The following is a 285,515-nucleotide window of genomic DNA, read 5'->3' as shown; positions in this document are numbered from 1 at the left end:
ATATGAAATCGTTAATAAGAAAGGAGTGAGTTACACTAAATCAGTAAAAATATTAACGCTTTACCACTTATACAAAAAATCAAATGGTTGTAGAAAATATAAAACAACCAATAGAGCCCATTTCTTATGAAATCCGAATGCTAATGGATTCATTATTCATTTCACTAAAAATATTAGCATTTTCTCGACTAATCTGTAACTTATCAAAAGCAATTTATTAAGATAAAAATCATAATAACAATCTAACAACATACATTTCAATAAACATCTAATGTTCGACTCTTCATATCTTTTTTAAGTTGGATTTCTTACGAAGTTCATTTCTACTTTATCATTTTACTTTTCCCTAGCGGTGTTGCTGGGGGTCCACAGGGATCCTCACTACATGTGGATATAAATATTTTTTTTTTTGTAATCAAAGGGTCATTCCCATACCCTGTTCGATAATGGGCGTCATAACAAACAACCGCCTCAATATCCCGTCCAATATGAGCGACACTTATAAACTCTCAACTCCTTTTGATATGAGACTTTCCAGCCCCGTACGGCTAAGTGTAACGTCCATGGTAGGGTTAACCCTATGCACCAAGTTCGTACACTCTTTTCCATGACACTCGATAAACTCATTTCATTCAACAATATTAGTTCACACATATCATTTTTTTTATTTACTATTTAGCCTCAAATGACACGTATGCCCGCATCTCTAAGCAAGATAAGATTACGAAATTTATGCTTCAGAATACGTGAATGAAATAAATATACATTATGTTGACTGAAACGTATAATATACAAAATAGAACAATGAAAAATATAGATTAAGGCAAATAAATTGAGATGGTTAAAATAAAATAAAGTAATTAAATAAACACAATAATGGCTGGAGAAATAGCTAATACAATTAAACAGACATAAATTGACCGGTTACTGGCTCCGTCGACAACCTGTACTTAATTAATCAAGAAATCGCTAATTATCTAAAATTTTTGTTTATTATTAATTTAGCTTTAATTTCACTGTAACAAGAAAAATGGGTGAGAGATTTTTACACTGAGTCGGTGTTCAGAATATTGCATTTTTCACTATAATTCTTGATAGTTTTTGGTTCTTGAATTTCTTAGATTTTCCTGATAAGATTAAAACATACAGAAAAAATAGCGTGAAAATACGCCAGGAACGATAAAAAATGGACAAAAATCTCATTAGGGGTTGGGTTGGGGTTTTGGTGTGGCGACACCGCCATGCTCCGCCACCTGATCCTCCTTCTCTGGCAGCTCTTCCTCTTGGTCAGACCAATTTTGGCCGGTTCTTGATGAAAATTTGTTTAAATTGTGGTTAAGGGGTGTTTCTCGGTAAAATGAGGGAAAAAACATATGTTTATCGGCAATTTTGGTCCTCCAGTGCGATGGCTTAGCCGAGCTCTGCCATTCCTTTCTTACAGTTTATGGCTTCTCTTGGTTACCCTGTATCGAAAACACGTTAGATAGCTAAGGGCGGAAAAAAGGAAGAACGGGAAGAATTTTTGGCCTATCAGTGTGTTTTTGGTGTTTCCAGCATGGTGGCACTGACATTCCTCTGGTGGCTGTGTCTCCTTTTGACCGCCTTTCTTATTCTTCTCCGGCAAGGCGTGTCGACTAGGGTTTGGGGTTTGGCAGAACGAGATGTTTAAATACTTTCATCCCCTCGATCTAGGTTGTCCACTCGGGCCCACATGGATCAGCAACAGCCATCATATCTTGTTTATTCGAAAAATTAATCCAAACATTTTGATTGAAGACACACAGATCGTCCAATTTGGCTTATCCGAGAAATTGATCTAACCCGTTCGTGCGCGCGAGAGTGGTCCCGAGCTGTTCGATCTGCCTAGCACGCGGATTACCTGCGTGGCTTCCTGCATGGAACCTGTGTCGGCATGTTCACCACGCGGCGCGCAACAATTCATTGTGCTGTGGACTGGGCGTACACGTGGCCCATATTTTTTTTACGATATGACCCCCATTTTTAAATTTTTCTTTCAAATATACTCCCTCTTTATTTACAGTTTGGCTTTGCCTTATGAAAGTTGTCTCAAAAAGGTTCAAAATGCATATATTCTAAAAAAATAATAAAGAAAATTAAAATTAAAATTTATATATTATTATTATTTAGAAAAGAATTAAAATTCGTCATTTCGAGCCAAATTCTTAGACTCGGGGTGTTACAACTCTCCCTCCATAAGAAAATGTAGTCCCCCAAATTGTATGTAAGGCATTTTGAGAAGAAATCAATAATATCCCTTTTTATCCCACAACCCCAGAATCGAGGCCACGTGCTTTGGTATATCTTGGTACTTTCCGGATGCATGGTGAACTTCGAACTATGAACGTCTGTCAAGATATCTCTTTTCAACCCACTATCACTAGGAACACATAATCTATCTTGAAATCTGAGCAGCTCATTTGCAGAAACTCGGAACTCTGAATCCAAACCATATCCTTTCTGAGAGTTGTTAGAGTGGAATTGACCAGATGAGCCTCATTTGTTCTCTGAATTAACTTGGGTTTGACAACTAAATAAGCTAGGCATATGACCCTTTTCAAGTCTTGGAGTTATATTTACTGTATGGCCTTTGTCATCCTGCACTCAGAGACCATTATATGAGTAAACATACCTGCATTCTTCCTACTGAGGGCATTGGCTACTACATTACTCTTGCTCGGATGGTATAAGATCTTACAATCGTAATCCTCAAGGAGTTCTATCCAACGCGTCTGGCGCATATTGAGGTCCTTTTGGGTGAATGTATGTTTTAGACTCTTATGGTTCATATAAATTTTAAATGTCTCCTCATATAAGTAATGGCACCACGTCTTAAAGGTGTGGATAATTGCGACAAGCTCTAAATTGTGGGTGAAGTAATTCTTTTCATGAACTTTCAACTGTTTGGACTTATAAACTATGACTTTCCCATGCTACATCAAAACGCAACCCAACTCTTGGTAGGATGCATTATTGTATACTGTATATCTAGCTATTCCATTAAGTAGAGCCAACACTGGTGCGGTAGTTAGTTGTTTCTTAAGTTATGTAAAGCTTCTTTTATAATCCTCATTCTACTCAAACTTGACATTTTTCTTCATGAGTCGTGTCAAGGGCACCACTATACTTGAGAACCCATATACAAACCTGCGGTATACCCTGTCATAACAAAAAAACTTTTAATTTTCTTAACTGAAGTCAACTGCTTTTAACCTATCACTGCCTCAATCTTGTCGAGATTCACTAACACTCCATCTTTCGATACTATGTGTCATAGGAAGGAAGTCTACTCAAGCTATAATCTACACTTACTCAACTTTGTATATAGCTTCTTCTCTTTTAGAACTTGCAAGACGTGAGTCATATGTTGGGCATGTTCCTCTCTACTCTTAGAGTAATTCAGTATATCCTCAATAAAAATTATGACAAATTGATCCAAAAATGACTTGAAGATCCTGTTCATCAAATCTATAAAGATTGCAGGCATGTTAATCAATCCGAACGACATAACAAGGAATTCATAATGCCCATACTGAATCTTGAAGGTCGTCTTAGAAATGTCTCCTACCTTGATATTCACCTAATAGTATCATGAACGTAGGTCGATCTTAGAGAAAATCTAAGTAACCTATAACTGATAAAAAATGTGATAAATCCTAGGAAGTGGGTACTTATCCTTAATTGTGACCATATTCAGTTCTCTGTAATCTATACACAACTTCAAGGACCCATCATTTTTTTTTTTACGAACGTAACTCCAACACGCAAGGGGATATGTTGCGTCAGATGAAACCATTATCCTGTAACTTTTTTAGTTATTTTCTCAGTTCTTCTATTTTAACATGACTCATTCGATATAGGACAATCGATATGGGTGCTAGGTTAAAGATCAATGGTGAATTATATTTCTTGATATATTGATAGTCCTATTAGTTCATCAGGGAATAAAATTCAGAAAGTTTTGGACAATAGAGATATCTTGAATGCAAATCTCTTTATTGGGTTTACCTAACGCGAAAAAAGAATAGTTAAATTAAAGGCATTCGATCAAATTCAATATACTACCACCATGTGCCAACAATATCTAAGATTTTATTAATTAGTGAAAGACTCATCATTAGATATGTTGAATATAAGTTTCTTGTGATAACAGTCAACAATAACATGATATGCCGCTAACCAGTTCATCCCCATGATTACATCAAAATCCTCTGTATCTAGTGCTATTAGATCTACGCTCAATTCCGTACCTGCTATCTCTATAATATAAGCTTTGTATATAACATTCTACAGTAATATTCCGTTCCTAGCTGTAGATATCAACAATACAAAATTAAGACATTCAAGTAACATATTTAAATTTTGAGTAAAATCATGTGAAACAAAATAATGTGAAACACCAATATCAATCGAAATATTGCAAGGTGTTTGCAGATAGTATACGTATGCTGTATCACATATGGGTTAGCTCCAACATCTTGCTGGGTGAGCATGTAGACTCTGCCTTAAACTGCGGGTCTGGTCTAATTCTGATTTTTCGGGCACTCTCTCACATAGTGTTAGACACTTTCGCCTATACGACATGTATTGTTGAGGCGATAATAAGGTCGGTCTCAATGATCTTTACCACAATGCTGACAAATCTTGTCGCGTCCTACTATCGAGGCATGGGGAGGAGCCTAAGATACGGGCCTTACTCTCTTGTTTTGTTGGTTCAGTACAGTAAGTGCTAGTCTGCAATGCAGAACTGGGGGCCTAGAGTTGCCCACTCATGAGGGAAAGATATGGAAGTTCATTTCAATTAACTTTGTCTTGGCCAAGACTACTAAATAAGTGCCAAACTCAAATATATATAGTTGTTGTCTGATCTTAAGACGAAGACCCTATTCAAACCTTATTACCTTCCTGCCTTCATCTGTCATGCTCTCAGGGGAGTACCAGCCCAACTCCAAAAATCTTTGAACATTTTCTAATGTTGACAAGTCTCCCTGGATCAGGTGTGCAAACTTCATTTCTTTCAAATATCAAAGATGTTTCAGAAGATACTTAGTATTGAAGGCTACCAAAAGCTATTTCCAGATGACTGGAGTGGGTAGAGTAGCCTGCTTAAGTTGCCACCAACGCCCTGGCTCACTTACGAGCATATACGTGATAAGGACAACCTTTTATTTGGGAACCACTCCAAGAGTCGCGAATGCCTTCTCTGTTTCTGCTAACCAGCACTTAGTTTCTTCCAAAGTGGATGCCTATGCAAAAGTAAATCAGTTAAGCTTCTTATACCTCTTGATGTAGCTTGGGTCCATCATAGAGGGAGCTGGATCTGGTTGAAGGAACTAGACTATGTTGGGGAGGAATCAGATGGCCCTATGATGGTACCGAGTTGTATGGTGGAGGTACCGGATTGTACTGCGGCAGTATCGAATGTACTATGGAGTAACTAGGTTGCACTGTGGGGGTACTGAATCCTTTCGGTGTTGAGGTGACTCATATTGTCACAGGGGTAAAGGGGGATCAGATAACTTCCTTATCTCCTCCCTGGTCTACTGGGCAGAAATGACTATCTCAAGCATCTCAAAGAGTCGATCAAGATCCTCCCGACACGATCCTTCTTAGGCTACTCTATTTAGTGGGGGTCTTCTTCTCCTTATGTCTCTTGACCTATATTTCATAATAATGGTTTAAGATTCGAGTTGCATTAAATTTACTCTAATCCTATGTGCAAGGAATGATTTCGAGAAATACAGCTCTGATACCAACTGTAAAGGCCCAAACTCCTATTATAAAGACCTAAAATTAAATGAAAATGAAAATATTGAATTAGTAAAATAATAATAAAAGCAATTATTTGTTTAAGATTTATATTCTTTACACAGTAAATCAGGATGCCCAATAGAGTAACGAGAATATCTTTTTTAAGGAAGTTAAAATAATAGAAATAGAAAAGAAACTAAAATTCTATAGGGTTCACCTCTACTGAGTAACTCTGATGGGATGAGGGAGACAACTTTTAGTCGCAACCTTCTTGGGATTCAGAATCCAAATCTTAGTTTTCTTGATCTAAAATGGTTTAAATATGAGGGATGAGATACACTAACCCAATAAGAATGTCAACACTTAACATTGATACAGAAAACCAAATGTTGGTAAAATCACAAAACGACCAATGGAACTTTTTTTAAAAATAAATTCATTTAATATAAAAATGTAACGTTAGTTTCATATTCATCTTTTTAAGTTTCCAAAACTGGCATATGAAGACAATAATCAGGTTTATTACACATTTAAAAGAATAGTAATAGTAAACGTTACATTTTTACCTACTTACTAGTATAACTGGGGGTCCATAGGGGTTCCCCTTATGTGTGGACTCAATATCTAATTTATCAATTAACTGACCGTCTTCATACCACATCCGGTAATGGGCGCCAAATGTACCACTACCTCAATACTCCATCCGGTATGAGAGTGAACTATACCTCCCAACCCCTTCCAATATGGGATTTCTCAGTCTAGTTTGACTGAGGTAATGTCCACGGTAGGGTTTGCCCTATGTACCGGGTCCGTATACTTTTTTTCATGATACATTATAAGCATTTTATGCATATATTCACATCATTCACCAGCCACCAATTACATACAATCATTTTATATTTACATATCAATAGTACGACATGTAAACAAATAATACAAACAATTAAGAAAATGAGATTAGGGCATTTACTTCAAATCAGTCAACAAGTGAGAATAACAGCTAAGCAATCAATAAGTAAGAAAGCAATTAAAATCAATAAATAATAGCAATTTAGGCAATACAAGAATAAATAGGCAACACAACTAGTGGAATTATACACTGATCAGTTACTAACTCTACTGATGACCTGTATTCAATTAATTAGAGATTTCTAATATTTACAAAAATACACTGTTATTAATTATTAAATTTTAATTTACCATAACGGAAAAAAAAGAGGGATTCTTACCCTAGGTCAGTGTTCGAAATTTTGCATTTTTTACTGCAGTTTCTGATGGTTATTGGGTTTCTTAGGTCTTTTTTGCAAAAATAAAAAATACACGTCACTTATTCTAAAATACCCCAAAAAGGCTAAAAATAAATATTTTTAAAATTTTTCGGCTAATTTAGGATTCCGGCACGGTAATGCCACTGTGTTACGACGACATCTCCTTTTTGCTGGCCGTTTTCGACCGATTTTGGCCAATTTTACATGAAAACCTACAAGAAACTGGGTTAGGCGGTCACTGTTGGCCGAAAAAGGGAAAACAACCAATACTTTACCGACGGGAAGTTTTTCGGGTGCGGCAGCTTTGTCGTTCCTCTCTCACGGCAGGGGATTCTCTTCAGTCAACCTGCGCTAGAAAAAGATTAGGAACACAAGGGTTGAAAATTAGAAATGAACAGGAAACGGGAAAGGGCTCACCAAAGCAATTTTTAGGTCGCAGCTGTGGTGGCTCGGTCAAGCTCCACTTTCGTTTTTAGCTTACCTTTTGGCTTTTTGGCTCCAATATGGGTGTGTGGTGGTTTGAAATCAAATTTCAAACCAAAAGGGAGAAAAATTTTAACTTTTTGGTGTCAGCGATGGCTCCAATATGGCGACGATGACGGTTGGTTTTCTTTCCTGTTGCCCTTCTTCTACTTCTCCGGCAAGCTTAGGTGCGGTTAGGGTTAGGGTTTTGAGAATACGATACTTATATACCTCCTCTGTGTTGATCTAGGCCGTCCGTACAGTGACACATGGCCAACTCACCAACATTGAATCACTCTTATTTGGAGAATTAATCTAGACCGCACGATCTGATCAAATCTAAATGTTCGATCATGCTTGAAGAGAAAATAGATCTGAATCGTCCATGCGCGCGAGAGGAGATCTGGGTCGTTGGATCTATTGGCACGTAGATCGCCCACGTGGCTTCCCTCGTGAATGCGTATCGACGCGTCTGCCACATGGCACACGACGACCGACCATGCTGCTGACATGGTGGTCCACGTAGCCAAATTTTTATTATTTTTATTTTTAACCTAGTTTTCCATATATTTTTTCAATTAGTTCATCATTTATTTCTACTTTGATCCTGATTTTTAAAAATATCAAATGCATCGAAAACACAATTTTCTTCAAAAATTCAACAAAAAATAGAAATTAATTTTTATTTATTTATTTCATTATTATGATTAAATTATCCTGGGCGTAAATTTTGGGCCCAGGTGTACATTTATCTGAAATTTCGAGAATATGACTCAGTAATGGTAAAGTAAATAATATTGAAATTTATTATGTAGCAGACGCAGTTAGAGTTTGAAGTTTACATTCCTTACACGCTTACTTAAAATGTTTAAATAGAGGCTATAAGAATGCTTTTAACTCAAATAGAAAAAAAAATTAAAAATAAATATGGTTAACCTCTACTTGAAATTGACGAAGCAGAAGAGGTAATTCTTTAACTGGTTTCTTGCTGTTTAGAATCTGGGTCTTAGTCCTTCTATTTTAAAATGGTTAATAAGGAATGGGTGAGTCACACTATCTTAATAAGAATATCAATGCCTTACTACTGATACAAAAAATTAAAGGGTTGTAGAGAACATAAAACAACCAATGGAGCTCATTTCTTATAAAGCCCAAATGCTAGTGCATTTATTATTTGTTTTACTGAAAACGTTAGTATTTTTTCGACTAACTTATAACTCATCAAAAGCCATTTGTTAAGATAAAAATCAGAATAATAATCTAACAACATATATTTCAATAAATATATAACGTTCAACTCTTTATATCTTTCCCAAGTTAGATTTGTTACCATGTTTATCTCTACTCTATTATTCACCTTTTCTTACCAGTGTTGCTGGGGGTCCATAGGGATCGTCACTATATGTGGATACAAACATTTTTTTTGTAATCAAACGGTCGTCCTATACCCGGTCCAGTAATAGGTGCCATAACGAATAACCACCTCAATACCCAATTCGGTATGAACAACACTTGTAAATTCCTAACCCCTTTCGGTATGAGACTTTTTAATCCCCTATGGCTAAGACTAACATCCACGGTAGGGTTTACTCTATATACCAAGTCCGTACACTCTTTCTCATGACACCCGATAAGCTCTTTTCATTTAACAATATTAGTTCACGCATATCATTTTTTTATTTATTATTTAGCCTCAAATGACGCGTATGCCCGCATCCCCAAGCAAGACAAGAGTACAAAATTTATGTTTCAGAATACGTAAATGAAATAAATATGCATTATACTGACGAAAACATATAATGCGCAAAATATAATAACAAAAAACATAGATTAAGGTAAATAAATTGAGGTAGTTAAAATAAAACAAAGTAACTAAATGAGCACAATAGTGGCTAAAGAAATAGCTAATATAATTAAACAAGCATAGACTTACTGGTTACTGCCTCCATCGACAACTTGTACTTAATTAATCAAGGAATCACCCATCATCTAAAATTTCTGTTTATTATTACTTTAGCTTTAACTTCATTGTAACATAAAAGAAGATGAGAGATTCTTACATTGGCTCGATGTCTAGAACACCGCATTTTTACTACAATTCTTGAGGTTCTCGGTTCTTGAATTTCTTGAGTTTTTTTGATAAGATTGAAATGTACATAAAAATTACCGTGAAAATACACGAAGAATGACAAAAAAGGGCAAAAATTATGACTGGGGTTTGGGTTGGGGTTCCAGCGTGGCGCGACTGCCATGCTCTGCCACCTGGTCCTCCTTCTCCAGCAACTCTTCCTCTCAGTCAAATCGATTTTGGCCGATTCTTGATGAAAATATGTTTAAATCTTGATTAGGTGGTGTTTCTCGGTGAAAGAAGGGAAAAACATATGTTTAAGTGGTGGTTTTGGTCCTCCGGTACGGTAGCTCAGTCGAGCTCCGTCGTTCCTTTTTCGTGATTTACGACTCTTTTCGGTTACCCTACTTCATAAACACATTAGACGACTAAGGGTAGAGAAACAGGACGAATGGAAAGAATTTTTGGCCTACCGAAGTGTTTTTGGCGTTCTGACACAATGGCATCAGTGTTCCTCTAGCGGCTAGGTCTCTTTCCGACCACTCTTATTCTTCTTCTCCTGGGAGGCGTGTCGACTAGGGTTTGAGATTTGACCGAACGAGATGTTTAAATACTTCCCTCCCCTCGATTTGGGCCATCCATACGGGCCCCTGTAGATCAATAGCGGTCGTCAGATCTTGTTTACTCGGTAAACGAATCTAGAATGTTCGATTGAAGACATGCGGACTATTCGATTAGGCTTATCCGGAGAATTAATATGGGTCGTTCGTGCGCACGGGAGTGGCCCCGAGCGTTTTGATTGGCTTGGCATACGAATTGCCCATGTGGCTTCGTACGTGGAACTCGTGTTGGCGTGTCTGTCACGTAGCATGCGACGATTTGTCATGCTGCTGACTAGGCGTTACACATAGCCTGTATTTTCTCTTTTTTCAATTTAACCCTTATTTTCAAATATTTATTTCAAATACACCCCTCTTTATTTATAGTTTGGCTCTAATTTCTGAAAATTATTTTAAAAATATCCAAAATGCATATATTCTAAAAAAATAATAAAAGAAATTAAAATTAAAACTTAAATATTATTATTATTTTGAAAAGAATTAAAATTTGCCATTCTGAGCCAAATTCTCGTACTCAAGGTGTTACACATATCCCGTCACAGACATGTCACCAAAGCTGTATAAGAAGTAAATTAGTTGTAATACCCTGGCTCAGAATTTGGTCCGAGATTAATTTTACAATTTAAAAATGTATAAAATTCTAATTTTAAAATTAATAAATTTTTATTTAATGTGAATTTAGGAAAAAAATAGGTTGAGAATGAAATTGAAAATAATTTTAGGAAAAAAATGTGAAAATTTGGGTTCGAATGGTGTTTTTGAAAGAAAAATCAGAAACTAGAGGTTCAAGTGCAATTAAAGAAATGTTGCCATATAGGACCGCCCAGTCAGCAGCCCTGACGAACTGGAGCGTGCCACTTGGCAAGGCACACTAACTCGGTGCCATGGGGGGAGGCCACGCTGGCGATCTGTGTGCCCAGCGATCGGATGGCCCGGAAGCGTTCCTGTATGCGTGGATGGTCTGGATCCGTTCCTTCTCATACGCGATCGGACGGTCATGATTAAATGTGATGAATGGTCCAGATTCGTTTCTTCTTTAAATGTGATAGTACGGTCGAGATCAAATCGCGACGAACAGTCCATATTCATTCTCTTTAAAAGCAATCGGACAGTGAAGATCAAATACGATGAATGGTCTAAATTAACACAATACGGGTATAAATATCTCGCATCACATCGAAACTAAACCCTAGCTGCCAGCCTCCCGCCGGAGAAGAAGAACCAATCGCCGAATAAGGGAAACAATCGTCGCATACCATCGAGCCGGAGCCACCTCCAACCACCAAAAAAGATAAAAATTCTCCCACCTGCTTGGAATTTAATTCTGAGCACTTCAATAGCCAAATTAGAGCAAAAGAAATGGTGGGTGAACTGAAAACTACGGGCAAAGCCCAGCGACGCCATCGCAGGCAAAATCCAAAACCTCCTCCAATGAGCCCCTTTCCGTTTTTCGTTTGATGCGATTTTTTCACTATTGTGTTCACTGTTCTATTTTCTACAGGTTGACCGAAGAAAAATGTCCAGCCGCAAAGGTGAGCTAGCAGAGCTACCGCACTAAAAAATTCTACCGCGGGTAGGTTTTCATTTTTTGACTTTTTTGGGCCAACCAAGACCCCCTAACATGTTTTCTCATAGAGATGGGTATAAAATTGATCCAAACTGGCCAAAACTGGACGAAAATGATAAGGTCGAGGCAAACTGTCATCACCGAAATACGACGGTGCCACCGTGCCTGAATTCTAAAATTGACCGAAAAAAGTTTATAACACCGATTTTGAATTTTTGGGGATATTTTTATGTACGTAAAGTGTGTTTTAGTCTTCGCATGAAAAATTCAGGAAACCCGGGGACCACCAGTAGGTGCAGTAGAAAATTCGATGTTTCGGACACCAATTCAGGTAAGAATCCCTCACCTTATTCTCTGTTATGGAATTGAAACTTAATAATCGGTAATATGGTACTTTATGTAATTTAAAAAACTTTGAGAATAATTACAAGTTACCAAAGGAGCTGAAATCAGTTAGTCATTTATTTGTTATCCTGTGTAACTGATTATTGAATTTACAGGTTTAAATACATGATGATATACTGGAATGGTAGAATGATTCAGTTATGCTTCCTTGATATATATATTGTCTGTCTCACATGATTTACGGTTGATTTGTAAAATTAGAAATTAATATGCAAAAGAAAAATTGATCGATCACGTGAATTAATAAATGGTAGCCTTATTGGATATCCTGAGAGATGGTAGACAGACCAGGTACATAGGGAACCTACCATGAATGTTGTCTCATAACGAACGGGGTATCGAGGAATAATATTTTTGTCGCTCATACCAGACGAGGTATAGGGACAGCTGGTTAGTTGACAATGTTGAATATTGGTTTACGTGTAGTAGGACATCCTAATGGGCCCCCAGAGATACCAGTAGGTAAATAAAAAAAGAAAGTAGTTGTTATTGCTCACTTGAGAATGAGATTGAGATGTTATTTGAATTATTGTATCTGTATAAGTCGATTTTGGGCAACAATAAATATATATAATAAATAATTTTTCCTTATGATAAATGAATTTACTTAAATCAAGAGCTTCATTGGTTGTTTTTTTTATTTTTACCAATCTTCAATTTCTGTGTTAGTGAGTAGCGTGATATTTTTACTAGGCTAGTGTAGCTCATCCTTTCATTAACTATTTCAGATCAAGAGGACCAAGACTCAGATCCCGATCAACAAGAGAGTTGTGAATAGCTCACCATCCGAACTCCCTTCAAAAGCTAGTTAAGGTTGTCCTATAATGCTCAACATATTGTCTTTTGTTTATTTCTTTGATTTTTATTTGTTCTTTTAAAAGGGTCATTCCCGTAACTCTATTGGCGATTCTAAATTATTGTGTAAGGAATGTGAACTCTAAACTCTATTATTTCACTTTCGCATTTATTTCATAACTTATACTTCTTTTTTAAGTTTCGGGCCTTTATAGTTGGTATCAGAGCCGCGTTCATCAGAACCATTCCTTACATAAAGACTTAAAAATACCAAATACGAACTATCGCCCAACATTTTCTTTTGAAAAATAAGTACAAAGACATGAGGAGAGAAGGTCTCTTGCTGAACAGGGCAGCCCGAAACGGGTTGCTTTGAGAGGATGTCGATCGACTCCTCGAGATTATAGAGATACTCATCTCTGCTCAGTAGGCCAGGGAAGAGATAAGGGAACTGTTGGACCCTCCACCACTTTCACAATATGATTCGCCCCTACAATGAGAGGATCTAATGCTACCTTGATGCAATCCTGCTCATTTGTCGTATCATCCGACACCGTCACGATACAATTCAGAGCCCCCCACTATATCATCCAACACCGTTACAGGGCTACCTAGTCCCTCTCCAGCAACATCTAGCTCTTCTTCCACGGGACTCGGTTTTAACCATGATGGACCTGATAGAGATTGACACAAGGGATCTTGATGTATTTCTATGAATGAACTGGTTAGCGACGTATCATGCCACCATGGATTGTTTTCACATGAAAAATTATATTTAAGCCTTGTAATAAAGAGTCATTTACAAGCTAATAAAAGTTTTGAATATTATTTCATCATAACAATTTTCTTATTACATAGCACTTTAACTCAATTATTTTCTCTACATTGGGTGAACTTAAGAAATAAATTTGTATTCAAAGATCCCGGTAGTCTAAGACTTTCTGAATGTATTTCCTAATGAACTTCCTAGACTACCAGTGGATAGGAAAGTTGAGTTCACCATAGACCTTCAGCTTGACAAGCAGCCTATCTTAATTTTTTCTTACCACATGAGTCGTGTTGAGATGAAAGAACTGATAAAATAGATCAATAAATTGCATAATAGTGGGTTCATTCGACATAGTGTATCCCCTTGGAGGTGCCAGAGTCACAGTCGCAAGGAAAGAAGATTGGACGTTAAGGTTATGTATTGACTACATGAGTCGTGTTGAGATAAAAGAACTGAGAAAACACATCAATGAATTGCAGAATAGTGGGTTCATTCGACATAATGTGTCCCCTTAGAGGTGCTAGAGTCACAGTTGCAAGGAAGGAGGATTGGACGTTAAGGTTATGTATTGACTACAAGGGACTGAATAGGATCACGATAAAGAACAAGTACCCCCTCCCCATGATCGATGACCTTTTTGATCAGTTGCATAGTGCACAGGTCTTCTCCAAAATAGACATGCGTTCAGTTTACTATCAGGTAAAGATTAAGGCAGAAGGCATTCCCAAAATAGCTTTCCAAAACGGGTATGGACACTATGAGTTCCTGGTCATACCATTTAGACTAACCAACGCACAACCATCTTTATGAATTTGATGAACAAGATTTTCAGACAATTCCTAGATCAATTTATCGATGATATCCTGCTCTATTCAAAAAGTAGATAAGAACACGCTCACCATCTGATTTAGGTTTTGTAGGTTCTTAGAGAAAAGAAGTTGTATGCAAGGTTGAGTAAGTGTGGATTCTGACTCGAGTAGATTACTTTCATAAAGCACATCATATCAAGGGATAGAGTATCAGTGAACCTCAAAAAAGTTGAGGCAATACTCGGTTGGGAGAAATTAACCTCGGTCAAGGAGATTCATAGCTTTCTAGGGATGACAGGTTATTACTGCAGGTTTATGGAAGGATTTACTAGCCTAACTGCTCCTTTGACCTGGCTCACAAAGAAGAACGTCAAGTTTGAGTGGAACGAGTACTGTGAAAAGAGTTTTTCAGAACTAAAAAAACGGTTTACTACTGTACCTGTGTTGGCCTTGTCGAGTGGGACAGGTAGATATACAATTTATAATGATGTCTCCTACCTGGGTTGAGTTGTGTTCTGATGCAGCATGGGAAGATCATAGTCTATGGGTCCAGGCAGTTGAAGAGTTATGAGAAAAACTATCCCATTTATGACTTAGAACTTGTCGCGATTATCCATGCCTTGAAGTCTTAGTGTTATTACTTGTAGAGGAAGACTTTTTAAATCTATACCAATCATAAGAGCTTGAAACACATATTCACTCAAAAGGATCTCAATACGCATCAGAGATGATGGATAGAACTTCTCAAGGACTAGGATTGCAACATATTGTATCACTCGAGTAAGGGCAACATGGTAGCCAGAGTATTCAGTAGAAAAAATGGAGGTACATTAATTCACCTAATAGTTTCAGAATGCAAAGTAATAGGGGTCGTACAATAGGTACAACTTTAAAACTTAAAAAAAGTTATATGTTTGGCCCACCTTACTGTTCAACCTGAGTTGATCCAGAGAATAAAGGAAGTCTAATCTGCCGATTCCACCCTAAAAACCCTAAGGAAAGATATAGAATAGGGAATAAATTCAGAATTTCGAATATATGTTGATGGGTTGCTTAGATTTCAGGACATAGTGTGTGTTCTATGTGACAGTGAGCTGAAAAGGGATATTATGACAAAAGCTTATAACTCAAGGTTTACCATGCATATCGGAAGTACCAAGATGTATCAAAGGATGTTACCCTAGTTTTTGTGGAACATGATAAAAATAGAGGTGGCTGACTTTGTTTTCAAGTGTCTAGTGTGTCAGCAGGTCAAGACAGAGCATCAACACCTAGGGGGACTACTTTAACCATTATTGATTTTGGAGTGGAAGTGAGAACACATCACAATGGATTTCATGACAGGATTACCTAGGGCATGCTCGGGACATGATGTCAAATGGGTAATTATTGACAGACTTACCAAATCCTCTCACTTTTTGGCCATCAAGATGACAGACCCCTTGGATAAGTTAGCAAGAATGTATATTCGGAAGATAGTCGGTTACATGGAGTGCTAGTGACAGTAGTATTCGACAGGGACCCCAGGTTCACTTTTTGGTTATGGTCTAATTTTTAGCAAGTCATGGGAATGAAACTATCTCTTAGTACTGCATTCCATTCTCATACCGATGGACAATCAGAAAAGATAATTTGCACACTGGAGGATATGCTCTGAACTTACGTTCTTGACTTCGGGGGCCATTGGAATGATCATTTACTCTTGATAGAGTTTTCCTACAATAACAGCTACCAAGTAAGTATTGACATGGCTCTGTACGAGGCATTATATGGCCACCAATGTAGATCACCGATCTGTTTTGAAGAGGTGGGTGATAGAAAATTGTTCAGCCCAGATCTTGTGGAGGAGACTACAGCCAAAATAGTTAAGATTAGGAAGGACATCCAGACGGCTCAGAGCAGGCAAAAGAGCTATGCGGATACCCGGAGGAGGGATTTAGAATTTGAGAAAGGTGATCAAGTATTCCTTAAGGTCACCCATTTCAAATAAATTAGTAGGTTTGACAAGAGTGAGAAACTAAATCCCTGGTTTATTGGGCCATTTGAAATCTTAGATAGAATTAGTACTGCCGCCTATAGACTGACACTACCTCCTGAACTATTTAGAGTCCATAATGTGTTTCATATGTCCATACTACGCAAGTACAACTCGGATCCCTCTCACATCTTGGCCCACGAGTCTCTCTCACTCTGAGAGGATTTGTCATATGAGGAGGCACCAGTCGGTATTATGGACTGAAAGAGTAGAGTACTCTGCAACTGAAAAATTTCTTTTGTTAAGGTCTTATGGTAGAATCACACACACAGAGAGCCCACATGAGAGCTAGAATCAGACTTTAGAGCCCAGTATCCCCAACTGTTTGATTGGGTGATAGGGTGTAGCGACCTTGGAAATCCAAAAAGAAATATAAAATAATTTAAGTGCGGAAGTAAAATAAAATGTCAAAGTTTATATCCCTTACACAATGACTTAAAAGTACTGAACAATATTATGAAATAAATTCTCTGAAAGAAATACGAGAAATAGGAAAAAAATAGAAAATAGAAAGTATCTAGCATCTACTCGCAATCTTTTTACAGATCGGACTCTATAACCAGGTCCTCTTGATTCGAAATGGTTAAATAAAGGATAAACTACACTAGCCTAGTAAGGATATCACACTATATCACTGACACATAAGTAAAAGTTGGTATAAAATCAGAACAACTAATGGAGCACTAAATTTAGCAAATTCGTTTATCAATCATAAAACCATTTATCGTTCACTTACCGTTTACTTACTGTGGTGGAATTTATGAAAACAACCTATAAAGAAAATAATACCATACAGATGATAACTTCATGAATACCCAGCAATATAGAACATATCATAAATTCGTATCCATTAACAATAAATTAAATCATAACCATTTCTCATTTCACCAACCTATTAGTATCCATGGGGTTCATAGGGATATTCCCTTTACACGTGAACCATTTTTCTTTAACAATCTCAATTATAGGGTCATCCCCATACCCTGTCCGGTATGAGCGCCAATACATTAAACATAAATACTTCATTCGGTATAAGGGTGAAACAGGTCATCCCCATACCCCGTCCGGTATGAGTGCCAAATTATTAAGTCTCCATACCCCATCCAGTATGAGACATTGTTCACGGTAGGGTTCCTTATGTACCTAGTTCGTCCACCATCTCCTATGATATCTAGTAAGGCTGTCATTCCATTTGTTTATTTGATCACACCCCTTTCTGTTTTTCTTTAGTCTCCATTACCAAATCAAACATAATCACATAAACAAATACACATGCATCCGGTAATACAATCATGTCTCAAATCCCAAATTAAACAGTGGTCAAGTAAGGCAGTAATGCATGCATTTAAATCATAAAATAGATAAATCAGATACTATCATACTTTTATACTGTAAAATAAATCAATAGAGAATAATGTCCAGTTCAGGCTCCACTAGCAATCCGTAATTAGTTATGCACATCTATTTAATTTATACAAAATACTATGTTATTATTTATTTAAACTTTAATTCTATGATAAGGAATAGGGTGAGGGGTCTTTACTCGATTTGACGTCGAAAAGCTAAACACTTTATTGTGCCTACGGGCGGTCTCTAGGTTCCTTGAATTTTTTTTCAGGAACTGAAACGCGCTTATAGTACCTACAAATGTTCCAAATAAACCCAAAATCAGTTCCAGGGCCCGCTCGGCCAATTTTAAAAATCTGGTATGGCGGTGGTCCAGCTCGGGTCGGCCGTTTTCGACTTATTTTGCATTAATTTCTGTGAGCACACACGCTAAAGGGCCTCGGTGGACCGAAAAATACATAAAATAAAAAATTATCGGTGATGGGACTCTCCGATGTAGTGGCTCCTCCGGCTCACGTTGCAGTTGGGTCTTTCGCCTCAGTCAACCTGTAGAGAAGAAACCGGTGATCATAATGGTGGAAAAATTATGCGAAACGAGAATCAGGAAAAGCCTCATCAGAGGATTGTTTAATTCCCCGCGGCGGCGCTGCCAGACTTCGTCGATATTTTTCAGCCAATTGATAAGTTCTTTCACTCCGATTTGGCCGTGGGTGGGTTTAAAATTAAATTTCATACAAAATGAGAAATTTTTATATCTTTTGGCAGTCGGAAAGGGTTCCAGTGTGGCGGCGGGTGGTGGGTGTGGCGGTGGGTGGCGGCAGTCAGCTCCCCGGCGGCTAGGTTGTCTTCTCCGACGAGGGATTCTGGTGGCTAGGGTTAGGATTTGGGTATGAATGAGGTTATTTATACCTATCCGCTTTTGATCTAGGCTGTCCATCGCGTTTGATCTGGACCGTCCGTGCGCGGGGGAACGAACTTCAGTCGTTCGATCGTGCGCACGCAGATCGTCCACGTTGCTCCCCATTGTGTGGCCTCCCGCATCAGCACATCGGCCACTTGGTGCGTCCTAGTTGGTCGGGGCTGCTGATCGAGCGTCTGACGTGGTAAATTTTTTTAAATTGTATTTTGACATCCGATTTCTGGTTTTTCTTTCAAAAATACCTCCCGAACTCAATTTTTCACCCATTTTTTTAAAAATTATTTTTAATTTAATTCTTAATAAGTTTTACTCCATTTTTCATTAAATTAAAATAAAATATAATATAATAAATTAAATTAAATAAATAAATAATTGTATTTATTAATAAAAAAAAGTTTTGGTGGGTGTTACAGAGAGAGACAAATTTGAGGGATCAAATTTCTTTTAAGGGAGGGAGAGTTGTAATATACGAATTCGAAAATTGATTCGAGATTAATTTTAAAATTTAAAAATGTATAAAATTCTAATTTTAAAATTAATAAATTTTTATTTAATGTGAAATTATGAAAAAAAAATAGGTTAGAGTATGAAATTGAAAATAATTTTAAAAAAAATAAGTAAAAATTTAAATTCTATGATATTTTTGAAAGAAAAATAAAAAATTAAGGATTAAAATATAATTAAAAAAAAATTTGCCACGTAGGACTGCAAAATTATTGTGTATAATTTTTATACTTGTTGTATAATTTTTTTTTTCTAAAATTAATATAATTTTAATTAGGTTATAATTTAACATGTAACATTTATTTTTTATATTTAAATATTCATTATTTTTATATAATATTATTGATTTAAAGATTTTTATTTTGTATTTTGTATTTCTAACTTTTTAAATATTAACCTTTAAAATATAAATTCCAAGAAAATCAAATTACATAATAAAACAATAATTTGATTTTTTTTTTTTTTTTTTTTTTGTTGGTCGAGTTTGTCATTTCAAAAACTGCGGCCAACCATCCAGTCTAGTAAATCTGTGTCAGTAACTCTCTGAATTCGTCCTATTAAATTATTGGCATATTTTGGGCTAATATATAATTAAATTCAATTAATTCTATTTTATTTTATAAATCATTATTTGTGATGTTAAATATGTGTTGACTCGCCAAATAAAAACACTTAATTGTCCAGATAATAAGTTATTCAACTTATGTTTTACTCAAAAATTATTTTAGGCTTAATATTTAATTATTATATATTTTGTAAATAATAAATATTCAACATTCTTTTATGAAGTACAAATAATTAAATCAAAACAATTGAAACAATCTCACTATTTTTAACCAATAAGTGATGATAGTAAATTAAACAGTTGGCGGTGTTAGTAAAAGAACAGTAATGGCAACGAGAGCCGACAGCCGCCGGTTCGAACCGGGAGAATTAAAAAGCCGGAAGATCAAAGGGCGAGGCCCACTCAGTCAGATGGGAGACCAGAAAAAAGCCAAGCCATCGAGTGGGGCCCACATGCCTCATAAACACCGTTCTTTTTCATAAGCACGAGAGGCGCCGGGCCAATGGGGGCGATGAATTTTTGGAACGCGTCAATCTCCCTTAAGAAATCCAACGACTTTCCCCTCTCGCTGCCACCTGTCCCTTCCCTCACGCAGTCCTCACCAAATAAATAATTCTTTTTTTTTTTTTTTTTTAATTTCTTCTCCTCATTATTTATATAAAATTATTAAATACATAATAATATATTAAAATTTTATGAATAGAAGTAGAAAACAATTATTTTTTCGATTTGATATTAAATAATCATATGTTAAATACAGAGAATTCTTAACATTTATGTCATTTTTTAAAATAATAATATAATTTTTTTTAATAATAGAAACCAATCAATTTAATATAAAAATATAAATAATAGTGATAATTATATAATTAAATAATAGTCAAATCTCAACTACATCATAAACAACTTCAGTTGAATAAACATAAAAAGAAATAGAATTTCAGTTTAATGTATATGGTAAAAGAATTAAGTAATGAATTGAAAAGAAAAAAAATGGTTAGTGAATAAATATTTCATCATCAAATATGTATTAAAATTGAAATAATTTTTTTTTATATTTTATTAGATATTAAGTAGTATATCATAATTATTTGGAGGCCACAATAATTTATTAATTTGAGTTAAAAATAAAAGGTTAAAAAAAATATTTAGATTAAGTCTGCCCGCGATCTAAGAATCTAGCCCCAAATCTGCTTAAAATATATATATATTTTTTTTTGTAAAATAAATCTAAAAAGTCAAAAAGTAGAAAAAAAATTTTAACACAAAAACCCCAACACTAAATCACTACTGTTTGGTCCTCTTCTAAGTCTGAGACTCCCCTTTTTAATGCCGAGTCCATTGCACCGTTCCAAGACTTTCACAAACCTCTCACCATCTCTCTCTCTCTCTGATTTAATGGCCAAAGGAAGTGGACTCTCCTTTGATTCAGATCCATCTCGCTTCTTTCTACTCAAACCTACTGTCCTCAATTCCTTTCCAGAAGATAATCACGACTGGAAACTCATCAACTCTCACATGGACATGGACGCCACCCCCACCACCACTTCTTCCTCTCCTCCTCCCACCACCATCCAATTCCCAGTCAACCTCACTTGTTCACATCCTCGTCTGCCCGATCACCACACCGTCATCGGCGAGATGGATTTCTTTGCCGATAAGGACACTACTCTCGCTCGCGATTCCAACCACTCCCCCACCGATACCAACCACTCCATTTCTCATAACACCGACTTAGATTTCAATGTAAACGTAAGAACAACCACCCCTGCAATTTTCTTTTTATTTTTCCCCTTCCGTTTCTTGTTTCTGGGTTTTCTTAATTTAGTTTACTGAAATAAAAAATGATTCTTGGTTTTTGTAGACTGGTCTGAATCTGCTCACCACTAATACTAGCAGTGACCAATCCACGGTTGAAGATGGGACGTCGACGAACATGGAGGACAAAAGAGCTAAAAATGAGGTAAGATGGTGACATTTGAATTTTACCCATTTAATGCAACAGTATTGATTTCTGTGATTGTTAGTGTAATTTTTCATGGGAATTGATCGGACATTATTTGGTATATGTTCTTTTTTGGTTTCGTAGCTGGCTGTTCTTCAAGCAGAACTGGAAAGGATGAACGCGGAGAATCAGCGTCTGAGAGACATGCTTAATCAGGTTACAACGAATTACAGTTCTCTGCAGGGGCATTTGGTAACACTGATGCAGCAGCAGCAGCAGCAGCAGCAACAGCAAGAAGACCAGAAAGTCGAGCACAACGACGAACATGATCAGACCATTGATGGGAAAGGAGAAGAGAAGAGACAAAACGCAGCTGGATTGATAGTGCCGCGACAGTTTATGGATCTTGGTCTCGCCGCCGCAACCGACACCGACGAGCTTTCACTGTCTTCCTCTGACGGCTCGGGTTCGCCGGTCAATCACTCGGAAGTTGGGTCCAAGGAGCTGGTGATAAGGAAGAGTACCGGGAATGGTGAAGAAGGTAATATCGTGCTTGATCAAGACAAGAAGGAATTTGGGAGGGGAATTGGCAGAGAAGATAGTCCAGATCAAGGTCGACAAAGTTGGGGAGGAGCAAACAAGGTCCCCAGGTTCAATTCTTCAAAAAGCGTTGATCAAACGGAGGCCACCATGAGAAAAGCTCGAGTCTCTGTTAGAGCCAGATCAGAGGCACCCATGGTGGGTTATTTCCTGATTCAACTGCGAATTATATGTAATTATCTGATCGATAAAAATGTCAAAGTTGATTTAATTTTCTTCTTGCGAAAACTTTCAGATCAGTGATGGATGCCAATGGAGGAAATACGGCCAGAAAATGGCCAAAGGAAACCCTTGTCCTCGAGCTTATTATCGATGCACCATGGCTGCTGGTTGCCCAGTTCGAAAACAAGTATGTTCTCTTCCAATTATCTGATTTAGTTATTTCTTGATATTTAGTTGGTAATCAAGTTTTTGAAACTGAACGACAGGTCCAGCGATGTGCAGAGGATCGAACCATACTCATAACGACATACGAAGGCAATCACAACCACCCATTGCCGCCAGCCGCCATGGCCATGGCATCCACAACGTCGTCCGCCGCAAGAATGCTACTGTCAGGCGCAATGTCAAGCGCGGACGGCATAATGAATTCCAACTTCCTGGCGAGAACCCTTCTTCCTTGTTCCTCAAGCATGGCCACCATATCAGCTTCAGCTCCTTTTCCTACTGTTACATTGGACTTAACACAAACACCCTCCACAAACCCTTTACAGTTCCAGAGGCCGCCCACCCAATTTCCTGTTCCATTCCCAAACCCATCTCAGAATTTATCCAATTCACCAGCCGCAGCATTGCTCCCCCAAATTTTTAGCCAGGCACTTTACAACCAATCCAAATTTTCTGGCCTACAAATGTCTCAAGACATTGATCATAATTCCCAATTGGATCATCACAAAAGTCAATCCACAGCAGCTCAACAAGGGATCCAGCAGCAGCCGAACTCGCTGGCTGACACCGTGACTGCCGCCACTGCAGCCATTACGGCTGACCCCAACTTCACTGCAGCTCTAGCTGCAGCTATTACTTCTATCATTGGCGGAAGTGCCGCACAGCCAAGCAGCATATCCGGTAATAATACCAGCCTCGCTGCCAGCTCCCATAGCAATGGCAATATCAATAGCTAACAACAGCAACAGCTATGGCAACAACAAAATCAACAGTCAAATTTTTCCTGCAAATTAAAGCGAACATACTTGTCCTTTTTTGCCTAATTATTTTCCTTTGGGAATCTTTTATTTATTCTTTTGGGGTTGGAAGGAACAAAAAAGAAAACTATACTATCCCTTTGTTTTTTTTTTTTCGGGCTTCAATTTAATTTTTGGAGGGTTCTAATCTTAGGAACAACGGGAATACACTGGTGATATTCTTTTCTTGTTTGAATAATTTCGTTTCCGTTTTGTATGTCAATACTAAGTGAAGAAAGAACTGAAACCAGCAGAAAAAATGCATGTTATTGATTAGGTTAGATTAGATTTTTGGTATTGTATGGATCTGGAAATGAAAAGATGTTTCTTTATTATCCATTTTTGTTCGTGAATGATGTTTGTTTGTTTCCCGGGAAAGAAGCCAAACCCAGAAAGAAAGGAACAAAGTAGGCAATTCCAGAGATAAGGAGAAGATTGAATTCAATTGTTTAGTGGAGTTACGTGAAACAAAAGGCTATTCAAGAATAGTCAAGAAAACCGTCTCCAAGTAGCTTAAAGAAGGATGAATGCGACTTACAATTGGTTTGATTTGGAGGGTGGGTAAAAAAAACTTTTCTTTATTAAATAAAAATACAAATTATCAAGGTGACTATTTTATGACTACAATTATCACACGATACTATTTTAATTACCAAAAAAAAATTTTAATTTTATTTTAATTTTTTGTTTTAAATTTTTAATTAAAATAATAAAACTATATTTTTTTTTTTTGTCTTTTTTTTTTTAATTTTAATTTTTAGTTATGTAAATTCATTATGATGGGTATCTTCATATGATACAAGCCGTCAAGGCAATCTGTCAAATGGTTGATTAGACCGGGAGACTTTCTTGTGACCCTGTCTATTTTTCATTACCTTATCTTCTTTTGCATTTTAAATTAAATCGATTGATTTTATGGTCATTTTAGAAGGTTCATTTAATGCCAGTAGTGGACGACTGCAAATGACTCGAACAAGTTGCATGCTTCAACAATATCAGCTTTAAAAATTTTTCCTAATTTAGAGTTGACCAACATTCAAAATCTTCCCAACCACTGAGGCAATCACAAGTGTAATTTCTTTTGAATTTCAAATCCAATATTAGAACTAAATTATTTGAATAAAAAATTCTTTTTTTTTTTTGTATCAATTTTCGACCTGTAATTAAAAATTATTAGAAATATCTTTCTTAAAATAATTTTAGTTTATACTCAGACTTGTCGTCCAATTCAATGATCGATCAAAAATAAATTTAAAAAAATTAAATTATACAAAGTTATCTCAATCAAATACTTACATTGATCTTTTTTTATATGCAATGGTTTGAACTCCTGAATTCATTCATTGTATACGTGGGATAATGACAAACAAGATTTATGAATGGGTCGGGCCAGCGGGTTGTTACAGAAAGTCCAATATCGTATTTGATGACGATCCACTTATTATACATTTTGAGTATTGACTAAAACCAGGTTCACTAAAAAGGCCCGTGTCCAATGAGGAAATTCAAAAGGATAATTATCCTAATATTGTCTTAATTTACTCGCAATTTTTTAAATTACAAATTACAAGTTTTCATAATATATAATTTAGTCTAATACAACTTGTTACTTTAAAAAAAAAAACAAAAACAAAAATTGATTTCTTCATCAAAAAATTGAAAATTGAATTTTAAAAATTAAATAATATAATTAATGTATTTTTTTAAAGTTGTGCAGAAAGTTCACTAAATATATTAAAATCGAAATTTTTATTTGTATTAAAAAGTTCATTCGCGGATTATAATACCTAACAATATATTACTAGGGTCAAGAAAATTTTTATTATTCTCATTATCAATTTACTAATTATTATGAATTTTAGTGTATTATAATCAGTCGCATGATTAATTAATTTAATTTCCTAAACTTTTAACTCTAAAAAACAAAACAAAAAAAATAATAATTTAATTTCCTTATCCGGCAGAATGGTAGCTGAGGTTGGGTTGGTAGCCCAATAATATATAGTTTTCTACACCACAAAAATCCACCAATCGAAAAGAAAATTCCATCCCTGGTGGGGTCCACAGTTGCCCTAGAAATCCCGACCGTGACATGCCAAGGTTCCAAATCAACGGTTATCGAATTCTTATTCCTTTCTCTCTCTTACGTTTTCTTGCTAAATTCCTCGGCTGCGTCAACTCTACTATCTCCCCTTCTCTCTGCTCTCTAGGAAGCATACTCAGGTGTGGATTCTTTTTTTCCTCTTTTCTTCTTCTTTTTGTTTTTAAACAATCGTTGATTCCAATTTTTTGTTCATTCTCGAGGATTGCATCGGATAACATGCGTGTAAAGTTAATTTCATAGTTCATTTTTGTCTGAATTTTAGGTGTTCTACTTCAACTTATAGTGTTCCTGCTTCTAGATTAGGGTTGTAAGGAAATCTGTTTGGTTGTTGAGAAAATTTTGGGGAGAAAAGAAAATGGAAATTCATTTATTAGACTTAACAACGTATCTTTTTACTGCGATGAGATGCCTGTTACTATTTTATTCTGTGATTTTTACATATGAAATGGACGGGAAAGAAACAAATTTCAATCTTTGCTTTAGGACCGTTCTCTTAGCTATTGAAAATGGAGCATCATGATTATTTTCAAGTTAGAATATCTCGAATCTCATAATTGCCTACTAATAAGAAAACCTTCATTATTGACTTTTGCAGCTACGAACATGGCTGTCACATTTAAAGTTATCCGGGTAGCTCTTCTTGTCTTCTTCCTTTTGCTCCCTGCAGTCTTTTCTGCAGCCAGCGATAGGTTGGTGAGGATTGGACTGAAGAAGAAGAAATTGGACTTAAGTAACCGATTAAGTGAACAAATAGAGTATAAGGAAAGGCAAGCTTTAGGAGCTCCACTAAGAAAGTATCATGTCCGTGGTAATCTTGGGGAGGATACTGATATTATTGCATTAAAGAACTTCATGGATGCTCAGTATTATGGTGAGATTGGCATTGGCACACCTTCTCAGAAGTTCACTGTGATCTTTGACACAGGAAGCTCTAATCTGTGGGTGCCATCTTCACATTGTTATTTCTCAGTAAGTCTCTTTATTTTTTTCACTGTCGTCTATGGAAGTCTTACAGTAAATATTGTTTTCTTTTTTTTATCCATCTGATTTCATTGTTCATCTTGGGGCAGGTTGCTTGCTTTTTCCACTCCAAGTATAAGTCTAAGCAATCAAGCACCTACAGAAAAAATGGTAGTGTGTATTTCCTTATTCAAGAAGTTTACTTTCTGTTAATTAGAGTAGTGCATACCCTGCCCCTCTTCGTGTCTCTCTATGGTAGAAGTAAAGATGTGCTCATATGACAGAGGTTTGCAGTTCAGATGGTCTTTTCTTAAGCTCTATTACAATGAACAATGCAGCAGATAAATATAAGGAACTTTTTACTTACATTTCTGTAATTGATGTTCTTATTGACCATGGTGTTATTACTTCTTTGATGTGATAAAGGGACAACTGTTGTGCGTATACTAATGTATCCAAAAACAATTTGACCTTGTACAAATTAGTTGTCTTCTCCTTCATTCAACAGTTTATCCTTCTATGTGTTGCCTTTTGTCTCCTTCATAAATCACCATCACAAAGCACGTAGATACCAAAATACATGCATATAATATAAAATATATCTAGCACTAGTAGGCATAACGCTTCTTAGATGCCTATATTAATTAGTATAAAATATATATCTAGCACTAATAGGCATGACACTTCTTAGATGTGTATATTCATTATAGCAATAGTTTGAAAAAATATATCTAGTACTTGTAAGCATAAGCAATCCATTAGGTTCGTATATTCATAACAATATCAAGTGGGAGGGTGGGGGCATGTTTGGTATATGAAAAAGTTTATTAACAAATAAGGACACCTGAAATATTTTTATGAGCACTCGGTGTTTAAGGAGATGGAGGGGGTTGAGTTTCCTGCTAGACAGATCTAGAAGGTAAAGGCTTCATCAAGGGTGATTTTTTTTACTTGGGAGGCAGCATGGGAATGTATTTTCACTTTAGATAAGATGATTAAAAGAGGCGGAATCCTTGTTAATGGATGTTATTCATGTAAGAGTGGTGAAAAGACTTATAATCATATCCTTTTGTGGTGCCCACTTGCGCACAGGCTATTGACTTTGGCTTATGGATTCTTGGGGTTGTCGTTGGTTATAGCGGTCAGTCAAGAGTGAACTCTATGCTTGGGGTGGATTACAAGGGGATACGAGGATAAAACTTATTCCCTTGGCCATCTTTTAGGTCATATGGAAAGAAAGGAACATAAGACTTTTTGAGGTGATTGAATGTAATTTTGACAGATTTAAAGACATTCAGTTTCAAACCCTTGGTTATCTGATCGGGGATCATACACTTTGTTCTGATGATGATTTTGGGAACTTTGTAGATATTGACTGATTTATAAATTCTTTTGTACATGGGTTGTATCCCTTTGGTGCTCTTGAATATATAATTTTTTTATACTAAACAAAGTAACGGTTTTAAGTCTTCTCTATTCCTTTCTAGTGCTGTCTATTATGTAAAATATGCATGAGTTATTTGTAAATCAGTTCATAAGGCTCCATAAATTGCGATGGTAACTGTTGTTTTATATTGATGCAGGAACATCTGCTGAGATACATTATGGAACTGGGGCAATCTCGGGTTTCTACAGTCAGGACAACGTCGAGGTCGGGGATCTCGTTGTTAAGCATCAGGTAAATTTCACAGACACATGTTTTTGAGTCTTCAATACTATCAATGTTGTTTCGTGTCCACTAAATGCTGCTTGTCATCAGGATTTCATTGAGGCAACCAAAGAGCCTGGCATCACATTCCTAGCCGCTAAGTTTGATGGCATTCTTGGACTTGGATTTCAAGAGATTTCAGTTGGAAAGGCTATTCCTCTCTGGTAAGATGCCATACCACAGATTTAACATGTTGTGATCAGCTTGATTAATGTTCACGTTTACCTTCTCATATGCAATTACTTTAGTGCTTTATATTACTCCAAATTTTGTGAATAAATCATTGTCTTCTCAGCCTTCAATTATGAGTCCTTACAGCATGATTAGTCCTCCTGGCTATGTTTCAAAGTGATGTTCTCTAAATATGAATAGGTATAACATGGTTGATCAAGGTCTTGTAAATGAGCCCATCTTCTCATTTTGGTTAAACCGTGATGCTGATGGGGAAGAAGGGGGAGAACTTGTGTTTGGTGGAGTTGATTCTGATCATTTCAAGGGCAAGCACACTTATGTTCCGGTGACTCAGAAAGGCTATTGGCAGGTCGGAAACCTACATTTTTTTACCAATTTTTTCTGCGGTTCTTGACTGGAGATCCTTTGTTTCTTTTTTCTTTATTTGATCAATTCCTATTTTTGACAGTTTGATATGGGTGATGTCCTAATTGATGGCCAAACAACTGGTAATTACACAAGTTTTTCTTACATGACTATTATATGGGGACTAAATTTGATTTAGCTATTTTAGTTTACTAAAAAGGTAGATTACTAGATTGGACCAGGATGCTTATAAACAGCCTATATTATTAGCCTCAAGCACCCTCTTAGAATTTATGCTTGTTTAATTAGAGACGGGCTCTGTCTTTCAGGATATTGTTCAGCTGGTTGTGCAGCAATTGCTGATTCTGGAACTTCTTTGTTTGTGGGCCCAACGGTATGTGTCTTTGCAGCTACATTCTGTTTTTCCTCTTCAAGAATCTCAGTTGATATGAGAAGGAACATAATGGTTGGTTTGTGTATAGGTTACCCTTTCGTTTGCCTTGTTTTGGTAAAGATAACACAAGTTATAAATTCTTTTGAATGCCTACCTGAATTCATTTTGTTTATATAGTTTTGTCTAACATAAGTTAGGCAGCATTTGTTTTTCTTCTGCTTGTCTATAAAATAAAGCAACCATGAAAGCTCTGACATCATATACAGCCTTCCTTTCTGATAATGGATTTTATCGGGTTATATTTATCAATTTGAGGTTCAGAATCAATTTCTTTGCAAAGCTATGTTTCCAGGGACCTCTTTTTTTGAGACAAATTTCTGGGGACCTTTTAACGATATCTGATCATACTTTATCATTTTAATGTCCATAATTAGTTTTCTTTATAAATCAATGCTTTTGTGGTAGATAAAAGATCTTTGCCAAAGATAATGAGTTGAATTTTAATGTCAGTATTGTCCAGTTCTACATCTATGTGTTGGGGGAAAATGCTCTATGATTTGAGAATTGAGTAATAATATGTACTTTTACTCTAAATAATAGTCATGTAGCCCAATTTCAAGAAGTCTTGTTGGTGAGGAAGTGTTCATTTTAAATTCCTCAAAAAAACAAAGTGCTAGATTTTTTAAGCCATTCCTTGTAGCCCATCCTTTCTTTTAATTTTTTTTAAAATTAACTTTGAACACAATCTTTCTACTATTTATCAAAGCCTTTGCTTATCTTGGTTTTTTAAATTTAGCACTATTTTCCCAAGAATATTATTATATTGATTAAATTTCTTATCATGCAAGCTAGACTTGTTAGCCAAAGGATTAAAACATATGTTGCCTAATAAGTAAAATAGAAGTTAAATTCTGCTTTCTCCACTTCTGCAGTTTTTTCTTATATAATCTCTCTCTAGTTTGTAGGGCTTGTCTACTTTTAACATTGGTTGCTCGGAAATTTCTTCACTTTTGAAATGTTTGTTTCTATCAAATTTTTTAAAAGATCCTATTGAAATATTGCAAAGTGAGACCAAGGTCATAACATGTTTCAGACCATTATTGCTCAAATCAACCATGCTATTGGAGCTTCTGGTGTCGTTAGCCAAGAATGCAAGACAATTGTTTCACAGTATGGACAGACCATACTGGAAATGCTGATAGCTGAAGTAAGCTGCTATATACTGTAAACTCTATTCTTTTTTCTTCTTTTTTTATTTTTCTCGAAATATTTTTAAGCTCTCTTACTGCTTTCTAGAGTTTTTCATGCCATGCAAAAATCATCCTATTTATCAAGTTTTCTTTTGCTTCATTTTATCTGGAAACTACCTACAAGCAATTAATTTCTGCATTTGCTGTTGGTATTTTATAGACTCAACCACAGAAGATATGCTCTCAAATTGGTTTCTGTACTTTTGATGGAACTCGTGGTATCAGGTAAGAACTGACCATCTTTCTTATCTTGTGCGAGTTATGCTACTAGTTGTTTCTGTTGGCAACTTGGGATCATAGACTAAAACCGGGCATATTGCAGCATGGGGATTGAAAGCATAGTTGACCAGAGTGTAGACAAGTCATCTGGGGGTATGCATGATGCAATGTGCACTGCTTGTGAGATGGCAGTTGTATGGATGCAAAATCAACTGACAAGAAATCAAACACAAGAGCAAATCCTGGATTATGTCAATCAGGTAATTTTTAACCTGTTAACTCATGTTTTCAAGGAAAAATCAAAACTTAGTGCCCTCATAGTCTTAACTGTAACTGCAGCTGTGTGATCGACTGCCTAGTCCAAATGGAGAATCAGCAGTGGACTGCAGCAGTCTATCCTCCATGCCCAATATTTCATTTAGCATAGGGGGTAAGCTATTCGACCTAGCACCAAAAGAGGTATGTGGTTATTCTATCACAATTAACATATAATATCCAGTACCTTTTTGTTTTTTTTTTGAAATAATGTTGAATACCATATTTTATTATTAGTATTATATAATTAGAATTTTATGAGAATAATAATATCATTTTATTAGAATTATAGTAAAATAAGAATTTTTTTATTAGTAAATTAAGAATTCTATAAATATTTTAAATGTAACAATCTAAAAGGAAAAAAATAAAATTATATTTTTTTTCCAAATTTACATGGTATCAGAGTTAAATAAAATTATTTTAGAATTCTTTTCAAATCCTAAAATAGCACGATATGCTTGTTTGGTACCATTTTATCAAGATCTACTCTCATCACCACCCAAAATGAATTTGAACCTACCGATGTGTTCTGTGGTGTTTACTGTAATTTTCAGTAGCAGTTGAGACGTCGGTAAAAAAATGCAATCACATTGTGTAGGTGCTAGACACTCTTAAGGCGCTGGTAAAAAGCTGCAGCTACATATTCGTAGGCGCCAGTAAAAAAATGCAACAACACATCTATAAGTGCTGGTAAAAAGGTGCAACAACACTTTTGAAACGCTAGTAAAAAAATGCAACCGCACATCTGCAGTCACTGGTAAAAGTTACAGGCATACATCAACAGATGCCGGTAAAAAAAGTCGCACCATTTAGTTTTTCTACGCACGTTTTGAGATCTGTCTAGAAAAGATGAGCCAAGTCGACTTCAAGCTGTTTTTTGAGTTCACTTCGAGTTGTTTTAAAGTCGAGTTTGAGTCGTTTTAGAGTCAAACCCGAGTTATTTAAGAGCAGAATCTAAGATATTTTAAAGGTGAGTCGAGCTATTTTTAGCCGGGTCGAACCATTTTGAGCCGGACCAATCCATTTTGAGTCGAGCCGAGCCGAGCCGTTTTGAACTAAATCGAGCACGCGTACACATCTGATAGATTGCATGATGACTCTTTTGTAAATTAGTTTGCAAGTTGAGTATGTGCGATATCCTTGTACCAACTTGAGGGGGGTGTTAAATACTATATTTTATTATTCGTATTATGTAATTAGCATTTTATGATAATAATAATCTCACATTATTAGAATTATAGTAGAATAAAAAATTTTCTTACTAATAAGTTATGAATTCTATAAATACCGTAAGTGTAACAATTTTAAAGGAGAAAAATAAATTTATATTTTTTCTCCAAAATCTATAGATAAAAAATATGAAATATATATTAATAAGGTACCAAAGGGGGTACCAACCCGTGTACAAAAGATTTATAAAGTAGTTAGCATATCAATGGTATTTCCAAAATCTTCCTCATTATTAATGTCATAACCTAACAAATAAAACCCAAAATAATGAATTCACCTATCTTTTAGTTTATACCATCCAATTTCCTTTCCCTCAAACGCTCTAACATTTCTTTCTTTCCAAAGAAGCCAAAAAATGGTCAATGGAATCAAGTTGGTAACTTTTCCTTTAACTGTAAACCCTTCCTAAGCCCAAATTGCTCCTCTTACAGTCCCAGCCATAGTTCAATCAATCTCCAAGAGTCCATACATCATACACCACAAGATATAAGCAAAAGGACACCAAAGGAATAGATGATTGCAAGACTCCTCTGCACTCTTACAAAGATAGCATCTGTTTATAATAACTTGCCCCCTGACTCTTATTTTATCAATGGTAAGGATGGTTTCCCTGCAAGTTTCCCAAGCAAAAAAGGCGACTCTCGGAGGCATTTTAGTTTTCCAAACCTGCTTAACCGGGAATCCAGAATACCACGAGCATCCCCACCAATCAAGAATCTGTAATAAGGGCTTGCGGAAAACTGTTCCTTTTTCTCCATTTTCCATATACATTGATCTGATTCATCCCGCACACTCTGAGTCTCAAGGATCTGAAGCAAATCTTCGTAGTCCTTTATTTCCCAATCATTTAGGTGTCTAGACACATCAACTGACCATTGAACACGATCATTAAAATCCATGTCAGCCTCTGCCACCACCAGCAATTTGGACTGTGCCAGCTCAAAAATCCTTGGGAACTTATTATTTAAACTATCCTCACCGATCCATTTGTCAAGCCAAAATCTGATTTTGTTTCCTCTTCCCAGTCTCCAATTGATGCAGCTCATGAAACAAGGCCACTGTTTAATATTCTTCCACAGCCCACGGCCATGAGGTCTAGAGCAAGCCCCACCGCTGGCAAAATCCTGGTCACCCCATCTAATATTCACAATGTTCCTCCACAAAATGTTTTCCTCATCCAGATATTTCCATAGACATTTTCCATAAAGAGCAGCATTCATCTTAACAAGAGATCTTATACCCAATCCCCCCTTATAAGCCGGTTTCTTGATGTCCTCCCATTTAACCAAGTGATACTTCCTATTACCCTCTTCATCTCCCCAAAGAAATCTGCATTGAGTTGCTTCAAGCTTCTTAGCAATTTCTTTTGGGATTGTGAGTGTAGAAAGGTAGTAGATGGGAAGGTTAACCAATGTACTCTTCATTAAGGTGAGCCTACCACCCTTTGACAAGAAATTTCCTCATGCAGAAAGGTGCCTTTTTGGTTAATTAGCTGAAAGATAAAAACTTGCTCGTTAAGATAGCTAACAGATTACTCCCGAAAGAGAGATTTCTCTCAAAATAATTGCTAATAGGCAATTTTTGGATTGTGGATAAGAATTGCCTATTTAGACCCTCTGTTAGGACTTGGTTTTAACATGTACTTTACCGCAGCCCAATTGGGTCAAATATTAAATTTGAATAACTATGGGGCAATTCAGAAAATATTAAGATTTTTTGGGAGGAATCTGGAATTAAGAAAAGTTTAGTGGAAAAAAGGAAGAAATCAGAAAGTAGAGGGAGAGAAAAGAGGGGATTGGGGAGAGAGAAGAGAATTTGAGAGAGAGAGAGAGAGAGGAGATTTGGGTTTGGGATGACTTATAAAAAGAAATATTGCTAACATTATCCCTTTAACTGTTTTCTATGTCATTTGGAAAGAAAGAAATAGTAGAAATTTTGATAGTATTGAAAGTAGTTTAAATAAAATTAAAGGTAGGTGGATACATTCTTTTGGGTCAATTTTATTAAGTCATGACATTAATAGTGAGGTGGATTTTGGGAATGTTATTGATACTCTAATATTATTGTAAATGATTTTGTACATGGGCGATACCTCTGTTTTCATGGTATCCTGTTAATAGATATTTAGCACTTTTTATTTAAAAAATATATATATATTTAGTGTCCAATAATATTATTTTTATTATTATAATTATATGAGCGTCTTGTGGATCTTTTACATTATTCGACTGTTAGTCATCTAGATATTAATCCTTTTCGCCTTTTCCTTCAGCATATGTTTCCATTGCCATTGCTTTTGTTTTTTGCACTGATGTCTTAGAAAGTATTTTTTCCCATATCTGTAGCAACAATTGTTCCTTCTCAATTCAGTAAGATTTTGACAACTCAATGGTACTGCTTCTTGAAAATTTTGAATTTTAGAGGAATTTTCAGTGATTAAAATGCCCTATTTAGAAGAAGTTGTAGAATGTTTCGGCTTATTGTGGCGGTTGATGGTATTTACTACTTGTTCTTGCCAAAGAGCCAACTCAGATGTTTGAATCAAGGTGTGTGGCCTGTGCATTCTTACTGTTGGTTGAAGTTCATTCTTTAAACTACTTGTAAAATTGGAGATGAAATATTTTTCAGAAAATTTAGGATTCTCTATTAATAGTAGGGACCTCATTTTTTCAAAATCTTCTTGATACTGGAGGACGGTATCTTTCTAGAACAATTTGTTTTCTTCTACAATATCAATTCCGGCTAATTCTCCAAACTTTTTACACAGTTCTACCTCGAATACTTCTCATTCAAACATATTTGCGTCGTTTACCATGAAACCAGATCCTTGCCTTGTCTCCAAGATACATTGAGACTATTTTCATTTAACTGTCTTATAGGATGTTGAAAATATGAAAATACTTGCTACATCTTTTTATCCATGTTTTAGGATTTTACCCATCAAAAATAGGAATTTCAATTTTTGGGCCATGGTTACCAACTTGATTATCCTACTAATCCGAACTACCAACCCCAATTTTCTTGGTTCTCAGATTCGTTAATTTTCCTCTATTAGAGACTTACCCGATCGGCTGTTTAACTGATCCACATGCTGCTTCACAAGATTTCGGTGAGTCTTTCCAATTGTTGGTCAAACATAGTTAGTCCTTAGTCCACTATGGCTCGGGTATGTTGTTGTGATTCATACATTTCGGATCTAAATTCTGAAAAAAATTTATCAATCTCGCATATATTTCCCTACAAAGATTGTATCTTCTACGGTTCGGACGCCGTCTCTTTATCTTTATTTTTCACCATGGTTATGAAGCTTGCAAGAGTTTTATCAGAATTGAACTGCTCTGATACCAAATTGGTAGGATCTGATCTTGACATGTACTTTACCGGAGTCCAATCGGGTCAAATATTGAATTTTGAATAACTATGGGGCAATTCAAAAAATATTAAGATCTTTTGGGAGGAATCTAGAATTAAGAAAAATTTAGAGGTGAAAACAGAATTTAGAGAAGTTTAGGGAAAAAAGGAAGAAATCAGAAAGTAGAGGGAGAGAAAAGAGAGGTCCCGGGAGAGAGAAGAATAGAATTTGAGAGAGAGAGAGAGAGATAAAAGAAGAAATAATTTGCTATTTTATTCCAAAAGTTATATATCTTGTGATTAATTTACAACTATTATTTATATACATAAAAGAGTATTTGAGAATCCCAATCAATCATTGTAACTATTTAGGTATATGAGAATTCTTATCAACCATTACAACTATTTAGATAAATGAAAATTCTTTTTAACTATTCATGATTTTCTAGGATCTAAACACCCTCCTCATTGAAGCTTTTGTTGATATTATATTTGTGCCTTTTCAGAGAACTATGCATCTAAATTTGGGAGACACAAGACATGAATATTTGCAACTGTTTACAGTATACATATATTCAAACGTTTTAATCAACAATGTCCAGGAACCATCTGGTCATCCGATATTCTTGGATAATATTAAAAACATAAAACACTAATCATCTGTTTGTCTTTCTGAAAATAGCATCCATATCTTATCAACTGTGTTCAAGAATCATTTATTGATTAGACACCACGGGACTCATTGAATGGATACTCTCGTGATTTATATCATCTGGCACATTGGAAAACCTTAAAATCAACCTTTGTTCATTTAGTTGGAAGGCCTTATTAAGTGCAGCAACATCTATATATTTACAGTACATACTACCAACAAACAGAGTTACTTAAGTGAGTTTCTAATGTTTACAAACCAAGAAATCGAAAAAAGATAAACAATTTCTAAAACTTAGTGGGTATGAAGCTGCTAATGACATGTCTTTAGAAGGTAAATTTACGATTAATCAAATGGTAATTGATTTATGTATCAAGGAAACAAAGTTTGGAAGTAAACTATTTTGGTTCCGCTCTAATAAGAAAGGTATTGACAGGAAGAAGCTATAGAAATAATTTTGCCTTTGTTTTTTTCTTTTTTGAGGTAATTACCATTTTACTCCATAACTTTGCATTTTGTTATAAATCAGTCATTTTGTTTATTACGGTACTGTCCAAATATTGAGACAGCTCCTATTCCAAGCTATTTTAGTCCTTTTTTTTTTTATCACGATGAGATCACAAGAAGACAAAATGATTAATATGAAAATTTTCTCTCATATTTGTAAGAACTGATCGTAAGAAGAGGAATTTTTAGCATTTCAGAGAAAAAAAAGGAGGGAAAGTTTTAGTTTTAGTTTGTAAAAAGAGCTATATCTAAGACTCAAATGATACTAACAATTTTTTTTTGTCCATGTGGTTACTGACATTTTGTCTTTTTCTTTTTTGTTTTGTTTGGTTTCATGGTCAGTACGTTCTGAAAATTGGAGATGGAGTTGCAGCACAATGCATCAGTGGATTTGCTGCCTTAGATATTCCTCCACCTCGTGGACCTTTGTGGTATGTTCTTTGTGTTGCTCGTAATTATTCCAGGTGTTAATCTTCTCATTGTTAGGGCTGAAAAAAAACATTTTTAATACACTCCTTCAACGTGCCACACCCATCTTCTCGTTGAAGCACAGGTAATTGGTGACAGAATCAAACAGAAAATGAATTCCAAGAGAGTACTTCACTAAAGTAGATGCTGCATTATGATTTGAGAAATTATTTTGCATAATGGATAGATGCATATTTGATGTCACATTTTTATTAATAATTTAATAGAAATCTTAGTTAACCAATAAAATTAACGGAGCAATTATTAAGTTATTAATAGAAATGTGATACATATCAGCCTCTAACTATTGGATAAGATAATCTTCTCTATGAATCTTACATCAGTTGAATGCTTTGAAAATTTTCTATCTTTCCTTCTCTCTTTACAAAGAAATGTCAAAATAAACAAAAAATTAAATGTTAGCTGTGGTAGGGTGAACCTATTTCTTGTTCAGTACTTTGTTTCACTTGCTGGAGTTTTAGAAAGCAAAAGAGTGCCACAATATTAAAATCTCAGATTGGGTATTTTTCCGATGTTTGGCACTAAGGTGCTTCATTTGGGAAATACCACGATAATATCATACTCTGTAATGTTACTCCTATATTGCAGGATCTTAGGAGATGTTTTCATGGGTCGCTATCACACAGTGTTCGACTACGGAAACTTGAGGGTTGGATTTGCTGAAGCAGCTTAACGGGAATTCATCTTATTATACACTCAAACATACCACTTTCATTTCATGTAAAAGGATGTAAGAGACACTATGCATAAATTTCGTAAAAACTTAAACTTAGCAATGCAGTGCAACTTGCAGCACAGACCAGTATGTATGTATTTGTAAATATTGACAGCAGGAGATATAAGATATGGATGGACTGGTTATAATAGGCTCTGGCAGTGTGGTGAGGACTTCAAAAAGCTCCATATAAATTCTCTTGCAAATTAACAATGCAGTGAAACTTGCAGCAGAGACCAGTACGTATGTATTTGTAAATATTGACAGCAGGTGATATCTTTTAAGTGGCGAACTTTTCTGAGGACGAAGTTATCAATGATGAACTGCTTATAATAATAGGCTCTGGCATTATGTGTGGTGAGGACTTCAAAAGCTCCATATCAATTCCCTTACAACTTTGCCATAATTAAGATGTTCCTGCTTGTCTGCCGTTAATAATTATATGTCATTTCTACACTACTATAATACATGTTAATAAAGCATATAGAATGTACAACCTATAATTCGAATGGGTACTTTTATATAAAAGGAAGAATATGGTTAAGATCCGACTAAGGAATTGTTGGTGTTTTGCTCATAATATATAAAATATGGTGTCTTTATTTTTGCAAATCTAGTCCAATCAAGTAAGGATGAAATTGGGTTTTTTTTTTTTTTTTTTTTATTTCTAACAAAAAAGTATAATTATATTAATAATCAACATGCGTCTCACATGTTGATTTAATAAAATGTTAAAAGTTTCGAAATAATTAATTATTTAATTCGAGTATTTCAGACGAATAAAATTTATGTATTGAGAGATTCATTCCTTTTTCTCTCACGAACTGACTACAATGAAGATGTTCACGTTTGTTTAGCCCGTAGTTCATTTACCTGCAATTTTAAAATACAAAACTTAATTAATTCACAGAAAAGAAAAAACCATACTATTTAGAAACGGAAAGTATATTATTTTATAATTAAATCACTCGACTGAATCAACATCAAGGTCACGTGCTTTCATTTCAAGATGTTGTGAATGCCATGACCTGAGGCTGACGTCATAAATTGATATTATTATTTTTTATTAAAAAAATATTTAGTTTGGTTGAGTTCTAGAAGGGGTATAAAAAAAATGGATATTCTAAGAAGAGACCACGTGTTCCTTTTGATTTGCACCAAACAAATAATTAATTAATTAATTAATAAAAAGAAAAAATGAAAACCCAACAGAAAAGAATTTTATACAAGGGAGCCTCAAATCGAAGCAAACACGTCTTCTATTCATATTTGTGTCGGCTAACCGACTTTCCCATGCCTAACACTCGTTCTACTTTCAACCAAAGTTTTAGCCGACCGTCACAATAACCACCTTACTTTTGCTCCCTTTCCTCTTTTTTTCTTTCAATAAATAAACTCTACCTATAATTTATCAAACATAATATCACAATATTCAAAGATTTAAATCTTACTTCATGACCCATTTGAATCGGATTGCGTAATGACCAACATTCGCAATAATATTTATATATACATATATATATATATATTATGCTTTAACATTGCCCATCTGCATTACCATCTTGTTTTTACAAGTTAATTGTTGCTAGGAGTTAATTGAGCATAGGTTAATTAGCTTAACTTAATAAGCACTTTTCTATCCACTATAGTGCTTTTGACTTTTTCCAAAAAACTTTTGATGATTTTTGCATGCAAAGTTAAAAAGTATATATTATTGCTTAGAAAATTTGCTTTGATCCACCAAATTGACAATCATCTTTCACATAATTATCGAATTGCACGGGAGCCTTTGAATTGACACCCGATAAGTACATAAGGAAAGTAATTGATATTTAGTTTATTTAAATAATATTTTAATTGCAAAAATTATCTAATTATTTTATCATCAATATAAAACTAATCCTTAATATACCCTTACATTGAGTGGATTTATTTGACACATTACTGAAGATATATATGAATGTATATATGTGTGTATGTAAGTAAGGAAGTATAGAATATAAAAATGTTGGTTAACTTGACTTATAATGTAAACACTAGTAGATAATTAAATGAATATAATATAACATGGACCCCAATGTACCTTCTGAATCAAAATAATATAATTTAAAATTAAGTGAAAACTTTTTATTTATTTTTAAAATATAATATCCGGAATCATTGGTGAATGAGCGGTCCACGTCATTCGAGTGGGCCCGATAGGTCCTCCCAAATATTTGCAAAAAACCTCACTTGTACTAAACGCTCGTATGACGTTGAGCCGTTGGGCCATTCAATGCTGCTCTGGCATGGCATCTACATACGCTCGTGTGGGCCCACATCACTTCATTTATTTCCATTAAATACCCAAACTACTTTTTTAAAAAAAATTATTGGTTGTTAAAATTAATTAATGAATTAATTAGTTCGTGCTTTCTTTTTATTTATATTGAAATTTCAGAAAATTAATATTTTTAATATATATGATAATTGTGTGCGAAAAATATCTTTCAATATTCTAATAAACTAATAGTTAAAATAAAAAGAAAAAGAACACGTTGAATATTATATTGTATAATAACAAAGAGGAGCATAAAACACGTGAGTTGCTTAATATTGAAGCCTGATTATGATTAGCTAAGCCTATGTATACACATATATATATATATATATATCTTATAAGCCACGCATAAAATTTTGTCCTTATTAATTTAACAAAATTAAGTTTTTCAACCTAATTAGTTAAGGAAAGTATTAATTAAATAATTAAGGATAATTACATAATGTTGACGCAAATACACTTGACGGAATTAGGAGGGATTATTATTATTATTATTTTTTAATATTTCTAATTTTCAACTTGTCGTAATTAATTCATTTGTGGATCAATTAGTGACAACCTCTTTAGCTTTGACAACTCTCTTGGTAACTAATTTCTTCCTTGCACATTTTTAATTTCTCCGAATAGATAAATCATGTTTAATTTTGTTTTAACAAGTATAATTAATTTATAAAACTTAAATAATAAAATGTAAAATTTTTATAATTTTTTTATACAAAAATTACTGTTACATTTTTTATTATTTGATTATAAATTCAATACATAATAATTAAACCGTATATTTTTAATCTAGTAATTATGATTAAATTTATCTATCACTCGATTTTTTGGTCAAAGTATAAATTCAATTCTTACTTAAACATAAAAATAACACATGTTACTAAAAAAAAATTTATAGAACTTCTCTCTCTAAAAAAAAAAATATATATATATATATATATATCCAATACCAGATGATGACTTGTATCTTAACGATGGGTATTTTTCAAAAAAACAGTAACACGCAACAGGAGACCACGTGTCAAGAACGACAATTTTAAGCTGCTATGGTTTGCTTGAACTACAGTATATACGTACACATATGTAATTATATGCTATTTGCCACGTGTGACTTGCTAGTAGAATTGAATTAAAATTTAAAAGTAATAATCGATTTAATTATTTTTATAACACGTGTCCTAACTTGGTGTATGTCATCATCATCTTTTTCTTTTTCCTGTTGCCACAGCATGTATGTACATTATATATTTATATCTTTAGATAGACAATTGGGTGGTCGTGTAAGTATTAACAAATTATTTGGGTAAGTATGATTTCGAGAGGGTATCACGTAGAGATTATATTGCTTTGCTTGGCAGGCACAAATACTTTAATTAACTGCACTAATCTTAATTAACAAAGACAATGATTGGGGATCAAATACTACCAAGAACACGACTTGGTATATATGGATAATTAATTATATATATATACACACACTATTGACCTCTTAAATATTAGTAGCTACATCCCACAAGATTCAATTATCAAATGGATAAGACTGTTTTACAGAAATTTAAATTTACAAACATGAGATCGGAATTTTTATTTATATAAATTTATGATATTAAGTATATATTAGTAAATAATCAAATTATTTATTTATTTATTTATTTTTTAAAAGGAAAAGTGATTCGAGCTTTTTTTGGTAAAAGGAAAATTATGACGAACCCAGTGGAGGTGGTTTGTTTGAAGTCCCCAGCTCAATTCAGTCACGTATACTTGGTACCCATCATAAAAAAAATGATACAAAGAGAGAAACGTCTATCCATGGTAGCACAACATGCATGCATGTGTCTTATCATGAATTACCAACGTGGCCTATTAGGGTTAATTAAATATCTTCCATACCCATCTCAAATATCTATCCGTGTTTCTAATTAGAATATCTATTCATTTTAAAACCTGATAATAATTAATTATTTATATATCTACTCATTACCCAACTGATGGGTAAATTTATATAGAGAAGTAGTTACTGCAGCGTTCCATAAATTTTTTATTTTTTATTTTTTATATCTCATAATACATAAAATTTCCAATTGTGTAATTTCTTTATTAAAAAAATGTATAAATTTAATTTAGTTGATTATTATTATTATTTTTAAATATATATATATATATATATATATGGAAAAACAGGAAATTCAGTAATTTTGCACGCAATTCAAAGCAAATCGATCCTAGAATTTGACATTTGACAAAACATCTATCTTCCCCATTTATCCACTTTCATATCCGTAGACTTTTTAATCTATAAGACCCGCACAGTTGACAGAATATACTTACCCACAATATCAATATTCAACTCCCTACCACCACCACCACCCCAATCATAATATTAATAAATGACTCCAAAAAATTCAACCAATTTTTTTTTTTTTTTTTTGGGGTTGTTCAACTCATCTTCCCCCTCCATATCTCTTCCGTTAAATTAAAATTGGGTTCGTAATATAAAAATTAAGTCTATTAGTTTAGTTTCAGAGTCTACCCATATGAAAATTTGACCCCCAAAAAAAAAAAAAAAAAAAGATAGATCGTCCAAAATTGTGGATTATCTATCCAATCTACCCGGTCTAATCTCTATCCAAATTCCTTTTTGTACCAAACCCAAGTCATAAAAAATTGCAAAAAATAATATATTCTCAAAGTTTTGTTCGTTTGTACACTACTTTTTCATGGGGATTTCTGGTTCTTCTTCCTACCCTTTTCACACGTGCCATTATGCCAGACCTTCTCCCCTAGTTGGCTACCAGAGCTTGTCTGTCAATGGTGTCAACTCCACTCATAGTTTGACACGTTGTGGACTCACGTTAAAGGATGCGTCAACTCCCTAGAAGGCGCGCCAACTCACTCACAACATAATATTAACTCACCAATCATGCCCAGACTTGCCTTTCAAATATCCCACCTTTCGTTCTTTATTACACCCCCTACCCACCTATATATATAAATATATATGTGTGTGTGTAAATACAAGCCTTTCTCTGTAATAACCTCCATTCATAAAAACAGAGCACTCTGTTTCTTTTCTTTTCCTTTTCGTCTCAACACACTACAATGGACTGGACTAGAGGCCACACCATAGGCCATGGCTCGTCAGCCACAGTTTCCCTCGCCACCTCTCGTATTTCCGGGGACGTTTTTGCCGTGAAGTCGTCGGAGCTTTCCCATTCTGGATTGTTACAAAGGGAGCAGAAGATTCTATCGTCCTTGAGTTCTCCTCAAGTGGTTTGCTACCGAGGGTGTGATATTACGCGGGAGCACAACAAGCTCATATATAATCTTTTCATGGAGTACGTACCCGGCGGCTCTCTCGCCGACGCGGTTCGGGTCAATGGGGGCGGGCTCGACGAGTCGACGATCGCGCAGTACACGCGACAGATTCTGCAAGGCCTTGAGTACCTTCACTCGAGTGGATTAGCGCATTGCGATATTAAGGGTAGTAACATTTTGATCGGAAAAACTGGTGCGAAGATTGCCGATTTCGGTTGCGGGAAGAGGGAGTCTGAAGCGAGGCCGATCGGTGGGACGCCGGCGTTCATGGCGCCCGAGGTGGCGCGTGGGGAAGACCAGGGGATTGCTAGTGATATATGGTCACTTGGGTGTACGGTTATAGAAATGGCGAGGGGTGGTTCGCCGTGGGGGAATGGGTCCGACCCGGTTTCGGTCATGTATCGGGTTGCGTATTCGGGTGAGGCACCGGAGGTGCCATGTTTTTTATCGGAGGAAGCAAAGGATTTCTTGAGGAACTGCCTAAAGAGAGATCAGGGGGAAAGGTGGACGGCTAGTCAGCTGCTGAAGCATCCATTTGTTAACCAATTAAAAATTGAAGAATCGAATTCAACTTCATCTTCTCCAACAAGTGTTCTTGATCAAGGGTTTTGGGACTGGGTGGAGGAATCAGAAGAAAGCGTGGAAAATGCTGTTGGGTCGGTGAGCCATTCTGGGTCACCAGTGGAGAGGATCAGACGGCTGGGATCGAGTGATGGCGAGGGACCCAATTGGGAGTGGGGGAAGGAGAAGTGGATCACAATCAGGGAGAATAAGGAGATTGAGGAGGAAGGGAAAGATGAAATGGTTAGTGGGTCAGGAGGAGAGATTAGTGAGAGTGTAGAAAAGGAGGAAAGCAATGTGGGTAATGCTGCTGATGATTGTGGTATTAATTGGGAATTTTGGGGAAGCTTTAAATTTAATTGTAGAAAGCATAGACACCCAGAAGATGTGCTGTTATATTCTTTATCATCCCGTTTACATGTATAAATTCAAGTTTCCTTCTTTTTGTAAATAGCATTTCGAAGTTATCTCATTTTTGAGGTTTTAAGGTCCGGTCCAGTTGAATTCATTTAACGTGAGATAAATTCAAGTAAAAAAAAACAAAACTAGAAATATCTTGAAACAAAGAGAGCATAGAGTGCTAAGATAAGATCCACGAGAGAGAGAGAGAGAGAGAGAGGCAGGCATTGAAGAAAGATTATGTATCTTAATACTAAGAAGAGCCCTTAACCTAAAGGGAATTTGGGGATTTACATTTTGGGTCTTTTTTCTTTTTAAATATTTAAAAAAAGGTTGTTTAAGTTGGTTAGTTGATATGGTTAGTCGAGAAAGTGGCAAGTGGAAGTGGGTGAGAGAGTGGGTGTTATGTGGGTGTGAAGTGACCAAGAGAATTTTTTGAGTTGAACAACAAATTGCTCAAAACTGCTGGTGATAAGTTAGGTGAGGGTAAGCTTCTTCTTTTTTGAGAATAGATTTCAAAATCCAACTAAATTCACTACTTGAAATTTACGGCTTTATTGGGTACAAAACACAGTTAGAAGATTTATGACTTTTTACTTATGATTTTGAGAGTAAACATTTTGAAAGAAGAAGGGAGGGGGGGGGGGAAATTCAAGAGATTTTTATATGGTTGAGGGAATTCGTTTGAAGAGAGGAGTGGGAAGCTGGATGGCACTTGGCCTCTTAACTTATTAAATGCAACTACTGCAATCCATCAATCAATCACCCAAACAACTTTTGTGTGTTATGAGGTGGAGAAGCTCAACTGTCTTAACATTTGTTGCTATAGTTTTCCCCCACCTGGCCGGGCAAGAAACTTCTACTACTTACCTTCTTCTTCTTTAGAAAATGAAGACACAAACTATTTTTTCAATCGAGTACTTGTTTTTCGTACAAGGCAGAATAAATTATTTCAACAATTTATGGGTTACTATTTAATTAAAAATTTATAATTTGTTAAAAGTATATTTGATGTAATTTCTTTCAAAAACGGATTTGATATGATTAATTAAATAAAGTTGATTATATTGAGATCTATAAACTCAGATTTCAGTGTAAATTTAAATGTAGGACAATAATAAACTGGAGTGATAAAAAGATACTATATAAGAAATAATTTAATAATAAATTTGAGAAAAAATACTGCTTAAATGATATTTTATTTAAATATGAGTATTTTATAAATATCACAGATTCATATAATCATTTCACTTCAGTTCGTGGTTGCAAGTTTTTTAAAATAATTAGTTATTTGATAATACTAACATATCTTTTAATTTAAAACCCAACCCAATTATTTTACAAAAGTCCAAAATGGGTTGGGTTGGGTTTTAAACATAAACACAAGTTTAGTTACAACCCAATCTATTTTAGATCTAAAACCCAGCCCATTTTTAACTCAAGGCCTAGTTTATTTTAAACCCAAAAATACACAACTTATCTCATCCTTAAAACCCACTATATAATGTCTTAAAACCCAACCACTTTCTAACAAACGCAAGTTTAATTCAAACCCATAAATACCGAACTCGTCTTGCCAGCCAACCCATTTTTAACTTCAACCCAATTAATTTAAGAAAGTCTAAACCCAATCGATTGTGAACTCAAACCCAAGTTCAATTAAAACCCTCAAATACCAAACTCGTCTTGCCCGTAAACCCAATATTTTAATTCAACCCCAACTATTTTAGAAAGTCTAAAACCCAAGTTTAATTAAAACCCAGAAATACCCAACTCATCTTGCCCTTAAACCCAATCTATTTTAGAAAATCTAAAACCCAACCCATTTTAAACTAAAACCCAAGTTTAATTAAACCCCGACTAATCTTTTAATTAAACCCAATCTATCCTGGGAAGGCTAAAACCTAATCTATTTTTAACTCAAACCCAAGTTTACTTCAAACCCACAAATTCCCAACTCATCTTGCTCTCAAAACCCAATCTATTTTAAAAAGTCTAAAATATTGGGTTTGATCTAAAACCAAACCCATTTTAGACAAATCCCAGTTTAATTGAAACCCAGAATACCAATACATCCTAGAAAGTTTAAAACCCGAGCCACTTTGAACTCCGGGCCCGAGACCCGCACTGAGACCCGCCCGAGACCCGCACAGAGACTCTGGCCCAAGACCCGGGACAATACCAGAGACCAAGATCCGGCCCAAGACCCCCGGAACCGGGCCCAATATCACTGACCCGGACCCAAAAATCGGGCCCGAGACCGCCGGGCCCAAGACCCGGGACAGCCCATTCGTGCAACGGCTCGTTTTGGGTGGCTTTAAGTCTTCCTTCTTGCTTTGATGAACAGAGAAACGAATCATCTTCTTGTTGTCTCTGGGGTAAAAAAGCGCAAAGAGAAACGAGAAAGAAAAACTTGAGGGAACAGCAGATCTTGGGGCAGAGAGACGCGTGGGCCTACTAATAAAGGGAAAAAGAACAAAGCACGACGAAAAGAAGGAAAACTCGAAACTTGAAAGAACGAGGTAGAAAAGCTGATTGAGTTTCGGCTATGAAAGGCGAGACCTAAGACAGAGGGGAAGGTTGTTGGTTTTTGGGTTTCTAGAGAGAGGGTCTCCGAGGCTGGGAGCGTTAGGGTGAGAAAAGAAAATCCATAAGAGAGCAGAAACGGCAAGAGCGATCAGGAAGAATAAGGAGAGACTTGGGGCAGGGATTTCAGAAGCAAGAAGACGACTTTGAAAGTGGCGGTTAGGGTTCGAAGGAGAGATTGGAGGAGAACTTAGCCGAGGCTTACTCGAATACCTTCATTCGTTCATCTTTTTGTGTAATTTCAGTATATTTCAGTCGAGTTTATTTTCTTTCTGAGTAGCCTTATACCGATTTCTTGGAAATTAGTTGAGTTTGTCTGAAACGCAACATTCTTTATATCATTTGAGAAGGAAAGAAAAAAATATATATCAGAAGCACAAAGGGTCTGCAACCAGAATATAAAGAAATAGATATTTTATATTTCTTGAAATCTTTTTCTTTTTCAATTTCTGAATTCCCATTCACTTAGAAAAAATTTCCCAATCAAAAAATGTTACTGTACTTGCATACAAGTAGATACAGTTGGATTCCCTTATTTTTATTTTGTTTAGTTTGCTCGTTACCCATTTGGTTGTAAAAATTTTTAATTTTCAATTTCATTTGTAGGTAGAGATCAGATGGCCCTACAAGAAAAATTAGATCGATTTAAGAAACAGCAAGAAAAATGCCAATCGACTCTCACCAGCATTGCGGCCAAAGCGGGATCATCAAAACCTTCATCTCAAAAACCCATACCTATGGCAGCATCACCTGCTGCCAATTTAAAGCCTCCAGTGCCTGCAGTCAAGTTTTCTAATGATACAGAGAGACTTCAACAGATCAACAGCATTAGGAAAGCTCCTGTCGGTGCTCAGATTAAGCGTGTCATAGACCTTTTACTAGAGGTTTGGATTCTCCTTTCCTCCCCTCTTTTTCCATTTAATTTGAATATTAGAAGTTATCAATTACTGAATTTGAGTATCTTTTTCTTATTTCAAGTTATGGAGTTTTCTATTAGAAAAAAGATATGTGGAGTTAGTGATACTGGATTCTTTCAGTCAATAAAATCGTTGACTGCTGCTAAGATCTTTAAGAATCAGTGACTTGTAGGATTTTATCTTTCATGAATGACAGTCATGTAGCTAAAGTAAAACTTCTGGTTAGGAGCCAGACAGTATGCTACAGTATTTGATAAAACATGTGTGAATGCAAGACAGCAACCTCCTCTTGTTTACAGGCGAATTTTGGTATTACTTGTAATGAGGTTGTTGTAGTATGAACCCATTTCATATGATGGGTGTTGTCGGTGTATTGGGCGCTGCTCTGCTATGTGCTATTCATGGTGCTACCGTAGAAAATACTTTATTTGAGGATGGTGATGGTGATGGTGCAAATACATTCCGTGCTTTTAACCCAACTCAAGCCGAAGAAACTTATTCAATGGTCACCGCTAACCGTTTTTGGTCCCAAATCTTTGGGGTTGCTTTTTCCAATAAACATTGGTTACATTTCTTTATGTTGTTGATGGATTTGATTGGACCAGGTTGAGTTGCGGCAAGAATTTCTTGCTCTCTTCTGCAGTTGTCTATAAAGTATAGAATTAATTCATGGTCATTGAATTGTGGTGGTCAAGTCTTTAATACTTGACTGGTAAATGTACTTGTTTTCCTTTTTATATGGTTTCGTGGAAAGGATGGTGATTTGGAATAAGCATTTTCTTGAGTTAATTTCCATATGGATTTCCCTGTTGTCTGAAATGGTTATATGGGTCAATGATGTATGTTAAGAGAGGCAGGAATTGAGATTGTGTTTATGTGGTCCGAACCCTTTGGAGTATAAAGTAATTCTGCCTGGTGATTATATGATTATAACAATGGATCTTGGTTGGCGTGGATAATTTAATTTTGGTCGGGGTCCGGTGATTGAAACTTTTGAGAAAAGACTTGCTAGTTGGAAGAGGAATTTCTTATCGAAAGGATATAGACTTACACATATGAAAAATACTCTTGCTAATCTTCCTATTTATTATGCGTTTACTATTACTATTCCTGTGGAGATCACAAAGACATTGGAAATAATTTAATGCCGCTTCCTTTGGGGGGATGATGATGAGAAAAGGAAGTACCACTTGGTGAAGTGGGAGGAGGTGAAGAAACCTGTGAGATATGGGGGTTTGGGCATCTGTTCATTGATTGAGATGAATATGGCACTGCATGTAAATGGTTGTGGAAATATTTGAAGGGGGAGGAGCGTCTTTGGAAAGGGTGGTTGATGCTCCGTGGGGGATATGGGTGGATTGTGAGTCTCGGTGTTCATCTCTCATGGCTTGAGCTTATGGAGGAAGATTGGTATAAACAACGGAAAATTCTCTCATTATGTCAAGTGGCAGTTGGGAAGGGGAGTAAATTCCGATTCTAGATTGATGAGTGAATTGATATTGGTAAGCTTAAAGATCAATTTTCATAGATTTTTGCTATTGTTAAGAATAAATGTGGAGGATGCCTATGACGGTGGAAACCAAAGCAAGATGGACGGTTCACTGTAAAATCTTGATATGAAACGTAGATGGGTTCAAATGACAACTAAGCTTCGGTGTTCTCTTGTAAACAGATTTGGAAAGCCAATGCACTGTCTAGAATTGCTTTCTTTGCTTGGGTGGCAAGGAGGGAGTTTATTTTGACCATTGACAAGCTGATGAGTAGGGGTAGAGTTATGGTGAACGCATGTTACTTATGTAAAAGAGCAGCTGAGACATGAAATCATCTTCTTTTATGATGTCCTATTGTTCACAATTTATGGTCTATGGTCTATAGTCTGCTGGGCATTAGTTAGGTAGGAGCGGGTTTGGTGGAGGAGGAGATTTGGGTGTGGGGTGGGATTTGTAAAAGAAAAAATATATAAAACTTATTTCATTGACTATTCTTTGGGTGGTGTGGAAAGAGAGAAATAAGAGGACCTTTGAAGGAATGGAGAGTGATATGCTAAAATTAAGGATAGTTGGTATTATTATTTTGGCTTTATTTTTTTGGGGCACGGCATGTATAGGGCGGAGGATATTGGCCATGTCATAGATAGTCATATGGAGATGTAAATATCTTTTTTACATGGACTGCACCCCTTTGGTGCTATAGGATTTAATAGACTGTTTATACTTTTTATTTTAAATTTTTTTCTCATTCCTTGTTCTGTCATATTTGTTTTGCACAGATTTTATATGAATAAGTGATTAATGGCATTCCAAGGCCATTAGGAATGATTAACCATATTACAATTTAATTTTATTGTTTATTACAGACAAGGCAAGCTCTAACACCAGAGCAAATAAATGAAGCATGTTATGTAGATGCGAATGCCAATAAAGCTGTCTTTGACAGTTTGAGGAATAACCCAAAAGTAAACTATGATGGAAGGAGGTTCTCTTACAAGGTTAAGACTATGCTCCATTACTAAGATTGATTTAATCTTTCTTTCTAAAATGATTTAAGATCTTAGTTTCCCTTTCTTGTCACCATTGTGACGGGTGGCATTTGTGCTTTTAAATTTTATAGTCCAAGCATGACCTGAAGGATAAAAGTCAACTTCTTGTTTTGATACGGAAATTCCCCGAGGGCATTGCAGTCATTGATCTCAAGGATGCATACCCAAATGTCATGGAGGATTTGCAGGTATTATCGAATTTCTCTCTTTGGATGAATTTCTAAGTCCTTATGCTTAGGTTCTTATTTCAGCAATGAGAACATGTCGATTGAAGTGTATGCTATAAGTTTTAATTTTATATTGAAGCTAAACAAATCCTTTCTGTTCTTAATTGATTTTTCTACCTTCATCCAAAGCTAAGGTTGGATATAACATGATGCAGCCCCATGTTATGAGCCTTTGGTAATTTGGATATTAGTTTGCTAATTGTTGCGATGAATCTCTGGCAGATTGTTTTTGTTGTATTCCATGAATGTTTGTGTGATGCTAATGTGACTGGTCCGATAAAGATATAGATACAGAGTTATTAATCTGGGAAGAAGATAGGTCAAATGTAATTGAGTTCCTTGCTGTTGGCCCTAGCGAACTGCCAGATTATCCCATCTTTCAAAAGTTGTGAAACTTCTGTATATAAAAATCCTCTTCTGCTGTGTCAATTTAATGGCTGTCTTTTTCATCTGTTGTCCATTAAGTTGGTCCCCGTGAACTGGGAGATTACCTTATCTTAAAACCTGTAAAAATTCTGTATAAAGGAACATTCTCCTCTTGCCATGTCAATTTACCAATTGTGTTTTCATAACTGGTCCTTTCATAACCTCTCCCCATTTGTTTGCTCCTGTGATGTCTGTGCATCTCTCTGTCTCTCTTTCTCTCTGTTTGTCTGTCTGTCTTTCTTGGTACAAGTTCGTGATGTATGTATCTCATCTTTTTCCAACCAATTAACGTTCATTGCTTAGTTAAGTTGGTGGCAATGTTATTTGCTTTTAAGCTTTCATGGTTGCTTAATTCTTTTTCTGCAGCTCCTCATGGGATTATCCTTCTGTAGGCTTTAAAAGCTGCAGGTCAGGTTTGGCTGCTGTCAAACTTTGATTCTCAAGAGGATATTGCCTATCCAAATGATCCCAGGGTTCCTATCAAAGTGGATAAAGATCTTAAAGAGCTGTTTCGGAATATTGAATTGCCTCGGGACATGCTGGACATTGAGAAGGATCTCCAGAAGAACGGGATGAAACCTGCAACTAACACAGCAAAGAGGAGAGCTGCTGCCCAGATTCAGGGTATTTCATCCAAGCCGAAGCAGAAGAAGAAGAAGCATGAGATTAGCAAGAGGACTAAGCTTACCAATGCTCATCTTCCAGAGCTTTTTCAGAACCTCAGAAACTCCTGAAACGTGGAAAGTGAAAAGGTTCAGTATTTAATATTATATGTTATATATTTTAGTTTTCGGGTGTTTGTAGGCTTTTGTGATCTAACATATATTGCTTGCAGACGCAAAATCAACCAATTCGGCGGCTGTGGGTAGAAATTGTGTTCTGTTACGAATCTAAGCAGAGCATTCGTGGAAACTTCATGTTGGATTTTTTCCTCAGCTATATTTTGTGTAGTCCATTTATTTTTGTCTTGGCAAAACATGTACTTGCTCAAGGGGGAGGAGAAAAAAGATTGACTGATGTAATTTGACCTTTCAATTTCTGATATGGAAAAATAATAGGCATCATCTTATGTTGCATCAGACAATTACACTTGACTTTACAAATTCTATTCCGCATGGAATCATTTAATATATTTATATATTTTATTTTTTTCATAATGGTTGTCATTGTTGAATTTACATGAAAACTAAAACTTGGTTATAGGAAATAAATTAGCAAGGAAAAAAAGCATCCACAGTTTGAAGTGTAACGAGAGTAAATTAGGAATGGGAAAACTTGAATCAATTAAGAAATAATTTAAGCATACAACTTTCTGCTTGTATTATTTCTGAAAGAATAAAGAGATAATATAGATTTACAATACAATATATATTACTGCTTGGTCGCAGATTTGGGATCATGGAGAGGAATGGTAAGCATATTAGTATTAATGGCTGTAAAGATCAGTAAGAGCAGCAACACCAAGAGGGAGAGGAGTGAGAGAAGCAGCATCAGAACATGAGCTCCTGTGCTCGTCACCTCCTCCGCATACTCCACCGAAGCCGCCGCTAGGATTGACACAGGAAATGAATATGCCCACCATGCTATTCCGAATTTCTTCATTGATTTCTTGAATAAAGTTGGTCTCGATACCTGTTTTAAAAAAGGACCCAAAGGGGAGAAAAATAATAAGTGATTGAATAATAATTATATACCTTTTTTTTTAATAAAAAAATAATTAAGAAAAAACCCTATGGTGAAAAATATAATGAGTGATTTAATAATAAAATAATTATTATATATACTTAAAAAATTATTTTATTAGAGAACTAGAAGATTCTGAACAACCCTTTTAAAGCAGCACAGTCCAAAGACTCACCTCTTTTTTAATATTAACAAGGAAGACAAATATATTCCGTCAATTTTTTTTTTTTTTTTTTTTTGAATTCTATGTTTCAAAAAATGTTGGAATATTTACATATTAAAATCAAAGGCCGATTTTCTTCTTTGTATTTTCTGTCGTTTCGTACGACTATGGACCACGTGCAAATAACACAAGTCAAAATCAAACTAAAACACAGTTTGTCAAAGTCATAATCAGTCAACCACTTTTTGCTGATCTAACAAAATTACGTAGCAAAAAAGATAATTAAGAAATTAATTACCAGAGACAAAAATAGGAAAAGAGAGAGGAAGAACAGCATCTTGGCCGCTATATCGAACCTCCCCGAAATGGAGTTCCACGCCAGGCTCGCCATGCTCGGCGCTGCGATAAACAAGAAGAACACCGGTCTCAACATCGCCGGCAAGTTACTGCTCCCTGTTAATCTCTGATAAAGCGTCACGAACAGCACAACGTAATGCGTTATCCCCAATGAAAACATGCACATCGCGCTCTCTCTCCAGCCCATTCTGGCCGCCGCCTGCGCCGCCACCAAGTTCCCGATCACGGAAAGCTGACTCGCCGGATTCGCCATCGTCGACAGAAACCTCTTCCCTTTCGTGAACCACTGTCCGTATATCTTCACGTCAAGGACCACGATGGGAACCATGAACACCCACCAGAGGACTTGGTAGTACGTGCTTTTTGGAGAGATGAACGGTGAGGATTGGAGCAAGAGGAGCCAAGAAATCCATGGAGCAAACAAGTAGTTAACTCCAACTCGATGCAAGAACTCGGCTTTCACCTTCTCGAAGTGGAAGAAACATCTTAGGAGGTAAAGAAGGGATAGTGAGGCTAACGCGAAGAGAGCGAGTGACCAGAGGAGGGAGAAAGATGCTGAGGGGAGGATTCGGAAGACACGTCGGAAGGCATGAGCGTCATAGGTGGAGTTGTCTCTGAGGATTTTCCAGAGCAAGGCTTGGCTGCATAAAGACATACTGATTCTGAAATAACCTGCATGAAAACTTTTAAGAATTTCAGACAACGATAATGACGAAGACGACGTTTTCTTGTCAAAGATTTCCACAGGCCGAGATTCTTCTTTGCTTACTGGTTCAATATTGTTCTTGGATGGATCAATGACAACCTGGATTATCTGGGAGTCATCAGCTACTGTTTTCTGATCTTCCATATTTGCAAGTATGTAATTAGTGTACAAGTACTGACAAGACCGATTAATGTACTAGCAGGTTGGTGATAACTTAAGGGAGATAAGTGGGTTGGGCTACGTGGGTTTATGTGTTTATATAGAAGTGGAATGTGGACATATACATACATATATACGTAGTAGATATATGTACACGTATGTACGTTGGAAGTAAAAGAAAAAAAACCGAGCAAGTTGATGAGGTGAAAGGAGCGAAGTGCAGAGGAGTAGTGGCGGCTGAGGGTGGAAACAAGTTGGATAAGCTTTTTAGACTTTAGGGTTTGGGTTGAAAGTGGAGGGTGAATGGCTTTCAAGGCTTTACAGCTAAGACCCTACGCGTTACATCATCCATTTTGGTTCCACCAGTTCATGCCCATCAAAAAGAACATTTTTCACTTTTCCAATTTCCCAATTTTACAATTTTTTTTTATATTTTTTTATTTTCCAATTTCTATATTGTACAGATATATAATAATATCTGAGCTGGAACCACTGCTGCTAATCTTTGAGCATAATCTTAATTAAATCTATCTAAAAACCTAATTTTTTGAGTCATGATCCTAATTAACACTTAATGTTTCGTTTCATCATCATATGGTTTATCCGATTTGATATCGAAATAAAAATTAAACAAAATAATTTATATAATTTGGATAATGTGACCTAATTTGAAAAAGTGACATGCTTAATTTTATAATGAAAAGTTTTAAAAAAAATTTATCTCTCAAAGTCAAGTCCAAATGCACTAATAAAGTCCCTCTTAGGGTAAAATTAAGTGAAAAATCTCCAATTTATTAGTATTTAATTTTGTGAAATCAAGACTACTTCTATATATATATATACAAACATACATATATATATAGTTTGTAGTTGCATGTGAGATGTGTGTGTGTGTGTGTGTGTGTGTATACATATGTAAATGTACATTGTAATGTACGTATGAATAAAAAAAAAAAAATCAGCGAGTTTTGATTGGATGAAATTTCGAAGCTGCTTCTTGTGCTGAATGAATAAATCAAATTATATATATATATATATATATATATATATATAATAAGCTGGTGGCTGGCCTGACTTTACTTCTTCCATAAACACGGCGAGTAACCACTCATTTGTCCTTTCTAGAGTTGGTTCATTTATCGGTTAGAAGGAGAATGAGTAGAATCCACGGCCACAAATCAAATCAAGTGAACGAACACCCATTGGCTGCTCCTCTCTCTTACACACATACTTAATATATAAATTTCATATGCACTCTCGTTTTGGGACTTGAAATTTTATTCATATAATATACACAGCGAGACTATAATGATTAAATTAGATTTTATTTTATAATAAATTTTAGATAAAATAGATATTTTGTAATTGTTAAATTATTTTTATTGAGATAATTATAATTGATTAAAATTAATAATAATAATCACTAGGAAAAAGAGTAAATTAAATCTGAGTTTACATTTTTTATTTCCATAAAGTAAATTAAATATGTTATTTGTAACTATAAAAACTTATTTATAATTAATTATATTATGTGCGTAATTTATAAAAATTAGAAAAAAAAAAAAATGTACTGAAAAATTCATATGTGAATAACTGCATAAACTTGTTAGAGATTTTCCTGATTTTTTTTATAATTAGTTTGATACGTAAGACAACAATCATTGTTATTATATGATTCCTCGTAAAGCCTAGAAACTGAGACACACACACACATATACACACATATACATATACATACATATATATATATGGACGTTGTCATGCATGGGTCAATTTACATAAATATTCCAACGTATTATGTAAGTTTAAAGGAAAAAAATGGCAAACAAGGAATATTGTATTCTTATCACCTTAATTCAAATGTAATTAATTAATTTTTATACGTAAATAAAATTGAATTTTCATCTGGATATTTGATTTATGATTGGATTGATTTCTCCACGATATTTAGAGACAAATTTGTATATTTACATATTATTCTACTTAATAATAATTTCAACTATACTAATTTTCATACTTTTTTTTTTTTTAATTGCCACTTATTTTTTAAATATTATTTTATCAATTTTTATTTTGATATAAGTCTAATTAGTCTTATTGTTTGGATCCAAATAAATAAAATAAAAAAAGAAGTGAAATACTATTATTCAAAAATAATAATCATATCGCATGTCACGATATGGTAGGCTCATTAGATGACGCTATTAAAGAAAATCAAAGTCAAATTAGAAGCCAAAAAAATCAAAATTTGCTGCCAAAGTGTCGATAAAAGACCTGTGGCATATGCACGCATACATCCATGACCAACATATAAACGTAGGTCAAAGAGTTTATTGGATGTTTATGAAATTTATTTTGTTTTATTTTACGTCACTAATAAATTTTTCATGAATTTCTTGATATTTTAGTCTAATTTTAGATTTTTCTTCTTGAAATAAATAATATTTAAAAATTAAAAAATATATATATATAATGTACGAAAATTAATATGATAATTAAACGAAAAAATAAAATATAATTTTTAGTTTTATGTATTAACATTGATCTCTTTTTTTTAAAAAAAAAAACCTTGTCTAAGTGATTAATAAGGCTTTATGTTTTTGTGATATATCAAATTCATCCACCATATAACAAAATCTTTGAACTTCAAGAAATTGTTAAAACGAGGACTGGAAACAATAAAACATTGATCTTACTGCATTTTATACATACATGAAATGCTTATCTGTTTCTTCACACTCACTCTCCTTTTCAAATCCATTTCATCCCTCCTATCCCAGTTCCCAACCAAGATTACGATAAAAAAAAAAACACGAATCTCCTCTTTCATGTCACAATCCTGCCATACTTTTTTTTCTTCCTCTTTCAACAGAGATGAATGAAATACAGGTGTTGGTTTAGATGTTCTTCTTTCTATCAGGTTTAAGACGAACTTTTGTCCATCGATTCCAACTGATTTCTAAGATTTTGATTGTCCTCCAGCAGCCGATCATACTCCAGAAGGAATCCCTCGGATTGCTTTTTCAGAGCCTCCACTTCAGCTTCTGCAGCTCTGGCCTCCTTCACTTTTGTTTGATAATCAGATTCCAGCTTCTTGACCTTTGTCCTCAATGAAGCAACTTCTTCACTCATGGTTTTAAGCTCCTCGGCGTTACCATTTTTCCCTTCCTCGAAGCTTCGATATTGTTTTTTTGCAGCCTCTGTGGTCTTCCTGAGCAATCGGAGTTCTCTAATGTAATGGTGCAGTCTGTCAATCATCAGTGAGAGAAATAGCAAGAATCCTGCACTCAACATTATATACTCCATGAGAATCAAGTGGCAAAAACAAAATAACTTCAAAATCAAATATAGGTAATCATCTTATACGCTAGGATAAACAGTTCTCTCAATTAGATTGATGCATTTCTATAAAAAGAACTTAATAATTGCATTCCTGATTGGACGGCGAGAGTAGAGTATACGGAGAGAGAGAGAAATCCAGCAAAATGACAAAGGAATCAGAAGAGCGAGCAAATAATTGTTCCATACATGGAGTTCAGATAATAACCCAGAATGGACATTTTGTTCTATATAGGTCAATCAAAAAGACAACATAACACTAGACTACCATGTTGAAAAATTCCCATAAAGAGACTTCGTCGACATTAGACAATGCCACTATGCAACCTTCAGGAACACGTGGGCGAGTCACTGCATCAACACACACGTACCAAACACTCGAATAGATTTTCAAACAAAGTCTAACGAGAATAGTAAAATGATAAATAATTACAAAAGACACAACCAACAATTTCTTGCACCACCCAAGGCATGCTGTCTACCTTTCCTCTATTACCACTTCTCTGCAATTGCAGGCGGAGGCAGGACAATAACAGACATGATTGACATTAGTAAATTTAACAAATCAAGTCAAAATCCTGTCCATTAACTGTTACACTACAATGTGCAGTAGTAGAACGTGGGGAAGATAGCTGTTGTGGCAGACCCGGTCAAAGCAGTTGATCCCATTATCCTATTTTCGATTTCATGCTCTTTTTCATTATCGTAATTGCTTAAAAATAAGAATTTTTCAGTTTACTTTTTGTGTATTTAAAACTGGAATGAACAAGTTATTAATTAGGTAATTTTTTAATTTAAAATCTTATGGTTTATTCTCACCTGAAGAGAATTTCTTTATCAATTTTCTTTAATTTCTGACTGAAACCTATCAATTAGTATCAAAATCATAGTTACCAACAAAGAAAGAATAGAAAACCTAAAAATCAGTCTGAACGGGTTACAAGGACTGTTTGAGAGCATAATGGAGGCAAGTTTTGCTGACAGACTCCACCAGCTCAAGGACACTACTCTGACGGCTCACCAACACTGTGGTGTTGAACAGAGAATGATCCAGCAACAATGTCTCAGGCCAACCAGGCCAGACGCAATCGAACCACGACGACGGCATGGAGAAAAGCGACAGGAGCCGACCGCCCTTCTACATCAAAGCTAAAACATTTGCTTTTGCGAGACAGATGTGGAGATCTGTTGCAGCACGGACGGGGTTGGTCGCACAAAATTTTTCTGCAACTCAAAGCCCTAAGCTACCAAGAAAATGAGAAATACTCATGTCAAAGGCGATTATCTACGCTTCCTCATTACCGGTATCACAAGGTGCTGAAGCAGTCATGGACACAGAGAACAAGGATAAAGAATCACTGGACAAAATGCTTGCCAAGTTCATTGCTACAAGTAGGCATAAAGATTCCGAATCTTCAGATGATTTTATGGAGTCACTGTTCTTTATAAATTTCGTAAAGATGGTACGAGAATTTGGCTCTCCTTATCAACTGCCGGACCATGAAACTCTGAAATCTCACGTGATTCCAAAAGTGGTGACAGAAATGGAGGAGTATTTCCAAGATGTGAAGCAATCTTTAAACAAAACTGGTTGCACCATAATACCTGATATAAAGTTCAGATCATGGTATGAACTGTTGGAGAAGACGGAGACTAGCCTTGCTAAATACGTTGAGGCCAAAAATACACCTAACTCTGCTCATTACCAAATCATATAGGGATTGTTTTGTGAAGCCAGAAAAGACATAATCTTTCCAATTCATGAAACTGCAGCTTTTCTTAACCCATCTATCTTGCTTGCCCAGAAATTCAAGGAAGCTGATCTCCAGTTCAATTGGATTAAACAATTAATATCCAACCTCATTTTCTTGAGTGATGACAAGGAGAAGACTTGTACCTCACAATTGATACAGTACCAGTCCATGGACCCAACTCTATTCACAGACAGTGCCATAGAAAGGCAAAATTACCCCATCCCAGAATTTGGTGGGAGAAATGGGGGGATTGCTTTGCTGAAATGCAGAAGCAAGCGATTCGAATATTGAGCCAGGGGTGTAAGTTCGTTTGCTGCCATGAGTTGGATAATAAGAAAAATGTATTGGGTTGGAGAATGGGGATGATGGAGAGGACCGGAAAAGCAAAAAAAAGAAAAAAAAGAAACAGGTCAGGGAAGGAAGGGAGGCAGAACATGTTGGAAGTTGAAGATGTGGTTATCAGGAATAACAAGAAGAACGACAGATCTAGTACTTACATGGAAAGGACACTCACCTTTTATAAAACTCTCTCTGTTTCTCTCTCTGTCTCTCTCTCCCTATATATATATATATGTATATATATATATAAATATAAATTGTTGAAGTCACTTATCAGAGTTGAACAAGTACTGCACCCCATCCAATTAAGTAGTCATCATGTGTTGTAATGGGAAGACAAAGAAGCTGCAATTTTCGTTCACTTCGTGATTCATTCCAAGGATAGAACTGGAGTCAATGGAAAAGGTTAGAGATGATTTTACAGCCATTATTTCAAGTCATGTCTCTGAACCTTGAGGACAAGGTTCCTGAAAAAGGAGGAGGTAATGTTACACTACAACTTGTAGTAGTAGAACGTGGGGAAGATAGCCGTTGTAACGGACCCAGTCAAGGCAGTTGATTCTATTATCCTATTTTCGATTTCATACTCTTTTCCATTGTCGTAATTACTTAAAAGTAGGGATTTTTCAGTTCACTTTCGTGTATTTAAAGCTGGAATGAAGAAGCTATGAGTCAGGCAATTTTTTAATTTAAAATCTTGTAGTTTATTCTCACCCAAAGAGAATTTCTTTACCAATTTTCTTTAACTTCTGACTGGGACCTATCATTAGCATTATAAAAATAAAAGCTACATTCCTAATGTGCAATAAACTTAGCATTAAAGATATATTACCAAGCATGTAAATACCCAACTAATGCACTTGCAAGAACCTGGCATTTTTGCAAGTAGAAGAAAACTAATGAAAACTTTTCAATCATGTTGCTCCAAGCAATGCTACTACCACTCTTGAGGAAGAAACTAGGTGAATATACATTTTTTTCCTTCCCTTATTTCTATTCTCATCCTCGCCTATCATCTGGATTTTAGATTGTCAAGTTCAATAGGATATATAGAAGTATTATGCATAGATTACAGAACTATATACACTGCAAGAACTTACTAATGCCTTCCTGCAAGATCAGATCTTAAAAAATAAAGTGACTATAAAGATAAGTAGAAAACTTCTAGCAAATATCAAAAACTTCAAAAGAAAAAATTCCAACATTGTCTCCAACACTAATTTAATAGGTCCAACAGTAAACTATTTTAAAGCAAAGCACAAGCTAAATTCAAAACTTTGACAGTGTTGATTAACCAGATTAAGTTTCTTTCCTCTCTTATGTGTCCATCAAATCAGAAAAACTTTTAGTTTGTCAAAAGGGCAGTAAAGAAGTAATGCATGCTTCATTTAGATGCTAATAATAAACTGAGAGAATAAAAGGAAAACAATTTAGTCAGTATGCAATTAATTGAGATAAGAGGCAACCCAAGGACACTGCTCAACAAGAAATAACTGGATTAGCAATTCCTTAGCAACCAGATTAAATTCAATACATACCAAGAAAAAATTTATGAACATGCCTACCAGGTAATATGTTAAGATTTCGACGTCTATCTTGAGCATATCAAATGTTATAGCCACTATTTGCAGCCAAAAAAGATGATATTATCATCTTCAGGGAACAAATACAAGCTAGCATTAAAAACAAACTTATTTTCTAACAAATTTAATCAACAATGACTTTGCCAGATAAACTGGATAAACAAGCCAAACACAGACTTTCATTAGTCAGTAATGGTTGATAAACTAGCCAAAAACAGATATTAATCACTCAGTAATGATAGATAAAACACATTTCTTAAAAAATCATTTTTAGATGAAAAAATTAACCCATTCAACAAGCTAAACCAGGGAAACAACAACTACAGAGAAAGCAACATAAGCCAGCAAGCAAGGTTAAACGATTAAGAAACAAGCAAACTACACTAAATTAATGGTCTAACAGATCAAAATAACTCTATCACAGAAGACTGATCTGCATTATAGAAGCAGGAACATTAAAAGAAAATCATCTCGGACCAAACACAAGATTGGTACATTAGTTTCCTCTGCCAAGAAGCTGTGCGTGAAAAAGGCCAAAAGCAAACACTCATGACAAGATTATCAGCATTGTAGGGTAAAGCACATATCAATCATATCTATATTATTTGTTCACCCAGTAACTAATGTAGATAACAAAGGAATGAATCCTCATACAGAAGATCAAGACTTCTAACCGGATCCAAAAAATAAGCCTGCGTGTGATAAAACAATCACAAGCAGCTTCGTATAGGCGAGAGAATTTCCCCATAGCCGCATCTCAAAATCAAGAACAGCATATCAAATTTTCATATAACCGAAGAAAACAGGGGAACTCAAGGGATAACTAAGCGAGCAATACACTTTATTGCTTTAACCAAAACCAGAAAATCAATTAATCATTTTCTTCTCTTCCATCAGTTTCTCATCAATCAAACATAGAACAGTAACGAACTCTCCAATTTTTATTATGTTTCCAGAAAACTTGCACAAACGTGAAGAAAAAGGAAAATGAGCGATTACCCATAAGAGAAGCTTCGAGCATGTGTTTGGACATGAGGACCTGATCCGTTGGGTTGATAGCTCCGGCCTCGATGGTGCGTTGCTGGATCTTGACCATACTGTAGACGCTGGAGAGGAGGACAGCGAAGACGGTGGCAGCCACGGTCTTGACCATGACAGGGCCTCTCCCTCGCTTGACACGATCCAAGCTCAATATCACGAGTTTCCTTAGAGGGGTCTTGAAGAGGAGGGTCATGATCAGCGCCATCTCGGCGAAGATCACTGTGTAGAGTAGCTGTATCATTTCCGGGTTGTTTGAAAATCAGAAAGGAGATGGAAGATGGTGTTGGTTTTTGCGTGCAGTAGCTTCTAGTAGCGGGCTGAGAGAGAAGGGGTGTAGCTTTTCACAGTGAAACCCGTTGGCTGAACCAATGGTAATTCACCACGTTCGCACATGGTTTTGTCTCGATTCTTGTGTCGGCCATCAACCGTTGAAGAATCAACCCTTTCCACCGCGTTTGTTCAGCGTTTTCTTTCTTTCTTTTTTTTTTTTCAAAAAAAGAAGTGTTTTCTTTTTCTTTTACTAAAATAGCAATCTCCTCTATAATTTTTTATTTTTATTCAAATTAATTCATGTTTTATTCTATATTAAATTAGTTCACGTAATTTTATAAAAATTTTGATTTAGTTCTTTTCTATAATAAAAATTAAATATATTGATTTAAAATATCATGTGATATATTTATTAATACATAATATTTTTTTCTTAATATAAATATTAGTTAAATATAATATAAGATATCACGTTATACCTTATATTATATTTTTTTTAGTTTAAAATAATTTAAATTCGTTTAAATAAAAAAAAAATAAAAATTTTTAATTTTCCTAAATCCCCAGAAAGCTTAAAGCCACCTTCTTCTTCTTCTTCTTCTTCTTCCTCATCTCAATTAGCAAATAGCCAAATTTATTTTCTTTTGGTTGCGTCAATATTTAAGATGTTTCTATTAATCTTCTCACTTTCGTCAATATCTACTTCTTCGCCAAGAATTTTGTAAAAATGATCATTCTTATTTTTATGTATATATAAATTTACAAAACTGAATTTTAATTTTACGGACAGGTTTAGACAAAAATTTTTATTTAAAGAGATAGATTTAAGAAAGTTTATCTAATCACCTATCCATTTGTGTTGAGTCACGGTGCTCCTTCACATGATTATGATAATAGCGATCTTTATATTTCATGCATGAAACAACGATGTATCTTATTGATGTTGGAGGTGATAATACTTGAAAATTTTATAACTGAAATGGTTATATAAAGAGATTCAGAGAATTTTTTATGAAAGAATCGATAGTTCCTCTACTATTTTTAGAAATAGTCAAAATTAAAATATAATATCAAATATCATGTGATATCTAACATAGCAATTAATTAATATTCGAACGAATAAAAATTTGTCATGTGTTAGTAAATATGATACGAATCATCTTAAATTAATAATGTTTATTTTTGTTATAAAAATGAATTATATCGAATTTTTGAAAAATATAGAAATTAATTTGGCAAAAATATAAAACAATAACTAATTTTTTTTTTTGAAAAATAATAATTAGTAAAACAACCAAACCATTATTTTCTCTTTTCTTTTATTATTATTAACTCCTCACATTATATATGCATACATATAGAGTCAACTATTAAAAAATAAAAATAATATCTCACTTTTTCTCATTTTTAGGTTTATCCATTATTTTTTCAATTTCTAAACATTAAGCCAATATTTTTTTTATTTATTTATCCAAACATTTTAAAACCAAATAAGATTCTAAATGAATTATATTAACCTACGTAATCATATAAGAAATATTGTTTATAACATACAAGATAGTAATATTGTTTAAAAGTGCATCCTAATATAAGAAAATGAGGTTTGGTAATTTGTTTATTATGGTTGTTTGCAAATCAACAATTTTATGTACTACAGATCTATGCATTTAACACACATATCTTAGTTAACTCTAGCATCCGAAAATCGATGCCCTTAAAATTCGTAAGAAACTCTAACCATGCTTATAACACAACAAAATCTAGAGGATCTACTATTTGTCGCTCGTTTTGTACAAGAAATTGGATATGTAATAAATGCTTATGAGAGTTTCATTAATACCATGGAGCTATTTATATAAGTATTACAAAAAAAAAAAAAAAAAACATTAAACACTCCTGACCTTTCCAAGTGAGTGCCAATAAATGATCTAGAAAGAACTTCAAATGTAATTTGTTCTAAATTATTTTTAGAACATGTTTTAATATTATGTATATATGTTCATGCAATATACTACTAATTGCGTTTTAGTTTGTGCTAAAATTTTAAGTACATGCTGACCTCTATTCCTTCGTTTCTGTTATGCTTTCTTGAACTATGCACAACATCTCTTTCATAATTAACATTTCCCTGCATTTAGCCTTAAGTTTTTCTTCATTCACATTTAGATTATCAGTTTCTTTCTTGTTCAATTATGATCGGCAGGAGAAGGAATCTGCTGCCGTAAAAATTCTGTAGGTAGGACTAATTAGCAGCAGCTGAACAAGCAAAAAACAAATAGAACTATACAAGAGACTTTCTGCAACAGGTACAATTCTGCTCAAGTGATGAAAAGAAATCTCATGTCTGCCTCAGTCAATTTTCCCAAAGCCTCCGTGGAGCCACCGACAGTCCTAGTGACAGGCACAAGAACCTATTAGAGCAAAATCAACAGATAATATATATAATTTTGGTTACATCAGACTTACCCTTCAAATACTAATTCCTTCTTTTCTTGTAGCTTCAAAATCCTCTCTTCGACAGTATTCTCAATGACAAACCTCACAACCCTACAAAGCAGGACTCAGTGTTAGCCCTTTCAAGATTATACTTTATTGAATCGTGGAACAGGAGAGATTTTATGCTCTCAGAGCACAATATCAGACATATATACTTGGACTAAATAATTTACTTCGTCACACCATATCATATCTTATCTCACACAAACTTAAAATCAGCCAACCACATGCTGTTGGTTCTTCAATCATTTTTAGTTCAGGACAATGAAATAATTTTCATTGGAACAGAGAGCCGAATGCTAAGAACCTGATTGGTTTGTACTGCCCTATTCGGTGGATTCTATCTTGTGCTTGCTGCTCAACAGCTGGGTTCCACCAGGGGTCCATCAAGAAAACCTGTACGGGCACAACACCAGGCTAATCATCGGTAGGTAAACCACATTTTAAGACAAGAAAATGGACCAGATAACATAACAAGTACGTCAAAATGCATGATGCATTCAAATAACAAAATGAATTTCTAGTTACCAAACAATGATTTAATGAAAAGGATTGAATAATGGACAGATATTGCCAAAAAACTTCAAGAAAGATGTTAAAAAATAATATCTACCTCTAAGACAACCAACTTAAACTTGCATTTCAAGCATGAACGAGATTTCAGTTCAAAAAAATTTTTCCCAGGAACTTTCCAATGACTTAAGCAGCAAAATTAGGCCTTCTTCATTCTTTTACAGTGAATTTATCAAACAAGACAGAATTAACTAATCAAATAAAGGAGCAAGAACACCTTGTGGATGATACAATTTGCGAATAGCACAATGCAACGCCAGGCATCACTTACATGCGATGCAACTGTGAGATTGAGGGCAATGCCTCCAGCTTTCAAACTCATGAGGAAAATCTTGCAGTCTGGATCCTCAGTAAACCTCTTGATAGCAGCATCTCTTGCAGGTATGGACATGCTGCCCACCAACTGAACACAATTTATGCCAGACTGCAAAAATCTCCTGTGGTTAACTTTCTTCTTCAGGTTAAAAAGAAAACTAAAAATGCAAGACTCATTTTACCTTATGGAGAGAATAATTTATGAGATCCAAGAATGATGTAAACTGGCTGAAAACAATTCCTTTAGCTGAACCATCTCTTTCAACCATAAATCTGATTTCCTCCCGCTACATCCATGCAAATACAGAGAAGCAATCAAAGTAGGAAAAAGGACACACGTGTAACAGATACAGATGTGTAAAATCTAATTCAAACCACTTCCTCCACAATCTCAAGTTCATTTTCAATTCTATCAAATTAAGTGTAACTTGAAATGTACTTATTCAATTCCATAATGCAATTCATTTTGAAACAAATTCCATATTTTGGACCAATTATCAAAATAAAACATGGATTTGCCAAGATCTACACTTCTTACAATATTTGAATCACACAAGAATGACACAAATTTAAGTAGCACCTACCAAAGCCTCAATTTTTGTGCTCGTCTGGAAATCATTTAATCGGATTCTATTCAGAATACTTGAGCGCTTAAACCCCTTAATGGTTGTTTTCATTGTCTGATCTCCAACATCCATCTTTGTTGTCAAATCCACGGTAAGTAATTTTGAGCAAGATGGGCATGATACTTGTCCGAGGGCAGCAGAGAAATCAATCAAGCAAGCTTTACAGAAGACATGTGCACAAGAAGTAACCTAGATGGTAATGTTGGCAGAAAATAATTAGAAGGAAAATCAGTTAAAGATAGGTGTAAAAAGATACAATTCTGACGGAGAAGAGGAATGCAGAAGTTATTTAACACTATGAAGCCATTTTTCTTTTTTTTTTTCTTTTACTCTCACTTGATTTGTAATTAAGCCTAAAGGGCAAAGTGAAGGAGCACAACCAAGAGACTTACAACAGGATCTTCTGCTTGATCATGGCAAATGCCACATACTTGTTCACCATTGCTAATATCAACAGTGTTGCCACTTTTGACTGCAGCACTACTAGAATACTCCACAAGGTAAGGATGATCAACTGCCTGTCAACTTACAGAAAAAACATATTAGAAGAATATTCACAGAGAACTAAAGACTAATTACAGCAATGATAATAATGAATATTGTTAAGAATGATTTGATGTTTTATTGAATATTACAACTCTATATATACAAGTTTTCTAAGATAAAAAAGAAAATAGATAATTAACTACAATTAATTAAATATGATGTATTTCACCCTTGTACCCTTTAACAATATGATGTATTTCAACCTTATACCCTTTAATGTAATTTACGGCAATGATAATAATGAATATTGTTAAGAATGATTTGATGTTTTATTGAATATTACAACTCTATACATACAAGTTTTCTAAGATAGAAAAAAAAAGATAATTAATTACAGTTAATTAAATTTGATGTATTTCACTCTCCTTCAAGGTAGGGAGTATGTTGTCCATCTCTAATTTGCCAACAAGTGTTTAGAATGCTGGATTGCTCAAGTCTTTTATCAACACATTTGTCAGTTAAGAATTAATAGACATATACAAGGTACATTTTATATCACTATCAAGTTTCTCTTTGATAAAGTGTTTATTAATCTCGATATCAAGTTGTATGCAATGCTTATGACTGGCGTGTTGTCACAATCTAAGCGCATGAGACTTTTCCACTTGATTTTTAATCATTTAAAATTCTTCATATCCATAATACTTTACATATCCTTTGTGTCATTACTCGTAATTCTGGTTTTGCACTTGATTTACCAACTAAATTTTATTTCCTACTTCTCCAGGTGACTAGATTGCCCCTAAAAAAAATACAGTATCCTGTAGTAGATCATTTATTTACAATTGAACCCCACATAATCTGCATTCATGTAGATTTTTAGAAGCAGTATATCATTCTTCCTGAAAATGTTTCTTTTTATGGGTGACCTTTTTAGATAATGCAATTCTCTATAAACTACTTATAAGTATACTTTTTTCATGTTGTCATAAATTAACTTACAATACTCACAGTATAGATGATATCAGGTAACTAATTTCTAATATATTTCATTGTTTACTAGAGTATCTTCTTCTATTCATAATTTGTGATTGGGATAAATATGAGTAATAACTATTCTGCATGCTAACTTGTTAATATCTCTCAGCGACTCATGAATGTATTTCTACTGAGAAATGAAAATCCAGAATTTTGAGCAAAGGAGTTCAATTCGAAAAAAATACTTTCAACTTAGTTAGTTCTTTGATTTCAAATTCTTTTAGCAGACAGTATTTTAGTATCAATTTTTCTTTCTCATCATTTCTTGTTATGGTAATGTTATCAACTTATACTAGAAGGATTATAATCCCCTGTCTTTGAGTGCTTGATGAACAGAATGTGATCTTCTTGAACTTGCTTAAATCCCAGGTTTATCATTACCCTTGTGAGCTTGTCAAAACATGCTCTTGACGATTATTTAAGTCTAGCCAATGTCTTCTTCAATTTATAGACCTTATTTTGTCTTGCTTCTCTATCAAAGCCTAGTGAGATATCCATGTGGATCTCTTCTTCTAAATCTTCATGTAGAAAGGAACTTTTATATCAAATTGTTGCATTTTCCAAATAAAGTGAGCAGTTAATAACAACAAAATTCGCACAATATTCATCTTGGCTACTGGTGTAAATGCCTCTTATAGTCTATCCTATAAGTTTGTGTAATATTTTGCCACAAGTCTTATTTTATATCTCTCGATTGCCTCATCAGTCTTGTATTTGATTGTAAAAACTCATTTTCCATGTTTGGTTATTTTGAAGCGTCTGCATTTCTACATTCATAACATTTTTTTTTTTAACAAGATGATACCTTAGATATTATGTTAGAAATAGATTCAGCATTCAAATTTATAAGGAAATTTTTATGAGATGATGAAAATTTATCACATGACACAAATAACCATTCAAATTTATACTAGAGCTTTTCTTTGCACCAATGTTATTTTGGGATCTTGTGGAAAAGAAAAGCTCTAGTAGTGGCAAAAAAATGACCATTCTTGCTTTCCGTGACTCCATTTTGATGTGGAGTGTGAATACAAAATGATTCATGAAGAATCCATTCTTGATAAAAAAAATGATGAAAGTGTGTGGTAAAAAAATCTTCAGTGTTGTCAGTGCGAACTCTTTTTATGTCAATTTCGAATTAGATTTTGATTATATTGTAGAACTGAAATATGATATGCCTTACATCATATTTGGTTTTAAGTAAAAACAACATTTTTTTAAAAATAAAGTATGCAATGTATTATAATAAGCACCAAAGTGGGAGCAACCATTTACACGCATTTACCACTCAGCTGTCATGAGACAAAGATCGCAAAAAAGCCTCCATGGCCACTGTTGAATGACTCCTCAACAAAAACTCTAGGGTCCTAAACCATCTATTCTTTAGGATATCAAAATCTTTAAAAATATCAACCCAATCAAAAGCCTTTCTATTCCTCTTCTTCCAAACAATCCACCAAATGGTGAGTAGGATAGCTCCTGCAGATAAACATGTACTTCGCAAAAACTCCTACGCGTATAACTCATCTCTGACCGTCCCTACCATTACCCACTTGATTCCCAACACCCTATAAACCAATGCCCACAGCTCAAAAGTAGTAGGACACCGCATCAACAGATGATTACAACTTTCCTCCGCCTTCAAACACATAAAACAACGATTAACCAACACCTGTCTTCTCCTTCTTAATTTATCAATGGTGAGAATGCATTCTGTACTCGCTTCTCAGTTAGAAAAAGACACACTAGGAGGAATTTTGACTTTCCAAATCTACTTGTGAGGAAACAACACAGCATCATTAACTCTCATAACCAACCACCTGTACCATGATTTTACCGTGGAGGAGCAATTTTTTGTAAGTGTCCATTTCGGCCTATCATCTTCATCATTAAGCGAAATGTAAGATAAGGTACCTAAAAGCTTTCTACACTTGCCAACTTCCCAATCATTGATGTTTCTAGACACCATCACCTGCAATTCTCCTTTACCCCAGTCTCCCCATCGTAACAGTCACTAATGATGGCCTCTCTGTCCTGAGCGATTGAGAAAACTTGTGGAAATTTGATCATGAGACTCCCCCCTTCCATTTAGTTATCTTTCTAAAAACTCACTTTATCTACCCTTCCCACCTTCTAATACAATTTACAAACTTCTCCTTGCCCTCACCGATTTTTTTCCATAAACTTCTCCCATGATGTCTCAACACCCCACCTGCAAACCAGCACTACCCTTCACTCCAAATTTTGCAATTATTATGCATCTCCAAAAAGCCCTTTCCTCAACCCTAAACCTCCACAATCATTTCCATTGCAAAGTTTGATTCATTTCAACTAGTGATCTAACGCCCAACCCACCATACTTAACAGGTTTCTTGATTTCATTCCAGGCAACCAAATGGTATTTCCTGTGATCTTCTGAATCACCCCAAAAGAACTTGCTCTGGATACTTTCTAGCTTTCTAGCAACACTTACGGGAATAGTTATAAGTGAGAGATAGTACATGGGAAGATTACATAAAGTACTCCTGATAAGAGTCAATCACCCCCCCTAAACAATAGGCTCCTCTTCCACCTCGCAAGTCTTTGTTCATATCTATTCACAATTGGCTCCTACATCACTTTATTCTTGTAATTTACACCTAATGGCAATCCCAAATATCTAATGGAAAGCTTAACCATCTCACATCTCATGATCTTAGCCAAATCATCCCGGTCCACCATATCCCCTAGCTGGACCATTTCTGACTTAGTGAGATTAATACTCAAATCCAACACTACCTGGAACCCCATCAAAACACATGCCATATTTAAAATGGCCTCTTTCCTAAGTTAACAAAATAGCAAAACATCATTCATAAAAAAATAAATGAGTCACCTCCTCCCTTCTATCACCCTACTAACATACAGGCCCTTAAACAAATTTTGCTCCCTTGCTTTAACCATCATCTTATTTAAAACTTTCATAACCACAATGAAGAAAAGGGGGGAGAGAGAATCCCCTTGTCTAAAACCTCTTGAAACACTAAAGAAAGACGAAGATCCACCATTTACCATCACTGCAAACAAAACTTTTGGAATGCAAAATTTAACCTGCCTTCTCCATTTAACCTCAAAACTCATTCTGGACAACATATAATTCATATTTAAGTAAGAACAACGCAGTGATTCTAATGCAATCGTCAATAAATATTAAGTGTGTGAGTTGCTTCCATATATGCACAGTCTTTTTCTACAAACTTTTTGAAACTATTGCATCTCTACTGCAATATAAGATAAGACTATGATACTGATCTAGTTCCTACCACCAGGTCTTTAATATGTTAGAATATTCACTAATTGACATATTCCATTCTTTCATAGATCACATCTTAACAGTCATGTCATAAGTCTATAGGGCTTCCTTGACTTTACAGTAGGTTTTGCTCATTGCATCTCATATTGTTTTTGCTATAGGTAGGAACATCATAATCTTACTGACTTTTGGAGTTATGGAGTTTCTAGAGCTATGCCATGAATCATGGAATCCTCTTCATCCCAAGCATCGAATATAGTGTTTTGGTATGATACCAAGAAGATGGCGGAGTTTGCCCTTTCCTTAAGGGTGGTTCGAATAAACTGGGACCAAATTAGATAACTTTTTCCCCGTGAAGCAATAGGCTGTTTGGATTGACTGAAATTTACTAGTGGTACTCCTCATGTGAAAACGGGTTGCAATGTTTTGAGATGTTACCTCTGACATCCTCTAAGTATTTTCTAAAATTTACGATAAAACAAAAAATTATATAAAGAATTTTACTAGAAGGACACACGGTCGTGCACCTGGCAAGAGGAGTTGGAGCGGCAGCACAGACAAAGTTAGCCAAATGAAGGGACATATTGGACCAGCTAGACGACGGGGCATAATGGACCTGCTATGCAGACGGGTTGTCGGTCAGTCAGATGCGGCTGTATTAGGAGATGGCTAGCTAGGTGTCGACTTGTGGTGGAAATGACTAGCTGTGGTGGCCGGCAATGAAGGCTGAACCCTTTAGGGTTTTCTTCCTTCGACAATAAAAACTGAACAGGATTTATAAAAAAATCTAGTATTTCTTAATTTAGCGCTCTAATACTATGTTAAGAACGGTTTTTTGCATTTTATTAAATATCATAGCCTGCTTTAGTATTTCTTAACTTAGGGTTGACTACAATGTCCACTTGTGGTGGAAAAAGCTGGTTGTGGTGGCTAGCAATGAAGGCTGGCCCCTTTAAAGGTTTTCTTATTTCAATAATAAAAGCTTAATAAGGTTTGTAAAAAAATCTAATATTTTCTAACTTAAAATTCTGATACCATGTTAAAAATAGTTTGATGTGTATTTTATTAAATATCATAACACTGTATATACAAGTTTGCTTCTACTCTTCATATTTACATTACAATAATGTTTCACCTGGCGCAAGCGGGTAAGGAGATCAAAAATGTGAGCATAATTATTCATTACAGTTCCTGCCTCAACATACCTGCAAAAAGGAAAGCATAGACAAACCATAAAAATGGATCTAATTTGCTATCACATGAACCATGGATACACAAGCATGTGATCAAATAGCAGTTTCCATGACTATTTGGCAAGTGAATTTACAAGCTAGCAAGTAAAGAATAAAATATGACTTACGTATTAAACTGTGTCTGACTCTCGTTGTACAATGATTCATAATAATCTGCTTCTTTGATATCCAAAGTATCCTGCCTCAGTGAAATCTTTAAAGAATAACATAGGTTATTATTCTAATTCTCTTGAAGTGGCTAATAGTTATAAGTTCCACTCTTTTATAAGTTCTCCTTAGAAGGAACACTTACAATTCTAGGAGGAAGTGCAAGATCAGCAGCCCTGCCCTTTTTTGTGCGTCTCAAAACTACATTCTTCAAAATTTTTTCTTTAAGCAATGTCATAGCCCTTCGCCCAGTATCAAGATTCCCATATAGTTGTATTGGTGTTGCCACATACTATAACCAGGGGTTACAAGGGAAATCAGAATTGGAAAGGTTCCATCAAGCTAACATATTAACATGGAATATTACTTGACAATAAGACAAGAAACAGGATGCAGAACTCACCTTATTCCACCAACAGAAGTGTCTTACACAATTATGAGGACAGTTTGAGCATGCAGTTGATGAACTGTAATCACCATCAATATCCAAAATGTCATGGCAATCAATAGAACCTACTTAAAATTCCAGTGTACAGTAACCAGGAAAAAATAAAGATACATGGAGGAAAAGAGAAACTGAATAAATCTTCTCAAAGAAGGAACATGAACAAAGATAAACGTAAGGTAAGTGGGCATCAGAAATGAACCCGATATCAGCAACAATAGTCACTACGACACAACAATACTTCTCACTACTAGCAAATCAGTGACCAAGGCAGAAAATGGAGAAGCAGGGAAAAATAGGAGAATTGAAACAACAGAATCAATACAAAATGAACTACAAATGCCTTTAACATCATATTTGAGAGAAAAGAAGAAATACATCACAGCCACCAGAGGGGGTGCAACCAAAATTTTAAAAAAGAAAGAAGTCTGGAACTATAAGTCCCTAACTTTACTAAAGGGGAGACTCAAGGCCCTCAATGGCCAGTTATTTTTGTCCTTCCAGATAACTCAGGAGGTAGCCAGAGGGAATAAAAGATAAAAGTTTCTTCCTTGGTTTATCACCCCTGATGCCTCACCAAGCCAAATTTTATTCGCCACTGACTCAGCCATCACCAACTCACACCAAGGAACTCTAAAGCAGTTCATTGAGCCAAAAGGAGAAAGGACATCACAAAGAAGAGGTGATTCAGGATTTTAGGCGCCCTCTTGCACAAGCAAAATACCTATTCACTAAAATTTTTCACCTTTTCTCTAAGGTGGTCAATAGTGACAATTCTCCCTCTGATCACTTCCCAAGCATAGAAAGCGACTTAAAGATGTTGAATTGAGCTTCCCAATCTGCTACCATAGGAAACTACTATTGTCGAGAGCAAGATCGGCCAGGTGTAAGTAGAAAGATTTTATCAAAAAAGAACCACTAGAACCTCGCTTGTCAATGCCTGAGAAGAACCAGAACTAAGGGAATAATGTCAAAGAAGACTAATGTATTCATCCATTTCCCTATCATTATGGTTTCTCGCAAGATCCACAACCCATACCCCAAAACCAGATGAAGAAGGGGATCTCAATCATGATGGCCTCCTTAACTCTGGCCAAGAAGAACAAAGTAGGAAAAACACTGGTATAAAGCCCCTCTACCACTCATCTTCTCCATGTGAAACCTCACCTCCAAAACAAAATTGACTTTCCATCTAAAACACCAATAGAACTCGTCTCAACCAGAGTTAACCTTTTTCCAAGGACTCGAACCATGTGGGGTTCTAGACGACCAAGGCCTTATTCCTTGCATCCATCCCAAACTCGGCCTTGATCACTCTTCACCACAAGCTTCTTTGATAATTCATAAGTCTCCAATGCAACAAATGTTCTACCGCCAACCTTGCTCAGCTAAAAGAAGTATAACTATGTCAAATGCTACCAAGCGAGAGCTATTTTACTTTTTGAAATGAACATAATAAAATATGATTCATTCACAAGTACCAAGGTGGTGTACATTATGTAAAAGATATTTACTTATCAATCAAAATATCGGTAAGGTCCTCAAGACCCTCAAAGGAGTAAAGAGGATGACTCATCATAAAAAAACCTAGAGTTTGGAACAACCTGTCTTTAATTCTATCAAAATCAGCTTTTCTGCCATAAAAAACTCTCTTGTTTCTCTCTTTCCACGTCACCCAAAAAGTAGCACGAGGGATGAAGCTAACATAATTATTCACATTGTTGATTCTTTTCCATGCACAAATCTCCACCCTCACAAACGAGCCATTACTCAATTAATGCACGATAAGCTATAAGCAAGAGTCCACAGTATATACACAAATGGACACCACAGAAGGATATGGTTACATGACTCGGCTTCTCTTTTATATAGAAAACAACTAAATTACCATAATTCTGCTCCTCTAATCAGTTTGTCCAAAGTTAAAATGCAGTCTCTACTTGCTCCTAAATAAAGAAGGCAGCTCTAGGTGAAGTATTAACCTTCCAGATTTGCCTGAAAGGAAAGTCTTTATCTGTAACCTCTCTTTTAGTCAAGTGATTATAAAGTACTGTTCTCTCTACCATTGAGCCTCCACAGGGGTTGGTCTCTGGTCCCATCAATTCTAACCCTAGCAAGGGCGAAGAGTAAGTCTCATACTCCCTAACTTTCTAATTGTTAAGATTTCTCATGACCTCCATAGACCACTCTCCATCCCCCATAGCACACATTATGATTTTTGAATCAAAGCATTCTCGTACTGAGCAATAACATAGATCTGAGGAAACTTATCCTTGAGTATGTAGCCCTCCAACCAAGTGTCATGCGATAAACTGACTCTGTACTCAGTGCCAACCCTCCAGCAAATACAATCCTGGAACTTTGTCCTAACCATGCAGATTTTTTTCCACATCTGTTACCATGCGGTCTAGGCAAAACCTTAGTGTACCAACATCTATCCATGGTACTGAATTTTATCCAAAAATACCATTCTCATTTATCGATCTCCAAAGTCATTTCCCCTGAAGAACCATGTTAACCTCCACCAAAGATCTCAAACCCAGCCCACCTTGGTGAAAAGGCTTTTTAGCCTCATCCAAAACCACAAGATGATACTTCCTTTTCTCCTCAGTGTCACCCCATAAGAATCTACCCTAAATTGATTTCAATCTCTTAGCAACACTCACAGAGATCATCACCAAGAACAGGTAATAAATGAAAACGTTGGCCATAGTGCTCTTGATAAAAGTAAGTCCCCTCCCTTAAGACAAAAAGTTTCTATTCCATGCAGTAAACCACTATTCAAATCTTGTCACCACAGGGTCCCAAGTCGAGAAATCCTTATATTTGACACCTAGAAGGAGTCCTAAATATTTGATCGATAAGTCCACACTCCTACACCGAAGAATCTTAGAAAATCAACTAACATCCTTCCCATCATCCAATCTCACCAATTCAGACTAAACAAAGTATATTGAGGCTTGATACAGCTTGAAAACTCAGCAAAATATATATGAAATTAAGCAGAGTCCTCTCATTAGGTTCATAGAAAACCAAAGTATCATTAGCAAAAAACAGTCATCTCCACCGCGTGCTCACCATCCTTTCAACCCCTTAAACATCTCAAGCTCTCTAGCCTCGAGCATTTTGTTGAGTGTTTCCATAACAATGATGAATAGTATAAGGGATAGTGAATCTTCTTGCCTCAGACTTCTAGTAGCTCTGAAGAAAGAAGATGGATCCTAATAACCATAACAGCCAAAAAAAAGTAATAAAAATGCAAGATTTGGTCCACTTATGTCATTGATCACCAAAATTCAGTCGCTCCAACATGTAATCACAGGAGTCCCAGTTCACATGATCATATACTTTTTCTATATCTACCTTTAAAAGAACTTCCTTATTCTTGTGTTTTAATTCATCCACAGTCTCATTTGCAACAAAGGCTGCATTCAAGATCTATCTACCCTCCATGAAAGTATGTTGATACTCACCCATCACCCTCCCTATACCAAGTGAAAGCCAGTTGGCTCCTCAAAATCTTCCCGTAGAAAACATTGAATAGTCTCCAGATTCTTAGCCAAACTGGAAGGTATTGAGAATATAGACAAGCAATAAATAGGCAAGTTGGAATTGGTGCATCTTTGGAGAGAAAACCCCTCTTCCATCCCATCAATATTTTCTCAAAAGGAAGGGAAAAGAAATCCCTTTCCTAAGGCCTCAAAAGCCTTATTTGAAAAAGCCAAATGAACCATATTAGTAGATACACAACCTCATCCACAAGCACTATTTGTTACAAAATCAACTCTCTACAGCATGACAAACAAAAAAATCCCAAGAGACAATTTCAAAAACATTACTCCGTATCAAGTCTACATATCAAACGAGTACCCTCATTTCTCTCCAAAGAGCCAAACCATTTCATTAGTAATCATGGCAGCATCCAATATTTGTCTTCCTTTAATAAAAACATGTTGAAGCTCACCCACCACACTCCTCACCACATAATCAAACCTTCTCGCCAACAACTCAACAATATTCTCATAGACATAAAAGCCACCAAGCTTAAGGGTTTAAAATCTTTAATTTTGAGGCACCTTCAGTTTTAGGAATGAGCACCAAGAAAGTGAACTTGCTGGAAACAATGGAACCTCTCTCATAAAAATCAGAGAACACCACAAGAAATTTATCTTTCACCTTTTCCCAACTGTTCTAAATGATCCCCGTAGAAAAGCTATTAGCCCAGTCTTTATGCCCCTTAATGCTCATAGTTGCAACATCCATATGATTAGCTAGAATATGAAAAAATCTAGTATTCTTGTTGCTCTCCTTGATCCAAGTGGCCCCAAATCTAACTCAAAATTTCTTCATGAGCTAAAATTAGCCAACTGAAACCTAGGAATTGGCCCAATGCAAAATCTTCACCACACTAACCCAACATTCTTGCCGACAAGCAAGCAATAAGCTTGTTGACACAAGCCTTCAATTTTAGGGGAGAGCCTTGAGAAAGTTAATTAAGGCTATACCCAAACTAACCTTTCTCATAAAGTTGGAGAAGTGACTGTTTCCCCACTATTACGAGTGAGCCCCGTGGAGAAGCCATTTTGAACTTAGATTCTGTCCCCACCCCCACCCCCCCATCACTTATATTGGCAACATCCATGGTAGTGAGCTAGATTATGGAAATTTGTAATATTTTTTACCCTCCCCTTGATCCAAGTGGCCTTGGATCAAAGTCCCCGTCATTTCCTCTATAAACAATAAAATTTGTCAACTTGACCCTTGAATCCAATAATGCTTTTCCTTAACAAGCAACTCTTTTTCCCTTTCCAGCTACCAAGCCACTCCAAAACTAGCATAAGGTCGTCCTTCTTGCATGCACATTCCAAACTCACTCTGGTTGATCTTCAAAAAAAAAAAAAAGCTTTTTATACTCTTGAAACTAATAAACCTTCCAACCAAGCGTCCTCTCACCATTTCTTGACATGGTTTGATAAGCTGAGCAGCTGAGCACTTAAAAGCCACATGTTTTCAAATTTGAATACCTCAGAACAAATCCAAGAGTGAGCCTCACCAAAATGCTAATGACTCTAAAATAACCGTGTTAAAACCACCCCAATCAAAAGTCTCATCTATTCCGAATTGCCACAATATCATCTCACGAAAGCCTCTCCTTCCCTACCCTGTCTTTATATAAATCCTAGTAAACACACATCACTAACCAGATGTCCTACACTTCATAAGACAAGACATTGACCAATAACCTTTGCACCAATCTATCCCTATGCATTCTGTTCTCATCCACAAAATGAAAATTCACCCATAGTTCCTTCAACCCGGAGATCTTTCCACCCTACAGCCCTAGCCTTTCAAACACAATGAGCCAACCTATTAAAAGAACTTCCATCTTGAATTCTAGAAAGTAAACCACATTTGGTTTCTATTTAGACAAGCACCCATTGCTTTGTGCTTGTTAGAATCGTTGAATCTCCTCACATTTTGTGATAGTATCTTACTTAACATAGGGATTCAATATCTGCCCACTCTTGGCACCAAAATTTGTTCTTGCCCCCTTTTCATAGTCAATAGAAGAATGAAGTCTTCAATGCTCCCTTGTCATATCCTCACTTGATTTCTTCTTTCTTTAGGACCTTGAAGCCTTGCCTCCTCATTTTCCTCCTCTATTAACTTTTATGGCTCAAAACAAACTAATAGCTTGCCATCAAAACTTTTGAAACGTAACCCAAAAAAAGGATCAACTCTGTCAATGTTATTCAACACCCATTTGGAAGCTTGCAACCACACTAAATCCCAAACTTGCAAGGCACTCCAAACCAAAAATGTTTCCCTTTCCCAATCCACCCACCCAACACATCAAACCCAAGAAATCATCACTAATTCCAACCCAAGAAGTAGACCTCTAACAATATTGACTCTAAATTAAGCTTAATCATGTATATTTTTACTAAAATTTATTAAATAACAATTAACTAACATATAATTCAACTAATCATATATTAATTTTATAAACAAAACTTAAATAAGGTATAATCCAAAATGAAATTTAAATAGCACATGTATTGAATAATTTTATATTTTGCTCTCCTTACCAAATTTGTTTCCACCAAACATTCTACTTTTCTTTGTTAAATCCTCTCTCTAATGATGATATTTCCTATCTCGTCATGTTTTGTAAATATACCAAACACTACCTTAGCATTGCAGATAGGAAAAAAGAAAAACTATTTTAAATTGTGTCAAAAACAATTGTACATAATATTCCGTCCAGCTTAGTAAATGATTGGTGGTAAGCTGTACGCTATCAATCACATTATTATGGGAAGCTCTTTTTTAAGAAAAAACAGATTATTCAATAAAACATTGGCAGTGAGGTGAATCCATCAGATTACACAGACAGACCATAAACAAAGCTGATTTCAAAATTTCCAATTGGTACCTGTAATCAAGAATCCTGCAGTCACAATCCTTACAAAAGTAATATGAGTATGGAGTTATTCGCAGGAAACGGATCTGTAGCAATGCAACGGCAGCTTAATAATTTTAACAACAAAATTTCTTGTTAGAGCCAATTTTTCAACATATAGCAAGGTTACCAGAGAGTAAAGTTCGCCAACACGATTCTGAAGGGGAGTGCCACTCAGAGCCCATTTATAGGAAGATTCTAAAGCAAGAACAGCCCTAGCAGTGTTGCTACGTCTGTCTTTTATGGAATGAGCCTATATCAGAAACCAATTATTAATAAATCTAACAAATAAAATAAAACAAACTATAATAAAGACAAGCTTGCGATAGAAGAAGCCATGGTATGAAGTTCTGCAACAAATTATACATGCACATATTGGTTTATAGCTGAAAACAGAACTAGAAAAAGAGATGAAGATACTCCCAATATGATCTTCGTAAACACTAACAAAAGAAACTAATGGAGCCCAACTATTAACATGGTGGGTGTGCATTAGGAACAGATTTTCTAGTATCGGAAAGCGTGTGTATGGATAGGGTTTGAGAGAATCTATATGGACACAGGATGAGTGTCTTTTGTACAGCCAATGTTTTTTTCTCTTTCTTGCTTGTACCCTGCGGCAAGTGCCAAGAAAGCCATGGTGCTTTCCCAGACCAGAAAATTCCTGGCCATAACTTTTGATGTCACTTTTTGGGGAAGAAAAGGCATTTAGGTGAGTAAAAATGAAAGGAGATTTAGGTCGACTATCACTTTCAGCAAGGACGAAGTCGAGTGGCTGTTGGGTGACCTACAGGAGTTTTATTGGATGAGAGGAGGGGAATTCTATGGGCAGAAAACCATAATCTCTGGGTGGCTATGGGGGCAAACAACCGGGGTGAGTTTTTGTTACTACAATGAAGAAAGAGGAGGAATCGAGGTGCATCTTATCCCAACGGGTCCACAAGCCGGATAGTGGTGGAGGATGATGGTGGCATTGTTCAAAATGATGGGGGAGGAAGTTTAAGGCACCTAAGCAATCAAATGAGCTAAAACCGAGCACCCACAAGGAGAAGCATTACTCGTCAGTGGTCCAAAAGCCCATCGGTGGTCCACAACACCATTCCTAGCATGTTGCAATGCCCAAGCTGTAAGGTGGAGGCAATCATAAGGCTGGAGATTAGGGGAAAGAGGAACTTTGCTGCTGTGGTGAAGAAGGGTAAAAGAGAGGGGAGTTGATTAGGGAACAAGACCTAATTTCAAGATGCATCGAGTGAAATTTAAATTTCACCAAAACACCAAAAAGTTGTGTCGTATTAGGAAGGTAAGGCCTTGAATGGGCCTCAACCTAAGCAGCCCAATGATGAGATGAAGGTTGGCAAGGGACTAAAATTTAGCCAGGCCGAGAGAGAAAAATGCAAAAACAAAGCGGGTTTGTGCCCCTGCATGAGCAGTGATCCCTAACCCTCAAGAAGAAAAAAATACCTAACTTGAGTATTGAGAAGAAGGAGCAAATCCCTAAATAGCAAGAGGTGAGGACTACAAGGGGACTCCAAGACGGATATTGACAATGGGGAAGGCAACAAAGAAAGGGGAGAGTGTAGTAGAATCAGGGAGGAAGAAGAAACAGGAGAAGAAATGGCCCTAGAAGTATTAAAAGGGGAGGTCACATTGGAAACCTACTGAGAAGGCCACTGGGGCTTCTATTTTGAAGCTGACAGTGAGAACTGGGGCTGATGGGGAGTTTGGGATGGAGAGATGATTGTAAGATGCTGCATTGTTCCCGACGAAAAGGGAATAGGGAGACTGAGGGAGGGCTGAATGAAGAAGACAATTCTAGATAGGTCCTAGAGAACATACAGCAGATCAATAAAAAGTTTGTGGTCCATTTTGATGGATCCCACGAGTAGGCCATGATTGTCTTCAAAGAAATTGAGAGAAGGAAAAAAGAGAAGGTGGATGAGGGACGGTCACAACCTATGGGCAAGAGTAGGCAAGGGATTGATAGGGCAAGAGAATTGAAGAGGTTGTGACCAACCATCAACTACGACAATCCGAGGAAAGGGGAAAAGAAGGGAGAGGAGGTGATTGTGAAAGTAACTCAATGTTAGGACGAATCATCTCTTGAAATATTAAGGGAATCAATGATCACAAGAAGAGGCAGATGATAAAGGATTGTACAATAAGATGGAAACCTGAGGTAATTGCCTACAGAAAACTAAGGTAAAACTCCACTCTGGCTGGCATGACCCACAGCCTTTGGAAGATTAGGTAGATTTGACGGAAGGAGTTTTTTGCTAATGGGGCAGCTGATGAGATTCTTGTATTATGGGATGAAGGACTTCTTAGCTACATGAAGGTTTTGAATGAGGATTGTTTTATCTCATGCCTATTTAAAGATAGAAGAAATGGGTGGAGGTGGGTGTTTACCAGGATATATGTGGTGGAGGTAAAGGGACAGAAAGGGGCAAGTTGCAGGAAGACTTGGACGAATCTAAAAGAAAACAGGATAACTCATGGATTGTTGAGGGCAACTTTAATATAGTTTTGCAGAAGCAGAAACAATTAGGGGAACATTTCTCCAAGATTTGTGCTAATAAATTTTGGGAGACTTAAGATAAGTTACAATAACCGCATTTGCCTCTCATGGGAGATAAATGGCCATGGTCCAATCAAAGATCAAATCCGGCTAGCTCCAAAATTAACAGGTTTTTTTTTTTGTAAGTATCATGTCAATTTTAGATATCAGACTATGTAAAAAACTTTTGCAACATACTATCTCCAATTGTTTCCCCATTTGCTTAGACTCTAATGCAATAAAATGGAGCCCCATGTACTTTCAGGTCTAGAATAAATTGTTAAACGTAATGACTTCCTTAAAATCAGAAAATGGTGGAGATGGATGCGAGTGGAAGGAAATGCTAGTTACAGAGGTGCTAGGAAGTTGGAGGTGGTTAAGACTAAAATCAAAAGGTGGCGTAAGAAGGAGTGGGGGATAGAGACAGTACTCACTCAGTTTCTACTCCAGGACCTTGAGGATCTGGACCATTTGGAGGGGAATGGTAGATTGTCTACTAAATATTTAGCTCGCAGAGAATCTATAACGCCTAGAGGTGGCAAACAAATGCAAATGCAAATGCAAGAGATACAAAAATCGAAAGCAAGATGGATAAAAGGATGGGGATAGAAATATGAAATTCTTCCACTTATGGTAAATTACCACCGGAGAATCAAATGTGAAGTTAAATATCAATGGCCATTTGGTGAAGGGGAACAAGGAGTTGATTAAGGGGGTCAATGATTTCTTCAGCAGATTATACTCTTTAAGGATTTTAGTTGGAGGCCTAAGTTGGATGGCCTAGATTTTATATCCTTGGATGATCAAAGCCGTGAATCTCTCAAAAAGAAGTTCTCTAAGGAGGAGATAGTGGATCACCATGTCCAAGACCTCTAAAAGCCTTAAAAAAAAGACAGACACTCATTCACCATGACTGCAAAAGATTTAGTAATACAAAGTTTAATTCACTTTCCCCACTTGTCCCCAAAACCCATCCTCCTCAGCATATAATCAACAAAACCTCAACTGACACGATCATAAGCCTTCTCCCTAGCCTCTTGCCTCATCTACTCATTACTCTTAACTAGCCAATAACCAATCTCCATCTCTTCCACATAATTAATCCTTCTATGGTGATTAGTCATACTATGGAAATATTTTGTATTCTTGTCTCCCTCCTTTACCTGCGGGCTCTCGATTTTTGTCTTCACGAAATCTCCTCCATCTGTATACTATTTGCCAGTTCGAACTTGAGGGACTCCCTACGGACAAGTCTTCAATGGACACATCACCTCCACTCTTCCTCCTATCAACTGTCTCAATATTCTATGGTAAAGATTGAATACGCATATATTCCCTTCTTCCCTCCTCCTTGCACCACTTTTTGACTTCAGTTTTTACAACCTTCATTTTGAGCAACTTGGTAACTTACCTTACCTCTAACTATAGTCGCCCACCACCAATCACTAACCTTGTCACTAAAGCCCTTCACTTCTCACCACTTTTCCTCAAATTTGAATGGAATAGGTCCCCATTTAATTCCATTAGAAACAAGACAAATAGAAAAATGATCGGAGATGGGCCTCTGCAATAGCTTTTGACAAAGGCACGTTGTTTGTGAATGGCACATCATTGACACCAAAAATCTATCTATTTTAAAGCACACCGAATTGAGTCTTTGGTTAGACCAAGTTCATTTACCTTCCATAATATAAGTCCATTAAATCAAGCTTATCCAAAATCTCCTCAAACTTTTCAGCACAAACTCTCAAAAAATACTCACTAGTCCTCTCTCGTCTATTTGAGACCATATTGAAAACCTCTCCCACTATCCATGGGCAATCCCACTTTTGCTTGCAAGTCTCCAAGTCCTCCCACAATAAAACTCTCTCATTGCTTTCCCCTCTGTTATAAACTCTAGTAACCATTCATTTCGATCCATTTCTATAATCTTCAAAAAGGCACGAAATTGAACATTTACCCAATAACTAGTACACTTCATCCTCCCATAATGAGATTGAAACTCGAAATCCCCTCCCATTCTCACTCTCCTTTATTCCTTCCATTTTCCTCTCCTCGGAGACCACATCAAAAGTCATACTCTCTAGGCGGCAAGTCTGGTTGTTTAGTGACTTGTGGCCCAAACCCTAGTAGGTGCACGTACACAACAAATCTCTTTTGAACTTGATAAATACTAGACCACTCGTCACAACTCACCAATTAGTAGACCGACATGCAATTGTCAAGGCTGGTACATTCTCTAAGTGTAAGATTCTACTTCATCAGTTAGACATCAAGAATGTCTTTTTCAATGGAAACAAATCATGAAGACCATGTAGTTGGTAGGGTTAGAGTCAATGGGATTAGAGACCAATCAATATGAAGGCTCAATGCTAGAAGGACTTTATCTATCAGATCTTTCAATAATCACTTGACTAAAAGAGAAGTCATGGGTACTGACTTTCCATTCCAACAATGTGGAAGGCTAATACTCCATCTAAAGTTGCTTTTTTTGCTTGAGAAACTGGTGGAAGTTGCATTTTAACTCTAGATGAGTTGATTAGGAGGGGGCAGGATTTTGGTGAATGGTTGCTTCTCATGGAAAAGGGAGGCTGAGTCGTGTATTCATATCTTTTTGTGGTGTCATTTTGTGTATAAATTGTAGACCTTGCTTATGGCCTCTTAGGTATTAATTGGATGATGGTTGGTTCGATGCAAGAAGAAATTTGGGTGTGGAAAAGAATCAGTGGTGTGAAAAAGCATGTTAACCTCATTTCCCTTGCTACTTTTTGGGCAATGTAAAAAGAGAGGAACAAAGCATGGAATGTGATTTTAGTGGGCTAGAAGATAGATGGTCTACACCCTAAGTTGTTTAACTATGGGTCATTCTCTCTACTCACTTGAGAACTTCGGAAACCTTATTGATATTTTGATGGATATGTAAATAATATTGTACATAGGTTTAAACCCCTTGGGACTTGTGAATGAATCTTACTATACTATTTTTATTTCAAAAGAAAAGAAAAGCCTGGCTATTAACACAGAAACAATCAATTGGTAAAGAAATCACTTCTCTTTTTGTGTAATGACTTTCTCATCCACATTAGTAAGGTCCAAGCCAATGCATACTACGCAAATTGATAATAATCTGGCATAAAGGACTGCGTCATTTATAGAAAAATTTTGGAATAGGTTACTAATAATTTACTTCAATTACCACAAGTCTGCCAATTCATCAGTTTGACACTTATTCAACTGCCTTACTGTTTCCTACAGGATTTCAATAAAGATCAATGTGTTACAATGCATTTAATCTAGTATTTTCCAACCAATCAAGACAGTGCTAAAAATATAAAGTTGGGGGTGAAGCTGTTTGGGATTTAATCCATTCAATATTCTTAGTATTTTTCCTAAAAAATTACTTTCTAAGGTCATGAAGGATTTATGTTCCTTCCACAAAAAAGGAGTTCAATAATATGGCAACTAGAGAATGAATGAACAGATTCAACCATTCCTCCATCATGGCTTACAGCAACTTACCTCATCCAGGATGATACGGTTCCATTTCATAGAGTGCAGAACAGACTTCCCCCTAGACAAGCTCGATTCATCGTCTGCTGAATTTCCCAATTCAACCAGAGCTTCTTTTTCTTCTTCAAGTTGCTCTGATGTCTTTTTCCCAGTTTTTTTTCCCTTATTAACTTCATACCCATTAGCATTCCCTTTGCCAGATTCTGCATCCTGCTTTGACCATGTTGATGAAACTTTCACCTTTTTCTTCATTTGCTTAGACTGGTTCAGTGTTCTAATAGCAGTAGGCCCACAAAAATATCTCAGATGGAATGAAAGCCTTTTTCGCTGATATTGATTTCCACAGTATGGGCATCTGTCCTTGGGTGGCATCATATATTTCCTATATTCATTCTCAACGATTGAATAAGTTGTGATTACAAAATCATAATCTGTGAACTGTCTAGAACTCTTCCCTCTATTTGCCCCATGATAAACAAGCACCTTAGTGCTCCCCCTGGAAGTAAACCGTTCAATTTCGCTAACCCATTGAGTCACGGCAACGACAGGACAAATAACAAGGGTACCTTGGAGTTCTAGCAAATCTCTTGATGATCTTGGTGATGGAGAGCGTACATCAGGTATAGAGATTTCCGGGCAGGTTACACGCTTGGCAAGAACAAGTGCAATGGCCTGAATAGTCTTCCCCATGCCCATCTCATCTGCAAGGATTCCTCCACCAGTTTCAGAATCTTCCTGTTTCAAGGCCCAGGCCAACCACTCTTTTTGGTACCTCAACAGAGGCATAATCAATTCCGCTGGTGCATCTGCAGTTTCAACAATTACATCACTTTCCTGATCTAAGTCAACATCATCTGTTTTATGCTGATCAAGCCATCTCTCCTGCTCTTCTTCCCAAATTTCCCACAACAGCATCTCTCTTCTCGTTTTCTTTCCCTTGGTGTATTTCTTCTTCCTTCTCTTTACATCGGATGACTGTTGTTGATCATTCAGCTCCCCTTCCTCAACATTTATTTCTGAAGGTCCAGCAGTACTGGCAATAGGAATAAGAGCAGAACCTGACCGATCATTGTCATTAGTCTTAGCCTTTCCCTTGCGATTTACAACCGTAACCTGTCTCTCTCCATATGTTTCATCTGCACCAATATTAGATTGCAGGTCAAAACTACAATTCACCACTTGAAATGATAAACTATTAGTTAAATGCCCAATTTTTCAAGAAAATAAATATCCTCAACCAACCACTCTGGGATGCCTGACACCATTTTCTTTTTCACTTTTTTAACTTAACATTAGACTGTCTGAACACTAACTTGTACCCCAACCTTCAAAGTCTGACAATAAAAAAGCTTTAAAATAACCCCAATCCACAAGAAGAGTATAGAAGAAACTGGATACCTTCATCGCTAGAGATGCTAGAATCAGATTCCGAAGGCAGCACATAATCATCAGAACTATCACTGCGCTCTTCCACAGAGCCTGTTTCAACATTGGGACAACAAGATTCAAAAACAACAATACAAACACTCAGTTTGGCTCTCGAGCAATTAGACCAGAATCTGCTTCAATAAGCACTGATCAAAAACTAATGAGAACAGAGCAGCTACATTAACGCCAAAAAGATAAAGGAAGACAGAAAAAGGCGAGCAAACAATTCTTCTTGCTTGTCAAACAACGAAAATCCCAAGTACAATTTAATTGTCAGGAAATTAGTGCTTATTTCCTGGAGAGCATATTAATTAATAAATATAAATACTATAGAAAGAGAAAAAGAAGGGTGGCAACAGAAAAATGAAGAATTTCTGTCACCAAACCACCCAGAGTCCCGTAGCAGAACTTCCATTATCACGAGAAAAAGTCGCATTTAATCGCAAAATAAAAACCAACAAAGAAGCCGATCAACGAAGAACAAACAGGAGTTTTGCCCAATTCCACGCAAAACAAAAAAGATATCTGATAGATAATTTTCTTCCTCGTTTTCCCCCATTTTCTCCGAAATAATCAAGGAAACCTTCACATAGTCGTAAAAGAAAGCACGAAATCGAAAAGAATAAATAACAAGAAGAATTACCTTCAATCGGGGGTTTGGCGATTCTTTTTCGAGGACGGAGCTCCATTGTAGGGAGAGAAAAAAACGTAAGTGTTTCCGATCGTTTTAGGAGATGACCGAGAGAGAGGGTTGAGCAGTCAAAGCCACTGAAACTCTGGGAAAGAGAGAATGGCGTTTGGAGCTGTGTCGATTGGCGGCGGGAAAGTAGTCTTTGTGTAATGCGAAAACGGCAGAAGCACCTCCTGTAGCAGTATTAAATAAATAAATAATAATAATAATTACATCTCTAATTTTAATTAATTCATAAAAAAAACGCGTATTTTTTATATAATTAATGGGATAACCTGTACTTGTATTATTATCATTATTAATATAATTTTTATTCTATATGAATAAAAATAATTCTAACTATAATAGATAATAAATATAAATATCATATATAATATTATATATATTAATAATTTTAATTTTGAATACACCTTTTTAAATACATAGATAAAAATATTATCTAATTTAAAATATTATTAATTATAATTTACTTATTATTATTTTATTATTAACATTACGTATGTTAATAATTATAAATTGAAACGCACATTTGTTTGTATATAAAAATATAAGTATTTATAACAAATTATTCTAATAATTATTAGGAATTTTATAATTAAATATATAATTTGCATAATTTACGTATTAGTTATAATAATTAAAATATATATATTTCTTGTATAATTAAAATATTATTAGCCGCACTATTTTATTATAGTTATTGTTAATTTTTTTATAGCATATAATTTAAAAGTATAAATACACATTTTCTCGTATAATTAAATAATAATTTACATAAATTTTAAAAAATAATTAATCGATATGCTTGCGTGGTTGGATGTGTTAACATCAATGTCCAATTATATATAATACATATAAGATTATAACTTCTCTAACTTTTAAAAAATTATAGGTTGGTATTTGTATTTTTCATAATTAATATAATTTATTACATACATGAATTAAGTGTTAAAAGTAATGTTAAATTATATATAATTTTCTAAATTTTAATATAATTGTGACCAAAGTTTACATTTAAAAATATTACAACTTAATTTTGTTTAATGATAATTATATTGGTCAATTAAGTTTAATTTCACAGTAAATGTTAAATTACTAACTTAATGCATATTCGTGAAAATTATTGAAAATAATCCTTAAAAAAATTAAGGTGATAATAAATAATATAAATTATTGTTTATATGTTAGTACAATCTTTGTATGCAAATAATATTTCTAAGTTTAGTACACGGACAGACACAAAGAAAATATAAAAGCAATACTCTTAGCCACATTATCATTGTAAGTAATAGATTGAATTAATCATTCAAAAAAAAAAAAAAAAGCTAATACGAATATATACAATCCAATTTGTATATATTAACGGATAATTAAAAAAAGTATTATTATAATAAGTGATTTTATGCAGTAAAATAACATATTGTAATTAAAACATTAAAAAACAAAAAATAATGGAAGAATAGTAGAAAGGTATGTCCAACCACCTATGATAATTTTTTCAACATTTTCTTAATAAAATAAGCAAGTAAATTATTATTTGTTAAAAACTATAAATGATTATAGTCATACTTGCATACTAAGTATACTTATAATTGTGAAAATAAATTAAATATATTTACACTGAGAATTGAGCTACCAAGATAATGAAATTTGAAGAAATGATTTTTATTGGGTCAAGTTCTGATATTTAAGACTATATATAATTTTAAATTAAACATATGTAATAATCGGATCTAAAATTTGGTTCCGGATTAATTTTAACATTTTTAATATATAAAAAATTTATTTTTAAATTAATTTATTTTAATTTTTGTTGAACTTATGAAAAAAATAAGTTATGGATTAAACTGAAAATAATTTTGGATAAAATGGGTAAAAATTTAGATTTAAATGGTATTTTTGAAAGAAAAATAAAATTCGAGGTCAGAGTGCAAATAAAAAAAGTTTTATCATATAAGATCGTCCAGTCAGCAACCTCAACGAACCGGAGTATGCCGCAGACGATTCACGTGCCCTGCGATCAAACGGCTCATGATCAATCCCGCACGTGGATGGTCCGAATTTATTTATTTTTAAACGCGATCGGATGGTCGAGATCAAATCGCGATGAACGATCCAGATTCATTTTTTTCTTAAACGCGATCGGACGGTCAAGATCAAATCACGATAAACGGTTTAGATTCGTTTCTTCCTTAAATGCGATCGAACGGTCGAGATCAAACGCGATGAACGGTCCAGATTAACGCGATGTGCGTATAAATATTTCGTATCACACTGAACCCGAACTCTAGCCGTCAGCCTCTCGCTGGAGAAGAAGAACCAGTCGCTGGAGAAGGGAGCTGACCGTCGACCGTCGACCGCCGCTGCATTGGAGCCACCTCCGACTGCTAAAAAAGATAAAAATTCTATTACCCGCTCAGAATTTGATTCCGAGCACCCCCATTGCCAAATCGGAGCAAAAGGGACAACAAGTGAGTGAGAAACCTTAGGCAAAGCTCGACACAGCTGCCGCTGCCAAAGTCCCAAAACCCCTCAAATGAACCCATTTCCGATTCCCATTTCACGTGATTTTTCGACCATTGTGTTCACCATCTTTTTATGTACAGGTTGAGAGAAGAAAGAATCTCAATCGCGAATGAGAACCAGCGGAGCCACCATACCCGGAGGTCCCCCCCTCCCGACCGGTGAGTTTAGTTTTCTATGATTTTTCGATCAACTGAAGCCCCTGAAATGTTTTTCTGCAGAGATACGGTTAAAACTGTCCAAAAACTGGCCAAAACCGACTAGGTCAAGGCGAACTGCCGCCGTGGGTGATGGAGCTGGCGCTAGAGCATGGCATTGTCGCCGTGCTGAGACCTCGAAATTGGTCAAAATAAGTTTTGGACACTAATTTTGAATTCGTATGGTATTTTTAGGTACGTAACAAGTGTTTTGGATTTCGCATAGATAATTCAGGAAACCTGATACCTATTAGAAAGTGTAGTTGACAGCACAGTGTCCCGAAACATCGATTCGGGTAAGAATCCATTAGTTTTTTCTCCGTTACAGTAAATTAAGGCTTAATAATTAATAATTATGTATTTTTATAAAAAAATTAGAGAATCTTAAAAATAATTACATGTTACTAGTTGAGTCAGAACTAGTTAGTTCATGGTCGTTTCGATTTCCTATTTATTTTTTTATATTGTGTATATTTGGTTATTATTATACTATGCGTAACTTAATTAATAATTTTTAGGATTTTTTTGATTATTTGGTTATATTAAACTATATTGTTGTCTAAGTTATCTGTGATTATAAAATGAGATATGGTTATTGCGTGGTTGGTTGTTATACTAATAGAAATCTGTATCGGAAAGACTTACTGGGTATCTAAAAAATGGCGAACGAGTCCAGTATATAAAAAAAATCCTACCGTGAACGTTACCTCAGTTGGACGATGCTAGAAAGTCCTTTACCAGTAAGGTTTGAGAGATATAATTCACTTTTATACCGGACGGGGTATCGATGTGGTGGAATGTTTAGCGCCCATTACTGGATGGGGTATGGGAACGACCGATTAATTATTTAATTAGATATTAAGTTCACGAATAAGAGGACATCCCTATGGACCCTCAGAAGTATCGATAAGCGAGTAAAAATATAAAATGATCGTTTTTTGTTATCTTATATGTGACAAATATTAGTGCATGAATATGAATTTTCATAAGTTATTGTTAGAAAATACTTATTACACAAATATGAAATAAATGATTTTCTTTATAGTAAATGAATTTACATTAAATTAAAGGCTCAATTGGTCGTTTTTCTGATTTTTATTAATATTCAGTTTTTTGTATCTATTATTAGTGTAATATTTTTACTAGGGTAGTGTAACTCACCCCTTCATTAAATATTTCAGATAAAGAGGACCAAGATCCAGATCCCGATCAACAAGGGAGTTGTGAATAGTTCACCACCCAGACTCCCTTTCAAAAGCTAGTGAAGGTCGTTCTAAAATTGCTTTATTATTTGTCTTTCATTTATTTCTTTGATTTTCGTTTGTTCTTTTAGAATGGACATTCTCGTAACCCTATTAGGTATTCTAATTTATTGTTAAGGAATGTAAACCATAACTCTATTATTTCGCTTCCATATTGAATTTATGATTTTATTTTCATTTAAGTTCTGCGCCTTTACAACACAATGCAGGGTCCCAAAATACTGATTCGGACAAGAATCCCTCATTCTTTTCTCTGTTACGGTAAATTGAGACTTAATAATTAATAATTGTGTATTTTTATAAAAAATTAGATAATCTTAAAAATAATTACAGGTCACTAGTGGAGTCGGAACTAATTAGTTTATGGTTGTTTCGATTTCCTATTTATTTTTCTGTATTGCATATATTTGGTTATTATTATACTATGCGTAACTCAATTGATGATTTTTAAAGTTTTTTTGGTTATTTGATTATTTGTTTTTCATGTATTGTGTGCCGATATGTCGGACATTAGTTATTTAGTTGTGTTAAATTATATTGTTGTCTAAATGAACTGTAAGTATAAAATAAAATATGGTTATTATGTGATTGATTGTTATACTGATGGAAATCTGTATGGGAAAGACTTACTAGATATCTGGAAAAGGGCAGACGAGCCTGGTACATAGGAAACTTTACTGTGAACGTTATCTCAATCGGACGGGGCTGAAAAGTCCCTTACCAATAAGGTTTGAGAGATATGGTTCACTTTTATACTAGACGGGGTATTGAGGTAGCAGAATATTTGGCGCCCATTACCAGACGGGGTATGGGGATGGCCGGTTAATTATTTAATTGGATATTGGGTTCACAAATATGATGATATCCCTATGGACCCCTAAAGGTACCGGTAAGTGGGTAAAAATATAAAATGATCGTTTCTTGTTATCTTATATGTGATAAATAACAGTGCATAAATATGAGTTTTCATAAGTTATTGTTGGGAAAGACTTATTACATAGATATAGAATAAATGACTTTCTTTATAGTAAATGAATTTACATTAAATTAAAGGTTTTATTGGTTGTTTTTCTGATTTTTACCAATCTTTAGTTTTTCGTGCATGTAATTAGTGTGATATTCTTACTATGCTAATATAGCTCACCATTTATTAACTATTTCAAATCAAGATGATCAAGGATTTCTTAGTTATTTGCCTTTCGTTTATTTTTTTTAATTTTCGTTTATTCTTTTAGAAGATATATTCTCATACCTCTATTGGTTATTTTAAATTATTGTGTAAGGAATGTAAATATTAACTCTATGATTTCGTTTCTGCATTTAATTTATGACTTTATTTCCATTTAAATTCTGGGTCTTTATAATTAGTATTAGAGTCGCATTCTTCAAAAACATTCCTTACACAAAGACCTAAAGAAACACCAAAAAAATGAATTATCACTCAATCATTCCTTGTGAAATACAGGTACAAATAGATGAGAAGAGGAAGACCCCCACTAAACCGAGCAGCCCGGGAGGGTTCGCTTCAAGATGATATTGACCGACTATTTGAAATGGTAGAGAGACCCATTGCTGCCCAACAGGCCCGGGAGGAGAAATGAGGGAGATAGTTGACCCTCCCCCACTGCCACAATTTGAGCCACCCCTGCAGCAGGAGAATCCTAAGCCACCCTGGTACAATCCTGCTCCTCCATAGTATCATCTGGTACCACCATAGTATAATCCGGTGTCCCCACCGCATCACCCAGCACCACCACAGTACAATCCGGTACCTCCACCGTTTATTCAGTACCACCACAGAGTTATCTGGTCCCTCCCCAGCACAATTCAATCCATCTTCCACGAGATCCAGTTCCACCCATGATGAACCCAGGCTACATTGAGAGGTAGAAAAGACTAAACATATCTTCTTTTGTAAGGGCATGCTCATTTGAAGAGACTGAGTACTAGTTAGCTGAGACAGAGAAAACTTTTATGACTCTTGAGGTGGTTCCCGAACAGAAAGTTATACTTATCACCTATATGCTAGTAGGAGAGACATGTCACTGGGCAGCTTAAGTAGGCCACCCTACCCATTTCAGTCACTTGAGAGCACGCCGTATGGCAAGACACGCTGACGTCGATGTCAAGCGGGCGATCTGTGTGCTCCACAATCGAATGACACAAGATTGATCTCGCGTGCTTGGACGACTTAGATTTGTTTTCCCTTTAAACACGATCGGACGATCGAGATCAAATCGTAATGAACAATCTAGATTCATTTTTTCCTTAAACGCGATTGGACGATCAAGATTAAATCACGATGAACAGTCTAGATTTACTTTCTCCTTATACGCGATCTAACGGTCGAGATCAAACACGATGAACGGTCTAAAATAACGCGAGATGAATATAAATATTTCGCATTACACTGAATCCGAACTCTAGCCGCCATCCTCCTGCCAAAGAAGAAGAACCAGTCGCTGGAGAAGGGAGCCGACCACCGACCGCCGCTGCACCGGAACCACCAATTCATATGGTAGTTATATGGTACATGCAAATTTGTATTATTTAATAAATAAATAAATTGAATAATTGAGTTAAAAAATAAAATGTTAAGGATTTAACCATAACGATTGATAATATATTATTTGTTTATATAAAAAAGTGCAAGATTAATGACCAATTCTGTAATTAAACACTCATATGTGATTTATTGCTTAAATATAGTCAAATTGCTTAAACATGGAAATTGCTATAATTTGCTGTTAATTACACAATTGATTAACAGAGTACTGAGAAGAAAATATATTTTCATGGGCTCCGCCAGGAGAATTTTAACGGATTCGTTTTGTACGGTAGCCACTTTCTCCAGTGAAGAAAATGGCGGAAACCAACGAAAGCCACTACTAGCTGGTTCCATGTTCTTCACCATATTGATTCTAAGTCGTTCTATCTTTCACACTCTCCCTTCCCTCCTCAAGAAGTATGGCGGATTCCCTCACGTGTTCAAGTGTTGAGGTTTTTGTTATATTAGGTTGCTGTTTTGGAATTTTCTTATATCAGATTCATGTTTCCTTAACGGAATTTGAGTGGAGAAAGCTTGCGTTTGTGTTGTGTGAGCAACATGATACAGTTTTCGATCATGAGATGCTGGTATTTTGTTCGAGGAAATGCCGGAGAGGAATGCTGTCTCCTGGAATGATGATGATAAATAGGCACGTGCAAGAGAGTCTAAGTTTTTTCACGAGACGGTGCCAGAGGACATGGAGCATAACAAGAGTGTGATTGTGGATTTTCTGCCGGCCTGCACTTATTGAGAGCGATGGGGGAAAGTGAATTGAAAAAGTGAAACGTAGACGAAGAAAAGAAACGTATTGGCTCCACATAGTGCCGAGATCTACGATAGGTGGCTTGAAATGGAGCCAAATTACGGCGGGAGGTATGGTTTCTCGTATCATATATAAGGTAGTCTTAGTCTAGTGCACTACAAATTATTATATGTCGTTAATTACTATGATTAGTATCTTGAAATTTTAGTATTGGAAGAAATGTGTATAATTCCGCATTGTAACACTACTAAATGCTACCTAAATAGTCGCATTAGGGGAACAAAGAGAATTCTAGTTGCATTAGGAGATATCGGAGAGACTAAAATGGTCAATAGAACATCTGGGTGTTGTTTCATAGACTTTGAGTCAGTGTAGTTGAACTTACTGAGATATGAAGGCATATGAATATACATATTTTAAACTTAATTTTTCGTTATGGTCGTGCACGGGAGTAAACCTACCTTCTTAAAATACATTTTTTGCATGGATAGATCTAGCATTTATGAATTCTTCTTCAGGATCATTTTCGGATATATATAAATCTATATATATATACAGACAGACAGAGAGAGAGAGAGAGAGAGAGAGAGCTGAAATGAAATTCAATTTGGGACGAGTGAAGACGGGGTACTTGCCACAATCTGTCATGGCCTACCAAGCATTCATGGTTGATCTATTCAGACAATCATATATATTGTGGCCCATCAGTTTAAATGGAACTGTTGGCGTATGATCATCTCTATTCAAGGGAAATTCAATTGATCGGTGGACATGGCAGCATTTATCTTGGTATTCATTTTAGTTTATCTGCTAATTTAAAAATGGACTTGCTATTTACACTAAGCTATAGCTCTATATCATTTCCACTTAAATACTGATTATGGTTACTGCTAGGAAGACTGTAAAATATATTGTAGAATTGATATAACATGTTTGGTTTTGGAATTCAAACTTTTTGATTCACATACAATGGATAGGAGGGTAATCAAGAACTCTTGAATTACATTAACCAAGGAACTTGAATAACATTTGTGTTTTGCACTTCGATGACTTTGTTTTGCTTGCCTCGCCACAAAGTGTAGGTCACCAAGACTTTTGGTGGAGAAAGAAAACAAATTTACCCTTCTATCTTCTGCTGCTGCAGGATCCGTGACTGGCCCCTGCACCAGCTCTCACACCAATGCATATTCCAATACTACTGCCAAATTCTCAGCCTCCACCAGTTCCATGGCCACCCCCAAGAACTCCACCAGCTCCAGCTTCCCCTCCTAGACCCCTACCAACACCACCTCCACCCCATTGGCCAGATCCTCATTCAGCACCACCTCTATCATTGCCTCCACCTCTACGATCACCACCTCCTCCAGCACCATCTCTAAGACCACCACCTACACCACCCAGCAGCTCCAAACCCCACTCCTAACCTGAACCACCCCCAAGTCCTCCACCACCACCTCCTCTTTCCCCAGCATCACCTTCAAGACCACGGCCTACATCACCACCAGCTCCAAAGCCCCCTCCTTGACCTGAACGGCCCCCAAGTCCTCCACCACCATCACCACTTCCTCCAGCACCTCCTCCATGACCACCACCTACTCTAATTGCCAACACGAAACCCACCACCATGACCAGAATCACCACCAACACTCCACCATCACCACCACCTCCAGCACTGCCACGACCTAATCCTCTTCCTCCTCCAATGCCTCCATCTCTGTCACCACAAAAGTGAGGCCAACGACCACCAAACATCCATGTTCCGTGTGACCTCATCGACATTCATCATCATCAAAATCTCTTCATAGCCAAAGAAAAGCTCTCGATCACTTAGCTTGCTATTGTTTGTTCAAAAACTGTGCTTTGTTGCCACTAGTCCCCTCACTACTATACTAAACAGTCATTAGCGGGTAATGTTCAAGTGAATGTATGAACCTTGGGCCACTGGTGGGAACATTTATTGACTTTGAAAATCCAAAGAAGGCTTGCAAAATCACTTGCCTGCATGGTGGGCGTGTTGTGTGTCTTTAAGCCTTATCATATCGTTATAGCTTAAATGGTTGACAAACTCTTTGTCAAATGCTACAGGATTTTTTTGGGTTCGAAATACTGGAGGATTTGAGGAACCTCATCCATACCTAAGTTGGCTGAGAAAATGATCAAAGAAGCAATCACCATGTAGACAATCTCAAAAAAAAAAAAAGAACAACATATATGTTAGGAATCACATAATCACTCAAGAGAATAGTCAGCAGAATATTCTTAAAAGGACAAGTCATCATTGTGGTGCAGAATGCAAGTAATATAAACAGTCAATGATTAACAAACAATTGTAACTAATTTCATTATGTATTAGCTGTATTTGCATACACTTGTAATACATTTATTAATCCTTTCTATCTATGTAATAAAATAAATCTCATCTCATAAAAAATGAGTTAAGATTTTTGCACATCACAAATTTGTTAAAATATTAGAAAACTTTTCTTGGTATCAGAGCATCAATGGCTGAAGGTAGTAGTAATTCAACAACTTCTGGCAGCAAAACAAATAAAGGAAAAACTCAAAGCAAGCAACACAACAACAACAATCAAACTTTGCATTCAACAGGAAATCAAATGGGTTCATACTCAATGGTTAACTTGAACCATGAGAACTATTTATTGTGGAAGAATATGGTATTACCCATTATCAAGGAAAATAAATTAGAAAGATTCATAACCGGAGCAAAGATCTGCCCGTCGAAGTTCACTGAAGAAACGGTGAATGAGCAAGTTCAAATCCTCTCAAACCCAGAGTTCGAAGAATGGTTTGCCCAAGGTCAAATGTTATTAGGATGGATCTAAAGTACTATTGAACCGATGGTGGCCTCTGAATTAATAGGGTATGAAACATCAAGAAATCTTTAGAATGCAATCAAAGAGTTATTTATCTTGAAATCTAGATCAAATATAATTTTTTATAAAAGAGAGTTTGTTAAGATGCAAAAAGGAAGAATGAAGATGGAGGAGTACCTTAAAGTAATGAAATCTCTAGCTGACAACCTGGCACTAACAGGTCACCCTGTTTCGTTAGAAAACTTAGTCACTTAAATTTTAGCAAGATTAGATTCAAAAGACTACAATCCATTGGTGTGTTAAATAGCTGAGAAAGAAACAATTAGCTGGGTTGAGCTTCAGTCCAAATTATTGAACTATGAAAAATGCTAGAATAACTAAATGTTGGGATTGCAACCATTAACCTTGGTAAGCCTGTGGCCAACTATGCAAGGAGCACAAACCCTACAAACAGGAATCAAAATTATCATTACAATAGTGCTAGATCAGGAAACTTCAACAGAGGAGCAAGAAGGTATAGAAGACGTGGCAGAATTGGAGAAAATAGACCATTTTGTCAAGTGTGTGGAAGGATTTGGCTTACTACAGTAGTATGCTATTACAGGTTTGACATGATTTATACAGGTTCTTTACCAAATTCAAACAGGAACCAACAACCACACCTAGTATACTTGGCTTCGACAGACAATTTTGCGGATAATGCTTAGTACATTGATAGAGGAGCAAGCAATCATATCACTCATGATGTTAAAAATCTGCAATAGAAAAATGAGTACACTAGTAAAGAAATTTTAATCATGGGGAATGGTGCGACATTAAATATATCTCATGTTGGTTCAATTAAGTTGCTGACTAATGATAATAGATACTTGTTGAAAAATGTCTTACGTGTTCCGCAATCCGAAAGAATTTGATCAATATTTCTAAACTAACAACTGCAAATAATGTTGATGTTATTTTTTATTCTTTTGGCTGTGTTGTGAAAAACAAAGCACTGGGTAAAGTGTTATTGCAAGGGAAGCACAAGGAAGGACTTTATCAAGTTGAGCCAATTCACTAACCTAAAGTAAACACCAACCAATCTCTACATTAAGCTTTTATTTCTCATTGGAGTACTGATTTTGTAAACTCTGAAAAGTTAGAATTATAGCACAGATGTTTAGGCCATCCAGCCCCTAAAATTATTGCTAAGGTTTTTGAAATATATAATAAAAAATTTGTTGCTAATGGAAAATATCAATTTTCTAAATTTCCTTTGTGCGAAGCCTGTTAATTAGGAAAATTCCATCTGATTCATTTTAATCCATCCACTACTATTGCATTAAACCCTTTATAACTAATACACTCTAACCTGTGGGAACTTGCACTAGCCACTTCTATGACTGGATATAAGTATTATGCATTGTTCATTGATGATTACAGCCAATTCACTTGAATTTTTTCTCTAAAACATAAATCTAAATTCTTTCATACCTTCATACAATTCAAGAACTTAGTTAAAAACCAATTTGATAGAAAAATCAAGTGCATCCATTCTTATATGGAAGAAGAATACACAAGACTTATTGATTATTTACAGCAACATGACATCAAAATTTAGTATTTTTGCCCTTATACCTCTGCTCAAAATGGCAAAGCTGAGAGGAAACATAGACACCTCATTGAAATAAGTCTGACCTTATTAGCTTAGTCAAAAGTCCAATTAAAATTCTAGGTAAAAGCTTTTCAAATAGCTGCATTTCTAATAAACATTCTACCTACACCAATTCTAAATAACCTAAGTCCTTGTGAAAATTTTTACCACAAGATACCAAGTTACAAATCCCTCAAAGCCATTGGGTGTGTCTGTTATCCATGTCTAAGGTCCTATCAAAATCAAAAAGTTCAATTCTATTCTATAAAGTATGTATTTCTTAGCTATAGCAGTTCACACAAAGGCTATAAATGCTTAAGTTCGACTGAAAGGGTGTACATATCTCGACATGTGGTTTTTAATTAAAGGGAATTTCCATTTCACAATGCTTTTCTGAATACCAGAGCCCCAGAAGCACAAACAATTGTCAATGTATCAAATTGGTTCACTATTCCTTAGTCAAACACTATCCAAACCAAAACTTTCAACTCAACTGATAAAAGGCAACCTGGTGTTTCTAGTGCGGCAGCACATTCTTGCAGATCTGAGTCTAAAGCTGCACAGCTAGAAGAGGATGAGGAGAGACTATTTGTTGAAGGGGGATTTGATTCCCAACTTCTAATTTTTGGAGGCAATGAATATAGAGGTTTTGATATCATTGAAACATAAGCAGAACTAAAACAATACTCACAATGTCAGAAAGATAATGAAATTGAATATGATGTTAGAGAAAATGAAGTTGAGCAGATAGAAGCACAAATGAATTATAAGAATGCTGAAACTCTTAAAGTGATAACAAGGTCAAGAGTTGGAGTGTTTAAACCCAAACAATACTCGTATGATTTTCATTTATACTTTGCAGAATGTAGTCAAGTTGTTAAACCAAATTCAGTAGATGAAGCCTTGAAATCTGAAATATGGGGGAAAGCTATGAAAGAGGAGCTTGATCCCTTAAAAAGGAACAACGCTTGGACCTTAGTGCCCAAAACAACAACAATGAATGTAGTTGGCAACAAGTGGGTCTTTAAGGTGAAAGTAAATGTTGATGGAAGTTTACAGAGATGCAAAACTAGACTGGTAGTTAAGGGTTTTCATCAGAATGCTGGTGTAGACTATGGTGAGACATTTAATCCAGTAGTTAAAGAATCAACAATGAGAGTGATTCTTACAATTGCTGTAATGGAGAATTAGTGCATTCGACAATTGAATATAAACAATGCTTTCCTAAATGGCGATTTGTAAGAAGCAATTTTTATGCAGCAGTCTAAAAGATTTGAAGAAAGGAGCAAAGAAAGTTATGTTTGCAAGCTAAATAAGGAGTTATACAGGTTAAAACAGGCTCCCATGGCCTGGTTTGAAAAATTGAGAAGCACTTGCTAAAATGAGGTTTTACAAGCTCGAAGTGTGATTCTTCTCTTTTCATTTTGAAGAGTAAAGATGAAATAATGTTTGTTATAATCTACGTAGATGATATAATTATTATAGGTAGCAATTTGACATCCCTCACAAGATTCATAAAGGAATTTGATAAGCTGTTTGCTCTAAAAGATTTGGGTCATCTACATTTATTCTTGGGAATTGAGGTCATGAGAAACGATGCAGGTATCTTTATGACTTGAACAAAATATGTTGAAGAACTACTCAAAATGACAAACATGGAGAATTGTAAAGCTTGTTCAACACCAACTCCTCTTGACACGTTGTTAATCAATGAAGGTGAACCTCTCAAGAATGCAACCTTATATAGGAAGATTATAGACATTCTTTAATATATTACCCATACAAGACCAGATATTGCCTTTATCATCAATAGGCTGAGTCAATTTTTGCAACAACCTACTACAAAATATATGCAGGTAGCAAAAGGAGTGTTGAGGTATCTTAAGGGAACAAAGAATTTTGGTCTTCATATTAAACCATGTGATCAGTACACACTCACAGGCTATTCTGATGCTGATTGGGCCTGTAGTAGAGATGATAGAAGGTCAATTGCAGGACATTGTGTCTATTATGACTCAACATTAGTTTTTTAGAGCTCGAAGAAACAACCGATGGTTGCAAGGTCAAGTGCTGAGTTTAAGTATCGTTCACTAGCTCATGTTTCATGCAAAATTTCTTGGTCGGAATCGTTGCTTAAGGGGTTTTCATTTCCTATCTCTGAAATTCCTATCACATGGTGCAATAATATGAGTGCTAGTCAATTAGCTAGCAATCCTGTATATCACACGAGAACAAAGCACATTGAGATTGATATTCACTTCATAAGAGAAAAAGTTCTTGAGAAAAAGTTGGAGGTTCAATATATTCCTTCACAGTATTTTGCAGGATCAAAATTTTATCTGTTGAGAAGCAAACTTAGAGTTCTTGAATGTCCTCTCTCACTACAAAGTTTGAAGGGGATGTTAGGATTCATATAATCACTCAAGGGAATAGTCAGGAGAATATTTTTAGAAGGAGGATAACTCATCATTATGGTACAGAATGCAAGGAATATACACAGCCAATGATTAGCAAACAGTTGTAACCAATTCCATTATGTGTTAGCTGTATTTGCATACACGTGTAATACACGTATTGATCCTTTATGTCTATGTAATAAAATAAATCTTACCTCACAAAAAATGAGCTGAGATTTTTGTACAAATAAATTTGTTAAAATATTAGAAAATTTTTCTATATATACACGCAATAACACTAATATATTATATATTTATGTAGATATGTATGTATGGAAAATCCATTATTCATGGTTTAAAATTAAGATATCATATTTTTTTTATTTATGTACTAAATAAATTAGTTCATATGTGATTTTAAAATGAAAATCATAAGAAATATGATATATTGAAGGGATTTTATACATAAATGTGTGTTTTGGAAAGTTGAACTTGTACTCTTATTAGTTGAAGTTTTTCTTTTCATGACAAGTGAACTTGAGCATTTGATTATTGTTAAAATATTATAGAATATTTCATACCATAATAGTATGATTATATTTCTAAATATGTAAGCTTAATTAGGAAGAATATTATTAGGATAATTTATGTTGTTTAGTATATTTAAAGCCGTCTAGGTATATATATCTCTCTATTTTTGTTTCAATAAAACATAAAAAAATATTCATTATTCTTTTTCCTAATTCTTACATGGTATCAGAATTAGGGTTAGGGTTAGGGTTTTAGGAGTCAAATATTATCAGACCAAAAGAAGGGTTAAAGAACCCATTCCTGGCACTGGAGGAAGTCAACTAACAATCTCTAGGTAGTTCAGAGTGCAGCCATCATGGTAGTGTACGCAGGAAAAGTCGAAACGGTGGTTTGCGTGGCAGAGTAAGGCTGTGTGCATCGAATTTGCCGAAGGAGTATATTTCTAGGTGGTTTGTTTTCCAGTTCGAGGATAGAAGCAACAGAGGGGCTCGGTTGACTGGCTCTCTGCATGAAACTAGAAGGTCGAAGAAACAAAAGGCATGGCAGAGCAGATCGTGCGACATGAAGCGATTCTCTGCTCTCCTACCTGATTTTGGCTGTTTCTATGAGCATCATTCCAGATTAAGATCGACATTGGAGTTCTGTGGTGATTTCCGGCCGAAAGGAGGCTATTTGGTAGTTTCAGACAGTTGTGCATGTAACTCCAGCGACAGCATGTGATTCTCTGCTGACAGTGCGTGCAGCGGCAGACCTCCGATGGTTGACAGTGAGGTTTTAGTAGGGTTGTTGATACCCACAAGTGAAGAGGTACTCTATTTTATCAAATTTTCTAGTATATTTGTAGTGTTTTTGGTATATCTCGAGCAAATGTATTTAGGTATTTTTGGGTGATAATTTGTAAATATTCTCGAGTTAAGAATGAGTGATAACAAATTTTCAGTAAGTGAGATAGTTCTAATCATGTCAAAAATCATTGAGCATAAATTAAATGACACAAATTATCTAGAGTGAAACAAAACTATTAGGGTTTATCTATGCAGTATTGATAAGAATGATTACTTGACTCAAAACCCTCCCACTGATAGAACTAGACAAATCTGGCTAAGAGATGATGCACAGTTGTTTTTGCAGATAAGAAATTTGATTGACAGTGAGGTAATTGACTTAATTAATCACTGTGAGTTTGTTAAAGAACTAATGGATTATTTAGAGTTCTGTATTCAAACAAAAGAAATGTGACCCGCATGTATGATATTTATAAAGCTTTCTATCGTGCTGAGAAGGAGGCCAAATCTCTCACAACCTACTTTATAGAATTTAAAAAGACATATGAGTTTAATGTACTTTTGTCGTTCAGTGCTGATATCAAGGTACAACAAACACAAAGAGAATAGATGACCATAATGAGTTTCTTGGTTGGTCTTCCATCTGAATTTGAGACTACTAAGCCTCAAATCCTATCTGGTTCCGAGATCATATCTCTTTAAGAAGTTTTTAGTAGAGTGTTACGTACAAAGACTACTATACCTAATCAACAGACTAATGTTCTTATTGTTAGAGGAGGATGAAGAAATAAGAATAGGGGAGGAAACAAAGCAATAGATAGTCGATATAATGATTCAAGAGCAATGGATAGTCGGTATAATGATTCAAGTAATATTGTTTATTATTACTGTTATGAGTAAGAATGTACGAAGCTATAATACAAGAAATTATAGAATCAAAATCAAAGAACACAAACTGTGAATATTGCTACTGTTGCTATTGTTAGCTCATCTTCTGAGAAAATTATTGTGGTTTCAGTCGTCGAGTATGCAAGATTCTCTCAGTTTTAAGAATATTTGAAAGATCGCACACCAGCCACTATGTCTGCTGAATCAGGTAAAAGATGTTTTATCTCCTCATTAAACAAATGAGTGATTGATTTTGGTGCTACAGATCAAATGACAGGTAACTCTAATATCTTCTCTACCTTTCGATCACACAGAGTGCCATCTCCTGTAACTATTGCTGATGGGTCAACCTATAGTATTGAGGGTTTTGAGACTATAAAACTAACTCCTGTCATTACCTTGACCTCTGTTTTAAGTCTACTCAAACTTGCTTTCAATTTGATTTCTGTAAGTAGACTTACCAAAGATTCCATTCTTTCCTGATCATTGTCTTTTTCAGAATCTTATGACGAAGCATATTATTGATAAATGACATTTATTAGAAGGTCTCTACATTCTTAATAATTGGGTACCTCGATCAATTATCTGTTTTAATATTGTCTCTCTATTTGAAGTACATTGTCAGTTGGGGCATCCACCTCTCACTACGTTGAAGAAGTTGTGTCTTCAGTTTCATGATATATCTTCATTAGATTGTGAGTCATGTTAGTTTGCAAAACATCATCGTAGTTCGTCAAGTCCAAGAATTAATAAACATGCTGAGTTTGCTTTTAAATTAATTCACTCTTATATTTGGGGTTAATGTTCTATTATGTTTAAAATAGAGTTTAAGTATTTTGTTACTTTTATTAATGATTTTTCTCGAATGACTTAGATATATTTTATGAAAATTGTTCTGAAATGTTTGCTCATTTTTGTACTTTCATGCGAAAATCAAAACTCAATTTAATATTTCTGTGCATGCGCTAAGAAATGATAATGTTAAAGAATATATGTCAGACTCATTTCAGAATTATATGACTCAACATGAAATTTTTTATCAGTCCTCTTGTGTTAATACACCATCTCAAAATGTGGTTACTGAGAGAAAAAAAAAAGACATTTACTTGAGACTACTTGAGCTCTCTTGTTTCGGATAAAAGTTCCTAAGCAATTTTAGACTGATGTTGTATCCACTACTTGTTTCCAAATTAATTGTCTACCGACTGGAGTACTTGAAAGTGATATTACTTATAATATTATTTTTTTCAAACAAGATATTGTTTCTGGTACAGCTGCAAATATTTGGTAGTACTTATTATGTTCGAGATGTTCAACTAAATATTATTAAGTTGGATCTTAAAGCCTTAAAGTGTGTCTTTTTGTAATATTTTCGTATGCAAAAGAGATATCGGTGTTGTTCTTTAGATCTCAATAAATATTTAGTGTTAGTAGATATAGTTTTTAAGAGAATATACCGTTTTTCTCCTCACAGTTCAGTCCTACAAATTAGGTGAAAGACGATGAGTGACTCATTTATAGATTCCAGAACAGTACCTCTACTGAGTAACCAGATAATGGTATTTCTTCTTATGTGTCTTCTAAACAAACTGATGATGATATGCCTCCAACTCAAGAACAACCGCTCATTATTTCTGTTTATTTCAGAAGACAATAGACTAATAATACATGTCCTGCACCAGCTTCTTCGTCATCTAATCCTCCCACCCATGATATTGATCTTCTCATCAATTTTCGTAAAGGTATACGTCAGTGCATCCTTCCTCATTCTACTTATCCTATTGCTAACTTCATTTCATATGATCATTCGTCTCATTTGTCTAACTCTTTAATTGCTTCTATAGATTCAACTTGCATACTCAAGACGGTTAAGGACGCTCTGAATCACCCTGGTTGGCGTAATGTCATGTTTGAGAAAATAAATGCTCTTAATGATAATCATACCTGAGATTTGGTAAATTTATCCAAAGGAAAAAAGGTTGAGGGGTACAAATGGGTATTTACAGTCAAAGTGAATACAGATGGCTATGTAGCGAGACTTAAAGCTCGATTGGTAGCAAAAGATTATGTTCATACTTATGAGGTGGACTATTCTGATACATTCTCTCTAGTGGCAAAACTTACATCTGTCCGTTTATTCATATATATTACAACCTGTAGAGACTTGTCCTTGCACCAGCTAGACATTAAAAATGCATTTTTTCATGATGATCTCTTAGAAGAAGTGTATATAGAGCAACTACTTGAGTTTGTTGCTCAGGGGGAGTATGAAAAAGTTTATCATTTGAAAAAATCTTTATATAGTCTGAAGCAGAGTCCTTGTGCGTGGTTTAACAAGTTTAGTGAGGTAGTATGTGAATTCGGATTGAGAAAAAACAAGTGTAAGTATTCAATCTTTTATAGACAATCAACAATTGGTATTATACTTCTTGTTGTTTATATTGATAATATTGTGATTACATGAGATGACCATGCATGAATATCCTCTCTCAAGTCATTCATGCATACCACGTTCAATACCAAATACTTGGGACAACGAAATTATTTCTTGGGGCTTGAAGTAACAAGAAGCAAGGAAGAGATTTTGTTATCTAAGAGGAAGTATGTACTTGATCTACTTGCAAAAACAGAAAAATTAGGAGCTAAACCATGCAATATGTCTATGGTACCAAATGTATATCTTACAAAAGATGATGGTGATCCCCTTGATGATCTAGAAAAATACAGCCAACTTGTTGAAAAATTGAATTATCTCACTATGACTCATCCAAATATTGCATATCCTGTCAGTATTGTAAGTCAATTTATGTCTATACCTATAGTTAACTATTAAGAGATTCTGAAACAGATTCTGTGCTACTTAAAAGGTGATTCGGAACTCAGCATAATGTTTAAAAATTATGAATATACTCACATTGAATATTTTACAGAAGTTGATTGAGCTGGATCGAAGATTGATAGGAGGTAGACTATGGGCTATTGTATTTTTGTTGGTGGAAATCTCGCATAATAAAAAAGTAAGAAGCAAACAGTTGTATCTCGCTCAAACGCAGAGTCTGAATATAGAGTTATGACTCAGTCCATATGTGAAGTCTTATGGATACATCATCTTTTAGAAGAAATGGGTTTGAATCTCACATCTCCTGTAAAATTTTAGTGCGATAATCAGACTACCTTTCATATTGCCTTAAATCCTGTGTATCATGAGAGAACTAAACATATCGAGATCGATTACACTTCATCCGAGAAAAGATTCAGAAAAATTTTATATCTACTAGTTATGTGAAAACAAGAGAACAACTTGGTGATATATTCACAAAGTCTCTGAATTGAACACGGATTGAGTATCTTCGGAACAAGCTGCACATGATTAATATCTATGCTTCAGTTTGAGAGAGAGTGTTAAAATATTATGGAATATTTTCTAACACAATAGTATAATTATATTTACAAATATGTTAGCTTAATTAGTAAGAAAATTATTAGTGTAATTTATGTTGTTTACCGTATATAAATTCGTCTATATGTATATATATCCCTACTTTTATTTTAATAAAACATAAGAAAATATTCAGTATTCATTTCTCTAATTCTTTCAGTTATAAATGCATATGTTGAAAATATCGTTTATGATCAACAACACAAATTAAGGCTCTTGAGTTTTAATTGGAGGTTTGAGTTCGAATTTTAATGTTTGTTATTTTGAAGTGTATATCAGTTTATAATAATTGATTTAGTGTAATAAAAAATTTAGTTTATTAATATATCGGTGAAACTCCAGTAATTAAATTAAACTAAAAATTTAGATTTTTTTAATTGAGATGGTCACAACATATTAAAAATCTCATATGGTTGCTTAATTTTATTTGAAAAAAAAAATAATTGAAATATTAGTTTGACCATAAAAAGTAAAAAGAAAATCAATTTAAGAAAAAAAAAAAAAAGAAAGTTTGACAACTGAGTTTTGTTTGATAAAAGTTAATCTATGATTATTCTACAGCACGTTTTTTTTTTTTCTTTCCCTCAGTTGATTTGTATATTTGATCATTTATTTATTTTAATTTAATGAGGGAAAATTTTAAAAGTTAATTAAAATAAAATGAAAACTTTTACTTTTATTTATTATTGAATCAGTAAAAACAAATTTTTGAAATTTATATTTAATGAAAACATCATAAAATTAATCAACTTGTCGAAAACTCTCTCTGCTACGCATTGAATTTTATCACACAACTAAAAAAGGGTTAAATTAAAATTTTGGTTCTTTAATTTTCTTTGCCTTTTCACCTCTGAGGACAAACATTCTCCTATAGACACACTCAAAGAACACACAGAATTTAAGAAATAAAAACCAGAATTTCAGTGTACCAAACAAATTTTAAAACTCCATTCTCATTTTCTATCATAATTTCTTAATTCTACTAGTTTGAAGATGTTTTCCAAGGGTTTAAAGAGATGCAGAGGTATGTGAATTTACACGTTTTGATTATGAGTTACAGACTTTTCGGCGAACCATCTATAAAACCGAAGTTTTATAAATTCTTATTCAGTATCCTTATCACAAGGAGGAGGAGGAGGAGGATAATAAGAAAAAACCGAAGTAAATGTCGGTAGGGACATGAGTTTAAATGAACGTGTTGGCATGAATGAGAGATTCAATGGTGTCACTGCAGAACAATTTGGAATCTAGATTTTTATTTATTATTTGTAGATTCATGCGTTAAAAATGGATTTTGCCTAACCATTTTTTTTTTTCTAATTTAATTTTAGATCCATATCCCAAATCAAAAGTCACATGGGGAGAAAAACTTCGTTGTGAGTGTAATTGACAGTTGGATGAAGACTGGAAAATGTTTGTGTGGAATTATTATATAGGATATTTGGTTTGGAATAGAATTTGAACTCTCAAGACATAGCAAACAGATAGTTGGAGACCCTCTTCTACGGGACTAATCTTACAGACCAAGAGAAGAAACAAAAGGAACTTGAATTACAATTGTGTTCTGCAATTAAAGGACGTCGTTTTTCTTGCAGTACTACTACATCCACATTGCCGAGATTTTGAAGGTACACTTCCATCACCTCCCGCCACCTCCGCCGCCGCTTCCAGAACCGCTGCCTGACCCATGACCAGCTCCTGTACCAACGCCAATGCCTATTCCAATACCAACACCAAATCCTCCACCACCACCATGTCCGCCACCAAGACCTCCTCCACCCCCGTGGCCACCACCAAGACCTCCACCAGCTCCTCCACCTACCCCCCCACCAGCACCGAATCCACTACCATGACCGGATCCTCCTCCTAAACCACCACCACCACCTCCTCCTCCTCCTCCTCCAGCACCGCCTCCAAGACCACCACCTACACCACCACCAGCTCCAAAGCCTCCTCCATGACCAGAACCACCGCCAAGTCCTCCTCCACCTCCACCACCTCCTCCTCCTCCTCCACCACCTCCTCCAGCACCACCTCCAAGACCACCACCTACACCACCTCCAGCTCCAAAGCCCCCACCATGACCTGAACCACCACCAAGTCCTCCACCACCACCACCCCCTCCTCCGCCACCACCACCTCCTCCTCCTCCAGCACCACCTCCTAGACCACCACCTACTCCGCCCCCAGCACCAAAGCCCCCACCATGACCAGAACCTCCACCAACACCCCCTCCACCACCTCCACCAAATCCACCACCACCACCCACACCTCCTCCAGCACCACCACCTACACCACCACCAGCTCCACCACCAAAGCCCCCACCGCTACCTGCACCACCTCCAACACCACCACCTCCTCCCCCACCAAAGCCTCCACCCCCTCCAATGCCTCCACCTCTTCCACGGCCAAAACGAGGACCACGACCACCAAATCGTCCGCATCTTCGTGGATTCCATCTACAGTCATCATCCTGGAACCTTGTCTTGTCAATTTGGTTGTCGGCAAGAGCCAGAGCACTCAAATGGAGGGCAATGCAGAGAAAAAAGATGAGCAAGGACACCCATTTTGAAGAGAGAGCCATGTATGTAGCCAATCTGTTAAGGTAAGCTCTAAATCGATTAGCTTCTACTATTTTTGTTGGGTAGAATCACTTAGCTTGCACTTGTATGGTGGAAGAGTGTCCCTTATATAGAGTTTAGCCACCAGTTCTACACTAAACAGCCATTAATATCTGCATGTTGGAGATCCGCGTAGGAACGGTTGGATGTACCGACGTGAACATTAAATGTAAATCTCAATAGTCAAGAGAAAGACTTGCATGGTTGCATGGATGATACTTTCATAAAGTTAAGATTAGATGTGTTAATAAGACGGACAAATCTTTGTCAAATACAAACCCCACGTTAGTTGGTGAAACCCCATGGCTGGCTGCTTTCTATGAGTAGCGAAAGTAAATTACTTTTTTTTTTTATATATATATATTTTGGGCTTAATTACAATTAGGTCTATTACTTCTGATGTTAAACAAGCATTAAAATTCAGTACAATAATTTATGAAATCAACCTTCAAGTACGAGTGATTTTTTGTCTCCTTCTCAAGAAGAAACTAAAAATAAAATTTGGACAACTATAATTTATGAAATCAACGTTGCAGCTTGAATGACCAAATTGTTTTTTTAGGATTCCAAATAGAAAAGAAAATTTAATATATATATAGAAGTAATAAATTATCTATTTTCACTCATGCATTTCTAAACCCTTTTTTTTTTTTTTGCATAATTTTTAAATCAGCACACTGGATTCATTAGCAAACTTTTAAGAAATTAATATTAAAACAAACGAAATATGGTGCTGCATATCTCATTTAAATTAGTAATGTTAATATTTTTATAATTTTAAAATCATAATAAAAAAATGGTTATTTTTTTTTTTGTTTTCGAGTAAAAAAAAAAAGACTTTTTATATGTGTTTAATATATGTATGTATGTATTATAAAAAAAATTCAAATAATCTGTGGAAATTAATAAAATCACGAAATTTTAACTAAAAATTAACCCTAATAAGAAATGTTAAAAATCTAAAATCATATTTGAAGATGTGTTAAAATCTAAAGACAAGATCAAGTTTCCCAATTAATTTATTTTATATTTAATAACTTGGCTTACCATGTGCCATGAGCATTTATCCAATTATTTTATTTGAATAAACAAATAAAGTTGACCAAATTATTGACCAATTGATTTTATAATAATAATAAAAAAAAAAAAAAAAAACAGTAGTGGATAAACAAGTAAATGCCCGCACATGAGAAAGTCAGCCCAGCCGGCTCTTAAACACGAGCCCATATGTTGACCAATTCCATCTTCCCTTCAACCAACTGCATTCAAGTAGCAACTACGCTTCGATTTTTTTTATTTTTTATTTTTTTTTAGAAATATTTAAAAATATATTTATATTTCTTGTTAAATAATTTATATTTATGTTATATAGTACACTGAATCGGCTCATTTAATTTAAAATTTGTGTTAATTTTAATATTTATTACTCTTACTAACAAATAAATTAACACGTATTCAAAAAATATTTTAATTTAAAAATTAATATAATGTTTTATAAAATTTAAAATTAAAACTATTGAGTCCAATAAATCACACTCTTCAAAATTAACAGAAATTTAAATAACCATCATCAATTATGAAGAAGACAAATCCTGCAAAAAGCAAAGGAACTAAAAAATCCAAGAAAAGACATGTCTTAAATTAAAATCATCATCCACAAGAGTTCCATAAAAATTTTGTAACCATGATATTACAGTTATCATGATAATTCAATCATACTCAAATCTTTGGTATTCTATAGAAAATAATAATATAATTTAATTATATAATAATTATTTTTTTTGAGCATTCTATATCAACTTATTTAGCATAAGTCATATGTTTCACGAGATTTTTAAAGTTTATTTTACGTCAAAAAGTAATCAATATAGAATTAACTAACTCAATATTTCTTACCGATCTGATCTATCTGTACAAGAATTGAAAATGAAAAGGCTATCATTACAATTTAGTTAACTTCAAAGCAACTTAATAGTAGATAATGTACATTACTACAATTATATATATTATTATATTAATACATATGCAAAAAGTAATAAATTTTTAGATTTAATCTTTTTCTCCCTGCGAAAGAAAACCATGAAAGTAAGATATAACTTAGAAAAATAGTCTCACCAAAGGGAAAGCACACTAACATGATTTACCCCACAGCCACCTACTCGTAGAAAATATGATAGTATGTCTTTATGATGCATTCATTTCATCTGCTAAACAGGGTGAGATTGGAGACATAAGTAAATGCCTCCTGAATACCCTCATCTGCAGATCTACTAGTTCACTCAAGTCAATATTAAAGAAAGGATGAGATATCCATTAGCAAAAACTGTACGTACGCGTATATATATACACACACATACGTACAAAAATACATACATATACGCATGTATGAGAAAGCAAGTAACTGAAGAAGGAAGCCAAACTGCGTTATATTTTTTAACAGCTAACAAACTAAAATCAAGACGAGAAAAAATGAAGAGCTAACAATTTGAAACTTTTATTACCTAATTTTGTGGCAACCTCTCTATCCCTCGATTATTAGAATAGCTTTTAAGCTTCTGGTCCTAGGTGACTGCAAGACTGCGCTTGAACAGTGTTTCGGGGCTTCTGTGTTTCAGGTGAGGGAAAGAGGAAGGAGGTTGCGAGAAGAGAGGAAGAAAGTGGCGGGTTAGCCACGGATCGGATCGGTGTGTTCCGAACTAGTACGTTCGTAGGAACCAGATTGGTGTCTTCGGACCAGACCGAACGGCCTAGTCCTTATACTAGCCGGTTCTTGATCGGATGAGGAGTCCAGTCCGGTCTCAGCCCGGACCATTAGATAAATTTAATATATATATATATATATATAAACTTGTATATATGTTAACATACTTTTAATTTTCTTTTCAATCTTATTTAAATCAATTTTTATTACAAATTAAATTTTATTATTTTATAAATATATACATTTTTTATAATTGAATGAATTCATTTTTTTTATTAAGTTTATAGAAAAAATATTCATTTCCTCCAAATATGACATAATGTCTTAACAATTCTAAATACCTGAATTGAAAATATTTATTTACTCCAAATATTTTTTGCTTATATATTATGATAATATGATTAATTGAGTAATCAGTAAATAGTTCAAAGATTTTGTGTAATCGAAATATCTTAATTTTTTTTTTAATTAGTTTAAATGTTTAATGTTATATTATGTTTACTACATTGAAGTAACATTCCATACTAGTGAATTGAGGAATAAAAACAATTAATTTAAATTATATATAAATCACAACACAAAGTACATCAGAATTAAAGAATCACAAACAACTTCTATTTCTGATTTATAAATCATAACAGCTCTTAAAAGCAATCTATCAGGGTTTTTTTTGGGGGAGGGGTGGGGGAGAGAATAATCAAATGGGTAAAATTGGCTCAAGCTGAGCCATGAAACACCTCTATATAGAAACCTTACATTACTTCTGGTGCATTATCTGTCACCCACTCGTGACAGCCGCTCCTTTCTCATATGCTTCTCTATCGAGCCCGAGTTTGATGTCCGATTGCCCGGCCACAGAGAATAGCATTGCTTGGGATTGGATACTCGTCCCTCCATGAATTGGCAGGTGAATATACACGTAAATAGAATTGCTGGCCTAAGTATTGGCGTGCCCAGTTCTCCGATCTCACATTCCACATTCCTACGTTGTCCAGTGGCATGTAAACTGCAGTCCATGACTTAGGATACACCTGTATATTCACCGTACTTTTAAAGTTAGATTCAGTGTTGATATGTTATATATTTTCAATCGGAGAAACCATTGGTGCCTCTTAAACTGCACGTTTACCTGAACAGTGCAACGAGAAATCGTGTCCCGTAAATTGTAAGCCAATCTACTTGCAGGTGACCATTGCCCTCCATCCATGCTGCACAAGTGAAAATGCAAACAAATATTAGGTTGTATCACTTTCAAGGAAAGAAAGAAAGTGGTCATGTTGAGCTAAACATGCTTACCCAACAACGAAAAAGTTATGGCCATCGATGTGCCATGACTGCAACTCGTCTTCCTGATTCTCAAACACGATCTCAGCGTAGCCTCGGAAGTCAGCAGCCATGACAGATGTCTGGAGGTAAGCACCACCACCTGTAGGATTGTCTGGGATGCTTCCAAGGCCAAAAACTCCGGGTATCTTGAAGTGGTCTGCAAGCTTCAAGGGTGTATCTGCTGGGATGAAGGACACGCTATTGACTGCATACCTCTGCTTGCCACCAATAACTGGAGCAGAGTTTGCAAGTCTGACTGACCAGGTTACATTGATCAATCCATAATGGTAAGAGCCTTGAGGATTTGGTCTGGGTCCACTTGCCGTCAGATTCCTCCTGGTAGTAAAACAAACGTTATAAGTCATTGGATTTCATTATTATATCCTAATCCAAATGAATTATGCTAATGATCTACTTCTTTGAGACACCTGAAGGATCGAGCTTGTTCAAGAGACCAATTGATCTGAATTGTAGGCCCGCCAGGGGGAGGACCGGAAACACTTCCAGCTGAGTTGCTGTAGCGAAAAATGGACGTTGTAGTGAGGACTTGGGGAGTGAAACGCGAGGAGGCAACCATGTAATAGTCTTGTGCTGGTTGATCGGCTGTAACCAGTACAGAGAGAGACTGACCCAAATGGATGTCAATGGAATCATAAGTGTTCTGCAAGGTATGCGTTCCTTCCACCTCTACCAAAAGCATTTTGTGCCCTTGGATTCTGAAATTGATTGAAGTTGTCAGCCCCACATTCGATATCCTTAACCTGTAAGTCTTGCCTGCCCAACATAAATAAAATTCCATCAAGGAATTGCTTCAATGCGAAATCAAGACGTTTTATGATAGAAAATCTTATGACCGGTTACATAGCTTACCTTGCTCAACTGTGAATGTGTATGCATTTGAACCACGGCCATTGATGAGAAGACCATCCGGAGAGGGAAGATTACTTCCACCATCCAAGATTGCTTGCAAATCCTGCAAAATCAAGAGGAAATTATCAACTTCTTTGCACACCCAGATCTCAATGAAAATGTCAAGAAGTACAGCATGCAACTCCATCCAACATTGACATACAAAGAGAAGTCTGAATTGAGTAAATCAACTTACAGTGTGATTCTTGTTGTACCAATCACCGGTTAGAATGGTGAAATCGCCGGCTGGAGGAGGGAAAGGAACAGGAATAACAGAGCGGCTGGCAATTTTGATGCCACCATAGCCTCCTGCAGCCTTGTGCATGCCCAAGGAAGGGAAGTAGAAATAGCTACCAATCTGATCTTTCACTTGAAGCACATAAGTGAAGTTCTGTCCTGGAGGAATGGGGCAATTGGTCCCATAAACTCCATCTTGCCATGAGTTCCTCCTCTGCTGTACACCATTCCTATAGCCAATACCAGCAGGACATACCATTTTAGCCGGACTCAAGTGATTGCCTACTCGAACTAAATTTTGGGTAGTAAAAAAAAAACTCCACTTCTAATATTACCCAGATTCAGTATTATTTTTTCTTCCTTACAGATTATAAGAGGTTGTGATCTTGTAAACTAAGGAAACATAAATTTTCCACCTGAAAACAGAGTAGCTCTGTTTCTGTATCAATCAAATGCAGTAAAGACTCAGTATTCAGCATCACATTTGAAATTATCCTTATATGAAAATGATCTGTGAATCATTTTGAACCATTTCATAAATCTACCACCTAATGCTTCTTGAGCAGAGAACAAACTCCAGAACGGAGCACCAATATATGTGTATAAAGCAAGTGCAGTAAAGATTGTTCAAGCATTGAAAACCATTTTGAAACATGTTAAACATGCAGGGGAATCCAAAAGTGGAAGGGGGTACTGACCAGGAGAGAAGAAGAGGCTCGTCCAAGCTGTTAAAAACACTGATAATAAGGTTGTCATTGGTGACAGACTCGATCAGCGGCCCTGGAAATTGGCCGTTAATCAAGATCCCCTGTCAATTCAAAGAGAAGTAGGTATAAACCCCAGCAAGAGACCAAAAAAAAAAGCAGCAAAGATACATGAAGATTAAGAAGAAAAGAACCTGCTGTTTAACTCCAAGCGGATAGATATCACCATAGGTAACATTCCATGTGTAGAACCTGTAAGGATCTTCTCCACTAACGGAAGTCACTAGCAGGAAAACCAGCATAATAAAAGAACAAATACCAATGTTGGCTGCCATTTCTCTCTTTCACGAAAACAGAAACACCAACGTTATGGGATTATTCAGAGAAAGAAAAAACAGTGGATTCAAAAGAAAAGAATAATAGAAAGAAAGTGAGAAACAGTGTGTTCAAGTCTCTCTGTAAAGCTCTCATTATCTTTATTCAGTTTCCTTTTTAAGTTTTCTTTGATGTGGGGAGTTAGGACATGTCGGTGGCGTGAAGAATCTAGGGATCATTAAGAAATAATCCTCGAGATCTCGCTTTTTATGGATGGAGATGGTGATGGGCCATTTTTTGAGGAGGATGTGAGCTGTAATGGTCTGATGTAGAAGCCGAACAGAGCATCAAATGGGGAAGCGAAGGGAAAGGAGTCAAGTCGAAGACGCGGTACCTCGAATTAAGAGAAGAAAAGACAATGGAGTTATTATCTTCTTCAACTAATTTCAAACCTTCTTTTTTTTTTTTTTTCTTTTTCGAAGAGAGACATTAAATATTCGATTATGGGATTTGCAAAAAAAAGTTCGTTTTCATGGCGTAATAATTTACTTCTTGTTCTGTAAACTATCTACTAAATAAAATTACCAAATTGCTGTGTCGTTTTGTGCTGGATGTATTTTAATATCCAAAGATATATAGGAAACCACATCCAATTAAGAAACCAAATCTCACTTACACATGTGGAACAAGAACTTTCCTCAATTGTCTTTCCAAAATCTGTTGGTTGCTTAATATTTAATTTTATGCGAATTACCATTTTTTTTCTTTATTAAGTGTTGTGGCAGTTTTCTTTTTCTTTTTCCTTTTTTTTTGGGGGGGGGGCATAAAAAGTGTGGGAGAGTAATAATTTTAGTCGACATGAGTTATTATTTCACTCATTTTTCTTACTTGCGGTTCAAGTTGTTCGGGCTGGAAAAGGAAAGAGCCAATAAATTTTCTGACACCACATTCAAATTTCTTCCTGACACGAAATTAGAACACCTTATTTGGATGTAAGCCCATTTCTTCCATAAACCTGACTCTGTATTTGCCAATCTGGGTCAGTAACCATTTAGCCTTGCGCAGTTTATAGCCCAATGTTTATGAATCTAATCTTACGGCCCAGAGTGTAGTTAAATGAGACTCTAATAAATAATTACAAAGAGTTCAATTTCTGAACTTTATCTAATAAATTTATGGTCAAGCACAAATACCCAGTAGTTAATATCAGTAAAGAAACCTTTATTACAAAGCATCTGGTGAACTCAATACATTCAGTAAAATTTCTGAATGTATCCCCTCACTATTATATGCTCATCCATCGCATATAAACATACGCAAATTAAGGATCATTTTATATAATAAATAAGTAGGTAGTGTCTGGAATATATATAGCACACACACACGTGTGTGTATATATATATATATATATATATATATATATCCAGATGAATGAAGTTTTGATAGGGGAACTCTTTTCATCAGCTCCTTGATCATCGGACTGATATCTAATTTGGTGATTGCATTGCGCGCTGCTGCTCCTAAATTTGGTTCCACTTCCGTTGCCTATTGCTGGTCTCCCTTTCCCTGCAACCAATGCGCATCCCAATTTCTTCCCCAGTACTCACTAAATTTTTTTTCATTAATTTAATTATGATTACTATATAAATCCCGAATATATTATACATATACATGCGTTTATTAATATATAATATATATATATATATGTGTGTGTGTGTATGCATACATGTGTTTTTCTCTCTAATTGTCATTGGGCGGCAGCTGAATTAAATATTACCGATAGAAAATTCATAAGATTCTAAAAGGCTGCATGACAACGGCAGGAGTTGAAATTATGTCAGAGTAAGTCTACTGCACTGGCCCTACTCATTATTGTTTATATACATACATATATATATATATCCAATAATTTAATTTAATATTATTCTAATATTAATCAAATTAATCACGACTAAATTCCCTCTTCGAGAATATCCACAATCCAGCAGACAGACTCCATGCCAGTAATATTCCTTTACATACATACATACATATATATATATACATATGTAACGTTTATATGAGAGGCGTAGGTTACTCACCTGAAATTGATCAAAGCAATGGAAATGTGGCATCCAAATTTTGAAGGGGATCTATCCATCATTTCTACCCGAAATATTATTGCATTTTCTGCCTTCTTCTTTCCCAACTCTTCATCTTCTTCCTGTACTAATGCTGTCTCTACAAATTAAATCATGGAACACTGAGCATCGAAAGCACCGATCATCAATGTCTTTTCACCACTTTTTTTTTTTTTTTTTTTTTTAAAAAAAATCATGAAATCAAAGAAAAAATTAAGTAAAAAACATTCAAAATTAGAATGAACTAATCAAAGAGTGGAGAGAGAATTCGTGTATACGTACGTACCTCCAATCTGATTGAGAGACGCCGAAGAAGAAGGTGAAGAGAATAATACCGAACAGTAAGCAGCAGGAGCCAAAACCATGGAAGATCCAGTATACCTTCTTCAGATCACGCACATATATACAGAATGTTACTTCACCACTGAGTCTGCGTGTACTGTACACAAATGTAGCTAATATAATTACTCAGGAAAAAAATAGCTACCCACAAATACTATATATATATATATATATACACACATGAAGAATTTGGAAGCAATTTGTCTGCAGAATTTTTGGTGGGCTGAGGATGAAATCTGGATCATAGGATAAATAAAGAATAAAGGTGGGTGGTTAGGTTCATTGAACCTGGTCAGTTTATCAGAAGGTAAGGGAGGGAATTGTACGTGAAGAGTAAAGACACGTTGATTAAATCATGACACCGACCTTATGCTCGATTCCTGTAAATGGGAAAAAAAAGTGATGGTTTAAATAACCCCCCCTACCTAACAATTAATTAACTAATATTAATATACTCCTTTAAAAAATATTAACTCTTTTATAATAATAAAATAAGAAATATAATCAAACGGTGAAGTGCACCGTTTTATGAAGTATGAGAGAGAGCTACTAGAGAGCGCGCGCACACACACGTATATATATATGTAGATAGACAGATTACAGCGTATATATATAATGTTAAATAATAATTAACCATGATTATATTATTTCCAGAGCCTAACAAGCACTTAATATATTATTTTTGACGAGTTTGTGTTAACGGAAAATCTGACATTGATATAACACTTTATATTAATTTTATCAATAATATATTAATGAATTAAATTTTAAATTTTATTAAATTAAAATATTATAAATTCGTCACAAAATAATTTTACGCAAATTGATGTTTATATATGAAGTTGAATTTCTCACATGGTTTATTTATTGATTATTATAAAGAGAGAGGATGGGGGGGGGGGGGGGGCCATGCCATTTTTGACTGCTTCCCTCGTTCTTCAACCAAAAAGCTAATTGCCACGTGCTAATTTATAAAAACATATTATATCATTCCTTACGTAATAATTTTACGAGTTTGAAAATTATTTTATTATATTAATCAACTGACTCAATCTGTTTATATTATATTAACGGAAAAATTAAGAGTTTAATCATATTTTACCCGAGATAATCTAAAATCACTTAAAAATACAACGGTACCAGCAACTTTTTACTATTTGAGGTCGTATATATACTGTGTGTGTATGTATATATATATAGACCAGGTTAATGCAATTGCACCTACCCGTACCACCTTTGCAAGGAAATACTCGCATTCTACTTTTTATATTTACCTTTGTGTCACATCATTATCATTAATTCAATTCGAAATTTATTTTCTTTTTTCTTTTCCAGAAAATTGTCAATACCTTTGTAATGTAGTTAAATTTGTGATAACATTTGACTATATTATTTGGATAGTTCCCTATAAAGATTTGTAATTAAGCTTAATCCCCAATTAAATTATAATATATATATTTTTTTTTTTGCTATTTGATTTTATATTCCGAAATTTTTTTTTTTATCTTTTTAACTGTATTTTAATGATCAAATTATGATATTAAGCTAAAAATCTAAAATACAACACAGTTTCATACGTAAAATAACATAAAACGATAACAAGAATAGAATAATCAGATGTAACTTTAATAATACTATAATAATTAAGGTAAAAATGAAATTATTAGGAATCAACCAAAATATAATGAATAAAATAGAACTGGATTATAACCTCCTAAGGTTACTTGAAACAAATCAAGAATTTATTTATTTTTTATTAAAAAAAAAAAATTCATTTGAAAATTTATACCTAATTTTAACTGCAAGAGAGAGAATATTCGAGCTCCTAAAAATTTTTATAAAGAATTGAGAAAATACATTTCAAATTTCACCAGTGTTGTACCAAAATTGATAAAATTTAAGACACATTATTCCAATTCTATTTCAAAAAGATTTTTACAAGTTCATTTTTCATCATTTTCTGAGAAATTATTTGTCAACCACAGTTTAAATTTAAACAGAGGTGTGAATTTTCTAATGAATTTTATAGAAATTCTTGATTTGTTCCGAACAATACCCAAGACTCAAACAGTGCTGAACTGCCATTTCCTCATAAACATCCTTGTGCAAGTGAAAGCAAAAGCTTTGACAAGATCCGCGAGTCTAGTTGTGCACAGTGTTGCCTGATACACCCAGGTTTTATAAAGAGTCATCTGACATGGGGAGAAGATGGAGAGGGAGAACTTACAATTCTAGGCGCCTCTTTTTGCACATGGATGACCGATTGCTACAGACTAACGAGATTATATTTACACACAGTTGCCCCTCCTTGGAACTATAACTGTAGAATCCTTCCAATCGCTTGCACAGCTTCAGATTAGCCCAAGTTATCACATAAGCAATTGGTAGATTGCTAGGTGCCGCCTGGAGATAATAGTGTCGCTCTTGCAGTTCGTTTGAATGGGTTTGAGGGTTGAGGATAGATACAGGAAGACTGAAGGAGAGATGATTATAAAGTCGTATCCATTGGATAGCAACCAAGTACACGAAGAAAAGTTGCAAACTCCTGCAGTAGAATAACAAAATCTTTGTAAGGAAGATCTAGATAGAATGCGAGTGTGTATAAAATAGAGAAAAATGTTCCGACGAAAATGAAAATGCCGCATGTTCGTAAATAGGGCTAGGAGAAAACAAGTATCAAAGAACAGAGCCAAGACTAGCTGATTTTCAGGGAGGACTGACTTGTAAGAGAGAGAGGAGGGATAAGAAAATTTCTTATTGACCTTATTTGATATGGTACCAACTCAGTCTCAATGTCACAACATGCTTTTTTGGCATAGCCCTTTTCTTAACCTTATTTGGTAGGGTAGCTAAGAGGATAAAAATTTTAAAAGACGAGAAAAATTTTTTATAGATAAAAGACAATTGATGTTTGGACTCCTTCACCTTATTGATTGAGAAGTGCAAAAAAATATACCTGCAGATGTCCTAAGGCATTTTGTGCACGGGGCTCAGCCATAGAAGCCTCGAAATCAATATAGAAAAGGTAGTCAAAATACCTGTAACAATTTAAAAAAAAAATAAAAAATGCAAATAAAATTCAAAATGAATTGAGAACAATAATCTGGTAAATTGCTTTGTCTTCACTGTCTGATTTGGGTGTGTGCATAGGAATTTACCAAAGCACGTTTATCTGATCATTTTCATATTTGTAACAGTTTGCTTTTGTCTAGTCTACGCTTGTTTTAATAATAATGTGAACCATCATTCGTGCTCAACCATGAACCCTGTATTGGAACAGAGGCAATACTTTTGGCACACAGGAATTGTAATGATATCGTAATGCCATCAGTGCGACAGCATGTAAGCACCAGATTCTCCCGGTACCATGTAAGCACCAGATTATATATTAATACAAGACTCAGAACACTCACTTCGCACTGCCGGTGTTAGAGTCATCAACCACTCTCAGAGGCCGTTTTCTCTGCGGTCGACTTTCAATCTGTAGTTGTTCAGAGATGAAATAAGTCAAAGAATAGGTTACTGTACAACTAAGAAAAAGAAAAAACAGATGAGTTTTCAACATACCTTGGTCAAATTTATATCCCTTAATGCAAACACTGCCAAGGCTTTAAACAACACTCCAGGGCCCTCCTCCAAAGTAAATACAATGCTTGTCTGGAGGGCAACGATAGTTAACTTAAGGATTTTCTCAGTAAAAAGATATGTTGTTCATATGGGTAAACAAAAATCTCACTCGAAATGGCTTATTAGTTCTTGGAATTATAGGATCTCTAGCAAGCACCAGAAAACGAGTGACATTATCCAAGTCATCCTGGATAAAGACGAGAGCTTTTAGCAAACAGGGCAGAATGTGTTAACAAAAGAAATTTTATCCACAAAGCTGTATTCACAACCAAAGTTAAAAGATTCATAGACAATCAGAATTATTTGATGCATCACCCACTTAAGTTCCAACACAGGAATTGTTGGGAGAACAGCCCAATCAATCATCAAATCCATGCTCATTTTTACCCCATCAAACCTCATTTTATTGAGTATTTGCACAAAAAGGAGAGTTCATGGACAAAGTAAAGTGCACATGCAACCACGTAAGCTCATTGTAAAATTAAGAAACCACTTGCCGAATCATACTTGAATAGTAGACCAGATGTTATAGTGCATCAAGATGCACTTGTACACTTGCAAGTACCCCATCACACTCGAAAAATAAAAGGTTAAAGGCATCTTTTTTTTTTGTTTTTTTAAGAAGGAAAACCTGTTTTGTATTAAACATACCAAAGGGTGCTGCCCATATACAAATAGATAATATATCAATAAGATCTGTAGATCGCCATCAGAGTTAAGAGGATGACCATTAAGCCAAAAAGAAGGATCTGAGACTCTGAACTAAGAATCTCTGATCCTAGAAAAAGAGTAGCAACAATTACCAATCATTGCTTTTTTCCTTCCCCACTACATAACCCACAAGATAGCCAATGGAATAGGAACATAAGGCTCTTTATGAACTCTCAACTCTAATGCCCAACCAAGCTCAAGTCTATGCTACCAAGGACCCACTAATAGCCCAGTTGACACTGAGAAGCTGACGGGCAGTGGCCCAGAAACAATGACTCTGGGCCAAAGCACATAATCGGGTGTCTTTGCTTCCAAGGAAATTTAAGGACATATGGATGCAATAACACAATAAAAGGACTTCCCACAGATTAGCTAGGCTGTCAAGCTCCCAAACTTTTAAATAATGAGTCAACTGGATGTCCCCAATAATCATTTAACGTAGCCAGGCCGAACTTAGCTTTAAAAATTCTTCACCAGAAGCAACCCTAGCCATTAAAAAACCTCCATTGCCACTTGTTAAGCAAAACCTTGTCGAACACTTGCAACCTTCTCAAACAGAAATCTCCGTCCTCAAGGAAACAACAAAAGATGGTCTCCAATCTTTTTTGCCGATTATAGCAAATAGTGAAAAGAGAGGGACAGTAGACGGGATGGTTAAAAAGAGGGCATTTTTGTAAGATCTAAGCTTCTACTCCTTAGATAAATACCTCCTATTCCAACTCACCAACTCTTCTCAAAACTGAAACAATTGTGGGCCCAAATTGAATGTCCTTAGACTTGGCACCTAGCAGCAATCCCAAACATCTCAAAGAGGAGAATTTTTTTGCAGAAAATAATCAGGGACAACATCTCAACCTCAGCCCCTTTACCCGAGGCACCAACTGAAACTTCAACAGATTGACTCTCAAGCCAACAAACCACCACAAGGCAAGGAAGAATGCACCTGATGTGCAACACACCTTCCATTCAGACTGGATAGCAAAATCGCTGCAAAGAGCAAATGAGTATATCAACAGATTGACTCTCTCGCTCTCTAGGACTTTCTTTCTGCATTAGCCTGCAATAGCTCCTCAAAGGTAGGTGTAAAAGATTTCATTAGAATTATTTGATTAAAAGATAGACTGAATAATCTTGCTTTTCATTACATCCTATTGCTGATAACACATCATTGATCAGCAATATGTTTGCAACAATAGATTGATAAGCAATGGAGGAAATGTCATATCTTCAGTAGAAGAATACAACCTAGAGCAGTTGAGAATAATGGTATGTGGTAAGTTATCTTAAAAAGGATTTAGAGTTCCACTTGGAATATGTGGAAGGCAGTTAGAATAATGATGTATTTGATGATTTCAATGATATTTTGTTATGAGATTGTTCTCTGGTCATCTTAGATAGAATGATTTATAGTTCAGGCGGCAGTGAACTTCTAGCCTCAGATGGATAAATAAGATCCAATATGGGTAGAGTGTATATCTGCCAGCAAACAAGCTTTATTTCCTTTAATTATAAATAGCAGACGGATGTTCTCTAACAAAAATCTTTCAGTTATCAATTCATCTATTTGTTAACTTCTAAGATAAATTTTTAACCATCTTATCATTAGTGATTTTGGATTTTAATACAAAAACTCATGAACGAAAAAGATTAAAACTCAATTTCCAAAGCTTACAACTTGCCAGAAATGTCTTGCCACACACCTTCATCTTTGAAACCATTGCCCAGATCACCACTTTTTTAGCACCATGACTGTACATGCCAAGGACCATATATGATTACCATCCTATTCACTGCTACCAGAAGAAATGGCACCACCAACAGCGCTTATTCTTCATCATCTACTCTACAACTGGGTTAGCTGCTTGACTTGTGTCCCTAGTTATTCCACCTTAGGTTTTTCTCCATCATGTCAACCATTATTAATAGGGTGATATTCCAAATAGAGCAGGAAGGCTTAGAAGAACAAGGACTTAGGAGATAAAGACTTAACCAAGTCACATGTGATGCTGCAGCTATTACTCATATACTGCTTATCAAACGGTAAGCTTGCTATCAATATGAAAAGACACACTGGTAGATGGGGAAACAAAAGGTAGAGAGCGTTGGAAATAGAAGAGAAGTTATGTTTTGAGATAAACAGGCTGCATTTGAGATGAGAACAGACAGGCTAATCATCATGAGATTTGAAGTTTCAGTTTTTTATTACATTTCAGAGAAGCGAGTAAAGGATTACTGAATCAGTAAATTATGAGATACAGAAGATAACTAAATAGCAGTAAGGAGTACCTGAATTTTCTCTGCAAGTATGTTAAGCCCATAAATTTCTGCAGCTCGAGCACTTGCCACAACACCAGCATCTCTCAAGCCATTTGAGGCTAAATTCTAAACCAAAGTTAAATGAGTTAGATTAAGAATACAGGTATCATTCTATAGGAAAGCAAAAAATGGTGGCGAAATCACCATAGCGGCACCAGCTGTATCATCAACATTTTCCCTGGCAACCCCCAACTTACTGAGGAATTTATCACTAAACTCAAGTGCCTGCAGCATGGAATTGTAAAAATTAAATTATGAGTTCCAATGAAACCAAGACCCTCAATATTATAGGGAAAGAAAAAAAAAAAACAGTTCCCATCATCTAAATACCTATGTACACAAGATAAAAAATGTATATAACTCTGCCATGGTCAAGAAAATGGAAGTAAAGGGTAGATGGGCCAGACCTCCAAATTACCAGCAGGTACATGGATATTCCCAGGCATTCTTGTTATTTCTCTTTCTACATTTACCCCAGCCCTAGAACTTAAACATTCATTAACTAATTTTTTGGCATAAAAAGATCTTGATATAAGTTTTAGAAATAATGATTAAATTAAAGTTCTTTGTTTGGCTCTAATTTCAATTAGATGCATGACTCACTATTAGTTACAAACAATTATGGTCATTTCACTATGGTGAGAATGCATATGCATCAAGTAACCACAGTTGAAAATTTGTTTGTCTAACATTTTCCTATATATCATGTACCAGTTTATGACAATGAGTAACAATGCTGCAGATGCAGAGAGCTTTCAGTTCTGATGAGATACATGATATGAATTCAATGATATACATATTAAACACATCTGTAAAGAGAAGCTATCACCAAAATCCAGAGGTTCAGAACTTCTGTCTCTAGAGATGTACACTTTCAGGACTTATCTATGGAGAAATTAGTCCATTATCACTTATTCCAGTGAAAAATGGTACTCAATTTCACTTAGTGTTCCATGAACCAGGTTACAGTGCAATTTGAAACTATCAAATATTCAACCTCAAGAGCTTTTGCTGCCAGATAAATTAACACTTATAGTGCATGAACTAGCTACTCTATAACTTTTTATGCAACAAAATAAATTATCGAATAAATTATTGATCCTTTCTTATAAGAGCGAACAATCAAAAGATGAGAATCAGGAAACAAATGGTTGACCTGGGGATGGCTTATAACACGTTTCAACTGCTCTATTCTGACACCTGGAAGAGCTAGAAGACAGAAGTTAACAGCCAACTGCACCTCACCCACAATATGGAGCCTATGACGGAGAAGCAAGTCATAGTTCCGATGAATGCTTCCACCTGAAGTATTTTCAATGGGAAGAACTGCTTTATCAGCCAGCCATAACTCAACAGCCTGCCAACAGAATACAAGAATAATGAAATTAACAACAAGCCTATGTCAAGGTAAAAAGTAGTAACCAATACTACGGTGATGAGTTTGTTCTCTTTCTCCTTTTCTTCTTAAAAAGAATGATGGTTCTGTTTTGTTGACTAGATTTATATGGACAAGTCAAAGTGGAACATGGTAGCATATCAAAGTTCTAAATAGTGCCTAATTCCTGCATGTAGATTAGATATTATACTGAACCTTGAATGCATCCTCAAACTCATTACATGGCACAGTCTCACAATTAGGATAGGCTTTGAGTGCAGCAGCCTCACTGTATGAGCCTAATATGCCCTGCAAAATCGGTTTAGAGCCAAAAGGAAATTATATGGTGAATGAGTTAGTAGCTACTAACAATTCTATTTAGATCTCTTTTTATCTTGTACAAACTAGAAACTGCTGACCATACCTTAAATGATATCCGCACCTTTGAATTACAATCAGCAGCAGCAGATAAATCTGCCACAGATAGTGGTTCTGCAACGTCGACAGGCAGTAAGAAACTAATTCCACCAAGAAACAGTTATATCTAACAACAATATAAAGCAGCATTTAGTGAAATATTTTAAACAACTCTCGCACTCCACTCAGATCTTAAGAAGAATGATGGAAGAAAAGTAAACTACTTTTTGTAAGAAAATTTCCTTGAATGGTACTTTACCTTTTGAAATTCAAAGTGATGAAAATTAAAAAAGTAGAGAGATTTTCTGGAGAGATGCAGAATTGTAATATCACTTCTCACTCATACTGATTCCTTCACTCATAGAGATTCACTTGGCAGCCATATTGTTACATATCAAATTGTAATAAGGATTGGATTATGCATGATTCTTGTCATATGATTGGTTAAGCTTTTCTGTTCAACTTACTTATTTAATATGGTGTTGGACACAAAAATCTAGCGTTCAATCAGTTGCAGCCTTATTTATGCAAATCAAAACCCAGTACAAAATATGATGGCTAGGTGGCTCATTCACACTACAGCCTAGCAGCCTTACTAGTAAGAGCATTCATATATAAACACTAGATGTTCATTTACTATCAGCTTAAACATTTGGGTAAATTCATCCTCAATCAATTATTTCATAAAGATCCATCATTGTCATTGGTAGAAACTCTACAAAACCTCCAAGATGCTTCCAGTTCCAGGATAAAATCCTCAGTTTGGGGAACGGTTGGGTTTTTACGGATGATATTTAACAAGTACAGACTGAAAAAAACGTGAAAAACATACCGTCCATTGGAGTCAGTCTTTCCCAAAATGAGTAAAAGCTAGAAATAAAATACATTATCAGATAAAAGAAAAAAAAAGACAGATCTAGATATGCTAATGTCAGCTCGCTCTGCATGAATCCATTAAGGGACTTTCATGGGCTAATAAACTAAAAAGATTGTAAATTTCACTAAACAGAATTCGATTTAAAAAGAATACAATACACAACCAAATATTTTAAAATTAAACAGCAACAAAACACGCTCAAAACAAAAACCCAACCACATCATTAAAATAATTAACAAACAAACGAATGGAGACAAGAAACGAGATAAAACCCACTCGGTAAAGAGCTCGAATCCTTATTCCTGGAAACATCACCCTCTTTCTGATCAGCGACTCGCCCAATTACGATGGCTGGCTGCTTCTGTTGGGAACCAGATAGATTCGAAAACCCACCGGAGCACGCCCATTTACGAATCCGGACCAAATTCCCGACTCGAATAGCCCCCAATTCAGATTCTCGCTTATACCCAGAATCAACCCAGCCGAGGATAGTAGCAGAATTCAACGCCATTGAAACAGTCATAACGTACAAATCCAATATTTGTGTCAAAAAGCGGTCGGTCCAAGCTGGAAATTCCACAAGTTGAAAAGGATTATGAAAAAGGCGCGGACGAAGCACGAGATTGGTACTCGTTAGTGGTGAAAGTGTTCGTTGGAGAATTTTATCGAGCACGTGAAGCACGATATCGCGAAACAGGTGAGGAAGGAGTAACTTGTAGTCCTTTGTCGCTGTGGTGGGAAGGAACACGTTTGGAGAAAATAAAAGAGTATTATTTATGGAATATATATATTTATATTTATGGTTGGAAGAAAAACCATTATTTTACCAATTAAGAAGAAATAGTTTATGTATCTTAAACATGTATATATATATATATATATATATACACACACATACATATTTGTTGAATAAGTAATAAATGATTCATTCTAAATTTTATGTTTAATGTAAGTACAAATTTTGAAACCAAATAATTAATTATTTCAAACACGCCCTTTATTTTTATTTTCACAAACCCAACCTATCAACCTAATTACCATTTCTATATATTTATTAATGATGAGTTGCCATCACGTTGAATATTTCTAAATATTCATGCGGAAGAATTGTGTAATTGTTTTTGGATAATTTCATATATTATCTTTTTAAAATTGAAAGAGAACTTACTTATCATAATTCACTCTATCCAAAAAATCGTGTAAGAAAACTACATATCACAAAACTAGATTGTTAAAGTAATATTAGTATTCAGGTGCTCAAGTACATAAATAATACTTAATAATATTAACTCACCCAAATATTATATCTTCTAATACTTAACATTATATAATTACTAAATATTTATCATATTGTATATGATGTTACTTAATCATCATACATCTACGAGATTATATTTAATTATAATTACTTATTTAGTAATTTAAAAATTAGTATATCTAATTAAATGATAAGATGATTATTAAATATTTTATTATTATTTAACGGTATAGTATGACTAAATAATACTTAATATTATTAGATAATCTACCAATTATTACTTAATATTATTGGCTTTTGGGGACCCCACAAAATAGTAACTTACATTACTGCCTTAAAAACATACATTTTTACTGCCACTACTTTCACGAGATCATTATAAATATTTATGTAATAAAAGGTTAATTATAAATAACCCAAAAGATATTTTACAAACAAAATTTTTGTGTGATTTCAATAAGAATAAAAGCAACAAGAAAGCTCCTTGCTACCAACTCACCAATGGGCTACAAATTTTGGCATCATAAAAATTTATTTATCATTTTTTTTTTGGTCATGTTTCCAAAATTTGATAATTTTATAACTTTGTATCTTGTATATATATATATATATTGTATATACATATATATGGATGATATATAGTGGGTCGTGAAGTACTTGGGGGGATGATATGGAAGGTAGTTTGAAGAGGTGGTGGCGTCCACATAACATTAAATGTAAGGAAGAGCGTAGAAAATGTGAATTGAAAGTTGATGCGTACTCAACTTGACAAGCCGCTCAGGCGTTACACAAAAACACAAAAACATCTCTCCTTCCTTGGCTTCCCCTTACGTACCAACTGACACTCTATTTATTATCACCACATCACCCTCATCAAAACCCATAAATTTCTTCTACCATTATACTTATATATACATATCTACACACACACACACCCCCCATCAGAACCCATCATGGAAAAGCTATGTGGGTATCTGCAAATCTTCTCTTTCTCTGCCATTTCTCTTTCTCTGGGGAAGAGGATGAAGCACCGCGACAGACAGCAGGAGTAGCGGCAGAACTAAAAATCGAATGGTAGTGAAGGTATTGGCGTGGCTCAATTTGACAGCATGGTTAGATTGGGTTAACATTAGCCATGTTTTCTGATTGAGCCGCGTCAATATCTCCTTCCCCCCCATCTCCTTTCCAGGTACCCATACACACACAGACACATACATATATACACATCCTTACTTTCATCCATTATTCACACTACCCTTCTCGTATTTTCTATATATATATATATATATATATATATATGCGTTTATGTGCGTGAGTTTTAGGCAAATATCAGGTAACAAGTACCTTTTTTATTCAGGGAAGATTTGCCCATGACGAAAATACACATGCATAATGATATGATCCTTACAATATTAGTCCATATATAGATAGCCATAAGATATTGTGGAATGGCCCCTTTCCACCCTGAAAATGGATATTCATTCTGGGTCTAATTGGATTTTCTTTAGTTATACTTGAAGGCAGCCAGCTAAGCCTTTCTTGTTTCCTGATCCAAAACCCTTGAATGAAACCGGTCGTCTAAAATTTTTGGCTCCTTCATTAGGGTTTTTAACTGCAGTTATTTTGTATATAGTTTGGGGGTGAGATCACGATTAAGGTAGGAGATCATAAGGGGAAACAGAATTATCCACAAGGGTTTTTCTTTTTATTCCAGAAGAAAATAAGAACAAAAGAAGTAATAAATGAAGAAAATGTTAAAAAGGTCAAAAAATAAGACGATCTTAATGAGAGTGGCCACGAATGGGAATCGTCCAAACTACAACGCCTAGGTGTTATGGCGGGAACCATAATTGCAGCTTTGAGTGGGTCCCGTTGGGTCTTTATTTTAATAAGAAGTTTTTTGAGGGGTAAAATATTAATTTAAACAAAATAATTATCGGAATTAATTTCGTGACAGAAGCATCAATCAATGCATCACGCCGGGTGAGACTAAAACGACCCCTCAGACAGACAGCCTTGAGAAAAATATAATAAAATTATTAAATATTTTTATTAGTATAAAATCTATATTGTTTAGAATCAACAAATTTTCAAATCATTTATTTGAAAAAAATAAAATTCGATAGGAATTTTGTAAATATTTAATTAAAAATAAAAAGTCCAAAATAATAATAATAATTATTTTTTTTTTAACAAAAACTCCAAATTATTTATTTGAAACTTATCCTTTTTCATCATAGATGATCGGGGAGATATAACCCAGTTGGTAAAATTCAACTTTTGTAATTGGGTTGTTACGATTATAAATTGGGTATTTATTATTTACACATATTTTATATTTTAATTTTAAAAAATTTATATAATATATTTAAATAATTTTTTATTGAATTAAATGATTTTCAAGAACAATAATTTATGATCACATCATCGAGAAAAATATATCAACAACAACTAATTTTTTTGTGTAACAATTCATGATGTTCATTTTGATCTATTATGTAAATTTAATTTATTTATTAATTTTATTTTTATTATATTTGATGTATATTAAAAAATAAATCAAAATAAAACTAGAATTAAATAAAAACGTAATACTTTTCTCATAATCAACTTTGAACAAGATTACAATAAACAATAAGTTATAAGTGTCTAATTATGCGGAATAATATAATTCAATTATTGACTTGAATTCAACTTATTGTCATGATTTAACAGTAAAGAAGGGTAAATTAAATTAAATTAATCCAATGAAAATTTCATTAAACTTACCATTTACTTTACTGGTTACTTATTCCAAATATTTTCAACTCGTGGGTAGAAATTTAATTGAGTGGAGAAGAAATATGAAAAAAAGGTTATTAAAAAGTAAATATATGAAAAATAGTTGTCGGAATTTATAGTTCTCTTTTATTTATTTATTTATTTTTTGGGGAAGGAGACATTTCAGTTACTTCCCCTCCACATACGGAGAAAAAGAATAAAGAGGAGCACGAATTATCTTTAGCGTTTCCCATATCTTCTCCTCCTCCACCTTAAATCTCCTTATTACTCCCTCCAAAACTCACCTCAGGCAACCATGCTTATAAACTTCTCGTCCTCTCCACCTTCTTCTTCTTCTTCTTCTTCTTCTTCTTCTTCTTCTCTTCTTAGACTAATCAGTTCAAATTCACCCTCCTCAGAGTTCCCACTAAAGCCCAAGACTTTTGTCTTCTCAAAATCTCTCTCTTCTTCCCTTTCTTATTCGTTTCCTTTATCAAACTGCAGTTTTCGTTGTAAAAATCATTTGTTATTTGGAAAGAGCAGATACCCAGCTGGGAAAAAGCTTGATTTCAGGTCATGGGCTATTCCTGCTCTCGATTGGGGGAATTTCGAAAGTGCTCAGTCTGTTTTGGAAGCAGCTGCCGTGTTAACAGCCATTATTGTTGTTCACGAGAGTGGTCATTTCCTTGCCGCTTATCTACAAGGAATCCATGTAAGTAAATTTGCAGTTGGGTTTGGTCCAATCTTAGCTAAATTCAACGCTAACAATGTAGAGTATTCTATTAGAGCTTTTCCTCTTGGTGGTTTTGTTGGATTCCCTGATAATGACCCTGATAGCGATATTCCTGTTGATGATGAGAATTTGCTTAAGAATAGGCCGATATTAGATAGAGTGATTGTGGTCTCGGCCGGCGTCATCGCCAACATAATATTTGCGTATTTAATCATTTTCACGCAAGTCTTATCAGTTGGGTTGCCAGTGCAAGAAGCCTTTCCTGGGGTGCTTGTGCCCGAGGTTCGACCCTTCTCTGCTGCTTCCCGTGATGGATTACTTCCCGGAGATGTAATCCTCGCGGTGAATGGCTCCAATTTGCCGAAAACAGGACCTACTGCGATTTCCGAGATTGTTGATGTCATCAAGAGAAGTCCAAAAAAAAATGTGTTGCTCAAGGTTGCCAGGGGAAATCAAGATTTTGATATTGGTGTTATCCCAGATGAGAATTTTGATGGCACTGGAAAAATTGGGGTTCAATTATCTCCAAATCTGAAGTTTTCAAAGGTTAAACCCAAAAACGTAGTGGAGACTTTTCAGTATACTGGGAAGGAATTTTTGGGTCTGTCATCTAATGTTCTTGATGGCTTGAAACAGGCCTTTCTGAATTTTTCTAAATCTGCTAGTAAGGTTTCAGGTCCTGTTGCTATTATTGCTGTTGGTGCCGAAGTCGCCAGATCCAACATAGATGGCCTTTACCAGTTTGCAGCTGTGCTGAATCTTAATCTTGCAGTGATCAACCTTCTTCCTTTACCTGCATTGGATGGTGGAACATTGGCATTGATCCTCGTGGAGGCAGCTAGAGGTGGGAGGAAGCTTCCTTTAGAACTAGAGCAGCGGATTATGTCGTCAGGAATTATGCTTGTTATACTCCTGGGGCTATTCCTTATTGTCAGGGATACGCTTAACCTCGATTTTATTAGAGATATGTTATGATTATTTGCAAGGCAGATGAAGTTCATTCAGTAAATCTGGAGCCAGGTCAATCTGAAGGCCTGTGGTGTCTTGCAAAGGGGATAGAGTGAGTTGATTGTGAATATTGAGAATGTGATGGTTACTTCTACCAAGCCACTATCTAGCAGGTACCTGTAGCTTCTTTTTTTCCCCATTTGCTCCATTGGCTGTTTATATATTCTCTACAGCACTGTAAACTCTTAATTCTTTGGTGATATTAATAGCTATACTGCAAGGGATTTTGGTTTCCAGTGTCAACTTTTCCACAAATGAAGATCTATGTGATGCATACTGTTAAGAATGCCTTTGAAAATTGAGGATATTTGCTAGTATGAATTTGAATTGTCTTGAAAATAAGTGTTACTGTGGAAAGAAGGGAAAACTGCAGGTACCATCTATGATTTACCAAAAGCTATGTCACTTGAAAATTTTCATCTACACAAGCTCATAGTCAGAAAATTGATCTTTTTAAAATTTAAGAGCTAGAATGCTCACAATATACTGGTATGTAATGGATCTGCAAAGTTATTAAAATAAGAGCTGATTTGTCACCATTGATGGCTGACCAAGAATTCTTTGGTGAAGGTGAGAGTATTTACAAACGGTAATATTCTTTGAAGGACAAATGAGTGTGAGTAAATTCTTCAACCTACAGGGAGACTTAATGTATTTTATTCTTTTATTACAGTTAGATATAATTGACGTTTGTTATCATCTGCTGACTTTTTGTCAATTGATTAAGAAGTTCATATGCTTCGCGGTTAACATGCTTAGTCCATTATAATTATGGCCCTTGTTTCTGGAAATTCGCGGTTAAGTGAATCTATGTTGACACCAAAAGAAATTCTTAGAAAAGTGAAACTTGATTGCCAGAGGATATTGATTGCAATAGATATCATCGGAAACCAAGTAACTTTAGGGGATAAAAGAGCAAGAGGATATGAAAGGTGGTCTGGGTTTTATTGTGGTAAGAAGTGTAGCTGAGGTTAGCTACTGAAATAACTGGGCGCTTGAGGGCAGGGTTTCAGTAGAATAGAAAGTTTACCTTTTCTACGATGTTGTCTTACTGTCTGTTTCGGATGAATTTATTTTGTTCTTTTACTTTTATAATTATGGATGGTGTTGTTTTATTCTAGTACGTCGCTATGAGTTGTGGTGAAATTAGTAATTTAACGATGGACAAAGGAGAAAAAGGGCAAAGAAAGGTAGTCCCGGTTTCTGGTAGTACGGTGCATAGCTGAGTTAAGCACACACTGAAATAACTGGATGTTGAGGGTGATTTTTTTGGGTGAATGTTTTACCTATTCTTTGATAACACAGTATCATCTTTTTCCCTGATTACATTGTTTCTTTGATGTTTATTGTTGTACTTGGTGTTTTTCCCCCCGTAATACAACATGGTAAAAATAGCAAAGCTTTTGATTAAGTTAAGTAAAGAAACTTTAGCAGCTGCTTGACTTAAGCAGAAGTTGGTACTTATGCCCAAGGAAGCACAAAATGTTGATTTACATAATTGGGTTGTAGGAAAATTCAGAATTACTTGCTAGTTTCATTTCCCTCTAGAAACTCATCTCTTGGTATATGATCTCATTAACTAAGTTGGTAGCGTTTTGGTATCGCTGCTTTCTCTTGTTTGGAAGATTTCCATGTCTTCCTCTATGATACCATGCTTGCATTTGAATTTCTGAAACAGTAAAAGTTCTTGCAGCACATATGACCATGAATTGGCATGTCTCAGAGAAAAACCTTAAAGACCTTTATCTATATCTGTCTGACTCTGGAACTCTACCAAGAATATTCATTTTACTGGGAATAAGTGGAACTAATAGCTTTTATCCATCTTCATTATTAATGCATTTTTGCTAGAGGTTTCAAGTTACATCCACTTATGGCGCTAAATAGTGTTCTGATTTCTGTGCTTTGATGCACCTATAGACCCATTAACCAGGTGTTTCGTGTTTTTTTTTTTTTTTTTTTATATTGGACAAGCAGGTAACAGATATGGACATATTTCATTTGGTTGGCATGGGTGTATTCCTCAGATTCTGTATTATTGTATTGATGCTGTTTTAAAGAAGTGAAATTTATATGCTTTATGTATGTTGTAAATGAACTTACCAAGGGGAAGCTTTAGGCTGGGAAAACATTGTTCCCACACACAGAAGACTGAAGAAGACGTTCTGCACATATTCATCATATATATATATATATATATTCTTGACATATAATTAAATTTCTTTTGAGAATAATAAAATTTAATTTACATATAAACAAAAACTTATTATTTATTGGTTGAATTATAGGTAAATTTACAAATAAATAATTATAGAAAATACATATGCCTTTGATTTATAGAAGGAAAAAATGAATATAAAAATTTATTGTATCATGTTTAGAAATTTGAAATGATTTATTTATTATATCCATATATAATGTAATACATTTAAGAATTAATTACATTAGCTTTGAAAAAAAGGATTGAATAAATTAAAAAAAAAAAAAAAAGGAAAAGAGGAAAAGAACAAAATTGAATTAAAAGCTCTTCATTCACTGCTAAAACTAGCCAGTAACATTATTGACAAGATAAACTTACGTTACAATGACGATATAATAAGATTATTTATTTATTTCTTATCAAATATAGATAAATACAAAAACTTATTATTTAACACACAAAAAATATTTTTGATGGGTTTTGAGCATTTTCCTTCCTTTAAAAAGTAATCAATAATTGAAGCTTAGTAATTTGTGAAATAGAGTCATGCAAATTGGGCTTGTAGGAGAGGGATTGGCCTGAAATTTTGGGAGAGGAAAATTATATAATTATATATATAATAATAGTGTTTGTTTAATTGAAATTATTATTAGTGTTAGTTCTGAAGAAAGTGGAGATAGCAAACGCGTCCCAGGACGTAGCACTTAGCATGCAAACCGGGCCGAAATGGAAGCTCACACCACTGCGTTAAATGCTCACCAACACCCTCCATTTCTCTTACTTCCCTTATGTGGGTGCCACTCTCTTTCTAAATCTAAAATCTAATTCTCTACTAGGAAAATTTACAGACCACAAAGACTTCAAAAACCTCTCTGTCTCTCCCCTTCTCCTCTCTCTTCTTCTCTCTCTCATTGGGAGAGGAGACAACTCGCCGGAGAATACAAACAACAACACCCACCACCCTACTCTTCTATTCCCCAAGTGAATACAGAACAGACACCATTCGTTGAAAAGTGCATCACGACAACACCACTCTCCCTTTTTTCTTCTATAAACCACCCCTTTTCCCCCCACCACAGAGGAAATTCATCCGATTATACCCTCTGTGCAAGGGGTTCTCAAGTTTTTTTTTTTTAAAATCCAATTATACACAGTTTTGATCACTTACGATATGACCAACGGCAGAGGGTTGGCGGAAAACGACTCCGAGCGTGGAACAGGGGAGCTCAAGAAGGGACCGTGGACGACCGCCGAGGATGCGATTCTCACCGAATATGTCAGGAAGCATGGGGAGGGAAATTGGAACGCCTTGCAGAGGAATTCTGGGTTGATGAGGTGCGGCAAGAGTTGCAGGCTCAGATGGGCTAACCATTTGAGGCCTAATCTCAAGAAGGGTACCTTTTCTCCTGAAGAGGAGAGGATCATCATCGAGCTTCACGCCAAGCTCGGTAATAAATGGGCTCGCATGGCTTCTCAGGTACCCTCCGCATGTTCATCATACTTCACTGTTCAATCTACCTATTGGGTTTTTTCCATCTTTGTTTTCTTTCTTTTTTTTTTTTCATCCTTCATTTTCCTTTTTCCTTCCGTGCTTCTTTACTATGATTTGCTCATTCTGAACGTAACTGGATTTTACTTTAAGATCATCTGTTGCCTAAATTTTTTTTTTTAAAAAAAACAAGTATGTCCCATCATCCGTCTGGGTAACTGTTCTTTTCTATTCTCTGTTTTCTTCTTCTTCGTCTGCCTCTGTTTTTCTTGAACTTTTTTGCTGTAATTATTTCGGGGTCTTCGTTGATCTTTTCGAAGATGCAAACATTATTTCACGTCAATTTTTGTTCCTTAATTTGTCCATTTCGTTGTTTTGGTCATTGCCCATCTTCTTTATTTATTCTCTCTCCTTGTCTTCTTACTTTTTCTTTCTCAGTTACCTGGAAGGACTGACAATGAGATCAAGAATTTCTGGAACACAAGAATGAAGAGACGCCAGAGAGCTGGGTTACCTCTCTACCCTCAAGATATTCAAGACCAAGCCGCCGTGTTTCATCTCCAGCAACAGCGGCAGCACCAGCAGCAGCAGCGACAGACCAAGCGACCTGGTGGGTCTTCTCCGATGTCGTCAATGCTGTCGTCCCCCACCCAGCCTCGAAAACGCAGTTACAGTCCGTCTTTCTCCCTCATCGATCCCACCCGGCCATCTGCAAACCCTCTGCGGACTCATCATCACTTCACTTCTTCAATCAATTACTCTCCCTCCAACAACCAGTTCAAGATTTACTCTGACCATACCGCCGGCAATTCGAACAACGCCGGTTTTGCTCTGTCATTATCCCCTGTTTCTCCCTACAGATCGTCACTCTCTCCAACCCTGTACAATACCCAGAATTTTCCTTCTCAGTCGATCTCAGCACCGTCTTTCCAGTTCAGTACTTCCGGGAATCTCGACACTAAGATGAGTTACAGTTCTTTGCTCATGGGAAACCTTCAGATTGAGCCTTTTAGTTTCGTCTGCGGACTGGGTTCCGAGCTCCCTTCATACCAAACAACTGTAGCAGAAGCCCTGACTCCGGCTTCTTCTAATACTAGCGGCGGAGCTTATTGGATGGCGCCGTCTTCTGGCAGCACTAACAACGATCAGTACGAAATCGACACGGAAATGGCTAGTGCTGGCAACGGTACTGGTTTATTGGATGATCTTTTGCAGGAGTCTAATGCCCTGTCTCGCCATGAGAAATCCAACTGGTGCTGCAGTGAATCGTCTATGTTAACTGATAAAGGGAAAGGTGTAGTGGTTGATCCGTCGATAGAGAAGCTCCAGGAGGAAGAAGACAATCATGAGAATCATGGTCTTGACTCAGCGCTGAGTCTGAGAATCAGTAGTAGTAAGGCCAATGACTTGGAAAACCAATGGGATCATGAGCTCAACTCATCTCCATCTTCAATTGGTAAGCTACTAATTTTTATTTCCTTTTATTTGCATATGCCTTATTTAAAATTTAATATATATTAGCTTGTAATTAAAAAAAAATTAATCATCTTTATTTAGTGGGATTTTTTACTTTTGACTTGGGCTTTTCAGAACGCATACATATATATATATATATATGTATGTATGCATGTAGATGTGAAACTTGAGGAGTATAGTTGTACTTTTATGGGTGGCTTTAAGTGGCTCTCCCTTGTGACATAAGCACGTAGAAGGCTTCAATAAATGTCCTTTACATGTACAGAAACATATATTTATATGTTATATAAATTGAGCATGAAACGACAAGAGGGGTATGATGTGGGTGGTATGGGCTTTGTTTTACGCAGGGACCAAAGCAATTTACAATGATCCAGCGGCGGGGGCGGCGGCGGCGGCAGAGATGAGCTCCATGGACGACGACTTGCTGAGCTTACTTAACAATTTCCCTTCATCATCTCCACTGCCTGATTGGTATCTGGGGAGCAAGTACTCGTCGGAGGGGTCGTCCTCCGGCAGCATCACCACGAAGCTGGTCGTAGACGCTCAAAACAACATGGAAACATCCAAAACAGCTGGTGCTCCACAACTTGACTGGACTCTGGGTTCATGCTACTGGAACAACATGCCTGGAATTTGCTAATGGAGAAGTAAGGTTGTAGAAGATGTCTGCTAATTAATCAATCAACCAATTAACCATTACTTGAGAAGCTGTTATATTTATGTACGTACGTACGTATGTATGTGTATATGTATTATGTATTATGTATATGTATATTAGGGGTAGAAAGCTTGTAGTGGTGCAAGTGTTTTATGGTTTTAATTAGGTTTAATTAATAGGTTTTTTTCAAGTCTTCTGTTTTATAAAGATGTATCGGCTTGTAGTTCACCACTCTGGGCATTAGCTTATGTAATGTATGTGGACCTTAAAACCCAGAAGGCTTGCGTTTGTGTATGCTTTTTCTCCTGTGCTAGTGTTTATATATTTATATATGTTCTGGAGTTGGATTTGGTTGGGAAGAAGAGAGAGGGGGGGCGTGCGAAGAAAATATTGGGACTTGTGTGTCTGGCCAATTGTGGAAAAGTAAATATTCTTAATGGGGGTGACATACCCAATTGAATTGGTGAAATGATGTTGGCACGAGCAGAAACATAAATTGGGAATGTATTGACTGCTAAATTTAGGAGATTGGGTCATTATAATAGAAGAAAAAGAAGAAGATGACTTTTACGGAATCAAATTATTGGAGGGTGAATTTGGGGGTAAGTGTTTTATTTTTTGTTGATTCACGCAGAGGTGGTTTTCCACCAAGGATGGCCCAATTTGCTCCCAATAAAAACTCAATTATTTATTATTCTCCATCCAAACATGACTTCTTTTACACAGGGAAGTATGCTTATCTTTGTAATTAGTTAAGAAACAGATTCTAACTTATTTAAATTGTAGAATTTTATTTTTACACTTTATCAAAATATAAACACCCATATAATTATATATATATATATATATATAGTTTAATTGGGCCGAAGCAATCAGATTCTATCTCTAAAAATGTCAGCTGCTCTATCCCTTCAAATTTTAAGCCTTTGTTTTGTCTGGGCTTTTAATTTTTCGGACTTTACGAGGGACAAATAACCCGACCTGAAACCAGACTTTTTATAAAATAGAAGATGTAACAAATTATTTAACTCAATCATATACCTTATAGTTTGTAATTAAATAAATCTGATAAGACTTGGAATTTGGATAATAAACTTTTATTTAAGAGTTTTATGCCACCAGTTGAATTACATTACATATTTTTAGTGAGAAAAACCAAAACTAATTTACCATAGTTGTTGTAATATGTATGAAACACACAAGGAAATGGAAGGCAGTATAAGTAGTGTGTGTACATATATATATATATATATATAGTAGGTAAGGTAATTATTTAAGTTGAAGAACGACTTTTCCCAAGTTAGAGCTGGTGAATATGGAGGTGATGCTGTCCTGGAAGGTATGGAAACCAATGAAGGTTTGGTGTTTGGAGGTAATCTTTCCTTGTTTCAAGTATCCTTCCATCTCCTTTGCAAAATCACCAAAACGATTAAACGATGAACCAGCCAGATACCCTTCCATCCTCACTTCCTTCCCCACCATGTTCAGAAGATTTCTAACTCCATCCCTCTCTGTCCATCTCTGTTTCAATTCATTTCTAACCCATTAATAATACATATATATACACACACACACACTTATGTGTATATGTAAATTAATAACATTCTTGTAATTTATTTATTTATTTATTTATTAATTGAAAAGATTCTTTCACCTGATTGTATTGAGATATCATTCCACTGATGGCGATACGGGCACGTCGATTCACATGGTTCATTACAGCTTCAAGCATTTTACCTCCAACGTTGTCTAGGTAAAGATCAATCCCCTTCGGAAAATACCTGAAATATATATATTTATATATACGATTCTTCATATACATACACTTTCCAAATTGGGTTATATATATTCCTTTAAAAAAGATTTGGTCCATATATACATATATACATACGATCAATGTTCTAAATCGGAATATAAATATACCCATTGATTAATTGAGCATAAAGTTACATATGTGTGCGTATATATGTATATACATATATATATATATATATAGAGAGAGAGAGCTACATACTTGGTGAGACATGCATCAAAATCCGATTCAGTTCTGTAATTGAATGCATCATCGTATCCAAATTCCTCCTTCAGCAGCCTAACCTAATTACAACACACAGAAGACTGCAACTCATCAAGATTTTTTATATTTGATCTTTTTCTAGTGACGAAATTTTGAATATTGACTAAGACTTTCACATCATATATATATATTTATAGGAAATATAATAACTTGGCAATTATGTTATTATAATTTATTACTATATAGATTATCATGATCTGAAAATCAAAATAATAAATAATATTTTATATATAATAATTTATCAAATAAATACTTACATTTTTTGAAGGTACTAATATATATAGAGAGTTTTAATTTAATAAATAAATGAAGCATACTTTTTCATCGGAACCGGTGCTTCCTACAACCCTGCAGCCTTTAAGCTTAGCTAATTGTCCCGCGTACATTCCTACGCCTCCGGCAGCGGCGGAAATAAAGACGTTGGATCCTGGCTTCACCTCTCCCACCAACCCAATGCCTACCCATGCAGCAAACCCTGGTAGCCCTGCATGCATGGGAACAATATAATTTATACCATCTATTAATTATTAATCAATTTCTAAATAATATACATATAATTATCAATTCATCATATTATAATTATCAACTCATCATATTATAATTAATAAAATAAAAATAATTTCCGTAAGTATTTCAATTTATTATTATTTTAAAAAAAAAAAAAAAATGAAAAACGAAATGCAAGTTGAAAATTACCTAGGGCAGAGAGATACTCTGGCAATGGAATCCCAGAATCAAGATCCAGCTTTCTCATGGACATGGAATCAGTTGGTACCACAGAATACTCTGCAACTGGCAAAGAGAAATCGAACAAAACGTCTCCTTCCTTAAACTTTTCGTCCTTTGATCCTATCACCCTTCCAACTCCAACCGCTGTTATCACCTGCTTATAACGCCTATACATCCATTACATACATACATGTAATATATAGATATACATGGAGTGCGTACACACCTCGTTTAGCTTGAACTGAGGAAAGTAGAGACCGTCTTCGTGGCCGACCATTCTACCGCGAAGATAAGGATCAATGGAGATGAAGAGAAGCTCGATGGCGACGTGGTTGTCGGGGATTGAATCGGCGGCCAGCGAGAACGGCACGCTGCGAAGCTTGATATGATCGGACGTCGGAAGACCCTGAGGTACGTAGGCTGCCATGTACCATTCTCTGCTCTCTAAAATTGATTTTGCCATGATCGATTCTCTCTCGCGACAATGGAAAATAACGAAGGAGACGAGTATTCTATACCATATACATATATATATATATAATTATATATACACGTTGCAAGAGTGTGAGTGTGTGTGTGAATTTGAGAAAGGGTTGGTATGGATTGGTGATGGAGATTTGATATTTCTAGATGATAAAGACAGTTTAATTAATTTCTGTTTTTGGTTTTAGTTTTAAATGGTGAGAAGAAGAATTAAGGGTAACAAAAAATAAAAGAATTCATTGCCAAGGTAGATTTAATGTAAGATAATAAAAGAAATTATATTCTTACTGGTATTTAAGCTTACTAATTTATGAGAATTTGTTTTTTTTTTTTCTATTTTTATGCATCATTAATCAGTTTAAGTTTTGTATTGGTTAGATTGATTTATGACGTTTAGAATAATAATAATAATAAGAAGTGGCTATAAATAATTTAAATTGGAAAATAATGATAGGTTTACTAAATTAGTTGCCCATAAATAGCAAATAATTACTATTTTTCCGGATATTACTTATTATTTAATTTTAATGCACTCTTCTTTACTTGAAAGAAAATATTACTAAACCATTGCATAACACGGTTTATATCTATCTATTAAAAAAAAAATGAAGAACAAACACAAGAAAAGCAAGAAAGATCGAAAGAAAGCAAAGAGTAGACCACAGCTATGAGAAAATCCTAGTAGGGTTTTAATTTTAATTTTTTTTTAATTCTATATAGTTCAAATAAGAAAATGTAAGGTATTTATACCTCCAATGAATGAGTTTATACACCATTTCAATTTTGCTGTAACCTAATATATATATATGTATATTTATATACATCCATATGTTAATGACATACATGCCCTAAATGGGCCACACAATACATTTTCTTGCTCATCCATGGACTCAAGTAATCAAGACGAATATTATTTTTGAACCCTACAATTAGAGTCCAAAGTGGATGATAATATTAACCGCATCAGTAGTTGGCATTTTGTCCGGTCAAGGCTATTGATTTCTTCAACGGGATTTGGATCATTTAAAGACATTATATTAATCTCCAAGTAACTAAGTCTTTGCAGCAATTTGTATATTGCATAATACATTTGGATTCTATCACCTATAATATCTCGGTCGCATATGCTAGCCTTCATGAAACTAAACGAAGACCTCTTTGGCATCATCTTGCTACCATTGCCGCCAGTATGATTGATTCTTAGATCTTGGTGATTTTAATGATATTGTTATTAGTGAGGGTTAACGAAGGGACTCAACTAATTATATTCATTGTGTGAAGAATTTTCACCGCGAGTTGTGCGAACTTATTGATTGGGGCTTTAAGAGGTTTAGATTTACTTAGATTAAGTATATACTAAAGTTTACCTGGACAAAACCTACTCTAACATCAAAAATTGTATTCTAATTGAACGAGATTTTGTCACTAGTCTCGCATGTTTCTATTTTGACCCTAATCCTGTCAAAATTATCTTCGATAATAAGGAGACAACTAATAGGATCAATAAGAGACTGAGACATCTTATCGATTGGTATACTCTCCCTGAGTTCGATTATTTTATTACTAAGGCATGGAACAATAATGGTGACATCTTGATGGTTATTACTAGTTTTATGAGAAAGATCAAATCATCGAATAACTTAACTTTTGGCAATATCTTTTAGAAATAAGTCTATACTTCAACAAATGTAACTTTAGATCCAGGAGGCCCTTCAATATCAGGACTCACCATGATTAGTGCACCTTAAGCAATAATTAAATGTCGAACCCTATGATGTCCTTATGAAAAAAAAATTATTTTTGTTCCATCAGACCCACACTAAATGATCTTCCAAGATGATTGTAACAAGATTTATTAATCGCATTGTTGGTCTCAAAGACAATAAGGGGATCCTGGTTTATGATACCCATACTCTCAAAGATATGATATATAAATTCTATAATAAACTTTATAGGAAACATGAGGTCTCCTAACTCCATTAAATCAGAGCTCTTCTCTACTTAGATCAATTTTGAGTGTTATGGGAGATGGGTGAACTTATTGAGGATGAAGAGATTATTATCGCCATTAAATCGATGGGCTCTCTTGAAGCCTTTAAACCTGACTCACTTCATGTGTAACACCCACAATTTTTTTTTAATTAAGCAAAGGATAAATATAATTTTTTTAAATTTATTTTACTTTATTGTCTTTTATTTTATTTTATTTGGGATAAAAAAGAAATAAAAATGATTGAGGATTAAATTAAAAATAATTTTGGAGAGAATAAAAAAAAATTAGGTTTTAGGGGTATTTTTAAAAGAAAAATCAAAAAATAGGGGGTAAAAACGTAATTTTAAAAAGTTTTGCCATATCAGACGCCTGGTCAGCAGCCTTGACCAACCAGGACACGCCAAGTGGTAGAGACACTGACGCGGTAGGCCACATGAGTGATCTGCGTGTCCGCAATCGAACGGCTGATGTCCGTTTACGCGCGCACGGACGGTCTGGATGCGCTCCCTCCCAAACGCGATCGATCGGCAAGATTTAAATGCGATCGGACGATCCAGAATGAATCGTGATGGATGCCTAGATTGGATTACGATGAACAGTCTGGACTCACTCCTTATTTAATCACGATTGGATGGTGTAGATCAAACGTGATGAACAGTACAGATCAAAAGCGAATGGATATAAATAACCATCATCCGCACCAAACCCTAACCATAGCCACCAGAACCCCTTGCCGAAGAAGACGACCCAACCGTCGAGGAACTGACTATTGCCACCCGCTGCCGCACCAGAACCCTTTCTGACCGCCAAAAAAAGTTGACCGAAACAAAACACCCAATCGCAACGTGAGCCGGAGGAGTCGCCGCACTGGAGAGCCCTGCCGCCTGTACTATTAGCACGTTTTAATTTTCGGAGAAAAATTCAAGAAACCCAGGAACTGCCCGTAGGCGCAGTAAACAGTTTAGCTTTTCAGACGTCAAATCGAATAAGAATCATTCACCCTATTCTCTATCAGAGAACTAAAGTTTAAATAAATAATAATGTGGTATTTTGTGTGATTTTAGTAAACATACATAATTAATTATGAGTTGCTAATGGAGTCGGAACTGAAAATTATCTACTATTGTTGTTGGTTGTTTTTACAGTTTACCTGTATGATAGTATCTTATTTATTTATTTTATGGCTTTAAACACATGTATAGTTTATTTTATGTGTTTACTGCTGAATTGGAAAAAATGAAGTTTAAACGATAAATAAATTTTATGATTAAATAATTAGATGAAACGACAGTCTTACTAAATATTCTGAAAAATGGTAAACGGACCGGGTACATAAAGAACCCTACCGTGAATGTTGTTTCATACCGGATGGGGTATGGAGACTTGATAATTTAGCACTCATACCGGACGGGGTGTGGGGACGACCCACTTCATCCTCATACCGGACGAGGTATTGAGGTTTGGTAAATTGGCGCTCATACTGGATGGGGTATAGAAACGACCCATAATTGAGAATAATAAATGAAAGGGTTCACGTGTAGCAGGACCATCCCTATGAACCCCCATAGATACCAGCAAGCTAGTGAAAAGAGTGGTAGCTATTGTTTGATTTATTGATAATGGATATGGATTTATAATATGTATTATGATAACTGATTATTCATGAAATGTTGGTTTGTATGATATTATTGTTCTTACAAGTTGTTTCCATAAATTCTACTATGATAAGTGAACGAGAAATGATTGATAAATGAATTTGCTAAATTTAATGTTCCATTAGTGATTTTCGATTTTATATCAACCTTTGCTTCTGTGTTGGTGATATAGTGTGATATCCTTACTGGACTAGTGTAACTCATTCTTTATTTAACCATTTTATATTAAGAGGACTAGGTTCCAGAACTCGATCTGCAATAAGATTGCGAGTAGATGCTAGATATTTTCTATTTTCTGTTTATTTTCTTATTTTCTATGTTTTTTTTAAAGAATGAATTCCATAATACTATTTAGTACTTTTAAGTTATTGTGCAAGGGATTAAATCTTAATATTTTATTTCGCTTCCGCACTTAAGTTATTATCTATTTCTTTTTGGATTTTTCGGGTCGTTAGATCATGCAACTTTTTTCCAGAAACACTAAAACACGATTCATCCGAGTGTCAAAAGATTTGTCAAATGAGTGTTTGAGGGATAACTAAAAGTTAACCAAACAAATGATACCTTAATCACTCTAACACCCAAAAAGCCTAAGCTAAGAATTTTAATGACTCTCGGCTTATTTGCCTTTGCAATGCCATTTACAACATTGTCATTGAAATACTCATAAATTTGACCATACAAATCTTTCGTTTAGAGTTTAAAATATTATCATTATTGGCTTATATTTTTTATATTACACTGTTTAGGATGTTAAAAGATATTTTAGAATTTTTATTAACAATTAGATCATTTTTCAATATTAAATTTTAATATATTTTAATATATTGATATATAAATATATGATCTAAACTAAAATAAAAAACCACTTGGATGCTTTAATTGGTCACAACCAAGCTAGTTTTATATAAAGGAAGCAATTATGGACAACATTATCATCGCATAGAAAGTGATAATCATGTTTGGTCCTGTTCTTTCAATAAATAGTTCTTTATTAAGTTAGCATATTGTTATCTATCTATTAGTACTCGGAACGAGCTCTATCGCATTTAGAAAGACATTTGGAAACTCCTAATGCCCCAATGTGTTCAACATTTTATATGGCTTGAGGTGTCTCAAATGACATTGACGAACATTGAGTGCAGAAGACATCACCTCATAATAGAAGCCTTGTGTATATGTTGCCAGAAGAATAAGCAGACTACACTCTTCACATCCTAAAAGACTACCAATTTGTGAAACATGTATGGTCTACTTTGATTTGTGTAAGTTAATTTATAGAATTTTTTTTCATTTCCTTTTACCAGATTGATTAGTTGGAATCTGCACGATTAACATCAGTTCCCATGGCATTATCAGCTAGAAGATCATATTTTTCGTGACTACCTTGCTTATACGGAAAAGAAGGAATGACCTTATTCATGAAGAATGTTGGTGGTGATATCCCACTAATTAGCCATAATATTATATGCATTGTCTTGGCATTCCAAGACATCTGCATCTATCCGGGACCCTCTTTCATCCTAGGGGTCTAAACAAATATCCCTGGGTTGGTTAGCATGCCCCTCCAGAAGGGTAGATCAAGTTTAATACGGATAGTTCTGAGAGAGGTTTTCTCATGATGGTTACTAAGGATGGTTTAATCCGTGACCATTAAGGAAATTGGATTTTGAGCTTTACGACGAACTTTAATGTTAATTAATTAAATATTATTGATATCTTGAGCCTCTTCGATGGCACTCCAGCTTGTTGTAACTCATGACATTTTGAGATTAATCATTAAGGTTGATTCATTGCACTTTTACAATCTCTTTTTTTTCCTTTATTAAGAGTTCTTGGTTAAGTAATACTATAAAGATGAAGATTTAATGTCTTCCTCGTATTAACTAGGAGCTTCAACTTTCTCATGCCTATAGAGAAGGCAACACCTATGCTAATGCCCTTGCTTCTATGGCCCAATGTGTGCATCTTTATTTTGATTAATTCTTGATAGAGATTATGGATCATTAGTATCTCATCAAGTGTAATAATGTATAATTCAACATGGTGGGTTGATTTATCCTTTTGTATTTTATTGTATCCATATATATGTATGTGTGTGTGTGTGTGTGTGTAATACATTAACCAAAATGTATTGTTATATTAGGCAAAGTAAAACTGTTTATAAATACAAAAATGAAGAAATTTTGTATTAGTATTATAAAGAATTGTTGAAACATGAATATAAACTTATTTTCCAAATGGAAGGAGAAGCATCAATGTAAGTAAATGAATTATTGAAACTTAATTGAGAAGTATTACTCAAACTTAAATTCATTTATGATTCATAATTAGTTTCATTTACTAAATATAGTTTCAAAGTATAAATTCTAAGATTTTGACATCAAATACACGTTACAACTAATCTCGATAACCATGTGATTGTCTATTAGTTTGATTGAAAGTTTGAAGATATTTTCCCTTTGCACTGTTTGATTTAGACTGGCCGTTATTTTCATATATGCAAGTTGTAACACCCAAAATTTTTATTTTATTTTTATTTTTTATTCTATTTTAATAATTAATTTATAAGGTTTTAATTTAATTTAATTTAATTTAATAGAAATAAAAATAAAAATAATAATAATAATAATAATAATATAGGGTAAAATTATTTTTGAGATTTAATTGAAATTGATTTTGAAAAAAAGGGATGAAAATTTAGATTTTGGGGGTGTTTTTGAAAAGAAAATAAAAAATAAGGGGTCAAAACGTAATTTAAAAAAATAATGTCACGTCAGCAGCCCCGGCCAACCAGGACACGCCGCGTGACAGGGATGCTGACGCGGGAAGCCACGCGGGACGGAGACACGTGGGTGATCCGCGTGCGCGCGATCGGACGGCCCAGATCGCATCGCGATTGACGGCCCAAATTCATTTCTAATTTAATCGCGATCGGACAGCCCAGATTAAATTATGATGAACGGCTCAAATTAAAAGGGGAAGGTTATAAATAATCGCATCCACACCCAACCCCAAACCCTAACCGCAAGAACCCTCGCCGGAGAAGACGACCCAGCCACCGGAGGAACCGATTGCCGCCACCCGCCGCTGCACCGGAGGATTTTTCGGCCGCCAAACGAGGTAAAATTTCTCCCTTTGGCTCGTTTTTTGATGTTGAACCTCCCTGTGGCCAAATCAGAGCCAAACCACCGGCCAATTTGCCGAAAAATATCGCCGAAGTCTAGCGGCGTCGCCGTGGGTTTCCTCGATTTTTACCTCCGATTAGGCCCTTCCCGATTCCCGTTCGATGTAATTTTTATACCACTGTGACCACCGTCCTTTTCTCTACAGGTTTACCAGAGCAAAATACCAAATCGCAACTCGGGTCAGAGGAGCCGTCGCACCCGAGAGCTTCGCCACCGGTAAGTCTCGGTTTTCTGGAATTTTTTGGCCCACCGAGGGCCCTAGGGGTGCTTTATCACAGGAACCAATGCAAGTTTGGCCGAATACGGCCGAAAACGGTCGGAAACACCCAACCTGAGGTGGATCACCGCCGTGCCAAAATTTTAAAATTGGTCGAAAAGGCCCTGGGTCTTATTTAGGGTATTTTGGGGACATGTGCAGGTACCGAAAGTGTGTTTCAGTTTTCAGAAAAAAAATTCAGAGAATCTAGGGACTGCCCGTAGGCGCAGTGAGAACCTGATTTCAGACTCCGAAATAAGTAAGGATCCCTCACCCTATTTCCTATCACAGCATTAAAGCTTAATAAATGATAAAACAATATTTTATGAACTAATAGATATGTATAATTAATTAAGACTGCTAATGGAGCCTGAATCTAATGTATTTTTCGGTCAGTTGTTGTTTGATTTATTTTACAGTTTTAAATGCAGTATGGTGTCTGATGTGTTTATTCTATGATTTCACATGCATGAATCACGGTCTCATTTATTATGGTTTGAATTATTATGAACTCGATATTGTGTTGTCTTGTTTGATGTCCATTACTGGTTTACGTGTTTATGTTTGATTGAATAATTGAGATTAAGAAAAAAATAAAAAAATGTATGTGAATTGATAAATGGATAATGTCGACAGCCTGACTAGATATCCTGGGAGATGGTGGACTGATCGGGTCCATAGGGAACCCTACCGGGAACGTGGTCTTTCATATCGGACGGGGTATGGAGACTTTATGTGTTTTGGCGCCCATACCGGATGGGGTATAAGGACGGTCCGTTTCACCCTCATACCGGATGGGGTATTGAGGTTTATGGTTTTGGCGCCCATACCGGACGGGGTATGGAGACGGCCCTGGAATTAAGTTATTAATGTGAATGGTTCACGTGTAGCGGGGACCGCCTATGGATCCCCATGGATACTAGTAGGCTGATAAAAGAGAAAATTTGTTGTATGATGACTGAAATATAAAAGTATGATATGTGTTATGTTACAGAGTGTGCATGATGTTTATGATGTTATTATTTCTCATAAGTTGTTTTCATGAATCTCACTGAGGTAAGTGGACAGTAAAGGTTTTTATTATTGATAAATGAGTTTGTTATAAATTATGCTCCATTGGTCGTTTTTGTTTTCTACCAACCTTTACTTCTGTGACAGTGAGATAGTGTGATATCTTTACTGGGCTAGTGTAGCTCATTCTTTACTTAACCATTTCAGATCAAGAGGACTTGGTTCCCGAGCCCGTTCTCCAAGAAGACAGCGAGTAGAAGCCAAAGAATTTATTAGTTTTCCTTATAGCATTCATTCATAGTATTTTCTTTAAATTACTTTATTCTTTCATACGTTTAATTCGTTTTGGTTATTGTGTAAGGGATGTTAATCATAATCTATTTTATTTCGCTTCCGCACTTAGAATAAATATATACATTTCTTTTTAATTTTCGGGGTCGTTACAGTTGGTATCAGAGCCGCGTTCCTCGGACCCGTCCCTTACACAATAATACTTAGAGGAATACCAAACTGAGAATTATTACTCAACCCTTCCTTGTGAAATACAGGTGCAGAGAGATGAGGAGATGGAGACCCTCACTAAACCGAGCAGCCCTGGATGATTCACTTCGAGAAGATGTTAATAGAATATTTGAGATGCTCGAAAGGATCATTGCTGCTCAACAAGGTGGAGACGAGAGAAGGAAATTACCCGACCCTCCCCCACTACCACAGTTTGAGCCACTGCTGCAGCGAGCGGATCCCGAGCTACCCCGACAAGAGCGTACTCCTCCATAGTACCACCCGGCACTACCGCCGAAGTATAATCCGGTGTCTCAGCCACAGTATTGCCCGGCACCGCCACAGTATGATCCGGTGCCCCCACTATATCAGCGGGTGCCACCACAGGGCCCCCCAATCTATCCTCAGCCCAGCACAATCCCTCTTCCACGGGACCCAGCTCCTTCCCTGATTGACTCGGGCTACGTAGAGAGGTACAAGAGACTAAAATCTTCCACTTTTGTAGAGGAGTCCTCTTTCGAAGATGCCCAGTGCTGGTTAGCGGAGACAAAGAAGGCTTTCAAGACCTTAGGAGTGGTTCCTGAGCAGAGGGTTACTCTTGCTTCCTACATGTTGGTGGGGGAAGTAGATCATTGGTGGGAGCTCAAGCAGACCACCATGCCTATGTCAGTCACTTGGGAGCAGTTCTTAACAGCCTTTCATGCGGAGTACCTCCCCGAGTACATCCGAGATTTAAAGGAGACGGAGTTTGTTCAGCTGGTCTAGGGAAACATGACGGTGTCAAAATATGCTCGTAAGTTCCTAGAGCTGGGCTAATACTCCCCTGAGACATTGATGGATGAGGGCATAAAGGCCAGGAGGTTCTAGTGGGGCCTCCGCCCAGAAATCAAGCGGCACTTATTGGTACTAGAGCTCAAGACATATTTAGCTGTTTTGACAAAGGTGCAGATCGTGGAGAGGAGTTTCAACACCCTTTCCCAGTTAGCAGGAAGTCACAGACCCTCAGCTCCACCCCGCAGACTAGCACCTACTGTGTCTGTCCAACATAATAAGAGGCCCAGACCGGCGATCCAGGCCCCCCTTCAGGCTCCAGGGGCAGCATGTGGCAAGATCTGTCAGCACTGCAGCAGGGATCACGGAGACCGACCATGCTATCGCCTCAACAACACCTGTTGCATATGTGGTAGTGCCCAGCACTATGCGAGAGAGTGCCCGAGAAACCAGAACCAATGAAGACCTCCTTTTCAGAGTAAGGTTTACAACCTCACACAACAGGATGCTGATGCCGACCCGGATGTGGTACAAGGTATGTACACTATCTGTGGCCATATTGCTCATATTTTATTTGACACTGGTGCATCACATTCATTTGATTCACATGTTTTTGCATCCAAACTTAATGTATCACCTGACAAACTTGATTCAATGTTGTTTGTGTCTACTGCTGGGGGTGAAACACTATTAGGGGAAGTTGTCTACAGGGCTTGTGCCGTGGAGATAGCAAATAGAAAACTGAGTGTAGACCTAATAGGATTAGACACGGGGGATTTTGATATAATTTTAGGGATAGATTGGCTAGCGGCGCATCACGCCACCATAGATTGCTTTAACAAGAATGTTATATTTAATCCTCCTAATGATGAGCCATTTACAAATTAATAAAATTATTTTATACTTATTCCTTGATGGCAAGTTTCTTTAATTTTCAAGTACTTTAACTTTGCTATTTTCTCTAACTAGGCAAGCCCAAGAAGGAAATTTGTATCCAAGAGATTTCGGTAGTTCGAGACTTTCCAGATGTGTTTCCGGACAAACTGCTCGGACTGCCAGTGGACAGGGAAGTTGAGTTCACTATAGACCTACAACCAGACACCCAGCCCATTTCAGTTGATCCTTACCGCATAAACCGCGTTGAGATGGAAGAGCTGAGGAAACAGATCATTGAATTGCAAGACAGTGGTTTTATTAGACACAGTGTGTCTCCTTAGTGTGCTAGAGTCACGTTTGCCAGAAAGGGAGATGGAATGTTGAGACTGTGTATTGATTACACAGGATTGAATAAGGTCACAATCAAGAACAAATATTCCCTTCCCAGAATTGACGACCTCTTCGATCAGTTGCAGGATGCGCAGGTCTTCTCCAAAATAGACCTGCGATCAGGTTACTATCAGGTGAAAATAAGAACAGAAGACATCCCCAATATAGCCTTTCGAACCAGGTACGGACACTATGAGTTCCTAGTTATGCCATTTGGGCTAACCAACGCTCCGGCCATCTTTATAGACCTGATGAACAGGGTCTTCAGAGAATTCGTGGATCAATTTATTATTGTGTTCATCGATGACATCTTGGTATACTCAAAAAGCAGAGAAGAGCATGCTCACCATCTAGCCCAAGTTTTACAGGTCCTCAGAAAGAAGAAGCTATATGCAAAGTTGAGTAAGTGTGGATTATGGCTTGAGCAGACCGCCTTCCTAGAACACATCGTATCGAAGGAAGGAGTATCAATGAATCCCGAAAAGGTTAAAGTAGTACTTGGCTGGGAAAAGTTGATATCAGTTAAGGAGATCCGTAGCTTCCTGGGAATGGCAGGTTATTACCGCAGGTTCGTCGAAGGATTCTCGAGTCTAGCGGCTCCCCTAACCCGGCTCACAAAGAAGAATGCCAAGTTTGAGTAGAATGAGGACTGTGAGAGAAGTTTTTTAGAATTAAAGGAGCGGCTGACCACTGCACCCGTACTGGCTTTACCGAGTGGATCGGGGGGATGTACAATTTATAGTTATGCCTCCTATCTAGGCCTGAGTTGTGTCCTGATACAGCATGGGACGGTCATAGCCTATGGCTCCAGATAGTTAAAGAATCATGAGAAGAATTACCCCACCCATGACTTGGAACTTGCCGCAATCATACACGCCTTGAAAACCTGGCGCCATTATTTATACGGTAAGACCTTCCAGATCTATACCGATCATAAGAGTCTGTAGCACATATTCACTCAAAAGGATCTCAACATGCGTCAGAGAAGGTGGATGGAACTCCTTAAAGACTATGATTGTGATATCTTGTATCATCCGGGTAAGGGCAACATGGTGGCAGATGCCCTCAGCAGGAAAAGCACAAGTATCTTAGCCCATTTAATGGTTTCAGAATGCAGGCAAATTGGGGCCACACAACAGGTTCGGCTTCAGGACCTGAAGAGAGTCGCATGTTTGGGCCGTCTAACCATCCAGCCCGAGTTAATACAGAGAATAAGGGAAGCCCAGTCAGTTAACCCTGCCCTAGTAGCCCGCAAGAATGATGCAGAACAGGGAGCGAGCTCAGAATTTTGAGTCTCTGTCGATGGGTTACTCCGGTTTTAGGACAGGGTGTGTGTCCCAGACAACAATGAGTTAAAGAGAGATATCATGAAAGAGTCCCATAACTCCAAGTTTGTCATGCATCTCGGAAGCACCAAAATATACCAAAGCATGCGACCCTGGTTTTGGTGGAATGGGATGAAGAGGGACATAACTGACTTTGTATCTAAATGCTTGGTATGTCAGCAGGTCAAGGCAGAGCATCAATGCCCAGGCGGGTTACTTCAGCCCTTACCGATCCCGAAGTGGAAGTGGGAACATATCGCCATGGACTTCATAACATGATTACCCAAGGCACGTTCAGGACATGACGCCATCTGGATAATTGTTGACTGGCTTACCAAGTCTTCCCACTTCCTAGCTATCAGGATGACCGATCCCTTGGACAGGTTGGCAAGAATGTATATCCGAAAAATAGTCAGATTGCATAGAGTTCCAGTGACAGTGGTATCCGACAGGGATCCCAAGTTCACCTCTCGGTTTTGGAGTAGCTTTCAGCAAGCCATGGGAACAAAGCTGTCTCTCAGTATTGCTTTCCATCCTCAGACTGATGGACAGTCAGAAAGGACAATCCGTACACTTGAAGATATGTTTCGAGCTTGCGTCGTTGACTCTAGGGGCCATTGGGATGACCATCTACCCCTGATAGAATTTGCCTACAACAACAGCTACCAAACGAGCATTGACATGGCTCCGTATGAGGCGTTATATGGGTACCCATGCAGATCGCTGATTTGTTGGGAAGAAATGGGCAACAGAAAATTGTTCGACCCGGAGTTGGTGGAGGAGACCACGTCTAAAATAGTTAAGATCATAAAGAACATTCAGACGACTCAGAGCAGGTAGAAGAGTTATGCGGACATCTGGACGAGAGATTTAGCGTTTGAACAAAGCGACCGGGTGTTCCTTAAGGTCACTCCTTTCAAAGGAATTAGTGGGTTCGGCAGGAGGGGAAAACTGAACTCCCGATTTATTGGACTATATGAAATCTTAGACAAGATTGGTAATGTCGCCTACAGACTAGCACTACCTCCAGAACTCTCCAAAGTGCACAATATATTCCACATATCCATGCTACGTAAGTACAACCCGGACCCCTCTCATGTCTTGGCTCATGAACCGCTTCCATTCCAAAAAAACTTATCTTATGAGGAAGTACCAGTCGGTATCACGGACCGAAAGAGCAGAATACTCCGCAACCGGAAAATATCATTTGTAAAGGTAGTGTGGCAAAACCACTCGCCAAGGGAAGCTACATGGGAGCTAGAATCAGACTTTAGAGCCCAATATCCTCATTTGTTCGACCAAGAGTAAGAGGCAAATTTGGAGAACCAAATTTCTTTAAGGGGGGAGAGTTGTAACACCCAAAAATTTTCTTTTATTTTTATTTGTTATTCTATTTTAATAATTAATTTATAAGGTTTTAATTTAATTTAATAGAAATAAATAATAATAATAATAATAATATAGGGTAAAATTATTTTTGAAATTTAATTGAAATTGATTTTGGGAAAAATGGGTGAAAATTTGGATTCTGTGGGTATTTTTGAAAAGAAAATCAAAAATCAGAGGTCAAAACATAATTTAAAAAAATAGTGCCATGTCAGCAGCCCCGGCCAACCAGGACACGCCGCGTGGCAGGAACGCTGACGCGGGAAGCCATGCAGGATGAAGACACGTGGGCGATCCGCGTGCGCGCGATCGAACGGCCCAGATCCGTTCTCGCGTGCACGGACGGCCCAAATCAGAGCCAAACCACCAGCCAATTGGCCGAAAAACACCGCCGAAATCCAGCGGCGCCGCCACAAGTTTCTTCAATTTTTGCCTCCGATGAGGCATTTCCTGATTCCCGTTCGATGTAATTTTTATACCACTATGACCACAGTCCTTTTCTCTATAGGTTGACCAGAGTAAAACACCAAATTGCAACTCATGTCGGAAGAGCCGTCGCACCTAAGAGCTTCGCCGCCGGTAAGTCTCGGTTTTTTAGAATTTTTTGGCCCACCGAGAGCCCTAGGGGTACTTTATCACAGGAACCAATGCAAGTTTGGCCGAAAACAACCAACCAGAGGCGGATCGCCGCCGTGGGCGACAGTGTGGTCGTCGGAGCACGACGGAGCCGCCGTGGGCGTCGATGCCGTCGTCGGAGCACGACAGAGCTGCCGTGGGCGTCGGTGCCGTCGTCGGAGCACGACGGAGCCGCCGTGCCGAAATTCTGAAATTGGCTGAAAAGGCCCTAGGTCTGATTTGAGCTATTTTGGGGACATGTGCAGGAACCAGAAGTGTATTTCAATTTCCGAAAAAAAATTCAAGGAATCTAGGGACTGCCCGTAGGCGCAGTGAAAATCCAATTTCAGACTCTGAAATAAATAAGGATCCCTCACCCTATTTCCTATCACGGCATTAAAGCTTAATAAATGATAAAACGGTATTTTATGAATTAATAGATATGTATAATTAATTAAGACTGCTAATGGAGTCCGAATCTGATGTATTTTTCGGTCAGTTGTTGTTTGATTTATTTTACAGTTTTAAATGCAGTATGGTGCCTGATGTGTTTATTCTATGATTTCGCATGCATGAATCACGGTTTCATTTATTATAGTTTGAATTATTGTGAACCCGATATTGTGTTGCCTTATTTGGTGTCAATTACTGGTTTACGTGTTTATATTTGATAGAATAATTGAGATTAAGAAAAAAAATAGAAAAATGTATATGAATTAATAAATGAATAATGTCGACAGCCTGACTAGATATCCTGAGAAATGGTGGACGGACCGGGTCCATAGGGAACCCTATCGGGAACGTGGTCTTTCATATCGGACGGGGTATGGAGACTTTATGTGTTTTGGCGCCCATACCGGACGGGGTATGGGGACGACCCATTTCACCCTCATACCGGATGGGGTATTAAGGTTTATGGTTTTGGCGCCCATACCGGACGGGGTATGGGGACGGCCCTGGAATTAAATTATTAATGTGAATGGTTCACGTGTAGCGGAGATCCCCTATGGATCCCCATGGATACTAGTAGGCTGATAAAAGAGGAAATTTGTTGTCTGATGATTGAAATACAAAAATATGATATGTGTTATGTTACAGAATGTGCATGATCTTATGATGTTATTGTTTCTCATAAGTTGTTTTTATGAATCTCACTGAGGTAAGTAGACAGTAAATGTTTTTATTATTGATAAATGATTTTGTTATAAATTATGCTCCATTGATCGTTTTTGTTTTCTACCAAGCTTTAGTTCTGTGACAGTGAAATAATGTGATGTCTTTACTAGGCTAGTGTAGCTTATTCCTTACTTAACCATTTCAGATCATGAAGACTTGGTTCCCGAACCCGTTATGCAGGAAGACAGCGAGTAAAAGCCAAAGAATTTATTAGTTTTCCTTATAGCATTCATTCATAGTATTTTCTTTAAGTTAATTTATTCTTTCATAGGTTTAATTCGTTTTGGTTATTGTGTAAGTGATGTTAATCATAATTTATTTTATTTCGCTTCCGTACTTAGAATAAATATATACATTTCATTTTAATTTCCGGGATCATTACACAAATTGAATGGGATCATGGACTTATATGAATAGTCTTTTGAGTTAATAGAATCTGGATTTTGATAATTTTATTTTTAGTTAAATGGAAATATAAACACCCATAAAATTATATATATGTATGTATGTATACTTTTAACTAAAACGAATGAAAAAAAATCCATAATTTATTGGGCTTGGTCCACGAGTCTCAGCAGTCAGATAATTCTATCTCTAAAGTGTCAGCTGCTCAGGTTTCTCCTCTATCAATCCCTTCATTGGGCTGACTTAGCCTTCAAATTTTCAGCCTTGTTCTATCTGGGCTTTTAATTTTTGGAATTTGTAGTGATGTCCTTTTATTTTATTTTTCTTTTTCTTTTTTTCTTTTTAATTCAATTACAGTGACTTCTGAGTTATCATAAATTTTACATTAAATTCAAAATTTTGATTTACCAAATTGCACCATATTTGATATATGATATATTTAATTATTTTTTTTTTGGTAAAAACTCATACACTTAACAATAGGTGACATAGAACATACTAGAAAATCGAAATTGAAGGTGGTACAAGTAACACACACACACACACACACACGTGTATATATATATATAGTGGGTAATTACTTAAGTTGAAGAACAACTTTCCCAAGGTTAGAACTGGCGAACATGGAGTTGATGCTGTCCAGGAAGGTATGGAATCCGATGAAGATCTGGTGTTTGGAGGTAATCTTACCTTGTTTCAAGTACCCTTCCATCTCCTTTACAAAATCATCGAAACGATTAAACGATGAACCCACCAGATACCCTTCCATCCTCACTTCCTTTCCCACCATGTTCAGCAGATTTCTAACTCCATCCCTCTCTGTCCATATCTGTTTCAGTTCATTTCTAAACAATTAATAATACATCTATATAGACATATATACATATATATGTTATGTGTATGTATAAGTTAATAAACCTGATTGTATTGAGATATCATTCCACTGACGGAGATACGGGCACGTCGATTCACACGGTTCATTACAGCTTCAAGCATTTTACCTCCGACGTTGTCTAAGTAAAGATCAATCCCCTTTGGAAAATACCTGCAATATATATACAATTCTTCATACATATAAAATTTCCAAGTAGGGATTTATATATATTTATGTATTCCGTTAAAAAAAATTTTGATCTCTGTATGTGTATATATATGATCAATGTTCTAAATCGGAATATAAATATACCCGTTGATTAATTAAGTATAAAATTATCGTATGATATATATGTGTGGGTGTGTGTATATATATATATATATAGAGAGAGAGAGAGAGAGAGCTATATACTTGGTGAGAGATGCATCAAAATCCGACTCAGCTCTGTAGTTGAATGCATCATCATATCCAAGTTCCTCCTTCAACATCTTTACCTATTTACAACACACAGTAGACTGCAACTCATCAACATTTTGAAATTTGAATTTTTTTTTTTTTAATGAAGAAATTTTGAATATTGAAAAGCTAATATTTTCACATGCCATATCTATAGGAAATATTATAACTTGGCAATCATTTTATTATACTTTATTACTATATACATTATCATGGTGTGAAAATCAAGATAATACATAGTATTTAATAGATGATTGACTAAGATTATATTTAATAATTTATCAAATAAATAATCACGTTTTATCGAGATACTAATATATATATATATATATATAGTTTTAATTAAATAAATAAATGAATAAATCATACTTTATCGTCGGAACCGGTGCTTCCTACGACCCTGCAGCCTCTAAGCTTAGCTAATTGTCCGGCGTACATTCCTACGCCGCCGGCAGCGGCGGAGATAAAGACGTTGGATCCTGGCTTCGCCTCTCCCACCAACTCAATGCCTACCCATGCAGCAAACCCTGGTAATCCTGCATGCATGATAATTTATACTGTATTAATTACTAACCAAGTTCTAAATAATATACATATAATTATCTATCCATATTATTTTATACTTTTCCATAAATATTTCAATTTATTTTTTTTTTAAAAAAAAAAAGAAAAAAGAAATGCAAGTTGACAATTACCTAGGGCAGAGAGATACTCCAGCAATGGAATCCCAGAATCAAGATCCAGCTTTCTCATGAACATTGAATCAGTTGGTACCACAGAATACTCTGCAACTGGCAAATAGAAATCGAACAGAAAATCTCCTTCCTTAAACTTTTCGTCCTTTGATCCTATCACCCTTCCAACACCAACCGCTGTTATCACCTACATCCATCACTTACATATATGTGATACATATATATACATTCATTACATACATACATGTAATATGTATATATATATATATAATGGAAAACGTACGCACCTCGTTAAGCTTGACCTGAAGAAAGTAGAGACCCTCTTCGTGGCCGACCATTCTGCCGCGAAGATAAGGATCGATAGAAATGAAGAGAAGCTCAATGGCAACGTGGTTGTCCGGGATTGAATCGGCGGCCAGCGAGAACGGCACGCTGCGAAGCTTGATATGTTCAGACGTCGGAAGACCCTGAGGTACGTAGGCCGCCATGTACCACTCTCTGCTCTCTAGAACTGATTTCCCCATGATAGATTCTCTCTCGCTGAAATGGAAGATAATGAAGTACACGAGCATCCTATATCATATATATATATATACACACACACGATCTGTAAGAAAAATGAATAAAAATGTAAGAAAAGTAATAAAGGTAGTTGGATTAAGAAAAAGCAAGTATTACGCACCTTATCAATTCAGCTTTTAAGCTAATACATATATATATATATATATATATATATATATATATTACATACATACATACATACGCTAACAACACGTGCCCGAAATGGGCCACGCAACCCATTTTCTTGCTCTCCCATGGGCTCGGGTAATCAAAGCCCTGCAACCTAAACTACTTTTAATCCTTCTTTTATAATTGAAGAAAGAAATTATTACCTCCTCAACCAAATTAACAGTTTAAACTGATTCACCCTCCAATAGTAAAAACTGAAATTTACTTTCAAATTACATTCAAATAAAAAAATTGACCCAAATTTTCACTTCTTTGTTTTACCCACCCAATTTGAGAATTGATATTTTACTATTTCTCAATACATATATATATATATATATAATTGCTTGCAGGGTCATGATTCCTGATTCAGATGGAATTCAGCATCCATATTCCAACCAATAGAAAAAAACAAAATTGACCTGGAAAGAAAAAAAAAAAACGGTAATTTTTTTTATGTGATTTGGAATAGAATCTTTTTATAATTTCGTGTTGTCAATAGATTTTGCTTCATTTGTTTTGCTTGCAGTTTCTACCATGCATTTGGCTTCTATACTAAAAAGAATTGAAGGTTGGACTTAGACGCAAATTTAACAGAGAGACCTAGTGACTTGACATTTGGTGGGAAGTATGATTTAATTTGGGAGTGTTTGTTTCTTGAGAAAGTGAAGGAAAAAAGACGAGGGACAAGTGAGAAAATTAATTCAATTACCATTTTACTAAAGATAATTTTAAACTTTATACAATATTGAAAGAAATTATAATCAATTTCTAATTAATGAACTCTAATATTTTTAGATGAGTCGAATTATGAATTTTTGTTACAATAAAATTGGAGCAAATATATCTTCGTTTTCCTCTGTTCATTTAAGTAATTATGTTATTAATTACGAATAATCGATTAGAGACAAATGAAAAAGAGGCAGGAGAATAAATTAGAACAATAGAAAGTGGTATAATAGAAGAATAATTAGGCTCAACTGAGGTAAATATAATAGCAAATTAAAAGGTGGTATCTATGCGAATGCAAATTATTACCGAATAATACAGATTATCAATACCATGATTTTGTGATTAAGACTCTAATCGCTATATTTAAATATTACGGCTCCAAACTTTATTAAAATGTAGAATTTAGACACTTTATAAACATATTATAATACTTAATTTTATAAATTTAGAATTTGATTTATTAATATATTGATAAAATTACAATTACTAAATTAAGTTTTATCTTAGTAGATTATTACGACTTTAGTGAATTGAATATTCAAAGTATATTTAGTTTGTTTGGATAACTACTAGGAAAAATTTTACCAACCTTACTTTTTTAAAAAAAAAAAAAAAAATACTGATATAGAAAATTCATGAATTCAGCAAATCAAGAAACTATTACGATTTTAATTAAGTGAATATTTAAGTATATTCATTTTATTTGGATAACTACAATAGGACATTATCTGACCTAACACTTTAAAAATATATATATATAGTTAAAAAATTCATGAAGTTAATGAATCAATGAACTATTACGACTTTAGTAAAATGAACATTTTAGCTATGCTCATTTTATTTAGATAACTACAATGAGACATTATCCAATCTAATTTTTTTCTAAAAAATAAAAAATAAAATTAGAAAATTCATAAACTCAGCAAATTAAAAAGTTATACGATTTTAACAGAATTGAACATTCAACTATACTTATTTTATTTGGGTAATTACAATAGAATATTAACTGACTTACCTTTTTTTAAAAAATACAATTAAAAAATTTATGAATCCAGCAAATTAAAAAACTATTACGATTTTAAGGAAACGAACATTCATGTATACTCATTTTATTTGGATAACTACAATAAGACATTATCCTACCTAATTTTTTTCCAAAAAATAAGTTTGAAAATTTATGAACTCATCAAATTAAAAAACTATTGCAATTCTAATGGAATAGACATTCAAGTATACTCACTTTATTTAGATAACTACAATGGGACATTATCCGACTTACTTTTTTTTTAAAAAAAAAAAAAGAAATACAGTTAAAAAATTTATGAACCTAACAAATCAGAGAACTATTATAATTTTAACGAAATAAAAATTTATCTATACTCATTTTATTTTGGAAAATACAATAAAACATTATTCTACCTAACTTTTTTTCAAAAGAAAAAATAAGTTAGAAAATTCATGAACACAGTAAATTAAGAAACTATTACGATTTTAGCAGAATAAAAATTCAATTATACTCGTTTTATTTAGTAAACTACAATGAAACATTATCCGACCAAACTTTTTTCTAAAAAAAAGAAAAAAAATTATAATTACGAGATTCATGAATCCAGCAAAGCGTCTTTAATTAACTTTACATATTTGGTCCTTTACCCCTGATTACAATCTTATTAATCCCTGAAATTGACACTAAACCACCAACCCACCATTTTCATCTCAAAACTCCTCTTGCCCTCACATAAATATTCACTGTTACTTCCCAACTTTTGCCAAGTCAGGATCCAAATCAAAAGGATTTCAGGTAGGTAGTCCCTATTCTCTGTCTTATTCTTTTCTTAGTCTTTTGTATGAATAGCTACTGTTTGCTTGCTCGTACGAATATACACATATATTTGCATATATCCCTTTTGATTAAGATAAGACCCTTCGAGAATCTCCCAAAAAGATCTTTTCCATGTCCTCTAATATCTTCTTCTGTTATTTTTTAATTATTTTGGCTAGAGGTAAACTTTCTATGGTATAAATCGAAATAATCAAGATTAACAAATCGATTAAATAAATCTTTTGGCTTAATCAGTTGTTCGATTTATAAGATTTTGGGCCGACCAAGTTGATTTTGGTTTTAAAGTTTAGGTATCAAACTGATCAGAGTTAGTTATTTATTTTTTAGATTATAAATATTTCTCTATGTAAATGTATATATAAATACATCAAGAATCTGAGAGAGAAATTAATCAACAAGTTGATTCACAAACCACAATAGTAGACCGACATCCACTCATCTGATGCATAAGAAACATGATTTACCATGATGATTACAGGGCCAGTAATTGGTCGATTTTCGGGATAAAGTAAAGGGGAGATGAGGATTACTGAGGTGGGCATTTGATCATAACATAAAGATGAGATAAGAGTCCATCAATTGCTTTACCTAATCGATTGTTTTACATTTAGACTAGCACTTGAAATTAGGACTCATTTCTTTTAGCTCAGTGATTGAGCATGTGTACCATAAATGCTTAATACAAAGTGGAAGAATTAATTAGGAATAAACTATTGGATTTACTACCATTTTGACTCGAATATATGCAAAAGCTTCATTCATTTTCTTGCCGTTCATTTAACCATTTGCACAATTTGTAATCTAAATGTTGCAAGGATCACATCCATGGGAAGCAAGACACCTATCTGGTCTGAGAAGTGGACCTACGACTACGAAGAAAACGATTGGAAGCTGGAGAGGACAAATGCAAGCAGCAGCAGCAACAGCAACAGCACAAGCAAGAAGATGGCGGGGATAAAAGCTGCAGCCTCAGCTGGATTTGATAAAGCCAAGGCAGCTGCCGCTACTGGTGCCAAGAAGATGAAGGCTGGAGCCTCAGTTGGCATCAAGTGGTTCAAGAAGAAATGCTCTTCAAAATGAATGTATGAATGTAGTTTAACTTGAGATAGACTCATTGGTTTCTGTTTCTTGTTCAATAATCAATTAATAAGCAATTAAAAACCCTAACCTCTGCATCTTTCTCACAACAAATCTATGGATCTAACTATTTTTCCTCAACAGTTACAAAACTAAATGCTAAAAGAATCAAAACTTTTGCGACAACTAATATAAAAATACATTTGTGATGGCAACATAAAATGACTTCCATCTGAATGACATTCATATTTATTCTTAATAATGGATAGTAATCGAATCTTGTTTCTCAACCAAACAATCTTTTCTTAACCTAGGTTCTTTGCTTGGAACTTATGTTTAGAATCTGATTGACCAAACATATCCTTTCAAAAAAATTTGGGTACTGGGCATATAACTTCGCTCACAAGTAAGATTCATAGTAGTTTTTTTTTTTTTTTTTTTGAAATAAAGATTCATAGTAGTACTTGAAACGTAATAATACTCATTCATCCAAATCATAGCAGTTGAATGTAAGTAGGTACTGCAATTCAGAGTTTGAGAAATGTAAGAGAAAAGAGAACCAAACTGAGTTCAAACGAGCTGAGCAGAGAATTTACAGTTTATCTGCTTTTTCTTCCTCTTTCTTGGCAAATCTATCCACAAAGAGATAGATTGATTATGTCTCTCAGAAGGTGCCAAATGTATTTTCGCCACTGTACGTCATGTAAAGAAAACCATCTTCGTCCTTGTTTTCTTCATAAATTGCAGACATCATTGCCGCTGCAACAAGGGAGATAATACTATCATTAAACCGCTAGAGAGGTACAGTAATCAAATGATGATATATCAAGAGGAGAAAAGAGAAATCAGAATTGATGAGTAAATAACTTCTGTCTTACCGGTAGGTGGTAGTATGTTCTTGACAAAAATGAAAATAGCCTTTTCAGGACTGAGCTTGATCCTCTTTCGGACCACATAAACAAACTGGCCAACAGTCAGATCAGCAGGAACCAAATACCTGCATGTGCCCCAAAGACAATCAACTTCAAACAGGAGAAAAAGAAAAAAAGATACAAGCATGGGACACTAGGGTCCAAAGCCATGATCATTCAGATATACACCTAATCTGTCTAGCTTCTATATTGAAAATTTAAGGTCCTTTGACTTGGGAATTCATCACTAGGGTCCCTACTGCAAAGTTCCCAAAGCATTAAGCAAGTCAAATGCTTATCAAGAGAATAAAAATTTCCATACTTCTCAATGTTGTCTTCGCGAGCAAAATTAAACATAACATATTGACTGGACCATGATATAACTCGCACTTTTCTTATCTCTACTAATCTCCATGAAAAATATCAAGGTTCCAATTCATTCCCAATAAAGCAAAGGCTAATAAAGGATCCAATCATAACCTAAAATCCAGCTTGTCAGGTGTCCTCATCTAATTGGACTTCAAATGAGAATGCAGACCAGAATTTAGCACCTAGACCTTTTCAGACACTATTGCATGATTAACGAACCAGGATGAACTTAGTAATTTACCTAAGGACATATGATCAGCGACATAAAAGAAGCTGGTAAAATAATAGAACGTCCAGAAATAACCAGAAAGTCTTCGGTCATGTTTGACATGTGCTTCCAGAAGAGTTTTGTTCTCAACAAGAAAAAGTCTTTATCACAAAATATGTCAATGATTTCATAAACAACTTCAGATTACCATTAAAAATAGGTTTCTTATTTAAGTTGTTTTCTATAGCTACTTGTACCTTTTCTTTTTTAATGATGCAATTGAAAAGGACAGAATGTTCTCTTTAGCTAATCATGAGGGAAAAATACAAACGAAGGACTTACTACTAAGTAAATCTTAAAATTATGTCTTAACTAAGGACATTGTTTTGGAACCAGAAAACAAGATAACTGGGATATTTTCTAGACATAGGAGACCTAACAAATATTTTTTTTTTGAAAGAAGGCCAAAAATGATATATTTCTAGCTTTCACAAAACACATAGTAAATGGTTCGCTCTGATAGCAGGAAAAAACTAGACATTCAAACATGGCATAATGCTGCCAATACAGAATCATATGTCTCCAACAGAACTTTATAAATCTATTTATAGTAATGATAAAAGATTTCTGAATTTTGTATGCTTGCTCATTCATTTTCATGATCAACAGCACATGAGAAATATAAAGATTCAGGTATAAGAATCACTAACTTTTTTTTATCAATATCAGGCACATCACTCTTTTCAGCCCTCTCGACGATCACCTACATCAAACAGTCAACTGGATTCAATTTCAAAACCACAAGGACAGTACATGCTTGCACAGGCATAGAGAAAATTGAACATTCATACAGGTATTCTATCAGGATACTTTTCCCTGATGCGAGCAGCTTCAGCTTGCCTCCTTTCTGGCAGAAAAACAAAAGGAACATGCTTAAACACATATGACAACCAAGATCTTATTAGGCATTTTTTCCTTGTCTGTCCATATGTTCGTCTACATTTACCAAATAAGAGCATTCTTATCTTACAGTCAGGTTTACACCGGAAGGAAAATAATTTCATTAGAAGTAAAAGAAAACAAGTACAAAGGGAAAAGAAAATGTTTTAGGAAGTATGAAAATAAGTTGTCCTCTTCTTTGTATCTTTGATTCAACTAAATTCCTATTCCTTACCACTAGATTATGTATGAAATTTTCATGCACCATACATATCCAGTGAGTGGGTGGTACAAGTTGAAAAACAAGACATCAAATTGAACGAAATAGGAGGCCAACGACATACCATTCCTGGTTATTAAAAAAGATACAATCCTTCTCGGCCACCAATACAAAATTAAAAATAAGATTACATTTGGAACAAACAAATTATTTTTTTTTTTGGAATTTATTTGGAAATGCACAATTAGTTTAACTAAGGAAAGATAAAAATTCTATTAGAAAATTATAAAATTAACCATTTAGAAAATTTTAATAGAATTAAAACAATGCATTCCTAATTCTATCAATAATGAGGTTCCAATAGTCGGTACCAGTTAAATTCCCTATAATCTCAATTTTTACCATATTGAAGGAAATATTCATCTCCTGATAAAACTACACTTGGATTTTTAAACAAATTCCAAAAGTAAAGTTCGGAACATAGTATAAGTAAATAAAAACTAATCTTCCAGACAAACAAACGCCCACCGAATGCGAATCCATATTTTCAAATCTTAGGTTCTATAACAGCCTATTCAGTTCAGATGCTGCTCAGGTGAAAAAAAATCCCAAATGCACAACTGTTTCTCCTCGCCCTAAGTCTGGTAGCCACCATAGGGGGAAGAACACATGCATCAAGACCGAATTAACTTCAATAATGAGCAAAGATTAACAATCAAAAAAAGCCCCAACAACCCAGATGCTTAAATACAAAGTTTCAGAAGCCTGTAATAGAAATTCCGCAAAAATCCTCGTCAAGCCGATCAATCAGCCAATCCACTACAATATACTCAGAGAAAGATTATGCGAGGAAGCGCGCCTAACAATCAGGAAAATAAAGAAGGAAACAAACCGAGGGGATGCTCCAACTTGAAGGAACTCTTGGCCATACGTAAACTTCTGCAACAGAGCCGAAAGAAACCAGATTGGGATAGCGGAAGTAGGGTTTCCAATTAAGAGATGGAGCTGTCCAATGAAAATTTACAAACTAAGGAGAAGATTAATTGAAGAAAATTGAATTGCTTACCAAATGTGAGAGAGATAAGAGGGTATTGATTCTGGAACGGGCGAAATTTTGAGGGAAGACGACAAAACGAAAATGATGGGGAACTTCAATTACTGTTGAATTTGTACAGTTGTCCACGCGGCGATTTTACACTTTGGCATCGTAATCCTTTTAATTATTCCAACGGGAAAATAACAATCTTTTTTAGGATATTGTTATGCTAAAACGACTTTTTATGATGTCGTTTCGAGTCAATTTTAACTCACGACTTCATTGAATTTTTTTTTTTTTTTTTTTTTTTTTTTTTTTTTACTTAATCTAAAAAATATTTATGTGAGTAGTCGAAAAATAAACTCTTTTTTAATAACAAATAAAAGTTATCTCAGAAAATTACTTGTACACAACAAATAAATATTGCAAGAGAATCCACGAACAAAGGAGATCATCTCATCTGCACAAGTAAAGTTGAAGAAAGCAGGAGATGAAGAAGAAGAGTATATATATATCCGTGTATATATATATATATATATAGAGGAGAGCGAAGTGGGAAGATAGTTCCATTAGAGGTGATAGGGTTAGAGAAAAGGGCCTGAAAAACAGTGAGTTGTTGCCATTAAATATGGCGATTGAACAGAAAACCAACATCCTTCTCTCTCCCTCCCATCCCATCATGTATAAATGCTATATTTAAAGCTCCAGATTTGTGTCCGTGACCTTTCTCACCATTCCTGTTACTTCTTAAATTAATACTCCAACTTCCATTATCGTTGGGGTAGTTGAGCTCTTCAATGCTACTTCTTCAATGCCCTTTCTCCCTGGGGTACCCCTTCTTAAAGCCACTTGCTTCCTGGACGGTCTCCCCTCGACCCTTCTTCTTCTTCTTCTTCTTCTTCTTTCTTAACATCCCCCTTACCCTATACAGATATGTCCTCCACCTTCCCTCTCATCCTTTTACCTTCCTTCTTTCATTCAACGTCATATATATCTTCATGCTTTTGTTAAACATTTTATATATATGTGTGTACACCTTTTGGGCGTGAGAGTTGTATGTATGTTTCATTTTTAGGTTTACTTTCTTTTTTCTTTTTTTCCTTTCTTTCTGAACGAACAGATTTTATGTAAGATTCATGCTAAGAGACATTGTTGAGATGGGAAAAGAAAAGAACTGGTCAATTTAACGGGATATTGGTCCGGTTCAATAAGAAAACAGTGCTCTGATCGTGTTGAGTTCTGCTTTTTGATTGAGCCGTGCCAATATCACGTATGATTGCTCTTATAATCTATCGTCTAAATCTTGACTCTTTCAAGGTTAAAGGTAACATTTTTTTTCTTTTTCAGTTCTTTTGATTACAGCAAATCTGCATGTTAAATTCTCTTCCCAACTAGTCTGCCAGATATTAAAAGAAAATCATAGGATTGTATTAGAAAACTTAGAAATAACAACCCAGGACACAGTAATATGCTTGTATCCAAATTCTTTTACCACTGAAAAATATGTATGTATATACATACACACACACATAGATATACACATATGGGAGGAGTAAAAACTGGAGATTTTTTTTTTTATCTTTTTTATTTTCACCATTTTCTTCTATTGTGTTTTATTAATTTTTTTTTTTTTTTTTCCTTTCATTTTGTAGATGTCAGTTAAAAAGGAATAAATTAAAATAAAATGCATGTCCAGATATATTGAATTTGAGGTTTGAGAGAAGTGTAATTAATTTTGAGGTTTTATAATCATATTACAAGGTAAAGAATCACAGTCAAGTGACATTTGATAATGCAGTTTACCTATACATACATAAACACAGCTTTCCTCACCATCTCTCTCATAATTTTTTTGTTACAGTTAAGAATCAAGCTTTCTCCATATATATCTTGGAGAAATTTATGGCCGTGATCTGTGTTGATGTCAAATGATTTTAATTTGGGTTATTTTTTAAATTACATGTTATTACTTTTATAATTTAACCGAGATCTCCGTAACTTATGGTAATTTTTTTCTGTCAATTCGTAAAAGTAATTAAATTATAACTCACTGGAGAGAAAAAACTTGTGAAATCATAATAGTTAATACTCTAAATGTGTATAATCACAGAAATTGTAAATGTACCTAATTTATATATATATGGAGGTGCATGAAAGGCTTATAGCAGGGCCAGCAAAGTGAAATTTACTGATTTGTAATGGCTTCTCTTGGTTACATACAGACAAGAGCTTGATATCTTTTGAACTTGGAACTATTTGCCTATATAAAGGATTCCATTAAAGTGAATAGGACATTGCAGTAGTATTCTACTTTTTCAAAGTGTTGAAAATCCTATTTACAGTGGCATTTATCTTAGCCCAATATTACACCACAAAAAGGAACGTACATACTTGTCTATATATTATTTTTTTACTTTAGTTTTTCGTATAGTAATTAATAACAACAACTTGTTTTTAGTCTTATAGCCAATTGGCTTTAAGTTCTTTTCAGCTTGCTATTGGGGCAACTCGCCGTAGTATATAATATGCCTGAATAATACTTGAATTAAATCCCAATCATGCCCTTGGCCGGCAAGCAAGAAGAGAATATTTACTCACACAAAAGATAAATTCACTAAATTAATTATATAAAAGAGGGAGTCCGAAAATGGCATCACAAAGACTTATATTTATTATGAGCTTGATATAGCCATGGAATTGTAACTTACAGATTGGCCTTCCAAGCACCCAAAAAAAATTTTACTGTATAGCAGCGACAGCCTCTTGCCTTCTCCATTTTCTGGCCTCTGGTGTGGTCACTTTCCCCTACTAAAATGGAAATTGTCCCACATAGCAAGGGCTCTCTCTCTCTCCCCCCTATCTTGGCTTATATCCTATACTCATAAGAAAGAATACAGAAAAGAGCAGCTACAGGCTGCCTTGCCTCATCTACCTTGTAACCTTCCTGAGTTTGGAAGGATTTTTCAACCTAGCTAATTAAAATGTAGCACTCCATACTGCATTTTCACCTTCCCCACACCGTCGGTGGACCTCCTTTATCCTCTCTGCAGACCTGCAGATCCCACTGCAACTCCAGTCAAATGAAGCAACGCAGATGTTTCCTGCCTGGGCTTTCCATTCGCAATCTACAGAAAGAAGTAAAAGGTCTTGGATTACAGATTTCCAGAAGCACAAGCCAAAAAGAAAGCTAGATTTGTTTCCTTGGCTCATATCAAAGACAAATATATATACACACATATTATTTGATGCATAAGTCATGGTTTATTGGTTGTTTCAGCTGGGGGAGGGTGTTGAAAAATCTATACCTGCAGTAACTATTTTCCACTGAAAATCACATAATAAACAAAGAAATAAGTGGATTTAATTTGGTATGGAGTATGTTTCTTCATAGCTTATAATTGATAGATAGAGACTCACCCCCTGCTTCACATGATATTACACATATATACATATACATCTTTTTCAGATAATTACTTGACAACAATCTCATATCTTCAAATTCCCAGAAAATTCAGGAACTTACCAGGTGGGGTGCCACAACATAGTCTCCTGTCATCAATATGCTCCGCATCAAGCCCAATAAACCAAGATCCCAGCGAAACATCCTCATTGGCATACTTGTGTAGGACATGCCTGAAATAATTATTTGCACAATAAACATCGTGAATTGATATAGTCAACAATTGAATCCATACATGAGCTTCCATCTCATATTTCGAACAAAGAAAATGGGATCTTACTGATTTATAGATATATAAGTAGCCAGATCCTTTGAAATGGCATATAGCTGTCCAGTAGCATGACGGAAATACCTATTTCCAGCCTCACCAAATTTCCAATACTCAGGTTCATGATACCGAACTCCTCTGCTCCAAAAAAATTTGCAGTTACAAAAACAAAATTTATTTCTTATTTCATATTTTGCTGGGGGTTCCTTAAACAAAATACATCATTTCCAGGGGAAAAGAGGTCAGGAAATCTAGCTTACTTTTGAGAAAGGACAGGACCGGACTTCATGCATCCAATATATACCCGTGGCTTTGATCGGTGTCTAACAAGAGTTTCTCCCAGTGTTGCTGCCAAATTATTACACGCACCAACCACTAAATTATACTTACACTGAAATTCATAATTTTGCTAATTCAGGAACAGGCAAGATCTACCCTCAACGAGAGCAGGTCTTTTGATTGTTAAGAGAAGTTCTTCAATATGCTTTGAAAGGAAAATAAATTTGAGGAATTGAGTGATTGCATGATTGGCAATGAAAAATTGATTCTAGACCTACTAATTATATTGTAACTTTTTAATTGTCAAAAAAAAAAAAGAAAGAAATTCCGAATTAATTATAACTATTTAATTATATATATCCATTCACAAAACAACTTGGAGAAAATATTAACTTACCTATATTTACATGGACATCATCATCGACTTTGACATAAAAATCTGCATCCCACAAAGAAACTGCAGTAGCGAAATAGATCTTTGTCTTGGCTGACAGTTCAAGGTATCCTTCAACATGATCCTGATCAAATAGCAGAAAAGCAGACATACAAGTACGTGATTCTTTTCCTTCTCCCGCAAATATATAAATATATGTGCGTTATAGAAAATTTTCTATGAAGATAACAGATCAAATTACAATTAGTGACTGTCATAGTAGAAAAAGTATAAGATTAAAGCATTACCAGTTTCATGATATCTCCATGCTTTCTGTCCTCTGCTTCAACAGCTCGGTCCAAAATCCCTCCTGAAGTAGCACTTCAATAATTAAGAGAAAAAAAAGTAGATCAGTGGACTATTTTATGTATGATTGAGCAACATATATGCAGTCTGAGATTTCTAGACGGCAAAGCTCATGCTACAGGCTCTAATGCCGATGGCCAATAAGAAGGTACTGTCCCTAGGAAAGTAAGATTATCCTTTGATCTGGACAAGAGAAAATCAGCATATGCATTACTGAAATGCTTGCAACATCATCAGCTTGCTTCACTATAGAAGCTGTTGATGTAGTATAAAAAGTCAAAAAATAAAAAGAAGAAAAGAAATTGAATGATAACCTTACATCATACTAGGGAAATTAAAACAACCTTCCATGACATCCAAGACATGATCTTTATGCATTCTTGTGCAAACCTACACTTCAAGGCTCTTCAAACATCCCCTTGGTTAAGATCAAGATAGTACATGTGTCCTAACAGCAAAACATATTTTAACTGCAACTCCAACTAACAATACCTTTCATCACTCAATTAATGTGAATATAACTATATAAGCTTGTGAAGCGTCAGTTACAACAGTCTAAAGTTAAAGCATTAATCATGGTTCTGTAATTGATAAATAAAAAAGAAGTACTGACTAGCAAATTGCATGTGAGACCATGATCAACCAAAAAGCAGGCCCAGAGTCCAGAAATGAGGTTCTAGTTTTTGCATATAGAACAATGAGCTCAAGCTAAATTGGATGGTCAGCTATTGCAGCTTTGTCAAAATAATAACAACAATATGATGATAATAATAATGATGACAATCATAATAATATTAAATTCTCACCTATGTCCAATGACAAAGCGGATGATAATGCCCTTTTCTTCCTCCAACTTCTTCCTTTTCTCACCTGTTATCCATAATTTTAGAATTGAGCAGTCATTAGAACACTTTTCCAACATAGGAATAGCATAGATGCACATCAAACAACGGGTAAGAAATCAAGGAATCAATCCATGAACCTTGTGGCATCCACGTGGCACGTACTGAATCTCGTCTCTTCCGACTACTAAAAGCAGTATTAATTCCTATAACCATCAAATATCTTCTCTTTCCAGATGACTGGGGCTTCTTTAAGTCATCTGATACAGGAGAACCACTTAGTATGGACTCCTGTGCTGCCCTTGCAGCAGCTAATTCCATCTCTAAATTTGAAATAGTCTTATCCAGAGTCCTGCGTTGAACATATTATATATAATAAGCTTTGAACTCAGATTCTCCCAAACTGAATAAAGTATAGTGCACTTACTGAATGGCATTATGTGTCTTGAAAACTTCCCCGAATATATCCTTGGAATCACGCTTTACTTCTTTCTGAAGCAGCTAAAGTACCAAACCAGATTACAATGCATAAGCAATTTGACAAGTAACATAAAAGAATGAATGAATACCCACAAACTTAAATCTATCAAATACAAAGTTACTCACAGTTTTTGGATTACAGCCCTCTGAAATTAATTTCAGTCTTTCAGCTTCTACCGGAGTCGTCAATGTAATGCCTTTAGATTCAGGAACTGCCCACATCCTGTTAAACAACTCATCCTCGTCAACAACCCATCATACGTGAAATACTTTTGAAGGGCGTGTAGTCCATTGAAAAATCAAAATATAAGCTTGAAGGATATCTGAAACACAAAATCCTTCCGTAGATCATAGCATATATGATAGTAATTATATAAATATATATATAACCAAGAAACAAAGGCAAATAAAGCAGAGAAATGGACTGCTAGTTCAGACTAGAGTTGACTAGTCACCAAGAATTCATATCGTATAAGAACCACGAGTACCAATTCAGATCCAATTCACTCTTACGAACAATTGGCGAAGCAAACATCAAAAGCTTCATCACACCAGAATTGATTGAATTTGAAATAAAAGCCATCTTTCACTTAAGAAACCAATATATACGTACAGTCAAAGCAAATTAGAACAAGCAAGTTTCAGATCCCAGAGGAAGATTTAACGAACACCAAAACACTTGCATTTAAATTTGGGCTCAAACCCATTTTCCCAAACAGCTTCAAATCAACAAATTCATCGAAACCCCTGAATCTTGACCCCTTCGTAGAATAATTGAAAAATAAAATTAAATGGAAAAAGTACCTATTAGTGAAGAGCATTCCAGCACAGAAGGAACCCAAACACAATAAAAATGTCCATTTACGCGACAGAGAACTTCTATTAGGCAGCTCTCCTTTGCCTTTGAACGACATTTTCCTCTGCAATAATCTGCTACTTTCTCTAACTCACCGATAGCTATCTAAAGCAAAAACCCACAGAATACAAATAAAAAGAGCACATGTCGAAGAGTGACCCAGAAGCCGAGAAAATTCACCCAAGTTAAAAAAATCAGAATCAGAGCTGAAAAGTGGACGCTAGAGGTGGAAGATTTAAAGGCGTAGAAGAAAAGAAAGAAGAAATTGAAACAGAGAGAGTACTCTGCTGAGAGCTTCTCCTTCTTCTGCTTCTCCTTCTTCTTCTTCTTATAATTTGTTCCTTTCTTTTTTTATCTTTTTTACTTTGTTCTGTTTCCCTGTCCAGAGATTGTCTTTTAATTTTCTCTCCCAGCTCACAGGTCACACAACTTTGCAGGCAAGAGACGTTGAACAGAAGTGAGAGAAGACTCACTAACCGCCCTCTACTTTCCACCAAATTACCAAATGGCCCTACAACTTTATTAATTTTTTAATTTTGGTCCCTGCGACTGTGACTCACAGTCATGGTGCTACACGACATTGCCCATATTTTTGTTTTACATGCTTAATTAATTAGGTACTCGGTTATACTTATTTCCACCTCCATTCATTGTCTAAATTAAGAAGCGCGGCTTACAATTTAGGAAACTATGTTATAAATTTTGAGTTGTATATAAATTTTTTTTTATATTTTCCCATGTAATAATTTATAAAATTTAATTAAATTATTAACATATAAAGCATATATTGCTAAATATTTACGAGGTTAGTTATCAATATAAAGATAATATATTGTTATTTTAAGTATTTTGAATCAAAAAAATTAGATTAATTTATAATATTTATTTTTTATTATTGTTGTACTTTTTTGCCATTTAATTTTTGTGGGTAGTATTATAACATCAGTAAAAAAAAAATCACTTACAATTTATGCTGATAATAATTCTAATGGTAATATTTTTATAATTTTTTTTTAAAATTTATTCTTGTAATAATGTTTAAGATAAATTATTAAACTATTCTTTAAATTTTAGTTGTTGTGGTCTTTAATGCTTTTTTTATTATAATTTAATTTTTAGTATTTATTTTAAATTTTTTATTTTCATCTATTTTCAAAAAAATAAAATAATTGAGTAACTTTTGGAGACAAATTAAAAAATAACTCATGTTTGTACAAAATGAGTTGTTTTTTTTTTTTTAAAAAAATGATTTTTAATTATTTCAAAATTTAGAATTAACTATTTTAAAAAAAATTTAAATGTAACTTTTTCATTAGAAAATTTAATTTTAAAAACGTTGGAAAAACATTAAAAAGTAAATTATAAAAATCTTTATTTGTTAATTTATTATAATCATTGAGTGCACAAACAATAACTCACCCACACGCCAGTTAATATCCATAAATCACTCATGAATCACATTTCAATATAAATTTCACCATTGTTTTCTATGCACTAATTAAACGTTTACATAAATATCAAAAAATAATAAACTATTGAATCTTCATTATTATTTATTTATATTTATGTAAAATTATTTAAACAATAAATAATATATAATAAGATTCCAATTAAAAATCTCAAAAATTCAAAAGATATATATAACTAAAACACATCCTTATATGATTTTTTAAAAAAAAAAAAAATTACTTTTGGGTAATAATAAAAAGAGCCAGAGAGATAATAAGAAAGAATAGTTCCCTTTGGCCTATTTATATGTCACCTACCTCATTTTTTTTATAAGGGATGAAAAGAGTAATTTGCTATGGTCCAATTGACATGGAATACAATAACTAGAAATATATTTGGCAATTGGGTCGTAAACCATATTCCTTCACTATCAAATTCATATCGATATACATATATATATGTAATAGAAATGTTAAAATATTTCTGGGTACTTGCTTTAAAATGTTTCTTTTACTTATTTTGATTACCAATAGGTGAAATGTGATGGGGGCACATGCACGAAAATTAATCTGGCATGCATGCATGGGTTACGAATTATAGTTTTTCTTTTTTGCTTATATGTATATATTGTTGATATAATGAATTAGAACTACAATCATGCTCGATCCACATGAGGACTGTGGATGGAGAACAACTCAACATGCAGTTTAAAAAGTAAATTGATATTTTATAAGCATGTTAAGTTGACACACAGCTAATTGGGTTGATGGCCAAGCCATAGCTATTATATAATGCAATAATTACTCTTTATGCATGAAGCTACTTAGATACGTATGTATACACATTCAAAATGGATAGTAATGGTTAAAAAGTTATTAAAATATGTAAATTATTAATGTTAAGTGAAAGGATTTTTTGATTAATATATGGTAAAATATAATTCTTTTAATTATCATAAAAGGAATTATAAAAGTTGTTACATATTTTTCATTAAAATGAATTATTTTTAATAAAAAAAAAATTTACTTTTTAATAATTAAATACCACTTAATTACTATTACTAACTATTATTAATAATAAATACTCTTTAAAAATAACGAGTCATTATTAATTGATTCGCCGTTCTGACTTATTTTCGGCAGGCAAAAATTCCCAAATTTAAATATTAAATTAAATGAGTTGTTGTAAGATGGTTTAAAAAACTTAGGTACGTTACCCGAAAAAAAAAAAAATTAAAAAAAAAAAAATTAAAGTACACGTGACGAGAGTCGACGAGGATGCTACGTGGCGAGAAACGATTGGCGAAGGGTATCCATTAGATCTCGGGCTGTCCATTAATCATGTGACATATCGCATTTAGTGTCACGTGGAAACTGCAAGAATGTGGGCCCACTCGCACAAGCAACTTATACGTGTCATAATGTTCTTAGCTTACACTAAAATCAACGTTCCTTCGGCAGCAAATATGGGATGATGGGACCCCCCCCCCCCTCCCCAACCCATTATCAATTTATTTTATTTTATTTTATTTTAAAGGCAAAAAAGAGCATAGCATTCCATTTCATGTGCTTGCAAATGCATCCCATCTCTACACCTCTCTCTCTCTCTCTCTATATGTATATATATATATATATTATTGTATATTATATGTTACAACTAATTGTTATTTTTCTACATAGAATTTTGAAAAACATCAGCGACATGTAGCCAAAGTTCAAATGATTTGTAATTTTTTGAATGTAATATAAATATGAAAATATAATTTTTAAATGGAAAATAAAATTATTCTTTTGTGAGTTTATCATAGTTAACCAAAAGGAGATCTTGTTAATTAATTAAATTTACGCCTACCATTAAATTTAATTATTGAATTGTATGTCTAAACAAAAAAAAAATGTTAATATAAGCTCGAGATTATAATATTAATACTACTTATAACATTAATTATAAAATATCATTTTTTATAATTAAATATTAATATCAAAAAATAGTAATTTAAAATTATAATTTAATTATAAGGATAGTGATGTTTATAAATTTTTAACAAAGAATGTATATATAAAATTAAATATTACATTGATTTTAGATTCAATATGATTCTACGAAAGTAATTGCAATTCTAAGGAGATCATGACCATAATATTATAGCAATATACTCAAGGATATATACAGAATGGACCAAGCACTATATTGAATTAAAGGTATGAGAAGTAAGGAACGATCTAATCAAAAGAGAGATTTAGTTAGAGAGTCAATTATTATGTCAAAAATACAAAATTTTCAAATATAAAAAATACGAGTAAACCCTAATCATGCTAGCTGAGTGAATAAAAAATGAACATTTGAGAGAGTTGCTTAAAGCTAAGTGCAAGGTGAAGCAAAATAAAGGCTCACTGCTCCTTTAGGATTCGTAGGATATCGCGCATATATGGTTGTTGGCCAGTTATGGCTTTCACACAAGTGACATTTTGCTTGGTTTTATAGAAGGTGTATTGTTATAATAAATGGATAGTGTATAGAATTTTATTCTACATTAACTGTTGTATTGCATATTCTGATATGATATGTATATAACATTGTGTTATTTTAACGTAAACTGAGTAAATACGATTATATTGTACTAACAATATCAGAAATTTTAAAAAAATTGATATGTATGGTTAATCGAAATTATTTCAATAAAATGAAAGTTACTCATTTTTTAGAGAGATTGTCCTAGTAGTTTTAAAATTTTAAGAGACGAACGATTATGTTAAGAAATGTTTAAGTGTATATATATATATATATTTATTGGTGGTGCTTTTAGTTACTTATGAATTTGCAATAGTAATAAAAATATCTTAAAAAATTAAATTTATTTATTGGGTATATTTTTTTTTTGAATACTTTAGTTAAAAATTTATTGGCCGACTTTGTACTCGACAAGACAAGCCTTTGACAGTTGAATTTTTTTTTTTTTTGGTTAGGTTGGGGGGTTGAACTAATAAATAGCAACCAGAAAATGTGGTTCAAAATTATTTTACAATGAATGGGTGGGAGTATCCTGTTTAGATGGAGACTCCTTAATTATATTGAATATAAATTAATCCTAATACTCGAACCAATCAAGTTACTGAATGGATTAATTGTCATCTCATTGAAACCCACATACTGCTCGGTTTGGACTACCTCGATATATATAATTAATTATTTAATTTCACTAAGCATAATTAGTAGTTTAATTTGAAATAAATAAACAAGCATCAATCTCAAGTGCTTAACTGGTTTAAGAATCTTTAATTTAAGGGGAAAAAAAAGGGGGGGCCTGAATGTGGGGAGAAAGGTAGAGACCGGGTGGTGAAGATGGTTGTAACACTCACCAAAACTTTTTTTTTTATTAATAAATATAATTAATTAATTATTTATTTATTTTATTATATTATATTTTATTTTAATTTAATAAAAAAATGGAGTAAAATTTATTAAAGATTAAATTAAAAATAATTTAAAAAAATGGGTGAAAAATTAGATTCGAGAGGTATTTTTGAAAGAAAAATCAGAAACCGGCGGTCAAAATGTAATTTAGAAAAAATTTGTCATGTCAGATGCCCGATCAGCAACCCTGACCAAGCAGGACGCGCCAAGTGGCAAAGGCACTAATGCGGAAGGCCACATGGGCGATCCGCGTGCGCGCGATCGAATGGCTGAGGTCCGTTTCTCAGCGCACGGACGACCCAGAGTGAATCGCGATGGACGGCCCAGATTGGATCAAGATGAACGGTTCATATTCACTCCCTATTTAATCGCGATCGAACGGTTCAGATCAAACGCGATGGATGATTCAAATCAAAAGCAGATGGATATAAATAACCTCATTCGCACCAAAACTCTAACCCTAGCCACCAGAATCCCTTGCCGGAGAAGACAACCCAGCCGCCGAGGAGCCGACCGCCGCCACCCGCCGCCACATCAAAACCGTTTCCGACCGTCAAAAAAGGTAAAAAAAATTTTTTGCACGAAATTCAATTTTAAGATCATTCATGGCCAAATCGGAGTGAAAGAATCGACCAATTGGCTAGAAAACATCGTTGAAGCCTGGTGGCATCGCCGCAGGAAATTTCACAAATTGCCTCCGATGAGTCCCTTCTTGATTATCGTTTCGCGTAATTTTTTTACCGTTGTGATCACCGTTTTCTTCTCTACAGTTTGACCAAAGCGAAACACCCAACCGTAATGTAAGCCAGAGGAGTCGCTGCACCGGATAGCCCCGCCGCTGGTGAGTTTTAGTGTTTCGTATTTTTTCAGTCCACCGAGACCCTTTAGCGTGTGTGCTTGCAAGAATCGATGCAAAATCGGTTGAATTTAGCCAAAAATGGCTGACCCGAGATGGACTGCTACCGCGGGGGCGGCGCTGTCGCCAGAGCACGGCGGAACCGTCGTGCCAGATTTTTAAAATTTGTCGAGCGTGCCCTGGGACTGATTTTGGATTTATTTAAAATATTTGTATGTACTATAAGCGCGTTTCAATTTCTGGAGAAAAATTCAGGGAACTTAGAGATCACCCGTAGGCGCAGTAAACCGTTTAGCTTTTCGGTGTTAAATCGAGTAAAGATCCCTCACCCTATTCCCTATGATAGAATTGAAGTTTAAATAAATAATAATACGGTATTTTGTACAAATTAAATAAATGTGTATAACTAATTACGGATTGTTAATGGAGCCCGAACTGGACATTATTATCTGTTGATTTATTTTACAGTGTAAAAGCATGATAGTATCTGATTTATCTATTTTATGGTTTAAATGCGTGTATTAATGCCTTACTTGAACACTGTTTGATTTGAGATTTGAGACATGATTGCATTACCGGATGCATGTTTATTTGTTTATGTGATTATGTTTGATTTGGTAATTGAGACTAAAGGAAGACAGAAAAGGGGTGTGATCAAATAAACAGATGGAATGACAGCCTTACTAGATATCCTGGGAGATGGTGGACGGACCAAATACATAGGGAACCCTACCATGAACGTTGTCTCATACCGGACGAGATATGAAGACTTGGTAATTTAGCGCTCATACCGGACGGGGTATGGAGACGGCCTGCTTCACCCTCATACCGGATGGGGTATTAAGGCTTAATGTCTTGGCGCTTATACCAGACGGAGTATGGGGACGGCCCTGTAATTGAGATTATTAAAGGAAATGGTTCATGTGTAGAGGGGACATCCCTATGAACCCCCATGGATACTAGTAGGCTAGTGAAATGAGAAACGGTTATGATTTAATTTATTGTTAATGGATATGAATTTATGATGTGTTATATGTTACTAGGTGTTCATGAAGTTATGATATGTACGGTATTATTGTCTCTATGGGTTGTTTTCATAAATTTCACTACATTATGTGAACAGTAAATGATTTTTTGATTGATAAACGAATTTGCTAAATTTAGTTCTCTATTGGTTGTGTTGATTTTATACCAACTTTTACTTATGTGCCGGCAATATGGTGTAATATTCTTATTGTGCTAGTGTAACTCATCCTTTATTTAACTATTTCATATCAAGAGTACCTAGTTTCAGAGCCTGATCCGCAAGAAGATTTCGAGTAGATACTAGATACTTTCTATTTTTTATTATTTTTCTTATTTCTCGTATTTCTTTCAAAGAATTCATTCCGTAATGACTTGAGGATATGCTCCGAGCTTGTGTTCTTGACCCCGGAGGCCATTGGGATGACCATCTACCCCTGATAGAGTTTGCTTACAACAACAGATACCAAGCGAGTATTGGCATGGCTCCATATGAGGCGTTATATGGGCGCCAATGCAGATCGCTGATTTGTTGGGAAGAAATTGACGATAGAAAATTGTTCGCTCCAGATTTGGTAGAGGAGACTACATCCAAAATAGTTAAGATCATGAAGAACATTCAGACGGCTCAAAGCATGTAGAATAGTTATGCGGACACCCAGAGGAGAGATTTAGAATTTGAGAAAGGCGATCGGGTGTTCCTTAAGGTTTTTTCTTTTAAGAAAATCAATAGATTTGGCATGAGAGAGAAACTGAACCCCCGATTTATTGGACCATTTAAACTCTTAGACAGAGTTGGTACCCTGCCTACAGACTAACACTGCCTCCAGAACTTTTCAAGGTGCACAATGTGTTTCATGTGTCCATGTTACGCAAGTACAACCCAGACCCCTCTCATGTCTTAGCCCACGAGCCTCTTCCACTCCAAGAAGATCTATCCTACGAAGAAGTACCAGTCGACATTGTGGATCGAAAGAGCAAATTGCTCCGCAACTGAGAAATTTCCTTTGTAAAGGTCATATCGCACAACCACACATCGAAATAGGCTACATGGGAGCTAGAATCATATTTTAGAGTCCAGTATCCCCAACTGTTTGATTGAGAGTGAGAGAGAAATTTGAGGGACCAAATTTCTTTTAAAAGGGGGAGAGTTGTAACACCCACCAAAATTTTTTTTTTTCATTTTTTATTAATAAATATAATTATTTATTTTATTTTATTTTATTTTATTTTAATGAAAAAAATGGAATAAAATTTATTAAGGATTAAATTGAAAATAATTTTAAAAAAAATGGATGAAAAATTAGATTCGGATGGTATTTTTAAAAGAAAAATCAGAAACCGATGGTCAAAATATAATTTAGAAAAAATTTGTCACGTTAAACACCCGATCAGTAGTCCCGACCAACCAGGATGTGCTAAGTGGCAGATGTGCTAACACGGGAGGCCACACGGGGGGAGCGTGGGCAATCCACGTGTGCGCAATCGAACGATTGAGTTCCGTTCGCACGCACACGGATGGCCCAGAGTGAATCGCGATGGACAGCCCAAATTGGATCGCGATGAACAGCCTAGATTCACTCCTATTTAATCGCGATCGGAAGGACTAGATCAAACGCGATGAACGACCTATATCAAAAGTGGATAGGTATAAATAAATATATTTGCACCCAAACCCTAACCCTAGCCGTCAGAACCCCTCGCTAGAGAAGACAACTCAACCGCCAGAGAGCCGACCGCCGCCACCCGCTACCACACTAGAACCCTTTTCGACCGCCAAAAAATGTAAAAATTTCTTTTTTTGCATGAAATTCAATTTTAAGCCCACCTATGGCTAAATAAGAGTAAAAAACTGGCCAATTGGTCGAAAAACACTGATGAAACCCGGCGGCACCGCCGCAGAGAATTTCACAAATCGCCTCTAATGAGGCCCTTCCCAATTCCTGTTTTCTGTAATTTTTTCACCGTTGTGATCACTGTTTTCTTCTCTACAGGTTGACCGAAACGAAACACCCAACCGTAACGTGAGCCAGAGGAGCTACCGCACCGAAGAGCCCCGCCACCAATGAGTTTTGGTTTTTCATATTTTTTCGGCACACCGAAGCCCTTTAGCGTGTGTGCTCGTAGGAATCGATGTAAAATTGATCAAATTCGGCCAAAAACAACCGACCTGAGGCAGACCGCCACTGTGGGTGACAGCGTCGTCGCCGTAGCACGGCGTAGCCGCCGTGCCGGATTTTTAAAATTGATCGAGCGGGCCCTGTGATTGATTTTCAATTTATTTAGAATATTTGTACGTACTATAAGCGCGTTTCAGTTCCCGAAAAAAATTCAGGGAACCAAGAAATCGCCCGTAGGCGCAGTAAACTATTTAGATTTTCTACGTTAAATCGAGTAAGGATCCCTCACCCTATTCCCTATCATAAAATTAAAATTTAAATAAATAATAATACAGTATTTTTTACAAATTAAATAGATGTGCATAACTAATTACGGATTGCTAATGGAGCCCGAACCGGATATTGTTATCTGTTGATTTATTTTATAGTATAAAAGTATGATAGTATCTGATTTATCTATTTTATGGTTTAAATAGATGTATTACTGCCTTACTTGATCACTGTTTGATTGGAATTTGAGATATGATTGCATTGCCGAATGCATATTTATTTGTTTATGTGATTATATTTGATTTGGTAATGGAGACTAAAGGAAAACAGAAAAAAGGTTTGATCAAATAAACAGATGAAATGACAGTCTTACTAAATATCCTAGGAGATGGTGGACGGACCGGGTACATAGGAAATCCTACCGTGAACGTTGTCTCATACCGGACGGAGTATGGAGACTTGGTAATTTGGTGCTCATACCGGACGGGGTATGGGGACGACCCTGTAATTGAGATTATTAAGGAAAATATTTTAGGTGTAGAGGGGGCATCCCTATGAACCCCCATGGATACTAGTAGGCTGATGAAATGAGAAACGGTTATGATTTAGTTTATTATTAATGGATATGAATTTATGACGTGTTATATGTTACTGGGTGTTTATGAAGTTATGATCTGTATGATATTATTGTCTCTATAGGATGTTTTCATAAATTCCACTACGGTAAATGATTTTATGATTGATAAACAAATTTGCTAAATTTAGTACTCCATTGTTTGTTTTGATTTTATACTAACCTTTACTTCTGTGCCGGTGATATAATGTGATATCCTTACTGTACTAGTGTAGTTCATCCTTTATTTAACCATTTCAGATCAAGAGGACCTAATTCCATATCTCAATCCTTAAGAAGATTGGGAGTAGATGCTAGATACTTTCTATTTTCTATTATTTTTCTTATTTCTTTTGTTTATTTCAGAGAATTCATTCTATAATGTTGTTCAGTACTTGTTATGGTGTAAGGAATGTAAACCTTAACATTTTATTTCGCTTCCGCACTAAAATTATTATATATTTTCTTTTGGATTTTCGAGGTCACTACAATGGTGGCATGACACAACTAATTTCCCATTTAATTACCACGTAATCTAGTTGTATGTCCCATGTTTCATCAATTCCTGCATTTAATTATTTGCTATTCTTGTTACACCAAATTATACCATAAAATTTAATTTTAAATTTCAGTTTTTCTTTTTACTAATCAAAAGATTATATTAATTAGGTAATATGTATATACTTAACATAATTCAAAAAAGGAAATTTACTAATTTTTAATAGTTTAATGGTTTACCCTTATTCTCTTTATAAAGGGTGTATCATTCAATTTTTTAGGACTATGCACTCTTTATTGTAAAATAAATTGTTTAATATGAAAAATATGGCTTACAATATAAAATAAAATAAAATAAAAATGTATATAATGACATTAAAAAAAAGTCAATCAAGTAAACTATATAATTCCATTTTGAAAAAGTTTGTTAACGAAAGAGTTTATAAATTCAAATTTGAATTAGGTGGAGTTTAAAGAAAGTTGATTTATACTTAAATTAAGATTTAGTTTGATAATTAAAGCTATTAAACTTATTTATCGATAATTTCTAACAATTAAATTTATTTATTTATTTAAAAAAAAAAAAGAGTATACATTTAAACAAAGAATTAATCAATAAATAACATCCTACATAAATTTATCAATAATATTAACGTGAAGGGTCTTATAATATTTTATTTTCATTAAAAATATGAAATTTATTTTCTTAATTAAAAGGGTTTGAAAACAAAATAATAATAATAATAATAATAATTGACGGCAGAGATTAGTTGGTTAGTAAGCTTGCAAGATTGAGTTGCCGTCATTTCACGACATCCATCTCTTGCTTCCCTGCCAACCCAAAAGCTGCCATTGCACGAGACCAAACTTGCTTGTTGGTGAACTGCCTTTTTCAAACTCACCTTCTAAACCAGACATGGCCGAGCATTATTTTGCTTAAATTTTAAATTTTAAATTTTTAATCCATTTGGGTTTTTAATTTATTATCGAATAAAAATTTAATCAGTTTATGTAAAATAATTATAAAGACATATTATATAAAATAAATAATAAAACCAGAGATATATAAAAAAAAGAAAGAAGCAATTTCCTTTTTTGCTTTTGGTCAGCCTCCACTGCCCATAAAATTTGATGGGTAGCAATCAGATTCATAAATACATACTTCAAATTACTCAACTAAACTATTAAATGTCTGTTTCTGCAACAAGTTAATTCTCTAAGAGGTAAAATACCCAAGCCCAATATATATACATACATACATACATACATACATACATACATATACTTAAATTATTTATTTAATATAACAACATATTTTCTGAACGTGATAAGATTTAATAAGATTAAATCTAAATCGAGCAATAAAATGGATGATGTGATGGGTTTCCCAAAAATCTGAGGAGTGGGCTGTTGTTGATTCCATGCCATAATTTATGGTTTAGGTTAGGCCCCAGCTGGTCTGATTTGGTGGAAGATGATGGAATGGGAACACTTCTCCCCTCCCCTAATGGAATCACCTGCTTTCAATTATGTATTTTAGGGAATACGATCATATATATACGTGCATGCACATAATATATAGATATAAATTCATGCGTATAATGGGGGCTCCATATATAAATGCAGACATTGATGGCCATGTCCAGCTACTACCCATCTCCATCTTTCTGTCCATCACCACATGCTTCATGTGGTGTCTGCACTGCCATTTTCTAAATCAAACTCATTCCTTCCTCTCAATCTCCCTCTTTTCATTTCCTTCTTTTGCCTCCTCCAATGAAGAAGTCTTCTTTATCATTTTCTTTTTTTAAAAAAAGGAAAAATCTGAAAGTGAATATTTCTAAAGAGAAAAAAAGAAAATCATGTGGATGTTATTTGAGAAATGATTTCTTTAGGATTCTCAAACAATGCTCATCATGGATTACCTTTTTTTTTTTTCATTTAAAATTAATTTTTGAAGTTAAATTTACAAATGTATTATGAACTAAAGTTTGGAGGACCAAAATGGTACTTCTTGGATTTAGCTCCATAGGAAATTTATAAATAAGAAAAATATTGTATAATAAGAATAATAAATTGGATAATTTTCTATACTAAGAAGTTGACATAATATAAATTAATGTGTGTATATATAAAATCTTCATAACCACTGGTTACTCAGACTGACACTTGTGATCTTTCTGTAACTTGAGCTCTAAAATCAACCTTGGAAGGCGACATGGGGACGAACATAACCTCCTTAATGTTGCTTATTATTCCTCTATCATATGGATTTCCTGAACCCACATACAGCTGCCTGAAATTTTCATAAGATGTCTGCATTGAACACGAAGCCAAGAAGAGATAAAACTTTAATAGGAAGCAAAACCAAACTGAAAGTACGAATTAATAGATTAATTAGTTAAACCGTTGTTGCGTTCTTATATAAGCAATTGTTTTCCTTTACTTAAAATTTCTTGTCTTTGGTAAGTTCAGTACAACAGAACAGAATTACTGGAAAACCAACCTGATTGATGGCAATCAGATAGAAATGGAAGATTGCAAGACCTGCGAGAAACCAAATGGCTGCAGAAGTGAATAAAACCAGTGCTAATGTTTCAGGAGAGTTCCTTAGCACGTCAGAGAATCCAGTCTCAGTTCTCAACATTCTCTGGTGCAACCTCCAGAAAGAAAATATGAGTACGTACACGAAGAAAACCAAAGCTGACAGTACAAACATCAGAAAGAATCGATAGTTCCGCTGCATTGCACATACCAAAACTCTTTCAGTAAATGTAAATTAGTGCATAAATACATCTCGAAGATAAATATATACATTAAGCCATTTTAAATCTTAAATAAGTTAATGGATAGGCTTCAATCTATAATAATATATTAGATTCTGAACCAAAACTATATTAATAGATAGAGTTGTTCGATATGTATATAAACTTAGATTTTTGCAAATATTAGTATTTTCAGCGAGACAAAGATTGTTGGTTGATTTTGGTTATTTATTCACATGAGTTTTGATTGTGCACGAGTACCAAAGCAATGCATTGACCAATCCATGGACTATGGTGATCGAATTTCTCAACACAGTTGTTGCAGATAGCACAGTGACAGCTTCTTGGCGGCCTAAAAATCTTACAAATCCGGCAGTATTTTAGCCTCAACTCGACACCATTTACAGTAATCCTCTTCCTTCTGGTTCCACCTCTCTTATGTCTATATGCATCTGTATATGCAAAAATTTCTTTTTTGAGAATACATCTCTTGTTAATCATCCTGACACTTTATTGCAGCGTGAAGATTGGAGACAACGTCCCTTGCCAACAGATATGGTGCAATATGCTAGAACTGATGCGCACTATCTACTGTACATCGCGCACAGTTTAATTTTTGAACTCAAAAAGAGGGGCAATGGTATGCATTCTACCTTTTTCTGTTTGTCTATTGAAAATTTATCTTGTTTACTAAACAAAAATAGAAAAAGTAAAACTCGCAGTGTATTATTAAATAGTTGCACCTGCAACCAATAAATATCAGCCCTGGGTCTTAGTGAGAATTTGGGAAGAAGATCATGCAAGAATGCCAGATGACAGGCTTCTGAAATGCAATGTTTTTAAAGATGCTGACTGGAAAGCAGATACATAAGTCAATTGGGGAAAACTTTTAACTCATGGCAAAAAATATTCAGTCTGATTGCATTGGGCCAGAATTTTAAATGCTGACTATTCTTATGAACCTTTTATGTACTATCCTCCATAGCATCAAATGCTAAATATATTACCGTATCAGAAAATTCATCTTGCTCCGATGACAAATTCCATTTTCTTCTCGAGGCTAGTCAGCGGTCAAACATGATATGTTTGCAACTTTATACTAAAGAAGTAGAAGCTTTTCCTGGGGATGCAGCTGCATCATCAATATTATCTCGGCAGATAAATGGTCCGGGAGGTGTTTCATCAGTTTCTTGTGAAACCCAGGTATACGTCTGTCTATATGTTCTTATACATTGGCATCTGTAACTTCTTAACATTTTTGGTGATGTATTTGCAATTCAGTTTCAGGATGCTGTAAGAAGACTATGTGCATGGAGAGATTTAATGGTTAGTGATACTTTTCAATTAGCTACCAATTTGAGAATAAGTTTTGTAGCTTTGTGATTAACACTCTTCTTCATGGAGAAAGGAACTATGTGTGTGAAGAAGTATCTTCCAGTTCTAGGAAAATTTTCCTAACTCAGAGATGTTCGTAAATTTGAATATAGTTCTGCACTATAGAAATCGAACTAGCTGTTCTATTTTATGCCTTCATATGCACAAAAGTTATATATTGTGCATACATAAAATTTCGTGAACTATTTATTTTCGTAAGACTCCATTGCTTGTGAATAACTTATTCTTGATTGAATATTTACTGCTCGTTTAATGAGCAAATAACTCTTTAATAAAGAATCTCAGCTCATAGTTTCCATATCTGTATGGCTATAGAAGCTTGATTTCCTAACAGCGTCTCAAAAACTCTGCAGCATCTTCTTGTTATATTTCTATTTGAGTGCTGTTATTGGAATTTTCTTATTTTTATTTTAACAATTCTGGCATTCCCTGTACTTTCAAGTTGTTGCTTTATTATTTTCTGATGCTGCAAACATAGTATTTCTGATCATTGATCTCTCCAATTGGAAGTTGTAGATATAAAATGATCTAGACTTTGCATTTAATGTGTGTTTCATGCCAGGCCCGTGTTCATGATGAAAGCTTGAGATATGTATTATCAGATCAGGCAATCATTGCTCTTGCGAATAGAGATCCAGCAACTCCAACAGATATTTACAGCACCATAGCTCAAGCTGACTTGATTGCTGATTCTTTAAATTCCAGTTCGTTGCTTTCTTCTCCATCTGCTGTTGTTTGTAGTCATTTGGACGATGTCTGTCAACTAATCCAGGACAAGTCTGGCAAACTCGATGATATTCTTCCGAAGATTCTTCAACGATGCCTGGGTCCAAATGGGACTTGTCCATTGTCTGTGTTCAATTATGCTTTGCTGATTAATTGCAACCTGAAGCTAACCAATAGTCTAATTTCCAAGCAAAATGGGGTTAAAAATCCAAAGCATGTTTCTCGGAAAGCCTCAAGAGAGCTATTCGTTAAAAGATTTTCCTGCAAATCTCCAGTTTATCATAATTGTCGGATTTATGCAAATGATGGGCGGTTGCTTTGTTACTGTGACCGAAGAAAGCTTGAATGGTTAGTGTACTAATTTTGTTTTTCATATTCATTTCATCAGTGAATTGCATTCTGTCATCACTATGTAACTATGGTGTAGGTATCTTCATCGAGATCTAGCAAAGCTTGTTGAAGAGGATCCACCTGCAATAATGCTTCTATTTGAGCCTAAAGGCCGTCCAGAAGATGAGGGTAATGATTTTTACATCCAAAGTAAGAAAAATATATGTGTTGGTTGTGGTGAAGGAAATCACTACATTCGTTATCGTATAATCCCTTCATGCTACAGAGTTCACTTCCCTGAGCACCTGAAAAGCCACAGATCTCATGATATTGTCTTACTATGTGTCGATTGTCATGAAATTGCTCATTCTGCTGCTGAGAAGTACAAAAGACAAATTTCTGCAGAGTTTGGAATTCCGCTCTTTGTTCAGAAAGTGGTAGATTCAAAACAGGCCCCAATTATATCTCCTGAGTCATCAGAATCAGTGGCAAACATTGAAGAGGCAGGTGTATCTCCTTTACAGTTAAGAACAGCTGCTATGGCTCTTTTGCGGCATGGACCTAGAATGCCATCTTACCGTCGGGAAGAACTGACACAGGTCTGAAAGCTATTACTAGCTTTGCTTAGTTTGTAGCCTGGGTTTTACATATATGATCTATTTGGTGTAAATTTATCCTATTATTAGATTTTAATTATTTGGTACGTACAATTCTGTTATATATTACGTATTTGTTAGCTAATTGAACCAATTTTACTCATATCCTTAGTTTTACCACAATAGATTTGTAATCTTATATGTCAAGTGAGAGATCATGAAAATAATGACTAGTTTTTTTCAATATGAAATTGACATCTGAGAATCCTGAACTGCATTACCAATATAACATTTAATCAATAAGAACTGTTCCCTCTTGCATTAAGCACTGCTTACTTTTACAATCATTTCATCTTCTCATTGTTCCTTGAGAATCCTGAACTGCATGTTCTTTAGGCATTTTCCCATTTATAGTCATCAAGATTCATATTTTCTTGTTTCTGCAGACTGTTATGAAGTATTACGGGGGAAGACAGATATCTGAGGAAGATTTAGAGAGAGCTTTGCTTGTTGGCATGAGTCCTCATGAAAAAAGAAGACTTGAGAAGAAAAAAGGATTGTCACTTAAACATTCTGCCGGCACATCAAAAGATGATTTTCTGGTCAGTAAACATGCTGCTGAAGCAAAAACTCTTCCAAGAGAGGAAGATCAAGATCAAGATATTTTAGCGAGACCAGATAATGACATAAGTGATCCCTCCACGTGTTCGGAACAAGGGAACAATGGAGTAGCCTACACTAATACTAGCAACGAAAGGAACTCAAATGGTCATGAGGGTTTGAGTACAAAAGATGCAGACGGTAACTGTGAGAACGGAAGTCTGCAAAATGGAGAAACTGACTTTATCAATCATCGAGTCAGTGAAAGTCCTCTGCCTAAACATAATTCCAAACTGTCATTACTTGGACATGGACCGCATGGGAAGCAAGTTGTGGATTATTTATTAAAGGAATATGGAGAGGAAGGTATTCGTCAGTTCTGTCAAAAATGGAGGCAAGTTTTTGTGGAAGCTATTCATCCTCGTTTTTTGCCCGCTGGCTGGGATGTGAAGCACAGGTATGCGTCTCCTTGGCTAAGCTTGTGTTTGCTTGATATGCATTAGTAATGCCATGCATCAATTCTTATTATTTTGTTCATAATTACAGTCAAGGGGAAAGTAGAGTTCACTTCCTATGCTTTGGTGTTATTACAATTCAAAGATTTGATATTGTTGTGACAATCCAGGATCATATAATTTACTATTCTTTTAAAGTTAAACAGAATTTTTAGGTTTTTCGAGATTATTTGTCCATGACCAAACTTTTGAATATGAGCACGTGAAAATTTGAAACTAAACCAACCAAAATTAAGAGAAAAATCTAGAAAAGATAATAGTTTGAAAACTTTTAACCCAGAAAAGAAAATTTCTGTCAAAAATATATAGCAGCTGAAATTTGTTTCTTTTTTCTTTTTGTCAAGGATTTGATTATGAACACTGTTTTTGCCAGTGGGAAAAGAGATTTTGGAGAATTCAGTGTATACAATCCTGCAAAGAAAGTCTCTGTTGCTAAGAGCTAGTCAATGGCATTTGGAGAAGGCTATGGAAGATCCAGATCGTTGCTTTGCTAATGTCTTGCATAGGATTAGTTGTTTTTATTATTTTTCAGATGTGATGAACATAGAAGGAGGGTATGTATTAATGTCAATCCAAACACCTCTTTTGGGACTTGATAGAGAAAAATGTTTTAAGGCAATCCACCAAAGTCCTCTTCAATTTTTTTGTTTTTACCTTTATAAATGTAACAGACAAGCGTTAATTTACACTATCAAAAAATGTCCTTTTAAATCTTTTTATCAATTTATAATCCAATTTTCTTATTATGAGAAAGATTAGCATTTCTTTTTTGAAAGCTCAATGTGATATTTATTTTTGTTTAAATTACTTTTGATACAATTTTAATTAATTCAAAATAAGTTTATCTCAATTAACAATGAATATTATTCGGTAATTAATTGTCACGTTGTCGAGTATTAGTAATTATCACATTATTTGAAGAAACATATGACCAAGTGACGGCCAACTGATACATGTTCTACCGTCAACTAATGCTTATTCCCTATGATTATCACATAATTTTTTTCAGTGAACCAGAGTTCTCAATGCAGAGTCAAGGTAAGTGTGGGTTATATACCAACACATTTAAATCCTCTACTATCAACTCCATTATCATTTTTTGCTAGTAAATACAAAAGCATTAGGTAAGATTCTCAAAAGATTATTACAAATTTGACGAAAGGCTTGCTGATTGGAAATCTCAATAAGATAGAAGCAACCTTAACATTACATGTTCCCCTGATACAGAAGTTGAAAGGGTAAAATTGACATGAGAATCTTCAGTCTTCTCAGTATGACGAAAAAGCAACTGACAACAAACAAAGTTCTACAGGAGAGAAGTTCAGCCAATATGGGTGATCAGAGGAGTTTAATAATAAAACTATCGTTGGTATCTTTTCCTCCCAAAAAAGAAAAGAAAAAGCTGTCCTATAACTTAATTTACTCTCTCATCAACACTCTTTGTTGTAATTCCCTTCATTTTGCAATCCCTAATTTTCCATATAAATGCAGCATAAGAACTATAGTGTTAAGCAATCTCGATTCCGCTATTCCATAACGATGCAAAACATACCTCAATCTCTAAATTCGCGAAAAATGTTGAACCTGCAAAAGAATTGACAACTCCATCCAGCAGCATGAGGATCTGGCTCTAAAGAGGAGGTGAATGGGTACTGTCACCAGCTATTTGCATCTGAACATATGATGGATGCCCACCAAGCTCAAATCTTCTACAGCGTCAACAGTTGAGACTTGTGATCAATGCCATTGAAGATGTAAGTAGCCGACATAGGAACAAACTGTTTTGTTATGAGCTGTAGAAACAGAAACTTTGATATTTAGCCGCATTTAAGGGTTAATTAAGTGAGAACCAAAGATAAAACAAAACATAAAACCATTCTTGATAAAGATACGGATAAATAACTACGCTCTCTGTATCCACACAACTCCCCCACTGACACCACACAAGAATGTACTGTATCATACTTGTTGAATCTTTTTCTATTTTCTTATAGCACTCATATCTGAGTATCATTTCACAATCCTTAATGCATGAGCTACAGTTTACAAAACATTTTCTCAATTTTATGTTGGCAATCAGATATCCAGATGTGCAACTTCCATGTCTTTGTTTTCATCCTTAACAGTCACTTTCAAAGCAAAAACTAGCACAGTTACAGAACGTGGCTTAATGTGTGAACCACCATAAGAACACTGGTGAGAGGAAAACTCCAGCCTGAATATAGTTAAAAATAAGGAAAGAAATAGCAAACCTTAATTACTTCTTGTGATGCAATTCCTCCAATGAAGGCAGCAACGGCATGAAGCTCCGCAGCACCAAATCGACACATCTCATTGATAAGATCCTCAGTTAGCGTAGAGCCATTGCAACCCAAATCACTGAGAAGACCAACAGCTGTAGTTTTCAATCGAGATATGTCCTCGTCCATTCCTCTGGGATACATTTTGATGTAGAATAAGTTTGATAACTTATCTCTTCTAAATAGATTGGGAATTGTATTCGCTAATCTACAATTTATTGTAATAATATGGGTAAGATTAGGAGTTAAGTAGTATTATGATTTTATTCATACATTAAACCTTTATTAGCCTTCATTGTTATTTCCTGATTATAATTTCCAGTTAAAGTCTATTAGGATTAAATCAAAGCAATATGAATTCCTTTGTCCACATCACATTTCAAAAATAATATGCAGAACTTGCCTATAAGCTCCATGAAAAATTTTAAGGAACAGGTTTAACAAGTTTTGAGTTATTACCCGTCAAACTGGCCAGGAAAACTGTTGTAATTAGCAGCAAATCTATCAACAGCTCTAAGAAGAATGTAGAAACCCATAGCAATACTGCAAGACAGAAACAGGAAATCTAGAGAGTAAACATCACAGATTCATAGCTTTAATCCAATTGCCCTATGCTAAATTAAAGCCAGATGAACATTATTTTGGCAGATATTAAACTTCCCAACTTTAATTAGTACCACAGTCGCATACTGAATTAGCTTTATTTTTATAAATGTTCATTTGACTGTTAGCATCTACGGTCATCCATTTCAGTATATTGACAGGTACCGAGCTAGAATGTTCATCTCATTTTTCCACCTCACTTTGGTGTCAGTTATCAAAAAGAAAAAGTTAAAAACAAGAGATTACTGAAAAAGTAAACAGTTTGGAAGATGTTGGACTAGAAGGCCTCTTGTGTCTATATCGAGTTCATCAAATCAAATTTCTATTTAAAACATTTTTTTGTGCTATTCATGGCTATCAGCAAGTTTTCATTGACTATACAGTTTTCAATCACATAACATCACACCTACGGCTGGGCATGCATGCGTAAATAGTAAAAGTTTCTTAGCCTATTGAATGTTTTAATGACATAAAAAAGTTGGTTTGTTTCAAACAAACATTCATACATACATATATACATATATATACACTTAGCATGTATGTTAATATACTGACATTTGCTTCATATAATGATGACATGTGGCAACAAAATGATTTTAATGTTAATTAGCAATCTTCTAATGTCTATTTAAAAGAACGCATGTATGTCAATATAGTGACATTTGCATTAATGTTTGTGCATATATACTATATTCTTCCATAATCAATTTAAATTATTGATTGAAGAAAAGAATGTGTACTTGGTAAAAGATTTTCATGCCAATGTAAACATTAAAAAAACAATAAAGTAGTGTTAAATAGCAAGATAAGGGCCTGGCTCTGGTATCCTGAGAAAATATCAGTAACCCTTTCACATAGAGGTAAACATCATCTCTGAGATAATTTTAAATTTTCATTTAATGAAAGTATTGCATAAAGTTATATCCCCGCAAGGAAAGAAAGAAGAGCAACAAGGTTTATTTCAGATTTGACTCTCTGCAGCATGGGCATAGTTATTGAGTTTGAGAACCTATCACTTAAACTAACGAACATGTTTTTCTTTCAAGTTGTTTACAACTACTAGTTATTTTTCATTCTGTAGTTATTCCAGATATAGTAATTATCACATCATGTGGTTTTAATCTAAATTTTTGTTTTGATGACATTTAAATCTATAAAAATTCTGGGCAAGCATTGGGAAAGGATGATTACTTCTTTTCTTTCCATAGGACTGATGCTAATAAAGTTTATGCTGTTATGGTATAGGGATGAGAAAGCATGATATCTGATATCATCTTTGAATGATCTACTAAAAAAATCAATTTATGAAGATTTTTAGCTTTGCAATGTTAAAAATTTGTGTCCACTATGTTAAATTGTTTTCATTATATATATATATATATATATATTGAGATAAAAAGAAGTATATTATGTATAAGGCACCAAGGGGATACTGCCCCTGTACAAAAATTTACATGTCTAATAGATCAAAAACTTTTCCAAAATCATCCCACCTATAGACAACATGTCCTAGGATTAGAGACCAAATTGTTTTAATAATAATCTAACTTTAAAAACTTCTCAACATTGCTTTATATTTTACCTTTTATAACATCATCACAATTATCTAATATTTAATATAATTACCCTTCTGGAGAATGAGTGAGCTTCTAAAGGGATGAGTAGTTTGAGGAGAGGCCTTGATTAATCAATTTCCCAGTATCTTTGCCTTAGCTCGCAACAAAAATATCACTGTTAAGGAGTTTATTCTTGGCTCTAGTGGGAATGTGTGGTCAATTGAGTTGGTTATGACTGGAAGATCCATGAGGACTTGAGACTGTTGAGATCTCTCAATAACAAATGTGACACATGCATATAGATCAGCCAATTTCGGAGCTGGATTCTTCAGATGTTTTTCCCAGTGAAGTCATTTTATTGGCATCTGAATGGGGCTTGTCCCATGAAAATCTTCCGGCCAACTTGATTGGGAAGGTTAGAGCAACTCCTAGGGTAGCTTTTTTCACCTGGGAAGCAGTGTGAGAAAGTATTCTGTTTCTCGAGAAGCTGATTAAGAGGAGAAAGATTTTAGTGAACGATGCTACTCACAAAAGAGTGCTGCAAAATCATGTGAGCACGTCCTTCTGTGGTGTCCAAATGCATATTGAATTTGGATGTTAGCTTATGGCTTCTTGGGTGTGACTTGGGCGATAGCAGGTCCAATAGAGGAATTACAGACTTGGAGAGGCATCCAAGATGATAAGAGATTAAGACTTATCTCTGAGTATTTTGGAAAGAGAGGAATAGAAGGACTTTAGAGGGGTTAGGAGACAACTTTGACAGTATTAAGGATTGTTGGTTGCATATCCTGAATATTTTGATTAAGGCTCAACTTTTGTATTTAAGTGAGAATTTGGGGGAACTTACTGATGTTTTGTTAAACTTGTAAGTTTTTGTATATGTGTTGCACCCCTTTAGTGCTTTATGAATAGTAGCACATTTTTTAATCAAAAAAGAAAAGATTATGACTAATCCCTTTGGCTGCCTTTTGTGTCATTTGGAAAGAGTAATAGGACCTTTGAGGAGACGAGACTTAATATTGATAGATTTAAAGATTTTTGGTTCCAAATCCTAAGCCTTTGTAAGGGGTCACCCATTTCTTTCAAGTGAGAATTTGGATGATTTAGTGATATCCTGTTTGAATGGTAAATACTTTGTGCATTTGGGTTATGCACCCCCTTAGTGCTTTTAAATATATTGTATTTTTCTTTTTTAAAAATTAATATAATTGTCCTACGATCATTATAATACAATCTATCACAGTTAAAAGATATAAAAAATTTGAATTAGTAAATACATATTTAATTATTTAAAAATATATTTAAATAATTTAAGAAAACTTAGTGCACATAGAAAGCTAGTAAAAAGACAAGTCAGTCACCTGTAATCCTCATCGGTCAAATACTTTTGTAACTGTGGTAGGAAAGGATTATTATACTCATCCTCAATAAGGCGATACCTGCAAATCTGCAAGGGATGAGGTGAGCTTTAAGCATAATGTACAGAATATCTAAATATAAGGCCTTGGAGGAGTTAAAATATCAGCCAGCTTATAGCTTATTTCTTTAAATCAATTACTGCAATATTTCTACAATGCTCAATCTGAATCTATCATCACAGTATGCATAATCTAGTTGATTTAATTAATTTGCTAGTGTGGGTATCATTCATAACTTGTACTGAATGTGTCTATGAAGAACAAAACACCTATGAATAACCGGGGAAAAAGATAAACAATTAGCATAATGATACCCATAACTAGAGAAAAAAAAAGAGTTTTTCTTTGGAGAACCCGATTTATGCAAGAATATTTGAGTGTAGATGTCCTACAATTTAAATAGACGTAATAGTAGAAATCTCAATCATTATAAGACCAAGGCGACAGGCAATCTAACCTATGCATTTGATAATACTAACTTTTTCTATGTGGCATTTGACAAAAAACCTACTTAAAGTTTCTTTTAGCCTACATTGCAGCTTTCTCAGAAGAAAACAGATAACATGCTTTGAACTGCAAGTGACACATAATAAGAAACTTCTACCTAACGCCAGCATGGGGGTACAACCAGTCAACTGTTCAGCAATAAATAGTGAGGCAAGTAACTGAACTTACTTTTATTTTTCTAGCATTTTTGCAGAAGCTCTTTACAGTTGACTTTTTTATGCTATCTGGGTTTCTACCAATTTTTTTCAGAATATTCCTAACATGTTTCTCAATCACAAGAAAATCAGCCTCTGCTTTAGCCTGATAGATTGTCTGCAAGTTTACATAGAGCCTGCACAAGAGCTGATAACAGTTTTAATCTTCAATCATTTTTCAATTTTAAAGTATAAAATAACATGCAGACATGAAAACTGACTCAGTTGAAGATGTCATATCTGGTATGGTGCCTTCAAGGGGTGCCTCCCCACCACCTTCATTTGAAATGAACTCCTGGGAAGTGCACAATTAGTAGAAGTAAAATAATGGGGAGCTCATGAAAACTTGTAGCATGAGAGAGGACAAAATTTATCAATGGGCAAGCTCACAAGGAGGGCAATTTAGTAAAGTAAAATTTTCCAGGTCACAGTAACTAAAATCCCAAAAAACAGCCAGCATCTTGCATGTTAGCACATACTAATGCAGCAGGAGATGACACTAACAAAGAGTCAACTCAGATTACTTCTTTCAATAAAGGGAATAAGGAATCAGTTACAAAATAAAACACAACACTTAATCAAAGAAGACATCAAACAACATTGTTAGGCATAATGACCCGGTTTCTTTAATCATCTTTAGAAACCCCATTCCAATGGATAACAATTCTTCTTGTGAGTCTAGTCATACAATAGACTAGTTTTACCATTGAGAGGAATAAATATAGGACGATCTGAAACAGTGAAGTTAACAAATTCTATGCTGAAGGATGACTTTTCAATCGCTAACCTTCAAAGCTGCCACCATAACCCAAAAATCTGATGAATTAGAATCAACTTCAGCACAACTGTCATTGATTATCTGTTGCAGCTCTGAACCTGCGTGAAAGTGCAAGAGAGTAAGCAATAATCTACATCAGCTAGATATGATGTTTGAATTTCATTTTTTATTTCAATAACTTTTATGGCCAATCTCAGATATATAAGAGCTAAGAAAGAGTAAAGAATCTTCTCATGGGGAGGCGAGTCTCTCTAGTCTCTGTTGAATTTGTTTCAGTGGTCATGATTTCTAAAGAAATATCTCAAGGTCAAATTTTTATAGCTTGAACAGCTCAAATTTATTCATCAACGTAAACCCAGCTGACGTAGAAAATTCAAACCCTATCCCCATATACATACCAAATTACAGTGCATTTGTAAATCTAAAAACAATATTCAACAAATTTATAGGAGAAAAACATATTCTTTTTGCAGAAACTTGGCCCATGGTTCTGAAGAAGTTATAACTTACTAATTCCTTTAGAACCAAAGACTTTAAAGGATGCCTCAATAGCTTCTTTATAGTTGTCCTCATCCATAGCAATCATCTTGGCCTTAAGAAGATCCTAGAAAGGTTCAAGACCCCAACCAAATGAAATTAAAGAATAATAGAATAAACAAATTTAAAAAAGATATCTTGATTAAGTATATAAACCTTGAATTCCTTTTTCTCTTCCCTGGTAGATGGAAGGCTACCGCTGTGGTTTTTGGTCCACTCTTCAGCCATTTTCACAAGAATGACCACATAAGGTGTGTGCTTATGGGCGATAGGATCAGTTACGTTTAAGTCAATACTGTCTGCAAATCTATTATAGAATAAATGCAGTCAAAACTGTATACAGCAAACCATACTCGTACTACTAAATAAAACCAAAAAATCAAGATAATAAATATTTTCTAACATAAATGGACACCAATAAACAATTATACCAATAATGAGAGCAACAATAATGATCACGGTAATAGTGATTTAAACTCCACTAGTTTCTACGAGTCAGGAGCCACTTAACAATTCCTAGATGTGTGAGTGAGTAAACTGAAAATTGTGGAAAAAAGTAGTTGTACCTCCGGAGTTCAGGCCATGGGTTATTTAACCGAAGGTCCTCTAGAAAATGATCAGGCTTTGACTCAATGACTGTATGTTCCTAACAGAAGCAATAAAATTGAATTCAGCAGAACTCAAGTAATAATTTCTCCAAATCCAGCAGTAATTTTAACCCTTTTGTCTCCTTTTCCCCTGGACTATTTTTAAGAATCTCCATAGAATGTCCTTGCAGAATTGCAGTATTCATTTGCTCTTAGACAAAGATAAATAAGCGAGGTGAATACAATCATAAACTCAACAGGCATGAAGTTATGGTGGATCCTACTCACTAGATCATGACTCCAAGTCCTTTCATCCATTTAAACAACAGCTTATTAGCAGACAACTTCAACCAGTAACTCGCAAGTCATTTTTATAGAAAAATAAAAATTATTAAAGACAAGGAAGGTCTAAATGCAATGATAGAGAATTAGATATCGCACTAGAGTTTAGTAAATCACAAGTCATTACCTTCACACTGATGCGAACAAGACCAGTAAGACCATAGGAGCGAGCAAATACCAACATGACATTGGCCTCCCTACAGATTCTATCGAGCTTTATCATTGAATCTTCCATCAACTACAAGCCAAAAACAACGAACCCATCAAAAAGTCTCTTGGTTAAAGAAACATGGTATTTAATAAACTTTCTAAATGAGAATAACAAATCTACTATCACATTTCTCATGAGGAACTGTTAAGGGCATGTTTACTGGAGAGGAGGATAGGACAGAGTGGCATGTGGAGGTTTTCCACCATCTTAATGACTGGAAGGTAAACGAATATGGATTATTACTAAGTACTTTGAATCTTATTTCGCTTAATGAAGAAAAGGATCAACCTGTTTGGACTCTCAATGCCACTGGACAGTTCATTCTTGGGACTTCTTATGACTTTTTGATCAAGAAGGAAACAAATGCAGAAAATTTCCCATTCAAACAAATCTCGAAACTCAATGCACCGCCAAGGGTAACTTTTTTTGCTTGGGAAGTAGCACATGGGAGCATTTTGACTATAGATGAACTTATGAGCAAGGAGAAGATCATGGTGAATTGGTGTTGTTTATGCAAGAGAGCAAAGGAAACTTGTGATCAAGTTCTTGAAGAAAATTGAGATAAAATATTCTTTCATTCTTTTGATGAATGATTTCCACACATATATATACAAGTCTACTACCCTAACAACCTAATAAATTCTGGAAAGAAACCTAACAAAATTCTGTTTCTAAGGACAAATTTGTTGTAACAAATTTGTTGGTGATTCCCTCCATTTACAGCACATAACAGCTGTAAATGGTTCCCCCATTTACAGCATATAACAGCTGTAAATAACCATTTTTAATCCTAATTTATTCTCCTAATTATTATATTTTCTACACTCCCCCTCAATCTAGTTTACGTATATGTTGAGTAAATCTAGATTGGATATTATGTCATCAAAGGTTCTCTTAGGAAGAGCTTTAATTATAATATCTGCGATCTGTTGATTGGTTGAAATATTCATCAGAGTTATAGTCCCATCTTCCAATTTTTCTCTAATGAAATGACGATCAATCTCCACATATTTAGTTTTATCGTGATGTACTGGATTTTTGGCCATACTAATTGTTGATTGGTTGTCGCACCATACTTTCATAGGCATATTGTTGAGAACTTTTAATTTTTTAAGTATTCTCTTCAACCATACACCTTCACAAATACCATGAGCAAGCGCTCTAAATTCAGATTCTGTACTGCTGCGAGACACAACAGACTGTTTCTTGCTTCTCCAGGTAACTAGGTTACCCCAAACATACGTACAATATCCTGATGTAGATCTCCTGTCGTTTGTAGAACCTGCACAATCCGCATTCGTGTAAATTTCAACACCTCTTCTGTCTGTTTTTGAAAAGAATAAACTTATCCTGGAGTTTTCTTGAGATACCTCAGAATCCGATACACAGCACTCATGTGATCTTCTGTTGGCTGATGCATGAACTGACTTACTGTACTTATTGCAAAACTGATGTCTAGTCTTGTGTGAGCCAAGTAAATAAGTTTTCCAACAAGTCTTTAGTATCTCCCTTTGTCAACCATTTTATTACTGATTCTGGATCCAAATTTGATGACTGAGTCCATAGGGGTGTCAGTAGGCTTGCTTCCTAGCATCTCAGTCTCTTTTAGGAGATCCAAAATGTACTTTCGTTGAGAAACTGAGATCTTTTTTTTTTATCTAGCTACTTCCATACCGAGTAAGTACTTTAATGCTCCAAGATCTTTTATTTCAAATTCTTTGGACAGAAATTCTTTAAGTTTTTAAATCTCATCAAGGTGATCTCCTGTAAGAATGATATCATCAACATATACAATCAAAATAGCCTTTTTACCTGATATGCAATGTTTGACGAACAATGTATGGTCGGATTGACATTGTTCATATCTTTTATGTTTTACAGCTCTTGTGAATCTGTCAAACCATGATTTTGGAGATTGTTTTAGGTCATAGAGTGATTTCTTTAATTTATACACTTTTTTAGAGTTGTCAGTTAATTCGAACCTTAGTGGTATATTCATATACACTTCTTCTTCCAAATCGCCATTAAGGAATGCATTCTTTACATCTAATTGATACAGTGGTCAGTCAAGGTTAGATGCAAGTGAGAGGAGTACTTGAATAGTATTGTGCAACTGGTGCAAGCGTCTCCTGATAATCTATACCATATGATTGTGTATAGCCTTTGGCTACCAAGCGGGCCTTAAGCCTGTTCACACTCCCATCTGGATTATATTTGATTGTAAAAACTCATTTGCATCCCACTTGACGCTTTCCTGGAGGAAGATCAGTTAGTTCTCATGTCTCATTCTTTTTAAGTGTCCTGATCTCATGTAGGACAGCTAACTTCCATTCTGGAATTTCCAAGGCCTCATGTATTGTTCTGGGTTCAGGTGAACTGCTGTCTATCCTGCTCACAAAAGCATGATGCTCCGAGGATAATTTGTCCAATGAAACATAGTCCTGTATAGGATGTTTGGTGCATGTTCGAGTGCCCTTCCTCAAAGCAATAGGAATATCAGAATCAAGAGTTAGTACAGAGATTACGTTACCTGGATCAGTGGGGAATTCATGGCAGTGCTAGGATGATTCGGGTGCTTTTCCTTTGTTTCTTCTTGTATAGACACGTAACTCACTCGTTGCAGGTAATATGCTTTCTATAACAGGTTTAGATTCTGATTTCTTTTGTGAGGTTTCGGGTTCAATCTCCAAGAAAGGTTTGTCTGGTGATGGATTTTGTGGGTAGAGAGGTGATACACACACATCCCACAACTGATATTCCTGAGTGAATGTCTCCCCTTGAATATCAGTGGTGGGATAAAATTGTTGATTCTCAAAAAAGGTGACGTCCATGGTATTATAAAATCGGCGGGTTTCTGAAACTAGATATTTGTATCCTTTTTTATTTGCTGAGTACCCAACAAAAATACACTTTATTGCTCTTGGATCTAATTTTCTACGGAAATGTTTATGAATGTGGACATATACTAAACACCCAAATACTTTAAGTGGCAAAGTGTTCAAGATGTGAGAATCATGAAAGATTTTTGAGAGGATAGTATATGATCATTGAAACTGTAGAGTACGGGAGGACATCCGATTAATCAAATAAGTAGCTGTAAGGACAGCCTCTCCCCAAAGATATTTTGGTACATGTGTGGTGAACATGAGAGATCTAGTAACCTCAAGAATATGTCTGTTTTTTCTTTCGGCTATACCGTTTTGCTGTGGAGTATGAACGTAGGAGATTTGATGAATAATGTCATGTTTAGTACAGTGGTCAGTCAAGGTTAGATGCAAGTGAGAGGAGTACTCGAATAGTATTGTGCAACTGGTGCAAGCGTCTCCTAATAATCTATACCATATGATTGTGTATAGCCTTTGGCTACCAAGCGGGCCTTAAGCCTGTCACACTCCCATCTGGATTATATTTGGTTGTAAAAACTCATTTGCATCCCACTTGACGCTTTCCTGGAGGAAGATCAGTTAGTTCTCATGTCTCATTCTTTTTAAGTGTCCTGATCTCACGTAGGACAGCTAACTTCCATTTTGAAATTTTCAAGGCCTCATGTATTGTTCTGGGTTCAGGTGAACTGCTGTCTATCCTGCTCACAAAAGCATGATGCTCCGAGGATAATTTGTCCAATGAAACATAGTCCTGTATAGGATGTTTGGTGCATGTTCGAATGTCCTTCCTCAAAGCAATAGGAATATTAGAATCAACAGAATCAAGAGTTAGTACAGAGATTACGTTACTTGTATCAGTGGGGAATTCATGGCAGTGCTAGGATGATTCGGGAGCTTTTCCTTTGTTTCTTCTTGTATAGACACGTAACTCACTCGTTGCAGGTAATGTGCTTTCTATAACAGGTTTAGATTCTGATTTCTTTTGTGAGGTTTCGGGTTCAATCTCCAAGAAAGGTTTGTCTGGTGATGGATTTTGTAGGTAGAGAGGTGATACACACACATCCCACAACTGATATTCCTGAGTGAATGTCTCCCCCTGAATATCAGTGGTGGGATAAAATGGTTGATTCTCAAAAAAGGTGACGTCCATGGTATTATAAAATCGGCGGGTTTCTGGAACTAGATATTTGTATCCTTTTTTATTTGCTGAGTACCCAACAAAAATATACTTTATTGCTCTTGGGTCTAATTTTCTACGAAAATGTTTATGAATGTGGACATATACTAAACACCCAAATACTTTAAGTGGCAAAGTGTTCAAGATGTGAGAATCATGAAAGATTTTTGAGAGGATAGTATATGATCATTGAAACTGTAGAGTACGGGAGGACATCCGATTAATCAAATAGGTAGCTGTAAGGACAGCCTCTCCCCAAAGATATTTTGGTACATGTGTGGTGAACATGAGAGATCTAGCAACCTCAAGAATATGTCTGTTTTTTCTTTCGGCTATACCGTTTTGCTGTGGAGTATGAACGTAGGAGATTTGACGAATAATGTCATGTTTAGTAAAGTATTTTTCAAGAGTATTTTCAAAATATTCACAAGCATTGTCGGATTTTAATACTTGGATGGTAGCATGTTTAGAAAATTGGCAAACTTCACACTGTAATGAAACTGGATCTTTTCTTTTAAATAGTAGTGGAAACATCCTTTTTAAGTACATAAAATTTGGATGTCCTAATCTATAGTGCCACAACATAATATCATGATCATTATTTTTTGAAATAGGAACAGATGTTTCACATACTGCATTGTGAGCTTGTCTTTTAGAGGTGTTGACTTGAAGCAAATATAATCCCGAGCTCATCTTAGCACTGCCAATCGTCCTCCCCGAGTCCAAATCCTGAAAATTACACATATTAAAAACAAATTTCGCAGCACATTTCAAATCTTCACATAGCTTGCTGACAGACAATAAATTACAATCCAAATTCGGAACATGAAGAACTGAACAGAGAGTCAAATTTGGAGACAAATTTACAGAGCCCATTCCTGCCACTTTTGAGAGAGAACCATCTGCAATTCTGATTGAAATATTTTCTTCACATCTTCTGTAATTTTGGAACATTGAGAAATCGCTACTCATATGATCAGATGCTCCATAGTCTACCACCCGCACCTGTCCTTTTTCTAAAAGAGCATATAAACCATGAATATTACCTTTGTGTGTCACAGAGGCACTGACCGGGTGAGATTTCTTGGACAAGATTTATTGGAGGGCTTCCAATTGTTCATGGGTAAATGGGTCTTTTCCCATCTCATCAAAAATTACTTCCTCAGCCGTCACGTGATTTCCTCGAAGTTTGCTGGAGGTCTCTGCTTTCGACATTTTTCACTCACCCAAAGGTGGTTTCCAGTCACTTGGCTTGCCGTGAAGCTTCCAGCAACGTTCCCGAGTGTGCCCTAACTTTCGACAGTGGTCGCACCAGGGCCTTGTCTTCTTCGTTCGATTGTCAATCGCTCGGGTTGTGAGAGCTGAAGAATTTTCAGTCTTGTGAGGTTGGTCATTCTCTCCCATCATATTCTTTCGATGGCTCTCCTTGCGTCGAGCCTCAGAAAAAACTTCTCGAAGACTCGGTAAGGGTTTAGTGCTCAGAACACGTCCCCGAATCGTGTCGAGATTTTTGTTTAGCCCTAGCAGGAATTTGAAGACTCGCTTTTCTTCCACAAAAACTTTGAAGTTTTTCGCATCCTCGGGGCAGTTCCAGTGACGCTCTTCGAAGGTGTCCATCTGCTGCCAATTTCGACTAAGGATACTGTAATACTAGGTGACACTGAGTTCTCCTTGTCGAAAGTCATGAAGAGTTGACTCGATTTCGAATATTGCAGAGGTATTTTGCTTGTTGGAGTAGAGTTCCTATGCTGCCTTCCAAATATCATGAGCAGTTTCGTAGAGAAGGAAATTCTCTCCGATTTCAGGAGTCATTGAGGTAATGAGCCAGGACATGACCATACTGTCTTCAATCTCTCAGGTTTGTGCATTTGCAGCGGACGCTGGAGGAGGCATGAGCTCGCCAGTGAGGTGCCCATAACGCCCCCTTCCGTGGATGAAGAGACGAACAGACGACGACCATTGAAGGAAGTTACTGCCATCGAGTTTATGTCCTGTGATACAGGATGATGGTAGTCCACTCACAGATCTGATTGTTACTGTGTGATGATAAGAACCAGAGGAAACTTCTGGTGGAGAGGAAGGAAGCTCACCCGAGGCCATTTTTATTACGGCTCAGCAGGGTTTGATATCAATTTCTTTTTGGATCAGGTATGGCTCTGATACCATGAAGAAAATTGAGAGAAAATATTCTTTCATTCTTTTGATGAATGATTTCCACACATATATATACAAGTCTACTACCCTAACAACCTAACAAATTTTGGAGAGAAACCTAACAAAATTATGTTTCTAAGGACAAATTTGTTGTAAGAAATTTGTTGGTGATTCCCTCCATTTACAGCACATAACAGTTGTAAATGGTTCATCCATTTACAGCACATAACAATTGTAAATAACTATTTTTAATCCTAATTTATTCTTCTAATTATTATATTTTCTACAGTTCTCCCTTGCTGTTCCATTGCATATAGCTTGAGGTCTACAGGTTTTAGGCTTCTGGGCTATAAATAGGTCAGGGCAGGCACTGTAAAGGGAGAAATATGGGCATGGAAGAGTATAGCGAAAATGAAGAAGGTTTTGGGTCTTATTCCAATGACAATTATCTGGGTGGTGATTTGGAAGGAAAGAAGTAGGAGAGTTTTTGAAGGCATGGAGGTAAGCATCTAGAAGATTAGAGATAGATGGTTCCAATCTCTTGGCATGTAGATTTTGAAACAAAATTTGTATTCCTAGAGAACTTAGGTGAACTAATTGATATGTTTAGTGATTTGTAAATTCTCTGTACATGGACTCTTGCACATCCTTGGTGTATGTAATTAATACAATTCACACTTTTATTTTAAAAAAAAGGTCCTAAAAATTGTGTCTATACTATAACTCTCAGGCACCAGCATGTCAGACCTAACAAAAAAACTATAGCACATTGACCTAGAGAGTAGGAACTTTGAACTTCAATCAACTTGGTTACGGTTAAAACAATTTGGAGAAGTTCCAACCTGAGACAAATAAAAAAAATGACCATGGAAAAATTTATTAATAATCCTGAAAGCATATATACATTGTTTTCAAACCTGTGTAGCAACAACGAGCGTAAACTGAGAAAAGAATGAGGGATTAGAAGCGATCAATGTTTCTGGAAATTCCTCAATAAACTTGGCTTTAACGGCATCATTTAGCTCTTGAAGGAACGCGCATACACACTTGGCCTTTGACTGCCCAATGCTGGAATCGTCCACTGCCAACACCATAAGTAAGGTAAGCAAATAAGTCGAGCAAAAACAAAAATGAAGAGAAACATACCCATAAAATTATTTCCAAGGTCTCCAAGTTCAACTTTGGATCCGTCGATTACTGTAATGCTCCCAATTCCACCAAGCACGAGATTTTTCAGCGTCTCCGAACCAGTAGGACCACAATTAAGCAAGCAAATGCTCGCTTTCTCGAGCGCAGCTTGCCCTTGGTCACCCCAGATCCTGCAATTTCCCGCACGAATTTTAATTTCAACAATAGACGTATTTTACAGTTACGAGCACGAATTTTAATTTCAACAATAGACGTATTTTACAGTTACGAGAAGCAAGCATGTTATTCGTTCCTAGCGGAGAGCCAGATAGCCAATGCGCACACGAAATAACCTAACAACTCTACTCTTTCTTGATCATTTCCATTCAAACAATGACAAAGAAACAGGAAACCAGCGGGAGGTTGTTAGCTGGTCTAAGGAGGATGATATCAGGGAAGAACTTAGGGCAAGAGGAAAAGATGAAAGAAGAAGATAAACAGTATTTTCGGGTTACGAGTTGGGGAAGAGATAGATAGCAATAATCAGTACCTGAGTTGTCGATCGTACTTGGTTTTTGGCTCCGCCATTGTCATCCCAGTGGAAGCTAATTGAAATTTTTTTGCTTTAGAACTGGTCTTTTGTTCGCTTACTAGCTACGCAGTGACTGAAAGTATTAGCAGCTTTTTTTCAGGGATGAGCCGGGTTTTACCGAAGGCAGCAACTGTCAACGACGTCGTGTTGTTCTTGTGTTTAGTAAATAAATAACGACGTCGTATGGAATGATCCGGCTTCCAAACAGCGCTCCTTCTTTATTCAGGATTTAGTTGGACTCGTATTTAAAACGGGAACGGTCATCTTTTTGTTTAAGACAGCACGAGACTCCTTTATTTGTTTGGGAAATTTCTCTTTTATTTAATAGTAATTTAGTAAATATTATATAATAACTTTTTAAAATGAAAATTTCTATGTTAATATTATAGAATAATTAATTAATATTGCACACTAATTTACTTTAAAATTAAATAGTTTTTTACGCTAAAGTAATAAGAAAATTCTTATTTCTAAGTACATTTATTTTTTCATACGAAATATTATTTTTATTTAAAATTTATAAAAAAAATAAACTTTATATAGTAGTAAATAAACTATAACATGAGGAGATTTTTGAATTATAAAGATCTCATCGAAATTATAAATACCCTTTTAGTTAAAGCATGGACAATCATATTATAATTTACATGAATCAATATAAAAATAGTTAAATATAAATAATATTTTTAAAAATAATAATAATTAAATTAACATGATTTCTTAATTGTTATATTTATTTTTTTTATATTCTGCCAAGTAAAAATACAATCATTATAATTGTAAAAAATATTTAATTAATTTATAGAATAATTGATAAAGTTTAAATGTGAATTGTCAATTTTATTATTACGGTGATATATTATATAAACTAAATATTACTGCAAACAACTTTTTTTATTAATTTTAAACTTTTATATAATATATAAATTTGATTTTAAGTTTTTAACACCTAGTAATAATAATTTTCATAAATAATTTATTTTACAAACTATATCTTATAATGATCTAACAAATAGCATAACGAATTAATTATTATTAGGTAACATCTAAAAATATATGTTATTATTTAATAATTTTTATATTTATTTTTTGAGTATTTTACAATCACAATGTAAGGTAACAATATATTTTAAGTTAATTACATATAAAATATATATTTTCTTAATTTACTATATAAATTCATTATAAATATAATTCATAAAATTTCTTATAACACGAGTCAAATTAATTTTTTTATTGAGATGACATTACAAGAAAGTATTAGATTAAAAAATTATTAATCGGACACACGCACATTTGCGATTATTTTAATTGTAGTCCATGCATTAATCAAATTAATAAAAATGATTTTTTTTTTTAATATATTGACCTTACCTATGATATTATCTAATTTACCTTTACTAAATCTATCAATTTTTTATTGACAGGTTAATCGAATAAAAAATTTAATATATACAAAGTTGACACTTTAAGAAAATTTTGTTAACTTTGATATATATATATATATCTTGTTATTCAACGGCCAATTATCTTAGCAATACTATTATTACTAAGAATATATTATCGCTATTAAATAAAGAATTTATTTAAAATATTATTTTTGTATTTTTATTTAAATAATTAATTTGAAACATGTTAAAAATATAAATTTTTATTTAACTCAATTTAATTACTATATACAAACTTAATATAATTGACAATATAAGATAATACTGTATCGTGAAATTAATTTAACATTATTCAGTAGATATATTGTTAAATACTTTTCAAAATAAAATTAAATTACATAACAAATATGAATTATTTTATACACTTGTATGAAAAATTAATACTAACAAATTTGCACGAGGAACTAATGTAATAACTAGAAAAAGAGAAAAAAAAAAAAGAGGGAGAGGGAAGGAAAAAACGACATCGTTTTGCAGATGGGAGAAAACGGCGTCGTTTTGGAAAAGAAAAAACGACGACGTTTTGCAAGGGGGAAAACGATGCCGTTTTGAGGAAAAACTAGGATGATTTAAGTGGGGGGGGGGGGGAGGAAGAGATGAAAGGAGAAAAGAAAAGAAAATAAAAAAAGAGGGAAGAAAGAGAGCAGAGGAAGAAGGGGAGCGGGAGAGAGAGAGAAGAGGAAGGAAGGTTCCAGAAGGAGGGAGAAAGGAAGTAGAGCGGAGAGAATAGGAGATCGCGGACGGTGATAGTAGATTCGGCCGAAAGAGGGAAAAATGAAAATGGGAGGTACGGTACCAAACTCTAAATGTGTGTGTTGATTTGATTGTGAAATGGTTGGATGTGTGGCGTGCGTGGCCACGACTTACGGAGGTAGGGGTATACAGAAGAGGCTGGGTGAGAATATGTGGTGAGGCGGGTGGAAGAAAGTGGACCGAGTGAGGATCGCGGGATGAGAGAGGGAGAAGGTGACAATACGGACGAAAGTCGGGAGAGAGATAAGAGTGCGAGGTGAGTGGAGGTCGGGAGAGAGAAAAGAGGTGCGCGAACGAATGAAGTGACTGTGTGAGAATCGCGGGAGGAGAGAGAGATAAGGTGATGGTACGGGCGAAAAAACGGTGTGGGAGAGAGCGGACTGTGAGAGCAACGCGGAAGGAGATAGGGAGATATTGTGGTGTGAGGACGTAGTCTGAGAGAGAGATATGTAGAGGCAGTGGGGAAACGTTGGGGAAGGGTAGAACCCGCGGGGTGAGTGAGGTGAGAGGAATGGTGTGGCGTGATGGTGTGGCGGGAGGTTGTAGCCCGAGAGAGAGTTAGGGAGAGACAGGGAGTGAATGTTGGAGAAGGGAATGATATGCTGGGTGAGTGAGATGCTTGGGGAAATGGAGTGGGGTAGCTGGAGCCTTGGGGGAAGAATGACGAGGTGAGTGGGGGCAATTAGGACATATCGCAGATAGCGGACGGAGAGAGAGACAGTGGACGAGAAGGAGTGGTGTGTGTGTGTGGTCGACGGGGGTCGATAGGTAGACGATGATTGCCGAGGTTGACAACGCAAGTGAATGAAAATGGTGTGCGTGCGTGGCCTGGTCTAGGTCGATAGATGGTTAGTGGTCACTGATATCGGTGACGAGAGGGAATGATCAGAGTGTGTGTGAGTGGCCTGGTATGGATCAAGAGATGGCTAATGGTCGCCGATGTTGGTGACGAAAATCAAATGAATGAAAATGGTGTGCGTGCGTGGCCTGGTATAGGTCAAGAGATGGTTAGTGGTCGCCAATATCGGTGACGAGAGGGAATGGTCAGAGTGTGTGTGAGTGGCCTAGTATAGGTCGAGAGATGACTAACGGTCGCCGATGTTGGTGACGCAAGTGAATGAAAATCGTGTGTGTGTGAGTGGCCTGGTATAGGTTGTGAGATGGCGAACGGTTGCCGATGGTGGTGACGGGAGAGAAGGATTAGAGAGTGTGTGTGTGGCCTGATAAGGGGTCGATAGGTGAATGATGGTCGTCGCTGTTGGTGACGAAAATAATTGAAACTCGTGTGCGTGCGTGGCCACTAGGGGTCGATAGGTGTTAATGGTTGCCAAATCTTGGCGGTGAATGGTACCACTGGTGCGGCTGGAGTGTCGTCAGGGAACGGACACCTAGGGTAGGTAGAGTTGTAGGTACAGGAGGAAAAATTGGAGTTCAGTAGTGAACTATTGGTAGAGACATAAGGTTTTATATTGTTGCACCTCACGCATGTATTTTGAGTTTTACCGTACTGAGTTAAATGAACTCACTCTTTCTCTTTTTACAGATGATGTAGGGACGGAGTCTGGATCGAAGTTGTTGGATTCCGAACCTAATGTGTAGAGTACGGGATGAAGAGTTTCGTTTTATTTTGACTGAATGAAATATGTAGAATTGATGGTAATATAGATATTGAGTATGGTTGTATTGTGTGCGATGCATTGTCCATGATTGTAGGATTATCTTGATAATTGGATAGTACTAGTGTTTTCTTTTTACATATGATGTAGGGACGGAGTCTGGATCGAAATTGTTGGATTCTGAACCTAGTGTGTAGAGTATAGGATAAAGAGTTTCGTTTTGTTTTGACTGAATGGAATATGTAGAATTGATGGTAGTATAGATATTGAGTATGGTTGTATTGTGGACGATGTTTTGCCCATGATTGTAGGACTATCTTGATCATTGGATAATGGATTATGTTAGTAGTTCTTTGTGCATGACCGTTTTGTTATGGAATTGGTTGCTTGTTAAGTACGTCTAATATGAAAAAAAAAATGGGATGTTACAACTAACTATTAATTATATCTATATATACACATACATATATATGAACATGAATGAATCCTAATAAAATGTATGTTAAATTAAATAAGTTGGATCTAATTTCCAAAAACCAAGCTTAATTTGAAAATAAAATTAAATATTGTATATTTAAAATAATGAGAAATTTTTATTCAAAACCCGGAAAAGTTTTCGCACCAAATTACTGAATTTGAGCAGTCAGTAACAATTAAACATTTACTGTCCGTAATTGGAGGGGAGTAATTTTCAGAAATTACCGGTAATTTAATGCTCTTCTAGGTTTCATTTTTATTTAATTATTTTCTAAATGAAAGGAGGAAAAGTTCGATCCCGCAGCATCGAGGTCGACTTACATACTATTCAAAGGTTATAATTTCAAAAATCAAACGGACAGCGTTTTAAATATTAAAAAAACATGTAAAGTCGAGGAATATGTTTGGTGGGACCCAACATTAGAGAGAGAGTTGGATATTTTTTTAGTGAGAACTCATCAGTTGCTCCAGCCCGCCACAATTCTCCAATAGCGAATCGTAGCCGTTCGATTTTGATTCGCAGCACCATTTTGTCTTTTGAAATCACTGAAAAAAATAATTGCCTACAACGCAGCGTTTGTATCCTTAATGATCATCTTCACATCAAGCCGTTGGCTAAGCATATCGTGGTCCAAATTTCTTACATGGTCCCCGAGTTTTGGCTTGATGGAAGACTACTAAATATCTTGTGTCGCAGTCCAGCAACGGATTACACGTGAACCTCACCGTAGCATCTGAACCCTTATGCCCATTATTGAAAGGAAAGAAAACCAAACGTGGAACAATATTTTTAAATAGTCTCCCACAGGCAGGTGTTGGTAGTTTACGGTGCAGCCTTTAGAATCATATAAAGGATCAGATCAATCACGAATACCTCCGAGTGGCCCACATTTCAAACGGGCCCACCTCTATAATATACAGCGAAATTGACCGGGTAAGCACGTTAGTGATTGTACACCGCAAAGTAGACCAGCCATCCCTTCCATTTCGCAGTGAGACTTGAATAGCCAGCCAATAAGCCAAGTAATTCTAGAAACTGGCACGCAGCCCTAGGTCTCATAAGCTCTCCACACGCCTCTCCCTCTCTTTTTCTCTCTCAAATACTGCATCGTCGTCATCATCTAACCGGCCTGAGTTTCTGTTGATAGCTCCTTCTTTAATCCCTCTGTTCTTATCTCTGAGCGCCATCCTTATCTGTTGCTTCATTTGTTTGTTTCTGTTCATCTTGTGAATGCGTGATCGTCATGTATATAACGGGTTCATTCTCAGCTTATACACTGCTCAGAGCTTCTAGGGCAAGGCTTTACTCTTCCTCCCTCTCCTCCTCTTTTAAGTCATTATCTCCTTCTCTGCCTCCTAAATCTGCTTCTCCCTCCCTCATCAATCACCGATCTCTCAGTTCTACTGCTGCTCGATCCCTCTGGTGTTCTGTTCCCCGCTGGAGCCACCGCTTAGATTGGAGGTCTACCCTCAGCCTTCGCGCACAGATCAGAGCCGTTGCTCCCGCCATCGAACGGCTCGAGAGAAAGTTCGCTACCATGGGTATCCCCTTCTCCCTCATTTCCCACTTTGTTGGAGTTGGTTTGTTCTTGATTTGTTACTCATTTTTTTTTTTTTATCTCCTTCAAGGCTGCAACCGTTCTGATTTTGGACACGATTCGTTTCGTAATTCGGATCTGATTTTAATGGAGATTTTTATTAATGTTTTTGGGTAACTTTACTTTCGGCCGATGGATTCTAAAATCATCATCCTTGTTATTATTATTTTATCTTTCCTTCTTTTAGTTTAGTTTTCATCGAAAAGTTTAACGAATAGTTCTGCTATATCTAACTCTTGACTTTTAGTAATAGAACTTATAGAAGAAGTTGACATGTTGCTTATAGGTGTTATAATAATCAAAGGGGACGTGGTTGATGTGTTCTTTTCCTCTTCTTTGGAAATAATATTGTGAAAACATGATTCTGCTTTATTAGTTAGATGTTAAATTCTGCGTTACTTTTTTGAGTACTTATAATAACTGTAGAATAAAATGCATGATCTAATTGTCTTATCTGCATGGTTTCAGCTTCTGAACACGCCTACAAGGATATCTTAACTAGTCTCCCCAAGCCAGGAGGTGGCGAGTTTGGAAAGTTCTACAGACTTCCGGCGCTGAATGATCCAAGAATTGGTAATTCACAATTTATGGAAGCCACAGTTTTATCATGTATTTTTCCTTTGAAATTAATAATGTGGCAAGTATATCTTAAAAGCAAAATGTAAATGCTCATCAGATCATCAAATCCTCAGATGTTCTGTTAGAAGCTCTTTCATGTTGACTATAATCTTTTTGGTATGTGCACAAGTGCAAATTTTTTTACCAAGGGAAACGGAGATCCTCCTTTCTTTTTTTGGAAAGGGATTGAAAACTCTCTTGAAAATGTCATTTCAACCACCTGATAATTGTCTGTTGCTGGATGTGGCTTATAATTTGTTTTCCTTCTTACCTCTGGTTGTATAACAGATAAACTACCATACTCCATCAGAATCCTTCTTGAGTCTGCAATTCGTAATTGTGACAACTTTCAAGTCACTAAGGAAGATGTGGAGAAGATTATTGATTGGGAAAATACATCTCCAAAGCAAGTTGAAATCCCATTCAAGCCTGCTCGTGTTCTCTTGCAGGTACATCACAATTTTGTGTATTAATCTTTTCTGTTAATATTCTTCATTTTCTTTACCCATAAATATTTTGTTAACAGGATTTTACGGGGGTGCCAGCTGTTGTTGACCTTGCTTCTATGCGTGATGCTATGGAAAAACTTGGAAGTGATTCTGCCAAGATCAACCCTTTGGTGTGTTTATGTTTTTCTTTTCTAGCATATACATATATTACATACAAAGGCCTAGTCATTCAGTTTCCTTTTCAGACTGTGTTGTAAAGATTCAATACCGTCGATAAAATTCATGCTTATTAATGCATGTGAATGTCGAATATCTCTGTTATAAGCACTAAAAACATATTTATACTTCACATGTTATGTAATACACATAAGCGGAAAAACATAACATTCCATTTGCCTTCTTTTACAAGCTATTGGTTGCATTTTAGCTGTTTCTTTCTTTCTTGACTTGATGGCCGGGCATACAGTTAGTTGTTATGTCCAGTTGCCTTCTTTTACAAGCCATTGGTTACATTTTAGCTGTTTCTTTCTTTCTTGACTTGATGGCCGGACATACAGTGAGTTAATTTTTATTGTCAATTATCAATATGACATGGTTGATATTGTTGACCTAACATGTCATCTTGTTTATAATTTTTTTTAATGTTACATTGATATCTGGCTTCAGGTTCCTGTAGATCTTGTAATTGATCATTCAGTTCAAGTTGATGTAGCAAGATCAGAAAATGCTGTTCAGGCAAATATGGAGCTTGAATTTTCTAGGAATAAGGAGAGGTTTGCTTTCCTTAAATGGGGTTCTACTGCTTTTCAAAACATGCTTGTTGTTCCTCCTGGTTCTGGTATTGTGCATCAGGTATACCTTTCAAACAGATCATTCAGTGCATGTGATGTATTTAGTCACTGGCTGAAATATCTCTGCTGACAATGCAATTAAAATAACTAAGAGCTTATTTAATGCATTAGGTTTATCTTATTTTCTCAGAAGAAGTATTTGGCTTTTCTGTTATATTCTTGAGTTCTGATATAGCCATTATTTTCTTTTTATTGCCCCCATACAAGTATGTTTTAGATTCAACTTGGCTCTAGTGTGAAGTGAGTTGAAATGCTGGAATTTCAGGTTAATCTGGAATATCTTGGACGAGTTGTTTTCAATACCGATGGTATACTCTACCCTGATAGTGTGGTTGGAACTGATTCTCATACAACTATGATTGATGGACTAGGAGTTTCTGGTTGGGGAGTTGGAGGTATTGAAGCTGAGGCAGCAATGCTTGGCCAGGTAATTAGTGACTTGAAAATTGTTGTTATCCTAAACTGGATCTTTGAGAGTTTGAAGAGTGCATTTGTAAATACTATATGTCAAGCATAAGTACAGTAGAAACATGCTTTTGTTGACTTATAAAATTTTATATTAAATGCTGAGATGAATATATGAATTTAATGCCTCAGACTTATGTTGCACTGCATCTGGGAATTTGTAGTTCTTTGTCAAGTGTTTTCTTTTTCGAGTCCACTTGTAACATTATCCCATATTTATTTGTAGTTCTAGGAGCTGAGTCAATCTCAGCTTATCAAGACACCAGATTTTGAGTCTTGAAAGGTGAAAGTGGACTACTAATAGCTTTAAGCTTGATATTTTCTTTATTGCCAAAATTTTTGTATTTCATTTTTGATGGTACTAAGATTTCTTCTACTTTTTACATGGTTTTATTCGTTTAAATCACTTAAAAGAGTTCTGTACTGTTGTCAAGTATCTGTTTTGTTGTATTGTACACAAATTTCCTAATTTCTTTCTTTTTTGTTTAGTTATGTTAGATAGTTTAATGATTCTAAACAGTCAAAGGGGTCCTGCTTCTACTTTTTATCTTTTGAGCCACGTTGTATCATGCTGAAATTCTTTTTCTGTTGTAACTCTCCTGCATTGACAGCCCTTGAGTATGGTGCTGCCTGGTGTTGTTGGGTTCAAGCTCTCTGGAAAGCTACGAAATGGTGTTACCGCTACAGACTTGGTTTTAACTGTGACACAAATGTTGAGGAAGCACGGCGTTGTTGGAAAATTTGTTGAGTTCTATGGTATCTTAATTGAACTTAACTAATGTGATTCTTGAATAGAAGTTTCTCCGTTTCTGTCGAAGTTCACATCTTGATTTTTTGTATATTCTTGTAGGGGGTGGTATGGGTGAACTGTCATTGGCTGACAGGGCCACTATTGCTAATATGTCTCCTGAATATGGTGCAACCATGGGATTCTTCCCTGTAGACCATGTTACTCTACAATACCTCAAGTTGACTGGAAGAAGTGATGAAACTGTGAGTATTTCCCATTACTCTTCGTATTTGCTATCAATCTGAAATTCATAAAACAGTAGGTGACTTCTTCTCTAAGTATAGGTGGCTATGATTGAAGCATATCTTCGTGCAAACAATATGTTCGTTGATTACAGTGAGGTAATAACATTTTCTCCTTTCATATTTTGTTTTTTCATTTTCCCCTTTTGGGTGTGGCTGAAGGTATATGTAGTCAGCTCTTAGTTTTTGCATTGAGAAGTAACTATTTGAATTTTGTCCTTGAACCTTTATTGCAGCCCCAACAAGAGAGAGTGTACTCATCATATCTAGAGCTGAACCTTGCGGAGGTTGAACCTTGTGTTTCAGGACCAAAGAGGTGTGTCCTTTTTGCTTGTACACTCATATGTACTCAGTTTTCTCTCTGTTTCCTGTTCTCTTTTCCTTTGCCTTCTGGACGATTATCCTTTTATAAGGTTTATATCTCCACCAAGTTATATAATTTTTTTCTGGCAGACCCCACGACAGGGTTCCTTTGAAAGAGATGAAAGCTGATTGGCATGCATGTCTTGATAACAAGGTTGGGTTCAAGGTGAGTCTTAAAGCTTCTGCAAACCTATTCTTGTCTTCATGACTATCAATTTACATGATGTGTTGATAACAAGGTTGGGTTCAAGGTGAGTCTTAAAGCTTCTGCAAACCTGTTCTTGTCTGCATGACTATCAATTTACATGATGTCCTGACACTAAAGTAAAGGCTCTTTTTGCCTTAAAATTTTTGATGTGGCTTGTTTTCCAGTTTAAGCTTGTAAATTCGTTCTGATAGATTGAATAATGCATGCAACTAATTAATTTTAAATAGCTAATTCAATGAAATTAATATTTATGTTTTTGATAAGTGTTTAAGTGGAATAAGCTTCATTCTAGTTTATGTTTTCATTTCTTAAAGTTTTAAAAAATTTACCTTGAATTATATCATCATTTGCAAGACCCTCTTCCTCCTATCTATGTATAATTTTCCAGGAAGTATTGACAGTAAACCCTGCCTATATAGTGTATCACCAGCAAGCAATGTAGATGTTGACTTGTACTTCATTCTGTCACTAGCTAGTGTTAAGTTTATATCCTCCTGTGTTGCCAGCCACTGCCATTAATTGCCTCTTCCTCCAAATACAATTCAGAAGCCCATTTTTGGCAAGCATCCTCAAGTTTTTAATGCTCGATGTGATGATGGAACATGAATCTTGTTATTATTATTATTATTACTACATTTTGCTAATCTTTGAGATGTTATGTCATTGTTGAATGAAATGAAGATCTTGTATACAAAGAGGTTGGAGAACACATTTATATATATGCATATTGTTTGCATCAATTCTGTTAATTTTGCAATTTTCCTATTTCTTTTTTATGAAAAAACTAGGGCTTTGCTGTACCAAAAGAAGTACAGGACAAAGTGGCAGAGTTTTCATTCCATGGACAGCCAGCAGAGCTCAAGCATGGCAGTGTTGTTATTGCAGCAATCACAAGTTGCACAAATACATCAAATCCTAGTGTCATGTTGGGGGCGGCTCTTGTTGCGAAAAAGGCTTGTGAGCTTGGTTTACAGGTTAGTAATTGTTGCATTTGTCCTGTAATCCTTTTTCCACTCCTGGAATGAGAACTTCCATCCCACTGAACTTGGCTGTGATCGCTATCTTCAACACGTTTTCTGATGATTTTGGTTGAATAAACTGTTCACCAGGTGAAACCTTGGGTGAAAACAAGTCTTGCCCCAGGCTCAGGAGTTGTTACAAAATATTTACTCAAGAGGTACTTAATTTGTATCAAACTTTCACTTTTAGTGTGAATTGTCTCTCTTATTATTCATGTTTTTGTTTCGTCCAGTGGATTGCAAAAGTATCTTAATCAACAGGGCTTCCATATTGTTGGATATGGCTGTACTACATGCATTGGAAATTCTGGAGAATTGGATGAGTCAGTTGCTTCTGCTATATCGGAAAATGGTATTCTCAAAGTTAGATAGAAAACATTCTGGAATCCAAGATAATTTTTCATTGATGCTTTATTTGGACATTAATTAAGCTTACATCTTATGCACCTTCCTGAATGGTTATGTTTAATAGTTTACAGGTTTAACTTTACTTGACAATCTTATTTCAAATTTCTGTCCAGATATCGTGGCAGCAGCTGTGTTGTCTGGGAACAGGAATTTTGAAGGACGTGTTCATGCCCTAACAAGGGCCAACTACCTTGCTTCACCTCCTTTAGTTGTTGCCTATGCTCTTGCTGGCACGGTATGTAATTAGTATCTGGATTAAGGACTTTATATGTGTGATAATTTTTTTTTGGAAAGAAATTAGACAAATGGTCTTGCTCATAAAATTTGAAACCTGACAGTAAATTAGGTTTTACTGTTTTATGCAAGTGAACTTTTTTTGCCTGCTGATGCATTGCATTTAGTCATGTGACTTTCATGGGAAGCAGATTTGTTATTGGATTCTTGAATTAGCTTTTTTCCTTGAGGGCTAGGGTGGCTGAATTAGATGAAATTTCCAGAAAGGGACATTTTCAACCATGTGTAACATTTACATTATCATGTGGTCTGTTTTAAATTCACCTTATGTATTGGTCAATATATATGACCAACAAGTGCTAGTCTTTGTTGGTAGATAGTCTGTTTTTATGCCTTTATATGTTTGAGGTAGAAATCCTGTGGCCTTGTATTTCTATTGTAACACAATTGTGGCCATTGACCCACCTGTAAAATACCTCATATATATATTTTCACCTCTTTTCTTTCTCTCCCCTTTCTCTTACGAGGTCTCAAACCCCGGGAGTTCCAAAATTATGATTCCAGAGTTATGTTATTTCAGAAAAAAAAAATGCATGTAAAATTCTTTTTCCTTGTATTGGTGTTAGGATTATTTGCTGTATTGGTCTTTCGATGTATTGTTGACAATAACTCTCTCTTCATGGACAATAAATGGGTGAGGCGTAATTTGGCGAAAGTTTTTGTGTGTTCATGTTCATATCTTCAAATTCCGGATTACAGGGACTAACGCTACCTGTGTTTCTTGCTCCTTTGCTTTCACACGTCCATTAGGTTATAACTTCTTTCCCTTGAGCTCTAATGCTGTTTCCTCCTAACAAAAGAGGAAACTTGAACATCTCTATGATTGCTTAGAAATGAATTTTCCAATAATAATCCTTTTTGGTAGTCATTATTTATGTTGCCTAATTACATAAATTGCTTTCTACTATTTTCCAGGTTGACATTGACTTTGAGAAGGAGCCAATTGGAACCGGAAAAGATGGGAAGAGTGTCTTTTTCAAGGATATCTGGCCAACCTCGGAGGAAATTGCAGAGGTAGACAGCTTCAACTGTGTTTTTACAAGAAACCTTTTGAGTTTTTGTATAAGTATTTTATCTAGGTAATGCATAATTATAATTTGAGCGTCTCGTTTTGAAGGTTGTTGAGTCCAGTGTTTTGCCTGACATGTTCAAGAGTACTTATGAGTCTATCACAAAAGGAAATCCAATGTGGAATCAACTATCAGTACCCTCTTCTACCTCATATTCGTGGGACCCAGATTCAACCTACATTCATGAGCCACCATACTTCAAGAACATGACCATGGATCCTCCTGGTCCCCATGGAGTGAAGGATGCCTATTGCTTGCTTAACTTTGGTGACAGTATTACAACAGATCATATTTCTCCAGCTGGAAGCATCCACAAGGACAGTCCTGCTGCGAAGTATCTTCTTGAGCGGGGGGTTGAACGCAAGGACTTCAATTCTTATGGAAGCCGCCGCGGCAATGATGAAATAATGGCTAGGGGAACCTTTGCCAATATCCGTCTTGTCAACAAGCTCTTAAATGGAGAAGTTGGTCCGAAGACATTTCACATTCCTACTGGAGAGAAACTCTATGTGTTTGATGCAGCAATGGTAAGTTCCTGTGGATATCATTGCACACTCTATTTCAACTTACGTGATTTTCCTGAAATTATATTTTGGAACCTAAGATGATTTTTCACTGCTACGATACTATCGGTGTTAAACCTTAAACCACTAAACCTGGCCCTTGTACAGATAGTTGAATGGCTTAACTAAATGGGGATACTCCCCTAAGCCCTAAATTTTAAATCCTTGCTTTTTGGTTGCTCCTATTAAGTTACTGCTATTTATTTTTGTTAAAATTCAAATTTTAATGTCTTATTCTTAATTAGTGCACTGTCTTTCCAATCATTAGGGGGAAGGAAAAGGGTAATTCTAAAGAAACATACACTTCGCCATCCATGTGAATTTGGTAATTAATGATTGTACAAGTCAGACTCCATTATTATCCCCTAATGCATACTATGGGTATACTATTTCAGAGATACAAGAGTGCTGGGCTGGATACCATTATTTTGGCTGGGGCCGAGTATGGAAGTGGTAGCTCCCGGGATTGGGCTGCTAAGGGTCCAATGTTATTGGTCAGTCTTTTCATTTGCCTCGTCACGTACTTCTGCTCTCTTTTTCGGTTTTGTTTAGGCACCTGCTTTACCTGTTATCTTTTTGCTAAGATTTCTCAGTTGTTGCCACAGGGAGTTAAAGCTGTTATTGCCAAAAGTTTTGAGAGAATTCATCGCAGTAATCTGGTGGGAATGGGTATCATTCCACTTTGTTTTAAGGCTGGTGAGGATGCAGATACACTAGAATTGACTGGACATGAACGTTACAACATAGATATCCCAAGCAAGATTACCGAAATAAGGCCTGGCCAAGATGTGACTGTCACAACAGACACAGGAAAATCTTTCATCTGCACGGTTCGCTTTGACACAGAGGTACTCCCTGCTTTGCTCTTTTTCATATACATACATTTGATATTCTATTTAAAGATGTTACAGGGAACTGCTTTCAATTGGTTAAGAGCACCAAACAATTGTTTATAATTAATTTATGTAATAACTTGTTTAAAATTATGTGCACGGTTTCCTTTATGTTATTGATGCAAGAAGAATGAGCTCTATTGCAATACGGCTTAACTAGTTTTTTTGGATGGATTTCATAGGTGGAATTGGCTTATTTCAATAATGGAGGAATACTTCCATACGTTATTAGAAACTTGAGCAAACAGTAAACTATCATTCAAGGTGTTTGCTCCATTCAACAGAGTTTTGTGAACACTAAAACGCAGTGAAGAGAATAAAGTTGCTAAATAACAGAAAGTCCGTTTGAGGGGACCGGATGTATCATTTTTTCCCCTGACATTTCAAGTTTGCGGCTGGACAGACCTGATTTGGTCTGTCAACAAGTGAAGATCGTAATTTTTATGAATATATTCCAGTGCGAATCATTTTGCACTGGTTGAATTTCTGCCTTGTCTTCGGGGCTTTAATTTAAGTTTCTTAACATGGAAGGTAATCTTCCATGAGGCTCGAGAATTTTGTATTAGGTTTGCAGATTTTGTATGAGCCTTTGTTACTTAAAAAAAAAATGCCTTAAATATGTAAAAAAGCTACAATTCTAACAATATTTCCTTTTACGCTCCAATTTGTTTTTCAAAAACTTTAAAAATCTTGTTAATCATGAGAAAAAAAAGAGAATAGTAGACAAATTAAAATAAATGAAATTGGGCAAATATATATTCTTATAAGGGATGAATATTGTTTCTCCTTTTGCCCCCTTTTTTGAAGACAAAAATAATTGAAGATTCAATGCCCTTCTTTTCTTGTTATTGGAGATGTTTGATTGGACCTATTCTGCTACTGTAAGGTAAAATGGCTGGTTGCCAAAGTTGTAGTTGAGATCAATAATTTTAAAAGCCTTCCCTAGTTTATCTGAAATCAAAGACTGTTTTTGGAAAAGGTTTGTGTCTGAGCATGCTTATCAGGTTGGAAAATATTGAGTTATTTCCAAGCAAAATAAAGTCAAAGAAAATACCGGAGGCTTGCGTTAATACTATAATGTGACAATCATTTTTCTGACTTCAACATAGTGATGAAAGAATAAACTGTTTAGTAACGTAATTTTTTCCAAATTTACCTACCTAAAGGATAGGCTATAACTGATGTTTGAATGTGAATTCTACGGGCTAAAGCCGAAGTAAGCTAGACATGAATTCTCATCCATCTTGATCCCAAAGTAAAATTCCATGGTCTACATACTGGATATGGAAAATATGTATATATTATGTGAGGCAAACTCCTAGCAAGGGGTGTGTGTATCCGTGAAAGACCATGGTTTGTCATGTTGAGGCTACTCAAGGTAATGATTTATTCAAGTTAGTACATATCAATGCAAACAAGTCAACATAGTCAAAGCACTTGAAGATCAATCACTTTCATCTTTAAGTCTCCCTTCTCTCTAACTGGAACCAAAGCCGGTCTGCAATTACAAACACAACAATAGATTTTTATGTTGCCAATGCATTTACTCATAAGTAATCAGGGACAAAGCGAATGACATCTACCCTTCATTTAAAGGACTCTTCCATCCATGCCATCAAGGATACCCGACCACATGCCCTTCAATGGTGGCAGTTGTGCAACAAAAGCATTCCAAGGAGGGTAACCAACTCCACTGCCACGAACACGGCCATCCATTCGTAGAGATAAGTAACTGCAGAAAGAAGCAAAGGTTAACAAATATAAACTTATATATCACCACAGACTTAAATATATTCTTAAGGCATTTGTTTGCAAGTGATCATGTGGGAGATTTTACATACACCGGAGATTCTGGGGAAACACCAGCCAGCTTCTTTTGTTCATCTAACCATCTGTTTAATTAAACCAAGAGAATAAGGAACGGGAAAGAGAGAAATGACTTTAACACAGTCTGTAATATCTCTTACTTGGACCATTCAGAAACATAAACTGGAGCCAGCTGCCATAGCCTCTTCCTTCTTGCAGTTAATTCTTTTTTCTCCTCACTCTCCTCAAAATCAAAACTTGGTGAATTACCATCGGTAGCAAAAGGCACCACAAGCACTCCTCGATCCAAAAGGCTTTCGGTGAATGGTTCACTTGTTTTAAAAGCTTGCTCAATGAAGGATGCAGGACCAGCACAGATTACAAGCCGAGCAGCCCCTCTCAAAGTACTAACAGAGATAGTCCTCTTTTCGTTCACACGCAGTTTCAGGTTTGATAAGCTTTCCTCTCTTGAAAGTTTAGCCAATTCTGCATTCTTAGCTTTATTATCCCTTGAATAAAGGAACGCAAAAATGGATACTGCACCAATATCTATAGCCAGACCTTTGACAAGTTCAGGGACTTGGGCTGCTCGTGCTGGATTTGTTAGTGCAGCAATTAACTGTGTGGCAGCTATTAGTCCTCCTATACTGCCACTTGCAATAAAAGAAAGATAAAAGAACATCCGAAGAGATCGAAAAGGGGACAGAACTTCACTTCTTATCTTGGCTGTAGAACTGAAGAACAAATAAAACTATGATTACAAGGAGATCTCACTTGTAAAACACAACCTGATAGGCAGAAAGTTAAGTAGGAAAAAGGAAATGCAGTTAGAGCGGCTATCCAAAATCCAACCAAAATCTTAACCTCATGATGCATCTATGAATTTAGTTTCTTATACCCATTAAAGAATGTCATTGGTATCTTACAATTTTTATACAAGATTGTTAATCTTGTCTTAAGAAATTTAAATAGACAATAAGAGATCCCAGAAAGCTGAAGTCATCAAAAACGTCAATCCTGATCAGAAAAAATTCAAAACCTATACTTTGATAATTGAAAATGAGTAATCATCTCTATGATTTCCAAGGAAATGAAAGTGCTACAACTGAATCGTCAAACACTCTAAGCTAACAATTTCAACCCCTTTTAGCTGGCTTGGCAAATTTTTGAAAATCTATCAACGAATATTCAAGAACCACCAACACCCAATAAAGTAAAAGTAATGAAAAAAAAGAGGAAGTACCTAATCTCAGAGGGGGAAGAGGGCTTATTAGCGGCGGAGCAGATGGTGGTGGAAAATGGTGGTGAGTGGTTTGTGGTTGTGAGAGACCAAACTGTGGAAGCCGGAGAAAACACCCGGTTGTTTCTGGAGTTTGCAAGTTGAGGACAAAATGTAAAAACATTGCAGATACAGAGGTTGTTTTGATTTAGTCTTTGGGGTCCAAGGATGTTGTAAGAAAACTGAGCCAAAACAACAGTAGCCATTGGCTGCTTGGCTACCCACTGCAACTCCTTGTTCCGACACTCATGCTTGTTAATCGTTATTTTCGGTTGTGATCACAAACTTGCCACGCTCGTCATTTGCCTCCTCTTGAAAGCCCACAAGTAATAGGACAGCAACATATTTGGACCCAATTTGTGAGCCAGAGTTTTAGGGCAATGCTCAAACCCATTACAGAATTTTGGCTCTCTTTTAAGGTTTTAAATACACAAGTTGGTATGAAGATACGAACGGGGTAATCAAGCTTTTCTTACAAATTTGAACTTTACTGACAAATAAGATTCATTACTTTATGAATCAGTTTGTAATATTTGATTTAACAGAATATAGATTTTATCTCATTAGTTTGTTAGTAAAATTGCACGTGACTAATTTTAATTTTTTAATTATAGTATCAACTACTAAATATTCTGAATTTAATTTTTTTATTATAAGGAAAAAATCTGAACTTGGGGTCTATCACCATCTCCAACTTCTAAGTCATCTCCTTTTACAGGGTGTTTGGAATACATCAAAACTCTTTTTATTTCTTTTTGTTCTTTATTTGAAAATTTAGACGACTAGAAACATATGATTTATACAATTTTAAGGAAAATAAACACAATACGGTTTAAAGGTCAACAAAAAAGGTTGAAATTATATTAAATATGATCAAGGTAACTTCCTCTATCCTTCTTTTGTTGCTTTCAACACCAGAAGGAAGTTTCGGATGCATCACAGTCCAACTTTACAAACTAAAGAAAATCTTAGAAATGTATAGTCAAACAAGTGAACCTTTTTTTCCTTGGTTTTTAGTGTAGATATAGAAATAAATCCAACTGGGAGACAGAGATAAAGAAATTTTTGAGAGCTTAATCTGCTAAACATGGAAGAATTGAAGTTGCTAGGAGGTTGGCCTAGCATATTTGTTTACAGAGTTATCTGGGCGCTGAACCTCAAGGGAGTGGATTATGAATATGTAGAAGAGGACATGCACAACAAAAGTGAGTTGCTTCTTAGGAGCAACCCTGTTCATAAAAAGATTCCGGTGTTGATTCACAGGGGAAATCCAGTATCAGAATCCATTGTTATTCTTCAGTACATTGAAGAAACATGGAGACAACATCCGTTGATGCCGGATAAACCTTCCGAAAGAGCAACAGCTCGGTTCTGGATGAAGTTCCAAGAAGACAAGGTAATTTCATTGCTGCTAATTTTATGTATTAATTCTTCTATCATAACTTCACTTGGATTTTCCTACGTGTAAAGATTCAGTGCTAATTTCAGGTAATTTTTTTTTTCTTGATTAATTATTGAATCTTTATGCTGCCAAGACTGCTTGAGTGAAATTTAGGTTCCATTATTGCATAGAAATCACATCTTTGTTTGATGTTCAACCACGTAGATTAGAGTGTTCTATGCATTCTTTCAAGCCATTGGAGAAGAACAAGAGAAGGCAACAGAAGAGGCCAAGGAATTATTGAAGACAATAGAAGAGCATGGCCTGGGTGATAAGAAATTTTTTGGGGGTGAAGAGATTGGACTGACTGACTTGGTATTTGGATGGATAGCTGGGTGGCTTCACCCCATGGAAGAAGCTGTTGGTGTTCAACTGCTAGAAGCTGAGAAATTCCCACGCTTATGCACTTGGATTCGGAATTTTAAGCAAGTTCCCATCATCAAAAACAACCTGCCTGAACATGATAGATTGCTGATCTATTTCAAACAGCTGAGGAAGATGTTCATTGAAGCTACAATATCACATAAAAAGTGAGAATTTAGGCTTTCTACAGACATCTCTCTTCTGTTCTCTTCAGGTTTTCTTTTTGACTTCTGTAATTCCAGATTTCTACATTTATGATGTTATGTAAGTCGTGATCAAGTCTAGCTACATATCTCTTTCTGCTTATAAACAGTCCACAGTAGTACATAATAGGGCTCACAACAAATCAACCGTATTCACAAGTTGTTCGAATTCAGCTCAATCAGACTTGGTACCTGTTCAGTCAAAATCTATTTCAATCACAATATGGCTGCAGTACTACAAGGGTTATCAGGATATAGCCAAATCTGTTACTGAATGTTCACAAGCAATCTCCAGTAACACTTGGAACAGGACAAAATTTGTCATCCGGTAAGGATGTTTTCTTTCCTATTTTGTTTCTCAAATTGCATGTCTTTTCCTCGGTCTTTTCCTTTTCTCTGCCAGTAAAATTTTGGTTTTACTGGTATTTACCCAAGTCAACATAGATTCTTACTCATTTCCTCTTAAATTCTTAAAAGAGATAAGGAGCCATACTATGTTGATGAGCCTCATAAGAAAGAAAGTGAAATTGCATTCTTCTAGGAACCAACAGCTAGAATATCTTGCAGGCTATTTTCAGTCTTTGACATGGATTATGCCGGAATCACACTGTACGTATAATTGAAAGTATTAGAAGAAAAGTAAGCTTAAAAAACAGACTGAAAGCAGATCAAAAGATTGGCTGAGAAACAGCACCAATAAAATCTCTCAGTGCTTCTAATGATGTCTATTAGCTTCCTGCCCTTATTAATCATCACCGGATCCACTAATCCAGAGAGTGTTTTGGTGCGAGCAAATTCAAGATTCCAGTAAACTTATTGTAATAACGAAGCTGCCCTGTTTAATATATTCATTGACTGGGTTGGTTATTTAGCACTTCAAAATTCTGAAAACATACAAAAGTTGAAGGGAATTTTTTCAGTTGGTTAAGATAGAAGGAAGTTCCAAGGTTTGCAAGGTGATCATGTCCGTCCGTTGAACTAGCTCTGTATATTTTTAGCGTTGGCTTCTGATAACAGTGTTTCAAGTTCACCTTTCCGGTATAGTTTTATAGTATCTGCATCAGAACACGAAGAAAGTCAAACTTTTCAGTTTGAATTCTACCATTTCAGGCCAAGGACTAAAGAAATCAAAGGCCTTTTTTCAGAAACCGAAGGACTAAAGAAAGCATTTATAATGGGGCAAAAAGAGGTTGGAATTTATGATTTGATGAGTTTGAAGGAAGAGAAGAACAGCTTGTGTCAGGAAATAAAAACAGAAAAAGCATTTCTTTTAAACTGAACAGCATTTGTTTTCACTAAAAAAATTGTTAAAAACAACTACATAATAGAATTTTAATATGTCATTACAACAATGCAGAAAATTAAGGATAGATAGGATGAATAACTTCATGGTGGCACTGGCGCATAAAACATCAAGAGAAAAAGAGGAAAGAATGTTATACCTGTACAACCACCAATGTGTTTGCCCCCTGGTAATGGAGAGAAAAGAAACATTCAGCATTTCTATCCTCTAAGAGCTCTGAATAAAACAAGGGTCCTAGCAGCTACGTGCTCAAGCAGCAAAACACTGTAATATCTCTTGTCTAGTACTAGTAAGCATAGATGTGTTTGTGCATTTCGGTGTGAATAGACAAGCCAAGCTTGAAGGAACCTAGTAAAAAAATCTCAAACATCCCATCTTCTGTACAATATATCATGACAAACTGGGTCAATGTTATAAAAGCAGAAGTACATAGCAGAATAACCACATACCAATAAAAACATTTGGAACAGTGTGCTGTCCAGTCAGCCTCTCCAGCACCTTCTGCAGTTGTGGCCCTTGGGCACCTGAAGGAGAAAAGAAGCCTAAGTAAATGGAGAACACAGTTTTTCAATCTTTTCTCGGCATGCACATGCATGATTTGATCAATGGAAAAACAAACTCATACTAATAAAATTGCATACTCAGGCATGCTTTGTTATAAGAAAGTTATAAACTACAAGCGTTATATGTGAGTGTTTGTGTGCCAATTCAATTATTTTACTTGGTTATTTATTTACAAGGATGGGCATTGAAGAAATTTAATTCTATATATTGGACTCTTAATTGGCAGGAAATCCATATTTTTCCTCCTATAAACATAGCTTGTAGCTTTATAACTTCAAAAGGATAAAAACTTCTTAAGATTCAAGTCTCCATTCATTATACACCCTAGAGAAAATATGACAACTACTTCAAAGAAGAGAATATACTACTATCTCATAAATTTTTTTATTATTTATCGTGCTACATATATATAAAAAAAGGAATGTTCAAGACCTTGGTTTCTCGTCTTCAAAAATGTTCATTCCAACTTGCATGCAAGATGTTGTAAAAAGTATTGACTTCTGTGTCTATATTAAAGTTGGAAAAGAAAAAGTAAAGAATCAGACTGTAATACTCTTTTTCTGTGAGATAAAGTAATGGCATGTTAAACAAAGGTAGCCAGTGTTATTAAAACTTAGATCTGTTTTATTTTTCTAGCATTAGTAAGAATCTTAGACCATGTTTAATATCTAAAACATTTTTTGGTTCTTATTTGCTAAAGTTCATGCATTTATGCATAAAAGCCTTTGTGGTGCTTGAAAATGAAAATATTGTTAAAAAACGAAAATGAGAATGTCACCTAAGTTTAACAAGAAGTGAATAAAAGGAGTTTAAAAGGAAGAAAAAACTTTGTCTAATACTTTCTAAAAACAAATATTTATTTATTCTTCATTACTATTTTAAATGCATATCATGATACATGTTTCTACGTATAAACATACTTGAATCTAGAAAAAAAAGCTAAAAAATATTTTACATACCAAATTAAGCCTTGATGTAAGGTCCAGGGCTTATGCACCACTAGTCCAATAAATTTTCAAATACAAATTATTAGACTTTAAAAGTTCCAACTATTATTTATAGTGAGTAATTTGAATTCTTAAATAATGGATTGAGCAAAACTCAACCCATACCAACCTGTTGCCATCCCTAATCCCCACCACTCAGATCTTGATGTCCTTATTAAGATCATACACATTACAACTACAAATTACAATCAAAGGTTACCTAGGTTTAAGATTGCACTAACATAGAGTCATTATAGTGTCACGTGCTTTGGTACTTTTCATAATGCTCTTAACTTAAACACCACGGACGTAACAACTTTTCAGGTTCAAACCTTCGTATTCAAAAGCACAGCTATCAAGTTATTGATAGTAATTGACTTAAAAGCTTAAATTGAGCCCAAAAATTACATTTTGGTATGAGATTGGGGATATCAGACTTACCATTTGAGAGCATTATGTGCAAGAAATCAAACAATATAATTATAATGGATGCTACTTGCCATTACAGAATTAACACTAAACATGCTCTCATCCTAATCAAGCTATCTCAATCTGCAAGTTCATAAAAAGATCATTAATATCATGAGGAATGAAATTGTATTTGAATAACCTTTATACTCAAAAGAAATTTGGATTATAACTATTTCAGCTTTCAGAGTGCATCTCTTTTCTTTTTTGATAGAAAAAGTTTTTCTCTTTTCATTAAACCAAAATATCCTTTACACTCACAGAAATCCACATCCTAATTACTTAAGAGTGTATGATCTTTCACCAAACTGAAATCCAACCTTTCAGTTGAATTGGTCTGATAGAATTCAGTGGATTTCTCAATGTCTGTAAGTCCAACTTATAGTTAATGCTATACAAACTCAGCAGTCAGCATGGAAAGTAGTAATAAAAAAAAAGATATCTAAGTAAACTGTATTAATATCATAACAAAAATAATTGAATGTAAATCCCTTTTTCTCCATTTATCAGAAAACCAAAGAAAATACCAATTTGCAATTCCTCAGTGAAGACACAGCAGGACCACAAAAATATTCTCTAAATGATTATAATATTGTGCAATGTTTCATCCGAGTGTGTTTTAGATGACCTATGCAAAATGTGGCCTTATGTTTCCAGTGCACATATAATGTGGTATAAGAGTGAAAAACATTTCTGTGCCTTTTACCACCCCAAACCCATCAACCCTCCCCCAGTTAATATCCCTTTTTTTGAAATAAAAGAAGAAAGTATATCCCTTAACTAAATAGCAAGAATAGAATAAAGAAAGAGTTCCTAAATAGCAAGAATAGAATAAGAACAGAAATTCTATGTCATTCATTACTATTAACATACAGGTATATTACTCCTCAAATACAAGTATCAAGTTTCAGTATCCCCCTACTCATGAACTTTGAAGGAATTTTTGGCTGCATAGGCTACTTCTATCTTCTATCTCCCTAAGGTCTAATGCAAATGGTAGGAGCCCTACCATGATGGCCATAGAAAAGAGGTTAGGCTCTTTATCCCACTCTAAAAAGGTAACAGGCGACGCTCCTCTGACCGGACCCAATGCTACTACTACTATCTATGAATAAGAGGTCTTAATTATTTCATTTATATCAGAAAGAAGAATAGGTGACTCCACTAGATTAGCAACCAGATGAATGGTTCTATACAGCAACATGGCACTCTTTTGAACTAGTCAATACTTTTCCAAGATAGTAATCTAAATCGGCAGATTGGTTGAGTAGAATAGTCACAGAAAAGCCTTCATTTTTTACAGCAAATCGAGCAGTCTTACTAGGACCCAGGGATGTCACAGGAAAGAATAGACTTTACATGGAACACTGATTTCAGCTTTGATTCCCATATAATTGACATTATTGACAAATCAGTCAAAAAATAGGCAGGATGGGGCAGATCAATTTCCTCAATCAACTATAGTCAATTTCTTACATCAAGAGTCCTCAATTAACAATATTTAATGTCATGCATCAGAACCCACACGGTATAGAGGATTACAGCCATTGGTTTACCGCAAGAGACATGAAGGGTGAAAAATATATTATCTTCATATAATAGTGTCATTAATTTTCCAATAAACTGGATGCTTCCTTCTATAACCAATAGAATAAAGGACATTGCTAATGCACCAATCAGGACTCAATAGGCAAGTCCAGTTATCTTACCTTATTATTCATATGCGGGTTGTCAGAGTTCTTGTCTACACCTAAAAGCACATATAGAGGAAATATGACATATTTTTAAAAATAAATAAATAAATAAAAAGTATGAAATGTAGTATTAATACAAACACCGAGAGAGTGCCAACCCATGTACAAAAAAATTTACATATTTATCAACTTATCAATAAGATTCCTTAAATCCTCAATGGACTGTAAAGAATGACCCAATAATAAAAAACCAAGGTTTTGAAACCATTTATTTTTAAGTAAATCAAACTCATTCACATCATCAATCCCATCAAAAACTCTTTTGTTCCTCTCCTTCCACACTACCCAAAAGATGGTAACTAGTATTAAATCCACCTTCTTCCGTTCCATGATGCCTCTTCACGCCTAAATCTCATCTCTTACCGATCCAACCATCACCTAACTGATGCATAATACCTCATAAACCATAGTTCAAAGCTTGCACACCTCCGAACACCAGAGCAATACATGGTTACAGTTCTCCTCTGCCATCTTGCAAAGATAACAAGCATTCATCAAAATCTTGCCCCATCTTCTCAGCATGTCAATTGTTAGAATATATTTCCTGCTAGCCTCCCACACAAAAATCGAGACACGGGGTGGAACTCTTACCTTCCATATTTGTCTGTCCGGGAACCTAACATCATTTCCATCATGCTTGAACAACTGTTTATAGAATGATTAACCAAAAAGGACCTGTTCTTAGTAAGGTTCCACTGAAGGCTATCATTACTACCATCCAAAGTCACAAGAAAAAGAGTGCTTAACAGCTTCTCATATTCGCTTCACTCCCAATCATTCAAATTTCTCGAAACAAAAACTTGTCATTCCTTCTCCCCCCCCACTTCCATGAAAGAGTCATAGATCTTTACATCTTTATGTTGAGAAATGGTGATGATCTAAGGATACTGATCCTTAAGAGTACCTCCTTCTATCTGCTGATCCTCCCAAAATTTGACTCTATCCCCTATGCCAACCTTCCACTTAACGTATGCCTGGAACTTTCCTAGACCTACCCCGATCTTTACTCATAGACTTTTCCTATAAGATCTTGACCTCATTCTAGTAAACCATCCCCTCCTTTGAATACCAAATTTAGCTGCAATGATCCTTCTCCGAAACGCTCCCTCCTCTTCCATAAACTTCCACAACTACTTACCTTGTAACACCTCATTCATTTCCACCAAAGACCATAAACATAAAACACCAAATGATAGTGGTTTCTTGAAGTCATTCCATGCCACCAAATGATATATTCTTCTACCCTCCGCATCACCCAGAGGTACCTGCTTTGGATGGTTTCCAATTTCACCGAAATTGTCAAACGAGACATATAGTATTTAGGCAAGTTACCTAGTGTACTTTTCATGAGCGTGAGTCTTTCTCTTGTTAAAAAGAGGGCTCGCTTTCACCCTGCAAGTCTCTACTCAAAGCTATCCATCACCGAGTTCCACATCTTCACGTACTTAAAATTTGCACCCAGAGGTAAACCCAAATATCTAACAGGTAAACTGACAATTTTGCAACCCAAAGGCTAAACCATCTGAGTCTCTCTAACTTTCCAATCTCACCATCTTTGATTCGGGAAAGTTGATACTGAGTCTTGACACCGCTTGGAAACCCATCAGGACAAACTTGAGATTAAGCGTGGTTCCTCTATCCAGCTCACAAAAAAGCATACCGTCATTAGTAAAGAATAAATGAGTTACCTCCTCAACATGATCCTCCACTCCCACATTATGCCTCTGAACAAATCTCGTTCCCTGTCTCTTATCAGCATTTTATTTAGAGCTTCTATGATCATAATGAAGAGCATAAAAGATAGTGTAGCCTTAATCCTCTAGAAGCTCGAAAAAAAAGATGACGAACCTCCATTAATTAACAATAATCGCAAAAAATACTGTAGTAATAATCATGAGCATATAGTCCATGAAACTCCAGTTTACATGATCATACGTCTTTTCCATATGAAGCTTGCAAAGTACCCCTTCCCTCTTCACATGCACCAATTCATCAATTACTTCATTCGCAATCAAAGCAGCATCAAGTATTTGCCTTCCACCCATAAAAGCATGCTAACATTCTCCAATCACTTGGTCTATGGTCTTTATCCTTCTCCTCGTGAGAACCTTAGCTATTAACTTATATATACACCCAACTAGGCTTATGGCCTAAACTCCTTAATGTTGCGCGTCCCTCCAACCTTAGCAATAAGCACCAAAAAGGATGAAATGAGACTTTACGAAAGACCCAGCTTAGTGTAACTCCTGAAATAGGTCTATAATATCCCTCTTCATTAAGTGCCAAAACTCTTGCAGAAAACCCATATTAAAACCATCCAAACCCGGTGTCTTATCTCTTTTGCATGTCTTTAGACTTTCAAGGAAATATGACATATATATTAGACGGAATTTATGTCTATGTGATTTTTTTAGATGAATAATCAGAATGATAATATAAGCTGTGTTGCATAAATACTACATGGAGAAAAAGTGCCCCTAAGAGGTCAGAGAATCTCCACAGGTAGCACATCTTATGTGCTAACTATATTTCATTGCCAAATCACGTTTCTACTTTTACCTCATCTTTTCCTAGCACAAAGAGATTACTGGTCTCACCAGAAATGACTCTGTAGTATTTATTGAAAATCGAACTAGAGAACTTTCAACTCTTGTTTAAGATCATCCATCCAAAAAACCAATCGATTTTCCAGGGAAATGCATGGCCTAAAGAAAATTGAGATCACTGTAGTGAATCCAAAGACAGTGAATGATTAATTTATTTTACCCCTCAAACAAATATCGATGAACTATATCCACGATCAAACAGATATATAAACAAAAAGAATTGAAAGCGAATAGACACACCCAGTTCGTCCAATTCAATAACCAGTGGCTCCACGCCAAGTCTTTTGAACAATATCTTCACCTCGGAGGAATACCTTCATAAAAAAAAGCGAAGACACAAACCCATATTCAGCTTTATACACAGATATAATTGGTCACCATTAAGCCAAAAGGGAAATTTCAGCATAACGAAAGAAGTTGATGAAATTTGAACTCACGAGCACCAAGTTTTGGAGTAAACAACAACTGTATTATCAGCCACAGTCTTCTTAACGCTCTCCTCAAGCCTGGAGCCGAACGAAGAGGGAGCCATGGCCTGAATCGAAATCAGTTTCTTTCGTTCGCCGGAGCCATTGATGCCAACACACGTGCCGTGGATTGTTCTGGGTGAAGCGTGCTTGTTACGTATAGGAAGAAAATTACTTGGGGTGTGAAGGAGAGAAGAAGAAAAGGAAATTGAACGAGGAGGATCCACAGAAACAGAAGAGAAATTGGACAGATGAGATGCAACTGCCATGGTGTTCAGCTCTTTCTTCTTCTACAGCTCTTGACGCCTTTTTCGTTGGTTGCTCTAATTCCTTTTTTGTCAGTTTTTCTCGTGCAATATCATTTATCAATTTTTTTTTTTTTTTCAAAAAGGAAATCCATTTTCTATATTAAATTTTTTATTTGAAGAAATTATTTTTGTATGAATAAGCAACCAATAAATAAAATGTGACTTTTGTTAAATGATTAATAAAAATTTGATCTCGATTAGTGCATCTATAAAAAAATTATGACACTTTAATTTTATATTAGCAGAATATGTACTTGCTAAACTTTTATATAAAGTTTTAGATTACAAATTATTAGTAATTTAAATTAAAATTTTGAATAAAAAAATTATAACATCTTACATCCCGCATTTGTAACACTATATATAGTTTTTGTCTAGATGTCTTAAAAGCATAAACAGTTAATATTTTTAAATAACAGACGAAACTAATTATTTATAATTTTACAAATAATATTAAAATTAATATCATATTATGTGTGAGTTTTATTTAAATCTGATTTAATTTCACATTTACTTGTATATGTTTGTGATTATAAGAATTCAACTTCTTTAATAAGATAAGTTTTTAATACTCTACATCATACGTCTGTAATATCATAGAATAAAATATGATATACATTTATACTTTAAAAATTATAAAAATGTCAACGACTACTATTTTTTAAAGATTGGTTAAGGTTGTGATGAACTTGTAATTTCATAAATGATATAAAAGTATGTGTTATCTCAATTATTTTGAACTAGTACAATTTTAGATCTTTTAAATTTTTGTTCGTTATTATAATTTGTAATTTTAATAAAGACATTAACTCGTTTTTTGATAATTAATCTCATATCTAAAATATATATAATTTTTGTAATATATAGAAGTATTCCTGTAATATATTACTAATGATTTGAATGTATTTCACCTATATTCATCCAATATATTAAAGTATATTAAGACGAACCGTGATAAATAATAAAATTTTTCTGTCTCATTATTATCATATTTCTAATTTTTTTAGTGTTTATAATCTCTTTAATATATTAAAATTTATTAATTTTTTAAAAAAAACATAAAGAGTTATTGAATTATTTAGTAACATAAACTTATAAGTTAAATTAATTTATTTAAATATATTATAAATATTTAGCTTATACATTAATAGTTTGTTAAAATGATAAAACATTTTATTATATTTTGGACATTGTACACCTAAATTTATTTATTTTTTATAAAAAAAATGTAAGGGCATTAAAGACAATTACTTTATCAATGTTACAAATTTTAGAGAGTTTATAATCTCTCTAATATTAAAGTTAGCATAAGACGATTTTATAATTTTGTAAGTACGTATTTATGAAAATATTAATTGTGTTAAAACTAAAATGAATATTATAATATAGATCATTAAACATTTAAAATAAATATAATTCATTTTATTTATTTTATTCTTGCATTAAGTTCATAAGTTATAGAGTAGATGATACATAATCCAAGTCATATGAAAATTGGTCAAGTATTTAGAGTGTTAATCAACTTCTTCTTTGTCCTGCCACCATTAATTTATTAAATTGTTATTTAAATTTAATTAAGGAATGGGATAAACTAATTATAATACAAATAACCAAATTAATTAATAATATTATTTAGAAGTTTTTAAATTTCTTTTACTTTGTGATTTTTAAGAATTTAACCATGTTTATCTTTTTTTTTTAAAAAAATTGAATTCAACGTGTTTAAATTGTTGCTACATGTTTCTTTTTATTTATTATTATTATAAAGTTTTTCAAAGTTGTACACGACCATTATTTTTCAGTACTATAATTAGTACTTTCCTTTTTAATTGTACATGAATTAAATTATATTAATGTTTTGTAAATAGAAAAAAGATAATTACAAATTAAGTATTTAAATATATTTTCTGCTCTATCTAAATAAATACGTGTTTAAAAATTCCACTGAAATTAAAATAATATAAACATATAATTTCATGTGCATCAAAGCAGTAAACTAGAAAGAAGAAATTGGACTTTTGACAAAATCCCTGAACCTCAAATTAATGCTGCTCAAGGCCCAAATAGGAAGGACCTTGGCACAGGCCTAAATTCTGAAGGTCCAAAAACTTTATACGAAATTATATTATAAACTTTATTCTCCATTTTTTTTAATAGACTAAAAAATTAGGGTGGATACAATTAAAAATTACATTCTTTTACACTTTTTTTTGCACATAATTTCCGTAAGAATAATGATTAAATTAAATTTTCTAAATTATAAAATTGTAACTTATTAAAAAATATATATTAATTTACACACGAATTTTCTTACTCAGTTCATCAATAAATAAAATGAAATTTCGTTATATGTTTGTTAACAATAATATTTATGTTCATTCACCGATTCTAAACCAGATCGGGCAAATGGGTTATTTAATTGGTAAAAAAATCAAATTGAATATTTGTGTATCTTTTTCAAATTAATTTCTTAATGTTTATCCTTTTAGAAAAATTAATATATTTTATTAATTAATTAATTAATATACATATATAGATTAATAATAATATAATTTTTTCAATGGGAACATATGTATATACAATTCTGAGTGAATTTTTAATCTCTTATAAAGTGAAGAAAACACCTAATCCTCGATTATATGAATAATTAGTGATAGAAATTTTATATCCATTGATTACTCATTAATCAAGAAAATACATTGATGCATTGATGAACTGAGTTTTGGTCATTTTCCATTCATTTCTGCTCGTTATCAACAATCTCAAAAGATTTATGAATAAGCAGCAGTTGTATATATGCATTGCATATATATATATATTGGTATGATAAGATTGATAATACGCAGAAAAGTTTAAGAAAACCTATATTGATATGATAAGATTGATAATAAGCAGAAAAAGTTTAAGAAAACTTAATCATTGTTAGGTCCTCTCTCTTGTTTCTATTAGAGATTGATTATATGTGATTCGTTTGCTATATATACATATACAAACATGATGGAGACTTGACAATGAGTAGGAGAAAATTTATCCAAATATCACATGAACAAGTATGTCCGGATGTCACGAAGATCATGACGAGAAAGTCTCTGATGAAATCTATAATTGCCGAGTGACTACTGCCTGAGATGAAGAACGCTCTTCCACCATGGCATTTTTTGGAGTTGCATACATTAATATATATATATATATATACGTATAATGTGTGTGTGTGTGTGTGTGTGTGTGTGTATATATACACAAAATCTAGTTCAACTTCTGGTATATGGGTTCCATGTCCTCTAGCCTTTGTGTAGATTATAAGAACAGGTGGGCTCTGTCAAGTTGGCATATGTCAGTTTGGAGTAATGGGTGTTTCAAAGCTTGCCTAACCAAGAACAAACACACACAAACACACCATTCATGATCTCAAGTACTTTCTAGTTTAGATTCCTGTAAAGGATATTGCAGACTAAAACTTCTCAGGGAGTTTTATTTGAAAAATCTGAAAATTAGTTATTATAATCTTCGGCTGTATAAAAGAAGTAATGTTAACTGATGCAAGAAAAGTTTAGTAAAAATTATCAACTACATTAAGAAAATTTTCTCAATTCTCACTAATAAATTTTAATATATATTGGACTAGAGTACTCGTATTCTAAGACGATAATTTGAGTAGTTTGCGACATTTTTGAATCTAGGCGGGTTAAATAATTTTAAACTTTTCAAATCATTTGAATTATATGAAACCATAAATCAGTTTGACTGAATTCTATTTTATTTTATTGTCATTTTAGCATTCTCTTTGAATTTTTTAGATATTACAATCAAAACCCATCTTTAATTTAAGTGAGTTTAAATAATTTCAGATATTTTTTTTAAATCGTTCTTAATTATTTTAAAAAACATAAACTGACTAAAATATGAGTCAAGTTGAACAGATATTAAATTTTTAAATACAAATCTAACTTAATAATATTATATTTCAAATATGATTCGACTAATATATAAATTTAAAATTTGATAAAAAAAAATAATAATGATAACGTTTGTAGTACTGTTTGGATTCATCAAGTCTAAACTTATTTGTATTGATTATTCTAATAAATCGTCGAATGTATTTTATTTTAAAATTTCTTGCGTTTGAAACGTGATCTTTTCTGCAATTTGACATTATGGTAAATTATTGAAATTATATTATTTGTTAGAATTCTTCGAACGAATACTTCTACATTTTATCTAAGATTTGATTGGTCAAAAAAAGAGTTCAGTCTTTGATCTTTCTCTTTCTGTCTTGAGCATTTATTAGAGAACATTGAGTCTTAATTTCCATAAAAGAAACAATCGTAAGTGGAAGATTGTTGAATGTAGATGTAGACATAGCATGTGAAAGAACAAAGTCTGCTGAGCAGAGTTATGGTACTATAAGTATATGTACATATATATGTATGTAGAAGAAGAACAAGATGGACCCTAACATTGGGAAGTTGGCAAGAGAAAAAGGACACAATCCCATGTGTGTCATTTACTTTGATGTTCCAAACACAAGTAGAAAAAGGACATAATAAAAGTGATGAGGCCATGGGATTTCAGTTTGAAGGAAAATAAAAACTTGAGATGTTGAAATGGAGGGAGCAGTTTTAAATGAAATAATAAAAAAAAGGTGTATATATAGATAGGGCAAAATAGGGAGGGGAGATGGGTGTAATGTGGGCTGTTGTCTAAGTTGTAGAAACTGTCTGGGAGAGTTAATATGGTAAGACCCCATGATGCCTATAAAGTTCAAAACCTTGAACTGACTGGACGGACATTCATTGTGGGATTCATTTCTTTCTACTTTTTCTTCTCCATTTTTAAAGCCCAAGTGCCAAACTTGTTCAACAAGCACTATCATTTTATTTCACATATTCACTTATACATACATATATATAATACTCAGTATACATATATATAACTCTGTTGTTTGAGTTGTCACTGTAATCTCATTAAAGTGTGAATAAGTCAACCAACTCACAAAAAAAAAAAAATATATATATATATATATATATAATATAATCTTAAAAATACATTAAAATTTAAAACAATAAATGTAATAATTCAATCACTATGTTATTTGAATAATTGAAAAGTATGACACTTTAATTAAAAGAATATAATTATTATGAAATGCTCATTTCGTAAAATTTATAATAGTTGATTAGATTATATTTAATTTAATCACTATATAATTTCACTTACATAATAATAAATTGAACGTTAAATATATTGAATTAAATATTGTAATGTGATTATTATTAACTCATAATACATTCACAAAAATTAAACCTTTCTGGAAACTAGGAAGAAACAAATTCTTTTACTAAAATTTGTACGGAAGTTTAGAGCATAAAAAACAAACAATTGATATATATCAATAATATTTTTAAAAAAATTAAAATAATAATTAAATTATCTAATAATTTAAAATTTTTGAACTATTTAATAATATCAACTGTTTTCTTTAAAATATGTTCTTATACGAAATATATTCAAATATTAAAAATAAATACTTGTATTTTCAAAACCTAAAATGATCCAAAAAAACAAAAAGATGTCGCATAATAAATTATCGCATTAGTCTCGTGCATTTAAAATGTCTTTAGGTCGAATTTGGATAGCGTCATTTAAACCATTTAATTGCTAGCCCATATTTTAAATAAAGGTCTTCCGTTTGAGTTTGGGATTGTGGAATTTTATCTGGGAGAAAATATTAATATTTTAAAATAAGTAAACGGAAAAGCAAAACGGTGTCGTGGTGTAGTTGGTTATCACGTCAGTCTAACACACTGAAGGTCTCCGGTTCGAGTCCGGGCGACGCCAAAATACCTCTAAACTTTTTTCTTCCTTTTCTTCAAGCAGTGGTTAATTTGACCAGCTTATGTTTTACGGGGCTGGGCCATTATCAACGTATTGTAAGCTACATTTTAAATCTAATTAATAAACAGGTAGGTTTGAGTCATGCAAATTATATATATATATATATATATATATACGTATATGCTTTACAGGGAAGATTTTACGTTTGATATTGCCAATCATGAGGGCTTTTATATCCATGTGCAAAGGAATCAGACCTCCCCTAGAATCAAAACCCTAACTTTATACCAGTAAGTTGGTCAAACAACAAGATAATAATGTTTAAAGGAATAGTAATGATGAGTAACCCATTTCCTCCATTTTTTTTGCATAATCTCTCAAAATTATTATGCGTAATCTACGTTCACTTAATGTGTTTATATTATCTTAATTTGGTTAAGAGAAGATATTTAGATATAATTAATTTAAATTAATTTTTTTTTTTTTTTTTTCATTTTGTAGTTTCTATCTTGAAATTGGAGACAAATAAGGTGGTGGGTGTGGTGGAGCTGGGTTGGATTGTCATTGTATCGAAGATGGGCCCCGCTCATCTGATCATAGATGTTTGTTGGCAAGTTGCAAATCTCAAACATTGAATTAGTGGGGACTAATTTTTTTTGGAATTTTCTTTTCTTTCGATTGGCTTCCCCCATTGCCAATTGGTAAATTTTTTACATAGCTTATATGGTACTTCAATGAATTTTGACACTGAAGTCTTCAGAAAAACTAGTTTCCTCATGGGGAGATTGGGATTTTTTATTTCCTCTTCTGGGTTTGATCCATCATAAGTTCTCGTAATCGCAAAGTTTTTAGTTGGCATGTCATTATTTGTAATAGAAATATCCCAATATAACATTATGTGTAACAAAATACTTTGTGGACTGAAATTTTTCTTGGTCTCAAAGAGTATTTTATCAACTGGGTTGAATTTTAATCTTCATTTTGACTCTTTATGGCGTGCATACGGTTCGGTTCGGATTAGCGAGCTTCTTATACCTTTTTTCTTTAACTACAGAAAAGAGATTTGAAGAATTTTATGGCATACGGTTTGGAAGATGAAGCACACAAGAACTTGAAATAAAAGAAAAATGAGAAGAAAGCTGTGACTTGAATTGAATTGATGATTGTGTGATGAAACTTTGTAAGAAAAAGAAAAAGAAAAAGAAAAAGAAAAGCCTCGTCATCCTCAGTTTTCACAAAATGCCCAAAACAATTCAAAACTTTGGGCCTTTTGGGAGAGGGCTCTGTCTTCTGTGCTATCTGTTTTTCTTTTCTCTTTTTTTTTTTTTTTTTTTTTTTTTTGTTATAGTATACTCTCTACAAATATATATATATATATATAATATTATTTTTTACATAAACTCAAATCTTTTTTTTTTTTTTTTGCTTAATTAACTTATTTAAAACTGCTGCGAAATGCATCGACGATGGCAAGCTGTAGTTCTCTTCTTATGTTGCTTAGTTTCATCTTTCCAGACCTTGCCAATATCTTGTGCAATTCTCATGGCATCTGAAGATGCACCAGACAGCCCTCTCCTTGTGAACCCAACTGCGTATAATCCAGCATTTCCTTTCCACCCATTTGGAAATGATGCTTTTGGGAATCCATTCTTGGAGAAGAATTCACTTTCCTGTTCCAGTTTAACCAATACAACATCAGTCCACTTTCCTTTTTTAGAAATTCTAAAAAAAACACTATAGAAGCTTCTAAAATTTTTTAGAAACTTCTGTTCATTGACGGAAACTTTTTCTCACCTGAAGCCAGGAAGGGACATTGCTGCGGTAACCAGTGGCTAAAACCACTGTGTCGATATAAAGTTTTTCGCCATTGACAAATTCCACTTGATCACGCGTAAACCGCTTGATTCCGGGCACGACTTTGATCTCACCCGATCTGATTTTCTCAAGTGCGCCAATGTCTAACACAGGGGTTTTTCCCTTTGTGTTCTTGAGCTCCATTGGTCCCATCGATGGCTTTTTTAATCCATATTTCTCAACGTTCCCCAAAACCAACCATGCCAGAATCAACAAAAGCTTGTCAACAAGCCATAGCGGAAACCATTTCATCAACATCACAGCCAATTCGAATACTGACTTCCCAAAAACTTCTCTCGGCAAAACATGCACCTGTAATGGGAATCCAAACCAAACCCATATTAGAACTGATCAATTTAACCTCGAACAATGATAATTAAATTCATTTAAGATAGGTGTAATTACTTACCGAGCTACGAACCACCATTGATGGACTGGCATTGTGATTGCAAAGATCAAGAGAGAGTTCCATGCCGGAATTTCCGCAACCCACCACAAGAACTTCCTGTCCTTTGAATTTCTCTCCTGATTTGTATTCGCATGCGTGAATGACTTCTCCCCGGAACTCTGCTAATCCTTCAAGCTCTTCAGGCTTAACAGGCTCTGCATTTTCACCAGTCGCCACCACAAGCCACCGGCATATGTACTCAACCTCAGCCCTGGTTGAGCCGCTAGCGTTCACAGTCTTCACCCGCCATAGCCCACTGGTCTCGTCGTACCTGGCTGACTGCACGCACTCATTGAATTTGGGTTTGATCTCAAACCGCCTTGCGTAGGACTCCAGGTACTCAATGAACTGTCTCTTTGTTGGGTACTCGGGGAAATCTTCGGGAAATGGCATTTTGGGGAGCTGGCAGAATTGCTTAGGCAGGTGAAGCTTCAGCCTGTCATAAGTACGTTTTTGCCATAGAGATGCTATGCACTCTGCTTTCTCCAGCACCTCAAAGGGCACTCCTTGCTCTCTTAGGCAAGCCGCGGCAGCAAGCCCCGACGGCCCGGCACCGACAATCACCGGACCGTTGACCCAAATGCATCTTTTTGAGAAGAAATCTTCATGATCAACAAGACGAAGTAAGGCATCCATTGGTGTTTCTGAGAAAAAGGGTATTTGTATTTGTAGGAATCGAAATCTGGGTTGAGAGTGAAGATCAAAATCAAGTAGATTTGATTAAGAGAATATGGGTATTTGATGCTGTTGTTGTTGTCGTTGTTGAGAATTAGAGATGAGTCTGGTTTGGAGGGGGGAAGAGGGAGAGGATGGGTGGTTAAATAGAGAAGTGTGTGAGGACAAATGGCCAGTTAATGCGGCCTGGACTTGGAGGGTGGCATGATCCTTTTTATTATTATTATTTAATTATATTCTTTATTCTTATAATTTTAGTTTTTTTTTTTTGGTTAATCAGATCTTTATCGCATTATTTTATTCGTAGAGCAAAACTCTTCATTATTAGATGATGTGATGTACTTATATTTTAAATTTATATATATATATGTATCATGGAGATTGGGAAAAGGCAAGTTAAGATTTGACGAGTTTGAGATTCCCCCACATTATTATTGTACATGAATTATAAGATGAAATTCATAGAATCCATAGAAAGTGGTGCATCAAGGGCGAGATCCACAGTATAAAAAGGGGTTTCTTGATCCTGACCATCTATAATTAGTTTTTCCAAACATTAAAGCAGGAGATTAGAGGGAGTATTAGGGAGCACAGAAAGTGACGCATCATCCCGTCTAACTATTTCTTGAGATCGAAATACTAACCATATTATTTTACTTCAACTTAATGTAAATATTTTTTTTATTTTTTAATTTAATTACTTTAAAATTAAATACTTAAATTAATATTTTTATTATATTCATGTTTCTTATTAACTCTTAAATTAATTATTTCGATATTAAAAATGTATTTCAAAAAATAACTCTACACTCAATATATATTTTAACTTTGCACATGTTATTATCGAAACTTTATTTTTTTTTAAAAAAGAAAATTATTTTAAAAAAAAAATAAAAGTATAGTGGTGAATTGGATGTAAACTATTTATAATAATAATAAATAAATAAAATGAGACCGATGTTCATCTGATTCTCCGGGACCCACAGAGGCAGTAAGTGAGATATGAGAAATAAAATGAGAAGCCCACGTGGCAAGAGGGTGCTGACTAGGATATAGCCACGAGGAGTGGACACACATATGGCTCCAAAGCCAGCTTCGAAGGCCCACAAAGCCCATTCCGCCAACCTTCTTCCCTGGCCCCACCTATATAATCCACTTCGCTTTCTATACCTTCCACTACTATCTCTAAATTCTTCGTCCACACATCAAATCAAACCCGATTCTAGTTTCCCAATGATACAGATTGATATCTGTACCTATACATTTATTCATATATACATATATATATTTACTAAATACTAACCTTAATTTTTCTGTAATAAAAATCAAAATTACTGTTTATATTATAATATATTTATATATATCTCTCTACACTACGTATATATGTATGTGTTTTTACGATTACACCTAATTTTGTTACCTACTTTATAAGATTTTAATGTCTTAATATTCAGTTTGAGAGAGTAAATACATTATAAATTCTTTTAATGATCTTGGATTTATTAACCAACGTAAATTTTATACTTTTTTTAATTAATAATTTATGTATTTAATTTATAATATCAAAAAATTAAAAAAATTTTAATAAATTAAATACAGACAAAAAAATATAAATATATATATATATAATTCGCTTAGGAATACATGTTTTACAAAACCAAAAAGATGAAGTGTGCAAACTCTCCACTAAGTCACAACGAAGAAAAAAAGAGTGACAGATTCATCTCCCTTGACGAACATATTATTATCTACTAGTGCATAATTGTTTAATTCATTAATGGAAGGTACAAGTTTTGAAGAAGAATATCGTATTAGTTAAACTAGTTAGCAATCGTTTTGTCAATTTGACACGTGTTTTATGTTAATTTTTTTTATATTTACTGAAAATTTTGTTAATTTAACACGTTAACATATGATAAAACATCTTAATATGGATTAATGTGTACATATATATATATTATATATTGATTAGGACGAGGATGATGATGAGAATGTGAATTTACAAAGGAGTGCGAGTAGGGTTTTTGTGTGTGCATATAAAGAATTTTTTTTTTATAAGGAGAGATGAGTTGGAAAAATGATGGTGTACCCACTTTGAGTAGTGAAAAAAATTCATGGGAAGCATGTGCTCGAGCCCTTGATTTCCATGGAGTCGCTCCTTTTCATAAAAGCAATATTGGTAGCATATTAATTAAAATTTAGCACATATACTTATATATCCTCATATTATCATCAATATTCCAACTTTTTGCATATCTATACGTCTATATATATATATATTATCGTAAATAACTCTATTATTTTTCTGTAATTGCTTATGTATTTATGATGCTAAATTTTATTGCTTGTATTTGATTTTCTCTCTTGTATTTCACAATAGTTATATATAACATATATGTATATATTCATTATAATGATATCACAGATAATATACTATACTACTAATCTTGTAGATTAATATAGTATTAAATATAACAAATTATTCTGATATAGTTTTTCTTCCACTTTTGTTTCAAATCAAATAAGATGGAAGATAAATACGTAAAAAAGAATATTAAAGTAACTTATAATATTCTTGATACATTTGATGAATTCGTAGCTATATGTGTGTGTGTGTGTGTGTGTGTGTGTATATATATAAAGCCGGTAAAAGAAACCTCCAAATACAACATACAAAAGCATATGTACACTTATTAGTGATATCCCATGCATGATTTGATTGAGATATATATATTTTTGTTGTCATTTCAATCCATATCCTTAATATACCAGCCTTGCAGTATGCTCCACATCCAGCTTTGGGATCCAACCATCTATACTTGATATATATATATATATATATATATATGCAAACTTTCTACCTTTTGGGATAAGAAATTATACAGTATATATAGATTAATGAATTCACTACTTCGTTTTTTTTTTAAAAAAGTAATGCTTATAGTTTAATATATTTTTCATGTTTTCTCTTCTTTTATAGCAAGATCATAGGGCTTTCATAGTACACCTTATCTAGGGTCGGCGGGCACTTGCTAGGAAACTAGCTCATTCTTCGTATTATACATATCCAGAATATGAATATGCATGAAATATATAACTATATATATATATTAAATTATGAAAAAGTTTGTGCTAAATTTACAATAATTAGTTTTGATCACGCGTAAACTAAAGTTCAATAGAAAGTTGAAATCATTGGAATATCACTGGCTTCTCTTAATTTATATATATATATATATATATATATATATATATACGTAGAGTTGCAATCGAATTAGCTCATTTGGCCAAGTCCATGAAGTTCAACCACGATAATAGGGTATATATATCGGTTTCTGCAATTGGCGGTGCCATTACTAATTATATATATGATATACAATGAGAATGCAGCTACCTAGCTACTGAGTACTGTTAGTATATTGATTCAATTCCCACCCTACTTTTTGGCTGCTGATCATATACTATATTAGTAATGGATGCTAGCTAGCTCTATTCATTAAAATAAGTTTATATACATATATATATATATATATATAATATGATAGTCACCTAGCCATAAGTTTCTGTGTGTGTATATTTATATATATATATATATATATATATCAATTAACATTGACACTTAATTTCATTGGAAATATCTGCTTCTCTCGATTATTGTTGTTTAATTAATTCGTTTCTCATGATAACTAAAAGTTATACTACATGTATACGTAAGAAGTATACATGTAGTCATGAACTTATTATGGTATATAAGTAATTGGCTGAGCAAATAGTGACCATTGATAAAGGGCTTAAAGCTGTATAAATATTAATAGTGACACACACACATGTATATATATATATACATGTGTGTGTGTGTGTGTCACCTACAACAAAGAGCAATTATAACCAATAATTAAATTAATTATGTATTTGTAATTATGGCCGTATGATCAAATATTAATGTTCACCCATGTTCTGATTTTTATTTAATTAATTATATTCAATTTTTTTTTAATAAAAAGATAATATTAAACTTCAAAAAATACGACGGACGATTATTATTTTCCTTTGTTTTTGTTTCTTTGGCAAAATGCATTGACCTCATTGTGAATATTCTTTCACAAAATATGCTTTCAATTAATTTCTTAGTAAATTATTATTATAATTTGCATACACACACACACACACACACACACACACACACACAAGCTATTTATATGTAGAGGCATAGGATTATATGTTTTTAGACACATATATAAACATTCCATATATATATATATATATATATAATATGTTAGGTTGGATATGTTTTATTGGTTAAGTAGATTTGACTAATTAGTTCAGTTAAGAAAATCTTTAAAAAAAAATTGTAATTAGGCACAATGTATATACAAATATATATATATATGTATGTATGTATGTATGTATATAGTTTTTCTTGAGGTGGGTTGGCGGTAAATACAATCGTTTTGTTTTTTTTTTTAATTAGTTTCGTATTTTGTTTTTAATTAACAACAAGGGTTTGGTAGATGGAGTCTACTCATGGCCTTTTGGTCAACCATATGTATTAACATTGTGAGAATCTTAATTAATTAATATTAATTAGTAATTAATGGTAGAACATATATTAAAATTTGGTGTTAGGTTCAATTCATGATTAGTAAGGGCCCCATAAGATTCAAATTAGAGGTTAATTATATAATGCTGTTTAATCAAACCTTTTTAAGCTTTCTTCTCTCTCATAATTTTCAGGTATTATAAACTAATACGCATAATACTCATTGCACCCACAAACTCAAACTTTTAATTAATACTGACATTATTGTTTTATTATATATATACATACACATACATAAACTAGCTACCCTCCCAATCATTTAAACTACATAAAAGTAAATTCCTTCTCTCCCTTTCTCACCTTCACTACTGAATTATTCTCTCTCTCTCTCTCTCTCTCTCTCTCTATATATATATATATATATATATATATATGTATGACTCCACATTAAAACAGTATCCAACCAAGATTTAATTTCTAGAAACCTTGGAGCTAAGGCGAAACGGTCCATAGACCAAATTAAAATCAATAGTTTTATTTTATTTTATTTTATAAAATATGTTTAAAATTTATTTAAAAAATAATAATTTTTTTAAAAATATAAATTTTAAGTAATAGTCTTACTAAATAAAATTGTAAACTTTATAAATAATATGTCCAAATTCTTACAGAGGGTACAGATAATTTAATCAGAGTTTAAATCGGATTTAATTTAAACTTAATTAAGTATTAGTCCATAACTCAAGTACTTCATAAACAAAATCTCTTAGTCTTTAAATATCTTTTTTAAAAATAAATTTTTTACTCATTTCTCAATTGCTATTAAAATAATCAATTTTTACAAAGCAAGGCATAAGAAATATTTTTAATGATACCATACTTCTTAAAATTCTAAATGTACTTTGTGTGTAACACCTAAATCCAAAAACTTGTCCGCAATAATTTAATATTAATAAAATAATAAACTAAAATAATTTTAGTTTTAATTTTTTTTTTTGTAAATTTTTGAAGAAAATTGAGTTTTTGATGCATTTAAATATTTTCAAAAATTATGATCAAAGTAAAAATAAAAAATGATCTATTTGAAAATAAATCCAAAAAACTATGGTAAAAATAAAACTAATAAAATTTGGCCACGTGGACCGCCATGTCACCAATGCGGTCGGTCTCCATGCACCTCGTGGCAGACGCATGGACATGCATCCATGAAAAAGGTCACGCGAGCGATTTGCGTGCCAACAAATCTAACAACCCAGATCACATCCCGCGTACACAGATGGTCTAGATCCGTTTCTTCTTCAAGTGCGATCGAATGACTGAATTTTATCAGATCGTGCAGTTCAGATTAATTCTCCAAATAAGAATGATTCAACGACTGAGGATGAGTCACATCTCCTCGAACGAACGACCTAGATTTAATGAAGAAGAGTATTTAAACTCCTCTTCACAGGAAACCCTAACTCTAGCCACCAGAAAGGAGATTGGAGAAAAAGAAGAGGGGCGGTCGAAGAGCAAACCAGTCACAGGAGAAAAAAATTAGTCAACGTCGCCGCTAGATCGGAGCCACCGCCGACACCGAAAACGTAAAAAAAATTTTCTTATGTTCGAAATTATATTTCGAACCTCCCTACACTCATATCGAAGCCAAAATGCCAAAAGATGAGCCAAAAAATACAAGCAGAGCTCAACCGAATTGCTGCAGCCACGACCCAAAAACTCCTCTGATGAGCCCCTTCTCATTTTCTGTTTCCCTCACTTTTTTGACCTTCGTGTTCCTCATCTTATTCTGTTGTAGGTTAGCCAAATGGAAGCCCCAACCGCAATAAAGGAACGTCAGAGCTACCACATCAGAAAACTCCTATGCCGATAGGCTCTCAGTTTTCCTCTTTTTCAGCCGACAAAGGCTCCCTAACCCTGTTTTTTACAAGTTTCCATATAAAATTGGCCAAAACTGGCTAAAAATTGCTGAAAACAATCTGGTCGAGAGGAAACGCCACTGTGGGCAACAAAGCCGGCGCTGGAGCTCGGCAATAGCACCGTGCCGGAACCCTAAACCGGCCAAAAAAATTTAAAAATGCTCATTTTGGCCTTTTTGGGGTATTTTGGAATACATAACGCGTGTTTTTGATTTTTGTAGAAAAAATTCAAAAAATTCGAGAATTATTAAAAGGCATAGTAAAAAAAAATAGTGTTTTTAACACTGATTCAGGGTAAGAATCTTTCACCATTTTGGTAACGTCCCCAAAAATTTAAAAGAAAATATATATAATAATCTGAATGCGGAATCGAAATAAAAGATTAAAATTAACATCCCTTACACAATAACTTAAAAGTACTAAACAACATCACATAATAAGTTCTCTTAAAGAAATACGAGAAATGAGAAAAATTAAGGAAACTATAAAACATCTAACATCTACTCGCAGTTTTCTTGTGGATCGGGCTCGGGAACCAGGTCATCTTGATCTTAAATGGTTAAATAAGGAATGAGTTATACTAACCCAGTAAGGACATCATACTATATCACTGTTACAGAAGTAAAGGTTGGTATAAAATCAAAATAACCAATGGAGCAGTAGATTTAAACCAATACATTTATTTAAAATAAAATCATTTACCATTTTTCTTACCATCGGAGAATTTATAAAAACAAATTGCAGAAGCAGTAATATCATACAGATCACAATTTCATGCATAATCAGTAACATAAAACATATCATAAATCTGTATTCATTAATAATAACTGATTATCACTGTTTCTCTTTTTCACCAGCCTACTAGTATCCATGGAATCCATAGGGGTGTTCCTGCTACACGTGAACCATTCTCCTTAACAATCTTAATTCTAGAGTCGTCTCCATACCCAGTCCGGTATGAGCATCAAGACATTAAACCTCAATATCCCGTCCGGTATAAAGGTGAAGCGGGTCGTCCTGATACCCCGTTCGGTATGAATGCCAAATGACCAAGTTTCCATACCCCGTCCGGTTTGAGACAACATTCACGGTAGGGTTTCCTATGAACCCAGTCCATCCACCATCTCCTAGGATATCTAGTGAGGCTGTCACCTTATATGTTTTCCCTTAGTCTCCGTTACCAAGTTAAAAATAATCACATAGACAATAAACATGCACCCGATAATACAATCATATCTTAAATTCCAAAATCACACAGTGGTCAAGTAAGACAGTAATACATGCATTTAAAACTATAGAATAGATAAATCAGATACCATAATGCATTTAAACTGTAAAATAAATCAAACAGGAATCGACAGAGAACAATGTCCAGTTTGGACTCCATTAGCAACCTTAATTAATTATATATATCTATTTAATTTGTACAAAATACAATATTATTATTTATTCGAACTTCAATTCCATGATAGAAAATAGGGTGAGGGGTCTTTACTTGATTTAACGCCGAAAAACTAAATGGATACTGCGCCTATGGGCGGTCCTTAGATTCCCTGAATTTTTCTTCGGGAACTGAAACGCACTTACAATACCTACAAATGTCCCAAATAACCCAAAATCAATCCCAGGGCCTACTCGGCCAATTTCGAAAATCCGGCATGGCGGCTTCGCCGTGCTCCAGCAACAGCACTACCGCCTTCGGTGGCAATCCACCTCGGTTTGGCTGTTTTTTGAAGAATTCAGCCAAACTTACATTGGTTCCTGTGAGAAAACACACTTAGGGCCCTCGGTGGGCCGAAAAAATAAAGAAAATTGAAACTCACAGGCGATGGGGCTCTCTGGTGCGACGGCTCCTCCGGCTCACGTTGCGGTTGGGTGTTTTACTCCAGTTAATTTGTAGAGGAGGAAACAGTGATCACAACGATGGAAAGATCACATCGAACGGGAATCGGGAAGGGCCTCATCGTAGGTGAAAGTCGAAATATCCTGCAACAGCGCCGCTGAGCTTCGGCTGCGTTTTTTGGCCAATTGGCCGGTTCTTTCACTCTGATTTGGCCATAGGTGGGTTTGAAATCAAATTCTGAGCAAAAGGTAGAATTTTTACCTTGTTTGGCGGTTGAAAATTGCTCCGGTGCGGCAGCGGGTGGCGACAATCGGCTCCCCGGTGGCTGGGTTGTCTTCTTTGGCGAGGGGCTCTGCCGGTTAGGGTTAGGGTTTTGGGGTTATTTATACTCATCCGCTTTTGATTTGGGTCGTCAATCGCTTTTAATCTGGATCGTTCGATCGCGATTAAATAGGGAGTGAATTTGGACCGTTCATCGCGATTCAATCTGGATCATCCGTGCGCGATGCAATCTGGACCGTCCGTGTGCGCGGGAACCGATCTCAGTCGTTCGATCGCGCGCACGCAGATCACCCATGTGACTCCCCCAGCGTGACCTCTCGCGTCAGCGTCTCTGCCACCTGGCGTGTCCTGGTTGGTCGGGGCTATTGACCGGACAGCTGATGTGGTGTAACTTTTTTAAATTACGTCTTGACTTCCGTCTTCTGATTTTTCTTTCAAAAATACCTTTAGAACCCAAATTTTCACCATTTTTTTCCAAAATTATTTTAAATTAAATCCTCAATTATTTTTTTTACCCTTTTTATTATTACTATTACTATTATTTTTATTTAATCAAATTAAAATAAATTCAATTCAATTAATACATATTTATATTTATATAGAAATAATAAAAATAAAGTAAAATAATAATAATAAAAATAATTGGGTTTTACAATTTTCTTCTGTTACGATAAATTAAACTTTAATAATTAATAACAGTGTGTTTTGTAAATATTAGAAGTCATTAATTAATTAAATACAGGTCATCAGTGGAGTTGGTAATCGGCCAATATATATTTGTCCTAGCTGTGTTGTCTATTTATTCTTATACTACCTAAATCACTATTATTTATTGATTTAAATTACTTTATCGTTCATTGATTGTGTCACTGATTATTCTCATCTATTAATTGATTCGAAGCAAATGTTCTAATAATGTTTTCTTAATTTTTATATTGTCTATTTGCATGACTTATTGTTGATATGTAAATATGAAATGTTAGTATGTAATGAATGATTAGTTGATGATATAGATATATGTATGAAAGGTTTATCAGGTACCCTAGGGAATGGTGTATGGACCTGGTGCATAGGAAAAATCTTATCGTGGATATTACCACTGTCAAACGAAGCTGAGAAATCCTATACCGGAAGGGGTTGAGAGGTATAGTTCACCTTCATACCAGACGGAGTATTGAGGCAATGATATGTTTAGTGCCCATTGCTAGATGGGGGTATGGGAACGGCCGGTTAAATGATAAATTAAATATTGAGTCCACGGGTATGGGAGATCCCTATGAACCCCTAAAGATACTGGTAAGAAGGTAAGTTTACTATTATCGTTTATTTAAATGAGTAATAAAGTATTATCATGGTTATTGTCTTCATATGTCAGTTTTGAAAACTCATAAGGGTATTTATGAAAATAACAGTTTTTATGTTAAATGAATTTATTTAAAAAGAGATAATGGTTTCATTAGTTGTTTTACAACTTTTACCAACGTTTGGTTTTCTATATCGATATTAAGTGTAATTTTCTTACTAAAGTAGTGTAGCTCATCACCCTTATTTAACCATTTCAGATTAAGAAGACCAAGATCCAGATTTCAAACAATAAAAAGGTTGCAAATAAAAGTTGCCTCCCGCATCCCACCAAAGTTGCTCAGCAGATGTTAACTCTATATGATTTTTAGTGCATTTTTTTAATTTATTTTATTCCGTTATTGAAACTTCCTTAAATGGACATTCTCCTAACCCTATTATGGATCCTGATTCATTGTATAAGGAATATAAACTCTAAACTCTCAATTGTTTATATATATATATATATTCATTTTTTTAAAGCTTTAGGCATTTACATTGTGTGTATTCTTATCGAAGAATATCATCACTAGATAAACTTATAAATAAAATAAATGAAACATTAAAAAACTTATTGAGAAATTTTTTTAAAATATTTCGTACCATCAATTTTTAACTTCTTTAAACATTAATGGTCACAAACTCCACGTCTTTAATAACACAAATGCCCTCACTATCAAGGTTCTTACTTAGATTTCATGCAAACTTCATTGTCCTAATTACCTATCTTGGAGAGTTTGTTTTGTTACCACTTCATGTTATGACATGTATGGCTAAACCTATTAATCATATTTTAAGGGTGTTCATGATGCTAAGATTTTTTAATACTCGGTTTCACGTTATCGTCAATCTCAATATATGTTATTTCTTTAGTGTCTTTATCTAAAACATCTTAGGAAGTTAGAAAGAGCTTTAGATATGAAATAAATCTTTGTTCACGAGTCATATCTCAAAGATTAGCTCAACCATTCAACTGGCTCCAAGTATGTATGAGACTAATTATAAGAACATGATTCACAATGGACAAACTTACTCTCGTGGATATTGTTCTTTTTTAAAAAAAATAAAATAAACTCGTTGATAAGGTAGCAAGATGCATAAAAAAAAAATACAATAGAGAAAGCTAATTGTTACGCTAAAGCAACAAGCACAAGAAACAACAAGCAAAGAAAGTTGAAATAGTATATTTAAGAGCCAAGAATGAGAAACCCTCAAACACGCTAACTGAAAAATACCCCAAAAGTGAAACCCTTAATACACGAGCCAACACACCCAAAAAGAATAAACAACCACTAGCAGCAACAAAGTGAGAGCAACACAAACAACAAACCAAACAAGAATAATACACTAGTGGGTATTATTCTTGGTGATGATAATGTCATCTTCGATATTCTTAATGGAATACATCGTGACTTTATGGGAATCATTACATTAATTTGTGTTTGAGACAATATCATCTCTTTAAAGACTTACATGATAGATTATTTGAGTACAATGACTTATTTGAACATTCATGTCTCCCTAAACCTATACTAAACTTGACCATGACCAATTGTATCTGGTGCACATACCGATCCCAATAAATAAAGGCTCTTGAACTGTGAATCAAACACTTTGTCATAATAACTCATCGTCTTTAAGTCTTCTTAAATCATTTCTTACAGGAAATTTGATTATTTAATAATTGGAAAAAAAAGTGTAATAAATCAAGTTATATTGCCAGTTTCAAAACTAGAACTCTCTGTTACCATTAAGGAAATATATGGTCACATCAAATATAGTGGGCTCTCTCTACATGGTAGACTTATAACTTTACACAGTGTCACTTGGGATATTTCAAACTGCACCATTTAGAGTGACTATAAAAATCCAAATGAGACTTGCTTAATAATCGTTCTAGATTGGAAATCATTCGTATAAGAAACACAAATCTTATCCACACTCTGAAGTTTTCCTTTGTAATTTATGATTGTTATATGTTTTAAATCCAAAAAAAAACACTTTATTTTTGTTTATGAATCTTATGTTACTACAAGTTTCAATTACATTTGTTCAAGACTGGAGCAAAACAAGTAAAACCTTATAAATATAAAATAATGTAATATCTCTAAACCAATTGTCTTTGATCTTGTCTATGCATAAATGATATAAGCTTATAGCTTCTCAAGCTATTCTTAATGACCATATGTTTTATAGCATTCTGTGGGAATATGATTCACGTGATAAAAGATTTGTGGTGATCGACCTCTTATCAATATAATTATTGTTTATCATTAAAAATATATATATATATATATATACACCATTAAAAACCACTAAGAAAAAAACTTAATTCCAGCATTAATTTTAAAATATAATAATACTCTTATAAATATTTATAAGAAAAAAATAATAAATTTTTAACGTGAGAGCTGAAGCATATAATAATACATGTCAACGCAATTAAGTTTAATTTGACTATATATATATATATATATATATATATACACACACATAAGATCATAATATAAAAATTTCAGCAGAGAGTTAAATAATGTTCCCCCTATTAATGTACACATCATGCAAATGTAAATTACAAGGTGAAAGAATGTGAGCGGTCACATGGGGGCAACACGATAGCTTTAGAAGAATATATGACTTACTCTAACATATACATTACTAATGTTTATTTTCTTCAAAAATTATTTTATTTTGATTGAGTAGACATACATATTAATTTACAAATTTAATTAATATATGGTAAGATTGTATAAGATCTTGGCCCTTCAAAACTAGCTCTTGTTTTTTTTCTCATATGACGCGTTATATATAATGTGTCTCATTAATTGAATTATATAGTGTGGGTATATGCATATACACACACACACACACATATACATATATATGCTGCCATGTATTTTTCTTGCATGTGTTTAGATTTGTTTGGATACGAGAACATAAAAATCTTAGTAGAGATGATTGGTTTGGCCCCAAAATTTTAATTTAGTTGTTGAATTGGATTTTTGTCACAACGTACATGGCAGCATATTAGGGAACCGTCGAATGTCATTATTTATTGAATTAATATTAATTATCAAGTGATTAAAATTTTAATTACAAGTTTCAAATGCTCAATATCATTATACATATATATATATATATATATGAATGATGTGTTCGTATACATACACATATACATATGCATACATATAAGGTCGAGAAATTAGGGCTTAATTTGAATCTGTGAACTGGAAAAGAATATAATCCATGATTATTGTCACACCCTATTCTGATAGAAGCAAAAAGATTCGAGGAACAGTCTCAATATTCCTGCTGCTTGAGCAACATAATTTCATATCATCTTATATATATATATATATATATATATACACCCCACTTTGATCCAACTCGAAACTAATTTGTTTGAAATTAATTAAAAAGTTTGTGCATAAAATATTTTTCATTTCTTGAAGTTAAACATTTTTTATTTATAAAAAAATTAGCAGGAAAATAATTTAGCACTTTAATTTAATAAAACTCTATTTTTAAAATAGAACTTTAATTTAATAAAACTCTAACTGGAAAAATTTCTCTATGACATAAAAAAAAAATTAACGTAAATGAGTAGGTTGAGCATCATAACCCCAACAAAAAAGACCCATAAGAAATAAAATTAACTATAAAAGCTAGCAAATAAATAATAATAGTAATAAAAATACTACTTTTTGAGTGAACAAGTTTTTTTATTTTAATAAAATTGAGTCTCAATATCTGCTCAAACATGATTTATTTGAAATTTTAAAAAATATGTTCTAAAAATTACGTGATTGTTAATTCTCGTAGAATGATTTAACCATACACTAGAAATAATTTAAATTTAAATTTTTAAATACTAGTGATTTAACCATAAAGAATTATTGTATTAACGGTGTTACGTATTATAAATGATATCAAAGTACCTACTAAGACTTCAATGTAGTACAGTCTTAATCTTTAAGAGTCTTTGAACTATAATTAAGACTGTAATAAGTGTTGTCTTAATAAGAGCATTGTATATTCGACTGATAAATATTATAATACTTTAATATCACATTAGAAAGATAAATAACCATTGAATTTTATATAAAAATTTAAATAACATATTATTAATAACTTAAGTTTGTGTTTTTGAAAGTAAGTGATTTAAGTTTAAAAAGTTATTATGATAATGATATTTCTATCCAATTTTTATAAATGGTATTAAAGTATATATCAGTTTTCTAATTACAGATTAAAATAATTTTATAGATGATATTAATAATTTTGGTAATAGAAAATGTGATACGTTAATCTCATATTAAAAAACCATAAAGTTGTTGTCCTCTATATTAAGATTTAAAAATATCAAAGTTACTAATAATTTATAAATATAATATTTTTGTTAATTATGTCGTGGCAAAAGTAAATTAAAAAAAAAAAAAACAGAAAAAGAAATTGAAGAGTAATGTCAACACATATAATATAATAAGTTATAAAATTAAATAATAATTAGTTAATTAGAATCATTGACCTTGAAATGTTCATATGCCCCTTTGTGAAACTTCATTCCCTAAGGGGCCATATTGGGTCGGTAAAACAGTTTGAATATAAATTAATTAATGAAAGTTAAGCTTCAAGTATTCTCTGCTAAAATTAGTTAAGTTATCCAGATGCCATGTTTAGAGTCATTGCACCTGGCACTACCTAAGACTTGCATGTGGCAATTCTTAACACTAACACCCTTTAATTAATTAATTAATTTCTCTGTATATTCTTTTTAATTAGGGTTTTCTCGTCAAACTAGGTGCCGCCCCCTCCATGTTACACCCAAAACCCTAAAAAGTTGCACACCACCCGTAGTTTTCTGTCTAAAATTTTTGGTCTTGGGAAACGGCAAGAGAGGCTCGGTCAGGTGGGTCTTTATTAATTTTAAACCTATTTTAGTACTTACTAATTAAACATATATATATACATGTGGTGGAGTTAATGTTATGTGGCTATATATGGCTTCTTGTTATGATCCACATGCCACATGACATTGTTTAGTACCCATATGTAGAATTAGGTCAAACTTCTTTATTTTATAACGTGTATTTGTGTGTGTGTGTATGTGTGTGTTTATGCCCTTCCCACATTTTGGTAAACGTACTGCCTATTATTTGTTAATTAATTGGGATTAATTTCTCCTAATGCAGCTTATTATTTGATTAAAACCCAACTGTAAATTCTTTACATCAATTATTCTAATATAAGAGAGAATGATGTTTCATATCCCTAGTAAATTCTCATGCACGAGGTAAGAGGTAAAGTAGAAGATGAGACGATAGGAGTGGTGTACACATATATATATACATGCACACATACACGTATATGCTTAGAATCTCAAGGTTCCTTTGAGAGAACCAAATTTAGCCTGCTCTGCATAGCTCGAAATTCAACGAGAGCGTGGACGTGGCTGTTTTAGCTACAACCAGATTCATGAACATTTCCCTCATCATATATATATATATATATATATATCCTCCATTATTTCAAATATATATATATATATATATATCCTCCATTTCCACGCCTGAATTTTGATCCCTCCAAGGCCAAAGGCCTGCTCAAACTGCAGCCAAGGTATAAAACTCATCGCATCGGTAATATATAATTTTTCCCTTGGAAAACTAGATCATTAATTATTAATTATTAATTACTTTTCTTCTTTTATACATACAAGAAGAAATGTTTGGAGAAGGTTTTTTTTTTTTTTTTTTTTTTTTTTTTTTTTTTTTTTCTAATTCCTCCGTGAATAATCAATATATACTATACGGTAATCATTAATTAATTACATTTATTTTGCTCCCCAATTAATTTAATTACGTTAACTTAATCTTCAATTTATAACCATGTGACGCTTATTAATGTATATATGTATTAATTACTAACCAAAGTATTTTTTGTTTGGCCTAATTGACTTCATCCCACATTATTATTATTATTATTATTATTATTTAATTACATACTTCCTTCTTTTAAATAAAAATTACTTAGAATATTAATATATTATAACTGTTGTGATTAATAAAACCTTATAATAAGTAATTGGGTTAAAATTTAATTTATTTACTGTATTTTTTTACAAATATATTAATGAAATTAAGTTTTATATTCGCTTATTTAGATATTTTTAATTTGATAAATCTTAACAAATTCTTACTTATGTAGCTTCTTACTATTAGGACATTGCCAATTTTAATTGTTGTTAGAGCATATATATATATATATGTATATGTATATATTCGTGTTGATAGTTGTCTTCTAAGGGTATTTAAAAGGTCTAGATGTGCAGAACAGTATGGTTTAACTAACTTGATAACTGTATTAACTGCAACCAATTATATATTGTATTTAATAATTAATTAGTAGAAAATGTGAAGTGATTATGCATAAACAGAACGTGATTAAGGATATTAGATGCTTAATTACGATCGCGTCAGGAGATAATCAAATTACGACTAGATGGAAACACATGAGACCACATGGAATTCCCCTTTTTTATTTAAATTAAAATAAAAATAATTACTATCTAAATTTAAGACCTTAATGTGACCGTTGGTGTGAAATTAGTCAAATAATTTATATATATATTTCAAATATTAACTAAAACATGTGCAATTATCCTACCACCATCTAATAATTCTATCCTGATTTTGACCAGCTGCTAACCTCCAATATATTATTTTCTATTAATTACACATATACATATATATTCGTGGGTTACCATCTAAATATATATAATTCGAATCAAAATCTCATGATTATCTATATATGTATATATTTTTATCCCCCAAGATATTTTAAAGAACCAATGTATATTGTTGGAATAATAATAATATTGAAAGCAACAATATAAATTAACATTTTTTTTCCCATTTTCATTCTATTTATATATATATGTGTATAAATTTTCTTTTTCAAAACTTTTTATAACACAATTGCCATGTCGGCTGACAAATTGTCAATCCTTCCGCGGCTAAAATCCATTAAGAAGGCGACATGTATATATATATATATATAAGTTTGGACTGGGTACTAAAGTTAAATATTTTTGCCTCTCCGAAGGGTGCTGGGCTACTTTGTAATTAATATATAAAACTGGGTCTTATGCACAATTTGGGAATAATTTTATGGTGAATAAGGGAGGGACCCAGACCCACCAATGAAAAGGGCCTAATTAGAAGGAACCCCATGATTGGTGAAGAAATTTGGGCCCCATAAATTATAAGAAATCAACGAGTGACATTAATGAGGCCAGGCCCCACTTTCACTTCATATATTACACACTATCGATCGTGACCACAAATTTTCAAGACTCTAAAATGATAAGAATATGGGAAGGTCATTTAAATTGGAGGAATGTTATGTAGCATGTGGAAGTGAAAATGACTCTTTAACTTAAAAAAAAGACTTTCCCATTTTGGGTCATTTTCAAATTCTTGACTAAAAACCCAAATAGAAGAAGATAAATATTTTTAGGCTTTCTAATGTTTTTTGAGAGGTAAATGTATTTTATTTCAAAAACCCACTTTCTATGAGGTAAATTCTGATTGATTTATGAAATTATTGAATTAATCAAAAGGTTGACATTTCCTCTATTGTGTTTTTCGTACATACCCATTTCATATTTGGATTGTTGTAGTGGTCCAATCGTTGGAGATGACAAGCATGATTCCAAGTGCAAGATTTTGTAACATGAAAATGACAAGGCAGCTTATTTTGGTTTCCGATTTCAGTTTAAAAGTCAAACATTCTGGTTCTTCAATGGCTTCCAATTTAATTCAATCTTAGAAAAGGCAAGCACTTATACGATGCAAGTAACCTATGGAAACTCACCCACAAATTTAATACTCGTATGGCATGTGCATGCAGGAAGAGAGGGAGGGACCAAAAAACCCATAGAGAAAGAAGGCTGAATCAGGTGAACGCAGAGAAGTATTCACATGGATTAATTTGACATACGAAAAGCCTGTTTGGGAAGGAGTAAAAATGTATCCAGCAAAGAGATAAGATTTAATTCAATCCCACATTTTGACTTGACTAAGATAAAGATATCCCAGCTAACTCAGATGGTCCTGTTTTTTTAGGGTTTCCTGGACCCTTGATGGTCCCGATTCAGTAAAGAGAAGGGCTTGATTTTGTGGGGTGAAGCACCCTGTCAGTCCATGTGAATTCCTCATGGGATGCCCACAAACTAAATTTCTGCTTTCAAATTCACACTCTTGCATTTATTGTTTGGTAACTACACCGTAAATATATGTTATTATATCAATTCTTCTCCAGTTTATGATAGTTTTAGTAGATAAGAGTTGTTGGGTACTAATCACTTTCCACTAATCGTTTTGATTTTCCTTTCATTATTAGATCAACTGGAAATATTTCTGAACACCGAAATATATACACACATACATGTACATGAATTGTTGGACAGACGAAATTATTTATTAAAGATCAATTAACTTACTAATCTTAACTTGAAGATAATCATGCAATATGTTGTAATTAGATTTAAAAGTGTTGATCAATTTTTCAGTCCCTAATTTATTATAAGCAATTAAATTAAATTTTTATATTTAAACCCATTCTTCCCACTTAAAATTATTGACTGAAAATCTCCATTTTTCTTTCTTCAACTATGAATTGAGTGTTGGGGGTGGTAATCAATCCAAAGAATTTGTGATAAGTTCACAAAAATTATATTATAAACTCACATATTATCATGACCAATATCTATCCATATATACACACACACACAATTAAAAAGAGTAGATTGCAATGCTTTTCTCAGGCCCAAGAATCAAATTTTGAGAATCATAATTTCTACTACAAATTATCTTTACGGGACAAATCGAAAATGCAGTCTAGAAAAGCAAATAACTGTAAGTTGCTTCACGAAAATATCATTTGAACTCAGCCTGATTAGATTAGAACAACATATCATACATTCACTCTGAAATGAACGTTTTAAATCGAACAAGATTCTATTAGAACTGCAACGACAATAAAAAATGATAATGTTTATTCAATTGAAAAATCAAGAGCCCACAATTCTTATCTTTCAACCCATCCAGCCATAGAGCATAAATCCGAAGAGGTGTGTCTGCAGTTAAAATGAAGATGAGCGATATACATAATAGAATAATATAATGTATGTAATATAATAATTCTTATAAATATGCATCTACTAAAATCCATATGCTTGTTCTTTGTACATTGAGATTTGGTTGGTGAAGACTCAAAGAAAGCCACCAAAACTACAAATTCCTACAGAAAAATTCCCCCTAAAAAAATTACTGCCACCTTGCAGCAGAAAACCCCAGGGAAAAATAAATTAAAAGAAGAAAAAAATAAACACTAGATCAGATAACAAGAGATTTCCCTAACCCCCTCACCATTCATAAATTTTACAAATCTTGAGCGCAAAAAGAATAATAAACAAATAGAAGAAAATTTTACAAAAAGGGGCATGGGAGTATAAAAATACCAACGAAAAAAGAATTTACAATAACCATTTCTTCTGATCAAAAGTTGTAACGCACCACCACCTCAGCTAAAAAGTGAGGAGCATGCTTGAGCTTGAGCTTGAGCTTTCCTGTGCCTCACTCATGTAAAAATTGGAAGGCTGGATTCTCCAGGAGTTCTTCTGCCGGCCTTACATCTGCAAAATCCTTCGCCTGCAGTGAATTTGAAAGGTCGTCGACAGAGAAGGGGATGCTGTTTTAAGAAGCATAGATTAGTATTTACCATAAAAACTCTTACAGAATATAAGAGATATATCAAAACCTTGTTTAACAAACTTGACTTTTTATGTTGTGTAAACTCTCCCGTTAATAGGTTCTTCACATTATCAATTTATCGGAGTAAGAAAACAGATCCTGAAGAAAATTGTACCTCGAATTGTCATCCAACAAAAAGGAGTTACTGACAGCACTGTTCGAGTCCTCTGTCATAAGTACTCTCATGCTGGAAATGACCTACAGCCAAGTTACAAGCAAAATTTCTGAATGTTTAACAAGATAAAAATGTCGTTTTCCGAAGGAGTTGATCAGAAGTAGATAGAGAAAAATTAGAATCTGACAAAGGATAAGTTATCCTCTAGGAATAATGGAGTAAACAGAAAACGGGACAGCGATATAATCCCAGACATAAAGATTTCATTTTCTGACTAACTTACATCTGGTGACACACTCCGGGTATTGTAGTTGTCATCCCAGTACAACGTACATATTCTATACAGTTGCTGAACACTAAGGATCTGAATAGATAAAAAAGTTAGTCAGATCGAAAGAATAAGTAGACAGACACCAGTCTCAGTACGATAGTGAAGGACGAGGCTATAACTCAGATGATCACAAGATGGTCACGTTTCAGATTAACCGTGCAGCAAAAACCCACCATGTGGTTAGTTAATGGTATAGACATGTGAAAATTGAAAGCATACATGGGAAAGAGAGACTTACTGGACACAGATCATTTGTGATCTCATCGTAGGAAATTCTGTACTTCTGATGGATAACCTGGGGTTGATGTCAATAAAAACAAATCAGAAGACAATACCAGTAAATTCAAGGTTTAGGGGGGAACATCCAAAGTACTATGAATGGTTTAGGATAACAAGTTCAGTCATATGAATGGTTTCAAAAATTAGTTCTTGCTCAGATGTGATGCAAAGGATGTGCAAGCAATGTTTCACCAGTAACAATTCGAAGATATATAATTGCATAAAGACAAGATGAGAAATGGTTAGGCCAGCAATAAAATATTCTTCTCAAGGAGGCAACAATAATTCTGGATACTGATGTGCACTAGGAAGCTCCAACATAGAAAGCTTCTTTCTCACTAGAAAACATACCAAGAAGCCAACTGCCTGCCTGATGTGCTTAAGTTCGTCCCAGGATGACCCTGCATACTGCAATTCGTCGAATTCACAGCATTAGCAAGAAAAAGCTATTGATGTAGCACATAATTTGAGTTTGAATAATTGAAAAACACAATATTGAAAAATGATGCACCACACTAACAATCAAATGCAACAACATACAAAACTAGCAAGTAGTGGGAAAATAATTACTTTGTCCTTTGCTTGGCAGCACCAAAGCTCTAACTCAGCTAATCCAGCTTTCACATACTCTCCGTTGCTAAATGTACAACATTCACGCCGTAAAAGAAGACTGGAAAAAAATATAGCGTAGTCTGTCATAATCAACCTCTAAGTATAAATAACAGAGTAGAATAAACAGTGTCTTTACCTGTTAAACAATTGCACGTTAATGTATGAGAAAGTCTGAGTAAAGATCTTCTGGACAAGTACTGGAGGTACCTGAATCCAACACAAGAATAAGAACTTTAATGCATTTGGATAGAAGTTAAAGAAGCAAAATCCAGCTTTGGAAGTCTCATACAAAATTTTCTTTCAATGTGTTAAGGAGAGAATTGAGACTATCAATAATGCTCTGCCAGTGACTTGAAGCCAAATCTTTGCCAAAAGACCGTCCAGACCTTAGAACACTTCCCTTAGATGTTCTTGGGGCCTGAAAATTCAGCATTAAAAAATTAGAGAGGTCATAGCGCCACAATTCTAACATACAAGAAATAAGCGCACCCAAAATTGAAGTACCAAATGAGTCTGATATATGGATAAATAAGTTCTTCTGCTAGGTGAAAAGCAGCTCAATTCAATCACTCAACCTCATACTGAGGCGAGGAAGAACCCCACCAACTCAGCTGGAATTCATGTCTAAGGAATTAATGAGTTAATTAGAATTGAAAATTACCTGGATGCATAAAGAAAGCAAAGAAGACAACTCTTTCTTCAAGTTATCTCGAATTATTCCATAAATTTTTTCCACATATGCAGCCAACTGCTGCTTGAAAAGCAAAGCTGGGTACTTGGCCTCTACTTGGCGTACTACCGCAAATGCAGCAGCAGCAGCAAGACTGTTGGAAGACGGGGAAGACCGAAAACCCTGGAATTAACACAGAAGAATCATTAAATAATTGCCCTATTAATAATACAGATGAATCAGCACTACGATCTAGGACGCAATTGCCTCTTGAAATAACAATGATATAGATATATTGACTCTTTTCCAAATACCATGGTCATCCTTCCAAACAAGGAAGTTGTCGGTGGTTTCCTATGTGGTGTTGCACCACTACCAGCAGCCTTCAGACTCTGTTGGAGCAAGAACAACAGTGTAGATGTATTGGATAACCAATAAGCCATGTGATCATTGTTATCTTCGTTCTGCAATTAACATTTATTACTCAATAAGCAGTCATGTAAAACTCAGGAAAATAAAAAACACAGATAAGTATAATACACAATACACAAGCATGCAATAAGAAGTGTAATAATTCAGGAATATCAAATAGACTGATAAGTATAATACACACATGAGAAGCTATTCCATAATAACTAAAAAAGTAAAACAGCAAGAAAAGATTCAGTTTGGCTACAAATCATAATAAATTAAATCATTAAATCTAGCATATGTCAACCCAAACAAGCAGCTCTTTTGTATTGATTACAATATTACCATCCGGCACCCAGTGATCTGTTGCACGGAGAGAGAATATAATTCTTTTTATAGAAAAAATATTATTAGATAGAGAAAGAGAAATACAACTGTAGAGCACTACATATCCTCCCTGAGAAAAATAACACAAAGAAAAGGAAAAACTGACCGTCACAAAAAATTATAGAAGGTCAACCTCTATGAAAAATAGACAAGGAATATCTTTAAAATACCCATGCGCCCTTATCCAAAGGGATGCCATAAAGACACCTTATCCCAAAGAATGAGAAATCAAATAGAACTCTTGGATTTTCTTTAGCCAAAATGCAAGCATGAATAGGCATCATGAAATAAGGTCTGTCCCAAACTGGCAAGTGCCAGTCCAAGAATCAACAATATTATATTATCCAATCAACTAATTGTAAAAGTAAAGAAAGATGTATCCCTGTAATTGAAGTACATGAAATTCCAACCTAAATAGCTAAGAAACATTTCCAGATAGCACATAAATGATTATTGTGAAAAGTGCATCAATATATCCATGTCAATAATCTCATTTAATCCGGTTACCTCAATTGCAGAACCAATCATCTGAATTAGACGATCAAACACACTAGTCCTTTCAGCTTCAAAGGATTTCCAATGAAGAAGACATTTATATATGGTAAGTGCTGCAACAGGCTTCCCTTGACTAAATCCAATATTTTTCATAACACAGTTTATAAGCGCATCAACATTTTCCTGTTACAATAATGAATACCAAGATAAAAGGATTAGTCACCAATACTCATCCCAAAAAGAAAGTGGAAATGAACATAACATAATACAAGTTCCTTAAGCACATACATGGTGGCGTTCAATATGCGATCTCCTGGGCTTGCTATCAGATTCTGTCCTCGACAACTTCACTGGAGTTACACTCTGTGGTTCCTGCAGAAAGAGCTCATGCGGATAAGGATATTTACAGAAAATAAAAAATGATTAAATAGAGCCCAAGTTAGAGAGAGATTATTTATAAAAAAAAATCAAGTACATTGAAACTGTTCTCTTCATTCAAATGGTGACCATTTTCCAAACTCTGCAAAATAAAAAACGTAATATCAACATTGGCACATGTAGGGAGGAAGTGATCTATATAAGTTTCACATTAAAATATTACCTTGATCGGCGTCATTGGTCGGAGTTCAGACATCTTCTTAACAGGAGAGCTTATAAGCGTTTGCTGACGCAGAACTTGGTTCTCACATTCCATGTTTGAAATTTTTTCTTCAAGCCTGCAAATGAAAAATATGACTTAAAAAGGGGAGGACGGGGCAGGGGTGGGATGGAAGCATCTTGACTAAATAATTTATTTAGATCAACTATCAGGATTACGTATGCACAGCAGTCTTCAACTGAATGATTTTCGATTCTGCTTCTAGAGCTTGCTTCAATCTTTCCTCACTGATTTTGCTGGTTTCTTCAAATTTTTTCTCTGTTTCATCAATTTTCTTCTCCAATGAACTCACCAGTGCCTGTTTATTACCATTGAAACAATTATTAACGAAATACTAATTCCAAAGCACATTCTGACAGGTTTGGAGAATATTCTGCAGCTCATTGTCACATGTTCTAGCATCCTTGATTCTATACCCTAGAGTCAGCATTGTTACCTTGAGCTTGTCATTTTCACCGGTAAGCTTCTCTACCAATGCATGGTCAACAACAGGAACCTGTTGTATTACTGGAGCCATCTCAGCAGCCCTTTTCACTTCCTCGCGTTCTTTCATTAGCGCTGCCTTAGTTTCTTTAAATTGGAGTTGCATCTCTTGCAAAGCAGACTGCAGTTTAGCATTTTCTTGAGTTTTAGCTTCTTCCATGTCAACCTACAATGTCAAACATTGGTAAAAAAAATAATTATGGAAAAGGAATACGAAAGCACCACGAGGCTCTGCACTTGTAAAAAAAGGACATGATGCATGTGTATCTCAGTACATCTATGCTCCAACTTCTAACCCTACATTTATTCTTCCACTTCTAAGTAAAAGAGAGAGATACTGCATATCTTGTTAATAATAGCAGCGAACTGATTTTTATCGAAACTTAGATAGATAAAAAAGGACCTAATCTATTATATACATTAACATGCTCCTAATACGCAAGCCAGCGAGGCTCAATGCATAAATCATGCACAGCCTTACACTATCTTATGCTGAAATTAACCAACAGAGATAGGAAGGGAATTAGTGCTTAAACACTACTTCTTGTTTTGTTACCATATAAATTTTTTAGATACCAAGTGTCTTGTATTGCACTAAAGACACTAAATATACACGTGAGAAGTCCATGAAATGCAGGACTTAAACAAATATAAATAAATTGAAAAATATTACTGAAAATATCTCTGCTTTAAGATAATTACTAAAAAAGTATATCTTATCATATCCTTCCAAACCAACTTATACCATATGGGATATTGTCAAATACAAATTAGAGCACCATGATCTACAAAGTTAACGAGTCACCAAAGAGTTTTGATATGGGTTTCAACAAAGATATATAATAACAGCAATTTATCAAAGCTAGAGCACCATGACCTACAAAGCTAATGAGTCATGAATTAGTTTTGTTATGGGTTCCAACAAAGATATAGAATAAGCAATCTATCACTTACATCTACACTCAATCAGTTGGGAAAAGTGCACAAATGAATTTTTGTTTTTAAACATGGGTGCTTTTAACAAACAATTGTCATAGGAGGTCTACGTATCATTTGAGAGGAAGGACTACACTTATACTAGTTCCTAGAAACCACGATATAGACTTTTTATCAAGCTACAAAACCACAATACATAACCATACAAACAGACCGTTTTCATTCAATCTTTTTCCAATTTATATGGTCCTTTCATGGCATTTGAGCATCTTATCAATAAAATGCCAAAGTTTCATCTGTAGTGTTGTGTTAAACCATCATATAACGGTTCCCATTCTTCCCTAATTCTCTGGCCGAACAGAAAACAGGGCATAAATCAATATAGAAGAAATATTTTACTTACTACTGGATCATACTTACCCTCATTCGTTTCTCTAACTGTAACCTCCACGTCAATTCTTCAACTTGCTTCTCCAGTTTATTTTTGGCAGCCTGGAGTGCTCCAGTTTCCCTTGCAGCCTATACACAAAAACATAAGCAACAAATAAAGCTTACAATGATATGAGAAATAAAAAAATGAATACATTTCATTTCTTAGAGACAATTGGATTGTCTTGGAGAAACAAAATTAGGAATCAACACCATGATTCTAAAACCACTGAAAGGATGAAAACACATGCACGTGCACAAATACACAAAACAGTGATTCTGCATCTAATAGCATATGAAAATATGCTATCCATTTTATTAAAGCCAATAAAACTTCATATATTTCCATTTGAAAGAATAGAGGAACCGAGAAAATCAGAAGTACCGATCTTGAATTTGGAGCTAGCATAAACAAAATTGATCAGAAATCCAAGTTGCAGAAAGAGAACGGTTAAGTCTCATAAACGAGTTACATTAACTCCCTCAAAACTACAAATGAGAAAATGTAATTTTTACAGAACAATATCATTCACGATCTCAAAGAAATGGTAGAACGACCTCAAAAGAAAAAATCCTCATAACAAAATATCCAAATATGTTCACAGACGAAGATGAGGAGGGAGCAAAAGAAAAAAGGCAAGACAGAAAGATCAGTCACCATCTTAAGTTTCCGCAGTTCTTTGCGAGCAACTTTTCCTCTCCATGCACATTGTGTTGTAATTGCAGCTTTCTTCAACTTCATATAATGCAACCGAGCCAAGTATCTGCGGCATTGGCTCTGGGATGTATAATCCAAGTTATTACAAGTCCATTCTATTGAACGAAGAAATTGAGATGACACAACAAACATTCAAGCAAATCCTTGCAAAGATTCTCAAATTTTAGAAAAATGACGATGAAACCTTTCAAAAAGTTCGACAGATATAAGAGCTAAAAAGAACGACCCTTATAAAATTTAAATTTCCTAATAAAGAAATTGTATCACCTGAATCACGATTGCTGCCTTAGTTTGTCTTCTGAACCGTAGTTCGTCACGAGCAACCATCCCACGCATACCTGCTTGAATCGAAATAGCAGAAGAATACATTTCTTTGTAACCTTTCCTAGCAAGATACATGCGCAAGACTTTTTGAATCCTCAAGCAAGAAGCTTCTCTCCGCATGGCTTCATAAACTTTCCTTGCAAGTTGACCTGCAATGTTCACAAAACAAAAATCAAGACAATCGCACAATGTTCCCAGCCTCCACATAAACGCGTACTGAAGTATCTTGTAAGATCAAGATGGATTATCTCCTGCTGCAACACATTTAGATACCTCTGCATATAGCTTGAATCTGTATTGCAGACAGACGAAGGGAAATGAAACTTCGACGAGACAAATAAGAACGGACTTTCCTCTGGATAATGCTTGCTGATCTTCCTAAAACCTCACTCCTACGAGCATCTAGATCAGCCATCTGACCAGCCCTGAGAAAAATTTTTGTCTTACCAATCTGCAAAAGTAAATTGAAGTCGCTAAGATCATTCCCGAATCAAGTTGAGAATATACGTAAAGCTTTAGCAAGGGTACCAGTAACATGATTGATTAGAAAATTTTTAACTACGTTTAGGTACTTCAAATGTTTACCTGATAGCCCTGAAGTCCCACTTTCTCCAGAAGCTTCTTGCATGCAGTAACCTCATCAGAACTAATATAAAACGACATTAGCCCGGGCATGGTTCAAAAGTAGCATCCAACAAACTTGAGAGGATGAGAAATTATACCTCCTATCCAAAACTTCAGGTGCAAGGATGCCAAATCGGTCAACAAATTCATCGAACTGTTTTCTAGTAGGATATCCAGCACAACTTATCCTGATTGCCTCCATTACTCCCTGAGATAAGATATAAAATATACATAGTAAGTTGCATGCAATGTCAAATTTAAAGCAACAATGAATATAAAATGAACATATAGGATATAAGTATTCTCACCCCACACCGTAATTGCTGCAAAACATTCTTATTCTCAAAGATTGCTGGCTTGAGAAGATTATTAGGCTTCACACAACGAATGTAATGTGGCTCTGTGGCACTAAGAGTCTCAAGCAATTGTTGCAATTGTTGCTGTAAAGTAAGCAAGTTATTACCATAATCCAAAACCCCAAAAGAACTGTGATAATTTTTTCGGAAGAACAGAAATACTATCACACCTTAAAACGAGAACCTATTGATGAGAACTTTGATTGTTTGGAGGATTCCTCAGCTAAAGGTGGAAACAAACCCGCCACAAAAGGACACTGGGAAGCACTCAGAAGTGCCTGATGCTCTGCAACAACATAATCTTTGTTCTTGTCCAGAAAGAACTCTGTCTGATAAGTGACCTGAAAAGAGACCCATAACCTTTTACAAACAAATCATTGTATAAATAGAAGGTTGCAAACAAGGCATACTCACATCACCAGCATAATGGCAGATTGTGAAGTCACTACGAGATAATTTTGGCTTGCTAAAGCGCTTGTGGTTTTTGAATGTCTGGTACAACTTTTGAGCAAATGTCTCATGTGTTGATCTTGGAAACATACTGTAAACCACAAAAAGATACTCACAAGCCTCAGCTATTACATTTCCACCATTAGCAAGTAACTGGAATCAAACAATAGCGAAAAGAAAAGGTAAATCTAAATCTATACAATGATATAAAATGAAAACCAAAAAATTAGACCTACCATGCTTCATCTAGAAGAGCAACTATACCACCAGGTTTCTGTAAATCAGAAGAGAAATCATATAAACATTTTTTTTAAATAAGAGAAATCATATAAACATTAAAAAGAAAAAACAGAACAATAACGAATAAAATGGAAAGGACATTAATATAAAGTGAACCACAACATATTTATATCATTAACTTTTTGTACACTCTCAACTATATCAGGAACAACAATATTTCTCCACCAATAAATTATCCAACAAAGAGTAAACGAAAAGAATAAAATGAGGAAATCAAATTTTTTCAGCTTTTTTGAGGGTAAGTCCTTACTAATCATAAATTTTTTATTACAACTGAACAGGATTGTGAAAGAAATGGAAAACAGATTGGGTGTATACGTGCAAGTGTGTGTGTGAAAGACCGAGAATCTATTAGATACTAAAACATGTAACTTGAACTTAGAGATGCAGAGATTTTTTTCTTCAAACTAAAAAGAAAAAACTTAGAGATGCAGATAGTTTTCCAGTCTTAAATAACTTAATTCATAATTCTGTTGTGGTCAAACATAATAAACCAAGAATAAGAATACATGTAACCTGTTCCCTCAGACCTACATCCACGTGAATGTAGACTTATTACACCAAACCTCTAAAATCTAGTACCTCTCTATTCCCAAGTTACAATTAATTAGATGTAAAACATATGTAACTTGAACTTTGAGATGCAGAGAAACCAATTCTTAACAACTTGATTCAGCATGCTACTGTGCTCCATACTACATAACGCTTGTTAAAAACTAACATATAAAGCAAGAGCAAGAGCAAGAGCAAGAACATATAAATAATGTGATTTGTTCCCTCTAACCTATATCCATGCAAATGTAGACTTATTACAGCAAACTTTTAAACCTAGAACTCCTCTCGATTCCCAAGTTACAATAAACTAAACCTTTAGGCCAAAACGCACAATCTTTAATAGTGAATTTTTTTTAAAAGAAAAAAACAATGGCATAAATAGTCACAAAAAATGCGCTGCCTGTATACAGAGAAACTTTATATATTATCAAGAGAAAACAATATAATATAAACAAGTTCCTTTTTCATATAGAGAACATTCAAAATCCCACATCCAAAATAATCTCAATTAGGAATTCGCATTGTTCAGTTTAAACTGAACTTACTAAGAAGAACAAACCAATTAGACATATTGATTTAGTTTTAATCAGTTGTTCGGTTTTTTTTGGATTTTCATGGAATCATTTTCAATTTTATCAGTTTAGTTTCAATTCTGAAATTTTAGAACCAAACTATCGAGTAATCAATTTATCTTTTAATATAATAATAATTAATAATTATAATATATTGTAACAATACTGTACATATTAATATATATTCTATATGATATAAACTATATATTATATTAATTTTCATTTTAAGAAAAATATTATATTTTTTTCAGTTTTTCGGTTTAAAATTTAAGTAACCGAGCTTCTTCAGTCAGTATGGTTGCAGCTTTGAAAGATTTTCTGGTTCAGTTTCGTTCAGTCAATTTTTATAGTTTATTGAATTCTTGACGGTCTTCGAAATTCAAATTAAACCGACCAAACGCTCACCTCTACACCCAAAGCTTCCCATAGATGAAGTAGACTAGGACCCCAAACCTTCCCATAGACAAAGTAGACTAGGACAAGGAAGTCATTTGGATCGCCTCATATTTTTTGAGCTTTAAGTCCCTGTGCTTTTAGTCCCAACAAGCTCTACGTTCACAGTGCTTCAAGCATGAGAAGTCTTTGGACACCTAACTTTTTTCAAGAATTCTTTAACTAAAAGATTGTCAAATATCAGATAAAATTAGAAATTTCAAACCAAAATTTCACCAAATTGACCAAAATGGGAAATTAGCAATTCTTTCAATTTAAAACTATTTAAGTTTATTTTCATCAAAATATCTTTTTTAGGAAAATTCTAAATAAAATTTATCAGCAATAATTGCAATTTTTATTATTAAATTTTACTGTTAGAAATATTGTATTAAATTTTCTACATTATTGATAAATAAAGTTTATGAGAATTATTGGTATGATTGTAATTTTATTATTTTGATAAAGGTGTAATGGTCCAAATAATAGTAAAAAGAACTAAGTCATAAAAACCCTTGGCTTAAGACTCCAGAAAATACTGGTTTTAAGAGCTTTTTCTTTTGGACCAACAGCTAATGAGCTTTTAGTACTTGTCATTTTTATTCGAACTCCATGAGATTTTTTTTTTCAAAAATAAGCTTCAAACACCTTCAACCACAAAATAAAGCCAATCCAAAGACCCAAAATACTTTTTAAATTTTGTTTATTACCTTCCAGATTTTGGTAAAAAAAAACTCTGATATGTTTGTTGTATTTTTGTAAAACTTGTACTATCTTTCTTGTATTGCTATGACTAGCACACTTACTCCACACCAATACACGAGATAATTCATTCATAAATGGTAGATGGCATCAAAGCTGAATTAAATATTTCTTCCTCTTCTCATATTATGAGCCAAACTCCTAAATCTTCTTTAGCTATCATTGCAACCCTCTTTTGTGTCTTCCATGTCTACCCAACCATCCCATCCTACTTATTCGTGTTCCCAACATCAAAATTAAATTAGTGATACACTTGATTTAACAATTATCTTGTCAGGAGATTTCTTTTCTTCTCTATCTTCCAATTGTTCTTTATCATGTAGATAGCCTCTTTGCTGTCTCTGAACATCATTTCAAATGGCAAGAAGTTGACAATCCTAAAGTTTCGCTTTGGAAGCAGGTTAATTCTCTTTTCTCTTCTGGAGTCAATTGAAAGTCATTCTGACATCCTTCAAACGTCCTCTCAGACAGGACACCTTTCTCAGACCTCGCCAAGCCTAAAGTTCCATTGGGTAGTTGTTTCATGACCAAGCTCATACCCCATTATTACCTAAACTAAAATCACAATTTTACAATATCTTCAAATCTGATTTATCCATCAATTCTTATTTCAAAGTTAAAGATGTCCTATGACTTCTTAGTCCCCTTCGTGATCTTTTTTTTATGAACATACGATTCTCCAAATTCCTGGAAGGTTTTCATATAGATTATAAAAATGTCCTAATTAGTTTGAGTTGCCAGAAGTCTCCTCCTCTGTTGAAATTCACAATTCTCCTTTTATTATTTTCTACTGTAGATGTGAGAGCTAATAATTAAAGTCCTTTTCTTGATGTATTGAAGTATGCAAAAGATCTCCTAAGACATGGTGGCATTGAAAGTGGCAAGCTATTTGATATGTGTTGCACCACACCAAGGGAACTACCACCAATGGCCTCTGGTTGTATTCTGATTGATACTTGAAATTGAATAAGACCAGTTGTCCCGTCAGAAGAAAATCAACTATGGGTTATGTGTTCTTATTGGGGTCCAACCTCAGCTCCTGGATGCCAAGAAACAAACAGTAGTGTCCCAGTCTAGCACTAAGAATATTGGGTTGTTATTTTGATATTTGTTGGTCAATGAATATGTTGCAGGAATTACATTATCATCCACTGGAAACACCTATTGCCTATTGCAATAATGTTAGTACTACCTATACGGCCCCCTAGTTCAACATGCTTGTTCTAAACATATCTTGCACATTAATTTTGATAATGTTTTTAGCCAATACCAACTAGTTGACATTTTCACCAGAGCCTTTCAGCTCCTCATTTCTTTCAATTGCTGTCCAATTTCTGGACATGTTAACCAGCAACTTTTTCTTAGGGGGAGGGGAGGAAATTACTTAATCAGTGTATAATTCTATGATCTGTTTATTGTACTTCTAATGGAGTTCTACTCTATCCCCCATATTGTGCCATAAATAACATACTTTTCTTAGTTCGATTCACAACCGAGACTTTGTTCATAAATTGTAAAAATACGAGTCAAAACTTAACGGAACTTAGATAGCAACAAACCTTTTCAATGAGGTCCAGAACATCTTGATTATCAACAAATTCAATATAGCTCCAGTTGATTTCTTCTTTTTTATATTCCTCTTGCTCCATTTTGAAAACGTGCTGCCAACAATTTTAAACCCATAAACATGAGACATGGATCAAATGAAGAAATGCCAAGGAAGCTAAACAGAACAAGTGTGCATTTCAAAAATAAACCTGATTGAAGTGTTGCTGAAGTTTTTCATTTGTCAAATTGATGCAAAATTGCTCAAAACTGCAAAATCCTTCAAATACTAAGTATTGGATATAATGAAAACAAGCATCCAAACAATCTCATGTCAATCTATTTTTATGAATAATTTAAGTTTTCTCCAACACCCCCACAAGTAGCTTTGGCACTAATATATTTCCATTCCCTACGCATTAGCAAAAGTTGGCGAAATCAATTAAGAGTAAGACCATGAGAGCCAAGATTATCAACCCAAATGCTAGCAAGGGAACCTCAAGTACATGAAAATTGACAAGTTTGCTCTGACATCAAAAAGAGCTGGAGTCAATAAGTCAACATGTTTTTTTTTTTAAATAAAAGTGAGAGGAATAAGTCAACATGTTAACTGGTTAAAACTAATGCAAGTAAAGATTGATTGACCCATAAATTAGATTTAGAAAGACAGAGAAAGAGAGAGAGAGAGAGTGAGAGAGACAGAGAGAGCCAAACACATCCAAAAGGAATTGAATTTCATACAACTGAATATATATAATATTGAGGCTGAGACAATGTCTTCATGGATTAAGTTATCAAAGACTTTAAACTGAACTACCAATTATAGTTGTCTCTAAGATAGTTGCATTATTTCTAATGCCCAAAGACCCGTATAACTGTCATAAGCCCAGTACTAAGGGTGCCTCCTAGAAATGGGACAGGCAGAACAAACCCATATTCTTGTGATTTCAAGAAACCCATTTCTATCAATTATAGAAACAAAAGGCATACCGGCTAAGCACCTGTTTGTCTTGAAACTCTCAAATCCATAAATATCCAGCACACCAATTAAGAATTTTGAGTCAGGGTCTTGGCCGATTGAACTGTTAATCTTATCCACAATCCTGAAGGAACAATAAAAGGAATTACAGAGCAACTTCAAACTAATATATAATTTGAATGCAGTTGAAAGACCTCAGTGGACTAGCTTCCTTCAGAGTATAGCAAAGCACATACCAGTCGAACAACCTTGAGTACACAATCTTTGCCAAAGCATCTCTACTAAGAACTGCAGACTCTGGATCAAGCCATTTCGTAATGGTTTCATCACGAGTTACAATTACACGTTTGCAGAGAGAATCTTCAAGTGCCTTCGAATCACACCTGTCAAGACATGAATTAGGAAAATATCTTTTCTCCTCTTACCAGAGATTATGAAGCAGAAATTTCAGGTTGATGTTGGGATCATTGCACAAAAGTTCCTGCTAATTAGTTTACTCATTTACATGAAAAGCTCGGATGCAGTTCTCAGATGGAACCAGGACTTCTCATCTTTGGGAACTGATGAGTCTATTTCCTTCCCTTTTGCAAATTCAATATTTCCAAGATGGAGAATGGCAGCTATAACTCGAAATATACCATCCTGACAACACATAAATAAAAAAACTAAAAAGTTTGAAAAAGAAAATTATTGAAGATGATAACTTTCACTAGAAAGAATTTTCTATAAATTATCTACATAAAAAATAAAAAATAACCTGCTCCTCAGGACTTATTCCAACAACATCCATTGCCCTCCTTGTTGCAACATATTCCTCAGCATCATCTATCCCATCCAATTCATAGCAATTAGATTGATTGAGATAATGAAACGTTCTTGGGTTTCCCAGTTTGTACTTCTGAATGTCCTGAGAAGTGAAAAAAAAAAAGAAAGGAATGAGGAAAGACAACTACTCTAAGCTTTTACATGTAACATTAAGAAGAGTAATTTTACTTCTGATGTAAACAGCCATTTCTTGCTTTCAAGAAGAAGAAAAATGGGAATGAAAAATCACATTTTCAATTTTTTTCCAAAAGTTAGCACTTCTTGGGCAACAGTTCAAACTTTAAAAAAAAAAAAGAAAAGAAAAGAAAAGAAAAAGAAAAAAGAAAACTAATCATATTACATAACTTATTTCCCTTTCACTTCAGAGACATGAACAATGGAAACTCAAAAACAGTTTTGCCATTCAGTTTCAAAGATATCAAGAATGAAAATGCAATTTGGACAACAGAATATAAACATGCCAACTTCTCAGTGTTAATCATGAGAAACTTTATCAAGCAATAAAGAAAAAAAAATTGGGGGAAGCAAAGAATAAAAGCCAACTTCACTTTTATCGTTGATCCCTATAAATCAATATTTCGAACAATGAGAAGAAAATACAAGCTTAACTTGAAACAACAGAAATTCAACTATGCTCCATGAAAATGCATCAATATGATTCATTAAAACAATACGGAAGGTCAAATCTACAGAGATTGTCACCTTAAATCTCTTCGTTGATCCCTAGAACCAAAAGAAATTCAACTATGCTCCATTGAACTTGATCATTAAGATTCATTAAACAATTCAAAAGGTTAAACTGCGGAGATTGTCAACTTAATCTCTGGAAGAGAGGGGCATAGGGAGAGAGATCCTCACTAGTGCCTTTCTCAAATACTTCTGGAAAAGCTATCATGATAAGAGATATTCCAAATAACTGTCATAGATGTGAATTGGCAGTAACATAGCGTAGGAGAAAGTTCAGTTTGGACTTTCTAGATATTTCCATAAAGAGAGTTCTGCTCAAGCAACTGCAGATAACTTACCTCAGGTGGTGCAGCACAAAGCATGTAGAAACAGTGATAGTTTCTCTCGGGATCAGAAACCTGACATACACGGGATCTTTCCAACAAATAAGTTCTGATTGCAGCTCCTGAAATCATTCCCCTCTTATCGAACTGAATCTCCACAAACTTACCAAAACGGCTGCAATACTCAAATATGTCAAATATGAGCATAAATCAAGAGAGCCCAATTCAATAGAAATTAGTATTATATACAGAAAAATCTTTTCAATAATAAATTCTCCCCACCTCGAGTTGTTGTTTCTGACAGTCTTTGCATTACCAAATGCTTCTAAAACTGGATTGGACTATATAAGAGGAAAACACAGAGCAAGCATATCTCAGATAGATCTGTACTTACAAACTTAACTACAACATCAGATATCTCAAATTCTCATAACAACAAGGAGTACATGTACACCAACTATACCTCCAGCACTTGCTGCTCCACTGTCCTTCCTTCTGCAGCAGCTCTTCCTCCCATGTATGCAAGATAACGCATGAGCAATTTTGTGCTTTCTGTTTTACCCGCCCCACTCTCCCCACTAACTAAGATTGACTGGCTTATTCCTTCGTTGATCATCAGTCTTCAACAACAGCAGTATGACATTGAAATTCAGTCAAAAACAAAACTATCTGGAAAAGTTCCAATCTTTAAAAGACAAAGTACCTGTAAGCAGCATCTGCAACAGCAAAGGGATGTGGACTCAACTCACCAAAGGAAGCACTTTTATACTGTGCCATCATGTGAGTATCATATAAATGAGGTAGTTTTCTAAAAGGGTTGACAGCAATTAGAATGTTCCCCGTGTATGTCTGAAAGGAAGCACCATTTGTTGGATTAGCCTTTACATAAGCAAATGATGAAAATATAAAGAAACTGCATTGCACTATCGGACAGACTATATTCTGTTAGTTAAGGTAAGACATATACTATTCTGTTAGTTAATTATCCACCTAAATGTCATAGAACCATAAAAAAACATGAATATGCAAAAAGATAAACTTGACTGCAAAACAACTTCTCCAAACACACACTAAACGAGAAAAAATTATAATTTAGAAAAAGAAAAATTTTCTCTTTCTACTCACATATATTTCATTCATATCATATCTTGATCTCAAGTTCTGCAAAACTCCAGGTTCATGCAAATAAGCCAGCCTTGTCATATCATCCACGCCACAGGGTGGAGCCTCAGCATCTTTTGGATAGACGTTAGAAGCCTTGACAACAACCTGAAATTTTCAAAATTTCAAGGATAAAGGAACACACATCTCGAAAACCTATTATTTCCACGTGATATGATATCAAATAAGTAACAACATCACCTAGTGTCATGTAAGAGAAAATTCAGTAATAGATATTAGCTTAAATAAGTACATGTGATTATTGCCGGTTGATAAAATTTACCATGCAGAACTTATAGATTACAGTTAGGCATGTTTGATATATATATAAACAAACAAAACCCTGTGACACACCTTCTTCCCTGAAGTGCAGAGGACTTTGATATCTTCACCTTTAACCTCCTGGACTTCACCATCTATCCATGCTGCATCAGGATCCTCCAACCACACAAGTGAGCCAACTGTAGGAGTGAAATTAGTAGCCTGCAAAGGAAAAAGCATCAAATGCTCAATATTCGGGAACCATCATGACCACATTCCTTCTCCTGTCTGGACCCAAGCATAACCAGGTGGTAATGTATTCAAGCAACAAACTTGATCAATTATCTTCTATCAGGAAAAAAAAAAGGCCAAAATGGAAATGGCAGAAAAAAGCAGTAACAATTAAAATAAGATTCTGACAAACACAAATGAAGTAGAGCAATCTCATTAAGAGTTTCCACTTTTCCCGCAAGATTTCTCATTTATCAACCTAGAGAAAAGTTCAAAGTTCTCAAACTTATAATATCTCATTAGAATATACAAGTAATTTGCAATAGAAGTTCAAATGGCTTGATAAGAAGAACTAAGACTGATGTAGAAAAGGAAACTAATATATGCAACACTTCAAAGAAAAGGGAAAAAAGAGAAATCATTTTCACCCACAACAAAGCAACTTTGTGAAGGAACTATAAAGAAATGCAAAGATTAGAAGCAATTACATCTCAAAATTTGCTACAATATATTTGAGCTCAATTGCCATTATTATCATCAATTCCTGGTTAAGACAAACACTTGATTTGAGTTCATTTGTGACAAGAACTTAAGAGGAAGGTTGACTTTGGTCGATCAACCAAGAATGTGGTTTTGGAATTGTTGAATTCAGTAAAAAGTTCAATATTGTTGGTGATTAAATCACACCATATCTACCACCACCACCACCACATACTATTGACCAGTTTTTCTCCCAAAATTTAAATGCCACAGAGCCAAGCAGAGCACATTGCCCAATTTCATCAAACCAAAGAAACAAAAAGAGAGAAAAAGATGTATGCCAATAGCATCGGAACCAAACATAAGAACCGGTGGGCAATGAAGTCAATGCAAAACACAAAATCTAATACTCCAAATTAAGTCATCTATATAAAATTGTATAACATCAGCTCCTGGTCAACAACGCTCAATTAGCTAGGGATCATAATCACAAGAACAAAGAATTCAAGTAGACCATGACAGTAAACCTAAAAACTGAACAGCTAGTAAACTAGAACGGCGATTTCTATAAACACAAAATGTGAAGAGATCAACAAACTAAATATATTAGCTATAAAATATCTTGCTTTTACTTGAGCACAGATCAGTCCACCGTCAAACTAAAACAACAATAACCCATCAAAGCATCAGCCCGTTTAGTCAACATAAAACAAATCTAAACCAATTAAGATTATCAAGATTTTCAGAAGAAAACTAATCAAGTAAAATGTAGAGAAGAAAGAGAAAACGCCACACAAATACCATTATCCACGGAGGCTGATCGGATCAGAAACTTTTGTTGCTCCTCGATCTAGTAGCAAAAGCTTCAACAAATATCATTCAAGTCACCAGCGACCTAAAAACCAATTGAACTACTTGCTACTATCACCACTATTGATTTGTGACTTAAACAATAAAAGAATCCTAAAAGAATTGGGAAAAAATCTATTTATTTTAAAAGAAAAATCAAAAACAGAGAAGCTTAAAACCCTTCAACAAATCGAATCTCGTGAAGAAGAGATTTAAGCCCCTCTTTTTTCTCTCTCTAGTCTCTGCTTTTCTTGCAGTAGAAGACCCCCGTCTGGTGTTTTATTTTCTTTCCTTTTTTCCTTCTCTTTCCTTCCTATTCGATTCGTCTTCCCTCCCACCTTCTTAGGGCCAGGGTCTCAGTTTAATGTAATTATTATTATTAAGGAAAGTAATTAAAAAAATAAAACGTTAATTAAATTTCTATATTTCCAAAAATACCCTTGAACTTCCACATAATTACGATGACAGCTAAGACAAGGTCATATATAAGAGTCCACGAAGACTTGTCTGGTTCCTTACAACAAAAATCGAAATCCATCGAGCGGTAAATCTGACGGTCGGTTGTTAAATTATTACATGATGGAATGGAAGTGATTTGGGCTTTTTGCGTTTGGGACCCCAATCTCTACGGTTACAACCTCTACAGTTCCTCAAGTTACCATCATCATGTTTTTATAATTTTTTTTGTGGGCCCCGCCTCGATTGACTTAATTGTTGTCCTCTAGCGTAAAATTCAATCAAATTTTATGAGGTAAATTGTGAAAATTTGTTACTTCAATTTTTAAAAAAATAATTGAATGTAATTTATTTGCATTAAAATTCTTTAATCTTTTTTCAAAAAATATATATATATATAATCTTAAAATTTTAATATGATAATTTTTTTCTTCGACCAAATATGGTATATTTTTAAATTAAATAAAAATTTATTATATATTTTTTTTTAATATAAAAGATTTGTTCAAATTAATTATACGATATATTTTTAATTAAATTAATTTTTTTATACATAATTT

At 34.8% G+C, this 285,515-nt stretch overlaps 25 protein-coding genes, 2 long non-coding RNA genes, 1 other non-coding gene and 2 pseudogenes across 52 annotated transcripts; 13 read left to right on the top strand and 17 right to left on the bottom strand.

Annotated features, from left to right (window-relative positions):
• Positions 1 to 21,205: 21,205 nt before the first annotated feature.
• On the top strand, positions 21,206 to 23,966 carry LOC110811589 (putative WRKY transcription factor 31). The gene is given in 6 exon segments (XM_022038128.2): positions 21,206 to 21,654; positions 21,767 to 21,865; positions 21,992 to 22,585; positions 22,683 to 22,796; positions 22,876 to 23,565; positions 23,567 to 23,966. Coding segments are annotated over 6 exon segments (1,983 nt in total). The 5' UTR covers positions 21,206 to 21,231; the 3' UTR covers positions 23,630 to 23,966.
• Positions 23,967 to 25,694: 1,728 nt separating this feature from the next.
• LOC110811561 (aspartic proteinase A1-like) lies at positions 25,695 to 38,216 on the top strand. 2 transcript variants are annotated; one of them, XM_022038095.2, is made up of 14 exons: positions 25,695 to 25,854; positions 26,331 to 26,704; positions 26,806 to 26,866; positions 28,279 to 28,373; positions 28,455 to 28,567; positions 28,776 to 28,944; positions 29,044 to 29,083; positions 29,270 to 29,334; positions 30,428 to 30,541; positions 30,745 to 30,809; positions 30,907 to 31,063; positions 31,143 to 31,262; positions 37,204 to 37,292; positions 37,939 to 38,216. In XM_022038095.2, exons 2-14 carry the CDS (start codon positions 26,339 to 26,341, stop codon positions 38,021 to 38,023), a joined length of 1,539 nt encoding a protein of 512 aa, XP_021893787.1. In that variant the 5' UTR covers positions 25,695 to 25,854; positions 26,331 to 26,338; the 3' UTR covers positions 38,024 to 38,216. The 2 variants fall into 2 exon arrangements, with proteins under 2 accessions (XP_021893787.1, XP_021893788.1); XM_022038096.2 differs by lacking the exon at positions 25,695 to 25,854 and adding an exon at positions 25,865 to 25,957.
• A 5,073-nt stretch (positions 38,217 to 43,289) lies between these two features.
• On the top strand, positions 43,290 to 44,712 carry MAPKKK17 (mitogen-activated protein kinase kinase kinase 17). Its single transcript, XM_022038017.2, has one exon. The coding sequence runs from the start codon at positions 43,485 to 43,487 to the stop codon at positions 44,685 to 44,687; it is 1,203 nt and encodes a 400-aa protein (XP_021893709.2). The 5' UTR covers positions 43,290 to 43,484; the 3' UTR covers positions 44,688 to 44,712.
• A 2,296-nt stretch (positions 44,713 to 47,008) lies between these two features.
• Positions 47,009 to 52,512, top strand: LOC110811575 (Transcription initiation factor TFIIE, beta subunit). 2 transcript variants are annotated; one of them, XM_022038112.2, is made up of 6 exons: positions 47,009 to 47,481; positions 47,857 to 48,130; positions 50,520 to 50,651; positions 50,774 to 50,890; positions 51,748 to 52,107; positions 52,191 to 52,512. In XM_022038112.2, exons 2-5 carry the CDS (start codon positions 47,864 to 47,866, stop codon positions 52,087 to 52,089), a joined length of 858 nt encoding a protein of 285 aa, XP_021893804.1. In that variant the 5' UTR covers positions 47,009 to 47,481; positions 47,857 to 47,863; the 3' UTR covers positions 52,090 to 52,107; positions 52,191 to 52,512. The 2 variants fall into 2 exon arrangements, with proteins under 2 accessions (XP_021893804.1, XP_021893803.1); XM_022038111.2 differs by having other exon boundaries at positions 47,853 to 48,130.
• An 87-nt stretch (positions 52,513 to 52,599) lies between these two features.
• LOC110811533 (S-type anion channel SLAH1-like) lies at positions 52,600 to 54,781 on the bottom strand. Its single transcript, XM_022038057.2, has 2 exons — positions 53,500 to 54,781; positions 52,600 to 52,987 (listed from the first exon to the last, which is right to left on the bottom strand). Exons 1-2 carry the CDS (start codon positions 54,406 to 54,408, stop codon positions 52,727 to 52,729), a joined length of 1,170 nt encoding a protein of 389 aa, XP_021893749.2. The 5' UTR covers positions 54,409 to 54,781; the 3' UTR covers positions 52,600 to 52,726.
• Positions 54,782 to 57,093: 2,312 nt separating this feature from the next.
• Positions 57,094 to 62,838, bottom strand: LOC148266675 (B-cell receptor-associated 31-like protein). The gene is made up of 2 exons (XM_088215606.1): positions 62,438 to 62,838; positions 57,094 to 57,704 (listed from the first exon to the last, which is right to left on the bottom strand). Exons 1-2 carry the CDS (start codon positions 62,718 to 62,720, stop codon positions 57,346 to 57,348), a joined length of 642 nt encoding a protein of 213 aa, XP_088071732.1. The 5' UTR covers positions 62,721 to 62,838; the 3' UTR covers positions 57,094 to 57,345.
• A 2,020-nt stretch (positions 62,839 to 64,858) lies between these two features.
• LOC110811532 (Helicase protein with RING/U-box domain-containing protein) lies at positions 64,859 to 88,231 on the bottom strand. The gene is made up of 16 exons (XM_088215605.1): positions 88,019 to 88,231; positions 87,346 to 87,426; positions 85,957 to 87,083; positions 80,014 to 80,136; positions 79,857 to 79,930; positions 73,379 to 73,442; positions 73,121 to 73,267; positions 72,936 to 73,021; positions 72,711 to 72,780; positions 67,152 to 67,277; positions 66,718 to 66,948; positions 66,316 to 66,420; positions 66,090 to 66,242; positions 65,553 to 65,641; positions 65,216 to 65,296; positions 64,859 to 65,140 (listed from the first exon to the last, which is right to left on the bottom strand). Exons 1-16 carry the CDS (start codon positions 88,062 to 88,064, stop codon positions 65,068 to 65,070), a joined length of 2,676 nt encoding a protein of 891 aa, XP_088071731.1. The 5' UTR covers positions 88,065 to 88,231; the 3' UTR covers positions 64,859 to 65,067.
• A 6,548-nt stretch (positions 88,232 to 94,779) lies between these two features.
• On the top strand, positions 94,780 to 97,808 carry LOC148266674 (uncharacterized). Its single transcript, XR_015817725.1, has 2 exons — positions 94,780 to 95,469; positions 97,445 to 97,808. It is a non-coding gene; the product is annotated as an uncharacterized LOC148266674 (long non-coding RNA).
• A 5,863-nt stretch (positions 97,809 to 103,671) lies between these two features.
• On the top strand, positions 103,672 to 104,321 carry LOC148266673 (uncharacterized; annotated as a pseudogene).
• Positions 104,322 to 109,263: 4,942 nt separating this feature from the next.
• Positions 109,264 to 110,653, bottom strand: LOC110811529 (uncharacterized). The gene has a single exon (XM_022038052.2). It carries the CDS (start codon positions 110,447 to 110,449, stop codon positions 109,505 to 109,507), a length of 945 nt encoding a protein of 314 aa, XP_021893744.1. The 5' UTR covers positions 110,450 to 110,653; the 3' UTR covers positions 109,264 to 109,504.
• Positions 110,654 to 113,719: 3,066 nt separating this feature from the next.
• LOC110811570 (L-ascorbate oxidase homolog) lies at positions 113,720 to 117,105 on the bottom strand. Of its 2 annotated transcripts, XM_022038103.2 has the most exons (8): positions 116,558 to 117,100; positions 116,358 to 116,467; positions 115,619 to 115,889; positions 115,384 to 115,486; positions 114,942 to 115,287; positions 114,484 to 114,849; positions 114,317 to 114,395; positions 113,720 to 114,218 (listed from the first exon to the last, which is right to left on the bottom strand). In XM_022038103.2, exons 1-8 carry the CDS (start codon positions 116,696 to 116,698, stop codon positions 114,006 to 114,008), a joined length of 1,629 nt encoding a protein of 542 aa, XP_021893795.1. In that variant the 5' UTR covers positions 116,699 to 117,100; the 3' UTR covers positions 113,720 to 114,005. The 2 variants fall into 2 exon arrangements, with proteins under 2 accessions (XP_021893795.1, XP_088071730.1); XM_088215604.1 differs by lacking the exons at positions 113,720 to 114,218; positions 114,317 to 114,395 and having other exon boundaries at positions 114,480 to 114,849; positions 116,558 to 117,105.
• A 705-nt stretch (positions 117,106 to 117,810) lies between these two features.
• LOC148266672 (uncharacterized) lies at positions 117,811 to 119,479 on the bottom strand. 2 transcript variants are annotated; one of them, XR_015817723.1, is made up of 4 exons: positions 119,321 to 119,479; positions 119,085 to 119,237; positions 118,760 to 118,898; positions 117,811 to 118,284 (listed from the first exon to the last, which is right to left on the bottom strand). It is a non-coding gene; the product is annotated as an uncharacterized LOC148266672 (long non-coding RNA). The 2 variants fall into 2 exon arrangements; XR_015817724.1 differs by having other exon boundaries at positions 117,811 to 118,244; positions 119,321 to 119,477.
• Positions 119,480 to 121,145: 1,666 nt separating this feature from the next.
• On the bottom strand, positions 121,146 to 129,278 carry LOC110811555 (arogenate dehydratase/prephenate dehydratase 1, chloroplastic-like). Its single transcript, XM_022038087.2, has 11 exons — positions 128,740 to 129,278; positions 127,594 to 127,661; positions 127,386 to 127,478; positions 126,951 to 127,151; positions 125,939 to 126,019; positions 125,765 to 125,860; positions 122,877 to 122,954; positions 122,708 to 122,797; positions 122,554 to 122,621; positions 122,097 to 122,178; positions 121,146 to 121,685 (listed from the first exon to the last, which is right to left on the bottom strand). The coding sequence occupies exons 1-11, from the start codon at positions 128,984 to 128,986 to the stop codon at positions 121,629 to 121,631; spliced, it is 1,161 nt and encodes a 386-aa protein (XP_021893779.1). The 5' UTR covers positions 128,987 to 129,278; the 3' UTR covers positions 121,146 to 121,628.
• Positions 129,279 to 132,626: 3,348 nt separating this feature from the next.
• Positions 132,627 to 136,316, top strand: ARASP (chloroplastic membrane metalloprotease). Its single transcript, XM_022038122.2, has 2 exons — positions 132,627 to 134,335; positions 136,200 to 136,316. The coding sequence occupies exon 1, from the start codon at positions 132,798 to 132,800 to the stop codon at positions 134,187 to 134,189; it is 1,392 nt and encodes a 463-aa protein (XP_021893814.1). The 5' UTR covers positions 132,627 to 132,797; the 3' UTR covers positions 134,190 to 134,335; positions 136,200 to 136,316.
• An 863-nt stretch (positions 136,317 to 137,179) lies between these two features.
• On the top strand, positions 137,180 to 140,342 carry MYB101 (myb domain protein 101). Its single transcript, XM_022038016.2, has 3 exons — positions 137,180 to 137,899; positions 138,350 to 139,367; positions 139,738 to 140,342. The coding sequence occupies exons 1-3, from the start codon at positions 137,594 to 137,596 to the stop codon at positions 140,028 to 140,030; spliced, it is 1,617 nt and encodes a 538-aa protein (XP_021893708.2). The 5' UTR covers positions 137,180 to 137,593; the 3' UTR covers positions 140,031 to 140,342.
• Positions 140,343 to 141,136: 794 nt separating this feature from the next.
• LOC110811528 (2-alkenal reductase (NADP(+)-dependent)-like) lies at positions 141,137 to 143,527 on the bottom strand. The gene is made up of 6 exons (XM_088214657.1): positions 143,081 to 143,527; positions 142,822 to 143,008; positions 142,443 to 142,609; positions 142,063 to 142,145; positions 141,703 to 141,829; positions 141,137 to 141,569 (listed from the first exon to the last, which is right to left on the bottom strand). The coding sequence occupies exons 1-6, from the start codon at positions 143,315 to 143,317 to the stop codon at positions 141,318 to 141,320; spliced, it is 1,053 nt and encodes a 350-aa protein (XP_088070783.1). The 5' UTR covers positions 143,318 to 143,527; the 3' UTR covers positions 141,137 to 141,317.
• Positions 143,528 to 159,337: 15,810 nt separating this feature from the next.
• LOC110811526 (2-alkenal reductase (NADP(+)-dependent)-like) lies at positions 159,338 to 161,536 on the bottom strand. Its single transcript, XM_088214656.1, has 6 exons — positions 161,198 to 161,536; positions 160,911 to 161,097; positions 160,585 to 160,751; positions 160,171 to 160,253; positions 159,804 to 159,930; positions 159,338 to 159,714 (listed from the first exon to the last, which is right to left on the bottom strand). The coding sequence occupies exons 1-6, from the start codon at positions 161,480 to 161,482 to the stop codon at positions 159,463 to 159,465; spliced, it is 1,101 nt and encodes a 366-aa protein (XP_088070782.1). The 5' UTR covers positions 161,483 to 161,536; the 3' UTR covers positions 159,338 to 159,462.
• A 2,517-nt stretch (positions 161,537 to 164,053) lies between these two features.
• LOC148266671 (uncharacterized) lies at positions 164,054 to 165,706 on the top strand. Its single transcript, XM_088215603.1, has 2 exons — positions 164,054 to 164,172; positions 165,030 to 165,706. The coding sequence occupies exon 2, from the start codon at positions 165,040 to 165,042 to the stop codon at positions 165,292 to 165,294; it is 255 nt and encodes an 84-aa protein (XP_088071729.1). The 5' UTR covers positions 164,054 to 164,172; positions 165,030 to 165,039; the 3' UTR covers positions 165,295 to 165,706.
• A 43-nt stretch (positions 165,707 to 165,749) lies between these two features.
• On the bottom strand, positions 165,750 to 169,154 carry LOC110811573 (autophagy-related protein 8C-like). Of its 2 annotated transcripts, XM_022038107.2 has the most exons (6): positions 169,005 to 169,154; positions 168,831 to 168,877; positions 167,631 to 167,686; positions 167,490 to 167,542; positions 166,170 to 166,288; positions 165,750 to 166,050 (listed from the first exon to the last, which is right to left on the bottom strand). In XM_022038107.2, exons 2-6 carry the CDS (start codon positions 168,865 to 168,867, stop codon positions 165,956 to 165,958), a joined length of 360 nt encoding a protein of 119 aa, XP_021893799.1. In that variant the 5' UTR covers positions 168,868 to 168,877; positions 169,005 to 169,154; the 3' UTR covers positions 165,750 to 165,955. The 2 variants fall into 2 exon arrangements, with proteins under 2 accessions (XP_021893799.1, XP_088071727.1); XM_088215601.1 differs by having other exon boundaries at positions 168,831 to 169,103.
• A 2,468-nt stretch (positions 169,155 to 171,622) lies between these two features.
• On the bottom strand, positions 171,623 to 176,321 carry LOC110811592 (putative beta-1,3-galactosyltransferase 2). 2 transcript variants are annotated; one of them, XM_088215600.1, is made up of 11 exons: positions 175,847 to 176,321; positions 175,169 to 175,365; positions 174,990 to 175,063; positions 174,703 to 174,914; positions 174,527 to 174,590; positions 173,663 to 173,735; positions 173,379 to 173,499; positions 172,963 to 173,050; positions 172,715 to 172,840; positions 172,498 to 172,607; positions 171,623 to 172,099 (listed from the first exon to the last, which is right to left on the bottom strand). In XM_088215600.1, the coding sequence occupies exons 2-11, from the start codon at positions 175,262 to 175,264 to the stop codon at positions 171,951 to 171,953; spliced, it is 1,113 nt and encodes a 370-aa protein (XP_088071726.1). In that variant the 5' UTR covers positions 175,265 to 175,365; positions 175,847 to 176,321; the 3' UTR covers positions 171,623 to 171,950. The 2 variants fall into 2 exon arrangements, with proteins under 2 accessions (XP_088071726.1, XP_088071725.1); XM_088215599.1 differs by having other exon boundaries at positions 175,169 to 175,265.
• Positions 176,322 to 188,298: 11,977 nt separating this feature from the next.
• On the bottom strand, positions 188,299 to 189,407 carry LOC148266670 (putative protein S-acyltransferase 7 pseudogene; annotated as a pseudogene). Its single transcript, XR_015817844.1, has 3 exons — positions 189,168 to 189,407; positions 188,648 to 188,881; positions 188,299 to 188,457 (listed from the first exon to the last, which is right to left on the bottom strand). The product of XR_015817844.1 is annotated as a putative protein S-acyltransferase 7 pseudogene (transcript).
• Positions 189,172 to 193,791, top strand: LOC110811495 (Polynucleotidyl transferase, ribonuclease H fold protein with HRDC domain-containing protein). Of its 6 annotated transcripts, none has more exons than XM_022038012.2 (8): positions 189,172 to 189,312; positions 189,426 to 189,546; positions 189,922 to 190,109; positions 190,188 to 190,232; positions 190,864 to 191,375; positions 191,455 to 191,956; positions 192,400 to 193,010; positions 193,442 to 193,791. In XM_022038012.2, exons 2-8 carry the CDS (start codon positions 189,462 to 189,464, stop codon positions 193,509 to 193,511), a joined length of 2,013 nt encoding a protein of 670 aa, XP_021893704.1. In that variant the 5' UTR covers positions 189,172 to 189,312; positions 189,426 to 189,461; the 3' UTR covers positions 193,512 to 193,791. The 6 variants fall into 6 exon arrangements, with proteins under 6 accessions (XP_021893704.1, XP_021893706.1, XP_021893707.1 ...); XM_022038014.2 differs by having other exon boundaries at positions 193,413 to 193,791; XM_022038015.2 differs by lacking the exon at positions 189,172 to 189,312 and having other exon boundaries at positions 189,971 to 190,109.
• A 428-nt stretch (positions 193,792 to 194,219) lies between these two features.
• On the bottom strand, positions 194,220 to 210,164 carry LOC110811541 (NEDD8-activating enzyme E1 regulatory subunit AXR1-like). Of its 5 annotated transcripts, none has more exons than XM_022038068.2 (15): positions 209,996 to 210,164; positions 209,464 to 209,636; positions 209,235 to 209,398; positions 206,797 to 206,892; positions 202,018 to 202,128; positions 201,528 to 201,607; positions 201,118 to 201,268; positions 200,935 to 201,028; positions 200,434 to 200,522; positions 199,868 to 199,941; positions 199,621 to 199,783; positions 198,889 to 198,974; positions 195,828 to 195,911; positions 195,321 to 195,576; positions 194,220 to 194,861 (listed from the first exon to the last, which is right to left on the bottom strand). In XM_022038068.2, the coding sequence occupies exons 1-15, from the start codon at positions 210,037 to 210,039 to the stop codon at positions 194,778 to 194,780; spliced, it is 1,749 nt and encodes a 582-aa protein (XP_021893760.1). In that variant the 5' UTR covers positions 210,040 to 210,164; the 3' UTR covers positions 194,220 to 194,777. The 5 variants fall into 5 exon arrangements, with proteins under 5 accessions (XP_021893760.1, XP_021893761.1, XP_021893762.1 ...); XM_022038069.2 differs by having other exon boundaries at positions 195,321 to 195,501; positions 209,996 to 210,162; XM_022038070.2 differs by lacking the exon at positions 206,797 to 206,892 and having other exon boundaries at positions 209,996 to 210,161.
• Positions 210,165 to 215,331: 5,167 nt separating this feature from the next.
• LOC110811504 (aconitate hydratase, cytoplasmic) lies at positions 215,332 to 224,826 on the top strand. Its single transcript, XM_088215589.1, has 20 exons — positions 215,332 to 215,873; positions 216,398 to 216,502; positions 216,836 to 216,996; positions 217,074 to 217,166; positions 217,663 to 217,848; positions 218,113 to 218,274; positions 218,924 to 219,068; positions 219,163 to 219,305; positions 219,387 to 219,443; positions 219,581 to 219,660; positions 219,798 to 219,873; positions 220,704 to 220,889; positions 221,025 to 221,092; positions 221,168 to 221,286; positions 221,456 to 221,577; positions 222,552 to 222,650; positions 222,754 to 223,233; positions 223,665 to 223,763; positions 223,875 to 224,117; positions 224,345 to 224,826. The coding sequence occupies exons 1-20, from the start codon at positions 215,576 to 215,578 to the stop codon at positions 224,411 to 224,413; spliced, it is 2,991 nt and encodes a 996-aa protein (XP_088071715.1). The 5' UTR covers positions 215,332 to 215,575; the 3' UTR covers positions 224,414 to 224,826.
• A 558-nt stretch (positions 224,827 to 225,384) lies between these two features.
• LOC110811525 (LOW PSII ACCUMULATION-like protein) lies at positions 225,385 to 227,628 on the bottom strand. Of its 2 annotated transcripts, XM_088215591.1 has the most exons (6): positions 227,212 to 227,628; positions 226,530 to 226,702; positions 226,130 to 226,454; positions 226,004 to 226,054; positions 225,746 to 225,894; positions 225,385 to 225,660 (listed from the first exon to the last, which is right to left on the bottom strand). In XM_088215591.1, the coding sequence occupies exons 1-5, from the start codon at positions 227,451 to 227,453 to the stop codon at positions 225,753 to 225,755; spliced, it is 933 nt and encodes a 310-aa protein (XP_088071717.1). In that variant the 5' UTR covers positions 227,454 to 227,628; the 3' UTR covers positions 225,385 to 225,660; positions 225,746 to 225,752. The 2 variants fall into 2 exon arrangements, with proteins under 2 accessions (XP_088071717.1, XP_088071716.1); XM_088215590.1 differs by having other exon boundaries at positions 226,130 to 226,702; positions 227,212 to 227,624.
• A 540-nt stretch (positions 227,629 to 228,168) lies between these two features.
• LOC110811505 (glutathione transferase GST 23-like) lies at positions 228,169 to 229,862 on the top strand. Its single transcript, XM_022038028.2, has 2 exons — positions 228,169 to 228,643; positions 228,854 to 229,862. Exons 1-2 carry the CDS (start codon positions 228,335 to 228,337, stop codon positions 229,220 to 229,222), a joined length of 678 nt encoding a protein of 225 aa, XP_021893720.1. The 5' UTR covers positions 228,169 to 228,334; the 3' UTR covers positions 229,223 to 229,862.
• On the bottom strand, positions 229,767 to 237,758 carry GRXC5 (Glutaredoxin family protein). 7 transcript variants are annotated; one of them, XR_015817721.1, is made up of 8 exons: positions 237,373 to 237,756; positions 237,176 to 237,249; positions 234,285 to 234,325; positions 231,554 to 231,627; positions 231,007 to 231,081; positions 230,697 to 230,723; positions 229,949 to 230,309; positions 229,767 to 229,861 (listed from the first exon to the last, which is right to left on the bottom strand). XR_015817721.1 is itself a non-coding variant. In XM_088215592.1 (7 exons), the coding sequence occupies exons 1-7, from the start codon at positions 237,669 to 237,671 to the stop codon at positions 230,282 to 230,284; spliced, it is 618 nt and encodes a 205-aa protein (XP_088071718.1). In that variant the 5' UTR covers positions 237,672 to 237,756; the 3' UTR covers positions 229,931 to 230,281. The 7 variants fall into 7 exon arrangements, 4 of the variants coding, with proteins under 4 accessions (XP_088071718.1, XP_021893721.1, XP_021893722.2 ...); XM_088215592.1 differs by lacking the exon at positions 229,767 to 229,861 and having other exon boundaries at positions 229,931 to 230,309; XR_002539162.2 differs by lacking the exons at positions 231,554 to 231,627; positions 234,285 to 234,325 and having other exon boundaries at positions 237,373 to 237,712.
• A 5,716-nt stretch (positions 237,759 to 243,474) lies between these two features.
• On the top strand, positions 243,475 to 243,548 carry TRNAV-AAC (transfer RNA valine (anticodon AAC)). The gene has a single exon. It is a non-coding gene; the product is annotated as a tRNA-Val (tRNA).
• Positions 243,549 to 244,847: 1,299 nt separating this feature from the next.
• YUC8 (Flavin-binding monooxygenase family protein) lies at positions 244,848 to 246,680 on the bottom strand. The gene is made up of 3 exons (XM_022038113.2): positions 245,809 to 246,680; positions 245,340 to 245,711; positions 244,848 to 245,215 (listed from the first exon to the last, which is right to left on the bottom strand). The coding sequence occupies exons 1-3, from the start codon at positions 246,481 to 246,483 to the stop codon at positions 244,985 to 244,987; spliced, it is 1,278 nt and encodes a 425-aa protein (XP_021893805.1). The 5' UTR covers positions 246,484 to 246,680; the 3' UTR covers positions 244,848 to 244,984.
• An 18,947-nt stretch (positions 246,681 to 265,627) lies between these two features.
• LOC110811579 (myosin-6-like) lies at positions 265,628 to 284,836 on the bottom strand. 2 transcript variants are annotated; one of them, XM_088215587.1, is made up of 39 exons: positions 284,452 to 284,836; positions 283,033 to 283,161; positions 282,643 to 282,786; positions 282,221 to 282,366; positions 281,981 to 282,137; positions 281,800 to 281,858; positions 281,533 to 281,692; positions 280,440 to 280,589; positions 280,188 to 280,324; positions 279,919 to 280,065; positions 279,705 to 279,806; positions 278,916 to 278,973; positions 278,718 to 278,819; positions 274,774 to 274,811; positions 274,502 to 274,628; positions 274,258 to 274,428; positions 274,040 to 274,171; positions 273,830 to 273,939; positions 273,693 to 273,753; positions 273,381 to 273,558; positions 273,051 to 273,256; positions 272,724 to 272,843; positions 272,057 to 272,155; positions 270,654 to 270,866; positions 270,376 to 270,515; positions 270,161 to 270,275; positions 270,035 to 270,079; positions 269,848 to 269,931; positions 269,572 to 269,742; positions 268,581 to 268,730; positions 268,258 to 268,449; positions 267,886 to 268,014; positions 267,733 to 267,803; positions 267,555 to 267,654; positions 267,336 to 267,392; positions 266,944 to 267,000; positions 266,658 to 266,738; positions 266,375 to 266,457; positions 265,628 to 266,197 (listed from the first exon to the last, which is right to left on the bottom strand). In XM_088215587.1, the coding sequence occupies exons 1-39, from the start codon at positions 284,452 to 284,454 to the stop codon at positions 266,083 to 266,085; spliced, it is 4,539 nt and encodes a 1,512-aa protein (XP_088071713.1). In that variant the 5' UTR covers positions 284,455 to 284,836; the 3' UTR covers positions 265,628 to 266,082. The 2 variants fall into 2 exon arrangements, with proteins under 2 accessions (XP_088071713.1, XP_088071714.1); XM_088215588.1 differs by lacking the exons at positions 281,533 to 281,692; positions 281,800 to 281,858; positions 281,981 to 282,137; ... (2 more) ...; positions 283,033 to 283,161; positions 284,452 to 284,836 and adding an exon at positions 281,210 to 281,459.
• Positions 284,837 to 285,515: the final 679 nt, after the last annotated feature.

The sequence above is a fragment of the Carica papaya genome, chromosome 3 (assembly GCF_054855325.1).
Source record: "Carica papaya isolate Zhongbai chromosome 3, ASM5485532v1, whole genome shotgun sequence".
NCBI classification, from domain to species: Eukaryota; Viridiplantae; Streptophyta; class Magnoliopsida; order Brassicales; family Caricaceae; genus Carica; species Carica papaya.
Note: the sequence above shows the minus strand (reverse complement) of the source record. Positions and strands in the feature narration are given on the sequence as shown.

What these genes read in the sequence shown, in the direction of transcription:
- LOC110811561 (XM_022038095.2), top strand. Translation starts at nt 26,339, where the DNA reads ATGGCTGTCACATTTAAAGTTATCCGGGTAGCTCTTCTTGTCTTCTTC. An exon ending in CTCAGAAAGGCTATTGGCAG is followed by an intron (nt 28,945 to 29,043) that starts GTCGGAAACCTA and finishes TATTTTTGACAG; the next exon opens with TTTGATATGGGTGATGTCCT. An exon ending in TGGAAATGCTGATAGCTGAA is followed by an intron (nt 30,542 to 30,744) that starts GTAAGCTGCTAT and finishes GGTATTTTATAG; the next exon opens with ACTCAACCACAGAAGATATG.
- MAPKKK17 (XM_022038017.2), top strand. Translation starts at nt 43,485, where the DNA reads ATGGACTGGACTAGAGGCCACACCATAGGCCATGGCTCGTCAGCCACA.
- LOC110811575 (XM_022038112.2), top strand. Translation starts at nt 47,864, where the DNA reads ATGGCCCTACAAGAAAAATTAGATCGATTTAAGAAACAGCAAGAAAAA. An exon ending in GAAGGAGGTTCTCTTACAAG is followed by an intron (nt 50,652 to 50,773) that starts GTTAAGACTATG and finishes TAAATTTTATAG; the next exon opens with TCCAAGCATGACCTGAAGGA. An exon ending in ATGTCATGGAGGATTTGCAG is followed by an intron (nt 50,891 to 51,747) that starts GTATTATCGAAT and finishes ATCCTTCTGTAG; the next exon opens with GCTTTAAAAGCTGCAGGTCA.
- LOC110811533 (XM_022038057.2), bottom strand. Translation starts at nt 54,408, where the DNA reads ATGGAAGATCAGAAAACAGTAGCTGATGACTCCCAGATAATCCAGGTT. An exon ending in TTTTCCTATTTTTGTCTCTG is followed by an intron (nt 52,988 to 53,499) that starts GTAATTAATTTC and finishes TTTTTAAAACAG; the next exon opens with GTATCGAGACCAACTTTATT.
- LOC148266675 (XM_088215606.1), bottom strand. Translation starts at nt 62,720, where the DNA reads ATGATACAGCTACTCTACACAGTGATCTTCGCCGAGATGGCGCTGATC. An exon ending in GCTCGAAGCTTCTCTTATGG is followed by an intron (nt 57,705 to 62,437) that starts GTAATCGCTCAT and finishes TGTTGAGTGCAG; the next exon opens with GATTCTTGCTATTTCTCTCA.
- LOC110811532 (XM_088215605.1), bottom strand. Translation starts at nt 88,064, where the DNA reads ATGGAGCTCCGTCCTCGAAAAAGAATCGCCAAACCCCCGATTGAAG. An exon ending in TTGGCGAACTTTACTCTCTG is followed by an intron (nt 79,931 to 80,013) that starts GTAACCTTGCTA and finishes GCATTGCTACAG; the next exon opens with ATCCGTTTCCTGCGAATAAC. An exon ending in TAAATTATTCTCTCCATAAG is followed by an intron (nt 66,243 to 66,315) that starts GTAAAATGAGTC and finishes AGATTTTTGCAG; the next exon opens with TCTGGCATAAATTGTGTTCA.
- LOC110811529 (XM_022038052.2), bottom strand. Translation starts at nt 110,449, where the DNA reads ATGGCTCTCTCTTCAAAATGGGTGTCCTTGCTCATCTTTTTTCTCTGC.
- LOC110811570 (XM_022038103.2), bottom strand. Translation starts at nt 116,698, where the DNA reads ATGGCAGCCAACATTGGTATTTGTTCTTTTATTATGCTGGTTTTCCTG. An exon ending in GGTACAACAAGAATCACACT is followed by an intron (nt 115,487 to 115,618) that starts GTAAGTTGATTT and finishes TTGATTTTGCAG; the next exon opens with GATTTGCAAGCAATCTTGGA. An exon ending in CATAACTTTTTCGTTGTTGG is followed by an intron (nt 114,396 to 114,483) that starts GTAAGCATGTTT and finishes TCACTTGTGCAG; the next exon opens with CATGGATGGAGGGCAATGGT.
- LOC110811555 (XM_022038087.2), bottom strand. Translation starts at nt 128,986, where the DNA reads ATGACTGTTTCAATGGCGTTGAATTCTGCTACTATCCTCGGCTGGGTT. An exon ending in ATACAGCTGGTGCCGCTATG is followed by an intron (nt 125,861 to 125,938) that starts GTGATTTCGCCA and finishes ACTTTGGTTTAG; the next exon opens with AATTTAGCCTCAAATGGCTT. An exon ending in GAACTAATAAGCCATTTCGA is followed by an intron (nt 122,798 to 122,876) that starts GTGAGATTTTTG and finishes GTTGCCCTCCAG; the next exon opens with ACAAGCATTGTATTTACTTT.
- ARASP (XM_022038122.2), top strand. Translation starts at nt 132,798, where the DNA reads ATGCTTATAAACTTCTCGTCCTCTCCACCTTCTTCTTCTTCTTCTTCT.
- MYB101 (XM_022038016.2), top strand. Translation starts at nt 137,594, where the DNA reads ATGACCAACGGCAGAGGGTTGGCGGAAAACGACTCCGAGCGTGGAACA. An exon ending in GGGCTCGCATGGCTTCTCAG is followed by an intron (nt 137,900 to 138,349) that starts GTACCCTCCGCA and finishes TTTCTTTCTCAG; the next exon opens with TTACCTGGAAGGACTGACAA. An exon ending in CTCATCTCCATCTTCAATTG is followed by an intron (nt 139,368 to 139,737) that starts GTAAGCTACTAA and finishes TGTTTTACGCAG; the next exon opens with GGACCAAAGCAATTTACAAT.
- LOC110811528 (XM_088214657.1), bottom strand. Translation starts at nt 143,317, where the DNA reads ATGGCAAAATCAATTTTAGAGAGCAGAGAATGGTACATGGCAGCCTAC. An exon ending in CTCAGTTCAAGCTAAACGAG is followed by an intron (nt 143,009 to 143,080) that starts GTGTGTACGCAC and finishes CGTTATAAGCAG; the next exon opens with GTGATAACAGCGGTTGGAGT. An exon ending in TTTGATGCATGTCTCACCAA is followed by an intron (nt 141,830 to 142,062) that starts GTATGTAGCTCT and finishes TATATATTTCAG; the next exon opens with GTATTTTCCGAAGGGGATTG.
- LOC110811526 (XM_088214656.1), bottom strand. Translation starts at nt 161,482, where the DNA reads ATGCTCGTGTACTTCATTATCTTCCATTTCAGCGAGAGAGAATCTATC. An exon ending in GGAGTATCTCTCTGCCCTAG is followed by an intron (nt 160,752 to 160,910) that starts GTAATTGTCAAC and finishes TCATGCATGCAG; the next exon opens with GATTACCAGGGTTTGCTGCA. An exon ending in GCACCGGTTCCGACGATAAA is followed by an intron (nt 160,254 to 160,584) that starts GTATGATTTATT and finishes TGTTGTAAATAG; the next exon opens with GTAAAGATGTTGAAGGAGGA.
- LOC148266671 (XM_088215603.1), top strand. Translation starts at nt 165,040, where the DNA reads ATGGGAAGCAAGACACCTATCTGGTCTGAGAAGTGGACCTACGACTAC.
- LOC110811573 (XM_022038107.2), bottom strand. Translation starts at nt 168,867, where the DNA reads ATGGCCAAGAGTTCCTTCAAGTTGGAGCATCCCCTCG. An exon ending in CAAGTTGGAGCATCCCCTCG is followed by an intron (nt 167,687 to 168,830) that starts GTTTGTTTCCTT and finishes TTTTTCTGCCAG; the next exon opens with AAAGGAGGCAAGCTGAAGCT. An exon ending in GAACATACTACCACCTACCG is followed by an intron (nt 166,051 to 166,169) that starts GTAAGACAGAAG and finishes CCCTTGTTGCAG; the next exon opens with CGGCAATGATGTCTGCAATT.
- LOC110811592 (XM_088215599.1), bottom strand. Translation starts at nt 175,956, where the DNA reads ATGTCGTTCAAAGGCAAAGGAGAGCTGCCTAATAGAAGTTCTCTGTCG. An exon ending in AGGGCTGTAATCCAAAAACT is followed by an intron (nt 175,064 to 175,168) that starts GTGAGTAACTTT and finishes TTGGTACTTTAG; the next exon opens with CTGCTTCAGAAAGAAGTAAA. An exon ending in TGATGTCCATGTAAATATAG is followed by an intron (nt 173,051 to 173,378) that starts GTAAGTTAATAT and finishes ATAATTTGGCAG; the next exon opens with CAACACTGGGAGAAACTCTT.
- LOC110811495 (XM_022038012.2), top strand. Translation starts at nt 189,462, where the DNA reads ATGGTGCAATATGCTAGAACTGATGCGCACTATCTACTGTACATCGCG. An exon ending in GTCGGGAAGAACTGACACAG is followed by an intron (nt 191,957 to 192,399) that starts GTCTGAAAGCTA and finishes TTGTTTCTGCAG; the next exon opens with ACTGTTATGAAGTATTACGG. An exon ending in GGCTGGGATGTGAAGCACAG is followed by an intron (nt 193,011 to 193,441) that starts GTATGCGTCTCC and finishes TGTTTTTGCCAG; the next exon opens with TGGGAAAAGAGATTTTGGAG.
- LOC110811541 (XM_022038068.2), bottom strand. Translation starts at nt 210,039, where the DNA reads ATGACAATGGCGGAGCCAAAAACCAAGTACGATCGACAACTCAG. An exon ending in AAGTACGATCGACAACTCAG is followed by an intron (nt 209,637 to 209,995) that starts GTACTGATTATT and finishes GGGAAATTGCAG; the next exon opens with GATCTGGGGTGACCAAGGGC. An exon ending in CTTTGGTTCTAAAGGAATTA is followed by an intron (nt 200,523 to 200,934) that starts GTAAGTTATAAC and finishes ACTTTCACGCAG; the next exon opens with GTTCAGAGCTGCAACAGATA.
- LOC110811504 (XM_088215589.1), top strand. Translation starts at nt 215,576, where the DNA reads ATGTATATAACGGGTTCATTCTCAGCTTATACACTGCTCAGAGCTTCT. An exon ending in GCTGAATGATCCAAGAATTG is followed by an intron (nt 216,503 to 216,835) that starts GTAATTCACAAT and finishes GTTGTATAACAG; the next exon opens with ATAAACTACCATACTCCATC. An exon ending in ATAACAAGGTTGGGTTCAAG is followed by an intron (nt 219,874 to 220,703) that starts GTGAGTCTTAAA and finishes TGAAAAAACTAG; the next exon opens with GGCTTTGCTGTACCAAAAGA.
- LOC110811525 (XM_088215590.1), bottom strand. Translation starts at nt 227,453, where the DNA reads ATGGCTACTGTTGTTTTGGCTCAGTTTTCTTACAACATCCTTGGACCC. An exon ending in TCTTCCCCCTCTGAGATTAG is followed by an intron (nt 226,703 to 227,211) that starts GTACTTCCTCTT and finishes TTTGTTCTTCAG; the next exon opens with TTCTACAGCCAAGATAAGAA. An exon ending in TATGTTTCTGAATGGTCCAA is followed by an intron (nt 226,055 to 226,129) that starts GTAAGAGATATT and finishes TTAATTAAACAG; the next exon opens with ATGGTTAGATGAACAAAAGA.
- LOC110811505 (XM_022038028.2), top strand. Translation starts at nt 228,335, where the DNA reads ATGGAAGAATTGAAGTTGCTAGGAGGTTGGCCTAGCATATTTGTTTAC. An exon ending in TGAAGTTCCAAGAAGACAAG is followed by an intron (nt 228,644 to 228,853) that starts GTAATTTCATTG and finishes TCAACCACGTAG; the next exon opens with ATTAGAGTGTTCTATGCATT.
- GRXC5 (XM_022038030.2), bottom strand. Translation starts at nt 237,671, where the DNA reads ATGGCAGTTGCATCTCATCTGTCCAATTTCTCTTCTGTTTCTGTGGAT. An exon ending in TTTGAAGACGAGAAACCAAG is followed by an intron (nt 231,082 to 231,553) that starts GTCTTGAACATT and finishes TTTCTCCTTCAG; the next exon opens with GTGCCCAAGGGCCACAACTG. An exon ending in TGTTCCAAATGTTTTTATTG is followed by an intron (nt 230,906 to 231,006) that starts GTATGTGGTTAT and finishes TTTTTTTACTAG; the next exon opens with GTTCCTTCAAGCTTGGCTTG.
- YUC8 (XM_022038113.2), bottom strand. Translation starts at nt 246,483, where the DNA reads ATGGATGCCTTACTTCGTCTTGTTGATCATGAAGATTTCTTCTCAAAA. An exon ending in CAATGGTGGTTCGTAGCTCG is followed by an intron (nt 245,712 to 245,808) that starts GTAAGTAATTAC and finishes TTCCCATTACAG; the next exon opens with GTGCATGTTTTGCCGAGAGA. An exon ending in ATGTCCCTTCCTGGCTTCAG is followed by an intron (nt 245,216 to 245,339) that starts GTGAGAAAAAGT and finishes AAACTGGAACAG; the next exon opens with GAAAGTGAATTCTTCTCCAA.
- LOC110811579 (XM_088215587.1), bottom strand. An exon ending in TTCTGGACCTCATTGAAAAG is followed by an intron (nt 274,812 to 278,717) that starts GTTTGTTGCTAT and finishes TCTGATTTACAG; the next exon opens with AAACCTGGTGGTATAGTTGC. An exon ending in TGGGACTTCAGGGCTATCAG is followed by an intron (nt 273,559 to 273,692) that starts GTAAACATTTGA and finishes TTACTTTTGCAG; the next exon opens with ATTGGTAAGACAAAAATTTT.